The following is a 211089-nucleotide window of genomic DNA, read 5'->3' as shown; positions in this document are numbered from 1 at the left end:
CCGCCGGTCCGCCTGAGGCGAGCCCACGCCGGACGACCCTGCGCGCGCTGGAGGCCGAGCGGCCGAGCACCAGCCGGACGCCGAGACCGCTCGGCCGAAGCAATCCGAGGAGCCGCCGGCTGGAGCCCAGAGTGCACGGCTTCAGACGAACGAGTGGAAACTGTACTGTTAGGAGCCCTTTCCAAGACTTTTTTTTTTTTTTAAGTTAAAAAAAATTAAAAAGGCAAAACAAGCGACAATGTGCAAAATTTAAAAAGCGAGAGAAACAATAAATTGCATCCCTGCTGTTGGGTGTACAAAACTGACAAGATACAACAAGAAACTGACAGGGCATCAGGTGGCTTCAAGGAGGGAAGCCGTGGCTGGGGAGCGGAAGCGAAAAGACTTCAAAAGACACAACATGTAATTACCGCTTTTGAACTTGGAATCGAGTGAAAACATCTCAAGAAATAAGACCACGTGGGGCCGCTAATACATGCGGAGGGCCGTGTGGATGCTCACAGAGAACCCTCACAACTCTACCAAGAAGCTCTTAGCTCTGTTTCCATAAGATCACGTAAGAAATCCTTGGAGGGCCGGCTCAGAAAACTGCCTCCGAATTGTATTTTACAGTCTGCTTGGGGAAAATGAGGGAAAAGGCTGAAACATGTCTCCCACCCCAACCCACCCCCGCCCAAGATTCCGGAGTCCCATTTCTCATAGTCCGAAACCTGCAGGGTTTCTGGGAAAATCCAGTTTGGTATTTTAATAGTTGAGTTAGACAGCTGAAAGTTTGGCTCTCATCTCACTTAAAACGTAGTAAGCATTTTATTTGTATAATTTAATACCAAGTAATTGCACCGGTCTTCTGAATCAGTTCAAAGGGGAATATGCATCTATTTCATATTTGAAAAGTAGTGAAAAAAAAACTGGTCTATCCATCATGAACATTCAAACTGTTGTGTAAGATCCAACGGATTAAATACCAACCAATAGTTACTGTTTAACATTCACAACATGCCCCAGAGTGAGGGACATTGACTCTGCTTCTAAAAATTACCCTTCATCAACAGTAACCTGGCAACTCCACTTGCTCTCTGTCACAAGAGAATGAGAGACATGCTGGGAATGTGTGAACTGGACAAAGGGTGATTCCAGGAACAGAGCTGAGGTCCTGCAAGACATTTGCTTTTTTAACTCCATTTTCATGCAAGCAGGAAGCTTCCTGATTGCTGGTACCTTTGTTGTACCCCAGATACAATATACAATCAACAGCCCATATAGTGTATACTATGAAGGATACAAAATCATTTCAGTATACTGAATATTATTACGGTAGTCTTTCCAATATTAATAATGTGGGCCCCCTTTTCATAAAGAATCCCAAATCCTCTTTTTAAAATGTATTTTAGGGACAGGCATTTGATACACTGGTTAGGACACCACTTCTGACACCTGCATCCATGTCAAGAGTGCCTGATTCAAATCCCAACTCTTCTGCTTCCAATCCAGCTTCCTGCTAATGCACACCCTGAGAGGCAGATGATGGCTCAAGTACTTGGGTCTGTGCCACCCACTTAGGAGATCTAGTTGAGTTTCAGCCTGGCCCACCCTTGGCTCTGGCAGGCATTTGGATGGAAGATCTCTCTCTCAGCCTCTCTCACTTTCAAATAGAACGTGGGAAATAATTTTTTGTTTTAAAGTATCAAGATAAATTGAGTAAAGCAAAGCAAAATTTGTTGTCAGTTGAAATGCATATGCTTTGGTTTGGATGTGGTTTAAGTGTCCCCCAAAGATTCATACTGGAAGCTTAGTCCTCATTATGAGAGTGTTAAGGTGGCAGGTCCTTTAAAAGGTAGGGTTTCAGAAAGGGGTTTGCATAGGGGTTAAGACTCCCACTAAGACCCCCATATCCCATATCCCAGTGTCTGAGTTCAATTCCCAACTCCAGCTCCTGATTCCAGCTTCGGCCCATGGGAACCCTGTGAGACAATAGTGACAGCTCAAATGGTTGGGTCACTGTCACCTACGTGGGAGTCCTGGAGTAAGTCCCCCCACCTGGCTTTGGCCCCAGTCCTATCCCAACTGCTGTGGGCATCAGGAGATGTCCTGATGTCCCCTCTCCCCAAATAAAAATTTTAAAGAGGTAGGTCCTGGTAGTAGGCAGTTAAGTCATTGGAAATGCTGCCCTTGGGATCCTTTCCTCAGCTTAGTATAGAAATAAACAGGAAACAATTTGCAAAAAGGCAGAAACTTTTATTTGATAGAAAAACGTCTGTTCTAAGAGAAGACCAGTCTCCTTAGGGGCTAAGTCCCCTCTTCTACTAGCTCTGGGTGAAAGATTGCACCCACCCGGAAGGTGTGATTTAAAGCAGCAAGGTCACACATGCAGCGCAAGAAGCTCTTAGTGGGGGAGATGCTGGCCAGTCTGGAAACAAGCTTCCCAGCCACAGCTGACAGCATGTTTGTGGAGGACATTCTACCTGTGTCTGAGGGGCCCACAGACCCCTAGCCCCACTGGACTGCCTCACCCTTCTAAGGGATAAGGTCATTCTCATGCAACCCCAGGTAGTTCTCAAGGGAGTTGTTACTAAAATGAACCTGGTCCCTGCATCTTTCTCTCTGGCTGCTTCTTTTCTATTAAAGGGTGACAGTGGGGCAGACGTTTGGCCTAGCCCGTCTTTATCAGAGTGCCTGAGTTCCATACCGAGCTTCTGCTCCTGACTCCAGCTTCCTGCCGGTGGCAGCAGTGATGGTTCAAGTAATTGAGCCACCCACCTGGGAGGTCTCGGAGACCAGGAGTCCCAGTTCCTGACTTCAAACATTTAAGGAGTGAACCTGAGGGTGGACATTGCCTTATTTGTTTGTTTCAGAGGCACACACACACACACACACACAGAGCTCCCATTTGATGGTTTATTCTCCAAACATCCACAATGGACAGGGCTGGATTGAGGCTGAGACCAAAGCTGGAAACTAAAACTCAATCAAGGTCTCCTACATGGCTAGCAAGGACCCAATTACTGGGGCTGACGCTGTGGAGTAGCAAGTAAAGCCACTACCTGTGGTGCCAGCATCCCATATGTGCAGTGGTTTGAGTTCCAGCTGCTCCACTTCCAATCCAGCTCCCTGCTAACGTGCCTGAGAAAGCAGCGGAGGATGGCCTAAGTGTTTGGGCTTCTGAACCCATGTGGAAGAACTGGACCCGAAAGGAGTTCCAGGCTCCTGGCTTAAGACCGGCCCAGCTCTAGCAGTGGTAGCCATTTGGGGAGTGAAACAGCCAATGGAAGATTTCTCTGTCTCTGCCTGTCTATATATAACTCTGCCTTTCAAATACATAAATCTTTTCTTAAGGCAGAGTTACAGATAGCTAGAGGCAGAGAGAGAGAGGTCTTCTATCCTCTGGTTCACTCCCCAGATGGCCACAGCAGCCAGAGCTGCACCGATTCAAAGCCAGGAGCCAGGAGCTTCTTCCAGGTCTCCCAAGTGGGTGCAGGGGCCCAAAGACTTGAACCATCTCCTACTGCTTTCCCAGGCCATAGCAGAGAGCTGGATTGGAAGTGGAGCAGCCTGGGTTCGAACCAGCACCCATATGGGATGCCAGCACTGCAGGTGGTAGCCCCCAAATAAAAAAAAAATCTTAAAAAAAAAAAGGACCAATTACTTAAGCCATTACCTGATACCTTCAAGAGTCTGCACTGGCAAGAAGCTAGAGTCAAGAGACAGAGCCAGGTGTTGAACCCAGGAATCCTGAAATGGCACACAGACCCCCTAACTGCTAGGCCTAATCCCCACCTGCCAGATATATAGTAAAACTGATAGGTCAAATAAGTTTGTAAACTTTTTGAGTCTTCTGATGTATATTAGAATATTGCTTGGCTCATTCAACTTGGTGGTCCCTGAACCTGGTGTACTTATGCCTTGTATCTCCTTTTCATCCTCTCCAGCTGCTTTTAAACTGCAGACCACACTGTCATGGGGCCATATGAACAGGTGTTGGTTGACTCACTTCATAAATAAAAATACGAAAATAACAGGTGGGAAAACAGCAGCCTGAGGCATCAGAAACTCATCAAACAGACAGGCATGATGATTGGTGATTATTTAGACTGATTATAAAGTGAAATTTGACTTTTAGAAGAGACAGGCCCTAAAATACTTGTAGTTTTTGTACCTGCCCAATTCATTGATTAATCAGATGGCATAAAACCCCCAACATGCCATATTGAGCCATCATCACCCTGAGCTGTAGTAGGAAGTTACCTGTTCCTTCCTTCTCCATTCAGAATGACTTTCTGGCAGTTGTTGATTAACCAAATATCTATTCTGCCCTTCTTTCTCCTAAGAAAATGTCTATATTGGCCGGTGCCGCGGCTCACTAGGCTAATCCTCCGCCTAGCGGCGCCGGCACACCGGGTTCTAGTCCTGGTCGGGGCGCCGGATTCTGTCCCGGTTGCCCCTTTTCCAGGCCAGCCCTCTGCTGTGGCCAGGGAGTGCAGTGGAGGATGGCCCAGGTGCTTGGGCCCTGCACCCCATGGGAGACCAGGAAAAGCACCTGGCTCCTGGCTCCTGCCATCGGATCAGCACGGTGCGCCGGCCGCAGCGCGCCGGCCGCAGCGGCCATTGGAGGGTGAACCAACGGCAAAAAGGAAGACCTTTCTCTCTGTCTCTCTCTCTCTCACTGTCCACTCTGCCTGTCAAAAAAAAAAAATGTCTATATTGTTGGTTGATCACTGTGTCTAGCTGAAATTGTAAGTTTGGCAATCCTCACTTGAAAATCTGGTCATGGTCAATGAGATATTAGGTGACATTATACATGGAATTTCTGGAAGCCTCCTTTAAAAAAAATGCATATATTTGAAAGGCAGAGTGACAGAGGAATTCAGAAGAAGAGACAGAGAGATCCTCCATCTGCTGGCTCACTCCTCAAATGCCTGCAATAGCCGGGGGTAGGCCAGACCAAAACCAGGAGTCAGGAACTCCATCCTGGTCTCCCACATAGGTGGCAATACTTGGACCATCATCATCTGCTGCTTTCCCAGCCACATTAGCAGGAAGCTGTATCAGAAGTGGAGCAGCCAGCACTTGACATCATAGGTGGCAGTTTAATCTGCTGTGCCATAGCATAGGCCTCAGGAAACATTTAAAAGACCCCTCAGTGCTGTGGCCTCAGGTAAAGCCTTCACCCACAGTGCCAGCATCCCATAGGGGCACCAGTTTGAGTCCCAACAGCTCCACTTCCGACCCGGCTTCCTGCTGAGGCACCTGGGAAAGCAACAGAGGATGCCCCAAGTGCTTGTGCCCTTGCACCAATGTGGGAGACCTGGAAGAAGCTCCAAGCTCCTGGCTTCAGATAGGCCCAGCTCCAGTTGCAGACATTTGGGGAGTTAACTTGCAGATGGAAGATTTTGCTCTCTATCTCTCTCTCTCTCTAAGTCTGCCTTTCAAATAAATAAAAATTTTTTTAAAAAAGGCCCTTTAGTCTTTTCTTTGCTCTCCCAGCCTGGAAGATAAACGTGATGACTACATATCTCATAGCCATTTTTAAAAGAAGGAAGTTGAGTCCTTATGATTTAACGCAGGAGCAGCACTTACCTCGCGTGCATGGTTCTGGGTATCTTTTATTTGAGAGAGAAATAAATTTCAGTCTTGCTTATGCCACTTTTACTCCTAGAATACATTACTAACAGTCAAAAGCCATTCCCAATAGGTATAATACTTATACCCAAGTCAGATTTTAACTGACTGTCTCTACTGAGAAAGTGGTAAGGTCCACAGCTGCACACCCAGTGAAGGTGCATGACTCCCTGCCACGTGTAGTTGTGCCCTAAAGGGACCACTCACACAGAGACCACTGTCTGGGGACTCTGCCTTCTGGAGGTGGACACATGACTGGTTCTTGGCCAGCAAATGTGAGCAGAAGTGATCTGTGTTATTTCCAGACTAACAACATTAAAAGGAACTATGAGTTCTCCATACCATCTTTCTGCTGCTGAATACAGAGATCTAACCAATGACACTGGGGGCTTAGGATATAGGAGAGTCACAATAGGGAAGGAGGTAGTTGCCCTCTATCACTACGAGGAGGTAAGCCACCGGCAATTAAAAATACCATGGTGGGGAGGGAGGGGCAGGGAGCAAGTGTTGGCCACAGCAGCCACTTGGACACCTGCATGCCAGATTGGACTGCCTGGGTTCAAGTCCTGGCTCTGTTTCCAATTCCAGCTTCCTGCTGGGAGGCAGCAGGTGATAGCTCAAGTAGTTGAGTCCCTGCCACCCATATGGAAGATTCAGGTTGAGTTCTGGCTTCCTGGCTTTAGCCTGGCCCAACCTTGGTTGTTATGTGCATTTGAAGAGTGAACAAGCAGATGGGATATCTCCCTGTGTCTGTCAGTTTCTGTCTCTCTGCCTTTCAAATAAAAATAATTAATTGGAAACATCATGGGATATCATATTAGTGAAGAATATGCATCAATCATGTTTGAGCTACCATACATTTAAAAAATTTTTCATTTTGCCTGGCACCACGGCTCACTAGGCTAATCCTCTGCCTGCGGTGCCCGCACTCTGGGTTCTAGTCCCGGTTGGGGCGCCGGATTCTGTCCCAGTTTCTCCTCTTCCAGTCCAGCTCTCTGCTGTGGCCTGGGAAGGCAGTGGAGGATGGCCCAAGTGCTTGGGCCCTGCACCGTATGGGAGCCAGGAGGAAGTGCCTGGCTCTTGGCTTTGGATTGGCGCAGCGTGCTGGCCATAGCAGCCTTTGGGGGGTGAACCAACGGAAGGAAGACCTTTCTCTCTCTCTCTCTCTCTCTCTCTCTCTCTCTCACTGTCTAATTCTGCATGTCCAAAAAAATTTTTTTAATTAAAAAATTTTTTTCATTTTTATTTGAGAGGCAGAGAAAGAGACCAGAGAGAGATTTTCCATCTGCTGTCTCACTTCCCAAATGCCTTCAACAACAAAGACTGAGCCAGGCCAAGCCAGAAGCCCATGACTCAATCCAGGTCTCCCACGTGGGTGGCAGGGACCCAAGTACTTGAACCATCATCTGCTGCCTCCCAGTGTATGGCCTAGCAGGAAGCTGGATCAGAAGCAGAGTGGCCAGGATTGAACCAAGCACTCCTATATGAGGTGCAGGCATCCCACATGGCAACTTTAACTGCTGCACCAAACATCATGCACTAAACATCCTGCCCCATCAAGCATGTTTTCATTTCTTTGTTACAGCAGCCAAAATTACCTTATCTAATATAGAAATTGGTCCCAGCAGTGGGGGGTCGATAAAGCCCGAGTTAGTGATCAGGTGGAAGCAGTAAAGACACTTATATCGAAGTCTTTGATAAAGGCTGTACCTCGCACCCACAGGACATTTGGTGAAACTGTCTAACTGATATGGTGGAAGGAGGAGCAGAGCTCTATTGAATCAATAAAAGAAGTAGTTGGTAAGAGTGTGATACTGTGTGTGTGTGTGTGTGTGTGTGTGTATATATATATATTTTACAGGCAGAGTGGACAGTGAGAGAGGCAGAGAGAAAGGTCTTCCTTTGCCATTGGTTCACCCTCCAATGGCCACCGTGGCCGGCGCGCTGTGCTGCTCCGATGGCAGGAGCCAGGTGCTTCTCCTGGTCTCCCATGGGGTGCAGGGCCCAAGCACTTGGGCCATCCTCCACTGCACTCCCTGGCCACAGCAGAGAGCTTGCCTGGAAGAGGGGCAACCGGGACAGAACCTGGCGCCCCGACCGGGACTAGAACCCGGTGTGCTGGCGCCACAAGGCGGAGGATTAGCCAAGTGAGCTGCGGCGCCGGCCTAGAGTGTGATACTGTATATTGACTTTTACTATCTTCTTTTAGCGAGTTTGTGTAAAAAAAAGAAATGGACTTCAGGAAATAACAGAAGGGCAATAGAGAAAATTGAGAATAGAGAAAACACTTAGGGTCTTTAAGGGTTGCAAAATATATTTGCAGGGGCCAGCGCTGTGGCACAGTAGGTTAATCCTACATCTGCAGCACTAGCATTCTATATGGGCTCCGGTTCTAGTCCCAGCTGCTCCCCTTCTGATCCAGCTCTACTGCTATGGCCTGGGAAAGTAGTAGAAGATGGCCCAAGACCTCCGGACCCTGTACCCATGTGGGAGACCAGGAAGAAGCTCCTGGCTCCTGACTTCGGATCAGCACAGCTCCAGCCATTGCAGCCATTTGGGGAGTGAACCAGCGGATGGAAGACCTTTCTGTCTCCCTCTCACTGTCTGTGGCTCCACCTCTCAAATAAATAAATAAATAAATAATTTTATATATATATATATATATTTGCATATATACTCCAGCTTGGGCTAGTGATCTGGGCCTGGCTGAACATGGATGTAAATACCCTGCTGTACAGCAACCCAGGACAGCCCAGTGACTCAAGTCCGCTTTTCTGAGCAACCACTGAAAGTGAAATCCTCCCTCTTTCCCTGCTGTAGTTTAAACTGTAAAGCTTTGGGGCTGGTGCTGTGGTGCAGTGAGCTAAGCTGCTGCTTGTGATGCCTATTTGAGCCCTGGCTGCTCTGCTTCTGATGCAGCTCCAGGCTAATGCACCTGGGAAAGCAGCAGCAGATGTCTCAAGTACCTGGGCCCCTGCAACCCACATGAGAAACCACTAGATGGAGTTCCAAGCTCCTGGCTTCAGCCTGGCCCATCACAGGTTGTTGGTGGCCATTTGGGAAGCAAAACAGTGGATGGAAGATCTCTCTCTCTCTCTCTCTGCCTTTCAAATAAGCAAATGTCTAAAAAACAAACAACAAACTCCACAGAGGCTTTAAACATGGCACTACTGGGCCCATCTATGGAGACAAATTGGTAAAAGCGAAGCCAATATAAATAAAATAAAGGGAAGTGAGGGGGAGAAGAGATATCAGGTTCTGATGTGGTTTATTCTTGATCCAGCTATGCCTGTTTCACTCTTGGATTTTTTTCTTGAATAAAGTCCTTTATTTTACTTACTCTAGATGGGTTTTTCTGTTGCTCACAACTTGAAGGATCCAGAATAAATGAGAAAATTAGTTCCAAATCCCAAATTATTTAATTCAGCCTTGATTAAAGTTTCAACTAGAGATCAGATTTTTTTTTTTTTTTTTTGACAGGCAGAGTGGACAGTGAGAGAGAGAGACAGATAGAAAGGTCTTCCTTTGCCATTGGTTCACCCTCCAATGGCTGCCGCGGACGGCGCACCGAAGCCAGGAGCCAGGTGCTTCTCCTGGTCTCCCATGGGGTGCAGGGCCCAAGCACTTGGGCCATCCTCCACTGCACTCCCTGGCCAAAGCAGAGAGCTGGCCTGGAAGAGGGGCAACCGGGACAGAATCCGGCGCCCCGACCGGGACTAGAACCCGGTGTGCCGGCGCCGCCAGGCGGAGGATTAGCCTAGTGAGCCGCGGCGCTGGCCGAGATCAGATTTTTAATGGTAGAAAACTGAGAATGAAAAACTGCAGTTGGTGCTTCCATTGTGGTGCAGATTAGTTAAGTCGCCACTAGGGGCGCTCCCACCCACGTTGGAGCACGTGGTTAGAATCTCAGCCTCTGCTTCAGCCTCCAGCTAATTCACCTGGGAGGCAGCTGATAGGCCAAGTACTTGGGTTTCTGCCACCTGTGTGGGAGCCGTGCCTGGAGCTACGGGCCCCTGGCTTCAGCCTGGCCTAGCCCTGGATATTGTGGCCAGCTGGAGAATGAACCAGCAGATGGAACATCTTTCTATCTCTTCTTCTCTGGTACTCTGCCTTTCAAATAAATAAATAAATCTTTAAAAAATAAGTTTTAAATTAAAAAAATTAGAATTCCATGCAGTTTCTTCATACCATGCATTTGTCATGAACTTTTGGAAGTGCCCTCATACTGTGTACTTTTTTTTAAGATTTATTTTATTTATTTGAAAGGCAGAGTTAGAGAGAGATGTAGAGAGAGAGAGAGAGAGAGATCTTCCATCTGCTGGTTCCTTTCCCAAATGGCCACAACGGAGCTGAGCTGATCTGAAGCCAGGGGCCAGGGGCTTCTTCTGGTCTCTCGCGTAGGTGCATGGGCCCAAGGGCTTGAGCCATCCTCTGCTGCTTTCCCAGGCACATTAGCAGGGAGCTGGATCGGAAGTGGAGCAGCCAAGACTTGAAACAGCGCCCATATGAGATGCTGGCACTGCAGGCCTGGGCTTTAACCCGCTGCGCCACAGCACCAGCCCTGACCGTGTACTTGTTTATTCATTTGCTGTGGTAAACTGAATTCAAATTGACATATGAACCTAAGGATAGCTAAACTGGAAACTATAACTCCATTGATCTTGGAGTTATAGCTCAAGTGGCATAGATCAGATTCTTGTAAAGAAAAATATTCTTGCTCTTGCATATGTTATGCAAGTAGAAACAATTACAAAATAATGCAAGTTAGTATTTGTTTTGCTTGTTTGGGTTCCTCAAGTTCTTTTAACATCATCCGTTAATTTTGCAAAGAAAGGTAACATAATGGAGAGCAGTAAATCCAGTGGTAAAGCAGCAGATGGAATGCAGCTCTTTGGGGAGGGACAGGAACACACAGCCTGGACCCTTGTGGCACAGAGGCTAAAGCCTAGGACACCATCATCTATCAGAGGATAGTTTATGGCCTGGCTGCTCTGATTCTTTTTTTTTTTTTTTTTAATATTTATTTATTTGAGAGACAGAGACAGAGAGAAAGTCTTCCCATTCACTGGTTCACTCTCCAAATGGTCACAACGGCCGAAGCTGGGCCAATCCAAAGCCAGGAGCCAGGAGCTTCTTCCGGGTCTCCCAGACAGGTGCAGGGACCCAAGAATTTGGGCCATCTTCCACTGCTTTCCCAGGCCATAGCAGAGAGCTGGATCGGAAGTGGAGCAGCCAGGACTCCAAATGGCAAACCAGAGCCCATATGGGATGCTGGTATCCTAAGCAGCAGCTTTACCTGCTACACCACAGTGCCAGCCCCTGCTCGGATTCTGATCCAGCTCCCTGTTAATGCACCTGGGAAAGCAGCAGATGATCCAAGTATTTGGACCCCTGCCATCCATGTAGGAGACCTAGAAGGAGTTTCTGGCTCCTGGCTTCACCATGGCCCCAGCCCTTGCCATTGCTGCCATTTGAGGAGTGAACCAGCAAGTGGAAGATCTCTCTCTTTCTCTCTCTCTCTCTTTCTCACTCTGCCTTCTAAATAAACAAATCTTAAAAAAAAAAAAAAAAAACTCAACTTGACCTGGTCCTTCCCCTTAACCTTCACATGGGTTTTGCCATCTGCATGAAATTGAAGGCAATAAAAGGTGTATGTTTTTAGACTCTTGATTGGTTTTGTTCTGGGAATTTCAAGTCAGCCTGAAAGATTTTAGTATTTAGTATTTAGTATATTTGGTCTCTTGGCATTATTCAGAATCTATACTTTATTGCTTTTTCAGTGTGCTTTATTTTCTATGCTTTATGGATGTGTGTATGTTTCTGTTTGGTATTATAATTACTAAAAATTGTTTTCATATCTTGGATTATTGCAAACATTAGCCTAGTAAATTAACCACATTAAACCTAATGTTGCAAATAACTCATGCTAATGTTTTGGAGTTGTATTTTAGGAATGAATATGAAGATGTGTTCTTTAGCAGAAAAAATAGCAAAAAAAATATGAGACTGCTTAATAGGTTACGGTCACTGAGGTCTGCAGTAATTAACAGTTTCATAAGAAATTAATGGGTGGGATCGTCACTATTGTGCACTAAGCTAAGCCCCCACCTGTGACACTGGCATCCAACACGGGCTCCAGTTCATGTCCCAGCAGCTCCTCTTCCTATCCAGCTCTCTGCTATGGCCTGGGAAAGCAGTGGAAGATGGCCCAAGTCTTGGGCCCCTGCACCTGTTGGGCAGACCCAAAAGAAGCTCCTGGCTCCTGGCTTCAGATCAGCACAGCTCTGGCTGTTGCAGCCAATTGGGGAGTGAACCAGCGGGTGGAAGACCTCTCTCTCTCTGCCTCCCCTTTCTCTCTGTAACTGACTTTCAGATAAATAATTAAATCTTAAAAAAAAAAAACACAGACTGAGCATTTAGGATTATGGATTCCTTTTCCATTTTCTGTTGAAGGAAAATAAAAGCTGATTAGGAAGTACCTAAGCAAGATGCTCTAATAGGATGCTTTGGGATGCAAGAAAGAAATACAACTAAGAGGAACTTAAACAGAAGGACACTTATCACCTTACATAATACATCTGAGAAAGTGAGGTTCCCCAGTGGGTTACGCAGCTCAGCACCCCCAAGGATCAAGGTGTTCTCCATCCCTTTGCTCTGTTCTCCTCACGATCACAATGAGGACCAGCACCTGGCTTCACATCCTCCTCATATAACAAGGATCAGAGAAGTGGGGAATAGGGGGCCAGCATTGTGGCACAGTGGGTTAAAGCCCTGGCCTGCAGTGCTGGCATCCCATATAGGTGCTGGTTCTAGTCCTGGCTGCTCCTCTTCTGATCCAGCTCTCTGCTATGGCCTGGGAAAGCAGCAGAAGATGGCCTGAATCCTTGGGCCCCTTCATCCACGTGGGAGACCTGGAAGAAGCTCCTGGCTTTGGATCAGCTCTAGCTCTGGCTATTGCAGTCATCTGGGGAGTGAAACAGCAGAATGGAAGACCTCTCTCTCAGATCTCTCTGGCTATACCTAACTCTTTAAAAAAATAACAAAAAATTGGGGGATAAATAAGAGATTTACAGGTGTAAAAAATTTTCCCAGCTTCAGATCCATTCTGCCAGATTTGTGCCACAAACCTACTCCTACACCAAGGGAAAGACAGGGAATGATTTAGGATTAATCCAGCTAGCCCTTGGAAGGAGCACTACTTGCCCCTGGGGTGTACAATTTGACACCTGAACAGAATCCAAAATGTCAGAGGGAGAAAACAGCTGTAGGACAGGTAGCTGAAGCTGTCTGTGTTGGTGACCAGGTGAGATGTCTTGGACGAAGTCCAGCCCAGCATTCTCCTGGGCCTCCGGGTTTCAACCGAATATCTCAAAAGAAACAAAACCCCAAACACAACATGTCCAACATGGGTTCTTTGGCTTTTTTTTTTTTTTTTTTATCTACTTGAAAGTCAGAGATAGAGACAGAAAGAGATTTGCCATCTGCTCGTTTACTTCCCGAATGCTCAGAGCAGCTGAGGCTGGACCAGATGGAAGCCGGGAGCCAGGAATTCAATGCAGGTCTCCTACGTGGGTAGCAGAGATCCGGCTACTTGAGGGGCATCACCTGCTAGCTCCTAGGGTGCGCATGAGCAGGACCCAAATCAGGCTCTCTGACGGAGCATGTGGGCGTCCCACGTGTCGTCTCCACTGCTCAGGCTCCATGCTCGCCCCTGGGACTGAGCCCCTAATTGTCATCCAAGTGTTCCATCCCGGGACTCTATTTCTTTGTGATTAGCACTACCGTTCCAGAAAAAACAGGAGTCCTCATGTTCTCCCTCCTCAGCGCCCACACCCAGGGCACCCCCACGTCCGGCCGGCAGAAACCCCCATTCCTCGGCTCTGGACTCCACTCTTGGCACCTCCGCGGCCACCGCGTCACTATCCCTGCGGGTTCCACCTCCAGCCCCTCTATCGCAGCCAGGAAGGCCTCTTCAAACCCAAACCTGCTCGTGTTCAAAGCCGGTTTCCCACGGCTCTTGCAATAAGGACCGACACGAGCAGTAGCCCTGGCGTCTGGGCGGGGACCCCCCCTTCTCCCTCGGCCGAGCCGGCATCGCCTAAGGAAAGCCTTTCCCGGCTTCCCCATCGTCGGGTCACGAAGCTTCAACCAAGAGAGGAAAACAAGAAACACGGACCCACTCGCCGGGAAAACACGCGTGCCGGCCGCTGTCCGCCCGCCCGCCGCGCCACCACTGATTCTCTTCACAGGTTTCTCCTCACAGGAGCCCCGCCCCTGGCTCCGCCCCCCGCGCCCGGCCGGAGGGGGCGGGGCACACGCGTCGCGTGACGTGACAGCAGCCGGCCTGTGATTGGGCTTCCGGATGCAAAGGCTGGGGGGAAAGGGGCGTGTCCGCACACGCTGATTGGCTATCGGGCGCCGGCTGGGCGGGCGGCGGCGGCGCCGGGGCGGGCACCGGGAGGGACGGGACCGGGTAGGGCAGGGAGGGCGGTGGCGGAGGCGGGCAGGATGGGTCTTCGCTGCCGTCTTCGCTGAGACTCGATCGCGTGGGCTGCCCGCGGCGGGGCCACAGGCGGCCGCGGCGGCATGAAGGGCGCTCTGGGGAGCCCCGTGGCCGCAGCCGCCGCCGCCGCGATGCAGGAGAGTTTCGGCTGCGTCGTGGCCAACCGCTTCCATCAGCTGCTGGACGACGAGTCGGACCCGTTCGACATCCTGCGCGAGGCCGAGCGCCGGCGCCAGCAGCAGCTGCAGCGCAAGAGGCGCGACGAGGCGGCGGCGGCGGCGGCGGCAGCAGCAGCAGCTGCGGCGGCGGCCGGAGCCGGCGGCCGTGGGGGCCGGAGCGCGGCCGGGGCCTCGGGCCACAGACCCGGCGCGGGCGGCGGGCGCAGGGAGTCCCAGAAGGAGCGCAAGAGCCTCCCGGCCCCCGGCGCTCAGCAGCCAGACAGCCCCGGCGGCGGCCCGCAGCCGCTCGGTACGCGCGTCCCTCCGGGGCTGGGGATGAAGGGGAAGGGGGTCACGGAGGTCACCGCTCCTCGACCCCCGTGGTGGGCCGGGGGTCTGGGAGAGACGAGTCAGGGTCGAGTTCAGAGTTCTGTGGCCTTGGCCGAGGGTCTGCGCTCCTCGGGCAGTTCTGGGGGTCGGCGGGCTAGTGCGGGCTGGCGGGGCTGGGGTCCGACGGGCTGGGCAGAGTTGGGGGTAGTGCCGGGGAAGCGTGTGGTGGGGTCGCTGCCTCCCGGCTCCCGAAGGTCGAGCGGGCAGCGGGGCGGGGGCCGGCGGAGGAGCCAGGGCGCCCCCTGACTCGGTGGTCGGGTGGCGCGGGAGCAAAGGCCCGGGTGGGCGCCCGCGCCCCGCGCCCCGCGCCTCTCCGCACGCACGTGGCTGCCGGGGGTCGGCGGCGGGGCTGGTGGCGCGGTGGCTCCCCCTCAGAACAGCAGCCTTCGCCAGCCGGTACCGGCCCGGTTCCCTGAGCGCGGCCCTGGCCTGCCTCGGGGCCCGGCGCCCTGGCCCGGGCCGCGTCACTGCCACTGTCCCCAAACCGGGGCTTGCTGAGAGCGGGCGGTTCCACCGCTCCAGCGTCTGTCCGTGCACCCCGGCTGGGGAGAGGACCTCCCGGTTAGAGTGTTAGGGCTGTGACCTCTGCGACCAGGTAGTGTTTACCTGCGTCTGGGAAGTTGAGCCCAGGAGCCCCAGTCGAGAACCAGAAAGTCGAGTCATTACAGCAAAGATGTTGGAAAGCTTAAGAAATGCTGCCTGCCCGTGCTAGGCCGGTAAATGTATAGGCTGCTTTGATCTGGGAGGTTGAGATCCTGTTTGCGTTATGGCCTTTCTCTTAAGTAAATATAATGGCAGTTGGAGAATCCAGCAAGGCTAGGCTTTCCGCTCCCTGCTTATCCTGTAGAAGGATGTCAAAGTGCAGTGCGTGCGGTCAGTATGTTCATCTTTAGCCCTGTAACAAAATGCCCTGCATTTGTGTTACAAAAATGTTAAAACAGTTCCCGCATGAATGAGGTGAAGTGAACATCCTCTTTTTCCCGTTGCTGGCACTTTCTGTTTGTATACATACATGCATAGCACTATTTTTTTTTCTAAATTTAAAATATCTGATGGAAACTGGGTTGCAACCTACTTCTTTTGCTTGACATTGTAATCACCTGTAACGTTTTTCTGTCAGTTCGTGGTACAAGTGCTCTGACTGTTGAGGTCCAATATTAGAGATATGTAGTTGACTTTTTTGGTTAGAATGAAAATTTTTTTAAAGATTTATTTTATTTATTGGAAAGACAAAGTTGTAGAGAGAGGTAGAGACAGAGAGAGAGATCTTCCATCTGCTGGTTCACTCCCCAGATGGCCGCAATAGCCAGAGCTGCACCAATCCGAAGCCAGGAGCCAGAAGCCTCTTCTTGGTCTCCCACGTGGGTGCAGGGGCCCAAGCCTGGGCCATGCTCTACTGCTTTCCCAGGCCACAGCAGAGAGCTGGATTGGAAGAGGAGCAGCCGGGACTAGAACCTGTACCCATATGGGATGCTGACGCTTCAGGCCAGGGTGTCAACCCACTGCGCCACAGCGCCAGCCCTAGAATGAAAATCTTGTCATTCTAGGTTTTTTTTTTTTTCCCCAGTATGTTATTTCAGGAGCAAATATCTCATTAATTTCTGCTTATGTAGTTACTGTGCTAAATCTGTCTGCAATTAGTGCTGGGGAGCTTCTCTCTCAAGGTTTTACAGTCCTAATTGGTATGAAGGACTAAGCTTTTCCAACAGGCAAGATTTTAAATTTGGTAAGAATGTCACGAGTACTTAGTGTAGACAAAAACCAAGCAGCTTCGATAGATAATGGAAATGTTTATTAATCTCACAAAAGTGTATCATAAGATTTTCCCCCATGGTTTTTAGAGTCTGTGACTATCTAACAATGTACATAAATCCTGTGGCAAGCCTTGCTCTGTAAATTCCTTCTTGAAGCGGTCAGAAGCTAAATGAATCAGCTCTGCTTTTCCTAGAGCTGAAGTTCAGCTTCATTTAGTAGGAAACCTTACTGCAAATGTTGTTGCATTCTGTTGTTGCATATGAACTTGGGTTTAGATCAGTGGTCAAACTGCGTGTGCCAGCCTTTTATTGGAAAGGGTGGTGAAGTGCAGTGTTTGCATTATCTGCTTGGAGCTGCTGATCCAGCACACAGACACAAGCTGGGTTCAGTGGCGGTCTTGATCTCTTGGGTCTAAATTGTGGAGGAAAAAACAACACTGGTTATCTTTGTTTTGAGAGGGAGGTTTGGGAAGAGTAAAATGTTTGCAGGGCATTCACAATCTAATGCTTGTAAATAGCCAATTATATTTAACTGTTTTCAAATTTTGCACAAACTCTGGAAGAGACTTTAATATATAAAGTATGCAGTAAATGTGGTATTTTAAGTTTTGAATGGTGAGTTCCAAGTTCAGTTGATACAATTACAAAATAACTTGGAAGAGGTAGAAGATGAGCCTAATACCTAAGTGATTCTGCACTGAAGTGGAAAGTAAAGATTTTTTAAAACTACAGGTTACAAATAGGAAATCTAAGATTGTATTAAAATAATGTTACATTGAGGGGAAAATATTGTTACTTTGACAGATTTCCTGATGATTATGCCATGGTCTGTTACAGTTTCAACTTGTTAAATAATTAACTTTCCTAATGACATTTTCTGCCTTGTATTTCAGAGACTTCCAGTTTTGAGCTCTTTGTAACATGTGCACCCACAGAGCTGACATTGCATGCTCTCCGGTGCTGTTGCAGCCTGGTGTCAGCCTCCAGTAGAAGCATAATGCTCTTCCTTTACCCTAGCATGTTACACACTCAGACTGTCACCTCACCACAGGATGCAAGTTGGACTGAAATTAAAATCACAGCGAATGGAACTTAGAGCTGTGTGCAACTTTTCACATTAAAAAATCAACCTTGTACGAGCAAAAAATAAGTTGTGTCTATGTACTTGAATGGAAGAGGAATCCAGCAGCTTAAAAATTTACCCATTAACTTGAATAAGTTTAACATTTTATGCCCATACAACCCTTGTGAAGAATATACCAGAACAGTCAAGCTGCTATAGTAAAAAAATAATAATAATGTTTGAGAGATCTTCTAAATATGTACAAAAGAAATGGACATTTCTGGGAGAGGATTTAAGAGCAACAAAGCTCTTCACAACACATTTACCAACTCTTAGCTGGCTGCACAGATAGGCTTTTCTTAAAATCTTTAAATCACCAAAACTAAAGGGACCAAAGTTAGGTGAGAAGAGAAAAGATTAGAGTGGCCCCGGTAGCCTGTCCCTACCCCAGCTGGTTGCTTGCTGGGCTTTCAGGGGACAGAGTGATACCCTCTCTGGTAGTAACCAGCTCTTGGCTGAGTTGGCAAATTCCAGTTTGGGCTCATGTTTGAGCAGTGATCCCAAATGTGTAAATCCTATCAGAGAGCAAACAACTCTTCCTAAGAAGTCGTATACTACAAGCTATTTAAAAGGAAAAATCTTATAAAAAAAATACGAAGCTGATGATAAACCATTGTTGCCCTTGGGTTATGACCAGTCAGGTTTCTCAAATTACAGTCTGAAATGCAGGGTATTTTACCTTTAGTTTTCTGGGTGGAGCTTTGGTGCCATGTTTTGGTAAAGCTGCTTTCATGAAATGCAGGTTAGTGAAATATACCCACAGTTGTCAGTGTTTCTGTGAGATACCAGTCATTACAGGCTAGCTTGTGTGGTAGTACGCTTTTCTAGGACAAGGGAAACCATGATTAAGATCATTAATAAAGCCTTTTATTACTTTTTTTTTTCTCTGACATTTTTCAAAATAAATAATTTTGCTTGGATGAGGATTTGTAGAAAAGTGACGTTTACAAGCACCTGCGAAGCCCAGGTGTCGTGTTCCAGCGCTCTGCTTTGATTTTCCGTTGGCAGGCCAGAAACGAATTCCCAGAAGAGGGGAGCAGCAAGGATGGAATGACAGCCGGGGCACGGAGGTGACGCTGGACAGAGCAGAGCGGAGACCCTACAGGGAATATCGCCCCTATGAGACCGAGAGGCCGGCGGACTTCGCAGCCGAGAAGTTTACAGATGAAAAGTATGTACCGCAGTGCTGGGGAGGGCGAGGTGGGCCAGCACAGAGGGTGTTCAGGAAGCTTGTAGCCTTTGTGGCCTTCTCGTGGCTCCAGTCCTAGGAGCATTTTGCCAATTTAACCAGAAAATTTTATTACCTTAGGTGACACATGAAAAATCTTCAGTTCATCTCAGATAGTCATTGATCAGTCAGGAAATGATTATACAGTTAAAAAAGGAATTGTTCATTGGTAATTATGAAAAGCATCCTGAAAATACACAGGAGCAAGTAGCACAGGTTAATTTTCCTGTTACGTTCTAGACTAAGGATGCAGTTTGGGGCTAGGGACATAATTGTACTTTTGAGTGAGCATTACTAGTTTAGACTATATAAAACTGATCTAAACAAAAGTCCATAGGCTATCATAATGAAATCTGAAAAAAAAATCTTGCATGATGGGTAATACCTGATTCTGGCTCACAAGCTTTCTCTCTAGTAGTATTAGCTGCAGGCCAGTACAGTCCTGCCTCCCTCCTTTGTTGTCCATGGCCCACCTGCATACAGGTAGCAGTTACTTTATATGAGATGAAAAGAGGCTTGTTAAGTAACATATGTATGTTAAGGGTAGGGGTAGGGTAGGACATGGAATTGTGGAGGGATGATTTTTCTTTTAAAATTTCAAATGTATAGACATATTGTAGGAGTTATACAAGAATTTCCATGTGCCCTTAATCCACATTCCCGAAATGTCACCTTTTTAAAATTTCTTTTATCTTAGATTCTCCCTCTCTTTTTAAATACAATTACACTTTTTTTCACTCATTTGAGAATAAAGTATAGAAATGCCTCTTTATTTGACATGTATTTCCTAAAAACATGGTATAATTATCATACTTATTGATACAATGCTGTTTCCTAATTCTCTAAACTGTATCATCTACAGATTAATCAGATCTTACTCAGCTGCCTTCATGATAGGCTTTTAGCAAAAGAGAAAACATTTCTGGTTCAGATTCCGTTCCAGGAATGAGCACTGTGTTCACTCTTCTTTAATCTGGAACAGCTTCTTAGTCTTCCTTTGCCTTTTATGAACTTGACATAGAAAATTTTTACTTACTTGTTTGAGAGGCAGAGTGAATACACTCCCATGCCTGTGGGTGGAGGCAAGGCAAGCTGGGAGCCAGGAACTCTACCAGGTCTCCCATGAGAGTGTAGAAAGTCTGCTTGGGCTGTCATCCATGCCTCCCGGAGTCCACATTAGCGGGAAGCTCAACTCAGGAGCTGGAGCCAGGAGGCAAACCCAGGCACTGCCCTGTGGGACAGGGGCAGCCTACCTGCTGTCCTAAGTGCTAGGCCAAGTGCCCACACCTGAGTCTGACATTGTGGAAGAGCAGGAGCCAGTTATTTTGTGGCACATCTCAGAGTTTGAATTTGTGTGCTGTTTCCTATGGAATGAGGCTTTGTACTTTTGGTGGGAGCACCACAGAAGTAATGTATTCTTAGTGTATCACATTAGGAAAATTTCATTTCCAAGGAAATTTGAATTTTAAATTTCATCATATGGCATTGGAAAAGATATTTTCCTTTTTTTTAAAAAAAAAAAATCTATTATATGAAAGAGTTACAGAGAGAGAGATCTTCCATCTGTTGGTTTACTCCCTAAATGGCCACAACAGCCAGGGTGAGGCCAGGCCGAAGTTAGGAGCCAAGATCTTCTGGGTCTCCCATGTAGGTGGGCCATTTTCCACTGATTTCCTAAGCATATCAGCAGGGAACTGGATCAGAAATGGAGCAGCCGGGACTTGAACCAGCATCCATGAGGGATGCCAGCTTCGTGGGTAGCAGTTTACCCACTGTGCCACTACACTAACCCCAGATATTTTCCTTCAAAAAAATTTTTGAGAGCAAAAGATAGCACCTATTTGCTGGTCCACTCCCGTGCCTACAGTGACTGAAGCTGGGCTGAGGCTGAAGCCAGGAGCCAGGAACTCAATATAGATCTCCCCTGTGAGTGATAGGAACCTGATCATTTGACCCATCACTGCTGCCTCCCAAGGTCTACATTGGCAGGAAGCTGGAGTCAGGTGTTGGAACTGAGTATTGAACCCCAGGTACTATACTGTAGGAAGTGGGTGTCTTAACCAGCGTCTTAGCTACTGACTAAATACCTGCCCTCATACCTTTTTTTGCCATTTTTTTAAAAAAAGATTTATTGTATTCATTTGAAAGGCAGAGCTACAGAGAGAGACCAGGAGAGGGAGAAATAGAGGGAGAGAGATATGTAGAGAGAGATCTTCCATCTGCTGGTTCACCCCCACAAATGGCCACAATGGCTAGGGCTAGGCCAGGCTGAAGCCAGGAGCCAGGAGCTTCTTCTGGGTCTCCCACATGGGTGCAGTAGCCCAACCATTTGGACTGTCTTCTGCTGTGTTCCAAGGCACATTAGCAGGGAGCAGGATTGGAAGTGGAGCAACCAGGACTTGAACCAGTGCCCATATGGGATGCCAGCATTGTAGGCAGAGGCTTAATTCATTATACCATCATGCTAGCCCCTTTCTTTGCTTTTTAAATACTCTTCTGATAATAAAGGGTCATAAGATCTTTTGTATATATACATATTTATGTGTGTGTGTATAGTTTAGATAATTTGGGATAATGTATAAAATTATAAACAAAAAATACCTATCTCACCATCTGAGGTGATTACACTTTGGCCCATTTTATTCTCTTTTAAAAAAATGATTATTTATTTGAAAGGCAGGCTGACAGAGAGAAGAGATCTTTAATCTGCTGGCTCACTCTGCAAATAACCACAACAGCCTGTGCTGGTCCAGGCTGAAGTTAAGAGCCTGGAACTCCATCTGGGACTACCATGTGAGTGACAGGGGCCCAAATCCTTGGGCCACCTTCTGCTACCTTCCCAGATACATTAGCAGGGAGTAGAATTGGAAACAGTAGCAGAGTCTCCAACCAGCACTCCCCTATGGGATGCCAGTGTTGCAAGTAGTGATTTAATCCACTGTGTGGCAACAGTGACCTCTTTATGTATTAATAAACTTGGATTTTTTTAAAGATTTATTTATTTATCTGAGAGAGTTACACAGAGAAGGAGAGGCAGAGAGAGAAAAATCGTCCATCCGCTGGTTCACTCCCCAGTTGGCCACAATGGCCAGAGCTGCACCGATCTGAAGCCAGGAGCCAGGAGCTTCTTCCTGGTTTCCCAGCAGGTGCAGGGGCCCAAGGGCTTGGGCCATCTTCTTCTGCTTTCCCAGGCCATAGCTGAGAGCTGGATCGGAAGTGGAGCAGCCTGGAGTCAAACTGGCGCCATATGGGATGCTGGCACTGCAGGTGGCAGCTTTACCCACTACACCACAGCACTGGCTCCTGAATTTAGATTATAAGATAATAATGCAGCCGGCGCTGTGGCTTACTAAGCTAATTCTCCGCCTATGGTGCTGGCACACCGGGTTCTAGTCCCGGTCGGGGCGCTGGTTCTGTCCTGGTTGCTCCTCTTCCAGTCCGGCTCTCTGCTGTGGCCCAGGAAGGCAGTGGAGGATGGCCCTCTGCACCCGCATGGGAGACCAGGAGAAGTACCTGGCTCCTGGCTTCGGATCAACGCAGTACGCCGGCCGCAGCACACCGGCCGCGGCGGCCATTGGTGGGTGAACCAGCGGTAAAAGGAAGACCTTTCTCTGTCTCTCTCTCACTGTCCACTCTGCCTGTAAAAAAAAAAAAAAAAAAAAAAGTAAAAAAAGATGATAATGCATCCACAACTGAGCATTTACTTTGCTAAACCTCTCACTGTGAATTTTCTTGGATTTGTCTAAGATTTTCTATTTTTTAAAATTGGTATATTTTTATTTGAAAGCCAGAGAGAGAGAAAAAGAGAGACCTTCCATATGCTAGTTCATTATCCAAAATGCTCGCAGTAGCCTGAGCTGAGCTAGGCTGAAGCCAGGAGTGAGGAATTCAACTAGGTTAGGACTCATTGAACCATCAGCTGCTACCTCCCAGGGTGCATGTTAACAGGAAACTGGAATTGGGAGCAGAGCTGGGGCTCCAGTATAGGGTAAGGTATCCCAAGTGACATCTTAACCTCTGCACCAAATGTCTGCCCTTTTCTTCTTTTTTTGTTTTTTAATTTTAATTTATTCTTTTGAGAGCCAGATAGAGCTCCCATCACTAGTTCACTTTCATAGATAACTGTAGCAGGGCTGGGCTAAGTGACTGAATCCAGGAGCCACGAACTTAGTCCAGATCTCCTACCTGGATAGCAGCAGGGACCTGAATACTTGGATCACCACCTGTGGCCTTCCAGGGTGCACATTAGCAGGAAGCTGGAATTGAAAGCAGAGCCAGGACTCAAACCCAGGCACTGTGGTAAGGCACATGGGCATCCCAAGCAGCATCTTAACAACTGCCCCCAAAGCCAATCCTCTGTACTTTGTATTCTGTTTTCTGCTTGACATAGGATAAGCCTTTTTTCCATGTCAATAACGATTTTTTTTTGTTTATTGTTGTTTTTAAAGATTTACTTAGTTGAAAAAGTTAGAGAAGGAGAGAGAGACATCTTCCATCTGCGGGTTCACTCCCCAAATGGCCACAGTGGTTGGGCTGGGCCAGGTCAAAGCCAAGAGGCAGAGGCTTCTTCTGGGTCTCCTCTGCGAGTGCAGGGGCCCAAGCACTTGGGCCATCTTTAACTGCTTTCCCAGGCACATCAGTAGGGAGCTGGATCAGAAATGGAATAGTTGGCACTTGAACTGGTGCCCATATGGGTTGCTGGCGCTGCTGGCAGCAGCTTAACCCACTGTGCCACAACTCTGGCCCCAGTGACAATGTTTGGTAAGCATTCTTAATAGCTCTATTAGGATTTTTTGCATGTATCATAATATATTCATTGCTTTTGTATTTAACCTTTGCTCTTCCAGATTTTTTTTTTTTTTTTTTTTACAGGCAGAGTGAACAGTGAGAGAGAGAGACAGAGAGAAAGGTCTTCCTTTGCCGTTGGTTCACCCTCCAATAGCCGCCGCGGCCGGCGCGCTGCGGCCGGCGCACCGCGCTGATCCGATGGCAGGAGCCAGGAGCCAGGTGCTTTTCCTGGTCTCCCATGGGGTGCAGGGCCCAAGCACTTGGGCCATCCTCCACTGCACTCCCGGGCCACAGCAGAAAGCTGGCCTGGAAGAGGGGCAACCGGGACAGAATCCGGCGCCCCGTCGGGACTAGAACCCGGTGTGCCGGCGCCGCTAGGCGGAGGATTAGCCTAGTGAGCCGCGGCGCCGGCCCCCAGATTTTTTTTTTTTTAAGATTTACTTATTTGAAAAAGAACAAGAAAGGGAGAGATAAAGAGATATCTTCCATCTACTAGTTTGCTCCCCAGACAATCACAATATCTGGGACTGGGCCAGGAACCAGGAGCTGTTTCTGGGTCTCCCACATGGGTTGCAGGGGCCTGAGCACAAGGAGGCATCCTCTGTAGCCTTCCCAAACCATTAACAGGAAGCTGGATCAGACATGGAGCAGCTGGGACACAAGCCATCTCCCACGTGGGATGCTGGCATCTCAGGCAGCATCTTTACCCACTACACCACAACACTGTTCCCCACCTCCTGGCCCCCACATTTTTAATGTCTTTGTGTGTAGGTGATTTCCTAGGTGGAGTCCCAGCAGTGGAGTCCCAGGTAGCTATTCTTGGTTGTGTGTTGGGTATCCAGATGGGGATCCATCTCGTGATTCACAGCAAGGTTGGATGATCGCACTGTGGGGACCAGAGCAGTTGATACATGGTGACAACTCACTTATCCTAGTAACATGTCAGTTGGTTTTAGTGCTAACAATCTGTGGGAGCTTTTTCCTTAGTACCGTCTCCAAGCTTGAATATAATGAACTTTGCTTTGCTTATCTGATAGAAAAAAATGGTATCTTCTTGGGCCAGGCATTTGACTTGGTGGTTAAGCTGCCATTTCAGACAACCACATCCCATATTGGAGTGCCAGGTTCAAGTCCCAGATCCACTCTGCATGCTAGCTTCCTGCTCGTGCATACCCTTGGAGGCAGTAGGTGATGACTCAGGTACATGGGTCTTTGCTTCCCATGTGGGAGACCCTGGTAGAATCCCAGAATTCCAGTGTCTTGTCTTCAGCCTGGCCTAGATCTGGATGTTGCAGGCATTTGTGGAGTAAACCTGCAGAGGGAAGTTGTTTTTTAAAGATTTATTTATTTATTTGAAAGATAGAATTAGGGAAAGACAGAGAGATCTTCCATCTGCTGGTTCATTCCCCAGATGGTAGCAACTTCTGGAGCTGGGCCAATCCAAAACCAAGAGCTTCTTCTCGGACTCCCATGTGAGTGCAGGGGCTCAAGCACTTGGGCCATCTTCTGCTACTTTCCCAGGCACATTAGCAGGGAGCTGGATTGGAAGTAGAGCAGCCAGGACTTAAATCAGTACCCGTGTGGGAATGCTAGCATTGCAGGCAGCAGCTTAACCTCCTGTACCACAATGCTGGCCCCTGGAAGCTCTTTCTCCATCTGTCTCTGTCTCTGTGTCTCAAATAAATAAAATAAATACATTTTAAAAATGGTATCATCTTGAATTTTTTGATTCATATACATGTTTTTTGACAGGATTATACTCATGCATGGATTTCAAAGTTTATTTGGTACCAAAATAAGTTTATCTTTTAATCCCATTTTCCATGGATTTGTTTGAAGCAACCTCATGGAATCTCTGTATGAATCCCTGCTCATGGCTGGCTGACATGGATTTTCACTCTGCTCAGACAGCATGTTTTCCCGTAGATGCAACGCAATGTGCTGAGATTGACTGTCTGCCCGTCTGCCCCCCAGAGCAGCTCCATCTCTGGGAGTCCTTATTCTGCGAGTGCAGCTACTCTTAAGGCAGTAGGAATTTTTCCTTTGGCTGCAGAGGAACCTAATTGAGCCCTTAGGACATAGAGTGTTAGGACAGGAGTCTGCCTGTCTGAGAACATGTCTGTAGTTTACTGCTGGTCACTTAGAGTCAATTCCAGTTTTGAGAGAGTCACTGGGCTCTTTCCAGCGCCTTTTCCCGGAGGAAGTTTTCCAAAGGTTCGTGGTAGCATTCACTGTCTCACTCACTTCACGTGCTCTGCTGATGGGCGTGAGGCGCACTGCTGTTTTTGTGTAGCCTCACCGCCACCCAGCTGCACATCTGCTCCCAGACTGAAACTGGGAACCCACTACACAGGAACTCCCCCGTTCACGCCGCAGTGAGCACCCTCTCCTGTAAAACAGGCACTCCTGTCCCCTAGAGCTGTTCTCAGAGTGAGAGTTAGAAGTACGTAAAGCGAGGTGCTTGGCTCTGATTCACTTCCCTTCCTCCTGCTTGTGAGCTTATCACAAATAAAACTTCGAGTAGAGCGCATCCTCAATCCTCTCCAAGCCTTTTATAAAGGTTGTTATACGTATAGAAAAGGTTTATTTGAAAGATAGTCACAGAGAGGGACAGAGACAGCTTTCATCCACTGGTTCACTCCCCCAATGCATACAATAGCCAGGAGCCCAGAGCTTCCTCTGACTCTCCCATGTGGGTGCAGGGGCCTAAGCACTTGGGCCATCTTCTGCTGATTTCCCAGGTGCACTGACAGGGAGCTGCCCAGTCTAGAACCTGCGCCCATATGGCGTGCTGGCACTGCAGGCAGTGGCTTTACCCACTATGTCACAATGCCAGCCCCAGAGGTACATGTTTTAAGTAAGCAGATTATAAGAAAGTAATTGAGGATGTGTTTAATTGGAGGTGGGTATACACTTGCAGAGGAAAGAAAAGAGGGTTTAAGGGATTAAAATGACCCAGAACACACACAAAGCAATTTTTAGAGTTGGATTCCTTCCTTATTTTTTAGAAACTTGGTGTTTCCTTTGTGTGTGAGCTCGGTGTCCACAGACACAGATGTGGTCCGATGGTGATGTTTTATTCCGTGTATGTTTTGCTCTCCATTTTCAAATGGACTTCTTATCCTTTATTACTCTGTTCGACTTCCTAGTTAAAAGTTCACTGTTACTTTTCATTTGTTACTGTTTTAGAACTTTGCTTGGACATTTACTATATTTTACAATCAGGTTTTACAAAGATTTCTGTTTGAAAATCTGGTTTTGTTTGAGGGGAGATGGGAGACAGAAAAGCCAACTGTAGAATTTATTTAGAATGATGTTTCCTGTAAGAGACTGGCATAAAGTTAATCATCTGTACTCCTCTGTATTTGTTTTCAAGTAAGGAAAATTGTATTTTGTATCTTTTTACTCACTGTGGCATAGCAGCTTTTTTTTTTTTTTTTTTTTTTTTTGTAACATTTATTTTATTTTTTTGAAAGGCAGTTAGAAAGAAGGAGGGAGGGAGGGAGAGACAGAAGTCCTTCATCACTGGCTAACTTCTCAAATGGCCGCAGAGCTTCCTCTGGGTCTCCGGTGTGGGTGCAGGAGCCCAAGCATTTGGACCCTCCTCCGCTACCTTCCCAGGTACGGCAGGGAGCTGGATTGGAAATGGAGCAGCTTGGACATGAACCAGCGCCCACATGGGATGCTGGTGCTGCAGGTGGTGGCTTAACCCACTATGCCACAGTGCTGGCCCCAGTGTAGCAGCTTTTTAATGTAACATTTCTAGCCTGCAGCTTACCTTTAGTGCTGATGTTTGTGCCACTAATGCCACTAGATTTCTTAATGCCCAAACCTCTATTAAATAAAGAATACATTGTCACTTTAATCTTACTAGGATTATAATGGTGGAAAAGACGTGGTCCCTTCCTATAGGGGGCGAGTCTGGTAGAGGAGAGACAGGGGCTCAGAAACAGCCGTGGTAACCAGAGCCAGGACAGGAGGTGGGCGTGACAGGAGGTGGGTGGGCAGCCTGGAAGTGGCAGGGGAAAGAACAGGGAGGACTCGGAGTGGACATTTGGTGCAGTGGTTAAGCATGCGACACTTGTATCCCTTCTCAGAGTGCCTGGTTCAAGTCCAGAGGATCTGCACAGGGAAAAGAGAAATGGGGTGCTGGCATAGTTAAGCACCACAGGTACCCCAAGAAGGAGGGAAGCAGCTCTGGGCAGTGTACCCAAACATGGTTCTGTGCAAAGGGCAAGGTGTGGACCTTCTCCCTGTGTGTGAATCTCGAAGGGGCTGCCTCTCGGAGGTGGAATTGGGTAGCTGAGGAGCAGTGTAGATTTTGCACCATGTTTGGGTTTGTCTATTCCAAAAATGACTTCTTATGCTTAGGTAGGGAAAGAGAAGCTGGAAAGAGCAAAGGAAAATTAGTGGTTGGCAAATAATATTCAGGGGTCAAGTGACTTTTTTTTTATAAATTTGTATTTTATTTATTTTAATTTATGTGAAAGAGAAACAGACAGATCTCCCATCCATTGGTTTGCTCCCCAAATGTACACAACAACTGGGACTGGACCAGGCGGAAGCCAGGAGCTTAGATTTCAATCCAGACCTCCCACATGGGTGGCCTAAGTACTTGGGCCATCACCTGCTGCTTCCCGGGGTCATACTAGCAGGAAGCTGGAATCAGAAGCGGAGCAGGAACTAAAACTCAGGCACTTTGATATGGGATGTGAGTGTCTCAAGTATCAAAATGCCTGCCCTTCGACTGACATTTAAAATTTTTCTTTATTTTTTAAAGATTTATTAATTATTTGAAAGGCAGAGTTAGTGAGAGGGAGAGGCAGATCTTCCGTCTTCTAGTTTCCTGCCCACTTGGCCACAACAGCAAGGGCTGGGCTAGCCCAGGAGCCTGGACCTCCATCTGAGTTTCCCACATGGGTGCAGGGGCCCAGGCACTTGGGCCATCTTCCACTGCTTTCCCAGACACATTGGCAGGGAGCTGGATCAAAAGCAGAGCAGCTGGGACTCGAACTGGCACTCACAGGGGATGTTGGTGTTGCAGGCAGTGGCTTAACTCGCTAGACTACAACATCCAGCCCCTGAAGTGACATTTTTAAGACAGAAGTCTCTGTTGGCTATTTAACTAAGAGCTTTCCAGCTGTCATTGGAAGTTTATGTGTGGTGATGAGGTGGAAGTCAGGTTATAGCAAGTTAGTTTTTAGTCCCAAATATCACCAGTTGGTTATGTGGGAGAGAGATTTAGGAAGGGCTGTCATTTTTTTTTTTTTTTTAAGACTTATTTATTTATTTGAAAGAGTTACACAGAGAGAAGGAGAGGCAGGGAAAGAAAAGAGGTCTTTGCTGCAACAGCTGGATCTGCACTGATCCAAAGCCAGGAGCCAGGAGCTTCTTCCAGGTCTCCCACGCGGGTGCAGGGACCCAAGGACTTGGGCCATCTTCTACTGCTTTTCCGGGCCACAGCAGGGAGCTGGATCAGAAGTGGAGCAGCCAGGACTCGAACTGGTGCCCATATGGGATGCCGGCACTGCAGGCAGTGTCTTTACCTGCTATGCCACAGCGCTGGCCTGAAGGGCTATAACTTGAAGTGTAACCATTTTTTTTTTTTTATAATCAAAAGGTGTCAAATGTAACTTGAAGATTTAGTGTTAGGACAGAAAGGAGCCTTAGAGTTTCTTAATCTAAAGTGGGCATTTGTAAATGAAGGAACCATAGCCAGAGGAAAGGAACACCCTGCTTGGACCAGTGTGAGGCCTGCCTGGCACCCACCTATCCAGTGCTCAGTCTCCCCACTCATGGGCAGTAGAGATTTGCCGTGAGAAGGTAAAAATGACAGCTGTACAGGATTCAAACTCAGTGGCAGCTGACTGTTCATGGATTATTTAAGCCACCATTCTTTCCAGTATGTTATAGCCGTGATGTTCTGAATTGTTCCCTTGGAAAGACGCTAGGCCTTCAATTCACTGCCTTTTGTCACACCCCTGTCTTCCTAGACCAGTGGACAGATTTGATCGTGAGAGGCCTCTTCGTGGACGTGGAGGCCCGAGAGGAGGCATGCGAGGCAGAGGCAGGGGCGCTCCCGGAAACAGAGCCTTTGATGCTTTTGACCAGAGAGGAAAACGAGATTTTGAAAGATACGGTGGGAATGATAAAATGTAAGTTTCTCTGTTCTTTTACTTACTGATTTTTGGTAATATGTGGTGCCCATCTGATAGGTGCTGAGATGTAATTAACTGAAACTAGGCTCCCACGGGAAGCATTGTGGGATGACTTTGCTGATGTGGAGACTGGCTGGAGAGCAGCTTCCATCTGAAAGGCGTCTTTATTCTCTCTCTCTAGAGCAGTCAGAACTGAAGACAACACGGGATATGGAGTGCGCACTTGGGCATCAGGGAAAGACACCAGGTATGGTGTGCGCGTGTGGCCTCCGAGAACCTGCAGTGCAGTGGGAATTCTGGCTGGGTTTGTTTTTCTCTAAAATGGTGTGCCCATAAATGGAGATAGAGCTTGGGCTTTTGGTTAGTAAGATAACTTTTTTTTAATGTTTATTTTTATTTACTTTTACCTTTGAAAGAGTGTCAGACAGAAAGAGAGGAAGAAGAAGGGAGAGAGGGAGGTATCTTTTACTCACTACCCACTGGTTAACTCCCCAAATGCATGCAACAGCCAGGGCTGGGCCAGGCTGATGCCAGGAGCCTGGAACTCCTTCCTGGTCTCCCACATGGGTGGCAGAGGCCCAGTTACTTCCATCGCAGGATGCATGAGCAGGAAGCTGGATTGGAAGTGGAACAGCTGGGACCCAAACCCAGCACTCTGATGTTGGATGCACTGTTGGATGCAGTGTTCCAAGTGGTGGCATAACCTGCCAGGCCACACCACCCATCCCCAGTGAGATACTTTAAAAATAAGTTTTCTGTTTCATGATTATATTTGAAACTACTTTTAATATTTTACTATTTTGGTCAAACTTGTGACAAATAATCACATATTTGCCAATGCCCAAAGCACATGTCCATTTGTACATGCCTTTGAATGCTTTGAGTTTTCTAGATAGCTAATACTTTATTTTTCTCTGACTTTGCAAAAACTCTTTTTTTAAAGATTTATTTATTTATTTGAAAGTCAGTTACACAGAGGCAGAGAGAGAGAGAGAGGTCTTCCATCCACTGGTTCACTCCCCAATTGGCCACAATGGCTGGAGCTGTGCCGATCTGAAGCCAGGAGCCTCCTCCAGGTCTCCCACGTGGGTGCAGGGTCCCAAGGACTTGGGCCACCTTCCACTGCTTTCCCAGGTCTTAGCAGAGAGCAGGATCAGAAGTGAAGCAGCCGGGTCTCGAACCGGCGCCCATATGGGATGCCAGAACTTCAGGCCAGGGCCTTAACCTGCTGCGCCACAGCACCGGCCCCGCTAAAACTTTTGTTAATCCTTGATGTTGCATGGTGGTTTTATAAAATCACTTGCGGATGGATGCTCATCCACAAGTTTCACAAGGTCAGGCTGGGTGTTTCTCTGAGGCGTCAGGGTGCCTGGGTCTGTGCCAGTTTTGCTGGTTGGAATAGGTACTTGCTTGGCTCTTCTTTTCTTTCATTTCTCAGTGGCTGAGAAGCGGTGTTGCAGGAGGGGTGGGATGGGAATGTCCTGCAAGCTGCAGGGCTCAAGGGGGCCCAGAGTTCCACTTGGCTGCTTTGAAGAGGAGAAACTTTTATTTTTAAATTATTATTTATTTTATTTATTTGAAAGGCAGAGTTACAGAGAGAGAGAAAAAAAGAGAGACCTTCCATCCACTGGTTCACTCCCAAGTTGGCCACAATGGCTGGAGCTGGACCGATCTGAAGCCCAGAGCCAGGAGTCTCTTCAGGGTCTCACACATGGGTGCAGGGGCCCAAGGACTTGGGTCACCTTCTACTGCCTTCCTAGGCCATTAGCAGGGAGCTGGATCAGAAGTGGAGTAGCCAGGACTCAAAACTGGCACCCATATGGGATGCCGGCGCTGCAGATGGTGGCTTAACCATGTTTTATGTAAACATATGTAAATCATTGTCAAGGGTCCTCAGAAGCAGATTAAGCCACTGCCTTCATGGCAGCATGCCATATGGGCACCAGCTGCATACCAGGCTGCTCCACTTCTGACCCAGCTCCCTGCAATTAGCACAGAAAAGCAGCAGAAGATGGCCCAAGAGTTTGGGTCCTGCCATCCACATGGGAGACCTGGATGAAGCTCCTGGCTCCTGAGTTGGACCTGATCTAGCCCTGGCTGTTGTGGCCTTCTGGGGAGTGAACCGAAGTTGGAAGATTTCTTTCTCTCTGTAACCCTGTGTTTCAAATAAATAAATAAAAATCTTCTTAAAAAATGCCATTGTCCTTAAAGACAAATGAGTATACACAATAATATCAAATGTAAAGTTAGTTTTATTATCATTGCTCATCCTATTGTCCTGAAAAAAGACAAACTCCTTTTATGTGTCTCAGTGATTTTGACAATAAATCTTTTTTTTTTACTTTAATAATATATAAAAATGTAATATAGGCCTCTCCTAAATCATCTCATTTACCACATTACCTATTGTTGCCACTTGAACCTGAAGTCATTTCGGCTGCACCTGGCTATTTACCCTGAGGGGCCAGCACTGACCTGGCAACAGGAGCAGGTGGCTATGTGTGCCCCTGACAGGCACCCAAGTCCCAGTGTTAACATGATACTTGCCCTGTGACACTGGTTTGGATTGAGTTGTGAGTTGCAAAGTTAATGCCCTTAGATGGTAGTAATTCATAACCGAAAGGTTGTCCTAGAATGAACAATGCAGTGCAGTGGGGTTGCATGCTACCTTGGATGAGTGAGAAAAGTGGAGGTGAGCCCGACACATCGAGTGATGCTCTGTGGCTGGAAAAGGCAGAGCTGCACGGGGCATTGTGGGTGTGAGGGTTTTGCTCTAGTTTCATTTCCTTACTTGAAGAACTGGCAGCAATAGCTGCCATTAAGGACAAGAGTCTTTGAAATGGTGTGATGGAGCCATTTGCAGTATTATTGGTTTTCTTCAACGGTTTGATAGTGTGCTGAAAATAGAACCTTTTCCATCTGCAGTCATTTTAGAAGAGTAACATCAAATACATTTTCTTGTTAGCAATTGGAATAGACACTCGTGATGTAGTTTTCAATGATGCTCCTTCCAACTTTTATTGTGAGGAGCAAGACAGTTTATGTCAGTATTAAGCACCATCAGGTGGAAATCTATTCCCAGTTACAGGTTTGGTTAAGTGTGAAGTCTGATGAAATCTGAACTAGTGGGAGTGACCTTCTAGCCCAGGTGGCTAAGATGCCTGCATCCCTTGTTGGATTACATGGGTTTGATACCCTGCTCTGCTCCTGATGCCGGCTTCCTGCCAGGGCACACCCTGGAAGGCAGCAGGTGATAACTCAAGTAGTTGGGTTCCTGCCACCCATGTGGGAGACCTGGGTTGAACTTCTGGCTTCTAGCTTCAGCCCCAGTTAGGAGCTGTTGTGGACATTTGGGACGTGAACCAGTAGATAGGGGCTTACTCTCTTGTCTGTCTTTCTGCCTATCAAAGGGAAATAAAAAAAAACCAATTTAGGTAACAAACCTTTGAAGTGTTTGGCATTGTTTTTGGCACACACTTGCCAGAACAGGCATTTTCTGCACTAATCTAACTGAAGTAAAGACATGGGCCCTGGGCTGCATCTTCCCCATCAGTCCAGCCTCAGCAACTTAATTTCAACAGAAGGACATACTGTGAAAATTGATTGTTTTGTTATTTTGCTCACATGGTTCTGAAAGAGCTTTAAACAAGAATTAGTTTCATGTTTATTTGCAAAATAATCTAAGCCAACACGGAATAATCTGTGATTTTGCTTCAAGTTTACAAAACAATGAATTTTAGTCTCTTTGTTATGTGTATTCTGCTTCATTTTTTTCTTCCTCTTCACTTTGTAGCCATTTTATGATATTTTGTTGTCAAAAGATATAAACTTTCGGCCGGCGCCGCGGCTCACTAGGCTAATCCTCTGCCTGCGGCGCTGGCACACCAGGTTCTAGTCCCGGTCGGGGCACCGGATTCTGTCCCGGTTGCCCCTCTTCCAGGCCAGCTCTCTGCTGTGGCCAGGGAGTGCAGTGGAGGATGGCCCAGGTGCTTGGGCCCTGCACCCCATGGGAGACCAGGAGAAGCACCTGGCTCCTGCCATCGGATCAGTGCAGTGCGCCGGCCGCGGCGGCCATTGCGGGGTGAACCAACGGAAAAGGAAGACCTTTCTCTCTGTCTCTCTCTCTCACTGTCCACTCTGCCTGTCAAATATATATATATATATATATACACATACTTTCATTAATTGTATTTTGTTAATGCCCTTGGTTTATTCATGCTAAGGGACAAAGAGAACGTCGGAGGAACTCAGTACTGCTACTATTGCTAGACTTTGGGACTACTCAGCGCTTAAAGTTCCAGTGACTCCCCTTGAGTCAGGCAGATGTTCGGGTGTGGCCATTTGTGAAGGCTGGCAAGTCTGCAAGTCTGCAGCATCTTTTTTTTTTTTTTTTTTTTTTTTTTTGTGACAGGCAGAGTGGACAGTGAGAGAGAGACAGAGAGAAAGGTCTTCCTTTTGCCGTTGGTTCATCCTCCAATGGCCGCCGCGGTCAGCACTCCGCAGCCAGCACACCGCGCTGATCCAAAGGCAGGAGCCAGGTACTTATCCTGGTCTCCCATGCGGGTGCAGGGCCCAAGGACTTGGGCCATCCTCCACTGCACTCCCTGGCCACAGCAGAGAGCTGGCCTGGAAGAGGGGCAACCGGGACAGAATCTGGCGCCCTGACCGGGACTAGAACCCGGTGTGCTGGCGCCGCAAGGCAGAGGATTAGCCTAGTGAGCCACGGTGCCGTCCTGCAGCATCCTCTTAAACATAGAACATATTTGATTTAGGATCTATTTCCTTTAAATTTTTATCTATATAAAGGGACCCACACTGTGGCATTGTGGGTAAAGCCGTCGCCTCCAGTGCTGGCATCCCATATAGGTGCTGTGGCCTTGGAAAGCAGTAGAAGATGGCCCAAGTCCTTGGGCCCCTGCACCCACATGGGAGAACCAGAGGAGGCTCCTGGCTCCTGGCTTCAGATTGGCACAGCTCTGGCCATTGCAGCCATTTGGGGAGTGAACCAGTGGATGGAAGACCCCTCTCTCTGCCTCTGCCTCTGTTACTCTGCCTTTCAAATAAATAAGCTTTTTTTAAAAATTTATTTATATGAAAGGCTAAGACAGAGACAGAGAGATTGTCCATCTACTGGTTCACTGTGCAAATGCTCTCAACTGCCAGGGCTAGACCAGGCCAAAACCAGGAACCTGAACTCCATTGTGGACTCCTCTTCGGTGAGAAGTAGTGGCCTAACTACTCAACCATGGCCTCCTGCCTTTCAGCTTGTGCAGTAGCAGGAAGCTAGAATCAGAAGTGGAGCAGGGACTTGGATGTAGGCTCTCCAATACGTGATGGGGGCATCCCAGGCAGCATCTTAATTAACCACTATGCCAAGTGCCACCTATGGGACCTATTCTTTTCTTTCTTTTCTTTTCTTTTTTTTTAGAGATTTATTTATTTATTTGAAAGGCAGAGTTACAGAGAGGGAGAAACAGAGAGAAACTGAAATCTTCCACCTGCTGATTTCACTCCACTAATGGCCACAATAGCTGGGGCTGGGTCAGGCCAAAGCCTGGGGCCCTGAATTATATTTGGTGCTCCCACGTGGGTGGCAGGATCCAAGCACTTTGGCCATCTTCCACTGCTTTTCCCAGGCGCATTAGCAGGGAGCTGGATTGGAAGTGGAGCAGTCGGGACTTGAACGGGTATTCATATGGGATGCTGGTATTGCAGGTAGCAGCTTACCCTGCTGTGCCACAGAGCTGGCCCTCCAGGACCTATTTTTAAGAAAAGAAAAATATTATTCAAATTTTCTGTTAAAAAACAATGTTTTTAAAAATTGATTATAATTTAGAGAATAAAAAATTATAAATTGAAAAAGTCCATTCTGTTATTACAGTTCAATTTATATTTATATTTACTTTTTAAAAAATAACATTTTTAAGCTCATTGCAGCTTTTTAATGAAAAGAGTTGAAAAAGTGCTAGATTTCCAGTGTATATGTTTATGTTGGTTAATTTAGCAGTTTACTGAAGGTGAAATTTCTTTTGCTGGGAGGTTTTATTTAAAGTGCTGTTTAGATAGGATTCGTGTTAATATAAAATTAACATGTATATTAACGTTCATATTTTTTCATCGAGTTGTCGTTTCTCACCTATGGACTGTGTTTATTTGGATGCGATGGTGCATAAGTTTCAAAGCTCTGGCTTTCTTGGACAGTTATCACTAACTTATTTATAATCACACATACTCGTTTTTGTGAGGCCTATTTCTACTTTCTTATCATTTTTCTAAAAGATATGGCATATTCTTAGATTTAATGAATGGCTTAATCCTTGTAGTTTAAAAAGAGGAGGACTTGGGGGCCAGCGCTGTGTCTCAACAAGTTAAGCCATTGGCTGTGATGCTGCGTCCCATGTGGGCACCCACTGAGTCCCAGCTGCTCCATTTCTGATGCAGCTCCCTGCTGATGCACCTGGGAAAGCAGCAGAAGATGGCACAAGTGCTTGGGGCCCTGCACCCACGTGGGAGACCCAAATGGAGTTCTGGGCTCCTGGCTTCAGCTAGGCCCAGCCCTGGTGGTCACAGCCATTTGGTGTGTGAACCAATGGATGGAAGATCTCTCTGTCTCTCCTTCTCTCTCTGTAACTCTGACTTTTAAATAAATAAATAAATCTTTAAAAAAAAAAAAGAGGACGACTCTTTAAGAAGTTCAAGGAAATGCAACTTTTGAAAAAACTATGCATGGATTTAAATTTTTATTGCACCATTATAAAGTTCTCTTTTAATTCCATTTTTTTTTTGGGGGGGGGGGGACAGGCAGAGTGGACAGTGAGAGAGAGAGAGACAGAGAGAAAGGTCTTCCTTTTCTGTTGGTTTACCCTCCAATGGCCACTGCGGCCAGCGTGCTGCGGCTGGCACACCGTGCTGATCCGAAGGCAGGAGCCAGGTGCTTCTCCTGGTCTCCCATGCGGGTGCAGGCCCCAAGCACTTGGGCCATCCTCCACTGCACTCCCTGGCCACAGCAGAGAGCTGGCCTGGAAGAGGGGCAACCGGAACAGAATCCAGTGCCCTGACCGGGACTAGAACCCGGGGTGCCGGTGCCGCAAGCGGAGGATTAGCCTATTGAGCCGTGGCACTGGCCTAATTCCATTGTCTACAAACTTTTTGAAGTCCCTTCATATTTATGTTTTTTTTTTTTTTTTTTTTTTGGACAGGCAGAGTTAGACAGTGAGAAAGAGATACAGAGAGAAAGAGAGAGAAAGGTCTTCTTTCCGTTGGTTTACCCCCAAAATGGCCACTACGGCTGCCGTGTTGTGCCGATCTGAAGCCAGGAGCCAGGTGCTTCCTCCTGGTCTCCCATGGGGTGCTGGGCCCAAGCACTTGGGCCATCCTCCACTGCCTTCCCAGGCCACAGCAGAGAGCTGGACTGGAAGAGGAGCAACCGGGACAGAGTCCAGCGCCCCAACCAGGACTAGAACCCAGGGTGCCAACGCTGCAGGTGGAGGATTAGCCTAGTGAGCCGCGGTGCCAGCTCATATTTATGGTTCCTTTTAATACTTCAGGTTCTCTAGTATAACTAGGAGTTTTGAATACTTTTTCCTGATTATTTACAGTCTACTGTTAATTTAAGGTCATTCATGGAAACTTCTGTTTCTTAAGGAACTTTTCACATGTTTGGAAATTACATATATAGATAAGCAGCTCAGACTGTTACCTATTAATGTGGGTATATATATATATTTCCTTGAAGGACATATCCTTAAGAAAAAGACAGTTGAAACATTTTCTCAATTTTTTTTTTTAGATTTATTCATTTGAAAAGCAGAATGAGAAAGGAAGGGAGGGAGGGAGGGAGGAAGAAAGAGAGAGAGGTCTTCCATCCACTGACTGGTTCACTCCTCCAAATGCCCACAACAGCCAGGGCTGGGCCAGACAGAAGCCAGGAGCCAGGAGCTCCATCCTGGTCTTCATGAGTGTGGCAGGGGCCCAGGCACTTGGCGCCATCACCTGCTGCCTTCCCAGAGGCGTTAGCAGGGAGCCAGATCAGAAGCATGGAACGGTCATGACGCAAACCAGCACTCTGGTATAGGATGCGGGCCTCTCAGGCAGCACCACAACCCCTGCCCCCGTTTTCCATCTTGATTATATTAGGACATGGATGTGAGCACACCTGTGTGACCTGAGGGGCTCTTGCTGTCTTTCAGTGACATGGAGCCGACCGCCGCAGCAGAAGAGGCCGCAGTGATGGAGGAGTCCCAGGCCACCCTGGAGGAGGAAACCCCAGCCAAGTAGGGTGTTGGGTTCCTTGTCCCCAGTGGGTGGGTGGTCTTTTTCTTAGGTGTCTAAGAGCTCAGCCCTTTGTCATATCACATCCTATGCACTAATGGCTAATGGTCAAACTAATTAATGATTTGTTCAAGTAATCTCTTAAGGACTATTAATAACAATTGATAGGTTAGATTCAAGTACCGTGTCCTCGGCCCACAGCCTCTCTCCCACCAGCTGCTTGCTGAGCCCTCCATTGCGGTCAGGACTCCTGTCTTCCCATTGTCCTCTCCTGGTCCTGCTGCCTCTCTCTTCCTCATCTGCAGCACCTGTGCCAAGTTCCTAACCTCCCTTGCCCTTTGAACTTTGTGTTGCACCTTGCTTCAAGCCCCCTGTTGGGTGACTGCTAAGTGCACCCTCCCTTTGTCCTGCCCATAAGCCTCGAGCCCTGCAAGTCGCATAGTGGGGCCAGCGGGGCCCCTCAGCAGCACCTGCCGTCCCCGTTTTTTGGACTCACTCTTTCCTCCACCTGCCACTCTTCACTCCCCTCTGACCTGGCCCCCACACAGCCCCCCACCTGATGAGCCCCCCATCTGTTTCTTGACCTTTCGTAAGCACCTGGCTGCCGATTCCATCTTCCCCACCCTCTGCCCGTGGTTTCTGTGGGGATGACCGCCCTGGTTTGCCCTTGTCCCTCAGCACCTCCTTTGCACGCTCACCCTTGTCTTTCCTCTTTAAGGTCTAGTAAATCGTCCAGGTTCTCAGGGCTCTGGGATAGGCCTCTTCAGTCTCTTTGTAGGACCGTACGTGTGCACCCCTGTGATGTGGGTTGTCATCTGTACACAGACTGCAGGACACACGTCTCTGGTCCAGGCCTGCTGTCCACCTGCCCACTGGACACCTCCTCTTAGATAGCCAGCTGCTTCTCCTGCCTGGCATGTCTGGCACCAAGCTGATCGCTCCCCTACACCTCTGTCCCTCACTGAGCATTTCCATCTGGTGGAATCACACTGCCATGCTTCCAGCTGCACAACCAGAAACCTAGGAGTCACGCCCTCCTTCCCTGAAATTCAGCTCTCTCCTTGCCCTAGCGATCTGTGCCTCCTGCATCCACCAGCACCATCTGACCTCCCTGTAGCTCCTAACCTGGCCACCTGCATCCTCACCTTGTGTACCAAAGTGCCTTTCACAGTGGCTTTCTGATTGCCGTGCCCCCAGCCCTGCCCTGAAGCCCCAGGGGCTTCCCGTCCTTCTCCCGTCCCTTGTCCTGACCTGTGTGCTCCTGGGAGACAGGTTCCCTGTGCCTTCTCTGGGCTCACATGTGGCGTGTTTCCTGTCCTCAGTCCCACCTTCCTCTGCCCCCACCTCACGCCTGCCCCGCAGCCTTCACAAGTGCTGTTTCCTCAAGCCCCTCGCCCCTCACGTGTGAGCCCTCCCTTGTCCTGCTGCTGCCAAAGGGCAGGTGCCCATGTGCTGAGTGCAGCTTCCCGCGCTGCCACTCACCACAGCGGACGTCCTGCGTGGTCTCTCTTCCTTGGTGGCTAGTTTGGTTTATGCAGTTTTGTAAAATCAGAATAATAAGGCATCTATTCAGAGGTTGTTTTCAGGACTGGTTGTGTGTGTGCGTGCGTGTGACCTGCAGTGATGCCTGGCAGGTGGTCAGTCCATTTGAGTATGTGCTGTTGTGATTTGTTGCGAGAGTAAAATCCCACAGTGAGCGATGATACTGAACACTGTCCTTTTACTATTCAAGATGACTGACAGATGTGGAGATTTTCAAAGATTTGTGTATTTATTTGAAAGATGGAATTACAGAGAGAGACATCTTCCATTTGCTGGTTCAGTCCCCAAAGGGTTGCAATGGTCAGGATTGGTCTGGGCAAAAGCTTAATCAGGATCTCCTGCATGGGTTGCAGGCACCCAAGCACTTGGGCCATCCTCTGCTGCTTTCCCTGGCTCATCAGCAGGGAGCTGGATAGAAGTGGAGCAGCCAGGACTTGGGCTAGTGCTCATAGGATGCCAGTATCACAAGTGGCAGCTTAACCCTAACCCTAACCCTAACCCTAACCCAACCCTAACCCTAACCCAACCCTAACCCAACCCTAACCCAACCCTAACCCAACCCTAACCCTAACCCTAACCCTAACCCTAACCCTAACCCTAACCCAACCCTAACCCAACCCTAACCCTAACCCAACCCTAACCCTAACCCTAACCGTAACCCTAACCCAACCCCAAGCCCAACCCCAACCCCAACCCTAACCCTAACCCTAACCCAACCCTAACCCAACCCAACCCTAACCCTAACCCAACCCCAAGCCCAACCCCAACCCCAACCCCAACCCTAACCCTAACCCTAATGCTAACCCACAATACCAGCCCAGAAATGTTTAAATGAATAGGATCAACTATTCATGTGAATAGTTAGACAGTCCTTTAAGGAAATAGATAGATGGTTTATGTGGATGTTAAGGCGAGTTAACTAGGTAGCTTCCGGAAAATATATCCCTCTTGAGTCAATAAACATTTATGCAAATTCAGTTAATGTAAAGGTAAATTATAGCATCTTTTTCATCTATTGAATTGAGATAGTCTAACATTCATTAGATAATAATTCTTCATTTTAAAAAGATTTATTTATTTACTTATTTGAAAGGCAGAGTTACAGAGAGAGAGGGAGAGACAGAGAGATCTGCTGGTTCACTCCCCAAATGGCAGCAATGGTCAGGGCTGGGCCAGGCAGAAATCAGGAGCCAGGAGCTTCTCTCAGGTCTCCCAAGTGGGTCCAGGGACCCAAGCACTTGGGCCATCTCCCTTTGCTTTCCCAGGCTATGCCACAGCGCTAGCCCTAACAAAATTACTCTCTAAATTAGTCACTCTGAAAGGCAAGATAGTGCTGATGCGTTGGTGCCGCCTCACTGTCTGTGATACCCTGCCAGCGCAGACCAGCAAATCTCCCTCTCTTCTCTCCTGTCGTTGCGCGTGAGCATCTGTTTAGAACTGTAGGTGCTGCACGGGGAGCAGCCGTGTTGCTGACTGCTCTGAGCAATTGTTTCTGCACTGCCACGTCAGATTCTAAGTCGCTGCAATTCCTGGTAGCACAGTCCTGACTCTTCCGTGGCTCCAGGTCGGGGCTGGCTTCCAGGACGTAGATCTGGCGGTGGTGACGCTCCTGCCGGCCCAGCCCCCAGGCCGAGCAGCCCGCGCAGCGGCACGGGCAGCATGCCCCCTCCCTTCCTCTCTCAGGGCCGCTTGCTGCATGAATTGATGCACTCTCACTTCTCAAGCACACGGCCCAGACCCCGTACATCCCTCTCATATTTGACACACTTCACGATGCCCTTCCTCCTTCCTTTCACTAGAATTTATTAAATTTTGGCTCGTCACGTAGTATTCCAATGTCTGAGGATCCTGTGACAACTTCTTTAGGAGAAGTCTAAGGTTAGTGAAGCCCTTGCCCTTTGTAAGGACTGCTCTGAGTTCTGTGTCTCCATGGCACTGAGGCACAGCGGTCAAACAACGCACCTTACGGTCACACGGCCAAGCGCCGAGCCAGAAGTTGAACCAGGTGTTGTGCAGACGTTCATGCTGTAAACTGTAGTGAGTGGTGGGAGCAGTCAGAAGTGCCCTTTAGGTGGCCTTGTTGTTAACAGCAGAGATGTTGGTTCTGTAAGCATGAGGACGAGCTGCCAGGTCATCGAGGGTTTCACTGCTCACAAGTGTGGAGCAATAGCTTCCTTCTTTCAGTATACCTTTTTTTTTAAAGATTGCTTTATTTATTTTGAAAGAGTTATAGTGAGGGAAGGAGAGAGAGAGATGGAGACGGAGATCTTCCATCAGCTGGTTTACTCTCCAGATGGCCCCAGTGGTTAGTGCTGGGCCATGTCAAAGCCAGGAGCCAGGGGCTTTTCCAGGTCTCCCATGTGGGTGGCAGGAGCCCAAGGACTTGGGCCATCTTCTGCTGCTTTTCCCAGGCCATTAGCAGGGAGTTGGATCAGAAGTGGAGAAACTGGGACTTGAACCAGCGCCCATGTGGGACCCCAGCGTCACAGGTGACAGCTTTACCCACTACAACAGAATGCCAGCTTCATCTCTCTGTAAAACGTAAAAGGCATGATGAAAATAAAATGTTGAAAAGGCATTGATATAAAATATCTACAAGTAGGCCGGCTCCGCGGCTCACTAGGCTAATCCTCTGCCTTGTGGCGCTGGCACACCGGGTTCTAGTCCCAGTCGAGGCGCCGGATTCTGTCCCGATTGCCCCTCTTCCAGGCCAGCTCTCTGCTGTGGCCCGGGAGTGCAGTGGAGGATGGCCCAAGTGCTTGGGCCCTGCACCCCATGGGAGACCAGGAGAAGCACCTGGCTCCTGGCTTCAGATCAGCACGGTACGCCAGCCGCAGCGCGCCGGCTGCGGCGGCCACTGGAGGGTGAACCAACAGCAAAGGAAGACCTTTCTCTCTGTCTCTCTCTCACTGTCCACTCTGCCTGTCAAAAAAAAAAAAAAAAAAAAAAAAAAATCTGCAAGTAAGTATTAGTTTTTCATTCGTGAGGCAGAGAGCTCCCGTCACTGGTTCACTCCCCAGATGCCTGTAACAGCTGGGGCTGCACCAGGACTGAAGCCAGGAGCTAGGAAGGTAGTCCAGGCCTCCTGCGTGGGTAGGAGGAACCCAGCTTCTTAAACCATCACTGCTGCCTCCCAGGGGCTGCAGCGGTAGCGCGCCTTGTCCATGAACTTTCTGAAGACCCTGTGTACGCTTGCACTGGTCCTTCCTGGGACAGAGGGATACATCTCTTCCTGTTGCATACCGGGTTTTCACTGGTAACACTGCATTCAGTGCCAGTTCAAGTGGGAGGTGGAACACGTACCACTGAACTGTCCCATTATGTGTTTTTGGTAATGACTTTTGTTCAGTAGGGAGCAAGGTTAAGGAGCTTGACCTTCATGACCCCATACTGCTCTGCAGTGTCTTATTGAAACAGTTGATAAGCAGAAAGACAAAGGGCATCTACAGCTATATTCTTGAGTGAGAATGGGGTACATTCAGATAAATACTAGCAAGCTCTGATACTTTTAGTGGAGGATATCTCATGTAATTATATATATATGGGTAGATAGATGTATTTATTTGAAAGGCAGAGTTACAGAGAGGCAGAGAGAGAGAGAGAGAGAGAGATCTTCCACCTGCTGGTGCACTCCCCAAATGGCCAAAACTGCCAGTGCTGTGCCAGGCCAGAGCCAGCAGCTGGAAACTCCATCTGGGTCTCCCATGCAGATGCAGGGGCCCAAGCACATGGACCTTCATCCACTGCTTTCCCAGGCACATTAGCAGGCAGCTGGATCAGAAGTGGAGCTGCCAGGACTTGAACTGGCACTCTGAAATTTGATGCCAGCCTCACAGATGGAGGGTTTAACTCACTGTACCACAACAGTGGTTCCCATTCCCATTTAACAATCAATAAGAGAAAGAAGAAAGAAAAAAAGAAAGGAGAAAGGAAATTAGGAACATAGCTTCTCTGAGCTTTAGTTTCTTTTCATTTGAAGTTTATTTATTGGGGCTGGTATAGTGGCTTAGCAGGTAAAGCTGTCACTACAACTCTGGCATCCCTTATGAGCTCCAGTTCGTGCCCCGGCTGCTCTACTTCTAATCCAGCTCCCTGCTAATGGCCTGGGAAAGCAGCAGAAGATGGCTGAGTCCTTGGGCCCCTGCCACCCACATGGGAGACCTAGAAGAAGCTCCTGGCTCCTGGCTTTTGTCTGGCCCTGCTGTGGCCACTTACGGAGTGAACCAGTGGATGGAAGATCTCTCCTCTCTCTTTGTCTATTTATTTGAAGGCCAGTGTGACAGAGAATCTTTTGATCTTCTGGTTCACTGCCTGAATGCCTGCAACAGCAAGGTCTAGGCCAAGGGGATGCCAGGAGCCCAGGAGGCAGAAACACAGAACCCAAGAAGTTGAGCCATCACCTTTTGCCTCCCAAGGGTGCACATTAGCAGGAGCTACAATCAGAAGTGGAGGCAGGGCACTGTGGTATAGTGGTGTCTGCAGTGCCAACATCCCATGTGGACGCCAGTTCTAGTCCCAGCTGCTCCACTTCCGATCCAGCTCTCTGCTGGGAAAGTAGCGAAAGATGGCCCAAGTCCTTGGGCCCCTGCACCCATGAAGGAGGCTGGGGTGAAGTTCCTGGTTTCAGCCTGGCAAAGCCCAGGTCATTGCAGCCATTTGGAGAGTGAACCAGTGGATGGGAGATCTCTCTCTCCCTCTCTCTGTAATTCTGACTTACAAATAAATAGAAAGGGCCGGCGCCGCGGCTCAATAGGCTAATCTTCCGCCTTGCGGCGCCGGCATACTGGGTTCTAGTCCCGGTCGGGGCGCCGGATTCTGTCCCGGTTGCCCCTCTTCCAGGCCAGCTCTCTGCTGTGGCCAGGGAGTGCAGTGGAGGATGGCCCAAGTGCTTGGGCCCTGCACCCCATGGGAGACCAGGAGGAAGCACCTGGCTCCTGCCTTCGGATCAGTGCGGTGCGCCGGCTGCAGCGCGCAGGCCACGGCAGCCATTGGAGGATGAACCAACGGCAAAGGAAGACCTTTCTCTCTTTCTGTCTCTCTCACTGTCCACTCTGCCTGTCAAAAAATAAATAAATAAATAAATAAATAAATAAAATAAATAGGAAGGAAGAAAGAAAAGAAAAGAAAAAGGAAGAAAAAAGAAATGGAGGCAGGACTCGATCCTAGGCATCCATTATGGATTGTGAGTGTCCCCGGAAGCTGTCTGAACCATTGTACCAATAACTGCCTCCACTTATGTCCCTTTTAACAGTGGCTTTATAGGGAGTTCGTTCACATCCAGTAAACAGCACATGATTAGTGTGCACAGTTTCACAGACTTTTTTTTTTTTTTTTTTTTTTTTTTTTTTTTTTACAGGCAGAGTGGACAGTGAGAGAGAGACAGAGAGAGAAAGGTCTTCCTTTTGCCGCTGGTTCACCCTCCAATGGCCGCCGCTGCAGCCGGCGCACCGCGCTGATCCTGGCAGGAGCCAGGAGCCAGGTGCTTTTCCTGGTCTCCCATGGGGTGCAGGGCCCAAGCACCTGGGCCATCCTCCACTGCACTCCCTGGCCATAGCAGAGAGCTGGCCTGGAAGAGGGGCAACCGGGACAGAATCCGGCGCCCCAACCGGGACTAGAACCCGGTGTGCCGGCGCCGCAAGGTGGAGGATTAGCCTATTGAGCCACGGCGCCGGCTCTTCACAGACTTTGACATATGTGTACCCTTGAGAAACTCCCCATGGTCACAGCCCATCACCCCAAAGTGTGTCTGTGTCCCTTTGTCGCTCCTCCCTCACCCGTTTCCCCCAGGCAGCCAGTGGTGGACTTTGTTGTCACCACAGATGTGTCACAGTGGCTGTGGTTTTCTATAGCTGGAATCACGCAGCTGTACTCATTCTCAGTGTGCTCTGAGCAGGCGTGTTTTAAGGTTCGCCCAGGTTGTCGCATGTGCCAAGGTTTGTTCAGCTTTATTGTGAGTAGTGTTGCACTGTCCAGCCGGACCGTGGTTTACCTGCTGTCCTGGTGGCACTCTGTTTCTGTGCCCTTCATAACGTCCACTGTAGTTGTTTATGTGGTGATAACATCCCACTCACCATCACCTCTCCGCGACTGAATCCTTACCCTTTGCTTCTTTTCCTTGCAGTTGATTGAATAAAGTGGGTCCTGGGTCCCAAAGAATTTCTCAGAGTCAGACTTCTGCTGACTACCCCACCGTGGCCCACTACTCACGGACCCCGCATCTAGGTCTCTGGTGAACAAGCCCTGAACGAGCACTTCCGCCAGTGTCTGTGCTGTGCGTATTCCCACCAGCTCTGACTTAGTTTTCCAGTGTGACACTGGCACTGGCTGCGCAGTTGAGGGCATCAGATGCAGCAGTAGGAGAAGCACAGGGGCGTGGGTCATAGTAACGTCCGCGAGATAATGAGGAAGCAGTGAGTTGTGTTTGTTACCCTGGTTTTAACCTACCTAATGATGAGTTTGATAGCTGGTTTATAAAATTCCTCAGTGTCTGGCAGTTGGCTCTTATGAACTGCTGTGAGCCAGTCCCGGCACAGTTCTCTTTTCTGTGTTTCTGGAAAACGAGTAGTGAGAGGCAAAGGTTGATGAAATCAGGGGCGGCGGCTCATTTTCACTGCTTTGTCATTTATTCATTAGGGTGCAGATTGGGATTGATTAATCCTGTCATTCCTTCTTCGTTAGCAGGCGTGGTTCTGTCAAGAGAAGCTCACCTAGAACCCAGTAATCACACTGAGAGCACACTTGTTTAGGAGGTGCAGGATAATTACTTCTTACCTGTTACTTACCCTAGCATCCTGGGAAGGTGCCGGGGACTCTACCAGTCACTATGAACTCACAGTGCAGCCACTGAGTTCTTATGCTTGTGGGTGCTTAACCTGGCGCAGGTTTTTGGCTAGAAGGAGCTGTGGATTGATCCCCAGTCCTTTCAGTACACACATCTTAGATAGTCTCTTTCCTTTCTGGCAAGACAAGTTACTGCCGGCCCCAGACTTCCCAGCCTTCAGACGCAGCCATTGTTCCAAGGAGCCATACACTTTTTAAAATATTTGTTTATTGGGGCTGGCGCCGTGGCTCACTTGATTAATCCTCTGCCTGCGGCACCGGCATCCCATATGGGTGCTGAGTTCTAGTCCATGTTGCTCCTCTTCCAGTCCAGCTCTCTGCTGTGGCCCGGGAAGGCAGTGGAGGATGGCCCAAGTGCTTGGGCCCCTGCACCCGCATGGGAGACCAGGAGACCAGTGTCTCTCTCACTGTCTATAACTCTACCTGTCAAATAAAAAACATATATGTTTATTTATTTATTTGAAAGTCAGAGTTACAAAGGGAGACAAGGAGAGGCAGAAAGAGAGAGAGAGAGAGAGGTCTTCCATCCACTGGTTCACTCCCCAGTTGGCCATAACGGCCAGAGCTGCACCGATCCAAAGCCAGGAGCGAGGAGCTTCCTCCAGGCCTCCCACGTGGGTGCAGGGGCCCAAGGACTTGGGTCATCTTCCACTGCTTTCCAGGCCACAGCAGAGAGCTGGATGGGAAGTAGCAGCTGGAACTCGAACCGGCGCCCATATGCGATGCTGGTACCGCAAGCAGCGGCTCTACCCGCTACACCATGGTGCTGACCCCAAGGTGCGGATTTTTATCTAAACTTTCTTAGATTTGTTTCTCCTTTTCTACCATTCTGAAAACCTAATTCTCAGCGACATCACACAATTACTCATTGACTACATGCATACAGGTCACAAGTGACATTGCCAACAATGCCGTCAGTAACATGACCACTGCACAGTTACCTAGAGGGAGACGGTAATCCAGTTTGTATTTAAAATCATTTGAGATAGTTTCTCTTCATGGTCATGTCGCCAACTTGATATTTGGGTGAATTTGATTTATTTTACTTTCAAATTTCAGAGATTGAATTTTAACTCAGTCCTTTTATAATTAAGTAAAATATGAACATGTTTCCCAAGTTAAGTCTGAAAAATATGGTATTTTAAAATAGCTTCTATTCCTGTGTTTTCCTGATGTATGTTGGAATTTTTTTAAAAAATACATATAGGGGCCACTGCTGTGCAATAGCAGGTTAACGCTCTGGCCTGAAGTAGTGCCATCCGTGTGGGTGCTGGTTCGGGACCCAGCTGGCCCTCTTCCATCGAGCTCTCTGCTATGGCCTGGGAAAGCAAGCCACACTTGTTAGTATACACAGACACTGCAGTGTGAATGTCTAGTGCCGGGTGCACAGCTGTGCTGACTCATGCCGCACTGTTAGTGTGCACACACTGCAGTGTGAATGTCCAGTGCCGGGTGCACAGCTGTGCTGACTCATGCCGCACTGTTAGTGTGCACACAGTGCAGTGTGAACGCCCAGTGCCGGGTGCACAGCTGTGCTGACTCATGCCGCACTGTTAGTGTGCACACAGTGCAGTGTGAACGCCCAGTGCCGGGTGCACAGCTGTGCTGACTCATGCCGCACTGTTAGTGTGCACACAGTGCAGTGTGAACGCCCAGTGCCGGGTGCACAGCTGTGCTGACTCATGCCGCACTGTTAGTGTGCACACAGTGCAGTGTGAACGCCCAGTGCCGGGTGCACAGCTGTGCTGACTCATGCCGCACTGTTAGTGTGCACACAGTGCAGTGTGAACGCCCAGTGCCGGGTGCACAGCTGTGCTGACTCATGCCGCACTGTTAGTGTGCACACAGTGCAGTGTGAACGCCCAGTGCCGGGTGCACAGCTGTGCTGACTCATGCCGCACTGTTAGTGTGCACACAGTGCAGTGTGAACGCCCAGTGCCGGGTGCACAGCTGTGCTGACTCATGCCGCACTGTTAGTGTGCACACAGTGCAGTGTGAACGCCCAGTGCCGGGTGCACAGCTGTGCTGACTCATGCCGCACTGTTAGTGTGCACACAGTGCAGTGTGAACGCCCAGTGCCGAGTGCACAGCTGTGCTGACTCATGCCGCACTGTTAGTGTGCAGATACTGCAGTGTGAACGCCCAATGCCGAGTGCACAGCTGTGCTGACTCATGCCGCACTGTTAGTATACACAGACACTGCAGTGTGAATGCCCAGTGCTGGGTGCACAGCTGTGCTGACTCATGCCATGCTTGTCGGTGTACAGAGCACTGCCAGTTGGCAGGAAGCCCCTCTTTGCTCCTCAGGGCAGCCACTGCTTTCTTTTCCTTCTTAGCACCAGGTATTTTAATGTTGTGCAAATGTGTCTATTTTGGATGTTCTGTGATTAACTTCTGCCTTCTTTTTGCTGTGTTTCTCATGTTATTAACCTGTATAGATATCTATAAATCCTTAAATTACGTTAGCCCTGCAGTGAAGGTATGTTTGTAATGACCTCCCCATTCCCTACTTGCTGTTTTTCTCTTTTAAACGACTTTATTATTCTCATATTCTATGACCCAGACATTTAAAGTATACAATTCCATGGTTTGAGGATATTACATCAATTTTTTAAAATTATGGTAATGTAAATAATATAAAAATCGCTATGTGTACCCTTTTAAAAAAAAAGGTTTATTTATTTGAAAGAGTTACAGAGAAAGACCGAGAGACGCAGAGAGAGGTTGTCCATCTGCTGGTTCGTTCACGTGGCCACAGCGACTGCTGGGCCAGGCTGAGGACAGCAGCCTGGAGCTCCATCCAGGTCTCCCACGTGGGTGGCAAGGGCCCAGGTACTTGGGCCATCTGCTGCTGCTCTCCCAGGCTCATTAGCCGGGAGCTGGATCCTATGTGAAGCAGTGCGAACTCTAACTAGCACTCATACAGGATGCTGGTGTTGCAGTAGTAGCTTAACGCCAGCCCCATTTGTACAATTTTAAAATATACAATTTGCTAGCATGAATTACATTCACGTTATGTATAGCCACCTCTAGAACTTACCACCCCAAATGGAAGCTCTACCCATTAAACACGGACTTCCACATCACCTCCCCTTAGCCCATGTGGCCTCTGTTCTACTTGGTTTTTGTGAAGTTGCTTATTCTAGAGGTACCTCCTGTTTACATTAGAGGAGTCTTTTAATTGTTTTTCTTATTTAACATAATGTTTGAGGTTTATATATGATGTGGTGTGTGCCCGTACTTTTCTTTTTTGCCTGATTTTTGTGGGCTGGTAAAATACTTAAAAAGTTTACAATTTTAATCCTTTTAAAGTTTGTGATTCGGTGGCTTTGAGCACATTCACAGTGGTTTGCAGCCATCACCATGATCCCGTCCCAGAATGCTTTTGTCACAAGGAAACCAGGCCCTCCCCCTGCCCCGCTCCCCTAGCCCCTTATGCCCCCGATCTGCTCTTGGTCTCTCTGAATTTGCCCCTTCTGAACATGGCATCTATATGGAATCAGGCAGAAGTATTGTTGTGCCTGGCTTATCTCACTTGGCATCAGGTATTCAAGGTCCATTCCAGAATACCCTATTTAGTGTATCCATTCATCAATTGATGGACATTTAGGTTGCTTTCACCTATAATACTCTATGACAATTTGTGTCCCAGTTTTCATGTGCATGTATGTTTTCCTAGCGTGAAATTGCTGCGTGGGGTACTGACTCTAGATTCTTAGAACACTGCCAGGCTGTTCTCCCCGCTGACCACACCATTTTACATCCCACCCGTGAGGCGTACGGGCTCCGATTTCCCCACATCCCCGACAGGACTTGTTAAGTGTTCTGTTGTGGAGTGCTGTAGCTCATGGTGGTTTTGATGTTCACTTCTGATGGCTCCAGATGTAGCACGTCTTACCCGGTACTTGTACATCTTCTTTGGGAAAATGTTCAGATTGTTGCCTCATTTTAGTTGAGTCATTTATCTCAACATAGAAAAAACTCGCTATGAATTCCGGGTGATCTCTGATTGGAAGTATTTTATCCTTTCTCTGAGCTGTGTTTTCACTTTCTTGAGGCATCCTTGGTAGCACCAGAGTTTTTAATTTTAATGATGTCCAGTTTATCTGCTTTTTCTTTTTTTACCTATGCTTTTGATGTCATATGGAATAAACCATTGCTAATCTACTCTTACGAAGGTTTTTTTTGTTTTGTTTTGTTTTGTTTTTTAAGATTTGTTTATTTGAAAGGCAGAGTTACAGAGCGAGAGGAACAGGCAAGAGATAGAGAGAAATCTTCTATCTGCTGGTTCATTCCCCAGATGACCACAACAGCCAGGGCTTGGCCAGACTGAAGCCAGAAGCCAGGAGCTTTTTCTGGATCTCCCACATGGGTTCAGGGGCCCAAGGACTTGGACCGTCCTCCGCTGATGGATGGGAAGTGGAGCAGCTGGGATTCAAGCTGGCAACCATTTGGGTAGCCGGCATTGTAGGCAGTGGCTTTACCCACTACACCACAACTCTGACCCCTATGCCTATGTTTTATGTCAAGATATTATACTGGTAGCTCTTGTGTTTATGGTGTGAGGTAGGGGTCCAGCTTCATTTTTGTACATGTGGATATCCAGTTATCCCAGCACTGCTTGTCACTGTTTCTTTCTCTGAATTAATTGCCTTTGGCAACCTGGTATAAGTAAATCAGTTGACCACAGATGTGAGAGTTTATTTCTGGATTCTGAATCTTTTCTATCGATCCATATGTCAGCTTTCTGTTTTTAAAACTGATTAACTTAAAAAGGATACTTACAAAAATATACATTTGTGAGCCACTGTTTTAAAACTTCCATTCATGGTTTCCTACAGTTTATTTCAATAGCTTCTACTATTTTCTTCCACAATTACTCATTTTGTCTGCAGTGCCATCTGGAAGGGAGCACTGGTAGGGAAGTGTAACGGTAATGTCATTTGGATGGTGATGTTCCCATTTCTCATAGACCGCTTTGAACGCAGGAAGTATCTTTGGTTGGAAATGATAGCATAAAATGACGGAATTAGCATACAGGAGCTTATGATTCAAGTATTTTCTTACCTTATTTACATTTGAGATACACCACCACAAAAGTGTGCTCAGCTCTTGGTAATAACTCTGTCTTTGATGAAGTAGACCTTTCAGCCCTGTCAAAATTATTTTTTATGACTATTCATCTTATAGAGTTCCTGAGTTGGAGGTAGAAGAAGAAACTCAAGTTCAAGAGATGACCTTAGATGAGTGGAAGAATCTTCAAGAACAGACCAGACCAAAGCCCGAGTTTAACATCCGGAAGCCAGAATCCACTGTCCCTTCCAAAGCAGTGGTGATTCACAAGTCAAAATACAGAGATGATGTAAGTCTGCGTCTCATCCGTAGAGGGGCCTGGACTCTTGCTCGGTTAGACACAAAATGGGCCTGTCCGCTTCCATTCTAGTATGCAACATTAGTAGTCAGCATTCTCCTTTCTACTTAGGAGTGCTCAGAGGTGATGTGTGTCTAATTTTACTTTGTGTTTACTGTCTATCAAGAAAAGGAGGTGCATTTTTGCTCACCCTGGGGCTGCGCTGAGACGGCAAATACTGTGTGCTCATTGTGTTTCATTTTTATCTCAAGGGAGAGTTAAGACTCCTTCCTGTGTGATGCTTTTCAAAGGATAACTGCTCTTCATTTTCGTAATTAGGTGACTTTCCGCTGTGGTTCTCGGTAAGAGCACTTCATTGGCAGTGGCAGCTCTGGGCTCCGTGTTGCCCTTTTCACGCTGTTTCGGCAGCTTTGCGCCCCGTGCCTCCCAGCAGAAGCTACAGCAGGTAGCGGCAGCCGGCACAGTCAGCTTGCTCAGCAGCCGGCTCTGCTGCGAGCGGGGCCCAGGCAGCTCCCGTGTGTGACGGCCTCTTCTCCTCTGTTCTTCCTCGCCGGGCATGTTCAGTCCTCAGGGGAGGCTTTGGGTCCTTTTTTTTCCTAATGTTGATTTTTTGTGTGTGTCTACTCGAATGGTAGAGCAACAGAAAGACAGAGTGAGTGAGATGAAGGGAAGAAACAGATTGGTCTCCCAGCCATCGATGCACTCCCCAGATGCCCGCAACGTGGGGCTGGGCCAGGCGCCTGAAGCCCCATCTGGGTCTCCCGTACGGGAGTGACGGGGTCCAGGTCCTTGTGCCATGTGCTGCTGCCTTCGCAGGCACAGTTTCAGGGAGCTGGGTCCGACCAGCTCTCTAACGGGATGCGGGCATTTCAAGCAGCGTCTCAGCCCTCTGCGCCACAACACCCGCCCCGGACCAGATGCCTCAAGTTCTGAAAGGAGACGTTTCAGGGCAAATAGCACATTGTGTTTAAGTTATGTGCCATAGGGGTTCACCGAGAGATTTAAATTACAGAATTTGGGATTGGTACTACGCAGTCATAGCTTACGGCCAGTCACCACGGAGGTGGTGGTGACAGCACACGCCTCCTGCCTGTGGGGGCCATTTACTGGTTTTCGTCAGGAATGCATCGATGTGGGTTTGTCTGTGTCTCCACTTTCATTTGAGGGTCATTTGTGACAGTGTCCCCTGCCACCCATCCGTTCTGGTCAATCTGAGCCCTTGGAGGCCCGGCTGGTGACTCCGGAGCCAATTCACTGGACCGGCTTTCTGTCGGTGAGGAAGCCAGAGCCCCCTCTGGGGAGCTGTGTGAGGGCTGTGACAGATCTGGCAGCGCGTGGGGCCTGGCCCTCACCTGTGTGCCTTCTTGCTTCGTTCTGGTTGCTGGCTGACGTGAAAGAGCTGGCAGGATGTGCAGCGTGCAGCCCTTCCTTGGTCCGCATCACATTCGCTCCCCGGCTCAGGGCTCTCGGAACATCTGAAGCAGCCACCTTAGCTGAGTCATTGAACTTGGCCTTCATCCAGCTCACGAGTTTGGTCCTTGCTAACCTTACAGCACTGGAGGATGTATCCAGGGATTGTTCTTGTAGCAACATAGGCCAGCTCTGAGGGTCACCTACTTTCTGTGTTCTGGGCACCCCGAGACAGCAGCACTGGAGCCGTCCGTGTTGACCGCATGGAACTTTGTAGCCTTGGCAGCAGCCTCATGAGATGAGCCCTGGGGCCCCCAGAGCTGGGGGAGGAACCTAAGCCGCAGACTGACTTCTCCTGCATCCCACTGCCCTGGTCCTCGTGCCGGCGGGAGGCCGGAGGCAGCCCTCACCCCCACGTCCTGTTGGTGCATGCTGATGGCCAGCTGTTTCCCGGAGGAGGCAGTGGCTTGCTGCTGTGTCCCTCACTCTTCTGTGTTGATCCTTCCACCCCAGGGCCAGTGCTCCGGCGTGGTCCTTTCAGTTGCAGCTTCAGGGCCCGTCCGCCTAACCCATGTATTTTGTTTTACTCTGAAAGTTTGAAGGGGGCGTAAGAGTTAAACATGAAACCTGCAGTAAACACAGGACCCAAGGATGTTGATATGCTCCTGGAAATTTTATGCCATTTCCTGAAGTTAAAAAAAAAAAGCTGTAGGAATGGTTACCTTTACAGCACTTGGGAGATTCTCATCCAAGCTCATTGACATGTTTCGTTGGTTTTTGTTGTTGTTGTTTAAGGTATGTTTATTAGTTTGAAAGGCAGAGCGACAGAGAGTGAGGGAGAGACCGAGAGAGGTCTTCCATCTGCCGGTTCACTCCCCAGATGGCTGGACCAGGCTGAAGCCAGGAGCCTGGAACCCCATCCTGCTCTCCCACGTGGGTGCAGGGGCCTGAGCAGTGGGCCGTCTTCTGCTGCTTTCTCAGGTGCATTAGCAGGGAATCGGATCAGAAGTGGACTCAGACGGGCACTCTGATATGGGGTGCCAGTGTCACAAGCAACAGCTTAACCCACTGCACCACAGTGCCGGCCCCCGACAGGTTTTCTTATATAGTATATGTTTACATATATGCTTATTATATTTTAACATATCTCTAGATTTTGAGTGAGAATTATTATAAGTCGTGCTGTTTTTAACACATGGGTATTTTGTGCAGTCAGCACCCACAATGACAGACTTCCCCATAAGTGCTGTTCTGGGAAGGCGCTGTGTCCTTATTTATCCAAGTCGTCATTGTGAGCAAATGAGACGGAATAAGCAGGACTGAGGACGTTTTAATCACAGCAGGATGCCCCTTAGCCTGCTAAACTGATGGACATTCGGTGTCCCTTGAAGCAACTGAGTTCAAAGGCGATGTGGGACGCAGGTGCGTGGGGCGGCTCCTCCCCGGGACGCAGCGCCCAGCAAGGGTGCCGGGGGCTGTGCGAGTGATGCTGTAACTGTGTTGTAGATGGTAAAGGATGACTATGAGGACGACTCCCATGTTTTCCGGAAAGCTGCAAATGACATCACGTCCCAGCTGGAGATTAATTTTGGTAACCTCCCTCGTCCCGGGCGTGGAGCCAGAGGCGGCCCCCGGGGAGGCCGGGGAAGGATCCGAAGGGCAGAGAACTGCGGACCCAGAGCGGAAGTGGTGGTAGGTGTTCGTACGCAGGCCCTGGGAGGTGAGCTGAAGGAAGTGACAGGCGGAGGCCGGCCTGGGCCCGCGCAAGTCACTGCGTCCTCCAGCAAGGGTGGCTCTGAGCTGGGGCACTGGGAAGCTGAGTGCACGCCCAGAATCGGAGAACAACTCCCTGCAGACCGTGTCAGCCTTGGGAGTGCACCTGGTTGGCAGCGTGCCCCAGTGCTGCTGTCCTGGCACTGGCCATGACCGGTCCGTGGTGCTGCTCCTGCACCCCTGCCTGCTCGGCTGGAGCAGCCCCTCCCCCCTGCCTCCTCAGAGGCTCTTTGATCGCACCCCTTTGAGAGCAGCCAGGCTTCTCTTTGTAGCATTTGTATCCGTGTCCCCACAGGGGTGACTGTCGATTAGTGCCTGCTGCCTCACAGTGGCCAGAAGCCACATCTGCTTCTGCTCGCGTTTATGTTTTTTTTTTTTATTTTTTTTATTTTTGTTGTTGTTTTCTTTTTTTTTTTTTTTTTTTTTTTTTTTTTTTTTTTTGACAGGCAGAGTGGACAGTGAGAGAGAGAGACAGAGAGAGAAAGGTCTTCCCTTGCCGTTGGTTCACCCTCCAATGGCCGCCGCTGCAGCCGGCGCACCGCGCTGATCCGATGGCAGGAGCCAGGATCCAGGTGCTTTTTCCTGGTCTCCCATGGGGTGCAGGGCCCAAGCACCTGGGCCATCCTCCACTGCACTCCCTGGCCATAGCAGAGAGCTGGCCTGGAAGAGGGGCAACCGGGACAGAATCCGGCGCCCCGACCGGGACTAGAACCCGGTGTGCCGGCGCCGCAAGGTGGAGGATTAGCCTATTGAGCCACGGCGCCGGCTCGCGTTTATGTTTTTAATTTATTTGACGGGCACAGAGGCAGAGAGAGCTTCCACCTGCTGGTTCACTCTCGAGTGCCTGCAACAGCTGGGGCTGGGCCAGGCTGAAGCCAGGAGCCCAGAACTGCATATGGGTCTCCCATGTGGCTGGCAGAGGTCGGAGGACGTGGGCTGTCACCTGCGGCCTCCCAGGCACGTTAGCAAGGGCCTGGGATCTGAAGTGGAACAGGCACTCCCGAGTGGGATGCAAGCGTCCCAGGCAGGGTCCGATCTGCACCGCAGTGCCTGGCCCGCTTCCGCTTGTTGTTGGCCTCCAGAGCGGAGCACAGGGCTTGGCACACAGGAGGTGTTTCCTAAGTGTTCGCTGAGCAAACACGGAGTTTCACGTCAGGGGGTCGAATGCTGGGCCAGTGTGAGGCCTTGGGGGCAGCACCTGGAGCAGGAGCAGAGACACGGTACTCCTGGGCACAATGGAGCCAGGATGGAGAAAGGATCCACCTGGGAACGGGTTATATACGGTCAAGCCTCTCCAATGGCAGCCCCGCTCCAGCCCCCTGCAGTCCTGGCCGTGGGCCTGGCACCCCGCCCCGGGCTCCCCCTGCCCAGAACTGCCTACCCCCTCATGGCCGAGTCATGCTTTGCAGATCCCTGTTCCCCAGGCCCTGCCTGCCTGTGCTGGCCGCTCTGCCACCACATCGCACGGGATGTGGGTCCCGTGAGCCCCCAGGGCCCGGCCACGTGTGACCAGCATTCCCGTACCACTGTGTGTGATGCCGTGAGCTCCGGGGGCAGGCTCTGTGCCCAGCCCTCCGTCCCCGCCCAGCATGTCACACACGTTCCGCTCACTGCGTGCACTCACCGAGGATTTGTGGGAGGGCCGCAGGCCCCGGCTGCCTTGCTGGCCGCCCTGTGCCCCCCCCCCCCAGGCCAGGCCCCTGGCTTCCTCCCCTGGGTTGCACAGCTGCGGGGAGGGGAAGCAGGGGGGCAGCTGCTGACTCAGCCCTGACTTTGCCCCACAGACGCAAGACACGGCTCCCAACCCCGACGACCCCGAGGACTTCCCTGCCCTGGCCTGAGGAGACTCGCCTGGCCGGGCTCTGAGAACAATAGATGTTGCTTTTCCCGAGCCTGGATTCCTTGCACTTTGTTTGGTCTGGGTGTGGGAGGCGGCACTGTCCCAGGGAGGGGAGGGCTGGCGGCCGTGTTTGCCGAAGGCACTGCGGGTGGAGTTGAGTGAGGCCTGCGGCGCGCAGACTGGAGGGACTCCCACAGGGAAGCAGCCTGGCAGGCCGGGGGGCGAGCTGCGGGGCCCCCCACTGTGCCCCGCAGTGCAGAGGGCCACGGAGAACGTGACCAACTCATTTCAAGCAGTCACAGCCTAGTTCTCGGAGACCAGGAAACTAGAACCCAAGCGGATTCATGCTGACTTGGAGCTGTCACTGCCAGAGCGCCCGCGCTCTGGGTGCCATCCAGCAGTGGTCCGAGAGCTGCTGTGCAGCCACTGGCCACCATCTGTGACAGAAGTGGAAACAATGGCGATTTTAATGGTGAATTAAACTACCTCGTGGTGCGTGCGTGTGTGTGAGTGACACACACTTAGTGCTCATGTGCATAGAGTGCAGGTGGTTTGTAGGCTGAGCATCGAGTGTGTGGTTTGAAGTCATGTTGTTTAACCCACAGCCTGAGGAGAAGGGTCTGGCAGAGGCCACACCAAGTCCTTTCCTCCCTCAAAGCTCACGCCAGAATCCCGCGGCCCGGCCCAGCCAGGCTTGCGTGAACAGCCCTGTGCAGCTTTCCCCCGTGGGCCTCGCCCCACTTCTAAGCTCCTCTGTGGTGGGAAGTTCGGGGCTAGATGCCGCCACCTCCGAGGTTCGGTCACCCACCCCGAGTCCCACCTGAAACAGCGGAGCTGAGCCCCGGGGCCCAGCATGTCCCCCACGGAGCCGCGGGGAGCTGGGCCGATGCCTGCCCGCTTCCCTGACGCCTGCCTGCGTCACAGCTGCACGCTTGCGACGGCGCGGGCCCCTGCTCCCAGTCTGCCCTGTCCCCCACTTTGCTTGCTCCACTGTAAGGTGGCTTTGAACTGGAACCCACGTGCAAATAAAGGTTGGTATTCTCTCCTGACTCATGTGTGGAAGACTGAATCCTTCTGGGCACACCACGTCGTGGTGAGAGGCGGAGCCTGGCCCCGGGTCCGAGAGGCGGTCCCGGTCAAGAGTGTTTGCCTCGGGCAACAGCCGGCTCTTCATCTCTTGTTGGTAGCCAAGTACTAAGGTATATTAAAAATATTCTTTTATTCTCTCTCCATGGGAAAAGGCGGCAGATGTGGATAACCTCATGGAAGAGCTCTGGGGAGAAGTGGGTGTTGGCGGTGAGGGCTGGGTGGGCACTTGGCGGGCGTGAAGCCATCACTGTCCGTTCGCCTCAGCCTGGCTCTGAAGATGGGCCAGGCGGGCCCCCGTTTAAGGAACTTCCCTGTAGCGTTATGAGTAACACGTGGGAAACGCATGGATTCAATGTTAAGTTTCCAAACACCATACCCTAAGAGTCACGTGTCAGAAACGGGGGGGGGGGGGGCGGTACAGTCTCTGAGCCTCACGTGCTCTTCTTGCTCACCAGGCCACCTGTCAGTGCATGGGGCAAATGGCTGCAGGGCTTTTGTTGTGCCCTTTCTGGAGTGTTCTAGGTTGTCCACACCCTGACTGCTGCAGGGAAGTTGTTAATGTGTCCCAGGTAGGACCGCGTGGGGACCCGAACCAAGAGGCGGCCTCCGGCAGCTCCTGGAGGGAACTGTGTGACCCTCGGCACGGCTGCTTTGGGGAGCGTCGTGAGCTTCCTGGCGGGGCTGGCCCTGCTGGCGTCACGCACACTGCAGATGCTCCCTTCCAGCCGTCCGGCGGTGGTGGCCCGTGCAGCGGGCAGCTGGGCTCCGGGGACGAACACCTGCTCCCCACCGAGCTGCGGCCAGTGGCAGGGCCACCTCCGCCCTGCTCATTGGCTTCCCACGGCATCCCTCAGGGCCTGTGTGTCAGTGGTAAAGGCGACGAGGTAGACAGCAGGACGGTTTAAGAACCTTTTTATTGCTAAATAAAACTCAAGTGAAACACATGGTTTCCTTGTAGCCACCATCCAACCCAGGCCCCTGAGTCCCCGGGAAGTTGTCCACACAAAAGGCGATACAAGATGGTGGCTCTACCTTTACCTGGACAACCTGTGTGACCCCTGCACGTGGCCCCACCCCGTGCCCGAAGGTGACCCTGGGCTACTGAGGGACGCAAGCTTGCCACCTTGTTCCACAGGGCAGCTAACAGCAAGGACACCGGTCTCCTTTGCTCACGCTAGCCAGGATTTCAGCAGGAATGGAATGAGATGGGGTGGAAAAAATTCAGTCCCCAAGCCCAGGGTTCTTCCTACACTCTTGAAATGCCCCATTAAATAATTAGTCTCAGGCAGAGCTGCTGGGGAGCAGGGACAGGGGACAAAGGAGCCCCCACCCCCACCCCAGGAGATGCTTGTGCAGGGCCGTGGTGACGGTAGCAGTTAACACTGACCCTGAGGCCTAGCCTCACAGGTGCTGCACGCAGCGGTGGGGAACCAGGTGTGCCTCTGACTCAACATGACCGTCACGGCCCTGACCACAGCTAGGGGACAAAGGGATCCTGCGCGGGGAGGGAGGTGGACCTCAGGAGAGCCGAGACACCTGCCTGCTACGCACTGTTTCTAAGAACGTGCCCTGTTCCCGAGCGCTGCCCTACCTAACTTGCGGAGCACAGAGCTGTCAGGGGCAGCAGCCCTGTCCTGTCAAAGTGCGGTGGCTTCGACTGGCAGACGCCCCAGGCGGCTTCTGGGCTGTCTCAACTGAGCCAAGGTGAAACCGTTCTTGGGAACAGCCACCCCACCGGCCGCCCCAGGGACACCCTCCCCACACCTCACGGGCGCCCCCTGGGGCCTGTGCTGTGCACTGCCCAAGCTTGAGGCTGGACTCTCGTGAACCTGTGTGCACGGCTCCTCCCTGGAGCGGCGTGATGACCAACCTGAACAAGGGAGCCGGGGGCCCCTCAGATCCTAGCTGCTGGCCTTGGGTCAGCAACAGCGAGAAGCAAAACTGCTGAGGTCTCCAAGGCGGGTCCTGCCCCAGCTCAGCAACGCAAACTGGACAGCGCTCGCATGGGAATGCCAGGGGGCCAAGCAGAGACCTGCTGAGGGGCTTTAACTGGGGTCCTGGGAAGGGCCCAGCAGAGCCACCAGACACCTGCGCCACACGTCTGGGGCAGGGCACAGCCAGCGGGGTCCTGGTGAGCCTGGCCAGGCACTTTTCAGGAATTCGGCAATGAGCTTCCCTTGGGACACAGAGAGCCTTCAGCTTCCACCAGGGCGCCTGAGCTCAGGAGCAGCAGGCGAGGCAGCGGTGAGGACGCTGCTGGGACCCCGGCCAGCCTGCACCACAGTGCCAGGGCTGTCCCAGCTCGGCCACCAGCCCCAGCTTCCTGTCCACGCATCCTGGAGGCAGCCGGTGGTCAACCAAGTACCTGGGTGCCTGGCCACCCGCCTGCTAGTCTCCCCAGCTCCGCCTGGCCAAGTTCTGGAGACTGAACCAGTGGGTGGAAGGATGCACTCGCTCGCTCACTCTCTCCCTGTCTGCCTCTCAAATAAATACTTTTTTTTTTTTTTTGACAGGCAGAGTGGACAGTGAGAGAGAGAGAGACAGAGAGAAAGGTCTTCCTTTTGCCATTGGTTCACCCTCCAATGGCTGCCGCGGCCGGCGCGCTGCAGCCGGCACACCGCGCTGATCCGAAGCTGGGAGCCAGGTGCTTCTCCTGGTCTCCCATAGGGTGCAGGGCCCAAGCACTTGGGCCATCCTCCACTGCACTCCCAGGCCACAGCAGAGAGCTGGCCTGGAAGAGGGGCAACCGGGACAGAATCCGGCGCCCCGACCAGGACTAGAACCCGGTGTGCTGGCGCCGCAAGGCGGAGGATTAGCCTAGTGAGCCGCGGCGCCGGCCTCAAATAAATACTTTTAAAGTAAAAAGGTTCAAGAGGCACTGCCCTAACTGGGTTTGGCGTTGAGCAGTTCCCAGGGAGCCCCTCCCAGTCCTGGCCACCCCAGGCCACTGAAACCCCAACCCCCGTGGAAGGAAGGAGGCAGAAACACTGCTTCGCCGAGAGCCGGGCACGGGCCCGGGGCGAGAGGCTTCAATTGCACCAGAAGACAATGTCTAAGTGGAGGCAGTGCCGGGCTTCCAGAAGAGGGATCTTCTCCGGGGGGCCTAGTCCCTGTTGAAGCCGAGCCAGATCAAAAGGCGGTCTAGAAAGGTGACAGCACGGGACAGCCAGCCGTCGCTGCAAGAGGACACGCGGCGTGGTCACCGCCACAGCAAGGCCTGGCTTCCCCTGGCTACACCTGCTCCAACTCCTGGCTCACTGCTGGGTAGACCCAGCACGGGCCAGAGCTGTTGGGGGCGGGGGGTACACGCCCTCCCTCCGGCCTCTGCCTCTGCCTGCCCGAGCAGAATGAGGCACCTGCCCAGGCAAAGCTGTGCTCCTTATTTGGTTGGTTCCGGTCCTAGGGGCGGCCCTGCCCCCATGGCGGGTGACAATGTGTGTGGACACGTGGACTGTGCCATGCTGGGAATGTCACACACACAGTAGGGGTGGGCGGGTGCCAGGGATGCATCCTCGGGAGTCCTTTGGAAGGAACCGACCCAGCAGGAAAGCTGTCCCCTTCCTCCTGGGGACACACACAGCCCCGCAGCCCCTCCGCTCCACCCTTCCCCACCCACAGCCGGGCCCTGGCTCGGGCGGGGGCCTCCATACCTGGGGATCTCGGTGTGGACAGTGCACCCGTCCTGCAGAAGCGCATCAAAGCCATGCAGACTTGCTGGCAAAGAGATGAGACACAGTCAGAGACGGGGCACGCCGGCCACGCATGCGCGGCGGTGGCAAGGAGCGCTCCCCACCTCCACACCAGCCTCACTCCCCAGGGTGAGACGGTAACACAGGGAGCAGACGGTGACACCCAGCGGGAAGACACACCGTCCCAAGTCTGAATAAGGGGGCAGCCGAAGGACAGGTCTGCGTAGACACTTCAGAAACGCAGTGCAGGGCTGGCGTGGCGGGCCAGCGCGTTAAGCTGCCACCCGTGACGCTGGCCTCCACATCAGAGTGCCAGTCTGAATGCTGGCTGCTGTTTTCAACCCGGCTCCCTGCTAATGCTCCTGAGAAGGCAGAGGAGGAAAGGCCAAGGCCTTGGGCCCCTGCACCCATGTGGCAGACGCAGAGGAAGCTCCTGGCTTCTGCCTGGCCCAGCCCTGGCTGTTGCAGCCACTTGGGGTGTGAACCAGCAGACAGAGGATCTCTCTCTCTCTCTCTCCATCGCTCCATCCCTCTTAATTCTTTCAAATATATTTTTTAAGATTTATTTACTTGAAAGAGTTATAAAGAAGGAGAGAGAGAAAAAAAGAGAGGTCTTCCATCCACAGGTTCACTCCCCAAATAGCCACAAGGGCCGGAGCTAGGTCAATCTAAAGCCAGGAGCCAGGAGCTTCTTCTGGGTCTCCCACACAGGTGCAGGGACCCAAGGACTTGGGCCATCTTCTACTGCTTTCCCAGGTCACAGCAGAGAGCTGGATTGGAAGTGGAGCAGCTGGGACTCAAACCAGCGCCCATATGGGATGCTGGCACTGCAGGTGGCGGCTCTACCCACCATGCCACAGCACCAAAAAGCCCAAATACATTTTTTTAAAAATATGGTAAATAGTAGGCTAAGCTTCCACCTGCAGCACTCGCATCTCATATAGGTGCTAGTTTTGGTCCTGGCTGCTCCTCTTCCAATTAGCTCTCTGCTTATGGCTGGGAAAGCAGTAGAGGATCCACATACTTGGGCCCCTGCACCCCTGCACCTGCATGGGAGACCCGGGTGAAGCTCCTGACTGTCCCAGCTCTGGCCACTGTGGCCATTTGGGGAATGAACCAGTGGATGGAAGACCCTTCTGTCTCTCCGTCTGTCTCTAACTCTACCTCTACCCCTCACGTAAATAAGAAAAATATTTTAAAAATGTGGTGGAGGGGCCGGCGCTGTGGCACAATAGGTTAATCCTCCGCCTGTGGCGCCGGCATCCCATATAGTAGCCGGTTCTAGTCCCAGCTGCTCCTCTTCCAGTCCAGCTCCCTGCTGTGGCCTGGGAGGGCAGTGCAGGATGGCCCAAGTCCTTGGGTCCCTGCACCTGTGTGGGAGACCAGGAAGAAGCTCCTGGCTCCTGGCTTTGGATAGGCACAGCTCCGGCCATTGCAGCCAAATGGGGGGTGAACCGACAGAAGGAAGACCTTTATCTCTGTCTCTCCCTCTCACTGTCTGTTCCTCTGCTCTCAAATAAACAAATTAATTTTAAAAAATGTGGTGGAACCCAGCACTGGGACACAGTGGGCTAAGGAGCTGCCTGTGAGGCTGTATTTTGAGTTCTGACTGCTCTGCTTCCAATCCAGCTCTTGCTAAGGAGCCTAGGAAGACAGCAGATGATGGTGGCCTAAGTGCTTGGGCCTCTGAGCCCACATGGGGAGACCAGGATGGAACTCTGGGCTCCTGGCTTAGGCTTAGCTCAGCTCTGACCCTTGCAGCTGCTTGGGGAGTGAACCAGCAGATCTTTGTCTTTCAAATACATCTTAAAAAAAAAAAAAAGTTGTGGAGAAACAAAATATGCTTATTTGGGTGTAAAAAATTATAAATGCTGGCACTTTTTTTTTCTTTAATATAAACTTTCCAGGCCAGCGCCAGGGCTCACTAAGCTAATCCTCCACCTTACGGCACCGGCACACCGGGTTCTAGTCCCGGTCGGGGCGCCAGATTCTGTCCCGGTTGCCCCTCTTCCAGGCCAGCTCTCTGCTGTGGCCAGGGAGTGCAGTGGAGGATGGCCCAAGTGCTTGGGCCCTGCACCCCATGGGAGACCAGGAGAAGCACCTGGCTCCTGCCATCGGATCAGCGCCGTGTGCTGGCTGCAGCGCGCCGGCCGCAGCGGCCATTGGAGGGTGAACCAACGGCAAAGGAAGACCTTTCTCTCTCTCTCACTGTCCACTCTGCCTGTTAAAAAAAAAAAAAAAATTCCATGAACTTTTTGAAGATCCTTTGTCTATCAGGGCTGTGATGGTGACCTATGACCTATGGCACTGGGGCCCCACTCCTGCTACTAATGAACCAGCTCCCTGGTGTCACAAACTGTCAACAGCCAAGAAGGGAGAATGAGTGGTGTGCACTGTTGTAGTCCTGCTGCAGACTCTAATGGCAGTACTTTATGTTTATTTTATTAACACAACACGTGCAGCCCTCAGAAACTGCCAAGCACTTTTTTTTTTTTAATCTGAGTTAGAGGGAAAAAGAGAGAGGAGAGAGGTGTCTTCCATCCGCTGGTTCACTCCCCAAATGGCTGCAACAGCCGGGTTCTGTGGCAGGACTTGGGCCATCTGCTGCTGCCCTTCCAGGTGCACTAGCTAAGTAATTCACTTAGCGGGTAAAGCTGCCGCCTGCAGTGCCGGCATCCCACATGGGTGCCGGTTGAAGCCCCAGCTGCTCCACTTCCGATCCAGCTCTCTGCTATGGCTTGGGAAAGCAGTGGAAGATGAACCAAGTGCTTGGGCCCCTGCACCTGCGTGGGAGACCCGGAAGAAGCTCCTGGCTCCTGGCTCCGGATTGGCGCAGCTCCGGCTGTTGCGGCCAATTGGGGAGTGAACCAGTGGATGAAGACCTCTCTCTCTGCCTCTCCTCTCTGTGTAACTCTGACTTTCAAATATAATAAATACATCTTAAAAATAAATAAGCACTATTAAAAAAATCCACCAACACTACCTCAGTGATCCTGGAGGTAGTTCACTGTGCACTTGACCCAACCCACAGAGCAGTGAGCCGCGGTGCCATGGCCCACACCCCAGCAGGCCAGGCCCCGCATCCCTGCTCCACACAGGTATCCCAGCGTGCCCTTGGAGGCAGCGGACAGCAAGACCTGAGAAAGTCGCCCAACTATGGCCCACGGGCTCCTTTGCCAAGGGCGTGATCGGCATTGCTAGAATTCACACCCTCCACGGCCAGCACCAAGTCACGGCAGAACCTGGGGAGGCCGTGGGTGCACTGGGCGGGAATCCCTCCCCACGTGCTGCCTTCCAGCACCCACAGCTGTGCCTGGGCATGCAGAAGGGAAAACGGCAGAGCAGGCGGCGTCCTGCACAGCAGCATGGAGGCCATGCTTTTCATCCACACGGCACGCACTTACCATTCTGCCAGGCATGCTTGGGAGGCAGGTACAGGAACCCCAGAGCCGCAGACCGAGCGGCAGGACCAGGCTAGGAAGCACATCCCTGGAACCTGGTCCCACCACCTGTCACCTGCTGTGGCATCACTAAGGGGCCTCCCCACCGGTGACCCCTGTCTACCAGCCAAGCCCGAATGAGGGCACACTCTCCTGCCCGTCAAGTCATGGCAGGTTACGCTGGGACAGGTGCACAGAATTGTGTCAAAGGTAGCACACACTCGGACTATAACCTGCTATCGAAAGTCTGTCTTTAACCCGGTTATCTACAGCGGGTTAGAAAGCAGGACAGGCAACTACTGACAGCTCTGTGCCTGATACGGTTTGTTAGCACACTGCATCTATCACCTCCCTTAATTCCCACACAAGACTGCTAACGCGGCGGTTCTTTTTATTCACATTTTACTTCGGACACAAAGGGGCCAACAAGTTGCTAGAATGGGAGATGGGCACTGGCCAGTGTGGCTCCAGATGACAGTGCAGGGGCCCCCAAGGCCAGGGGCCTCTGTGGCAGCTCACCACGTAGCCCCTCCCCCTGTGGTGAGGAAGTCCCACCTGTTGACCCTGGCACCATGCTGGTCCATCCCACCACCCACAGACAGGAGCTGGTGGCTCAGCAGGTGGGCAGGGTGCAGGGCACAGCCTTGGGGGAAGCCACTGAGGGGTGGGTAGGTGCTGCCACTTTCAAGGGGCCAAGCTGGCAGCCACCCCACTGGGGGAGTGCAGGAGCTCGGGAGAGCAAAGCCCAGCTCCCCTGGAGTGTGAACAGGAAGAACAAAGTCCTGAGCCCAACACAGCCTCCGTGAGAGGAGAGAGCACTGGGTCTCAGGGCTGGGTCAGCACCAGACCTCCTGGAGGGAAGACAGGAAAGAGGCCGCACCCCACAACCCACTGCACTGCCCTTTGCCCTCCCCGCCTCACCTTACAGCCTCCCAGAGCCAAATGCTGACGCCTCGGCTGGGCATATAGGTGGAATGAGGCCGCCAGGTGGACCCTACTCCACTCCAAACTCCTGGGTAGGTGGACAAAGGCCATGTCCATCAGAGAGGAGGCGTCGGCCTCAGGACACAGCACATGGGTGGCGGTGGGGAGTGAGCTTCCATCTGAGGCGCTGGGCCTGCGGTCTTCCACCAGGGCAGCCGGGGAACCAGCAGAGGACGGCTCCCTCTGCTTGGCGTGGTCCCCACCACCTGCCCTAGCCCAGACCGCTCCAGAAGGAAATGCACCAAACCAAAGGCTGCTCGGTTAATCCTTTTAATGACACAGTTGTAATTATACAATTCCCACTATTCAACATTTTATATAAAACTGGGTAACAATACGCAAGATTTCCAAATGCAACAATATGTATCAAACTACATGTATCTGCAGAGATCACAGCCATTGTGAAGCTTTATCTTAAAAATACCTTCAGGAAAATAAAACATCCACCCAGCCAGTTCTCTCAGCTTTAAAAAATAGCATTAGAAATATACATTTTGATAAAAAAATCAAGACGATCAAATACTGATTACTCAGTTACATCTTAAAACTTTTAATATCTGTACACGAGTGCACATTAGATAAAAGTCTGCAAATTATCTGTATAAAACCGCAGTACTCTTGTCAGAGGACCGTGTCTGCTGACAGTGAACTTGACTGGGTAAGTAAGGAGGTAACTTCCTGCACAGTCTAGGCCAGCTGTCCAGTCACGGGGCACTCCGCAGTGCTTCTGCAGAGAGGCAGGCGGGGCATCAGGAGCAGCGGGCAGCTCCCCCCGCCCCCCAGGACGGCTTCAGCGGGACACAACGAGGAAGGGGCAAAGCGGTTCAAGGTCGTTCGCGATGCGCCACTGCTTTCCAAAGCGCAATCACGGTTTCTTTAAAAAATGCATGAGAACAAGCGGTGGTGATATTTCTGGAATACACAGCGACACAGTGCATTGCCCATTTGTCAAGACGGGTGGCGCAGGCGAAGGGAAGGTGCCAGGAGTCCCGGGGATGCTCGGGACTCCTCTCACCCTTGCAGGACCCAAAGAGGTAGAAATCCCCCAGGGAGGGGGTGGGCAGAGGAGGCTGAAGCCTTCTGGGGAGCTGGGGACCAGCCACACTGCACCGGGGAGCTCCCTGCTGGACCCTAGGGCCTCGGACAGCTTCGTGGGAAGGGCCTGCGGGCCACGGGCGCTGCACGACAGAGACCTGGGAGTCCAGCTTTGCAGACACCCGTCCCCTGGGCCGTCCCTGGCTCTGAGGACTTGAGTCTCCCAGAGCTTCAAGGGCGCACTGATGATTTAACCCACTGCAAAGGGTCGGGGGCACCTGCGGGTCTGACAGGCGCGACAAGGACTCCATGTGAGAACCTCAGAAGCTGCGGGGTGTTCCAGGGTTCCCCCTGGGTGAGGGAGGGTCTGCTCTTCTTCGTGGCAGGAAGACCCTTCCACAGCTCGGATTCAGAGCCTCCCTGGACTCCAACCACGGCCCTAGTCAAAGTGTGCCCGCTGCTGTGCGATCGGCCACCCGGCGCTCCCGGGAAGGCTTCCCGACCGCCTCCCCAGTCTCCGGCAAGCAAAGCCACTACAAGGCTTTCCTAGCAGGGCACAGTGATGGCGGTGCTAGCTGGGAACACAAGAAGGCAACTATGCAATACAAAAGTGACACAGTAAACAGCGAAGCCCTAACGTCCCACTCTTGGCCAAGCCCGAGTAGCCTGTGGCCTGGTTCCAATGGACACAAAGCCAAATCCAGAAGGATTACGGGGGTGGGTGGGGGATGGGGGAGCTGGGCCTTCCTCGCTCCCTGGGTCACGTGAGGAGGGGACGGCCCTGACAGGAGTAAGGGAAGAAAGGTGCCCTGAGAATTCCATGTTTCATGCTTGGAACAGTCTGGATACTTGGCATCACCTCTTGGCACAACACAGCGAGTGGGAGGTTCCTCCTCCCACCCAAACCTTACACCTGCTGGTTTCTAAGGACACAGAACCACTGCTGTTCTGTGACCTGAGAGCCAGCAGTGGAGAAAGGGCACCTGCCAGGCTAAGACGCTGGCCATGTCCAGCAATCCGCCTGCTACCCATGGGAGCAGCGCCGAGACGTAGCCACCGCCTGGCCATGACCGGCTGTGTTAAGACTAACCTGCTCATCCCAACCACTTCTTACTCCTAATAGCTCTGTGGCAAAGGCAGCTTTATAAACGGAACGGCCTTGCTCGGCCTGGACATTCATCCTGCCTTTTGCCTCTCCGCTGCCTTTCAACAGTGCATCCCTCACGCTCCAGCCCGGGGCAGGCAGGAGCTGTTTCCCAGGAACTAAAACCAACACTCCTTCGTCCAGCAGCACCCAAGGCGACTGCAGAACGTTCCTGCGGTAGGGACCCCGGTGGTTTTTTTTTTTAGCAGCAAATAAACTGGAGTTGTGCGATTGCTTGATGTCACAGCCCTGCTGCGTGTCAGGGGCTGAGGGCAGAAGGCACTCTGCTTGGAGTTCCCGGCGGATTCCCGAACCCAAGGCAACAGTGAGTTCTCTCACCACAAGGGTGTGCGGGCAGCCTCGGGCAGCTCCCAGGAGAAAACATTCCACGCTGTCACGGAGAAAGACTAAATTTTCAAAGGCATCAACGTCTTATGTTCTGTTTTGTTTTGAAAGCCACTACTGTTCAGGACTGCTCTTTCCAAGCGCGGAACCCAATAGCGTGGGTGCTTTTCTTTTTTATGCACGGAAGGAAACATGATTTGAAGGGCAACCAAAGAAAGGGTAGCCTTGTGCTCCGTCAGTTCCTGCGTGACATAAAAAGGAATGGCTTGCAACCATCTTCCAGCCAGAGCCGGCTTCGCCTCCGAGTCTGCGCGCTGTGGGCTGGCAGAGGACTGCTCTGTACGACGCGCGTCCCGGGTGCACATCTGGTTTCCACAGACACGTTAATAAAGCACTCTTTGGTGGGAGACAAGCAGTGTGGGTACTTCACAGAGTAACCACCCAACACTATTAACCGAGGGTAAGGTGAGGACGCGCAAACCGAATCGTGTCCCATGACAGGAAGTACCGTTTCGTCTTCAGGAATGTGGACACGGGGCCACGGGGTGAACAGAAAATAAATACACGAGGAACCTGCACGGCAGCCTCCGGCCAGCACGCACCTGCACCTCACCGGCGGGGCAGCTCCCTGCACAACAGAGGGCCTGGGGATTCACACCTGAGACTACATTTATGACAGCTTTTCTGTGGTTCAACATGAGCCTGCTCTACAGAGCTGGGCCCTTCTTCAAGGCGTCCGCTCGCACCCCAACGTGGGGGAGTTATGGATCCAACTCCAGTGCACGGTGTCTTCACTGAAATCGACTTCTTAGGTGGAAAGCAACTAAGGCTGTTGCAATTCTGCGTTTTGTTCGGGTGTAAATTGTGCTAAGTCTGGTCGCAGCCTGCGGTGCCCGGACTCTTCCTTCTGTTCGGGCCACAGGTTTGACTTAACGCAGGACTGCTTTAGTCCTTGAAACGGAGGGACTGAGGGAGGAAAGGAGAGAAAGGATTTTACCACGGAGGTTGGGGGAGAGTCCCAGAGGCAGCCACCCGAGACAAGGAAGGCGACATAATAAAAATATCGACATGCTAGGAAGTCTACACTGTGTGGAACCGTTCAATGACAAATACTGTGGAGGAGACAGGACGATGTCAACCAGAAAGTAAAGACAAACAGGAGAGGAAGGGCAGAGAAAAGGCTCAGCTCTGTAAACAAATAAATCAACACAATGAGAAGAGAGACACAGAAATGGACAGACAGGAGGGCGCGGGCGGCACAGCAAGGCCAGTACCAGAATGCCGTCAAGGGCATTGGTCGCAAAGCACTCCTTTTCCTTCTGCCCCTCTGCGGAACCAGGCTGTGGGAAAAGTGGAAAGAACGAGAGGATAAGGAAGGGTTACTGGGCGATCCCAAAAGGCAGGGTCCGCTCAGAGGAAGGCTCTGGCCGGCCTGTCTGCCAGGCCACGGCCCAGGCGAGGATATCCAAGGAGCCCCGTCCTGCTCCCGACTCTCCCCCGCCCTCCCCCACTCTCCCCATCACCCCGTTTAGGATGTTACACCCGCAGCTCTACGGCAGCTTTCAGAGGAAAAAGGCAAAAGCAGAGTGAGAAAAACCACTTCCAGTCTGGAGGAACCCTCCCACAAAAACCATCATCGGTCAGTGTCCAGCCACCCCAAGAGAGCCCCGAGTGAGAAGGTACGAGTCAGCGGGTGCAGCCAAGGGCAAGACAGCTGGAATTTCAAAGGCACATTAATGTTTCAAAAGATCAGCAAGAACCAGCACTTATCAAAGGCCCATTCAGAGAGAACACATTCTGGGACTCCCACACGAATGTGCTTTTGGAGTTGGCAGAAGAACCACAACAACAAAAAAAATTAAAGGCCCAGAGGCAGCGGCACAGGCACTGCGATCCACCCAGGACCAGGAGGCACGGTGACAGGTGTGACGTGGCGAGAGCTGCGGGCGAGAAGACTCACAAAGCGGTCAAGCCAGCTGGGCTCAGAAGCGCAGGGGACAACCCGAGTGTCTCTCTCCTGCTGCAGTGTGAGGAACTGGTTGAAAAAAAAAAAAAAGCAAACCAGCAGACGTCCACGACTGGTTTGGCACCTGCAGTGGAGAGTGAGGATTCCCAGGGATGCGACTCACAATAAAGAAGTCACGTTCTCAGGACGCGGATGGAGCAAGGAAGAAAGCAAAGACGGCCCCCCGAGAACCACGTGGCACACGCGTACGAAAACGCGCTCAGCGGAAGCTGCGCAAGGCCAGGAGCGGCGGCTGCTGGGGTCTCGACTCCAGGAGAGCTCTCTGAGAGCCGATGCAAGAACACGGGAACACAGGCCAACTCCGTGTCGCCAGCTGCTCGCTGGACGCCCTGGCATTGACAGAGACATTTTCAAGCGGACCTGCAGCTCCAAGCGGGAGGAGGTGCCACACAGTCTCGTCTGCGCCCCAGGCCACTTGATCTAGGGGTTCGCTGTGCCTGGACTGAGGCTCTCAGGTTTAGGTGTGCCTATGTCCACTGGACACATGAGCAATAACCATCTGTCACAGGAAACACAAGGGGGCACTGCGAAAATGTCATGGAAAATGAAACTAAATTTTGGTGCAAAAAAAAATTTTTAAATCCACTCAGACATCTTCAGATTCCATTTTCCATGAATTTTTTGGACAACAGCATTCGTATTTCGTCAGCTCCTCTGCCCCAAGTCACGATTCTTCTGTCTGTGAAAACGTTCTCCTAAGGCCAAGAGCCTCTCAACAAACTGTCCGGAATAGAGGGGCAGCTCGGGGCAACGGGAGTCTAGCTGGGGTCCTCATCCGGGAGCCTCTAAGAACAGAGCAGAACAGGTAGTGAAAGGTCATGGCCAAGGTCAAGCTCTTAGCACCAGAGACGATGGAGACGGACAAGAAACCAACCTGCAACAGAGAGCGCCTCAGCCAGGGTCACAGAGCCGCGGGCGGCCCCTGCGCCCTGCAGCTTCAGGTGAAAATGCACTGAAAATCTGTGCGGCGTTTTCTTTCTAAGTATTGCTGTTTAAAGAAACAATTACGATGCAGGACTTGCAATTGCTCAGCACTTTTAGCTCAGACTCTTTTCCCCTGACTCAGATGATGCAACAACATGTGAACTCCCTTGTTACCCTCCAGTAACAATGAGTAGCAGTCAGCAGGACAAGAGCGCGAGGCTGTAGCCTGGCTGTCCTCAATTCTCCTTAGGCCCTAGAGGCAGGAGGGGGACCATCAGTCATCTACTTCCCTTGGATCAGCTGTAGGAGTAACACGTGATACCAACACAGGCCAAAGCTCTGAGACCAAACAAAACTGAAATGGAAACCCTGCATAGGACAAGGTGGTAAAGGACCAGCCCACTTCACTCCTTGGCTCTGCAAATCATCGCTCAGGGTCCAACGTGGAATTTAAATATAAATATAAATATATATATAGTTTTTGGCACTTTCTAAAATTCCGGAAACGGCCGTGGGCCATCTCAACATTCCAACCTGCTTATCCAGTGTGAAACCCAATCTAGGTCCTCCAAGCCTTCCATCCAGGGGCTCTGTGTGATCGGTTTAGGTCGCTGGAGTGACACACAAAAAAACCCCACAAAAACCTATGTGCACGAACTGATGCGTGGCCAACTCCCCTCAGAGCACTGAGGCATGGCTCAGGAAGCTGCCTCCAGGCTCGTGGGCTCTCTTCCTCTGTAACAGGAAAGCACAATCCAAGAAAGTAAAAGTGGCATTAAGTGTGCAAGACAGCAGGCTGCAATGAAGGCCTGAGCACTTAGATCCATTCAACCCAGGGCACAGTGACCTGGTGTTTGAATTTTTAGTATTCCTACTCACCTGAAAATGCCAGTGCTAAAAAACAAAAAATATCATTTTCCCCATTATAATTAGAAAATAAATCATAAAAAAGACCTCCTGTGGTGTAGCAGGTAAAGCCACTGCCTGCGGTGCCCGCATCCCATATGGGAGCCAGTTTGAGACCAGGCTGCTCCACTTCCAATCCAGCTCTCTGCTGTGGCCTGGGAAAGCAGTAGAAGATGGCCCAAGTCCTTGGGCCCCTGCACCCACATGGGAGACTCAGAAGATGCTCCTGGCTCCTGGCTTTGGATCAGTGCAGCTCTGGCTGTTGTGGCCATCTGGGGAGTAGACCAGCAGATGGAACACCTCTCTCTGCCTCTCCTCTCTCTGTGTAACTGTGACTTTCAAGTAAAATAAATAAATCCTAAAAAAAAAAAAAACCAAAAAAAAAAAAACCTCCCCCTAACTTTCCTACCAATCAGAAGTGAGAAGTGTTATCATTATAGTTTATTTTTCTTTATTCTTATTTGTATACATCTATAACGGTATAAATTATGTTAATAGAATAAAGTATTATTTCTGAATGTTTATGTGTGGTTCCTTATAACTTACTGCCTGGTGAACATTATCTAAGTTCCTTAATTTTCTTTAAAAACATGACTTCCAATTCATTTGCCACAATTTAACCATCTGTAGCCCAATTCCTATGTCTCACTGTAGGAAGAGCATTCTGATGTTGTAACTTTGATGTTTTGTCAGTATTCCTACAATGTTCTTCTCAAGTGCAATCGGAGTAAAAAAGGTATGAACGGGGCTTGCGCTGTGGCTTAGTGGATAAAAGCCGCTGCCTGCAGTGCCGACATCCCATATGGGTGCTGGTTCAAGACCCAGCTGCTCCACTTCCCATCCAGCTCTCTGCTATGGCCTGAGAAAGCAGTAGAAGATGGCCCAAGTCCTTGGGCCCCTGAACCCACATGGGAGACCTGGCTCCTGGCTCCTGATCGGCACAGCTCCAGCCGCTGCGGCCAACTGGGGAGTCAACCAGCAGATGGAAGACCCCTCCTCCCGCCTCTCTTTCTTTCTCTGTGTAACTCTTTCAAATAAATAAATAAATCTTTAAAAAAAAAGGGGGGCGGGGTATGAGGGCCGGTGGCATGGCTCACTTGGTTAATCCTCTGCCTATGGTGCGCCGGGCATCCCATATGGGCGCCGGATTCTGACCCGGTTGCTCCTCTTCCAGTCTAGCTCTCTGCTGTGGCCCGGGAGGGCAGTGGAGGATGGCCCAGGTGCTTGGGCCCTGCACCCACATGGGAGACCGGGAGGAAGTACCCAGCTCCTGGCTTTGGATCGGCACAGCCCTGGCCATAGCAGCCATTTGGGGGGTGAACCAACGGAAGGAAGACCCTTCTCTCTGTCTCTCTCACTGTCTAACTCTATCTGTCAAATAAAAAAAAAATTTAAAAAAGGGTATGAATGTATGATACATTCCTAACAAAAAATTTTAAAATCCTAAAATCATGAGTCAGAGCGCATGACAACTCTCTAATGCTTGTGCTCAGTCGTCTCATGCCCAGCTGAGTGTAAGTGTGCAGGAACACCCTACAAAGAAAGGATCGGCAAAGAGAGAAAGGGATAGATCTGACCCACTCCTTACACACACGGCCCAAGGAGCTCCTCTGTGCACCTGCCCCTGGGGCCCGCGGGCCTGAAGCCTCCAAGACACAGGGCGGAGAAATGGAAAAGCAGGAGGGAAACTGCCAGGGATGACTGGATTCTGGGTCTCACTCTTCAGGTGGTGTGTGGCAAACGTCTAGAGATCGGTCGGACCCCGAGTGCAAACACAGGGCTGCCTGGGCTGCCAATGCCACACAGAGATGCACGAAACAGGAGAGGGGGTCCCCACCTTCCACGGCCGATTCCCTCTGCCCTCCAAAGGACCTGCTGTTGGAGTGCCTGGAAACTGAAATGTCCACCCTGGGCTCCTGGTGAGCAGCCAGAGACAACAGGTGAGTCCCTGGCCTCAGCGCATGTTCATCTTCTGGTGCCTTCGGGCATGAGCAGAGAACTCTTAGGTCAAGAAGGCTCTCAACACGGCCACCAGCACACTCCTCTGCTGCACATTCTCCAGCAATTCATTTGCTGGGTGATTGACAGAGAGACCCCTGCTGAGTCCTGACAGAGCTGGGGAAACCCTTAATGAAAACCTCTCAACTCTCCTGTGCCATGCCCTGGAGAATTACGTCTATACAACAGAACAGAGCAAAAGCCTACACTCAAACGCTCCAGACTTTCTCAGATGATGGACAAGGGAAAACACAGCTGGTTAAGTCCTGGTTCCCAGGGACTCTGCCGCCTCCCGTCCGCACGTCCATCTCCAGAAGCAGGAACCAGAGGGTTAAACTGGAAAAGCAACGCCTGGAACGCGTCAGGAGAGTGGGACCTTTTCTCACCTTTTAAAACTGCTTTTCCTTGAAGCAGACCTGGTGGTTCTGTGAGTAATGCCTGCACTGCCAGAAGCGTCAGGTTCAGACGTTTTACAGCTCTGAACACTGGACTGCAGAATTACTCTGGAAACAGTGGGAAAAAACAGGATTACAGTCACCAAAACAACGTCGAACACCCGACAGGGAGGACACTTGAGTGCACACTGCTGGTTGAGAATGTATCAGGCTTTTCCCATCGACATATCTTCCGGGAACACATTTTCACAGCCAGGCCTGGTGAGGGTCACACGGAGACAGCCGGGGTGCTCCATTTTGGGAAATCCCCATACTGAAGGAAACCGCCAGCCTGGTAAAGCTCTGGGCCGCAAAGTACAAGGAGAGCCTCACGTTTCTAGTCATAAAAACAATCCATCGTTAGGGAGCCCCAAGCCCTTAAGAATATGCAGCTAACTCGGGGAACACCTACACCACGTGCACTCCTCAGAACCGACGATATGGGCAATCAGTCGGTATTATTTTCATGAGAGTTACAAAAATGTTAAGTCTGTTCAAGAAAAATTCAAGGTTTGTCTGGATTGTAACCACTTACTAATCTCCAAGAGCCATTTAAAATCAAAGTGAAGCCATTAGAATTTGGAGAAACTTGCCTTAAACTCTCATCAATTTTATGGAACTGACTGATGCCTCATGGGCACAGACAGACTGCCCAGGAGGCCAGTTATCAGAGAGTAAGGAACAGCCTCGGGTAGAGGCACACAGACCACTGCTCATAAACAGAGGTCTCTGGGCTTTCCTGATTAAATGCTTTAGGGAAAACAGGGGGAAAAAATATCCAACTTGTCACATGCTGTTCCTTTCTTGAAGGGATCATCACTGAAAAACAGAGCCACTCACACACATGTTTACAAGCATCAACTGTGACTTATCCTCCCATACTCGGACATAAAGGAGACACGGCCTTCATGAACAAGCAGTTCCATCTCATCCACCTGTGTCACCCCCGTGGTACTTAACAACCAACGCCAGGTCATTAAAATGTAGTAACAAGGAGTAAATCTTGGCACTGTAGTGGTACCCAAACCCAGGACGTCCAGCGTGTAGTAAAATGCTCCCTTCGTCACCAGAAGAGTGGCCAGCTTTACTGTGCCAGTGAAACCTGCAGCTGGGCGAGGCAGAAGGGAAGGGCAGGGGCTGCTGGCCCCTGGGCTAACTCCCTCAGCCAACCCCTGACTGCATGTTTCTCAGCAAGTATGGTCACTGCACACATGGGCTGTCCTAACAGAACAGAGAAAGTATATGCAGACGTGGTCGCTTCTCCTTAAAAGAAGGATTTGCTGAGACGTCTGGTCTGCTGCGGCAAAGTGAGGGGGAACCATTTATTCCTCCCTGTCTGGGATCTGAACGTAGAATTCTGCACCAAACAAACGGCTGATGCACCCCCAGCTCCTCCAGAGACCACAAATGGAGGAAGCAATACTCTTACAAGAATTTGAGGCCAGTGATGGCCAAAAAGTACAGCTGAGCACCACGCTGTAAAATCACTAACAGGAGGAAAAACAAGTGACAGCACATTGCCTACTTGGGGGACCAACGGTCTCACTTGTCAGATTCACCACTAATGGAGGGGCTGGCATTATGGCGCAGCAGGTAAAGCTGCCGCCTGCAGTGCCAAAATCCCATATGAGTCCCGGCTGCTCCACTTCCGATCCAGCTTTCTGCTATGGCCTGGGAAAGCAATAGAACATGGCCCAAGTCCTTGGGACCCTGCACCCAAATGGGAGACCGGAGGAAGCTCCTGAGGCCTGGCTTTGGATCAGCCCAGCACTGGCCATTGCAACCAGCAGATGAAGACCTCTCTCTCTTTGCCTCTGCCTCTAACTCTGCCTTTCAAATAAACAAAATCAATCTTTTTAAAAAAAAATCAGGAGCACTGCTGTAGTGTTCCATTCTTATGCTGATGGGAAGCATCTTTTCAACCTATTTCTTTCTCTGTAAAAATTAGCATAAATTAACGTGAACTAAGTAATCTTATCCACTAATGATATATGCAGAGCTTTGAAACCAAGAGAATGGAAGAAATTCAGAGTGTGTCAATCATACTGGGTAGGCTGCTATGATTCTGCACTAAGAACAGGCAGTCATCACACCTATGGCCTGCGTCAACAAAGGGGAAAAACCCCAGCCACTGCACCTGCAAATCACACTGACAGCCTGATGAGACGCACGCAGCTGACAACAGTGGAACAGTCACCCTTTCATTCCTTGCTGAGCAAACTTCAGCACACGTACTTGTCTCCCTCCTGTCTTTCCGTCAGTCCTACTTATCTCCAGGCTTGGTCACCGTATACTCTTTTGTATCTTTAGGGCCTCAGGACTCCCAGATTTTACATGCAGTGGTATCTGCAGCTTAAGCAAAGTAAACACTGAAAAGCCAAGTCTCATCTACCAAGATACAACACGCCTGAATGCTCCATTCCAAGTAAAGAAGCCATCAGGGCACCTCTGCACTATCTATGCTGTCCCCACTAATAAAAAACTCTCAGGAGAATGGGCCTGGACGCCTCACACAGCAAGGCCAAGGGTTGTTCCGGACGAGCACTCCAGGCACTCCTGGAAATAGTGACAACTCACCAAACAGTGCTCCCTCACCTGCCAGCACAGGTGAACAACGGTGTGCAAGAACAGCCAGCTTCATAAATGAAGCCTGGTTGAAGGAAAGTAATGGGGAGAGGGGGGGGGGGTGCGCACCTGTGGACACTGCTGCACTCTGCCCGCTAGGAAGGTCTCGGCCACCGGGAATACCTGGGGAAGAGTGAATGTCGGCAGAGTACAGCACTCTCAAGTCAGCAAACGTGAAAACTGACTCTTACCAAGAGACAGGAGAAAACCTCAAAGGTGAAATTACATCAGAAGCACAGCGTACGTGAATACGCCGGGATAGGCCTGTGCTACTAAGCCAGTCAAGAATATGCCACGAGTGGGAACACATGAAGCAAGTTTCCCTAACTGAAAAGTGGAATCTGTTCAGTTTTGAAACCTTTCTCAGCCCTAGGAAGGAAAACACTCAATGAAACCACAACGTACCAGAGGTGGATGCAATGGAGTCTTACTTTGGAAGAGTCCCCGGAAGGGACTTCTGCACTCTTTAGTTAGTTCCAAAATCAAGTTGGGGCAAGAGAAGACATTTTTGAAAAATGAGTTAAAGAAAAAGCTTCAGAGGAAAAACAAAAGGACGCAACCTGGATACAGAGCCGGCTCTTTGCCTTTGGTCTCAACTACGATGTTCCGTGGAGTAAGAAGGCACTCATTCTGTGGATGAAAGATCTCAAAAAAGTCACAATGGCCTCTATTCACGTCAAAAGACCTTCTGGTTACTCTGGGGCAAGCGCAAAAGCAGGAGCAGAGCGAGGGCCAAGCAGGGGCACAGATGTGGACAGCACACTCATCTCCCCTGCGCTTCCCCTTCTCAGTGGAACAGCCCTGCCTGTGTCCCCCAGGCGGGAGGAGGGGACTCGGGAGAGCTGCTGTCCAGTGGAAAGCCAGGCTAACACACTGGTCAGTAGCGCCACAAAAGCAAATATTTACTGAGAGCAGAAGATGAGCGGGGAAACTTTTTTTCTTTCTAGAAATGGAGAGGACATACTCAAGGTACACAAAACTAGAGGGCGGTCACTGCCCGACTGACCAAGCTAACTGAACGTCTTCTACAGTGAAGAGAAATTGCTCCAGTGTCTTTACTTATAAACTGCTATTTCACAACGTCTGCCAAAAGCAAGCACAGATAAAAACAAGGTAAGCTGCCTTCAATATCCCTTCTGTGAAAGAAACAATGAGGCCTCCCCTCCCCGCCACCAACCCATTCACGGCAAAGTTTCAGAAAAAGAACCTTAGAAAATAGGCAAACCAACAAAGCCAAGAGAGCCGCCAGGGGAGGGACATGCACCGGGGAGGACCACGTGGGAAACCAGGAGAGAGCGGCGGGAGGGGCACGAACGGGACACTTACACAGCAGCTCTCTGCAAGGGGTCCTCAAGGCTACTGTGTTCTGAAACCATCGAGACAGAACAGCAGGACGGGAAGAATGTAGTCACACACAATCCACCAGATGACAACACTACACAGTGCAGAGGTCAGCACAGCTAGGGGACATCTGGAAAGGGGTGAAGGGGAAAGAAGAGACGTTCAAATCGGGAAGCCAAAATAAACAACGCACCAAACACACCAATAAAGCCCCAGATGAGTATCACACACCCTAAAAGGCCCAGAGCGGGGAGCTGGGATGCAAGGGGGCAGGGAAGCCAGGACCAGGCTTTGCCACTTATGCGGAGACAAAGGATTCATATTTAGGAACAAAAGGTTGGGCTCGATCTCTAGGTGGACACTGCCCCTTGTTAGTTAAACCTGCCGATTCTGAACTCAGTCATCGGTGGCTGGCATTCTTCAGAGAGCACAAGATACACAGGCGAAACTCAACCAAACCATGGAGAAAAAAGAGGCAAAATCAAACTACCAACGAAACCCAACCAACCAGAAAGCCCTAGACTAGACTAATGAACAAGAGCACAGGAGGCAGAGCTACGCCGGAACGGGCCCAGCAGAGCTAAGCTGCTCTCACTGCCGTGGAGGGACACTTCAACCCCGGGAGCACACTGTGCATTCTGCCAACACGGCCCATGCTGGCACCCACGCCACACCAAGTGAGCAACGGTCCACTTAGGTGCCCTCCACACCTATCTTCCCTGAGCTGGTTTTCTCATTTTTCTCACATTAATCCCCTGGCCTGGGTGCTGGCAGTGAGGGACGACAGCCCGCTCCCATGGAAGGGTGGCAGCTCCCTCCAAACACTGCCCTTCCAAATGGCCTCCTGTTCCACCCATGACCACATACCAAAGGCTCTGTGGGGCACCTGGTGCGGGGAAAGCACGGGCCAATCAGGTAGGAAGTGACTGTCGGGGTGCCCTCAGCATCATCGACATCATTAACAGCTACGTGCCAGGGGTCCTGCCCAGGACAAAGGGATTACACCAAAGGCTGGGCCCAAAATAAAAACCCAGCCTCACCCTGCAAGTCACACTCACGCTATCTCCGCACTGTGTGTGTTCCTCTAGTGAAGCTCACGGCATGAGAATTCTTTCTAGCTGCTGACTCACACACGCACCCCTACTGCGCTAGCTACAGAGGGGACCGAAGGGTTTTTCCAGGCTAACTGTATTTCTCTGCTTACTTAATCCCACATAAGATGCAACTGCAATCTTTGTAAGGCATTTTATTTAACATTAAGGCATTTTCTTTAACAATCAGCATGCACAAAGACAGGCCTCCGGCTCAAGTCAGAAAACCTACCAGATCAGTTTCAGCACAGGGAAGAGACCTGCCCTCAAGTCCTGGAAATGAGCCCAGTGTCACGGTGCTGCGTGACCTACAGCCTCCATGGAACACGGGATCGGGGGGGCTCTCAGAAAAAATGGCCACATCACAACTTCTGACAACTTAAACTCTCCCAAAATACTGACCGCTGATAAAAGAGGAAGCAGTAGTTGGAACAGCATTTTAACAACTACAGCTTTCTCCTGAGAAATCACCAGTGCTCACGTATTTCACTAACTTGTATTCTCATCTGACCAAGCAACCGGTCTCAAAGCAAAGTAACTTGCCCATGGCAACGGGTGAGTCAGCGACTGAATACATGGGAGGCCAGGGACTGAGTTTACGATTGAATTTAGATTTGATTTAAAATTTAGGTTTCCCAACCAAAGCTGCTGTCGCACACGGCTGGGGACCTCACATGGACTTCCTGTTCTGAGGCCACAAAAGCTACAAACCAAAAAGGGTAGGTACAGGGACAACCAAAGTGGTGTTAAAAAGGCCAGGACCAAGATTTGCTGTGACGCATCGAAAAGCCCACATATAATTAACAGCTTGGAGAAATTTAGTGTTTCGCTTTCTTCTTTAGAAACGTGGCCTAGAAATCTGTTAGCTGTGTAACGTGGAGAGGGGACGGTTTTGAGGCGATTCTCTTGTTTTTAGAATTGCCATTATGAAACGGATCCTGGGTAACTTGATGTTGTAAGCCTTTGCCATTTCACTTGATTTAACATAGTGCCCGGTATAGGCAACGCTGGAGCAGAACCAGGAAACTGAACCAATGCTGGCCTGGGAGCCATCTCCCTCACCCCGCCATGGTCTTAGGGTCTTCAGCTTCTTTCCCTTGACCAACAAGAATCCCTTCTGGGCCAGCGCTGTGGCTCAATAGGCTAATCCTCCGCCTGCGGTGCCGGCACCATGGTTCTAGTCCCGGTCGGGGCGTCAGATTCTGTCCTGGTTGCCCCTCTTCCAGGCCAGCTCTCTGCTGTGGCCCGGGAGTGCAGTGGAGGATGGCCCAAGTGCTTGGGCCCTGCACCTGCATGGGAGACCAGGAGAAGCACCTGGCTCCTGATCAGTGTGATGCGCCAGCCGCGGCAGCCATTGGAAGGTGAACCAACGGCAAAAGGAAGACCATTCTCTCTGCCTCTCTCTCTCACTGTCCACTCTGCCTGTCAAAAAAAAAAAAAAAAAAAAAAAAAAAAAAATCCCTTCTGACATTCATCTCAGCGAACCTCATCAATCCTGGCAAATAGAACCCTACAGAGGCTTTGTCATCTGGTGCTGGTAGTATGTAAAACTGGCATCTTTGTTGTTTTCTGCTACCACACTTATGGCTGGGAGAGACTTGTTCTGGGGTATCTTTTTTTTTTTTTTTTTTTTTTGGACAGGCAGAGTGGACAGTGAGAGAGAGAGAAAGGTCTTCCTTTTGCCGTTGGTTCACCCTCCAATGGCCGCCGCGGCTGGCGCGCTGCGACTGGCACACCGCGCTGATCCGATGGCAGGAGCCAGGCGCTTCTCCTGGTCTCCCATGGGGTGCAGGGCCCAAGCACTTGGGCCATCCTCCACTGCACTCTCTGGCCAGAGCAGAGAGCTGGCCTGGAAGAGGGGCAACCGGGACAGAATCCGGCACCCTGACCGGGACTAGAACCCGGTGTGGCGGTGCCGCAAGGCGGAGGATTAGCCTAGTGAGCCGCGGCACCGGCCTGGGGTCTCAATTTTCCTGGAAAAGGGGAGCAGGTTGTGATCTGAACTCTTCAGAAACCACATTCCAGAAGGCACCAGTCTCTGAGGGGCACCGAGGAGATGCTCCAGCAGCCTACTTAACACGACCTTTTCACTACGCAGAATTTCCGTCCCCTGGACCTAATGCGGCAATAAAACACTGACGTGGATGCGGGTTCTCGAGATGAAACAGTGGGGCACAAGCTACAAGCAACCCACAAAGCATCCATTTTGTGGGCTTGTAAGCTGAGGGGTGGTCCCTGCCCCCGCAGTAACTGCAACATGGGGGAACTTTCCAGACACGCAGCACCTCAGGCCCGGCCCGCCTGCGTGGCCGCGGCTCCCCCAGGTGGCTCAAAGGCAGAGTGGAGGCTGAGCACTGTTCCAGGCTCGTCAGGGCAGGAGATCCCTTCAGGACGATCAGCTGGAGGCACGCGGTAGGCAGAAGCAGACCCACTGAAACGTCTTACACCAGGCTGGGGCCATCCGCCCTGCCAAGCCAACAGCAGGCAGGACTCCCCAGCTGATGATTTTAATGGCCCACGAATGATGCTGACAATATCCAAATAGCCCTCAAAAAGAAAAAAAAAATTCCCCACCCCTGACTTAGATGAAGACTTTTAACAAAATCCAAATGCAAATGGCATCTGGAGTTAAAATACGTTACACCATGTTTTCATGCAGACTAAATTATACAAAAGGTACCATTTGTAAAGCAGTCTATAAATGCCTAAAGTCGACAGTGATGCCCTAACTTCACGTGGCACCTGATCCTCTGTGCCGGGTGGTTTAAGTACCTATGAGGACACATTCTTTGTGTATGTCCACTTCATTACTTTAGATTAGAAGGACACAACCTGTGGGGAACCAATTTTAGTTTAAAGGAAAGCCTGGTCTGCCTACATCTGGGATGTGCCATTACCATAACAAGACACTCACTGCCTTCCTCTCTCCACCTCCCTCCAAACAGGCAGGAAATGTGACTCCCACAGGAAAAGGGAGGCTCCCTGGAGTGGCACAGGTAGAACCAGCTCCTGAAGCTTGGCTTGGATTGCACGGCCCATGAACCTTGACTCTAAGCACTTTCTAACAATTCTGGACATTCCATGAAGTTGAATCCAACCTAACACCACACAAGAAACCATCTGCAATCGGAACATTACTATAACACACACACACACACACACACACACACACACACACAGATGTGAGTAAGCCATCATGTCACAGCTGACTAAATGCTACGGTATCAAAACAAATGCTCTGGGGTTGGCACCGGACTTGGCAGTTAAAGGCACCAGTTAGGATGCCCTCAGCCCGTACCAGAGTATCTGGTTCTATACCTGCCCCTGCAGCTCCACTCTTCATTCCAGCTTCCTGCCAATGCAGACCCTGGGAAGCAGAGGTGATGATGCGAGTAACTGGGTCCCTGCCATTCATGTGGGCAAACTGTGTTAAGTTCCTGGTCCTGGCCACTGTGGGCATTGGGGGAATCAATCAGTGGATGGGAGCGCTCTTTCAGTCTGGCTGTCTCTCAAATGAATAAATAACTTTTTAACATTAAGAGAAAATCCCAAATGATCTGTAATGTGGTAGTGAGTTGAACAGAACTGACAGCTGTAGTAGCCATGGGCAAGTCTGCTGTTCTGAACTTTACATCCGCTGTCACTGTCACTCCCCTGAGGCTAGCCCATGCTGCCCATCCATGGAGAAAAGCACTGTTAATATTGCTTGCCCACGGATAAAGGCTCCTGAGGTTACCCCAAGAGCACGTAAATAAACCTAGGATGGCTGGGAGAAACACCCTTGGGTTTTCAAATAACAAAGAAATTAACTGCAAAGTGGCACAATGGACATGCAAATTCAGAGAGAAATGCATGGGGCAAAGCGTTCGCCAGGAAACCCCCCCACACCACACAGCACCATCACCCCACAGAGGGAACCGGACTCACGTGAGGGGGACAGCCTTTGCTTTTGATTGTCTTCTGCTTTTCAGAACCCGAAGTCTATCACCTTGTGTCACGCCATTCATTTCGTCGTCATCACTGTACTGTGTAAGTAAAAAAACACTGAGCTAATGGTTTAAGTTGCACTAGGAATGCAGTCAAGCGCAGCAGATAGACACAAACCCTTACTGCTACACACCCCCAAGTTTCTGCTGAGCTTCCTGCAACATGGAGCTACAGGTCCCATTTTGAGATGACCAAAGTGGACCTGCACAGAGAGACGAGACCCCAGCAGCCTCCTGTCATACACTGAAGAGGCACCATGGGTTTTCATGGGTAAGAACGTTCTTGTTACGATTTCCCCAGGTACTTACCACCACTTAACTGAGTACTGCTACTCCCTAAATCCCTAAACTCCACGTGGAAACTAATGAGCTGTCGTGATGAGAAAAGGGATAGGGGCAGAGCAGTACTAGGTCCATCTAAAGAGCTCCCTTCACCGTCCTCTCTCCCACCTGTGCCTGGTAAGTAAGAGATACCTTCGGTTTTATGGACACTTATCCTTCCGTTAACTGATTTGACTATGATGTTCCCAGAGAGGGCCGTACATATAAAAGGCTGTGTGACGATAATCCCTCAAAACGCGCTTTATTGTTTTCACCTACAATTTTCTGCATGCCCTACAAGGTTCTCAACAGCATTTAAAGCAATAACAACAGCGCGATGAGGGTGGTTCCATTACCGGTTCTGCTTCCTGCTTGTCTCGGTTCTCGACCCCATTTATTGAGATGTCATCGACACCAGAAAGGAGTCTGGAGAGCGAGGTTCTGTGTTGTCCATTCTCCTGCCCCCGTAACTTTTGTCGGAAATAGTCCCCTTCCAGCCACAGGCTTGCTTGTTTCCTAGAGCGTTTAAATGACAACAAAACACAGCTTTCCAGAAAGACACATCAATAACCTAACCTCTTCCTATTGGACAAGCAGATGTCACTGGAGACTAACAAAATTCCACTTGCTGTCAGTTTCCAGGGGAGACCACAAGAGCTTTCCAGCTACTTACATCACCAGAAACTGCTGCTGAGGCCCAATCACCGAGCCGGGCCTACAGATTCGGACCCACGCGATGGTCTCGGCTGCTGTCATCCTGTAATGCTTCATGATGTAGCAGGCTATCAGGGTGCCTGTTCGACCGAGGCCAGCTAGGGAAAGAGACAAATCAGTGACACCTAGTCTCATGTACCCCACGATTCTGTTGGCTTCCTATGACAGTGCTTTCCCTCAAAATACTACTCAGTCAGCTGCGTACTAACATGAGCTAGAGAAAAACACTGGTGGACTGATCTTACCACCCCTGGGATTCTGATTTACCACTCAGCAGCACAGCTGGGATGCAGAGATTCTCAAATCCCCCTGATGATTCTATGTACAGCCAAGGTTAAGAATCATTTTCTGGGGGCCGGAGCTGTGGTGAAGCGGGTAAATCTGCCACCTGCAGTGTCAGTATCCCATATGGGCACTGGTTCAAGACCTGGCTGCCTACTTACGATCCAGCTCTCTGCTGTGGCCTGGGAAAGCAGTGGAAGATGGCCCAAGTCCTTGGGCCCCTGCACCGGGCCCCTGCACCCATATGGGAGACCCGGAAGAAGCTCCTGGCTCCTGATCAGTGCAGCTCCGGCCATGGAGGCCATCTGGGGGGGAATCAGCGGATGGAAGACCTCTCTCTCTGTCTCTCCTTCTCTCTCTGTGTAACTGTGACTTTCAAATAAATAAGTAAATTAAAAATAATAATAAAAAGCGTCGTTTTCTGAACAGTGGTGCTCAGGTAAGGGGGGAAGGTTTTCTGTCCTGGGTGTTGTTGATGGTATCACCATCTTTCCCAAAGCGAAGGCTTGAAAGCTTCACTTAACTCCCATACCCAACAAAAGCTTCTACTCTGGCTTGATACCTAGTTCCACTCTTACATATACCGCATCAGTCCGCTGTTTCTCCTAAACAGATCATCTTCCATGTCAACGTGGAAGATATCTGGAGATAGCAGTGTGAACTGGTGACCCCCTCAGTAGGCACAGGCTCTCTGCAATGTAGCTGTGCCTCAACCAATCAGCTGAAGGTCTGCACGACAGAAAGACCAACCTGCCGGGGCCGGGGAATTCTCCAGGACACGATCTTGGGATTTCTTCTGCAACATCCACAGATCGGCTACCCCACGCTGTGGGTTTTGGACTCTCCAGGCTTCATATTCACAGAGCCAGCACCTCAATCTCCTGCATCTCTAACTGCTCTCTTGATTTTACTTCTCCGGCTAACTCTAACAGAGATCAGGATCACAGCACAGGGCACTGCTCTAACACACTCATAAAGGAGGAGAGTAAAAATTGAAATTGTTGAGTTAGAAGAATTCTCAAGGCCCTTGTTAAGAAAAGGAATTGTCTTGAGAAAAGCTGTTGGAAGGAGTTATCTGTGTGGATGTGAAAAGTGATTCTGATTCAATGTCAGCCAGAAATCAATAATAAACTAAAAAGGGTGATTCTGGAGCAGACTTGACTAAGCCTAGTGGTTAAGTAGCCTACATTCTACACCAGAGTGCCTGGGTTCAATTCCCAGCTCTAACTCCTTACTCTCTGCTCCCTGCTAGTGGACTCACAAAGAGGCAGTAACGATGGTCCAAGTAATTGGGTAACTGGCACCCACACAGGAGACCTGAATTGAGTTCCCAGTTCCTGGCTTTGGCCATGGCCCAGCCCCAACTGGGGCATCTGGTGAGTGAGCCCTGGGATGTAAACTCTCTGCCTCTCAAATAACTGGAAGAAAAGGAAGGCAGGAAGCAGGAGGGTGGGAATCCTGGATCCCTTTGGATAACTCAGCATAGTAGACTTGTAAAGAAAATACTGAAGGTACAGCCTGGTTTCTCCTTACTGATCATAATAAAACAGAAGAGCAGAGAGATGAACTGAATAAGGAACCAGGAGGTAGATTCAGAAAATTCTCAGCCTGTACATACTAGACAAAATGAGAAGGTACACCCTGGAGGGAATATCGAAGATGTGGCTGGATAATGTTCCGTGGAGATTACCCAAGGATTTAATCACCTGTCTCAGCAGCGGTGGCCAGACAGAGATGGGATTACACCAGCAGACACACTACTAGTTTGGACTAAAGGGGACAGATGACACGAAATAAAGGCCCACCGCCACCAACACCCAGAGCACACAGGCCAAGACACTGCATTGAAGCTGCAAGGTGCACCTAAGGAGGTGGGGTGCACAAACCAGAATGTCACGGACTACAGTGCAACTCCCAGTGCGATTGTCTCTGGAGACAGGGCACTTACAAAGGCAAAGCCTAAGCAAGGTTGTAAGGATGCATCCTGTTCCAACAGCCCCTATAAAACGAGGCAGACACACGCAGAGGAAGAGCCGCAGCATGACAGCAGCAGAGCAGGTATCGGGAAGCAAGGGAGGCCTCACCAGTAACCGCCTTCTACTGGACCCAGATCTTGGACCTCCCACCTCCAGAACGGACTGTGAGAAATGCATTTCTGCCATTTAAGCCATCGTGCTGTATTCTGCTACACAGCCCCAACAGATTAACACACTGCCTAATGAATCTCTATTTTCACAGCACAATCCAATTTTCATACGGTCATCATCTTTCTTCTCGGAAGAAAGCTCTAATCACATGAAATCTTCTTGTAATTGGTCATCAATCTATTTCAGGGTTACTCAGCCTCAGCAGTACTGAGTGACATTTCTGGATGATTAGTTGTTGCAGGGACTGTCCTGGGCATTGTAAGATGTTCTGTAGCACCTTTGGCCTCTCCCCACTACTACTACCTGTACCCAGACATGCTGAACTGTGAAAATAAGAAAATGTCACTGGGGCCGGCACTGCGTCGTAGCAGGTTAAGCCTCTCCATGAGATGCCAGCAACCCATATGGGTGCTCATTTGAGACCCAGCTGGTCTACTTCCGATCCAGCTCCCTGCTAATGTGCTTAGGAAAGCAGTGGAAGATGGCCCAAGTGCTTGGACCTCTGCACCCATGTGGGAGACCTGCAAGAAGCTCCTGGCTTCAGCATGGCCCAGCCCTGACCACTGCAGCCATTTGGGGAGGGAACCAGCAGATAAAAAATTCTCTCTGTCTCTGTCTCTCCATTTCTCTCTCTGTAACTCTGCCTTTAAAATAAATTTTGAAGAAAAAAAAAAAAAGGAATAAAATGTCCTATGGGGCAAGAGGCTAAAAGTACACTGGATAAGAATAATATTAACCACTTATTGCAGTAAGAATTTTTAAAAGGGGTGGGTGTTTGGCAAATCAGAATGCTGCCTGGGACAGTCACATTTCAGATCAGAGTGCCTGGGCAGCTTCCTGCTAGGGTGCACCCTGGGAGGTGACGGCTCGAACACTTGGCTCTGCGCTAAACATCTGGGAGATGTGGATGGAGCTCTGGGCTCCTGGCTTTACCCTGGCCCAGCCCTGCCTGTTGTGGGGATTGGGAGAGTGAATCAGAGGACAGGAGATGTCTGCCTTTCAAACGAATAAAAAATAGGCAATTTTTTTTTTTTTTTTTGACAGGCAGAGTGGACAGTGAGAGAGAGAGACAGAGAGAAAGGTCTTCCTTTTGCCGTTGGTTCACCCTCCAATGGCCGCCGCGGCCGGCGCGCTGCGGCCGGCGCACCGCGCTGATCCGATGGCAGGAGCCAGGAGCCAGGTGCTTTTCCTCGTCTCCCATGGGGTGCAGGGCCCAAGCACCTGGGCCATCCTCCACTGCACTCCCTGGCCACAGCAGAGGGCTGGCCTGGAAGAGGGGCAACCGGGACAGAATCCGGCGCCCCGACCGGGACTAGAACCCGGTGTGCCGGCGCCGCTAGGCGGAGGATTAGCCTAGTGAGCCGCGGCGCCGGCCAAAATAGGCAATTTTTAAAAACAGAAGGATGTCATATGCTGGATTTTATTTTTTATTTATTTGAGAGACAGAGAGACAGGGAGGTATCTCCTGTCCATTAGCTCGCTGCTGAAATGTTCACAATAGCCAGATCAGGGCCAAGCCAAAGCTATGAGCACAGTGAGCACAGAACTCAACCCAGGTCTACCACGTGAATGGCCAGGGACACAAGCACTTTTATGGAAGAGTCACCTGCTGCCTCTCAGGGAGTGCTCAGCCAGAATCTGGAATGGAAAGCAGAGCCAGGGCTCAAACTCAAGTATTCCCATACCAGATGTGATATATGAAGTGGCGGCTTAACCCTCTGGGACAAACGGCCACTCTAGATTTGGTTTTTAAATCGAGGTAAAATACGTGTAACAAAATTCACCACTTTTATCACTTTTGTTCATGCATCATTTTCCTGACTTCATTTAATGGCTCTCTGAGTTCTTTTTTAGCTCACTGAATATTTTTAAAGTATTTTTAAAAGATTTATTTATTTGAAAGGCAGAGTTACACAAAGAGAAAGGGAGAGAGGGAAGAAAGAGAGGAGGGAGAGGGAAAGAGAATATCTTCCACCTGTTTGTTCACTTTCCAAGTGGCCACAAGGACCAGGCAAAAGCCAGGAGCTTCTTCCAGGTCTCCCACGTGGGTCCAAGCACTTGGGCCAACCTCGGCTTCTTTCCCAGGCACATTAACAGGGAGCAGGATTGGAAGTTAAGCAGCCAGGACTTGAACTGGCATCCGTATGAGATGCTAGTGTTGCAGAGGGCAGCTTTACTTGATAATTTAAAAAGACAGTTAATTTAAATATTCTACTGAACTCAGAGACCTATGTTTTACTACAGTGAGTTCTGGGAAATCATTTCAACCATTTTATATGTGTACAGTTCAGGAACATTAAATAATTCAAGTTGCTGTGCAAACATTAGCACTACCAACCTCCGAAAGACACTTCATCTTTCAGAACTAGAACTCTGTACCCATTGAACAAGAAGTCACCAACCCTGCCTCCCCTCAGCCCTTGGCAGCCTCTGTCCTACTTTTTTGAATGAGATTACTCTGTGCGCCCGATGTGAGTGAACTCACACAATGCACCTGACCTTGCCCAACCAGCTGACTTCTATTGGTTTTATGTCTCCAAGGTTCATGTTCATTGTTTTTAAGGCTGCATAATATTCCATTGTAAACATGTCGATCACATTTTGTTTATTCCTTCAATTGCTGAGTGACCCTCGTTGCTGCTACTTTCTGGCTACTGGAAATAATGCTGCTATAAATACGATGTACAAATATCTGTTCATATCCCTGTTGCTAATTCCTTTGGAGATAAACCCAGAAGAGGGATTACTGGATCATGGGATAGTTCTATTTTTAGTTTTTTGAGACACTCACATGCATCTTCTTACATTCCCACCAGCGCAGACAAGGGTTTCAATTTCTGCACATCCGGGCTAGTACTTGCTTTCTGTTTTGTTTTAGACAATAGCCATCCTAGTGAGTATGAGTGGCAGTTCACTGAGGCTGTGATTTGCTTTTCTCCAGATACTGGTGATGCAGAGCAATTTCTCACAGGGTTACCGGCCATGCCACTTGAGCACCTTTTTCAGAGGATATTTACTGAGGAATGTTTCCATTTCTGAATTGGATTATTTTCTGTTGTTGAATGGTAGGTGTTCTAACCAAATATTCCAGGTGTTACTATCTTACCAGATACATGATTTGCAAATGCTTTCTCCCATTCCATGGTTTGTCTTTTTATTCTGTTTGTGTCTTTTCATGTAAAAAAGCTTGAAATTATAATACAGTTTGTCTTATATTATTGTCTGTGCCTTTTGTGTCTATCCAAAAATCATTGCCAAATAAAATGTCTTGAAGCTTTTCAATAATGTGTCCTAAGAGCTTTGTGATTTCAGGTCTGACATTCTGATCTCTGGCCCATTTTGAATTAATTTTTGTACTCTGTGTTACATAAGGGTTCAATTTCATTCTTTTTCATGTAGATATCCAGTTTTCCCAGCAGTATTTTTTGAAAGACTGTTCTTTCCCATTGAATGAATTTGGCACCATCATTGAAAACCATGTGACCATATACATGAGGACTTCTTTCTGGGATCTATTCTAAGCACCACTGATCTATTTATCTATCTTTGATTGAGGTAGCTTTGTTCTAAATTTTGAAATTGGGAAGTACGAGACTTCCAACCTTGTTCTTTTTCAAGATTGTTTTGGTTATTCAGCATACGATGAGATTCCACGTGAATTATGGGATGAATTTTTCTATTACACAAAACGCTAGGTCTCCCATATGGGAACTAAAGACAAGGTACTTAGGTCATCATCTGCTGCTTTCCCAGGCACACTAGAAGGAAGCTGGATTGGAATAAGAGCAGTCCAGACCCACAGCAGCACTCTGACAGGGGATGATGGGGCTGCAAGTGGTGGCTAACCCACTGTGCCACAAAACTGGCCCCTAGAACTTCTAATTCTATGCTGAACAAAGGTCACAGCACTAGGCGTTCTTGCCTGCTGCCTGTTCTTAGACGAAAAGGTTTCCTTCCTTTTTTTTTTTTTTAAGGTTTATTTTATTTATTTGAAAGAGTTACAGAGAGAGGTAGAGACAGAGAGAGAGAGGTCTTGCATCCCCTGGTTCACTCCCCAGATGGCCACCTCAGCCAGAGCTGAGCCAGTCTGAAGCCAGGAGCCAGGAGCTTCTTCCAGGTCTCCTCTGCCAGTGCTGGCCTCATACAACGAGGGAGTTAAGTGTTCTCTTCCAATTTAGGGGAAAAGTCCGCAAAGAAGTGATGTTGCTTCTTCGAGTGTTTGGTAGCATTCCCTGTGGTGCCATCAGGTTTGGAGGTTTTGGATTCACTCATGACTCATGACTCCATCTCCTAACTAGTTGAAGAGCGAGTCCCATTTTCTATTTCTCTGTGGTTCAGTCTTGGCAGGTTTTGTGTTTCTAGGAATTTGTCCACTTCATCTATACCACCCAGATTGTGTCCTAAATTTGCTTTCAGGCTTCTACTGTCCTTTCCATGTCTGTAGAATCAGTAGTAACAACTTTTTCCCTTTTTAAATTTTAGTACTATGACTTTTTTTTTTTTTTGACAGGCAGAGTGGACAGTGAGAAAGAGACAGAGAGAAAGGTCTTCCTTTGACGTTGGTTCACCCCACCATGGCCGCTGCAGCCGGCGCACCGCACTGAAGCCAGGAGCCAGGTGCTTCTCCTGGTCTCCCATGGGGTGCAGGGCCCAAGCACTTGGGCCATCCTCCACTGCACTCCCGGGCCACAGCAGAGAGCTGGCCTGGAAGAGGAGCAACCGGGACATAATCCGGCGCCCCGACTGGGACTAGAACCCAGGGTGCCGGCCTAGTAATATGACTCTTTACATCAATCTAGCTAAAATGGTCGTCAATTTTGTTAATTAACTTGAAAAACCAATCAGTGACTCCTGTTAACCTTTCCAGTGTATTTCCACTCTCCGTTTTAGAATTTACAGGAACGCACCACACGCTATCGTACATTCCAGTGGTCTCAGCCTTTAGCTGTCTTGTCTCTCCTCATGATCTTCATTTCTGCTAGTTACTATGCAAGGTCCTTTCTTTCCACTTCAACGTGAGGCATTTCTTGCAGGATAAGCCTAGTGGTAACACATTGCCTCAGTGTTTGATTACCTGGAACTGTCTTAGTTTCATCTTTATTTTTGAAGGAGTTTTTCTACATGCAGGATTATTGGTTGGAAAGCGTTTTTGTTTATTTGAGAGGCAGAGGCACAGACAGAGAAAGGGAGAGAGAGAGAAAGAAAGGTTTTTCACCTGCTGGCTCACTTCTCAAATGGCTCCAACAGCCGGAGCTGGGCCAATCCAAAACTAGGAGCCAGGAGCTTCTCCCGGGTCTCCCATGCAGGTGCAGGGGCTCAAGCTCCTGGGCAATCTTCCACTGCTTTCCCAGGCCATAAGCAGAGAACTGGATCAGAAGAGGAGCAGCCAGGACAAGAACCATACGGCGTCCCATATGGGACGCCAGTGCCACAGGTGGAGGCCTAGCCTACTATGCTGGAAGGTGTTTTTATAATTCAACTGTTTGAATATATCAGGTACCTCTCCTCTGGCTCTCATAGTTGCTGATTTAAAAAATCTGCCCGTAAGTTTAGTAGTTATCCCTTGTATACTCTAAGTTACTTGTATATTGCAGCTTTCTAAATTGTGTCTGCCTTTGGACAGTCTGATTATAATGTAACTCCCTGTAGGTCTCTGAGTTTATCCTGCTTAGCTTGCCGACCTTCTTAGACATTTACATCCATGACTGTCATCGAGTTTCAGAAGTTTTCAGTCAAGTAACCTCTCTGCTGCCTTCTCTCTCTTCTCTTTCTGGGACTCCCATTATCCTTATGTCGGTCTCCTTGGCTTTATCTTAGAGATTCCTTAGATGCTGCACAGTTCACTTCATTTCACTTGAATCTCAGAGCTGATAATTTTTAATAGCATTATCATCACTTCTGTTGATTCTTCTGTATCTTCAAATCTGCTCTGGAATTCCTTCAACGAATTTTTGTTTCACTTACTTAATTTTCAGAATTTATTTTTCATTCACTTTTGTGTTTTCTTTCAATTGCTATTTTCATTTTGTTCATTCAACATGTCCATCAACTTGAGTCCTAGCTCCACTCTGGATTCCAGGTTCCTGCTAATTTGTATCCTGGGAGGCAGTGGCAATGGCTTAAGTACCTGGGTCTCTGCCATTCACACTGGGGAGACCTGGATTGAGCACTGGGCTCCTGGCTTCATCCTGGCTATTAAGGGAATTCAGGGAATGAACCAGATGGAGAAGATCTCTCTGTCTCTAACTGTCTCTCTGCCTTACCAACAAATGTAAAAATAAATATACAAAATAAAAGACCCTTTCTAAAAATTAAGTATTTGTCTGGGGGCCGGCGCTGTGGTGCAGTAGGTTAACTGTTTGCCTGCGGTGCCGGCATCCCATATGGATACTGGTCCTCTTCCAGTCCAGCTCTCTGCTGTGGCCTGGGAAAACAGTGTAAGATGACCCAAATGCTTGGGCCCCTGCACCCACATGGGAGACCAGGAGGAAGCACCTGGCTCCTGTTTCGGATCGGCGTAGCTCCAGCCGTTGTGGCCATTTGGGGAGTGAACCAATGGAAGGAAGACCTTTGTCTCTGTTTCTCCCTGTCTGTAACTCAACCTCTCAAATAAATAAATAAATATTAAAAAAAATATTTCTCTAGTAAGTAGAAAACATCTGGTTCTTCACAGAAACAATTTCTGTTGATCTATTTCCCACCCCCTCATTAAATAGGCTCTTTCCTGATTCTTTGTATGTCCTGTGGTTTTTTTCACTGAAAACCAAATATTTTAACTATAGTTATATTTGGAATTACAAATATAGTTCAAACTCTGGAAATCAGTCTCATCATTCCCCATAATTCACTGTCTTTGTTTTTTCAATGTTAAATTTTTCTTAACAATAATATATTTCTCTCTCTTTTAAGATTTATTTATTTATATGAAAGTCAGAGTTACAGACAGAGAGGGAGAGACCATCCATTGGTTCACTCCTCAGATACCCACAATGGCCAGGACTGGGCCAGGCCAAAGCCAGGAGCCAGGAGCTTCTTCCAGGTCTCCCGCATAGGTAGCAGGGGCCCAAACACGTGGGCCATCTTCCACTGCTTTTCCCAGGTAATTAGCAGGGAGCAGGATTGAAAGTGGAACAGCTGGGACACAAATTAGGGTCCAAATGGGATGCCAGCATCATGCTTGGCAGCTATACCCGCTATACCACAATACCAGCCCTATTTCTTTTCTTTATTAACTATGTAACAAGAGGAGAAAAACTACATCAATCCAAGTGCATTCCTACAGTATTACTGCATAGTGATTCACTGATAAAATATGAATTAGTTAATAAAATATTAAGTAATCTGTTGTAACTGCTGCAAACAGAAACTCATTAGAAAACAGTCTCCACAGAGATAATTTTTAGTCTGCTCAACTCTCTGGTGCTTTCTAGAAATGATCATACAGTGGCTGCCCAAGAGACAGCTGATGAATGAGTGAATGCATTTCAACGTGAAGCCTTTATACTATGGTTACTTATGAAAAAACTCAACATACTACACTTTTCACATGAAATTCAGGTTTTTAAAAACATTCGTTTAAAAGTAAAGGCAGTTCCAAGCGTCCTGGTGAAACAATTTGTTTCTATACCTGCATTCCACATGTCCACCATTTTTTAACCAACACTAGAAACATACCTTTACAATGAACTGCAATGGCGCCCTCGGCATTTTCACAAATATCCAGAAATTCTTTGACAATGGTGTCGGTAGGGGTGCTGCCATCCGCAAAGAAAAGGTCATGGTGATCGAACCCGGCATCTGTAAAGCGCTTAGCATCGTACATCTTTTTATTCAGGCGAATAATGGTAGTGACATTGTGATTCTTGAAATAGGGAATGTAAGTCTCAGGAGAATGTTGGTGGTAACCTGTATAAAGAAATGCACCACTTGTAAAACGCATAAAGAAAACAACAAGTAACAGTTATACCTATAATTGGGCGGAAACATCAGAGTGGGGACTGAAAACCAATTTGATGGTAACTGCTTAAAAAAAACATAAAAAAACAAAAAAAGTTAAAATCCAGGATGAATGGTAAACAAAAATGATCAAGGATATTTAAATAGTTAATACTTCATCAAGTTCGTTCTAACTCTCTTTCTAAAGAAAAATACAGAATGGACACTTTCAATAAGAAGACTCAACACAGTTTTTCCTACCACTTTCAAGCCTGGATCTTGCGTGAGGTCCACAGAAGGCAATAAATCGGTCTGGTATTATCCAATTAAAGTCTCCATTTTCTGCTTTCTGCAGAGAGAAAACCAGCACAATTCATTTTTAGAGGCAACCTTCTCCCCCACCTCCTTTCTCAATACTCAGTCTCTGAAGGTCTTTGAAACCATTTGTCTTAGCAGAAGGCTGTTTATAAACAACCATGAGACGGGAATCTAAAATTCACCCTGCTCTGTGTATTCCCAGGGAACAGTTAGGTAACTGAATAGTGTTTCTTTGCTAGGGTAGTCAGACCTTGGAAAATAGAGCTAACTGCTGCCATCCAAAACACAGTATGTACTTGGCTTTTGATCCAAAGTCATTTGATTACCTGAATAAATTCTCATCTGCCGTTGTACTTTCCTTAAGAGGGACTTGTAAAACTTCCCTCTTTTCCTAAATTTACTGATTCCTTAAATAAGGAGAAAAACCTTACCATTTGTTTCTGTTTTTTCAATACACCTTTCCTTCATTTTTCTATTTAATAAGAAAGCAATCAAATTTCAGTAAACCAACCAGGAAGTTAAAAATTACAAGTATACTGAGAACAGAGTATGTCACCACAAAGAAAATTAGTGTAAACTGATATGTAAAACACGTTACTTCCTGTTACGCTAACTCAGTCATTTGGATTGAGTTACCACTACAAAAGCCCTAATAAGAGAAACATCTCTTAACGAAATGGATAAGGAAACAGAACATACTTGATGGTGGAGGAAGAGACAACCAGTGTGTGAGGGGCAGACAGATCAGCTTGGCATTGAGGTACTTAGATGTATATTCAAAACGAGTAAGAAATAAATAGTCTATGAACATCTACATGGTCGGTCTAAGCAGGGAACCCAAAACCAAATTCAGATAAGATAGGAAAAAAATGGACATTCTGTAATCAATGAAATATACTAATTTCAAATTTTAAAATAGACCAGTGGTCTGTGCCTACCCTACCTCTGTGTCTCAATGCCCTTTCAGTAAAGGTTAAAAAAAAAATAGAGTGGTGTCCTTGCTCCTCCCCCATCCTCAGTGCCCCCATTTTTCACAGCAGTGAAAGGGAAGCAATCCAGTTCCTGTATTACTCCTTAGCACCAAAAGGCACCCCTTCTGCCACAGAGAACAAACGCCAATTAGTGTTCTCAGTAGTTTTGCTTACCTACATGAGAAAGTATATTTTACTTCAAATCTTTATTTTCAAAACACAAGGGCAAAAGAAGTTATTTGGTAGCAAAAGATGGCCCAAGTGCTTGACCCCTGCTACCCACAGAAGTAGGGTACCCAGATGAAGTTCTTTTTTTTTTTTTTTTTTGACAGGCAGAGTGGACAGTGAGAGAGAGAGACAGAGAGAGAAAGGTCTTCCTTTGCTGTTGGTTCACCCTCCAATGGCCGCCGCTGCAGCCGGCGCACCGCGCTGATCCGATGGCAGGAGCCAGGAGCCAGGTGCTTTTCCTGGTCTCCCATGGGGTGCAGGGCCCAAGCACCTGGGCCATCCTCCACTGCACTCCCTGGCCATAGCAGAGAGCTGGCCTGGAAGAGGGGCAACCGGGACAGAATCCGGTGCCCCAACCGGGACTAGAACCCGGTGTGCCGGCGCCGCAAGGTGGAGGATTAGCCTATTGAGCCACGGCGCCGGCTTAACCAGATGAAGTTCTATCTAGGCTTCGACCTGGCCAAGGTCCAGCCATCGCAGTCACTTGGGGAGAGAACCAGCAGGTGGAAGATCCTTCTCTTTCTCTCTTAGTCTTTCCCTCTCTCTGTGTAACTCTTTCAAAGAAATAAATGAATGAATAAATAAATAAAACTATCTGTGCCTGAAAAATGCCATTAACATAGTACCTAAGTCATTATCTATGTGGAGCATAGAACACAGAATCAAGTATCTTCTTTTTCACAAACATACTGTATTAGAAAGACACCCGTGGTTTTAAAGGCCTGAACTCTCTCAGTGGATGGACAGGGCTGACCCCGGGATCCTGGCTCCTCAGATGGCCAGAAAACGAAGACTCACAAAGTATTCCACAGCCCCCCAGGGCACAGAACACAAGCTGGTTCAGGGACTGGCAGGGTCTCCTACTGCAGGCCGTAAGAGGCTTTTGTGGGTCTTCTGCAGGAGCTAAGAATATTCTTTTCTGATAAATCAAAGCTGTTGGTAGCCATCCTGATCACCATGGAGGGGACTAGCCTAGAACCAACGTTGGCTCCAGTCCAGGTCCTCTAAGTGGTTGGGCACCTGAATGTGGTCATGCTGGAAGTCACACCTGCCCCAGGGCTTTTCATTTATGAAGTCCAGTAAGTTTCCTTTTTAAATTTAAGCCATTTGTGTTTACTTTTATAACATAAAACTAGGATTTTTTTTTAAAGATTTTATTTATTTGAAAGGCAGAGTTACAGAGAGAGGGACAGACAGAGAGAGTCTTTCATATGCTGGTTTACTCCCCAAATAGCCACAATGGCTGGAGCTGGGCTGATCTAAAGGCAAGAGCTTCTTCCAGGTCTCCCATATGGATGCAGGGGCCCAAACACTTGAGCCATCTTCCACTGCTTTCCCAGGCCATAACAGAGAGCTGGATTGGAAGAGCAGCAGCAGTGCCTATATGGGATGCCAGTGCCACAGGCGGAAGCTTAGCCCACTATGCCACAGAACTGGCCCCAAAAGGATATGATAGTTCCCCAAGGTAATTAACAAGATGATTTAACAACTACTGATGGGGCCAGTGCTGTGGCGTGGCAGGTAAAGCCACTACCTGCAGTGCTGGCTTCACACAGCAGTACTGGTTCAGCTTTGGCTGCTCCACTTGCAATCCAGCTCTCTGCTGTGGCCTGGGAAAGCAGTAGAAAACAGCTCCAGTCCTTGGGCCCCTACACCTGCGTGGTAGACCCCAGAGAATGCTCCTGGCTTTGGATCGGCCCAGATCTGGCCATTGCGGCCATCTGCGGAGTAAACCAGCAGCTGGAAGACCTCTCTCTTCTCTCTCTTGCCTCAGCTTCTCCAATAAATAATCTTAAAACAAAACACAACACAACTACTGATGTACTAAATGCCATCTATCCCTATGCTAAAAAATTTACAAACTCAACCACCTTGTGGAAATCAATAAATACCAACAGACAAAACCAACAGGAAAAATATACGGTGCACACTCATTTACCACGCATCAAATGCAGGAATCACCACAAAGTGCTGGGACTGCTGAAACAGGGAAATGAAATGAAGACTGAACTTTTTTACCCTACACACGTCTCAACTGTTTGACATTTCTGTCTTTGAAAGGTAAGGATATTACTTCCATAAGTACAGTGAATGAAGAAAATCGTTAAAATGGGAAGAGAAAGAGGAATTCTGGTCAGTGAGGACAGACTCTGAGTTCTAAGATTAGTAGGTACGGAGGACTGATGTAGACAGTGTGTATGAGAAATCTACTGAGTAGATCTTCAGTGTTCTTGATACAGGCCCAAAAAGGTGACCATGTGGGGTGACAGGCACCTTAATCAGCTTGACTGGTAGTAATTCCACAATTACATGTGTATCAAAGCATTAGTCTGTACTCCCTTAGATATACACAATAGCTATCTGCCAATCACACCTCAAAGTTAGGGGGGAAAGAGTTCGAACCTTTATTCTGGAAGACTTACTTCATAGTGCTCATATTCATCAAGGTTAAATGTGTTGAAATCAAGGAAGCCATACTGCATTGCCTAAAATCCAAAAGAAAGCTATTAAGAACAAAGACGGGAATAAGCCATATTTTAACACTCTAGAAAAATATGTCTATATTTAAATTACTTTACACTAAAATAGTCTCAAAGGAAGTAGACTGTACCTTTTAGGTGCTTCATTATCTGGAAATCAGGTCTAACAGTATTTCATGAGACTTGATTTTTAATCTGAACTCCGAAGTCCTCTTATCCATACCTAGTTAATTCATCATGCCTCCAAAGTAATCCTACAGTACTACATCACCACCCACCCTTGGCTGAAGATTCAGAAGTTTAAGACTCAAGTACGATGCACAACACAATGGTCTCTAAATAAGTAATAAAGAGGAACAAAACCATGGGCTAGCTGATTCCAAACAAAGCCCACTTCATAAATATGTACCTTTTTAATACTTGAATTACGAGATCATTGTTCCTGACACTTTTATAGCCCAGACAACAATCCTAAAATGCAAATTTGAGGGTGAAAAAAGTACCCTTTCCACAAGAAAATAAAATTTGTGTTTTTCAAGAGCCTCACTGAGATGCAGGAACAGAGCGTGCAGAGGGGAACAAGCAGAACCCAGACCTTCTGGGTCAAGGACAAAGAGTCAAAGTCTCTGAGAAGTGTTCTGGTTCACAATCACTGAGGCCAGGGGGGAGGAAGCCAGAATTCTGGTCAACAAGGCAGTCTTTATTCAAGGGGGTGAACCTTGCAAACCCAGTTTTCAAAATTTAAACTTCTGAAATATGAATGAAAAACAAGAAGGCCAGAGTGCAGATCGAAGAGTCCTCCTTTTATAAAATAACTGTTCACACAATCATTTCGAGAGCAAATCCATGACACACTTTATTTCCTTAAATTCAAAATGCTTGACACAATTCATGATATTTGGAGTAGAGGTGCTCCTAACAGAATAATACAGTAACTTGTAGTTCACAGGTAACTTCTTGGAATTACACAAGGTGATGCTATTCAAAGTAGAATGAAAATGAAGACATAACTACACTGATAGTGTTGCACTATGCAAGAATATTCAGAATCAGTCACAAATATAAAATGCTCCAGCTGAAAATCCAAAGTTGCTGACCCCTAAGTAAAATGAATATAGTTTGGTGTGGGGGACAATCTTTGACCTGTCAAATACCAGTTAATCACTCGGGGGAAAATGCCTCATTAAAAGAACAAGCCAGGCCAATAAAGAACAACTGAAACTGCTAGGCAGTGTTACAGAAGACCATTTCCAAGCTCCACCAAGCTCTCCTCTTCTCTGTGTAAAGGTGAGAGTACCCACACGTCAGCCATCCCCCAGGGTTCACCTGGCAGGGATGGCCGCTGACCTTAGAGAAGCCCAGCTGAAGGAGCGAGAGGTCTGCACTGGGCCTGCTGGCTGCACAGCCCAAGTGAACGAGTTCATGGAGAATGTGGTTATGAAACAGGGTGGTCCCAGGGTGCAGGGCAGCAGTCCAAGTTGAACCACTGGGCAGGTTTTAGAAACAGTTGTAACAAACCAATTGGCTACTCAAATCCTGTTGAGCTTGAGATTTAATGCCTGAAGAAACAAACCTGTGTTTGACAGCTATGTTCTCAGTACTATGGTGGTAATCAGACCCATAAAAAACACACATCAGCGGCAACCTGGACTAGTCATCTATTAACTTTTTGTTTTTCTTTTAAATCACAACACACTAAAATCAATACTGAATCCAGAACCAAAGTGGCTTTCGACCCAAATCATGCCAGGAAGTACCCAGAAATTCTGAATGAACCGTGTCCTAACGCCAGCTGAGAAACAAAGGGCATCTGACATCACACAGATCCTGAAAGAAATTCTAACCACGGGTCTCTGGAGGAGTGCGACTTCCATCACACTGGAAGCAACCTCTGGGCACTTACCTTCTTTACTGCATGGAAACAGTCAAGCAGTGTGATGTAGTAATTGCAGCTTCCATAGGCAGCGTCTCTGAAATTCCAGAAGCATGAAATAGACAACTCAGTGAATCAGATTTCAATTATCTACAGTACACCTACCTCAAGATATGGCTGACTAAAATTTAAAAAAGAAACACATACTCAGAGCACCTTTCTGAAAATTGATTCCAAAATAAACCCTTGCCTTTGGTTTTAAAATAAACGATAACACCCTGTTGGAAATTTCACAGCAGTTCCTACTGATTTCAATAGGTATTATTTCATGGACTTGGATCCATGAAGACCACTTCCTACAGTTTAAATGATCTGCCGTTTTTGGCTCTTGACAGATGAGCTTCATCTTGAATCCACCTTATCAATAATATCTGTCCCTTCCCCCCAAAAGGCAGGCCATTTGAATTTTTTCTTTAAACTGGAAAATCCCATATAAAATTGTTAGCAGGCAAAATACACTTTTGAATAAAGTGTGTCTTACACAATGTTGCAGGTGTCTCCATCCAAATAGAAAATACTGAGAAACTGAGATATTTGAAATATTAGATGCAAGGTGCTAAGCATTTTATCCTATAATTACAATAGACTTTTTTAAAAAAAATTTTATTTATTTGCGAGGTAGAGTTACAGACAGATGGACAGACAGAGAGAGGTCTACCATCTGCTGATTCACTCCCCAAATGGTGATAATGGTGGGCTGATCAGGAGCCAAGAGCCAGGAGCTTCCTCTGAGTGTCCCACGTGGGTGCAGGGGCCCAGGCACTTGCACCATCTTCCACTGCTTTCCCAGGTCATTAGCAGAGAGCTGGATCAGAAGATGAGGAGCCGGGACACAAATTGGTACCCATATGGGATGCCAGCCCTGCAAAGCAGAGGCCTAAACTGCTGTGCTATAGTGCCAACCCCTAGAGTTGGACTTTTAATTATTTAACAGGATTTTTTTTAAAAAAAAGATTTATATAAAAGAGAGGGAGAGGGAGAGGGAGAGGGAGAGAGACAGAGACAGAGATCATCCATCCACTGGTTCATTCCCCAAATGGTTACAAAGGCCAGGGCTGGGCCAGGCCAAAGTCAGGAGCCAGGATCTTTACCCAGGTCTCCCAGGTAATTGGCAAGAGCCCAAGCACTTCAGTCATTTTCTGCTGCTGTCCCAGGCGCCCTTAGCAGGGAATTGGGAGTCAAAGTGGAGCAGCTGGGACTTGAGCTGGCCACTGCACCACAAGGCCAGCACCAACAAGATTAACCTCCTTCTAATTCTTAAGGGCCAACAGGAATGAAGAACAGGAATGAAGGGGTTGGTTACCTTGGTAGAATCATTTTAGTCTTGGGAAAGTACTTAGTTTACAAACAACTCCACCCAAACTCTGCATCAACACCTATCAGTATTTTTACAACAAATTTTTTAACAGGTAAGATTTTTTTTTTCCCAGAAGAGTAAGACATGCCCACCCCTATCAGCTTCTCCTTTTGAAGGCTATCTTGAGTCACTACAAGATGATACTTCCTGGAATCAGGAAAGGCAAAAATAAAGTTACTGTCGCTACCCTAGGTCCAAACAAATGTGCCTACCTTACTGGCACTCATGATGTTCCCCAAGTGGAACAGGACTGCTCCTGGAGCCATCAGTAACCACTGCCTTAGCTGGGTTTCCTGATGATAATTCTTGCCTGAGACATTAAACTACACATAAACTTTTGATTCTCACACAAGCCTTAACAGCCAACACTGTTATTTATAGCAACATCAAACCAATAACCAAGGAAAGAGAGAGCATCCTCTTCAGCTAAAATGTTTTTTTTTTTTTTTCATGAAACAAGGAGCATTTTTTGCAAAAAGAAATTATGGCAAGGAAATTAAGTATTTTATTTAACACAAAGCAGCCCAAAGTTGTTCATGGGAATAGGGTGAACTCTCAAATTGCATGCCAGTGATTCTGACCGTGTCTCCTGGGTTAGCCACCATCATTACTGCCTTCCCAATGACAGCTCTCCCAAGCCAGCGAAAAGAACGCTCATTCAGTCGTGGTGACAACTCAATGGACCTAGAAATTTCAGACCCTACTATGGGCCAAGCCGTGCGCTATTCAGCAAGGATTTGAGAAGCTATCGTCTGTACTCAGCTCAAATGCTGCCTCCTCCTACACATTATCTGAATAGACTGAATCTTTGTTTATTCACTCAGGTTTCATGAACACCTCCAACTTCACACATACCCGCACCCCTCCCTCCCACCCAAGCTTCCTGAGGCTTCCTCACAGGCAGAACTGCAGCTATGCAACTGGAGGTCAGCTTTCAGGAGGGAAAAAGCCTTCTCACCAAGATCATTCAACGAACTTGGGAAAGTAGATGAAAATCAACAAATGGGTGCTGCTTGGAATTTGTAAAGCAATGTGTAATACAGGTTTTGAAAATAGCAACTCTTTTTTTTTTTTAATTTTATTTATTTGAGAAGTAGAGTTACAGTGAGAGGTAGAGACAGAGAGAGAGGTCTTCCATCTGCTGGTTCTCTCCCCAGATGGCCTCAACGGCCAGAGTTGCACCAATATGAAGCCAGGAGCTTCTTCTGGGACTCCCATGTGGGTTCAGGGGTCCAAGCGCCTAGGCCATCTTCCACTGCTTTCTCAGGCCATAGCAGAGAGCTAGATAGGAAAAGCAGCAGCTGGGACTAGAACCAGTGCCCATATGGTATGCTGGCGCCGCAGATGGAGGCTTAACCCACTGTGCCACAGTGCCAACCCCAAAATTAGCAACTTTCATAACAGCTTGTATTCAAAATCCAAAAAGAAACCCATCAAAAAAGCAATGGATACATAAAATGTAGTATATTAACAGAAGGGAATGCTATAAAAGCAATAAAAAAGATTGACTATTCAAATGTACAACAACATGAATACATATTACAGATATTATATATTTTTTGCTTAAAGATTATTTATTTATTTGAGAGGCAGTTACAAAGAGAGGGAGAGACAGAGAGGTCTTCCAACTGCTGGTTCACTCTCCAGATGGCCACAATGATTAAAAGCTGGCATGATGTGAAGCCAGGAGCTTCCTCGGGGTCTCCCACATGGATGGAGGAGCCCTAGCACTTGGGTCATCTTCCACTGCTTTCCCAGGTCATTAACAAGGAGCAGGATCAGAAGAGGAGCAGACAGTTAAGCTGCTGCCTGTGGTGCCAGCACCCTATATGGGCACTGATTTAAGTCCTTGCTGCTCCACTTTGGATCCAGCTCCCTGCTAATGCACCTGGGAAAGCAGCAGAAGATAGCCCGAGTGCTTGCACCCCTGTACCCATGTGGGAGACCCGTGAAAAGCTCCTGGCCCAGACCATGACATTTTTGACATCTAGGAGTGAGTCAGTAGATGGAAGATCTCTCCATGCACACCCTGCCCAAAACCACATCTCAAAACTCTGTCTTTAAAATAAATGAAAATAATTTTTTTTGAAGAAAAGGTGCCACCTTTCCAAATACAGAGTGTGTATGATTGCAGTTACATGACATTCAAAGGCGAGCAAAAATAATTTATGGTAGAAGTTAACTGATACAATGAAAAGTGACTGCAAAGGGCTGGGATCTCTCGAAGTTCAAGGCATTTTTGCACCGTAAACTGTGTGGTTGCTGCACATACAACATTAACACTTTGCTGTATACTTAAGATCAATGGTTTCTGGGGCCAGTGCTGTGGCATGGTGGGTGGGGTCGCCACCTGCAGTGCCAGCATCCCATGTGGGCACCAGTTGGAATCCCGGCTGCTCCTCTTCCAATCCAGCTCTCTGCTATGGCCTAGGAAAGCAGTGGAGGATGACCCAAGTCCTTGAACCCCTGTGCCTGCACGGGAGACCTGGAGGAAGCTCCCGGTTCCTGGCTTCGGATGGGTGCAGCTCCAGCTGTGTGGCCAATTGGGGAGTGAACCAGCAGACGTAAGACCTCTCTCTCTCTCTCTCTCTCTGTCTCACCAGCAGACATAAGACTTCTCTCTCCCTCTCTGCCTCTCAAATAAATAAATACATAGATCTTTAAAAAAAAAAAAAAAGAAGAAGAAGATCAGCAGGTTAACGGCCTGGCCTGAAGCACCAGCATCCCATATGGGTGCTGGTTCAAGACCCAGCTGCTCCACTTCCCATCCAGCTCTCTGCTATAGTCTGGGAAAGCAGAAGAAGGCCCGAGTCCTTGGGCCCCTGTACCCATGTGGGAGACCTGGAAGAAGCTCCTGGCTCCTGATCGGCGCAGCTCCGGCTGTTGCGGCCAATTAGGTAGTGAACCATCGGATGGAGGACCTCTCTCTCTCCCTGCCTCTCCTCTCTCTGTGTAACCCTGACTTTCAAATAAATAAATAGATAAATCTTAAAAAACAAAACAAAAAAAAGAATTGCCTATAAGCTATAAACCAACTTATGAATATTTAATAAATGTCAGCTAAGGACAAAAACACTACACCAAGTGTTTTATGAGCAGAATGTCCCTTATACCTCACATCCGTTTTAGGGCTCAGACTTGGAAAAGACCACAGAAATATTAGCAGAGCTGTAAGCCAAACCTCCACCAGTCTGCTGTCAACAGCTGAGCTTTAACAACTAGTCAATATTATCTCTCAAGGAAACAGAAAGCAGATAAATAAATCACACACACACACATTCTTAAAACTCAGTGGTTGAAGAATTTTACCCATGTTGGATTAAGCCCAATGAAACACTGCTATTGAACATAAAAACATGATTTACTGCAAATGAATGTTGTGTTAGCAATACTTTGTTATATTTATTTTATACAAAAGAAGTAGCAAGGATTTAAAAATATATAGTTTTATCAGGCTTCTTAAATTCGGGTTGGTGTACTTTCCAATTAGTAAATGCTACAAAACAGTAAAATGAGATGAAGCACCAAATTTTAAAACTTAAGTTCATCATAGACTGATACCAGTAAAATACAGCAAATATGAAATACAATAATATTGTTACATACTCAAAATAATGCAATAATCCTAGTTTGATAAAGAAAAATAAATTACAGAAGGAATGGAAAGGGGGACATGAAATACAAATGCGTATCTTCTATTATTTGACTCCAGACATACAATTACTATATTAAATTACTATAAATATCTCTAAAATCTAGTCTCAATGTCTGCATTTAATCCGTCACAGGTTGGCGACAAAAGCTAGAGAGACTGGGACCAGTTCACAGGCCACAGTTACAGAAACACTGCTCTTAAGAGGAATCAAGTGTCTGAGAATTTTAAGTCTTGCTTAAAAGTTTCAGAGAACTGGGATCAAAAGTAACTATTCATTTCTCATGAAAAATTTCAGTAATTTTTAAAAAAGATTTACTTATCTTATTTGAAAGGCAGAGAAGGACAGACAGAGAGAGGTAGAGACAGAGAGAGGTCTTCCATCTGCTGCTTCACTCCCCAAATGGCCTAACCCAGGAGGAAATTAGGAGGACTATCTGGGGCTGGCACTGTGGCACAGCAGGTTAAACTGCTGCCTGCAATACTAGTGTCCCATGAGCACCTGAGCATGTCCTGCTCCGTTTCTGATTCAGCTCCCAGCTAATGTGCCTGGGAAAGCAGGGGAAGGTGGCCCAGCCTCAGCAACTGTGGGTATTTGGAGAGTGAACCAGTGCATGGAAGATTCCTGTCACTCTACCTTTCCAATAAATGAATAAACCTTTAAAACAAAAGGGGAGATGCCGATTTCAAGTCACTTTTTCTAATTTGCTGAATCATTAACATAACCTTCAATGCTATATTTTCTCTAGTTCATGATGTGGGGGACACATCTCAAAGCTCCCCTGTGACAAAGCCAGGTTCATAACCAAGTCTTTGTGACAGCAAAGCCACACCTGCAAACTCAGGCCTTAAGAGATCCATATAGCAATCCCAGAACAACTATGGGTGTAGTGTCCCTAATCAGGCCTTGAATTGAGCAATGTTCAAATGGTACAGTCTATACAGATACTCTCAAATCTGAAAAAAAAAGAAAAGAGAAACCCACTTCTGATTCTCAGCATTTTGAGTAAGGGATTCTCAACAATAACTAATTTGTGAGTGACGAACAAGGCAGTGTTTGCAAATATCAATAAAATAAAATGATGCAACAAGTAAAGTTATTTCACCCATCTGCTACCCACTAATTACCATAAAGTATGTAGACTATACAGCTAAGTATTTTGATAAACAAGCAGAGAAATTTTTAGGGCTAAGCCTGATTGACAAGGGAGAATATCTTCTTTCAAAACAACTCCCACACAAGCCCACGGCTGAGAGTGAGACGAGGTGGCATCTGTGTGTGTAAGGGCGTCAGCGCCCTCCACCTCCCTGCACAGCTGCTGGACGGGCTTTCCGGCAGTGGTGCTGCACTACAGCAGCCTCACTATCCCCTCTGCTGGTTGTCTCCCTGGGAGAAAGGGTTCTCGCCCCAGAAGGCAACTCCAGGTTATTGGAGAAAAACTAACTCCTGGGTGGTAGTCCAAGTCCTGTAACTCCAGGATTCTCAGATGAATACAAAGCTTAGCTTTCAATCAGTGGCTCTCAACCAGGGCAGATTTCGCTCCCTCCACCCCAACACCACTTCCAGGTACACTGGGTATTTTTTGGAGATATTCTGGGTTTTGACAACTTGCACTAGTGGGCAGAGGCCAGGGATGGTGCTCAATACCCTTCAAGACAAGATAAGATAAAGCTGCTGCTGAGAAATCAAGATTAGATCTATAGCATCAGTCACACATTCCTTAAAACAACTCCCCCCATCTCACCCCACAACAACTGCTGAAACGGTTCTGGTGAGGATCTGATGAGATCAACCTACCACATCACTTCTCTATTTACCTGAAAGGGATATACGACGTATCTCCAAAGATTAATATTCTATATGCTTCTTCCGGAGTTCTCCCCAAATATATAACCTGTTTTCGAAGAGAAGAAAAAGCAGTTTACTTGTAAGTGAAGGTACAGTGCTGTCACTGAAGCACAGGTTGCGCACTTCGCACTTTCCAGCCAATCAGTGGAGCTTCGGGGGCTGCTGGGTCATGCAATGAATCCCTTCTCTGCTTGGCTTGTGGTACCTGCCTTCGGAGCCCTGCCCCATGATGTTACAAATCCACCTGTAAGAAACACAGCACTCTGAAGGCAGTCTGCACGTCCAATGTTAGAGGCAGCTCATCCTCGTCTCCCTCCCACAGGTATCCTCCTGAGCTGACAGCAAAGTGCCAGGCATGGTCTGGGACCATGGTGAAGCAGAAATACAAAAAGGCAGAAGAGATTTTGACTGGCTCCACCCACGTAGACAATTAGAACACTGCACACGGTTCCTGTAAAACTGCATTTGTGTCCTATACTCATTTATTATTTCTGCTTTAGAATTATGATATGCGTCATTTTCACTTGCTTGAATATTTCCAAATACAGGTTGAATATCTTTATCAGAAATACTTGGGACCAGACATGTTTCAGCTACTGGATTTCTTTCAGATTTTGGAATAAATGCACAAACACAATGAAGTGTTTAGGGGCTAGGACCCAAGTCTAACCATGAAGCTCATTTATGCTTCCTTACACACACAGTATTTCTCCCGTTCCTGTGTTCTGACTCCCACCTGTCCGTGTGATCAGGTGTGGAATTTTCCACCTGTCCTGTCCTGTCTGCACTCGGGAAGTTGTGACCTTAGTGCATCTTGGATATCAGATCTCTGAATCAGGAATACTCAACCTGTATGTTCTTTGGTATTTAAGATGCATGGCTGGTATTCCTTGCATTTCCAAAATTTCCTCGTTTTGCTGTTACATTATTTTTGGACCATGAATAGGACATTTTTGGTCTGTGGTTTGTTTCAACAGTTTAGAGATATTAATGTTGCTCTACCTGCCTTTTCATTTCTAGTGTTCTGTCCTCCCCCTCCTCCACACAAATAATCTATTCTAGCTAGAAACTTGGAATTCGAGACTCTTACCAGTATCTAAGTAAGTCATCCGCTGAAGCTAGCACTGTGGCACAGTGGGTTAAGGTGTTACAGTGCTGGCATCCCATGTGGGGGCCGGTTTGAGTCCTGGCTGCTCCACTTGTGACCCAGTTCCTGCCACCGTGCCTGGGAAAGCAGAGGAGGATGGCCCAAGTGCACCCATGTAGAGACCCAGATCTCCCAGCTTCAGCTTGGTCCAGCCCTGGCTGTTGTAGCCATTTAGGGAGTGAACCAGTGAACTGATCTCTCTCTTTCTCTTCTTCCCTCCTTCCCAGTAACTCTATCTTTTAAGTAAATAAAACAAGTCTTTAAAAAAAAAAAAGTCAACCCCCCTCTTGGGACACCTATATTCCATTTCAGAGTGTCTGGGTTCCATTCCCAGCTTCACACCCAATTCGAACTTCTTGCTAATGTAATACCCTAGAAGACAGCAACTGAAGGCTCAAATAGTTGGGTTCTTGCCACCCACGTGGGAAATCTGAACTGGGTTCCCACGTCTTAGCTTCAGCCTGGCCCAGCCTCTGTTGTTGTGAGCACCTGGGGATGAATCTGCAGGTTTGGAAGGGCTGTCTGTCTCTGTCTCCCTCCGCCTCTGTTTCTCTGCCTTTCAAACAATTTTTTAAAGACAAATTTAAAAGGCTTGTCATCTTCATATAAAAATGACAACATTTTTAGAAATTATTACATTTAGATACATTATTTTTATTACATTTAGATACATTATTTTTCCAAAATCAAAGACCCAGAAAGGATCTTGGAACTTTAGAGAAAAGAGGTATCCTAAAATCAATCAGTCACTAAGGGTTTCCAGAGGGCACTTAACCAAGTTTCCATTTTAAGACTCGTGAATGGAAACTCTTCCCAATGCACAGATGGTGTGATTTCATCTTACTTTAAAAAGAATGGACGAGGTCAGCGCCACGGCTCAATAGGCTAATCCTCCGCCTGCGGCGACTGCACCCCAGGGTTCTAGTCCCGGTAGGGGTGCTGGATTCTGTCCCGGTTGCTCCTCCTCCAGTCCAGCTCTCTGCTATGGCCCGGGAAGGCAGTGGAGGATGGCCCAGGTCCTTGGGCTCTGCACTGGCATGGTAGACCAGGAGGAAGCACCTGGCTCCTGGCTTTGAATCGGCGCAGCGCCGGCTGTGGCGGCCATTTGAGGGGTGAACCAACGGAAGGAGGACCTTTCTCTCTCTCTCTCACTGTCTAACTCTGCCTGTCAAAAAAAAAAAAAAAAAAAAAAAGAATGGACGAGTGGGTACTGGGTCCAGTGGTTTAGACACCTACATCCCATCAGATTACCTGAAACTCAAACCCAGTTTGTTTGTTTTAGATTTTAATTTATTTATTTGACAGGCAGAATTAGAGACAGTGAGAGACAGACAGAGAGAAAGGTCTTTCTTCTGTTGATTCACTTCCCAAATGGCCGCTACGGCTGGTGCTGCGCCAATCCGAAGCCAGGAGGCCAGGTGCTTCCTCCTGGTCTCCCATGCGGGTGCAGGGCTCAAGGACTTGGGCCATCCTCCACTGCCTTCCCGGGCCACAGCAGTGAGCTGGACTGGAAGAGGAGCAACCGGGACTAGAACCGGTGTCCATATGGGATGCCAGAGCCGCAGCCAGAGGATTAGCCTAGTGCACCAGGGCGCCAGCCCTTCAAACCCAGTTTCACACCTGACTCAACTTCCTGCTAATGCAGACCCTGGGAGACAGCAGTGATGGCTCAGGCAGCAGCTCCTGCTACCTACATGGTCGACCTGGATTACATTCCTGGCTCCCAGCTCTGGCCCCCATTGAGAGCCACACCACATCATGGGCATTCAGGGAGTGAATCAGCAGATGGTAGCTCACTGGCTCACTCACTCGTTCTGTGATCCTCAAAAAGAAAAATATACAACTGTTAACTATATAGAATCTTTAAATATTTATTTGCAGCAGCGTATGACCCTCAGAAGATCACCTCCAAGAAAAAGAAATACTTTGTTAAATCTTATCAAATATCATACAAATTTTAAAACACATTACTGACTTGTGTGCAACTATAATTTATCACGAACTAACTAACAATATCATCTGTAGTCTCACTCAACAGATTGTATTTGTGAAACGTGCTTGTTCATACATTACTCACTCTACATTTAGATCTCCCAAGCGTCAACTGATCATCAATTTTCTATTTTACTACTCTTTCCTTGGAAAAACAGTGCAACAATTACTTCATGAAAATTTAAAATTATTTTAAATCCAGCATATTTTCTCGTTCCCTTCTACTTTCCAATGTGTCTTCTGTCTCTTCTAAGAATTAACCCAAACCATCCGTTACTTTTTTCTTTTCTCCATTCCATTTTAGGACTACCCAACAAATCCCTTCCAACAAAAACCTTTAAATCAAAACCAAAATTTAAAAAAAAAAAATAGTTTGAAGGCCAATGAGGGTAAGAACAGGGTTTGAGAATAGGGTTTGACTGATTTGTATACATGGAGGTATATGTGTATGCCGCATGTGTGTATATTTAAAACAAACTAATAAAATGAAACCTAGAGGTCTCTTTGAGAATTTTCCTAAATTTGTAAACCTTCTGCCAAATTATGTAAGTTTTCCTTAAGCACCAATTTAAGTTAATTCTTTCTACGTAAGACTATGATTCTTTGGTTCCTTTAATTACTAAAACTGCAGTGGTATTTCCCTCTAACTTTCAAAAACAAAAATAGTCTGCAATGCATTAAATTACTGTTGGTCAGTCTTGGAACACAAGCTCAATTCAAAGAGCACAAGAAGAATGGAACATTTTTTCCTACAGGGGAAAAATTCCTAGCAATGAACTTCTAAATATCAGAATAGTTAAATCCAGTGGGAGAAAAAAATAGACTCTTGTGAGGCACAATTACTTGTGCTTAATGAGGTAAACTAAGGAAACTGAATAGATTTAGAATACATCTATTATATATATGTTGTCAAGGAAATATTTGCTCAGATCTGTAATTTTTGCTTTAACAGCTACTCCACTCTAATTCGAAACTTTCCCAAATGAAATTATTCTGAATTTATTTAAGAATCTCATAAATGACTCCTGTATTAACAGAAATTCTCAGATGAGTACATTCTAATAAATAAATCAAAATGAAATTTATGATCAAATTGTTTTGGCAATTTGGACTCTAGGTGCTTGTTAGATCTATGGCAAGTTATATACATATAATGGCCACTCTAATTCCACAGGGATATTTAAAAACAGGAAAATGACAAATGACAAAGAGAGATGATGAACAGCTGTGACAGCCAGCTTCCAAGACAGCCCCAAAATACCTCCTGGTATTTCCAGCCCTGGAGACTCTCCCCCCTTGGCATGTTCTCTGTCCCACAATGAACAGGGTACTGCTGTACAAACACTAGGACAGTGCAGCAAGGACACAGTGCGACTCAGGCTAGCTCACAGAAGACCTGGCGGCTTCTGCCTAGCTGCCTCTTGGATCCCTCCTCGTGGAGTAAAGCAAGCTGTCATCGGGGGAGCATGCTCACGAAGCTGTGTGCTGAGAACGGAGGTCTACCAACCCCACTAACTGGCTGGGCACGGAAACAGGCCACCCAGGCAGATCCAGGAGACTCACTCAGGGGCAGCTACTTCTGGATCCCAACCCACAAGAACTGCCTGAGATAATCTCTACCATCGGCTGAGGTCTCTCTGCCCTGGGGTAACGACAGCGCAGTATCACACCTCACCAAGGAGTAAGGAAAGGATCGCTGCAGTTTGTTGGAAGCGGCTGAGCAGAGGTGAGGCTTAGGAAGCTAGCTTAGGGGCTAGCATTACGGGACTCCGGCATCCCACACAGGGGCTGGTTCATGTCCCAGCTGCTCCACTTCCTATCAGCTCCCTGCTAATGGTCTGGGAAAAGCAGCAGCAGATGACCCAAGGGTTTGAGCCCTGTACCTACTTGGGAGTCCTGGATGAAGCTCCTGGCTCCTGGTTCCTGGCTTCAGCCTGGCTCAGCCCTTGCTATTGTGGGCATGTGGGGAATGAACCAGTGAATGGAAACTCTCTCTCTCTCCTTCTCTCTATATAGTTTCAAGTTTCAAATAAATAATTAAATCTTGAAAAGAAGGAAAATAAAAGGAAAAACAAAGAAAAGTTCTCTCGGAGCCAACAGCAATCCCAGAACAACAGGCAGAATAAATACCACGGTGGCAAATACACGGGAAGTCAGCAGTGCTTTCAAAACTCACAGTGCAAGAACCCTCTCTTGCTCAACAACATCTGACCCATTCCTAGGACTTTGCACCACCCACCCCATTTCCAAGACCAGCGCCTGCATGCCCAGCCCGTGAGGATGTCCGTGCTTCAAAACCTGGGAGGTGCTCAGTAGCAGAAGGGCCCCAACTGGATCACGGATCGGTTCAATTCTGACAAGCCAGGCCTCAGATAATAAAAACCTCATTAGACATGTGTTTCTTATTTCTATGCTTACACACGACATGTGAAAGCTTTATCAACGTACTCCAAGAGTCTCTAGTGCCGTTTAAAAACAAAAAACATTACATAAGTCATCACGCCCAAGAGGAAAGAACAAAGGACACTGAAATCCCTACAAATGTGGCAGCTTGAGGAACCATTAACTATTTCCAAATTTTTTTTAAGAGATTTATTTCATTTACTTGAAAGGCAGAGTTACAGAGAGAGAGGCAGAGAAAGAGAGAGGGATCTTCCATCCGCTAGTTCACTCCCCAAATGGCTGCAATGACCAGAGCTGGACCAGGCTGAAGCTAGGAGCCAGGAGCTTCTCCCAGTTCTCCCACATGCGTACAGGGGCCCAAGCACTTGGGCTATCCTCCACTGCTTTCCCAGGCGCATTAGCAGGAAGCTGGATTGAAGTAGAGCAGCCAGGACTCGAAACAGCATCCGTATGGGATGCTGGCACTGCAGGCCGGAGCTTTAATCCGCTGTGCTGAAATGCTGACCCCTCCAAATAAATATTCTTTGTGGGGAAATGTCACACTATTTCCAGCACTTACAAGTTCTTGCAAGTATTTTCACATGTCAGCCAGATGACAGCCTTCGCTCTGCCAAGAAATTCATTGATCACTAAAAAATAATTCTCTACAATTTAACAGAGAATGTTCCCAAAAAATCAGTGCAAGTTAGAAATAAGCATATATGTTCACCTGCTGGACACAAAAGGGAAGCAAGGGATAGGATGTGTGTAATACATATATTATGTGATAACATAAGTAAATCGTCACATCTCCTCCACAGCAAAGAAAAAATTCTGCATCACTTAAAACTTTTTTTTGAATTTGAGAGAGAATATACACGAGCACACGACAATCTACTAATTCACTCCCTGAATGCCCACCACACGTGGGGACTACATCAAGGTCCCCATTACGGATGGCAAGAACGCAATCGCTTGATTCATCACCCCTGCCTCCCAAGGTCTGCACTAGTAGGAGAAAACTGGAGTCAGCAGGGAGCCAGATATGCAACCTAGCAATTCGGCTATGAGTATCTTCACTGCTAGGCTAAACGCCTGGCCCCTAAATCTCTTTAAAAAAAAATTACACAGCCTTTCAGTTCAATAGTTTAAACTTTTCAAATTAGTTCAGCTAATGAAAATGAGTGAATTGTCCCTGGATATGATTGCACATAAGATATATTGTTTGTGTAGCAGGGACATTTTTTTAAACATCTTTTTTTTTTTTAAAGATTTTTATTTTATTTTTTTGAGAGGTAGTGTTACAGACACAGAGGGAGAGACAGAGAAAATGGTCTTCCAGCCACTGGTTCACTCTCCAAATGGCCTGTGCCAGGCTGAAGCCAGGAGCCAGGAGCTTCCTCCAGGTCTCCCACGCGGGTGCAGGGGCCCAAGCACTTGGGCCATCTTCCACTGCTTTCCCAGGCCATAGCAGAGAAAAGGATCAGAAGAGGAGCAGCTGGGACTAGAACCGGTGTTCATATGGGATGCCAGCACCACAGGTGGAGGCTTAGTCTGCTATGCCACAGCACCAGCCAGCAGGGCCATTTTTAAGACAACAAAAACAACAAAATCTTGGGCTATTAAAAACTGTAATCTCTCTCTCTCTCTCTCTCTCTTTTTTTTTTTTTTTTTACAGGCATGGTGGACAGTAAGAGAGAGAGACGAGAGAGAGGTCTTCCTTTGCCGTTGGTTCACCCTCCAATGGCCGCCGCGGCTGGCGCGCTGCGCTGATCCAAAGGCAGGAGCCAGGTGCTTCTCCTGGTCTCCCATGGGGTGCGGGGCCCAAGCACTTGGGCCATCCTCCACTGCACTTCCTGGCCACAGCAGAGAGCTGGCCTGGAAGAGGGGCAACCGGGACAGAATCCAGCGCCCCGACCGGGACTAGAACCTGCTGTGCCGGCGCCGCAGGGCGGAGGATTAGCTTAGTGAGCCGCGGCGCCAGCCAAAAACTGTAATCTCTTAACACTGGGCAGGAGGAACCCCACAACCACTTAGAAATACTCTGAGTTATGGGCCGGCGCCGCGGCTCACTAGGCTAATCCTCCGCCTAGCGGCGCCGGTACACCGGGTTCTAGTCCCGGTCGGGGTGCCGGATTCTGTCCTAGTTGCCCCTCTTCCAGGCCAGCTTTCTGCTGTGGCCAGGGAGTGCAGTGGAGGATGGCCCAGGTGCTTGGGCCCTGCACCCCATGGGAGACTAGGAAAAGCACCTGGCTCCTGCCATCGGATCAGCGCGGTGCACCAGCCGCAGCGCGCCGGCCACGGCGGCCATTGGAGGGTGAACCAACGGCAAAGGAAGACCTCTCTCTCTGTCTCTCTCTCTCACTGTCCACTCTGCCAGGAAGGAAGGAAAGAAGGAAAGAAGGAAAGAAGGAAGGAAGGAAGGAAGGAAGGAAGGAAGGAAGGAAGGAAGGAAGGAAGGAAGGAAGGAAGGAAGGAAGGAAGGAAGGAAGGAAGGAAGGAAGGAAGGAAGGAAGGAAGGAAGGAAGGAAGGAAGGAAGGAAGGAAGGAAGGAAGGAAGGAAGGAAGGAAGGAAGGAAGGAAGGAAGGAAGGAAGGAAGGAAGGAAGGAAGGAAGGAAGGAAGGAAGGAAGGAAGGAAGGAAGGAAGGAAGGAAGGAAGGAAGGAAGGAAGGAAGGAAGGAAGGAAGGAAGGAAGGAAGGAAGGAAGGAAGAAAGACTGACTCCGAGTTACATAAAATTGGCAGACTACATCTTTCCACAGTGTGGCATTCATGGCTCCTCCCCCAAGACCACACTGCTTGTTATCGATGGGAGAGGGCCTATGGCTCAGGCTTTATTTTAGACAAGAAATCAACCCTACTTTCTCAAACAAGGCCTGAAGCCAGGACGCCTAACAGATCTGCAACCAAGGATCATAAATGATCAGAGGGCCACTTCTCTCCCCCAGGATCACAGGCAGCTGAAATTCAGGCAGGTGCACTTGGGTGACGAGACAGTGAAACTCTTTAGAATGTGGTGAGTGCAGCCAGCTGCCTCTGCCACAGGTCATTTCTTACTGCCCTCACGCCTCCACTCCTGGCTGCTGTTCAGTTGCCTAGTAACTGGTGGCCCTGCCCTTCACAACACCCAAGAAGGGTGTGTCCCCGGGTAGGTGTTTATGAAGACTTCGGCCAATCCACCTGTTCAATCCTCTGGTTTCCGTGGCTACATATGGATAGTCATTTGCTGAACTGGATTTCCACCTGCTGGTCCCACATCTTCATCCCATGATCCCTTTTCCCTGCAGCCACCTCAGCCCAGCACTGACCAGTCCAGAATAACTAAGTCATAAAATAGACCACCACGTCAAAAGATCATCATTAAATAATAGGTCTCAAGACTGTTATTAAACTGCTGAGGCAACCTCAGATTGGACACAATTAGTATTCTACTCACAGAATGCTGAGTTAATGTAGTCCTAGAATTTAATTAGCATCATAATTTTCCACATAAATGCTTACAATGTAAGCCACACTAAAGGCTATACAAACTGCTTGAGAATAAAAAATAATAACATTTTGAAAGGGGAATCTACATGTTACACAATCAGCTCTACCAAAGCAAACTATTAAACACCGGAGGAAATAAAATTTGCAAGCTATGCACCAATAGTACATGTGTGCCATTACTTTTCTTTCAAACGCTTCGTATTGGGGCCGATGTTGTGGCACAGCAGGTTAAGTCACTGCTTGTGATGCTGGCGTCCCATAGGGACACCGGTGCATGTCCTAGCTCTTCACTCCTGATCTGGCTCCCTGCTAATGGCCTGGGAAAAGCAGCAAGGATGGCCCAAGTGTTTGGGCCCCTGCTACCCATGTGGGAGATCCAGATGAAGCTCCTGGCAGAGGCAGAGAGAGGGTTCTTCCATCCGCTGGTTCTCTCCCCAAATGGACACAACAGCTGGAGCTGGGACAAATTGAAGCCAGGAGCCAGGAACTTCCTTCAGGTTCCCCTCGTGGGTGCAAGAGCCCAAGCACTTGGACCATTTTCTACTGCTTTCCCAGGCCATAGATCTTGTATATGCAAATGCAGTAAAAGCCTCAATGACTGCGTTTACCAAAGACACACAGTTGGACCTCAGTGCTCAAGAGGGACTGATTTCAGGACTGTCCTCAGATCCTAGAAGCCCTCACAGAGGCCACACTAAGCCCAGCAGACACCCATGTGCCACCAGGAACGCCTGCTCAGCTTCTCGCTGAAGCAGACCTCAGGAGGCAGCAGATGATGGCTCAGGTAGCTGCAGTAGCTGGAGTTATGTCACCCTTAAGGGAGACCAGGACTGACCTCCTGGCTTCCAGCTTTACCCCTGGCACAGACAGACAGACAGACAGACACACACACACGCACACACACAAAGCTAACAGCATAATATGTGCATATATCCTCTTGAATACTTCAAATCATCTCTATAATGTTTAGGGAATATGACAAGGAAAAGTCTGTGCATGTCCCCACACACACAGAACTGCTTTCAGTAATTCTGAGCTGTGGTTGGTTGAATCCATGGAGGTAGGGCTCTCAGATTTGAAGGCTGACTGTACCCATTTTTTAAATCCCAATCAACCATGAAGTACACCTAATTACTCAAGTTCCAACTTCCCAAATGCTAATAAGTTGGTAAAAACCAATGGGAAATTGCTCTACCTTTGGAAATTTATTTAGTAAATGAACCCAAAACCTACTGAAGCTCTGTTCGATGATTTTAAAACAGATTGTAAAATTCTGCTTTGTGGCTACTAGAACAACACTTAACCATGAAAACTGTTAATTAAAAGGAAACAACTATTCATTCTGCCTCTTCATCAGGAAATTTGGCTTCAAGGTAACCAAAAGCCCCATCTGTTTGAGGGAAAGTTAAAATATCATAAAAGAGAGCCAGCTAATAAATGAAGGATGAATGATATAATTAAAATAATATAATAACTGGCATTGTGGCACAGTTAGGCAGCCGCCTGTATCCAGTGTCAAGAATGTTGGTACGAGTCTTGGTTACTCTGCTTCCAATCCAGCTCCCTGCAAATGTGCCTGGGAAGGTAGCTGATGGCCCAAGTGCTGGAACCCCTGCTATCCACATTGGAAAACCACATGGGAGATCAGGGTTCCTGCCTTTGGCCTGCCCAAGTCCTGGCATTTGTGGCCACTGAGGGAATAAAAAAGAGGACGGAAGATCTCCACACCAACCCCACCCCCAATCCCTAGACCCCGGCTACATTCCCTCTGGGCTCTCCAATTCTCTCTGTCACTTTACCTTTCAAATAAATATAGCAAAATCCTAACAAAACTTATTCAAGTAAGTCTTGTCAATTGTTTAAACACTAAATGAAAGGTTGATTGCACGGAATACTTCAGGTCAATTTTGGAGAAAAACCCTAAACACTGAAGGGATCTGATTGCACCTAGTTCAGTGGTTGTTTTTAGCCACCTTTGATGATAATGTATTTTATGTTTCTGATGAGATGCAACCTTCACTGTTAACAAACAAACCTTTAGATAGAACTTCCCATACAGAAGAAATATACAGAATGAAGAAACAAGCTAAAATTCACCACCAAATTCAAAAGGTAGCACATTCTACAGGACGACAGGGCTCATCTCTTCAGAAAGCCAGTGTTGCCAAGAAAGAATCATATGGGGGGTGGGAGGGCAGCGGAGAGAGGTCAAGGGTACAGCTACTTCACCTGTGGTCCATGTGAGGTACTGGGGAAATGGGAATACCATCTGGGTATAAAGACGGTAAAACTAGCACTGAAATGGAAGAACAGATCCCTGACAGAAAGTGCATGTTTGTGTGTGTACAACGCACACTCATACATATACATGGGCACATGTCCGGCTTCCACAAATACAAGATTTTCTTCTTAAGAGAGACTTATCTAAATGTCTCAAGGGTACAAATATTTGTTTTGTACATGACATCATGTTTTATTTACAATGAAGTGACAGAACAAAATTATAATCTTCCATTTTCAAACTGTGCTTTCAATACATAAAAATTTGCTTTAAAAGCCCTTAGGTTTCCACTTAAAATTTCACTCTGCTTTGTAATGATGGGTTAAGTACCACCATCCCAAAATCTGCTAAGTTTCAGCCACTGACTTATCACAGAACACAGCAAACTAATCTTGGAAGACAATAAGAGAGAACGAAGGAAGAAAGAAAATCCCAAAACTTAGGGCATCATTTATGTTCTTCAACATTTTCACAGTGGTGCCAAAGATGTTTAGCTTTGCTCTGACTTGTTACGGAGGATTCTACCAATTGGATAGGAGAACGGGTAAATCTATTGCCAGTTCATATGAGGCATAATGCTTTCAAGCATGCTGAAGACAATGACCAGGCAAACTGCCCTTCCCACTCCTTGTGGGCGCCTCAGCATCTGAGAGAAGGGCTAACAAGGACAAGTGGTATCTCAATCTGCACCTTAAGTATCGGTGAAGCCTAATCTCTTTTAAGATTAAAAAAAAAAAATACTAATGCTTTATTCCTGTGACTCAAAGGATCAACTCACACCACCTCCCCACTCCATATTGTCTTTTTTGTGCATATGAGGCCAGATGGAAGAAGACTCCTTTCAGAAGCCCAGAGTTTAAAAGGGCACATAAACAGAGGGAATCCATTTGGAATATTTCCTCCCTGACAATTCTTCCTCCAGATCTTCTGCTTTTGTCTTAACATGACCATGCCACGTCGATCTCTAAAAAGCCTGTCTCCAAAATTTCTCAACAACACCAGAAAAGGTCACCAAGCCTGCACATCAATTTTGTACAGGATTATTACTCATCTGTACAAATCTTTAATCCCAGTATTTAGAAGATTTCAACCAGATCAAAGCTGCACTTTGGCTTTTAAAAAAATTATTTTATTTGAGAGGCAAAGAGAAAGAGAGGCCTCCCGTCTGTTGGTTCACTCCCTAAATGTCTTGGAGCAGGGAACTTGATCCGGGTCTCCCACATGAGTGCCAGGGACCTAACCACTTGACGTGCGGCAGGAAGCTGGAGTCAGGAGAGGAGGCAGGACTCAAACCAGGCACGCCCACATGGGGTGCAGCCATGCACGGTCGCGCCTCAGCTGCCACACGGATGCCTGTGCCTCCCTTTGACCTTCTGAAGCGTCTATATTATATCTTGACATAGGAGGGGGCTTTCAGGGGAAACGGTCATGGCAAACACCACTGATGAACGTCTACACGAGGATGTCAAAAAATCGTGCACTACAATAAACTTATCTTTGAATTTAATTTCCCACAAACTTCTTGAGGTACCCATGTATGTTTTACTATATTATCATATATATACTTAGGCTGTCTTATCTAGCATGGGTGCAGCTCTAAAAGGCCGCAGTCCTGGTCCTGGACTCCAATCATATCGTATCTAGCTTTGAAACGAGCAGAGTACAAAGCTAGGGTCAATGACTCCATGAGCTCACCTGGAATTTTCCTAACCAATCAAGTTAGCACTGACCTGAATGTGTAAGATCCTGGGAGGCTTTCTAAATCTAAAATATATTAACTATAGAAAAACAAACTTCTATGCCAAATGCAACCACAGAGTCAGTCAAAATGTGAATCCAAACTGGGAACAAATAAGCCAAGAAACATTCAGCAAAAGTATCAAGGGGTTTTTGTTTCTCCACTAGCAGTTTTTAAAAAAAGACAGCAACAAGAAATGATTTCCCTTTTTGTTTAAAGAATTATTTATTTACTCAAAAGGCAGGGGAGGAGGTAGGAAGGGGCGTGCCAGTAAGAGAGACCTTTCACCTGCTGGTTCACTCTCCAAATGTCCACAACAGATGAGGCTGGGCCAGGCCAAAGCCTGGAACTCCATTCCAGGTCTATGTGGATGGCAGGGACCTAGCACTTGAGCCATCATCTGCTGCCTCCAAGAGCGTACAGTAGCCAGGAGCTGGATCGGAAGTGGAAGGACCAAGCACTTTTACGGGAGGTGGGACATCCCAAGCAGCCAGCATCGGAACTCCTGCACCAAATGCCTCGCCTGCCCTGGCTTTTGTTCTTAAGACAACTCTGAGTTCCCGCCACCCCCACAGCCACCTCCTTAGTGGTTCTTCACGGTGAAGTCACCACACCTGGCTCTGACTCCACCACCTGCCAGAGGTAAGTGACTGAGCCGGAAGCAGCCCTGCAGGGCTTGTCTGCTGTGTGAGTTCCACTCAGTGGCGTCCAGTCTTAGAGCTGCCCCAGCTGCCCAGACTTTCTCCTGGGCAGGCAGAGGCAAGACTCAAAGATGCACACCAGGGATCCTCTGGGTACGATGAGACTGCTGGCTGTATGCCTTGCTCTGTGAAGCTGTCACAGGGTGCCTCTCCCTGCTGACTGGCCAAATAAACACCCACCTCACCATACGCTGTCTTTCCTGGGGTCCTGGCACTGCACAGACCCTTTTCTGCCTTTTAAAAATGTTTATCAAGGATGTAGCCACAAGCACAAGAACCACAGAGAGAGAGTGGAGCAGCCACACACCTGTGCACACGCTCCCTCGCCTGGGTGAGCGAGGACTGAGACTTCAACAGACCTCAACCACTGCCCGGGTTTCACACTTTCCGGGATGACAGTAACAACACCTGAAGGTTTCTCAGAAACCCATCTCTCGAGTACTTCTGTGAGTACAAGCAGGAAAATGAAACAACCCCACCCAAAACAAAACAAGGCCTTGGTCACTGTTAGTGATACACCTTACACATCAAAAAGGAAATTACAAAGCAATTTCAAATAGTATCAACCAAAAGTACAACTTTTGGGCTAACGGTTGTAGACGCCACATTATCAAACTGTTTACCAGTACAGAATTTCAAGTGGGGGAAGGCATGACAGGAGCCAGTGGGGAACTGGAGGTCAGGAGTGAAAGAACTCACCCAAAGAGTAACAGCTACACCCCTCACTCTGCGGTGAGGGTAGGGGGCAGGGAGTGGAAGCAACACCCCTGCCCCGGCTTCTCCCTCCACTCCACAGCACAGCGGGCTTCCACACGGATGGGGATCCACCCTGAAGTGGCTCTTAAAACCCACTAAGGGTAGACAAAGCCTGACTTCAAAAACAATCTAACTCTTGTGCCAGTGCTGCCTGTTTTGTGCCTGTGACCTCCTCAGTGAGGTGCCTGTTCTCCTCTACGGCTGACCTGCTCAGTTCCCCAGGGACATGTTCTGAGGCGAAGGAGATGATCTTAGTTAGAAAGAAACTGTCTATCTATATTCAGTTACAAAGCATTTATACCTCTTGTGATATACTCTTAATTTTTCTTTAATCAGTATTAGTCCTGATCCGGTCACCTATCCTCACAACTCACAGCACTGATCAGGAGTTAATAAAAACAGCTTTGTGGGCATCATTTTGCTAACTTTAAGGATCATAACATAATTTTTTAAATGATCTGTTTTAAAATCATCTTTAGGCTCATTGCCAAATAAACTGGAACACGGAAAGATCCAAACCCCCTCAACATAAACCTTCCTAAACTGGTCATTTTTAAAAACCAAGGCATACACTTTATGGAAAGAAATCGGGACATTATCTTAGAAAAAGTAACTTCAAAATTCCAGCCGCAAATCTGAAGGAACCGCAGCTGTGCACATTTTCACTAACACATAGGAACTCAGCACTTACCATATAGCATCCAACAAGGAAAGCAGCATTTGCTTGTTTTCTCTCATCTGAGCCAGTAAAATGAATAATTTTCTTCCTTAGCATTGTAATGGACTGCACAAAAAAAACAGCTGTTAGTATCTTCTTTTTAATTGTGAGTTTTCCAAAATTTTACTTCGTGATGAAGACAAATCCCCAGTCTTACACCTAAGTATTCATATCAGCAAGATGTTTGAAAACATTAGCACCGACACCTCCCAAAATACCATCTCCCTTCTTCCCACAAAAGCCATCTCCTGGGATAAAACAAACGTAATTGAAGAGCAGGAGGGGAAGGAATAGACAATTCTAGAAGCACAGCCCACCTCTAGAAGGAGACACAAGCCAGTCAAGGTCAGGGAAAACTTTCTTTCCTCTTCCTACTATTCAACTTTTTTTTTTTAAAGGTCTTTTCCAAAAGCCTTTAAATTAATAAAAGGGTATACAGGACAGGGCAAAAATAACCCATGATATTAGGGATGCTGACAGTGAGTAACCAGGGCAGGGGTGCTGTAATGGCGAGAAGTGAGGTGCAAGGGGCTCTTCCAGGGTGCTGAGGCTCTGTTCCTGACGTCAGGGTCAAGGTATTTACGCAGGGACATTCAGTCTACAGAGATTCACAGAGCTGTACTCACACGATCTGTGTTTGCTTCTGTATGCCTGTTATACTCTTACCAATGAAGAGTATGGCGTTTTAAAATGAGTGGAGCAATGCACGACCGGTTAGCACTTCCTGGGCCGTGTGCTTCACTCCCGTTGAGTGAAAATCGATTTTCCGGGATGAGTGAGGGAGCAGAATATATTCCACTCAACAGGCATGTCTTTATAGGCTTCTGGAAGTCACTGTTTCAATGAGGAATGTGTACATCTTTCCCAGTACTTGTTACACAGAGCAGGAGATCCAAGATCATTAAGAAAACAGAAACCCAACCAGACATCTAGCAGAACAAGCACAAGACACTGTCCACTCAAACTCTCATCCGTTCTGCTGTTACTAACTGAACAGGAAGTCATGCTTCAGTCAGGCCGCCTGGTCCACATGTTCCCAGGTCCTCCAGTAAACAAAACCTGTTGGGTTCCGTCTTTAAGGGCTAGGACATTTTTGGCTGACCCAATGGATAAAAGTGTACAGATGGCTGAGCCCTCCAGGGGGTGGGGTGGGGCCTGGGACCTTCCAAAATTAAAGCAAAGCAAAGTCCCAGGAAGAAGCAATTATTTTTAGCTTTCTGCCCTGTCTGAAACCAAAGAGCTGCCACCAGCAACTGAAAAAGGGAAGGAGAGATAGGAAATAGAGGTCCTAGAGGAGAGTCCCTCCTGCTATGAATGTGCAGCGGCTAAGACTTAATGCTCAAGGAAAGGACCTGCCAAGTGATCCATACATTGTTAACTGCATTAAACTTTTTGATTAAAGACAAGTTTGACTGACTCTCTAATTCAGTAACTTATTTTTTTAAAGTATCTGCCCTCTTCCCCAAGTTATCGTCCCAAATGCAGTATTTTCTACTAGGGAATCTACAGTGACTAATTGGGAACTGCCAGCAAGCAGTACACAAACACATCTTAAACTCAAATCAGTGAAAGTGCGTGTGTGTGTGTGTGTGTGCCTGTGTATGTGTGCATGCGGGCACACATAGCTCTCAGTGGTATGTTCTCTGCCTTGTTTCCCCGCCTCCCTCATGATATGCATGTATGAAATGTCACCGGGAGAGGTCACAGTTACTACAGTCACATGGGAGCTCCCTGATGGGGCAAGAGCATTCATTTACAGGGGTGGGGCTGTTTGTGGGCACTCCCTGTCACTGCAGAGGCAGAAAGCACACAGGCCGCAGCCAGGAAGAGTTCCTTGCTAGGTTTCGGTGCCATCAGGTCACACAGTAAGAGGTTCACTTCATTTCCACTTTGGCTTTCCAAGTATTTGAAAATCAAATAACTCAAATTTAAACTATTTAATCAAAACTCTAGAAAATGGGGGTAGGTGTTTGGACTAACAGTTAAGACCCCAGTTAGAATGCCTGTTTCCCTTATCAGAGTACCTGGGTTCCAATGCTGCCTCCAGTTTCCTGCTTACTGTAGACCCTAGGAAGCAGTGGTAATTGATTCAAACAGCTGGATTCCTGCCATCCACACTGGAGACCTGGACTGAGTTCCCAGCTCCAAGCTTTGGTCCTGGGGAGCTTTGGGCCCTGGCCATTGCATGTGGGAAGGCAAAAGAGCTTGGAGCGCTCTCTCTCTGCCTTTCCACAATTTTTGAAAAACCTCTATATACATTTATTCTACGCCTGTAGTAACGAAACATCATGTATATGTCCCAAACATCCCTGCAGTGGTAATATGGCATTTCCTTAAAAAAAAAAAAAAAAAGACACAGTAGTCCCCCCTTATCCACGGTTTTGACTTCCTAAGTTTCTGTTTGCAGAGGTTAACCATGGTTCCAAAATATTCAATGGAAAAATTCCAGAAATAAACAATCTGCAAGTAGTAAATAAATATTATAGTATATTGCTATAATTGTTCTTTTATTATTAGTTACTGTTAACAAATCTTTTACTGTGCCTAATTTATAAGTTAAAATTTATTATAGGTATATTCTTATATCTTGAAGTACTCTTTTGAGTACTTCAAGAGTTTGTGGGAAAATGTAATTCAAATGTAGGCTCACTTTGATGCAAAAAAGTTTTGAGATCCATGTACAGTTAGGTTTTTCATAATACATACTTTCTGTGAACGTTCTGAAAACCTCTCATATGGATGGACTACAAATTTTCTTTGCACCACAGCTTAACTTTTAATCTCATTTTCTGCAAACTTTTGGAAGTACTTTTATACGTGGGGGGTGGACCCCTCACAGGAGATACAGGGCGTGGTTCTACCTGTGGTTTCATGTATCTCTGGAGTTCTTAGAACAGACAGCCCCCAAAGAGAAGGACAGACTACTGTGTGTTTTCCTTACTTTTCTCCCCACGATTTAATGAACAATGATTACTTTGGTCAAATCTTAAGTAAAAGAGACTTTACCTTTAATTTCTTATTTATCTTGCAACAATATCTGTAAACCATTGCCAGATTGAGTGGTCCAAAATCTGCATAAAAGCTTTAAAATGAAAAATAAAAACAGACATGTATATTCTTGTGCTCTGAATAGAAATGCCCTGTTTGGGGTCTACAAGATCAGATTAAGACAAGAAAGCATACACTGAATGGCTATTAAGTCACACAATTTAAAGGGACTGCTGCCTTACGTGGAACAAACAATCCGGAAAACAGTGCCCACTAACAAATCCCACAAGGGCACCACCCTAACACCTCAATCTAACCTCAGTTAACACGACAATCACTTCTAAGCAAAAATTTGCTTTTCCACTAGCCAAAAGCCCAGTAATCTTACTTTAGGACATGTTTATATCTCATGGCAGTGTAAGTTATCAGAACAGCAAATCTAAAAGTTTAAATTTAGAAAGGTTCTCTCATTTTAATTTTTCCCCTAAAGATCTATTTTCTTGCCAAGGTTAAAAGTATTCTGCAATTAGCAATGAACAGGTAAGTTTCCAAGGCTACTCCACTTATAACCATACCTTTAGATTTAGACTCTTCAAAATAAAAACTGTTACCAACAATCTTTTAAAAAGCAATACTTACTTCTCATATTCAAGTTCATTATCTATGCTGAAATAATGTTCATTTGATGCACTCTTTGGTCTGCTGTAGAGAATGGCAAAACAAAGGCGATCTGAAATGGAAAAATTGCAATGTTCCTTCCTTCGGACTATTAAGACGTTTCACTTATGATGCAACTCTTCAAAAATGAAGGCAAAATCTTACTTTTCCTATGCATGTTTTGTATGACAGAGGTGGTAATGGGTAACTTCAAAATATTCTATTTTGGTAGGGAACAAATGAGCAAATCTTTAAAGGGGAAATTGCGTTTCACCGTTTGAGAAGTAGTACGTGGTTTTTCTTGTTGGATGTGGTTTAATTCGTGAAGGAACCACTTGACCTAAAACGCCGGCTCCCCTGGACTGACAGGCATCGGCGTTGGATGGCTAGCTTCTCGATCCTTTTGGCTACCTTTCCAAGACATCCTAGAAAGTCGTTTCAGTGAGAAAGCGCCACTTTTTAGGTAATGACAAAGAATGCTTTCAAAATCCCTTCAAAATTACCACTTACGGCTCCAGCACACAGCACAACAAACTATGTGTTTAACCAACTGTTCTGAAGGACCACTACTTTTTTTAGAATTCAGACTCACTACTTGGGGATTCGTGCAATTAGGCAAATTATCATTGCAACAGCAGCAATGCGCGGTTTCTGCAGGATGAGTCTGAGAGGAGCGTGTGTTGCACACACAGGGCTCGCCTGCAGAGAGGTTTGCCAAGATGGGCAGGTAAGCGGAGGGGCTACACCCTTCCCTCCCCCGCTCCCCGAAAGTCACCAACACCTCACAGTAGTAACACTGGTGGGGCTCCAACCCGGGGCAAAGCCAGCGCAGCCTCCCAAATCCGGCATGCGCTCGCTCTCAGCACGGCCGCGGGTGGGCAGAGCGGGGACGCCAGCTGGCTCGCTTCCCCGAGTCCTGGTTTAAACATTTCTTCCTTCCTTTCTTTTTGGTCTGCAACTCAATTCGCACAACGGGCGCCCTCACTTCCTCTAAACCCAGCGACAGCGGCGCTGCACTGCACGGCGGCGGCGGGTGGGTGGCCGGCCCCGAGCCACCGGCGACCTCCGGTCCCGCGAGGGGACCCGGCACGGCCCAGGCCACGGAGTCCCCGAGCACCCACGGGAGCGCGCCCAGCCCCCGGCCAGCGTCCCCCCGAGGCGGCGGCAGCGGCCCTGGCCTGAGATCTCAGGCACCTTGCGCCCGGGCCCCCGCGGCAGCCCCGCACACTCACCTTTGATCACCTCCGCCCGCAGCCGCGGCCCCGCGCCCGCGCGGCTCATGACTCCCAGGCATCTGGAAGGCGGAGCGGAGGGAAGGGCCGGGTGGGTCGGGAACAAGCCACTGGCCAGAGAGAGGCGGCTCCGCGACCACACCCCCAAGTTTAAAAAACAAAGTTTAAAGGGCCGAGCCCCCGGGCCTCACGGAGAGCGGCCAGCCCGGGGAGGCAACCCCGGAAGCTCGCGACTCCTCGCAGCAGCCCGCCGCGGCGCGCTGAGGGAACAGAGGCCGCAACGTGGCCCTGCGCCCCGCAGCCTGCCCAGGGCCATGGGGCCGCGCCGGGGTGCCGCCGGCGCCCCCAGGGACCCAGGGAGTCCGAGCATCTCGCGAAGCCCCTCGGTGGTGACAGGGGGTTGGCGGCCGACCAGCCCCAGGGTGACGCGCCACGCCCGCCCTGGCGCCGCCCCCCCGGCCGCCGCGAGGGGGCGCTGCAGCCGGGCCGCGGCGGGCAGGCGGGGAGGCGCCGGGCGGCCCTGCAGGCCTACGACTCTCCAACTCGTCAAAGACATGCGATGGTTTAAAAACAAGATTTCTGAGACACCGTTCGAAGTAACTACTGAAAATATTTTCAACACATGTTCGTATTTTAATCTCAAGCGAGAAACTTAAGTCACGCAGGTTTTGTTATCTGCTCTCCTATGGTGCTGGAATTGTGGTCATTTTCTTTCCGTATTTCCCCAAGTTTTCTACAGAAAACCAACAGTTCTCTGAGGACGTCTCCTTAAAACCTAATACAGTTAACAAGTCTTCCCCGAGAGCTGCACTTGACCGTCTCACTGCAGTACGTGCAATCCATATGGTGTGTACCTCAGCAGGAACCTGCACCCCTCCTAACCTTACCCGAAAATGCAGGAGGGATCAAAGACTTGAAACCCTTAAAACAAAACTCACACACACACACACACAATCACGAATTCTCTCATAATCTCAACTGGGCAAGACTTTTTTTTTTTTTAAGTCAGAATTAGAGAGAGAGGAAGGGTTAGAGATCTCCCATCCGTTGGTCACTCCCCAGTTGGCCACAACCGGCTGGCCTAAGCCAGGAGCTTCTCCGGGTCTCCCACATCGGTGGCAAGAGCCCAAGCACTTGGGCCATCTTCTGCTGCTTTCCCAGGAACATGAGCAGGGAGCTGGATGGGAAGCTGGGCAAACAGGACATGAACCAGCGTCTATATGGGATGCTGGGCATTGCAGACAGGCAGCTTAACCCACTATGTGCCACAGTGCTGGGGAAGGCTTCTCTAAGAAATGATTCAAAAGTCTTAAGAGAACCGATTGATAAATGGATACACATTTCAAAACGTTTATTATGGCAATAACCACATAAACCAAATTGAGATGAACTGGAAAAAATTCTGTAAATTCATCACAAGAAGATGCTTGCCTACGTTGGTATGTCATTACAAAACTACAAATGCAACTTGCAATATGGGGTATTATTTTTTTTTTTCCCCTCAGACTGGCAAAATTCAAGAATTGGCAAACTATGCCAGGGAAGCTGAGAGTGAAAGCAAACTATCCTATCAGCTGCCTGCAGGGGGACCAAAGCCCAGGGCAACTGCATGAAGGAGGTCTGGCAAAAATGTTTAAGACTGAGACCTGAAAAGAGCACCAGGACAGCCCGTGAGCTACCACCTTCACCTGTGTGTACATAAAATCTTATTTTATTTCATATACATGAAGCATGGTACAGGAAACTCTCCACAGCCAGTCTCTGCAAGGAGACACAGTCTGCTGGCAGTGGGTGCCTCTGTGACATTGAAGTGGGTCTCTGGGAAACAGGAAGGTGTAAAGAGAGGGGCCTTTCTGTAGCTTCTGCATTTTACACCATGTAGTAGCTATTCAAGATTCTGAGGCTCTGGAAACAGAAACTTGTAGGCTTACAGTGTTTCCCCAGAGCTGGCTCCTCATGGGGGGGGGGGGGGGGATGCAGTCGCAGGCAGCTGCATACATTCACACAAGGGCACCGACTGATGACTGCTTTTGGTTTCTACACATCTCATGAAATTGCAGTTTCCAAGTCCAATTCTGAAGTTCAATTCCCTAAGGAACATTTTACTATCACACAGAGCCAAGAGGGACAAGAAATCACGTATTTTTGATGTCCACTTACCTCTCACCTCTCTCATCAGAACTGCAATAAAGCACCATAGGAACTAGAGGGCTAAGCAGATGGACGCTCATGGGGTAACTGGAGCTAGATTAAGAGCTTATAATAGTTTTCCTTAAATGTTCATTATTAATCTTGTAATCCTACGAGGGGGCTTCAAAAAGTTCAGGGAACATGTGTGTTATGAAAAAAAACTATACACTGAAGCTGGTACTGTGACTTAGTGGGCTAAGCCTCCCTGCGGTGCTGCCATGCCAGCTCCACTTCCAATCCAGCTCTCTGCTGTGGCCTGGGAAAGCAGTAGAGGATGACCCAAGTCCTTGGGCCCCTGCACCCATGTGGGAGACCCGGAAGAAGCTCCCAGCTCCTGGCTTCAGATTGGCCCAGCTCCGGCCTTTTCGGCCATTTGGGGAGTGAACCAGTGGATGGAAGACCTTTCTCTCTGTCTCTCCCTCTGTGTCTGGAACCTCTCAAATAAACAAAATCTTTTTTTTTTAAATAAATTAATAAAAACTATAATGGACTTCAAAATTTCTCTACACAAGATTTGTTTTTTTACTTGAAAGGCAGAGAAATAGGAAAAACAAGACAAATCTTTATCCCTCAAATGGTGACAACATGAAAGACTGGGCCAGGTCGAAGCTAAGACCCAGGAACTCCAACCTGGTCTTTCACATGGGTGGCAGGGGCCCAGTGCTCTTGGGCTACCCTCTGCTGCTTTCTCGGGTGCATCAGCACAGAGCTGGATCCAAGGCAGAACAGCCATGACTTGAACTGGCATTCTGATACGGGATGCTGGCTTCTCGCTATAACTCTATAACAAGCAGCAACTTAATCCTCGGTGCCACACTGGCCTCAACATCTTCTTTTTTTTTTAAAAAATTATCATTATTTGGAGGCCGGCACTGTGGCGTAGCGGGTAAGGCCACTGCCTGCAGTGCCGGCCTCCCACATGGGCGCCAGTTCGAGTCCCAGCTGCTCCACTTCCAATCCAGCTCTCTGCTATCGCCTGGGAAAGCAGTAGAAGATGGCCCAAGTCCTTGGGCCCCTGCACTCATGTGGGAGACGCAGAAGAAGCTCCTGCCTCCTGGCTTCAGATCGGTGCTGCTCTAGCCATTGTGGCCATCTTGGGAGTGAACCAATGAATAGAAGACCTCTCACTCTCTCTCTCTCTGCTTCCCTGTAATTCTGCCTTTCAAAAAAATAAAATAAACCTTTAAAAAAATGATCATTATTTTAAAGGTGGGGATTGGGGTGGGCTGTTCATTCCCCAAATGTGCATAATACCCAGGACTGAGTCAGGAGGAAACCAGGAGCCAGGAACTTCATCCTGGTCTCCCAGGTAGATGACAGGGATCCAAGTACTTGGCCATTACCTGCTACCTCCCAGGGTGTGCATTTTGCAGCAAGCTGGACTAGAACTTGAACCCAGGCACTCCCACAAAAGATGCAGGTATCCCAAGTAGCACTGTAGCCACTGCCCAAAATGCTCACAACAATAAACTTTTAATCAACTTTGAAGTCCATTTCCTGCAGCTTTTTGAAGTACCCCCGTATCATAAACTCATGTATACACCTTTTCATGTTTTTATTTTCAAAAACAGTAATAAATCTTCTTACCTAACCTCCCTGCCTCACTGACTGTTATAACACAGTACAAGGAAATGAAACCTCATGATTTTAAAATGTTGATAAAGGGGCCGGCACTGTGGTATCGTAGGCTAAGCCTCTGCCTGCGGCACCAGCATCCCACATGGGCGCCATCTGTGTCTGGCTACTGCACTTCAAATCCAGCTCCCTGCTGATGGCCTGCGAAAACACTGGAAGATGGCCCAAGTGCTTGGGCCCCTACACCTGAGTGGGAGACCAGTAAGAAGCTCCTGGCTCCTGGCTTCAGATCAGCCCAGCTCCAGCTGTTGAGGCCTTTTGGGGAGTGAACCACTAGATGGAAGACCTCTCTCTCATGTCTCTCCATAACTCTGTCTCTCAAATAAATTAATAAAACTTCAAAAAATCATCACTGTAACATGTTTTAAAATGTTACTAAAAACGTTTAAAGGGCCTCATTTACCTGCAGATCTCTTTTAGCTTTTTTGGGCTGACATAAGCACTGCCTCCTCCTCTAATAAATGTTTGTTAGAGAAATGAAAAACACGTTCCTGTATAACAACTCGATATTAGGGAATAATTAATCATAAAACAGTGAAGTATGTGTTCTAAATTACTGAGAAGGATAAGTAGGAGTCAGCGAGAACAACAATATGATGTCACTTAACCTCTGCAATTTCAGTTACCTGAGTCAGCCGGGCTCTGAGAATATTACTATCTATCATACAGGGAGAAATCTAGACATGCGAGGGAAACAGAGAGAGAAAAGGGAAAGACACAATGCAGGGAGGGACCAGCAGGACTGATGACAGATGATAGAGACAGATTACCGTGCCTAACTTATAAATGAGTATCCGTTATACTTATACCTGAATAGATAAAACATAGTACATACAGGCATGCTGTGTGGTTTCAGGCATCCACTGAGGGTCTTGGAACATATTCCCCCCAGGTTAAAGAACCCCACGTGGACCTAGACACACAGCAGGCATTCTGCACTTCACACTTGCCCCTGGAAGTGCACTGACTTCACAGGTCATAGCACAGCTACTGGAGAAATGCAAGGCTTCCCACAGGGTGGGCAAGTCACTGCAGGACAAGCAGCTGACAGGTGGACTCCCACCCCGGCTAGGGAGCGAGCGAGGAACAGGCCCCCATCTCAGCTCCACAGGAACACAGACAGTAGATACCAGATTCTCATCAAGGGGAGCTGGGGAGAAATGCTTATACAACACTACTCTAGGGGCCGGCGCTGTGGCGTAGCAGGTAAAGCTGCTACCTGCAACACTGGCAGCCCACATGAGCGCTGGTTCAAGTCCTGGCTATTCCACTTCCGATCCAGCTCCCTGCTAATGGCCTGGGAAGGCATGGCCCAGGTCCGTGGGTCTCTGCACCCACGTGGGAGACCTGAAGGAAGCTCTTGGCTCCTGACTTCGGATCGGCTGGGCTCCAGCCATTGCAGCCCTTTGGGGAGTGAACCAGCTAATAGAAGATCCCTCTCTGTAACTCTGCCTTTCAAATAAATAAATAAATCTTTAAAAAAAAAAAACCACTAATCTAAAAAAGCAGACACATAACCCCTAAAATAACAGTGATGGCCAGCAGTTACTCAGAGTTAGTGCCAGATATTAAACTTAATTAACATCCATGCAGTCGGGGCCTGTGCTGTGGTACAGTAGGTTAGGCCTCTGCCTGAGCACCAGCATGCCATAAAGGGTGCTGATTTGAGTCCTGGTTTCCAATTCTGATCTATCTCCCTGCTAATCGTCTGGGAAAGCAGTAGAAGGTGGTCCAAATTCTTGGGCCCCTGCACCCACACGGAAGACTCGGACGAAGCTCCTGGCTCTTGGCTTCAGCCTGACCCAGCCCTGGTTGTTAAGGTCTTCTGGGGGAGTGAACCTGTGAATGGAAGATCTCTTTCTGAGTTTCTTCCATTCTCTTTAAAAAAGAAAAAAAAAAATCTGAACACAGGTCATTTGTTTGAAGCCTCAGACTTTTAAGTATCAGCCTCAGAGACCTGCCCTAATATAAACCAAGAGTAATTAAAACCATGTGATTTTAGCATAGCACTATACAAACTGGACCTCGGCATTTCAATACCTAGTATATGAGAAAAACCAGTGTTTCGACTCAGTGACAAAGAAGGTGAAAAACATCCATATACAGTCAAATTATGAGTCAGTAATTCCTTCTAGGCCTCTATACAATGGAAATTGCTTAAATAAACCAAGAAAGGTATAAAAAATGCTTATACAGTGGACCTGGCGCGTGGTGCTGTAGGTTAATTCTCTGCCTGCGGTGCTGGCATTCCTTATGGGCACCGGTTCTAGTCCCGGCTGCCTCTCTTCCAGTCCAGCTCTCTGCTATGGCCTGGGAAAGCAATGAAGGATGGCCCAAGTGCTTGGGCCCCTGCACCTGCATGGGAGACCGGCAAGAAGCTCCTGGCTCCTGGCTTTGGATCAGCACAGCTTTGGCTGTTGTGGCCATTTGGGGAGTGAACTAACGGATGGAAGTCCACTCTCTGTCTCCTCCTCTCACTGTCTGTAACTCCATCTCTCAAATAAATAAATAAAATCTTTAAAAAAAAATGCTTATACAAAATTGTTGTTCATCGTGGTCAAAAACTGAACATAATCTGAAGATCCAGAAACCGTAGAATGAAACAGTGTGGTAGTGTCTTACAGTGGAGCACCATACAGCGTGAGTGGGCTGGGGCCACACACAGCACGGACGACCCTTACAAACATCGCTTTGCGGAAGGAGCCAGAAAGAAGGGTACACACTAAGACTCCACTCGTACAGATTTCAAAACCAGACAGATTCATGACAACACGAATCAGAAAGGCATTTATCCCTAACAGGGGTGGTGACCAGGGAAGGGCACAAGGATTGGCTTCTGGGGTGTCGCTGCATTTTCAGCTGCTCCAGCAAAGTATCCGAGGTTAAGCACTTTGTCAAAAGGAAAATGAGAGACAGAAATATATTTAGCTCTCAGTCTTGGAGACTGAAAACCCAAGGTTTCACCCCATCCCCACCCCCAGCTGTATCCACGGCGGAGAAGCAGAAAGGGAAGTAGCTTCCTGCAGAAGATGCCAAAGCACAGGGCGGGGGATGGGCTTGCTTCCCAATGGCTCCTGAGTGCGCCAACCGTGGAAAATGCGCGAATCACCACTCCTGCAGGCAGCTCAACATCCCACCCCCCCTCAACATTGCCACACTGGGGACCCAGCTTCCAGCACAACCTCGGGGCACACACAGACCACAGGAGACCTTCGCAGCTGTGGCAGTATTATTTCCTGGTCCTGCGCTAGTTATCACCCAGGACATACGCAGGTGTTCACCGAGTTACTCTGTGGGAGTACCTAGGATTACAAATACCTCTATGTATAGATGTGTGTGTGAGTATATGCATTAAGGTAATTAAGAGCTGAATACACTCATAGGTAGTAGCTGTGTTCCACCAGCCTGGGTTGCAAGAACAGTGATGGGTATGTGTCATGAACAGAAAATATGCTTGTTGTATTGCATGAAGAGTCTGGAAGCAGCATCACAACATATCTTCACCTATCCTGACTGACACATAATTTAAGATTTACACACCGGGCTGGTATTGTGGTGCAGTGAGTTAAGTCACCACTTGCAAATGCCAGCATCCATAGGGGAATGCCCAGTTTCCAATCCATCTCCTTGCAAATGCAAACGCACCTGGGAAAGCAGCAGCAGATGGCCCAAGTGCTTGGGTCCCTGCCACCCACATGGGAAACCCAGATGGAGTTCCAGCTCCTGGCTTCGGCCTGGTCCAATCCTGGCCATTATGGCCATTTGAAGGGGGAAGATCTTACTCTCTTTTCCTCTTTCAAGTAAGTAAAATATGTAAGTACATGATATTGGATTGTAGGAGCTGACATTGTGCAGTGGGTTAAGCTGCTGTTTTTATAACATCAGCATGCTTCTGTCAGAACACTAGGTAGAGATCCAGCTGCTCTGCTTCAAAGCCAGTTCCCTGCTAATGTGGGAAAGGGCCTGGGGGGGGGGGGGGGGGCACACACACACACATGGGAAACCAGGATAGAGTTCCAGGCTTCTGGTTTTGACCTGGCCCAGCCCTGGTTGCTGCAGCCATTTGGGGGAGTGAATCAGTGTATGGAAGATCAATCTCTCTCCCTCTCCTTTTTCCTTGTCATTCTTTCAAAGGAATAAAATAAATCTTGAAGAAATTATAATACCAGATTACAACCCAAAGTGCAAAATACCATGCATCAACATATACTATTGTCAGGAAGGAACTGGATAGAAAAGAGACAAGTCTTCATTACACGGGAATTCCAAGTAACATACTTCCCTCTGAAAAGCATGGACTTTCCAAAGGAGAAAGCTAGTAAGCACTGCTTTCACCAAGTGATGCTGATAACCCAGCGGGACCAGTGAATGTCACACACCCCAGCAGACAATGTGGCGCTCATGCCCAAAACCCCCAAAACCCTGTACCAGGAGACTATCAGATAAGTAACCCAAGCTGAGGAGCATTCTACAAAACACGTGACCAGCACTCCGCAAACCCATGACGGTCATGAAAACAAGGCAAGATTGGGAGACCTTCTGCAGCCTTAAGTGACTAAGGAGATGGGTGACAACTAAACACAAGGTGGCATCCTAGACCAAATCTTGGAGCAGACAAGGGACGTTAAAGGAAAAGCTATGCTATCTAAATAAGTGAGGAGCAGGATGCTAACAAATGTTGGTTTCTTAATGTGCCACAGCAATATGTTATGAACTGAACAAAACTCATCCGTGGAGGCCCTGGTGCCCAATGTGATGTTGCAGGAGACAAGGCCTTGAAGGCGGTAACTCGGGTTAAAGGAGGGGTACACAGGTGGAGCCCCGTGTCACTGGGTGTCCGCTCTCCCCAGTGCAGAGGACAGGCCACACGAGGACACTGAGAAGGGGGCTCCCTGCCTTGGACTTGCAGGCCTCGGAACTGAGAAAGTACATTTCTGTTCTTTAAGGCACCCTGACCATTCTGTGTGGAGCTAAAAATCAATGAGGCCACCACCAGGAACCAAAACTGCATGAAGAATGAACAGAACACTCTGTACCATCTTTCTTTGCAATTTTCTGCGAATCTACACATAACCAAAAGGAAAAAATACCTGTAGCATGCATAACAAAGAATACAAATACTAAAAATAGTCCTATAAAATCTTAAAATTGTACAATTCAGTAGAAAACTAAGTCATATATAAAAGATGACCAAAAGACATGTTTTATTTACATAATTTATTTAAATTATAAAAATGAAAATTGGGCTGGCGCTGTGGCACAGCAGGTTAAAGCCCTGGCCTGAAGCGCTGGCATCCCATATGGGCACCAGTTCTAGTCCCGGCTGCTCCTCTTCCGATCTAGCTCTCTGCTATGGCCTGGGATAGCAGCAGAAGATGGCCCAAGTCCTTGGGCTCCTGCACCCACGTGGGAGACCTGGAAGAAGCTCCTGGCTCCTGGCTTCAGAGGGGCACAGTTCCAGTCATTGCAGCCATCTGGGCAGTGAATCATCGGATGGAAGACTCTCTGTATCTACTTCTTTCTGTAACTCTTTCAAATAAATAAAATAAATCTTTAAAAAAATGAAAATTATAAAATAATGTAATCTCATTTCCTCTTGTCAACTTGGAAAAAAATGGAAAATACTGAAATTGAGGCAGGAAAACTTGTGAAGACATTGCTACTTCTACACAAAGGTGGCAGGACTGACAGAGTGTCCTGGGGATGGTCTGGGAGTTATTCCTTATAACGTAACCTTTGAGATCTTCCCCTGGTGGAAATGCTGGCCAGGGAGCCCTGGAAGAAATTCTAAGGGTGTCACTAAGACTACAGCAGTCTGTAGTAAAATGTGATGAAAATTAAAAGTCACCAATATGGAGATAATCACACACAACATGACTTACTTACACCATGATGGGAAATTAATAAGGGAAATCAATACGTAATCTTCCCACAGCAGTACAAAGATAAATTACGTATCTTTTTTTTAAAAAGACTTGTACAATATATCTCCAAAGGGTAAAACAAAACTCAGCCACAATTCTACAGGTGAACTGATTTGTATGGAAACAGAAAAACAGCTGAAGAACACCTGCACTCAAGTTACAGCGGTTGCTATGGAGACAAGACTGCCATTAGAGGACAAGAGAAGAAACTCTGCTTCAGGAACAGATACCAGAAAGCTAATGCACCTGGGACAGCAGCAGAGGATGACCCAAGTGCTTGGGCCCCTGCACCCACATGGGAGACCCAGAGGAAGCTCTTGGCTCCTGGCTTCAGATCGGCCCAGCTCCGGCGGTTGCAGCCATCTGGGGAGTGAACCAGCGGAAGGAAGACCTCTCTCTCATTCTCTCTGCCTCTCTGTAACTCTGCCTTTCATATAAATAAATAAATCTTTAAAAAAAAAAATGGGTCCAGTGCTGTGGCATAGTGGGCTAGGCTTTCGCCTGCAGTGCCAGGGTCCTATATGGGCACCAGTTTCTATCCCAGCTGCTCCTCTTCTGATCCAGCTCTCTGCTTATGGCCTGGGAAAGCAGTGGAAGATGGCTCCAGCACTTGGGTGCCTGCACCCCCATGGGAGACCCAGAGGAAGCTCCTGGCTCTTGGCTTCGGATTGGCCCAGCTCTGGCCATTGTGGCTACCTGGGGAATAAACCAGCAGATGGAAGATCTTTCTCAATCTCTCCCTCTCTCTGTAACTCTACCTCTCGTATAAATAAATAAATTTTTTTAAAAGATTAAAATTTTTAAAAAGTGATGTCATAAAAAGAAAAAGAAGTAAGCTGGCTCTATACCTTAACCCCACCCTCTTCCATGCCAAAACAATGTACCCACTTTCCCATGATGCACCTGAGTCTCCCACAGGACCAGGAAGGAGAAAGTGCCATGCTGGGCAGGTGTGCACAGGGCTGCATGTGGAGACTCTCAGAAGGCCTCATGAGTAACCCATCCCATTTGTATACTCATTAGGGCAGCATCCCCTGCCCCGCGAAGGGGACTGACCACTGGACAAGGAGCCCTCCCCCGTTACGGCCTTCCCACATGCTCTCACATGCAGGTCTTCTCCTCTGGCCCTCTCACAGGCAGCTTCTCTCATGGGCTTGTCCATACTCACACCTGAGTTCCCACTTTCTCACTTTAAAAACATGTTGTCTTCAAGGCCGGCGCCGCGGCTCACTAGGCTAATCCTCCGCCTTGCGGCGCCGGCACACCGGGTTCTAGTCCCGGTCGGGGCGCCGGATTCTGTCCCGGTTGCCCCTCTTCCAGGCCAGCTCTCTGCTGTGGCCCGAGAAGGCAGTGGAGGATGGCCCAAGAACTTGGGCCCTGCACCCGCATGGGAGACCAGGAGAAGCACCTGGCTCCTGCCATCGGATCAGCGCGGTGCACCAGCCGCGGTGGCCACTGGAGGGTGAACCAACGGCAAAGGAAGACCTTTCTCTCTGTCTCTCTCTCTCACTGTCCACTCTGCCTGTCAAAAAAAAAAAAAAAAAGTTGCCTTCATTACTGTGCTTTTCACGTGCCTCTACTTTGAATTCTTATCTCACACCGGGACAAGGGTCTGGAATAAAAACTGGGAAGCACATTCCTATAACAAAACATCATGTTAGAAGTCGCGCCCTACCATGTCCACAGTCATTTGCATCACAGCCATGGAAGTCGGATTCCTGATCAAGAGGGAGAAGTTGCACAGAAATACTGCAAGGCAGACAATCCTCCAGGATCATAAGCCAAGAACTTTAATGAGAAAATTCTAACATTTATATCTAAATATTTCAAAGGAAGAGAAACAGAAGCAAACGTCTATCATTTCAAATTCCCTGGCAGTGAATAAAAGACTTCCTGTAATGAGTATTTTGAATATATAAATGCTTTATGGGTAGAAAATTCTTATGCATAATACTTTATCACTAATGGTATTTCAAGTCCCTCCTAACAATTCTTAGGGGATGTCACTAGTCTAGGCCATTGACCACATTAATATGTAATTTTTCTTTAGAACAACTCAGGCAGGTGCTATGGTATAGCATGTAAAGCTGCCACTTGCGATGCTGGCATCCCATACAGGTGCTGGTTTGTGTCCTGGCTGCTCCACTTCCAATCCAGCTGCCTGCTAATGGCCTGGGAAAGTAGCAGAAGATGGCCGAAGTGCTTGTGCCCCTGTTACCCATGTGGTATGAGACCTGGAAGAAGCTCCTAGCTCCTGGCTTCAGACTGTTCCAGCCCTGGCTGTTGTGGCCCTCTGGGCAGTGAAACAGCGGATGGAAGATTTTTCTAATTCTTTCAAATAAAATAAATAAATCTTAAAATGAAAAGAAAAATAGGGGGCTGATGTTGTACTGTAGCAAGTTAAGCCTCTGCCTGCAACACCAGCATCCCATACGGGCTCTGGTTTGAGACTCAGCAGCTCCACTTCCAATCCAGTTCCCTATTTATGCACCCGGGGAAGATGGCCCAAGTGGTTGGGCCCCTCTACTAACGTGGGAGACCCAGAGGAAACTCTAGGCTCCTGGCTTTGGCCAGGCCCAGCCCTCGCCATTGCAGCCATTTGGGGAATATACCAGCAGATGGAAAAGCTCACGCTCTTTTTCTCTCTCTCCCCTCTCTGTAACTCTGCCTTTCAAATAAATAAATAAATCTTAGGTAGACTTAGAAAGCATTAGCATGCCAATTTGTATGTGTTTTTTAAAATGGTGTAGAATGGAATAGATTAATTACACATATATTTTCTCAGAATAGTAATGCAGGCAAAAGATTTTGAAGGCATTTCACAAAAGTTAGATTCACATAGGAATGGCCCCCAAGCTCTAGAAAAGCATTCCACGTCAGGGAAATGGAAATTAAAACCACAAGGAAATACCTCTTTACACCCACTACAAAGCCTAAAATTAGAATGACAACACCAATCGTTAAGAGAAAATAAAGAGCAATTACAACTAATGGGAATGTGAAAGGACTCCAGACACTCAGAGCCACAGCTCCCTACAGTGACGTGGGCTCTGTCCATAACCCAGCCACTCCACTCATAAGAATAAACCCGGAAGAAACTCCTGGCTCCTGGCTTTAGATCAGCTCAGCTCTGGCCACTGTAGCCATTGGGGGAGTGAACAAGCGGATGGAAGACCTCTCTCCGTCTCTCCATCTCTCTGTAACTCTACCTATTAAATAAAATTGTTAACAACAACAAAAAGACTTCAATAACATGCACGGAGTTCTCTCCTCTCCATTTTTCTTAAAGGGTCCAGCTCTCTCATACTACCTAGATCACCGCTGTCCCACAGAACCTTCTGTAGGGTCTCTATGTGCTCTGTCCAGTCCAGCAGCCACTAGCCCCTGTGGTGAACAGTTACTCTGATGTACAGCACAGACTTGGAGGAAGGAGCCTCAGACAAGAGGGAGACTGGAGAACAGCAGCCCTCCCTCAGCAAGGCAAACCCAGGGAGCCCACACTCTCCTGCAATGGGGGCCTTGGGTTACAGGAGGCCTGACCGCTAGCTACCAAGCACCTATGACCAGAAACATACCCTCCCTGGCACAGTTCCTAATACAAACAGGCACTCAGCCAATGCCTGTCTGACAGATGAACGTACAACGGAGGAAGGGCAGGCAAGGACCGATCAAAGGCAGTCTCATTCTGGAGTACACCCTGGCCAAGACACATGGTGTCTCACTTAGCTCCAACCAGTCACACAGGTATCAATAGTCCATCTTACAGAGCTAGGGCAGGGTCACGGAGCACTTGGCATCAGGGTCAAATAAAGCCAAGGAACTGTGTAACCCAAGCACTCCCAATCAATTAATATTCAGGAGCATACAGACCAGCAACCAGCAACCCCCCTACAGCATCTAAGAACAAAAGGCAGCCCTCGCACTTCTTGAAAGCAAGCTATGGAAAATTAAGTGATTTCCAAAACTGCAGTTTCTGTGACTTGGCTTTCAAGATTTTTTTTTTCTTTCCCCTAATAAGAAAGGCAAGGAAACAGAAAACACAATGAAACTGGTTCATGTAAGGAAGGTGCTGTTGTTGAGCTTCCCAAAGGCTTGACACTGACTTTGCCTCAGGTGGGGGCTGAGCCACACAGAACAGCAGTGTGGGTGGCCCAGGAGGGGAGGCAGGGGCTGCTCCACTGAGTGTCGGAGCCCGTGGGGGGTGCCAGCAGGCCATGGACCTGGACTGGCTTGGGCCACCAGGATCTTCCCAGCAGGGGCACTGTCCTTGCCCAGGGCAGCAATTTGTACATGCTGAGAACGCGCAAGGTACTTAAGCATGAGGTTTTTACAGCATTGCTTTCCCTGTGTGAAAAGGCAGTTTCACAAGTTACGACAAATGAATTTTAATGTCAATACTGAATTCTATTCATTATATATTTTTTAAAGTGATATTTAGCTTGTATCTATGGGCAGCTTTATACTTTAAAGCATTATTTGGACAGCTGTAATAGAAAAACACTGCCTCAAAGCAGGAATTAAATCGTTCTGTGGAGAGGAAAAACCATAAAATCTCCAATGAAATTTATAGCAATATATTTCTATTTTTTGTTTAAATTAAATGTGTATTCTATTTATGCTTAGTAACACAACATGAATTTTTCCAAACAATTTTAATTTCAAATATTCTGCTCCATTCCTAGAAGAAATCCTTATACTTGTCAGGCACATTTATTTACTGAAGATACAAGTAAAACATTCATTGAGTTCTTTTTCAAAATTTAAGACTTTTTATTATTTATAGGAGGAACAGAGAGCGCCCATCCATTAGTTCAGTTCCCAAATGCCTGCAATGGTGGGCGGCTGAAGCCAGATCCAGTTCTCCCAAGTGGGTGGCAGGAGCCCAAGTACTGGAGCGATCACAGCTGCCTGTGCACATCATCAGGAAGCTGGAATCAGGGACTCAGGATCAGCAGCCCATGCTAACCCAACACCAGCCCCTGAAATTTGGATTCTTTTTATTTTTAAATTTAATGTGAAAGGCAGAGTGACAGAGGGGAAAAGACAGAGACAGACAGACTTTATCTTTCCTCTGCTGGTGCACTCTCCAGGTGGCTGTAACAGCCAGGACTGGGTCAGGTTGAAACCAGGAGCCCAAGAACTTAAGGTACCACCTGCTGTTTCCCAGGTGCATCTGCAAGGAGCAGAGCCCTCTGGGACGCAGATACTGGAAGCGGCAGGTTAACCCCCTCCATACCATAACGTCGGCCCTGAAATTTGGATTCCTCATCTCACATAACCCAGGAGAATATACTTACACAAATAACAATATTTTTTAAATAAATTTTCTTTTTAAGATTTGAGAGGCAGAGTTGGACAGAGAGAGGGAAACAGAAAGAGAGATCTTCCATCTACTTGTTCACTCCCCAAACGGCCAGTCAGAGCTGGGCTGATCCGAAGCCAGAAGCCAGGAGCTGCTTCTTCCTGGTCTCCCATGTGGATGCAGGGCCCAAGCACTTGGGCCAATTTCTGCTGCTTTCCCAAGGCCTCAGGAGGGAGCTGGATCGGAAATCAATAGCCAGAACTCAAACCAGCATTGCAGGCAGAGGCTTAACTGGCTATTGCCACAGCACCAGCTGCCACAAATTACAATGTTCAGATAGCATGCACGGGGCTGGTGCTGTGACAGAGTAGGCTAAGCCCCCGCCAGCGGCACCCACATTCTACTGATGCTGGGGAGTGAGCCAGCGGATGGAAGACCTGCCAGCAGGTGAAAGACCTGTCTCTCCCTCTCTCTGTAACTCTACCTTTCAAATAAATAAAATCTTAAAAAAAAAAAAAAAAAAAAAAAAAAAAAAAAAAAAAGATTAGCATCCAGGCATCCAGAAATGAAACTGAGCTTTTTTAAAATCACAAATTTTTAAACTGAAGTTAAAAACACGTTAACAGGGGAAAGTGTTCGACCTAGTGGCTAAGATGCCACTTGGATGCCTGCATCTCACACTGAGTGCCAGGGTTCCAGCCTCCTGCTAGTGCATACTCTGTATATCTTCTTTAGGAAGAGATCATTAAGGTTCTTGGCCAGTTTTTAAATCAGTGTTTGGTTTTTGTTGTTGATTTGTAGGAGGTCTTTAGAAATCCTATATATTAACGCCCTTGTCAGATACATGATTTGCTCCCATGCCAGGTTTTTTCTCCCTAGTGTTTGCTCTGCTGAGCACAGATGTCTGATGTAGTCTCATTTATCCACTTTTGCTTCTGTTGCTTGTGATTATTGTTTAGATCAGAGAAATCACTCCCATGCGTTTTCCTAAGTGTTCTTCTAGGAGTTTTATTATTTTAGGTCTCACATTTGGGTCTACTGAGTCAATCTTTATATACAGGATAAGAACTCCATTTTTCCCCTGTGGATGTTGTTTTTCCAACATTGCCTGTTGAAGAGACATTTCCCCACTACTGCAACTTGGCATCATGCCAAGCATCACCCGATCATGTATGTGAGAGTCTAGTTGTCCATTCCATCCCACTGTCTGTATGTCTGCTTTTATGCAGATACCTTTCTGCTGTAAGGTTGTAGTATGTTTTGGAACCAGGAAATGTGAGGTTTTTTTTTTTTTTTCTTTCTCAAGCTTGCTTTAGCTATTGTGTCCTTTGAGATTCCACAAGCTGTTCTTCTTTTTCCACAAAAAAATGTTACTAGGATTGTGATGGGGATTTTACTCAATCTGTGGATCACGCTGGGTAGTATGGACATTTTAGCACAGGATGTCTTTTCATTTATTTTTATCTTCCTTTGGCTACTTCCCTTCTTAAACAAATTCCTGTTCACTTATCAAACAAAGATCTAGTCATTGAAATATGTTCATCATTTTGCTGGGCTGGCCCAACTTAGTCTACTTACTACACAGATAGCTAACGGGCTATTAATAGAGCCTTATTTACAAGGGTAGCCTGTAATAAATTACCCACAAGATTTGGTAGTGTAAATACTAGGATGTTAGAGCAACTCCTCACTCTTGACTTCTAAACTTTTTATTTTTAAAGATTTATTTGAAAAGCAGAGAGACAGATCATCTATCTCCTAGTTCACTCCTCAAATCGCCACAATAGGCAGGACCGGGCTGGGTCAAAGCCAGGAATTCCATCTACATCTTCATTTGAGTGGCAGGGACCCTTGGGCCATGATCCTCTCTGCCTTAGTAAGAAGTGGAGCAGCCAGGACTTGAACCTGCGCTCTGATTTTGGATGCTGGCCTCAGGCATCCCAGGTGGCAGCTTAACCCTTTGTGCCACACAGCAGCCCTCAATAGGGGCAGGGAAGCTTTTTTCCTAGAAGGGTTATTAGGAAATTTAAAATATCATTCATGGCCATGCAAAATTACCACCTTAAAAATTAGCCTATAATAAAGATTTATTGAATTTCAAGTGCCACCTATGGTTGCCTTGGCAGGGCCAGACCAATGATTTCAAGGGCTTTATACAGTCCCCATGCCTGTCAACAGCTGCTTCTACCTGCTAACCCCTATGCTCAGCACTAGGAGTCAAAATCAAGTAAAATAAAACATTTTCTCAAAGAGGCCAGCTAGGCATTCAGAGAAGGTCAATATGTGAAATAAAACAGAAGGGGAAAAGTCCCATTCACAATAGGAACAATGAAGACTGAAGACCTAAGAAGTAGTTGGACAAGTGATGCCTAGGACAGGAATGGAATTTCACCACCTTCCGAGGAGACAGACCATGCTTATGAACAGCAGCAGGTCATCCTCATCAAGTTTCCTAGATCAACTCATATATTAATCAGGAATTTTTGTTTAGGCAATAGGCGAGTTGATCCTAAATCTCCCTAAATATGGGAAAATAAGCAAGAACACAGAAACAAAGAGCAATTGAAGGGAAAAGCAGTCTAACAGGCTGAGTACTACCAGATTTAGTAAAAGGCCTCTATCACCAAGACACAGCGTTCCAGGCACCTGCTAGACATACACAATGGAAGTACTAAAATAGATCCAGGCACATCCAGGAATATAATTCATAGTAATGATGATAAATCACACCAGACATCAACTAAATGAAAGATACTGGGTAGGCATCTACAAACCAATGATAGTGGCTCCGTAACTTCACAGTAGGCTAAATTTCAAATGCAGAAAATACTTAATCATAAGGAAGAATATTAGAAAATGAAAACATAAAACCTATTTTTTCCTTTAAAGATTTATTTATTATTTATTTGAAAGAGTTACACACAGAGAGAGGAGATGTAGAGAGAGAGAGAGAGGTCTTCCATCTGTTGGTTCACTCCCCAATTGGCCGCGATGGCCAGAGCTGCGTCCATCCGAAGCCAGGAGCCAGGAGCTTCTTCCAGGTCTCCCACATGGGTGCAGGGGCCCAAGGACTTGGGCCATCTTCTACTGCTTTCCCAGGCCACAGCAGAGAGCTGGATCGGAAGTGGAGTAGCCAGGTGTCGAACCGGCACCTATATGGGATTGCCAACGCTTCAGGCCAGGGTGTTAACCTGCTGAGCTACAGCGCCAGCCCCATAAAACCTATTTTTTTAAAAAGACTTATTTCACTTATTTGAAAGGCAGAGCTAGAAAAGGAGGCCCTACATCCTCTGGTTCACTCCCTAAACAGCCACACAGGCAGGAGCTGGGCCAGGCCAAAGCCAAGAGACAAGAGCTTCTTCCAGGTCTCTCACATGGGTGCAGGGGCCCAAGGACTTGGGCCATCATCTTCCGCTGCTTTCCCAAGCACATTAACAGGGAGCTGGATCAGAAGTGGACCAGCTGGGAATTGAACCCACACAGGATGCCAGTGCTGCAGGCTAAACTTTAAACCACTGTGCCATAGTGCCAGCCCCACATAAAACCTATTTTTAAAAAAGAACAACTCAAGATTTCGATTGCTAGCTAGCCAAATTGGATTATCAAGAACCAGACTTACTGTTCTTCCTGGGGAGAATAAAAGAGGAAAACAATCTACAAACAGTCAAAATGCATAAAGTGATTTTTGAGACTGAGTATCAAGCAATGGAGGAGAGTGGTCCCTGAGACAAGAGATAAAAAGGCAGCCCTTGCAATGGCCTCCCCCTACTGCTGCTGCTGCAGAGGGTAAACTGAGGCAGCACCTGGCAGACCGGAGTAAAGAGATGGAGCTGAGCCAGGGAAGCCAAGGCAGGAAGAATTCACAGGACAGAGAAAGCTACAAAGAGAGAGCTCAGCTAAAGGAACTACTGGAGACCCAGGAAGGAACCATCCAGAAGTTTTAAAGCAAACAGCGCCTGACACTCCCAGGGGCTGGGACGACGTAAAGACTCCTACACAGGGCACAGGATAGGTGCTCAGGAAGGCTGACCTCAATAACGAACCCTAATCAGACCTCAAACAAGGCTCTGATCCACAGTAGTCCAACAAATCATACAAGCAAGATCTGAGAATGCCAGACAACTTCCAAGTCAACAACCGCATCCCTGAAAACAAAGCCCAGGATTTACCGAAAGATGAAAGCATTTAGCACCTACTATGGTACTATTTGGTTTCCACTCAGGAACTGCCAGGTACGCAAAGAAGCAGAAAACCATGACCAATACAGAAGAGAATACAGACCCAGAACTGATGCACAAATCATAGAGTCATAATTATATTATATTCAACTTATTACAACATATTTCACAGATGAAAATATGTATCTACATGAAGACTTGCATAGGAATGTTCTTAGCAGCATTACTGCAAACAGTCAAAGATGGAAACAGATGCTCTTCCGCTGGTGAAGAAACATGGTGTGACTGCAATTATTATTCAGCCTTAAAAAAAAGTTGGCGGCACTGTGGCTTAGCTGGTAAAGCCGCCACCTGCAGTGCCCGCATCCCATATGGGCGCCGGTTTGAGAACCAGCTGCTCCTCTTCTGATCCAATTCTCTGCTATAGCTTGGGAAAGCAGTAGAAGATGGCCCAAGTCCTTGGGTCCCTGACTACGGACTACGTGGGAGACCACGAGGAAGCTCCTGGCTCCTGGCTTTGGATCGGCCCAGCTCCAGCCATTGCGGCCATTTGGGGAGTGAACCAGTGGATAGATCTCTCTGTGAGTCTGCCTTTCAAATAAATAAGTAAATCTTTCAAAAAAAAAAATGAAGTACTACATCCTGCAACATGGACAGAAACCTGTCACCAAAGATGATGAAGGGGACCGGCGCTGTGGCGTAGCAGGTAAAGCCGCCTCCTGCAGTGCCGGCATCCGTGTGGGTGCCAGTCTAAGCCCAGGCTGCTCCACTTCTGATCCAGCTCTCTGCTAATGCCCTGGGAAAGCAGCAGGAACCCTGCTGTCCGTGTGGGAGACCCTGATGGGGTTCCTGTATGCAAGGTGCCTCTTTTTTTTTTTTTTTTAAGATTTATTTATTTATTTGAAAGTCAGAGTTACACAGAGAGAGAGAGGCAGAGAGAGAGAGAGAGAGAGAGAGAGGTCTTCCATCCGCTGGTTCACTCCCCAATTGGCCTCAACGACCAGAGCTGCACCGATCCAAAGCCAGGAGCCAGGAGCCAGGAGCCAGGAGCCAGGAGCTTCTTCCGGGTCTCCCACGTGGGTGCAGGAGCCCAAGGACTTGGGCCATCTTCTACTGCTTTCCCAGACCATAGCAGAGAGCTGGATCAGAAGTGGAGCAGCCGGGTCTAGAAAAGGCACCTATATGGGATGCCAGCGCTTCAGGCCAGGGTGTCAAACCCCTCCGAGGTTCCTCTTGTCAGCCTTGACCTTTGCAGGCACCTAGGGAGTGAGCCAGCAGATGGAAAAGCACTCTCTCGCTCTCTCTCTCTCTCTCTCTCCCCCTCTCTCCCTCTCTCTGTAGGTCTTTCAAATAAAAAAAAAAAAACTTTAAAAAAATTTCTTATATTCTCTTTAAATAGTGATTGTTTTAACAAAGGTAGCAATAACACATTACGGAGTTCATAATATATGTGAAAGTTAAATTCATGGGATTAATGGGAGAAACAGAACACAGCTGAATTTAATGATTCGGTTAAGTTCAACCATGACTTAAAATCCAGAAGCCAGAAGATAAAGATTTGTAGGCTCAGCTATAAATTTTGCATAGCAAACACACTTGGTTCCACAAGTATAAGCAAATCAAAGGGCAAGTGATGGAATAGAAAATACATTTGTAATTCATCACAGATAATAATTTTCCTAATACTGACTGGGGATAGGTGTTTGGTTCAGTAATTAAAATGCCATATTGGAGTACCTGGGTTCAAATCCCAATTTCCCTCCTAATTCCAGCTTTCTGCTAATGCGCACCCTGGGAGGTAGCAGGTGATGGTTCAGATAGTTGGACTGGGTTCTCAGTTCCCAGTTTCAGCCTGGCTGTTGCAGGTATTTGAGGAGTGAACCAGGGTACAGAAGATTTCTGCCTGGGTCCGGCGCTGTGCCGTAGCAGGTGAAGCCGCCGCCTGCAGTGCTGGCATCCCATATAGGTACTGATTCGAGACCTGGTTGCTCCACTTACGATCCAGCTCTTTGCTGTGGCCTGGGAGGGCAGTGGAGGATGGCCCAAGCCTTGGGCTCCTGCATCCGCATGGGAGACCTGGAAGAAGCTCTATCTTTCTCTACCTTTCCCTGTAACTTTATCCTTCAAATAAATAAAATAAATCTTAAAAGAGAGAGAGACAGAGAGAGAGAGAGAGAGAGAGAGAGAGGTCTTTCATCCGTTGTTTCACTCCCCAACTGGCCACAACGTCCGGAGCTATGCCGATCCAGAGCCAGGAGCCAAAAGCCTCTTCTGGGTCTCTCATGTGGGTGCAGGGGCCCAAGGACTTGGGCCATCTTCTACTGCTATCCCAGGCCATATCAGAGAGCTGGATTAGAAGAGGAGCAGCTGGGACTAGAACTGGTGCCCATATGGGATGCCAGCACTTCAGGCCAGGGCTTAAACCCACTGAACCACATGCCAGCCCCTCTGACTTTCAAAGTAAATAAATAAATCTTAAAAAAAAATCTCTGCTTGCCTTTCAAATAGATAAATGAAACAAGAAATTTAAAAATAGCAATTCCCTTCATGTTCAAGGACCTTAATACATAAAAACTTGAAACAGACAATGCCCCAAGAAAAAAAATGAGCATTAGAGTATTTATCGCTGGTTTTTAGAAACTCAATCTATACTCACATAAAGGAAATATAAATGAATACTACATTTGTTAAATATAAATGAATACTACATTTGTTGAGAATGTGATTTTCCACCTCCCAGACTGGTAAGAGTCTAAGATCTGTAACCCACACGGTACAGTTTAAAGAAGTGCTCTCATACATTGTTAGTGGGACTGTAAAGTGTTATAACATCCATCAAAACTGCAAATGTACGTGCCTTTAACTCAGCAATTCACTTTTTTAAAAATTCCCATGACTTTTTTTTAATATTTTATTTATTTGAGAGGTAGAGTTACAGAGAGAGGGGGAGACAGAAAGAAAGGTCCTCCAACTGCTGGTTCACTCTCCAATTGGCCACAACAGCTGGAGCTGGGCCAATCCAAAGCCAGGAGCCAGGAGCTTCCTCCGGGTCTCCCACTTGGGTGCAGGGGCCCAAGGACTTGAGCCATCTTATACTGCTTACCCAGGACATAGCAGAGAGCTGGATCGGAAGAGAAACAGCCAGGACTCGAACCAGTGCCCACACGGGATGCCAGTACTGCAGCCGGCGGCCCTACCTGCTACACCACAGCGCTGGCCCCTAGCAATTCACTTTTGAAACGTCACTCCCTACATACTTCTATACAAAAGTGAAATGACATATGTCACAGGTTATTCAAATACCATTTCTTCACAGCTAAAAGCTGTAGATAAATGAACATCATCAGTAAGGGCTAGAGTAAAGACCTAGGTACATTATATAAAGTGAAATTCCATGCAGCCATAAAGAAGAGGAAACTATAAAGTTGAAAACTCTCCAGGATGTGTATCATTCTGCATCCATTCTAAAGTGTACATTTGCCCATATTTGAACATTCCTGAAATTAGGCCATATCTTACTCAGTGGCTCACAGTGGTAACTGGCAGCATGTCTGCTTTCTGGGACATACTGAAAATAGGAGTTCTCTTCTATCGTATTTTACACCTGCTCTCAGCCAAAATGCCGAGCATCGACATTCTGGTATATTTTAGAATGAATGAAATATGGTATCAGCTGAGAAAAGCAAGATAAAATATGCTATATTTTAGTTCAAAAACAATTTGTTTAATGCAACGCAGTATTCTGGATTGTATCCTGGAATAGAAGAAAGGAATTAATGAGAAACCTGGGGAAATCCAAAGAAAGTCTGGAGGGTTTTTTTGGTGTGTTTTTTTTTTTTTTTTTTTTTAATTTGACAGACAGAGTTAGTGAGAGAGAGAAAGATCTTCCTTCCGTTGGTTCACCCCCCAAATGGCCGCTACGGCCGGTGCTGCACAGATCCAAAGCCAGGAGCCAGGTGCTTCCTCCTGGTCTCCCATGTGGGTGCAGGGGCCCAAGCACCTGGGCCATCCTCCACTGCCCTCCCGGGCCACAGCAGAGAGCTGGACTGGAAGAGGAGCAATTGGGACTAGAACCTGGTGCCCATATGGGATGGCAGCACGGCAGGCAGCAGATTAACCTAGTGAGCCACGGCGCCAGCCCAATACATGTTTATTTATAACAGTGAAAGATCCTACTACAATAGATGAAGTTGGGAAAAGTAATGCTATAATAGTGATTACCTTGTTGATGTAAAAAGATAGCTATTTCTCTAAAGACATCTGTGTATCTAAAGATGCATTGGACCGGGGTTGGTGCTGTGGCGCAACAGGTTAAAGTCCTGGCCTGAAGCGCCGGCATCCTATATGGGCACCAGTTCTAGTCCTGGCTTCTACTCTTCTAATCCAGCTCTCTGTTACGGCCTGGGAAAGCAGTACAAGATGGCCATTGCACCTGCATGGGAGACCAGGAAGAAGCTCCTGGCTCCTGGCTTTGGATCAGCTCAGCTCCAGCCGTTGTGGCCATTTGGGGAGTGAACCAGCTGATGAAAGACCTCTCTGTCTGTCTCTACCTCTCTCTGCAACTCTGTCTTTCAAATAAATAAAATAAATCTTAAAGAAAAAAAAAAAAAGATGCACTGGACCGTATCCAATGCTAAACATGGTAGTCACTAATGCTGTTCACCAAATACTTCTGGCTCCCTGCATCACAGGCTCATTCCAGCCCCTGCCTCATGGAGTGGGACCATTTAACCCTGGCCAGGGAGTGAGTGGGAATGAGCCTTAACCGTTGACTCAAGACAGGTGCGTATGGCTCTTCTTCCTCTGGCACTGTAGCCAGCAACATTTTTGGAAAAGGACTGCTCATCAGCCCGGGCCCCTGAGCCGCCACAGTGAGCAGAAGCCCCTGCGAACCCACAGCAGGTGTAGAACTGACTCTTCACTTGAAGCTGCAGAGATCTGGGGGGCTTGTCTGTTCTTACAGGGTAACTCAGGGGACTGAGTCAACGGCCTTGCTAGTCCATCACTGACACCTATTTTTTTCTTTTCCCTGCTGTCTGTTTTAAATACAATGAGCACTTACATCACAGCCACTCTGGCAGGGAGGGGGTGGGGAGAGCCACAGAGCTCAGCCTTCTGAACTCAGCACTGAACAGACACGGCCCACGCAGAAGCCATTAACATCACATTTCCATCAAGAGGCTCTCCAGCTCCCTCTGTTCCGATTCTGTGCTCACGCAGCAACCTAAGGGCAGTGAACAAAGCGAGCTGCAAAATGTGGGGCTCAGGCTCTGTGATGCCAATGAGGTAATCAGACACACACACTGCTATGGCTTGTATCCCCAAAAGTCCACAGGAAACTCAGGCCTCTGAGAGGTGATTAGGATTACATGGTGTCACGAGGGTGAGGGAGGTACCCTTGATGGCATTAGTGGTCTTATAAGAAGAGAAAAAAGGGGGCCAGCGCTGTGGCGCAGTGGGTTAAAGCCCTGGCCTGAAGCGTCGGCATCCCATATGGGTGCCGGTTTGAGTCCTGGCTGCTCCTCTTCTGATCCAGCTCCCTGCTATGGCCTGGGAAAGCAGTAGAAGATGGCCCAAGTCCTTGGGCCCTTGCACCTGCATGGGATACCTGGAAGAAGCTCCTGGCTTCGGATCAGCTCAGTTCCAGCCACTGCGGACATTTGGGGAGTGAACCATTAGGTGGAAGACCTCTGTCTCTCTCTCTCCCACTCTCTCCCTCTCTCTCTCTCTCTCTCTCCCCCTGTCTCTGTCTCTCTATCCCTGTCTCTGTCTCTCTCTCACTCTGTCTCTGTCTCTCTCTCTCACACACACACACACACACTCTGCCTCTGCAACTCTGTCTTTCAAATACATTAATTTTAAAAGAAGAAGAAAGCCCTCACCAGATGCTGGCACCATGACCTTGGATTTGCCACTGTCTGCAACTGTGAGTCAATTAACATATTTTCTTTATCAATTACCTGGTCTCAGGTATCTTGTTACAGCAACAGAAAACAGAGTAAGACACAAAGGAACATCTCAGATAAGACATGGAAGAGGCTAGTAGTGCTGACGGATTCTGAAGAGGGAAAACAAGCAGCCAGGTGTCTTCATCAGTACTGTACACTTTTTTTTTTTTTTTTTTTTGGACAGGCAGAGTTAGACAGTGAGAGAGAGACAGACAGAAAGGTCTTCCTTCCGTTGGTTCACCCCCCAAATGGCTGCCACAGCCAGCACGCTGCGCCAATCGGAAGCCAGGAGCCAGGTGCCTCCTCCTGGTCTCCCATGGGGTGCAGGGCCCAAGCACTTGGGCCATCCTCCACTGCACTCCCGGGACACAGCAGAGAGCTAGACTGGAAGAGGAGCAACCGGGACGGAATCAGGTGCCCCGACCGGGACTAGAACCTGGTGTGCCGGCACCGCAGATGGATTAGCCTAGTGAGCCGCGGCGCAGGCCAGTGCTGTACACTCTTGTCTCAGATTCTGAACCACAGGCATGTATTACTTATTCAAAACATAAAATGAAAAGCTAAAATTAAGCAGACAAAAGCCAACTCCTGGGCATGTGCAACAGTGTTGTCTGGTGGGCATGTTCTTGTTGATGTTGTTTTTAGGATTTACTTATTTGGGGCCGGCGCTGTGGCATAGCGGGTAAAGCTGTGGCCTGTGGCATCAGCATCCCATATGGGCATCAGTTTGAGCCCTGGCTGCCTCACTCCCAACCCAGCTCCCTGCTAACGTTCCTGGGAAAGCAGCGGTACACGGCCCAAGTGCTTTGGGCCCTTGTACCCATGTAAGACCTGAATGAAGCTCTTGGCTCCGGATCAGCCCAGCCCTGGCTGTTGCAGCCATTTGGGAAGTGAACTAGCGGATGGAAGATCTCTGTTTCTCCCTCTCCCTTTCTCTGTAATTCTGCCTTTCAAATAAATGACTCAAAAAAAATTCACTTATTTATTTTGAAAGGCAGAGAGATAATCACTTCTCAGTGTTCTTGCTAAGATCAAATGAAAGGCAGAGTGAGAGAGGAAGAGAGAAAGATCTTACATCCACTGGTTCACTCCCCAAAATGGGGGGTAGGTACCCTAAGACTTGAGGCCATCTTCCACTGCTTTCCCAGGCACATGAGCAGGGAGCTAGATCCGAAGCAGAGCAGCGGCTAATACAGGATGACAGCGACGCAGGCAGCAGCTTAACCAGCTGAGTGACAACACCAGCCCTGGGCTATGTTTTAATAAACATATGAAGCACGTATGAAGCAAGGATGAACCTAGAATTGTGCCTACTTCAAATGCAAGGAACAGGGAGAAAAGATCCCCAGCACTATTTTAAAAAGTTCTAAAAGCTGCCCATGAAAGAAACTTAAGAAAAATTATTTCTAATGCTTCCAAAGACGAGGCTTTTATTATTGAATCCTGACCTCATATGAAAGCTTCGGCACTGTTGAATTCCACCTCTTACAAGATTAGCAGTATGACTTATTTTTCCCCTAGGCTAAGAACAATAGACTGAATTCTTCTTCCCAAAGGAAAAATGAAAAGGCACTGTGCAAGGCTTTAATAACGTTAGGGAAAGCATCCAAAAAGCTAACAATGGAAAATAGCATGTAGTTACACACATGTCGGGGAACCTGTGGCTCCCTCACTTCCTATCTGCTAACACTTTGTACAAACATACCACATTCAGATTATGAACGCTCCAGCAATTAAACCAGTGGATTTATTTAGCTTGAAACATTCCCAAGAGTACCTACGCTTGTTATCTGACCTCATCAAAAATAAAAGACTTCAGGTGGTTGGCTTCACACCTTGCGCATTAACTCCATCTAGCTGACTATGAGGAGTTCCTGGAAATGAACTTGAACGGAATCTGAACCTGCAAAGTCTCCATGGAGATCCATTCCTGGCATCCTCTGTTGGCAATGGCTCAGCTCTTTCGGTCACTGCACATTCCACAAGTCAGGAGTTGTCACTGATCGTAATTCTTCTAGATGCTAATCACACATCGCTAGTCAAACCTCTAAGCTACAGTGATCTTTATAAAGCCGTTAAAAAAAAAAATCAAACAACTAGTAACAGTCCTTAATGGCACACCGATCTTCACCTTCTAACATTCTTTTGGAAGGGCCTCATTAAGCCTACATTTTAGACATGCTCTATCAGAATCACCGTATGGTGACCATTACACACTCAACTCAGGATAACGGTTGATATCCAACCAGCTAAGAACTTAAAGTAGTATTAGAACTAAGAGCACAGGGGAAGAAACGAACAACACAACTGGATGCAACAAGCCCTTTAAGAACCCCACGTACCCCTGACCCTCCTCCACCACCACTTCCAATTGCACTGACACCTCTGTAGTAGGGCTGTCTCTCTTCCTACAGGGCCCATTCTGCATACCCTCCCAGCACTTGAAAATTACTACTCACTCCTCCCCTGCAGTCCTCAAACAGTAACTGATTTACTGGTGTACTAAGGTCCTTCAGAAAGTTCACAGAAAATGAGTATTTCCCCCTGCAGGAAAAAAAAAAAATCAGGGTCTGCAATGTGGCACAGTGGGTTAAGCAAACACCTGTGATGCAGGCATCCCATACCCCACATCGGGGTTCCAAGTCTGGGCAGAGTCCTGACTACTCCACTTCTGATCCAGCTCCATGCTGATGCACCTGGGAAGGCAGAGGAGAGCAGCCCAAGTGCTTGTGCCCCTGCCCCTGCCACTGTCACCCACGCAGGAGACCCCAAATGGAATTCCTGGCTCCTAGAGTTGGCTCGGGCCCAGCTCCAGCCATTGCAGCCATTTGAGGAATGAACCAGCAGATAGACAATTGCTCGCTTTCTCTCTCTCTCTCTTTCTCTCTCTTTTTTTTATTTGACAGAGTTAGACAATGAGAGAGAGAGAGAGAGAGAGAGAGAGAGAGAGAGAGAAAGGTCTTCCTTCCGTTGGTTCACTCCCCAAATGGCCGCTATGATCGGCGCTGCACCGATCTGAAGCCAGGAGCCAGGTGCTTCTTCCTGGTCTCCCATGGGGTGCAGGGCCCAAGCACTTGGGCCATTCTCCACTGTCCTCGCGGGCCACAGCAGAGAGCTGGACTGGAAAAAGGGCAACCGGGACTAGAACCCAGCACCCATATGGGATGTCAGCACAGCAGGTAGAGGATTAACCAAGTGAGCCACAGGGCTGGCCTCTCTGTCTTTCAAATAAATAAATCTTTTTTTTTAATGCATGGATTTTAGGGCCGATGCTGTGGCATAGCAGTTAAAGCCACCGTCTGCAGTGCCAGCATCCCACTTCCGATTCAGCTCTCTGCTATGGCCTGGGAAAGCAGTGGGGGATGGCCTGAGTCCGTGGGCCCCTGCACTTACGTGGGAAGACTGGAGGAAGCTCCTGGCTCCTGGCTTCAAATTGGCGCAGGTCCGGCCATTGCGGCCAATTGGGGAATGAAGCAGTGGATGGAAGACCCCCCCAGACACGCCTCTCCTTCTCTGTGTAACTCTTTCAAATAAATAAATAAGTCTTTAAACAAATAAAAATGAAATAACGTAAAATGCATGGATTTCAACTTTTTGAATCAAAATGAACATATCTTTTCGTTCCATTTTTCCGCTAACTTTCTGAAGCAGCCTCACACAAAAACATCCCAACCTCCATCACCCTCAAAGTCACCCCTCACGTGTGTGCTCTGGACTTGCTCCCGGGTTTCCCCAGTGGGCTCAGACTCCAGCTATGACCAAAGTAATCTGGATCATGAATCCGCTGTCTGCCTTCCCCAACCATCAGGAAGTCCCTGTCCTGGGATCCTGGAGGCTGTGTCTGCTCTGGGGAACCCAGCTTTACATATGCCTGTTTATGCTTTGTTAAATAGTTCAAAGACAATATAATTGACAGCAAAGCAGCCCAGGACAGGATTATGTTAAATGGGGTGTGTAATAAGTACACAAAAATTCACGTTATTATTGCTTATATAGCATAAAACTCTACATTCCTACCCATAAATCTATATATTAGAACATCTACTCAATGAACTCATTTTAAAATAAGAGTTCTCAACTCGAATGTTTGCTTCCTTTGGGGAAAAAAAAAGTCCTAGTTTATCTGTTAGCTTTCAGAATATCCCACGTTTGTTTTGTACATCTCCAAAACTGTCATATCAAGAAAAAACAATTCCTTTAGCACTTTAGCTGGAAATGGTTAACGTCGGATTTTCCCAAAGCTAAGCTCTAAAAACGTATTTGGATCAGAGCCATCTCACAAGGTCCTCATAGATACAGGCTGCTTCTCCTGCCCCCGCAGTAACAGGAAGTTCACGGGTGCACTGCTTCTTCATCTTGGAACACAGCTGGTACTTAATGCAGGTTCAATGTCAGTCTCCAGGCTCCTTAGTGACAGAGTGAGGGTGAGGCAGCCCTGGGGAAGGATGAAGAGGATTATCCTGACTGGGAGAGTCTGCCCATCCCAGCAGCCACTCCACGCCCAACTGCCACTATGGGGCGGGGCAGGGGAATGGCCAGAAGAAGGCATATTCTGGGGCAAGTGCTTGGCAGTGGTCAAGCTGACATTTGGGACACCTGCATCCCACAGCAAAGTGCCTGGGTTCAGGTCTCAGGCCTGCTCCCTACTCCAGCTTCCTGCTAATGGAGACCTTGGGAGGCAGCAGGGGATGGCTCAAGTACCTGGGTCCCTGTCACTCTCGTTTAACAAGAGACCCAGATTTGAGCTCCCAGCACCTGGCTGGGCAGTTGGGAAGTGAAACAGGGTACAGAAGACCTTTCTCTGTCTCTGCCTCTAAAATAAATAAAAATAAAAGAATAAATATGTTTAAGAATAGCACCAGCTGGTAGTGGAGGGGACAATTTCGCACCCAGCTGGAAAGCTCTTCGGCAAGGCCCCCACTCATTCTGCGAGGCGCTGACAGGTGAGCTCTTCCCGCGACACAGCCGGCTGCACCAGGCTACACCTGTCTCACCCAGTTCCCCGTGCAGGTGTCACTTCCTAGACATCATTGTGGTCCTGTCTGGAATCTTCCCTGCAGCTCTCGCAGGAGCCACTGCAAGGACCAGACTATAAAACATGTCTTCATTGAGTTTATGCTTTCGGCCACCATAGCTTAAAATTAGAATATGTTACAAGTGAAGATAAAATCCCAGTCTCAGCTAGCTAAACTCAAAGCTTTTCTGACAGTGCACTGTCACAAAGGAAAGAAATGCACATCAAGAGACTTCAGTTCCATGTTTTAGGAGCTTCCAACAAGCTATCTAATATTACAATAATAAATTCCAAGAGCAAACTGAGAACAGCTCCCAAAAATTTAAGACCATAATTTGAATTCTGTTTTACATTCCCTGTCAAAGCAATGCTTCTTTAGCACCCGGAAGAGAATGTGAAAATCAGAAATCTTCTCGGTTCAAGTCACCCAGAGCAGGTCTGGGTCCTTGAAGTATTTAGTCATCTTTACTGCCTTCCATTTAAGAAGCGATATTCAGTGTAAAAGGTGTTCTGTAATTACTTCCTACCAAGAATAAACAAGGAATCTCATTTTTAAATTATCCCCTCTGGGATACTAGATATAGAATTAATTGAAATGTAGACCTGGTTCTGTTTTAGTGGAGGAAGGGTTTTCAGTAAATTAACTATGTGCATTTATATGTGTGTGTATATGTATATATAGACACACCATCCTTTTAAAGGTTAAAACACACACATGAGAAAAGACAGATCCAACCAGATACTAGGAAAAAAAATTCACCTCGTGTAGGAATTACCAAGCACACTGTCTGAGACGTGACACTTTAAATGAAGAAGGGAGAAAAGCGACACAGTGCCTGCTTCCTTCCTTCCCTGTCTTCTCTGATGTGATGACTTCATGCACCTGCCGTTTCGCAGGCCTCGGGGCGGGGCGCATCATCAAGACCCAATCCCTTGCTCCAGGGAATGCTCACGGAACAGACACAAGAATGACTTCCCTAACACTCAAGACACATCCCAGTGAGCATAAATGAGTGGAATGCAGAGAGTGATTCAGCTGAGATGGTCCTGACATAGAGGACTTTACAGGACTCAGCATCTGTAATGACATTATACCATTAAGGACTGAGCATAAAAAGATCCATGTCATAGACTGCATGGTGGTGTGGTGCCAAGACGGTCATTTCACTCTCAAATGAGAACGTGGAGGAACAACAAACACCATCCACATCAGGAACAAGATGTTTTTCTTTTGTGAAAAGTGCACTGCTAACCAAATTTTAATGGTATAAAAGCGAGCTACCTGAGAAATGAAGTCAATATGTGATACGCACCAAGAATTAATTTATCAGGCCTAGCTTACTCAGCTTTTCAAAGACCCAGTCTTTGAAACGACTGGCGAATAAAGCATTCTCTAGACATGCCCTCCCCCTAGAATATAAGAATTTAAAGAGGTTCTATAAAAGATCAAGAGAATGAAAATAAAGCCAGAATTTCTTTTTTGAACACTCTGTGGCCATTCAGATTTGTTCTTTCATTTAATTGTCTTTATTTGAGTAACTTGAAAATCCTGAATGAATCAGAATACTCTTTAATCTTTTAGAAAATACAGGCAAGCATTGTCACACATCAGGTTAAGCTACCACGTGCAAGCCTGGGGCCCAGCGGCTCTGCTTCTGACCCAGCTCCTTGCTATGAGCCTGGGAGCACAGCCATTGTGGGAGATCCAGCTGCACTCCCCGGATCCCAGCTTTGACCTGCCCTAACCCTGGTGGTTGTAGCCATGAGGAATGAACCAGCAGAGGGAAATCTCTTTCTGTCACTCTTTCAAATTAATAAAATGTTTTTTTAGAAAATAGAGTATCAGGGGCCAGCGTTGTGGCATAGTGGGTGGCTATTCTCCAGGCTGCTCCACTTCTGATCCAGCTCCCTGCTATGGCCTGGGAAAAGCAGCAGAGGATGGCTTAAGGGCTTGGGCCCCTGCCACCCACATGGGAGACTAGCCTGGCCCAGCCTTGGCCATTGTGGCCATTTGGGGAGTGAACCAGTGCATGGAAGATTTCTCTGCCTTTTGAATAAATAAATATTTTAAAAAAAAAGAAAGAATCTCTTAAGTACTTCCTTGTTCCCCAAGTTGGAATGAATGTTAACATTTCATGTCCCTCTTGCCAAACACAGTAAATGGATATATCCTGTCTATTACACAAAGAAATGACTAGGATGAATAAGATAACCTAGGGAAAAAATAAAAAATAGCTTTCACACTAAAAACATGGTAAATATCCTTTCAGCAAAGGCCTACAAAACTGAGGTTCGATTTTAAAAGTTCAGTATTTCCAAAAATATCCATCAATTACAAACTTGGCATTCATAGTTAATGGAATAAAATGTCACAGAAACTACTTTCAGCATTATCTATAAACAGAAACCAACAAAACACTTCATATAAATTTCAACTGAAGTCAAAAACACATCAAAGATACTCTACAGATACAGGAAATCAGACCTGCTACCCAAGACTGAGCAGCAGAGGGGAGAACCAAGAATCACAACTAACAGACTGACTACAGCTGAACATCATCAGAGAGCTGAATACCTTTGTTGGCGCAGATCCATGAGAAGCTACAGAAAAGAGAGAGAGAGAAGGGCGTACGACTTACACATCACCTAGAGAGCCGGTCAAGAAGCACACATTCCATGTCAACATTTAGGACGGTTAAAATTCACTTGATTTTGGAAAAACTGTTCCATAGTAATCCCTAAGGTAGAAGTCAGAGCTTCCTGTAAAACTAGAAATGACTAAGTCTGGAAGCTAAGAAGTCAAAGAATTGTGGGAAGGAGTATTTGAAGACAGGCCAGCTCCTACACAACCCAGGCCCTGGGCCCCCTTATTTCTGGTTCCCAACCACCCGGGGCAGCCACTGACCTCACTCCTAACAGTGCTCTAAGCGAGGACCTGTTTGGAGGCACTCAGATCAACACTCCACCTATGTTTTTCACTTCAACGCACAGATCAAAACAAAACTAATTTTCATGTTACCTTACAAGATTTACTTAGAAAACAGTCTGTAGCTAGGAAGGGATGGAAAACAAAACAGTGGCTACTAAAATTCATTTTGTCCAATTGTAATAAAGAACTAGATTTGGATATGATGTCTTATTTTATATCCAACTCCCAACCCTCCCCAAAACTTGTGTCTTGGTGCTACAAGTCAGACATGGAAAGAAGGCACACAATGCTTTACAACAAAACAAACACACATACGTACACATACCTACACACACAAGGCCGACCTGCCCATAATATGCACCACCAGTACGAAGTCTTTCAGATAATCATCCGTGAAATGCTACTTCAAAGTGGGCATTAGGGCACAGTCATGAAGCACATTCGTGTTCACAAAGCCTTATTATTCTAGCAGCAAGAAACGTTATACATTAGTCTAATTTTCGTAACCTTCTACCTGTGGCTCTCCCAAGAGGCCTTGCATCTTTCTGAACCCCATCACCACCACCAGCAGCCGCAGTAGAGCAGCAGCTCAGCCGCGATTTAGTATCAGACAACCTGCAAACCCTTCCAAATGATAAAATACCTAACAGCAGCCGCAGGAAGGAAGTCACAGCTTTGCTTTATTCTTCTCCTTAGAAGGAATCGTTCCAGAAAGCGGTAACATAGCTCCAAAGGCACCAAGACAATGAAGGAAGCCAAACCTCCTCGCCTCTGACAAGTTCTGAGCCCGCCGGCTGCGGAGCAGCCCTGCCCTGGGCTCGCTCTCTGCTTTTCCACTGTGCTGATTCACTCAAGCATTTGTGCACACAGGCAGCTGACGGGGAAAGCTGGAAACCCTTCTAACCATGACGACCGTGCTCCCAGCCCCCAGAGAACACGCATGCAGCGGTGGCCGACGGCAACTCACCGGGCACTGCACACGCTGCCCCTCCGGCTCATCCTCACAGCAAATCCGTGACACATCAAAGAATGGAGAGGCAATTATCTGTGCTCAGCCCCAGGGAGGGGCAGAGACAAGCTTTCCAGGCTGTCTCCTCGCCTACCAGCTAGCCTCATACAACTCTGCAAAAACTCTTCTTCCTCCAACTTTTTCTGCCCCAAACACTTCCACCACAGCTCGGTCCTTCTGTGAGCTATTCTCCCTCAGACCCTTTCCGGTTGATTTTCTCAACCAACACAGAAAACAAAGGCCAGGAGAGCAGGGCGTATCTCCAGCAGTGCTCTATTTTTAGCACTTGATGGGGAAAAAGAAAAAAGAGGTGACATTCATTATGTAGTTGCTGAATGAATGAAACCTCTTGAAAATGTGGGCTGTAATGACAGTCAACTTGGAAATCAGCATGCACTGGTGCTCCTTCCTCCAAACTCCCTAATTACTCATCCCTCTCTGAATTCAACCTTACAGACACTACTTAGGAAGCACCTGCTTCAACACTGTCCTGCAACTCAGTGGCACGGGACTGGAGGAGATGCTCAACCAGTCATTTGCAGACACAACTCTTTGAACCAAAGTTCAAGGTTAGAAAGAGTGAAAGTGAGACAGTGAAGGCTTCACCAACAGGAAACTGCATCCATGTGGCCAAATCAGTTATGGCTCTGGCCCTTGGCTTGTTGCGGGGAAGGTTACATTATTTATTTCTCGATGATCTCCTCAAATACTTTGAAGATAAAACAAAACACACCTGTCCTATCAATTCAGAGAGTCCCAGAAACTAAGAACTCTCCAAGAAATGTGTCATGTATGCACCAAGGCCCTCCTTCCATCCTGAAACTGCAGGATTCGGTTCCAGTGCGCCCTAACCCCAACAGGAACTGGGGAAATTCTTCCCCATTCAAAGAGCAGTTATAAAGCGTATAACTCCCTTTATTCCTTCCTCTTCTTCTGCAGGCCCAACCACTCCTTATGTCCATTTAAGCAGGAACACTTGAAACTGTGCCAATTTTTGCCTCCAGGTGATACTGGATCAATTAAGGACTAAGATGTAAAGTAGACAACTTCCATGAACCATCAGAAGTGAAGATGTTAAGAGTTAAGCAAGCACATCAATCAAGAAAACAATTTCACATTATGCACAAATTTGAAAGTATGGAAACAAGTCACAGGCAAGAAGAATAAAGAACACTACATTCTTTGATGAGCTTCAATCCCAGAAACACAACCATCTACTACAACAGGAAACTCCTACTAAAAACAAATGGATTTATTGGGGCTGGCGCTGTGGCATAGTAGGCCAAGCCTCTGCCTGTGGCACCAGCATCCCATATGGGCACAGGTTCAAGTCCCAGCTGCTCCTCTTCTGATGCAGCTCTCTGCTATGGCCTGGGAAAGCAGTGGAAGGTGTCCCAAGTCCTTGGGCCCCTGCACCCATGTGGGAGACCCGGAAGAAGCTCGTGACTTCGGATCAGCTCAGCTTCGGCTGTTGCAGCCATTTGGGGTGGGGAGTCAACCAGTGGATGGAAGATCTCTCTGTCTCTCCCTCTGTCTATAATTCTACCTCTCAAATAAATAAATAAAATCTTTTAAAAAATGGATTTGTTTTCTCTGACTCAGTGCTCCACGTAACAGCATTACTTTTCTATCAAGAAAAATAGACTTCTATCACTGCAAACAGTTAATATGCATGGTCATTTTACATAGTAAGCATTCAATAAATACTTCTTGAATTAATGAATAAATTTTTCCTAATGATGTCTGCTGTGATTTTTAAAGATCCTAAAAATAGATGGGGTAGGAGGGGAGACGCTGTATCAGGTTAATTTTATTTGGTGAGTATCCTTTATTTGCTGAGTATTGCTTTAAAAGGGCAATCCTGACCTTAACTAGCTTCTCCAATAAAATTATTTGTTATAATCAGACACTGGAAAACTAAAAAAGAAAAGAAAGAAACTTAAGACAAACCACCAAGACTGTTTTGGCCAACAGTTATTACCAACTGTCTTTACTAAGCAGACACCTAGAAAAGGAAAAAGTGGAATCAGTCGATGCTCTGCAACAACTAGTTAAGTCCCACAAATTATCAAGCGGAGATTTTACAGTAGTGCTAGTCTTCAAACAGAGTATCCATTAATCAAAAGGAGCGGGGACTATGTACTGTCCCTTATAGTGGGCCTATGTAAGAGATGGGAAAATCTAGATTAAAAAAAAGATCTGACCTCTGGCACCGACCGAGGAGGCTGAGAAAAAGCACACAGCCATGGCCAGTGCTCAGAACTCGATCATCCTCTAGAGGCCACCCAGGGGAAACCCTCCTCACAGCCCCTCTTCTCAGCTCTCTGCGCCGGCAGCAACTGACTCTGCCCTCTTCCTCATCACCCCTTAGCATTCATGCAAGTTGTTTTCACTGCATATTGACCTTGGGTCTCACGCTGTGCACCTGGATACAGCTGAAGTGGAAAAAAAAATCCACATCACTGCACAAGGAGTCAATGTCCAGTACCGTGGTGTGACCACATAACAAGGGCCAACAGGAACAAAACCAGGCATCAAGTACCCGATACTAAACGCACACAAATGAAATCCTCACATCAATGGGAGTGCAATTTACAGATTAAATAGGCTGACATTAAAATGTCAGATGACTGAAGTTAAAAATTTTTACTGGGGCTGGCGTTGTGGCACAAAGGGTTAAGCCACTGCCTGCAACGCCAGAATCCCCATGTCAGCATCCCACATGCAGGACCATTCAAGTCCCAGCTGCTCCACTTCCGATTCAGCTCCCTACTAATGGCTTGGGAAAGCAGCTGGGAAGGTGGCCCAAGTGCTTGGGCCCCTGCACCCACGTGGAGACCCAGAGGAAGCTCCTGGCTCCTGGCTTTGGCCTGGCCCAGTCCCAGCCATTGTGGCCATCTGGAGTGAATCAGTGGATGGAAGATTTCTGGAGGAAATCAGTGGATGGAAGATTTCTCTCCGCCCCCTCCCACATACCCAACGCTCTTAAATAAATAACTAAATCTTAAAAAAAAAAAAAAAAAAAAGGTGCAGGCATTTGATGCAGTAGTTAAGACTCAGCGTGGGACACTGACATCCCATTTCACAGCCTGGGTTCCAGGCCCAGCTCCATTTGATTCTAGGTCCCTGGGAAAACGCACCCTGGGAGGTAGCAGACAATGGCTCAAGTAGCAGGTCCCTGCCACCAGCCATTGTGGGCATTCAGGGCTGGGTGGAGTGGAAGCACCAGCTAGATCTCTGACTTTCAAATAAAATGAAAATAAATTCTCAAATCTTTAAATAAAAAACTCTATCCAAGGGCAAAAGTGACAACATGCATTAACACCCCATGTTTACAAACCAGCTCCCAGGGGTCCCCGGGATCTAGTAACAAGCGTTGGCAAGGCTGTGGAATGCGGTACACTGCTGGGGGGATGCTAGAGCCACAGCAGCTTTGGAAGGGAGTCTGGCGCCTTCTCAAAACATCAAACACAGAGCCACCACGTACCCCAGCACTCCTGGGCAAACACTCAAAGTTACTGAAAACACGTCCACGCGAAAACCTCACGAATGTTCCCAGCAGCATTATTCAGAATAGCCAGAAAGTCCACTGAGGGATGGACAAGGCCGTACACACTTAGGCCTGGCATTTTCACATCCGGAAGTTTACAGACAGAGCTGCCAACACGTAGACAGACACACACAAACACAGATGCCACTGCATCCGCCTGTAACTAGGGCCTGGAAAACCCCAACCAACCACTTACTTCTCACCACTCAACAAATTACGATTCAGCCACACGAGGCGCTACCAGCCAGCACTAGCAAAAATGCTGGATGGCACAATTTGTGGAAACTCGAATATGTGCAAAACACTGAAAGGGGGAAAGTGTCACCAAGGGAGGCAGACTTTTAGAAGTGCACGTGTACTGCTTTTCAAATTAAGAAAACAGCGACCGAGGGCAAAACAGGCTGGGGAGGGGGGGAGTTCATCTGCCATTTGCAGGCCTCAAGCCTTCCCTGCAAACCCAACGGAAAGCGATGCAAACTCTGCACCCAACTTGCCTTCCACTGGAAGACTGGTTTAGTGTCGTTCCTCCAGGCGGGCGGGACGCCCTCCCTCAGGGACACTTGGAGAAACCCCTAGGGGAAGCTGACCCTGCACCCTCTCCCTCTCCAGCCACCTTCCACAAGACTGGACCCTCCCATGATTGTAGCTTGCAATCCGGCATTTTGGTTTTATGCTTGGTGATGCTTAGTTAATTAATCGGTCACCGCCTCACCTCAGTCATTTTTTTTTATGTCATTGAAAGGAAAAGAAGATTTACTACAAGGACTGCTGTCAAAAACCTTTCCGACCGGAAACAAGTGTTTACCAAGAGCGAGCTAAGCAAGTTAATAAAAACATTTAAATTTCCCCATCTCTCCACATTAAAATTCAAATATATATTTTACGGCTTTACTCTTTAGAACCACATCTACTTTTAGCCCCAGCAGGGAGCTTCGTGTGTACCACTACAGAACAATGGTTCTGCTAAGAAATACTGTGACAACAGAACAATGCGTAACACACGCTGTGGCCTACCATGCATATATATAAGAAAATATATATATATATATATACACATAATACGAACACATGAAAACCTGTTTCTGGAAGTTTCCACGAAACCACCCACAGCGGCCTGGACACCAACTTTTCTGTCTACCCTTAGAGTCTGGGTCGTGGAACCGTGTTATTTGCCCTACAATACAGTGCCAAGAAACACAGATCCTGCAACACAGAAAAGGTGTCAGAAGCCAGGCGCAGGCACCCACCCCTCCCCGGGGTGCACACGGTGCAGAGGGCCCTGAGCTCAGCCTCAGCAAGGTGGCTACAGGTCCTGCGGCACCCCTCTTGTACTTTGGACCCAGGCAGGTGCCAGCCGGGGATAGGTACTTACAGCAAGCCCGCCTCTTCCCTCCTCTGCTCCTCGGATCCATCCACCAAACCCAACCTCCCTCCACTCGCAGCTAAACCTTCCGTGGACCGTGCTTCTCGGCAACCCGACACGGTAACGGGTCACTCAATGTACGTGCAGGCTCTCACCGCTCCGGCACACCTGGCTCATCAAAGGCTAAGGGCGGGAAACTCTTTATTAAAAAAAAAAAAAAAACCACAGGCACCGGCTCACGCAGTCCGCGGGACACAGTCCTGCGGTTCACAGCACCACACCGGACTCCTGCACGCTCGGGGTCAAGCCAGGCAGACCCAAAGGCTGCCAAGTCCCACTCACTGGACTTCCGGAGTAACATCATCCATCAACTCAAATGCAACAGCCACCCCAAGGGCCTGGCTGGGACTGTTCCCAGGTGACAACCCTGCCCGTTCGGCACGCCGGCGGGTTACGAAGCGACAAACGCGACCCTCCTCTCGGAGTAGAGGAACAGCAAGACCCCCGGTGTGTGGGGGGGCACTGGAGAGTTGCGTGCGTGAGCGCATACTAGGGACAAACAGGACCCGCGGTCGGCCGGGGACGCCGCGCCACGCGGGACGCTTCTGTCCACTGGGCAGCGGTGGCTCGGCCAGCCTTGCAAGGGGGCAGCTGCCGGGCCAGGCGTGCCCGGCGCACTCGGGGAGCCCTCTGGGACCGACCCCCAGGGTCCAGAGGCCACGAGCTCGCAACCCCGGGAGGTGGCGTGTAGCGGAACGCCGAGAAAAGCCCGCGGGGAGGAACCGCACGTTCCGGGGCGCCGAGCTGACGCCCGCAATTTAGGAAGGTGACCCTCGGCCCTCCCCGCGGGAGGAGGGTGCTGCACGGATAAAGTTACAGCTGACGCCGCTGCAAACTCGAGGCGGGGGGCTCTCCCAGGGAGCCCGCGCCCCGCAGGGGGTGTGGCGGCCGGGACACCCACGGGCACTGGGGGCCGAGAGGCCCCCGCAGGCGCCTCCGCAGCCCCGGGGTGGGCAGCGGGGTGCGGCCCCCCGCGCGCGCGCTCGCCCGCCGGCTCACCGGTGATGTCCAGGTACAGGTCGTCCTGGTCCAGGCGGTGCAGCTCCTGCGGCGTGGAGCTGCGGCTCTTCTTCACGCCCGGGGAGGTCGACGAGCAGCGCCGCGAGCAGGGGGGCGCGGCGGCCCAGCTCGGCCGCCGCTCGCTCTTCCGCTTCATGGAGGCGGCCGCGGCCCGTCAGGGGACCACGACCATGGCCCCGCGCGCCCGCTTGTCCGCCGAGGCCCCCGCCAGTCCCGCGCGCGGGCGCTCGGGGCGGCAGGCGCGGAGCAGCAGCGCTGCGGGGACAGTAGCAGCAGGCGCCGGCCGAGCCTGCTGGGAGGCGGCCGCGCAGGAGCCGGAGGAGGGGCCCGGCCCACGGCGCCTGCCCCGCTCCCTCCCGCGGCCGCAGCGGGACCCGCGCCGCAGCCCTCGCTACAGCGCCTCCTGCCGCGGCCGGCGCCCCCCAGCCCGCCCCCAGGTGCCCGCCGCCCGCTGGCGCGGCCGAGGCGCCGCTGCTGCGGCCGGCGGCAGGGGCTGCCCGGGCAAAGCGCGCGCGCCCACCGCGGCCGCGGACGCTGCTGCCGAGGCGCCCGAGCACAGCGGGCCGCGGCTCCCGGGGACCCCAGGAGGGCTGTTCCGTGGAGCTTCATTCACAAAAAAGGGCCCACAACCCTCCTCGGGGCCCGCAGGCGGAGGCCTTTCATTGGCCGGCGCCGCGTGACGTCACGGGGACGGGGCCTTTCTACAGGCAGGTAGTCGGTGACGCCATAAAGAAAAGTCTGAGCGGCTTCACCAATCAGAGACAAAGCGCGCTCGCGACCCCCGGAGGGGGCCCCCAACTTTTGTTTGGCGTGCGGCCTCCGAGGGCCGGCCGGACCGCCTCTGAGTTCTCTCAGGCAGACCCTCCCCCAGCGTTTACGGAGACCCCCGCCTGGCCACTCACTCCGGGTCTGGGGCACGCACAACTCTTTTAAGTATTTTTGGGCGTCCCTCGTTATTCGCGCCAAGCGAAAGGAAAGGGACCCCTGCCATGGCCGCCGGCTTGGAAAGGAGCCCGGAGTGGCTAAGCCGTCCGCACCTCGCAGGCTGAGGGGAGAGCTGGTTTCGGACCTTGCCGGGCCGTGCGAGGCAGGTACGCCCCACGTGTCTCCCAGCAAGCCGGAGCCGGGCTCCCCTCAGGAGGTGACGGAACTACTCCCGCCGAGACGCGGCGGAGCGGGCGTGCGTGCGGCTCCGCGCCTCGGGGAGCCAGTGCCCGCACCCACCCGGGGAACAGTGTCTACACCTGCGGTTGCGGGTGGCGGAGGCGTCCCCAGGGCAGGGCCGAAGCTGGGAGGACGTCCCGAGGCCAGCGGCTGAGTTTCGTCCTTGAACTTCTACCTAGCGAGCTGTGGGGGCGGGGGGTCACAGCCCCTTCTTGTTTCCTCCTGGGTTTCCAGACCGTCCCGTCCTCGTGGGAGCTGTCATTTATTTACACGGATGTCCGTGGTAGCATTTAATGGCGGGGGGGACTGGAAGGCAGCACTTCGGTTTTCTGGGCCCCCGAATTCGCGGTCTGCGAGCCGTTCCCATCCCCCCCTCCCCCCCGGCATTCTTCACATTTTACCCCGCGGCGACCACCGCCAGCCTCCGGACGAGGAAGGTGGCTCCGAGCGGGTCCCCCGGAAGCCTCTCAGAAAGGCTAATTTCTCGGGGAGGGGCCGTTGGGCTCCCACGGTCGGTGGACGGACCCCCTAAGCAGCGCTAAATAAGGAAGGCGGGGAGTGTGGCCGGCCCGCCTCCGTCCGGCACCCGCGACCCGCAGCCCAGTGCCCCCGTCTGCCCCCAGGAAGCCGCCGAAGGCCGAGGATCCGCGAGTGCGGAGCCCGTGGCGGGGCGGCGCGCCCGGGCCTCGGGGAGCCTGAAGCGCGGGGCTCGCGAGCCTGGTATTGGGACCAGGAGGAAGGGGAGGCCTTGCGGCAGACTGCTGGCCGCGGCAGTAGCGAGCCCAGCTGTCGGCCCAGGCTCCGAGGGGTTTACCCCAGTAGGGCCTCCGAGCACCCAAGTAGGGACTCCACGTGGTTCCCCCAGACTCAGAGAAACGTAAGGACCCCCAGGGCGCTGGCACTAGAAATCCCAATAAAAGGCACAGACTGTACAGAATTGTCATAAATACCGCCCGAGCATTCCCCTAGTATATGAAGAGGAAACCCTATCATTATGTGGAAATAACTTCCCTTCCTGGGAAACAAGGAGCCTGGGAAATGCATATTATGGGGAAAAAATGTGGATTTCAAAAGCTTTTCACACCAAAATGGACACCCTTTAATTGCATTTTTCCATTGTCTTCTAAGGGTGGATGTTAAGTTGTACAGAGGCTAGGAGGGAGAACTAGTACCTGCAATTCTTCCATGACTGTTGTAAGGTGTATATCCACAGGAGATGTAACAGGTAGATCAAAGGGTATTCACTTTTTAAAAAATTCTCATTGAGGGGCCCGCACTGTGGCTTAGTGGGTAAAGCTGCCTCCTGCAGCACCGACATCCCATATAGGCGCTGGTTTGCGTCCCGGCTGCTCCACTTAAGATCCTGCTCTCTGCTATGGCCTGGGAAAGCAGTGGAAGATGGCCCAAGTGCTTGGGCCCCTGCACCCATGTGGGAGACCGGGAGGAAGCTCCTGGCTTCTGGCATCTGATTGGTTGCAGCCAATTGGGAAGTGAACCAGTGGTTGGAAGACCTCTTTCTCTGCCTCTCCTCTCTCTGTGTAACTCAGACTTTCAAATAAATAAATCTTTAAAAAATTTTTTCATTGATACTATATTTAAGACTACTTGTTTTCCCCAATATAACCAACATTTTAAGTTTGAGAATAAAAATTCTATCTCATTATTTTCTTTTAAAAAACTATTTATTTATTTATTTGAAAGGCAGAGTTACAGGGGAGGAGGGACAATCCTCTGGTTATTCCACAGATGACCACAATGGCCAGGGCTGGCCCAGCCCCAACCCAGCAGCCAGAAGCTTCATCCCCAGGTCTCCCACGTGGGTACAGGGCCCAAGCACTCAGGCCATCTTCTGCTGCTTTCCCCAGGTGCCTTAGCAGAGAGCTGTATTGGAAGTGGAGCAGAAGTTCAAGTCCAGACTCGAACCTGCGCCCATATGGGATGCTCCATCATAGGCAGCAGCTTAACCCGTTACGCCACATGCCAGCCCCTCACCTTTATTTTCATTGCATTCCCCTGATCACAAGTGAAGCTGAGCATATTATAGAGTTCCCAGATATTTGCAATACTTTTTCTAACAATTTCTTACTCATCTCCTTTGCCTATTTTTCTACTTGACTGTTTTCATTTTCTTTTAGATTTGTGGGAGCTTGTTATACATTATGGGCAGCAGCCCTTCAACATTTTGCAGATTCTGCCCATTTAATCTTCATGACATACTCTCTCTATTCATGGTGCTCTACAATCGATTTGTCAAGTCAGTTTCACCAGTTTTTTTTTTTAAGGTTTCTAGGTGGTGTAAATTTTTTGTTTGTTCTATTTACTTTAGACATATTCTTGAATAAGTATTTAGCTTTTTATCTGGAATTCATTTGGGGGATACAGAATCTATTTTTATCCCAAAATGTTGTACTACACAGATCATTTTCCATATTAATTGAAAATGTTACCCTTTTATAAATCGGTTCTCTTTTATACTGTGCTCTGATTCTGGTCTTTTCTATTGATCTTTTTGCCTATTTGTATCTGTGCACATTATTTAAATTACAGTAGCTTTATAAAAAATGGTTTGATGTCAAGTGGGATAAGTTCCTCTTCCTATTTTTGTTTTCCAAAAATATTTTATCCTTTTTATTTTATTTACTTTTAGAAAACTTTTTTATTTGAAAGATAGCAATCTCCCATTCTTTGGCTCATTTCCCAAGTGCTTACAACAGCCAGGACTGGACCAGGCCAAGGTTGGAAAACAGGAACTCAATGTAGGTCTCCCATGGAATGGCAGGGACCCAAGGAGCTGAGCTCCCACCTTCACAGGACGCTGGACCCAGGACTGGAACCCGGGCACTCCAGTGTGGCACTCCAAGTGGCATCTTAACTGCTGCACCAATGCCTGTCCCCAGAAAAACCCTATAAATATGGCTGTCACCACCTTAAACTCTACATCAAATTTTGCCTCCCTGAAGAGTGAGCGAACAAGGTATTTTGTGCTTCCTGTTGTGATACAACAGGATGAGCCCAGGAATACTTACAGAGTATTCCAGTCAAAAATGTTTGCTGTGCATCTAATCAAGCCTGGAGACCTAACTTCATTTTACAGGCTACCTAGGGTTAGAGGAACACTTGGAAGACTTGTAAGGAAACAAGGGCCCTGTGGTAAAGGAGCCGTTTAGTACTCAGATTTTTCTCTCTATACCCAATGCCCAAACATAATTGCATCAAGTCGCTATAATCTATTAACCACTTACCTTAAGTAATTAACTGTTCACATAAGACTGTGGGATTTAAGCATCGGTATGAGTGAGGGAGCCAAACGGTGCTCAAACCATAGCAACCTTAAGATGCGTGACAGGGGCTGGCCTTGTGGTGCAGCAGGTTAGGCTGCCACTTGCAACCCTGGCATCCTGTATCAATCACCAAACTCAGTCCTGGCTGCTCTACTTCCTATCCAGCTCCTTGCTAATGTGCCCAGGTACTTGGCCCCCTGCCATCCAGACCCAGACAGAATTCTGGGCTCTTGGTCTCGGCACGGACCAACCCTGGCCGTTGCAGCCATTTGGGAAGTGAACCAGAGGATGGACAATCTCTCTCTTTCTGTCTCCTCCCATTATCACTCTGCCTGTAGAAAAATAAGTCTTTTTAAAAAAAGATTTTATTTATTTGAGAGGTAGAGTTACAGACAGTAAGAAAAACATCTTCCCTCTGCTGGATCACTCCCCAAACAGTCGCAATAGCCGGAGCTGAACCGATCCAAAGCCAGGAGCTTCTTCCAGGTTTCCCACGTGGGTACAGGGGCCCAAGCTCCTGGGCCATCTACTGCTTTCCCAGACCACAACAGAGAGCTGGACTGGAAGAGGAGCAGCCGGGACTAGAAGGGATGCCCATATAGGATGCCGGTGCTGCAGGCAGAGGATTAACCTACTGTGCCACAGCGCCGGCCCCAGAAAAATAAATCTTTAAAAAATGCAAAGCAACCTGAGGGGAGAGGAGACATTTAGCCTAGTGGATAACATGCATGTATGAGGGCTGGCACTATGGTATAGCAGGTAAAGCTGCCGCCGGCACTGTGGGCATCCATATGAGTGCCGGCTCCACTTCTGATCCAGCTCTCTGCTAATGCACCTGCAGCAGAAGATGGCCCAAGTGCTTGCACTCCTGCACCCATGTGGAAGACCCAGAGGAAGCTCCTGGCTCCTGGCTTCTAATTGGCCCAGTTCTGGCCATAGTAGCCATTTGGGGAATGAACCAGCAGTTGGAAGATTATTTCTACCTCTGCCTTTCAAATAAATAAATCATATATATATGTATATATATATATATATATGGGAACATGTTTGGGACAGTTTGATGACACTGGGAACTACTGTTAAATATTTGAGGTGTGATAATAGTAATGCATGTATGTAGGTGAGTGGCATTATTCTAATGTCACAGATTGAATTGTGCCTACCCCCAAATTTCTATGTTGAAGCCGTAACCCCCACACTGTATTTGGAGCAGAGGCCGCCTTTGGCAGCTAATTAGGGTTATATTTGGTTATGCAGGTGGGGCCCTCCTTATGGGATTACTGTTCTTAGAAGAAAGAGTGATATGGTATTTCTGTCTGACATGCAAGGACACAGTAAAGGGGACCTCCTATATGCCGAAGACCCTTTTCAGCAACCTAGTCGGCCATCACCTTGATCTTGGATTTCTCCAGACTCTTGGAGAATAGAAATAAATGAAATGAACAGACTGAGAAATTCGTGTCTGCTGCATTTTATGACAGCAGCCTGAGCAGATTAGTAGATCTAAGGAGATGCAAGCAGTGTTAAGAATCATGGACCAAGATAACATCAGCCCACTTGAGAAGGAAGAATTAAGTTTACTTGGGGCTCATTAGGATTGCAGTATGCAAACAGAAAATTCAAGCCGAGAGAAAACGTGTTGCAGGTTTTACACAGCTGCAGTTGGTTCCACGGCCCATATAGCAAAGGGACCGCCCTCCCCCACCCTTTGTTAATTACATCCAGTGTTTGTCAGGAATTAGGATTGGTCTCACCAAGGTCAAACTGTCTTGCCAGACAGGGTTTGGACACAGTGTCTGCCCCCAAGGGGGATGTTTTCACAATCTGTTGCAGAGGCTGGTGAATTTCACTCCAGAAATAGGTTTGTACCAGTCCACGGGGCCTGTCTACCTGGGTCACCCCGTGCAAGAGTGGAGCTGTCTGGACAGGAAGCCTCCCCCCACCACTGCACCTTCTGCTCCCCAGGTGAGGGCTGCTCCCCTTTCACTATCTTTTTTAACAGAAGTGGGAACTTTACAACACTTCAGTGAAGGCAGACCGCATGTCTTTAGCCCTTCCTGTTAATGAGGCGACTGTAACAAAGTATCAAGGATGGTTGACTGGGATCAAGGATCACTGGTTTTCCAGTCTCTTTCTGTTTGAAAACTTCCATAATACAAGCTTACTTTTTTTTTCTATGTTCTTATTTTTTTTTAATTTTCACTGTGACTTTGCTTTGGGAATAGCCTTCAGTTTTTAAATTAACAAGGAAAGTGTATATATTCACAATACTGAATTTCTTTAATCTGAAATTTTTAAAGATTTTTTTAATTTATTTGAGAGATAGTACAGACAGAAGAGGCAGAGAGAAAGGTCTTTTTTAAAATATTTATTTATTTATTTGAAAGTCAGAGTTACACAGAGAGGGAGAGGCAGAGAGAGAGAGAGAGAGGTCTTCCATCCGATGGTTCACTCCCCAATTGGCCACAACAGCTGGAGCTGCACCAATCTGAAGCCAAGATCCAGGAGGTTCTTCTGGGTCTCCCACGCAGGTGCAGGGAGGGGCCCAAGGACTTGGGCCATCTTCTACTTTTCCAAGCCATAGAAGAGGGCTGGATAGGAAAAGAAGCAGCTGGGACAGGAACCGGTGCCCATATGGGACGCCAGCGGCAAAAGCGGAGGTTTAACCTACTGCACCACAGTGCCGGCCCCAGTGAATTTCTTTAAAGCATCTTCTCATTTGTCTTCTACGTCCTTCAGTAAGAAAACCATCATCTTTATTTATCTGAAAGTGGGAGTTACAGAGACAGACGGAGAGAGAGAGTGAGAATCGGCCATCTGCTGGTTCACTTTCCAAGTGATCACCATGGCCAGGGCTGAGCCAGGCTGAAGGAGCCAGAAGCTTCATCCAGGCCTCCAACTGGGTGACAGAGTCCCAAGCACTTGGGCCACCCTCCACCACTTTTCCTAGGCCCATAGCAGCTAGATTGAAAGTGGAGCAGCTGGGACTTGAACCAGCACCTATATGTTACAGACAGCAGCTTTTACCCCCTACACCACAATGCTGGCCCCCATCATAATCGTATTATGAGGCATTGCACCATTTTGGCTTAATTGTGATGCCCTTCTCTCCCAAAACAGTTTGTAAGTGGTCATTGCTAATAGACAAACTATTGGTTTTGAGTATTATTGTTATAGCTTGCCTTTGTTACCATAGGGTATAGCCTATATCTATACTAAGGGATGATGACTAATTTTTTCATTAACAAACTTTGCAGATTTTTGGATCACAGATGTGATATTTTGAACTACTGTGCAGAGTAGATTCAGTTGCTGGTAGCTTCTCACAGTGTCCAGAAGCTTGAGAACTTCATGGAAAAATGGAATTCAAAGGAAAATTTGTTTTTGGTGCAAAAAATTTTGAAATCTTGGGCGGGCTTTTAGCCTGACAGTTAAGCTGTGGGCTGGGATACCCACAGCCCATATCAGTTCGGGGTTCAGTACCAGGCTCCAGTCCTGATTCCAGCTCCTGCTAATGGGCTTCTTGGAAGGCAGCAGTTACGGCTCCAATGTTTAGGTCTCTGCTGCCCACATGGGAGACCCCAACTGAGTTCCTGACTTCTGGCATCAGTCTAGCCCAGCCCTGGCCATTTAGGGAGTGAACTAGTGGATGAGAGATCTCTGTCTGTCTCTCAAATAAGTAATTAATTGGCATGCTCCAAAATATATTTTTAAAAGAAGAAAAGTTTTTTTTAAAGTTTTTTTCTTAATATGCATTTTCCATGATCCTGAAGATTCTTATATGTATAGATTTCAAAATTTTTTGCACTACAACAAACTTTTTTTTTAGGATATTTTATTTATTCGAAAGAGATAAAGTCAGAAACACAGAGAGAGAAAAAGGTCTTCCATCTACTGGTTCACTCCCTAAATGGCTGCAATGGCTGGGGATGGTCAGGCTGAAGCCAGAAGCCTGGAATTCCATCTGGGTCTCTATGTGGGTTGTAGGGGCCCGAGCACTTGGGCCATCATCTGCTGCTTTCCTAGGCACATTAATAGGGAGCTGGATTGGAAGCAGAGAGGCCAGGACTCCAACTGGCACTCAGATATGTATGTTAGCATTGCAAGTGGTGCCTTAACCTGCTCTACCACAAAACAGATTTATCGGGCCGGTGTGTGGCGCAGTGGGTTAACCCCCTGGCCTGAAGCGCCAGCATCCCATATGGGTGCTGGTTCTAGTCCCAGCTGCTCCTCTTCTGATCCAGCTCTCTGCTGTGGCCTGGGAAAGCAGTAGAAGATGGCCCAAGTCCTTGGGCCCCTGCACCCACGTGAGAGACTGGGAAGAAGCTCCTGGCTCCTGGCTTCAGATCGGCACATCTCCGGCCATTGCGGCCATCTGGGGGAGTGAACCATCAGATGGAAGATCTCTCTCTCTCTCTGCCTCTCCTCTCTCTGTGTAACTCTGACTTTCAAATAAATAAATAAATCTTTAAAAAAAAAAAGATTCATCTTTCAATTTCCTTTTCCATGAACTCTTTGAAGTACTCTCATATCATTAGCAAACAATAAACGCAACAATCTTAGGTGTCAGTTCTGTGAATTGTAAGAATTACAGCCACCTGGATAATCACTGCCAAAACAGGGTACGGAGTCAGTGACCTTTTCCAGCCACCATGCGTGGTCCAGGTGTGGGGCCCTACCCTGACCCTCTCCTTCGGCCACTCTTCTGCACCCTCCTCCCTCCCCCCTGCTCTTGCTCTTGCTCACTGCTCTCCAGCTCTGGCAGCTTTTTGGCACCATGTCTCAGCGACTGAAGCCTACCTTCAGCTCTGTCACCCTGACCGAGTTGGACAAGGCTCTGCTGGCTGGAGCCTTGGCCCTCTTCTTCAAACAGGACTTGGATGTTCCACCTTGGGCTCTGCAACATTTGCTGCAGATCCAAGCTGTCCTTGCCGTGGCCCCAGCTGCTAGGAAGCCCCACTATGAGACTCCCACAGGGCGTGGTGATGGTGCGACAGAGCACACTTCAGGTGGGAATCGGCGAAGATCATCAGGTAACAGCCTGATGATCAGCTAACAGCCTCCTTCACCCTCCTACACACCTTTTCTTTCCAGTTGTTGCAGCACAAGACAGTCAGTCTTGTCTGACTCTCCCCTTACCCACACTGTTAGAAGAAATTAAAAGCATCAATTTTAAGTCATTTTTGTAGTTACAGAAATGTAAAATCAGTTGTTCTCTATATCCTGACGTGGCTTCAAGAAAATTCCTTGCAAAGACTCTTCTGGCTTTGGAAGCAAACTAGCTACCAATTCCAATATATTGGATGATTTTCTTTTCTTTTTAATTTATTTTTATATACTTGAGAGGCAAATAGAGAGAAAGAGAGAGATCTCCCATTGGCTGGTTCACTGCCAAATGCCCACTATGGTAGAGACTGTGTTGAGTACCAAGCCAGGAGCCCAGATTCCAATCCAGGTCTCCCAAGTGGAGAGCAGGAATTAGGAATTCAGTTAGTTGAGCCATCGATACTACCTCCCAGGGTCTGCAATGGCTGGAAGGTAGAGTCAGGAGCTGAGCTGAGAATCAGGACACAGGCATCATTTTTTTTAAAGATGTATTTATTTGGACTGGTGCTGTGGCACAGAGAGTTAAATAATGCCCTGGCCTGAGGCATCAGCATCCCATATGGGTGCCAGTTCTAGTCTTGCTCTCTGCTATGGCCTGGGAAAGCAGTGGAAGATGGCCCAAGTCCTTGGGCCCCTGCATCCACGTGGGAGACCCAGAAGCAGCTCCTGGCTCCTGGCTTCGGATCAGCCCAGCTCCAGCCATTGTGGCCAACTGGAGAGTAAACCAGTGGATGAAGACCTCTCTCTTCCTTTTCTTCTCACTCTGTGTAACTCTGACTTTCAAATAAATAAATAAATATTAAAAAAAAAAAGAAAAGGGAGGGAGGGAGGGAGGGAGGAAGAGAGGGAGAAGGGAAGGGAGGAAGAAAGGAAGGGAGGAGGACAGATCTTCTACTTACAGGTTCACTCCCCAAATGGTCACAATAGCTGGAGCTGGGCTGATCTGAAGCCAGAAGCCAGAAGGCAGGAGCTTCTTCAGAGTCTGCCACTGAAGTGCAGGAGCCCAAGGACTTGGGAAATCTTCCGCTGCTTTCCCAGGCCATCAGTTGGGAGCTGGATCAGAAGTGGAGCAGGACTAGAACCTGGGATACTGGCACTCATATGGGATACTGGTGCTGCAGGTGGCATTTTACGCACTATTTACCCACTATTCCATGGCACCAGCCCCCAGGACACAGGCATCTTAACCTGTGTCTTTTTTTTTTTTTTTTTTTTTTTTTGACAGGCAGAGTTAGACAGTGAGAGAGAGACAGAGAGAAAGGTCTTCCTTCCGTTGGTTCACCCCCCAAATGGCTGCCACAGCCAGCACGCTGCGCCGATCCGAAGCCAGGAGCCAGGTGCCTCCTCCTGGTCTCCCATGCGGGTGCAGGGCCCAAGGACCTGGGCCATCCTCCACTGCACTCCCGGGCCACAGCAGAGAGCTAGACTGGAAGAGGAGCAACCGGGATGGAATCCGGCGCCCCGACCGGGACTAGAACCCAGGGTGCCGGCACCGCAGGTGGATTAGCCTAGTGAGCCACGGCGCAGGCCAGAGCTGTACACTTTTGTCTCAGATTCTGAACCACAGGCATGTATTACTTATTCAAAACATAAAATGAGGCCGGTGCCATAGCTCACTAGGCTAATCCTCTGCCTTGCGGCGCCGGCACACCGGGTTCTAGTCCCGGTCAGGGGGCCAGATTCTGTCCTGGTTGCCCCTCTTCCAGGCCAGCTCTCTGCTGTGGCCAGGGAGTGCAGTGGAAGATGGCCCAGGTCCTTGGGCCCTGCACCCCATGAGAGACCAGGAGAAGCACCTGGCTCCTGCCATCGGATCAGCGCGGTGCGCCAGCTGCAGCGCGCCGGCCACGGCGGCCATTGGAGGGTGAACCAACGGCAAAGGAAGACCTTTCTCTCTGTCTCTCTCTCTCTGTCTCACTGTCCACTCTGCCTGTCAAAAAAAAAAAAAAAACATAAAATGAAAACCCCGGGGTGCAGGCGCTGCAGACAGAGGATTAGCCTAGTGAGCCACAGCACCAGCAACCTGTGTCTTAACAACTAGGCCAAATACCCATCTACATTTTACCATTTTTAAACGCAAAGTCAAGTGAGCAGTGATTATTTTATCCAAAATTATGGACTGTGTGAAAGAACTAAACAAAAGGTTGAGGTGGGCCACAATATACAAGCAGACAATTAGCTTCCAGACTGTCAGTGAAAGTGAATTGTCATTTAACAATATTTACCTAAAGAAAAGCAGTTGGGGGTGGCACAGTGGAGTAGCCTCTGTCAGCAGCTCCTACACCCACATGGGAGACCCGGATAAGGCTCCTGACTCCTGGTCAGCCTGGCCCATCCCTGGCTGTTGAGGCCATTTGGGGAGTGAACCAGAGGATGGAAGATTTCGCTCTCTTTTTCTCCCTCCCTCTCTTTTCCTCTCTCTCTGTAACTCTGCCTTTCAAATAAATAAATCTTCAACAAAAAGATGTTATGTTGTGCACTCTTGAATGTTATGTTAAAAAAAAAAGTACACTTCCAACTTAAAAGTAGCTGCCAAAATAATATTAGACTATATTTAGCAAACGCCAAGCGGAGAATTTGGGATTTGGACTTGCCCTCTAGCCTACATGTTCAGCTCCTGGATCACGGTCCACCCTGCTCCTCAGTAAACTTTCCACGTGGAAAATGGAATCCTGTCATTTTATCATTTAAAATGTCCTGCCCCTTTTAAGAAAGTTCTACTTGGCTTTTTCTCCTGGCCCATCATACACATTTCTACAAGGGTGATCATCTTTGTTTTGTTTTCTTTTGGTTTGGTTGGTTATCTATTTGGTTTCCTTTTTCAGTTTGGAAATTTTCAAAAAAGTTAAAAAAAGTTAATTTAGGGAAAAAACAACTCGGGAGCCGTCTCACAGTGCGCTGGAGACTTAATCAACTGTCTCCTAAGATCAAGGACGCTTTTTTTTTTTTTTTTTTTTTTTTTTTGACAGGCGGAGTGGATTGTGAGAGACAGAGAGAAAGGTCTTCCTTTCGCCGTTGGGTCAGCCTCCAATGGCTGCCGCGGCCGGCGCACTGCGGCCGGCGCACCGCGCTGATCCGAAGGCAGGAGCCAGGTGCTTCTCCTGGTCTCCCATGGGGTGCAGGGCCCAAGTTCTTGGGTCATCCTCCACTGCCTTCCCTGGCCACAGCAGAGAGCTGGCCTGGAAGAGGGGCAACCGGGAAAGAATCCGGCGCCCCGACCGGGACTAGAACCCGGTGTGCTGGCGCCGCTAGGTGGAGGATTAGCCTAGTGAGCTGCGGCGCCGGCCAAGGATGCTGTTTTGCACCATCATACTGCAATTGTCATATTCAGGAAATGTTATTAAGTTATTAACATTACTACAATGCAATTAGTCCGTCTTCCTATTTCACCAATTGTCCTTAAAAAAAAAAAAAGTCCCCTAAAAGCATTTTTTTTTTCCTGATCCAGGAAGCAATCCTGAATTCCCCAAGGATTGGCCTCAGGATACACATTTTTGCAGGAATTCTGTGTACAGATGATGGTGCATGGGCTGGCACCATGGCGCACTAGGTTAATTCTCCGACTGCGGTGCTGGCATCCCATATGTGCGCCGGTTCTAGTCCCGGTTACTCTGTCCAGCTCTCTGCTGTGGCCCGGGAGTGCAGTGGAAGAGTGGAGGAGTGGAGGATGGCCCAAGTGCTTGGGCCCTGCACCCGCATGGGAGACGACCAGGAGGAAGCACCTGCCTCCTGGCTTCGGATCGGTGCAGCTCTGTCCATCGTGGCCATTTGGGGAGTGAACCAACAGAAGGAAGGCTTTTCTCTCTGTCTCTCTCTCTCATGGTCTGTAATTCTACCTGTCAAATAAATTAAAAAAAATTTTTTTTAAGAAGATGATGGTGGTGGTGCCAGCGCCGTGGCTCACTTGGTTAATTCTCTGCCTGCGATGCTGGCATCCCATATGGGCACCGGATCTAGTCCCGACTGTTCTTCTTCCAGTCCAGCTCTCTGCTGTGGCCTGGGAGGGCAATGGAGGATGGCCCAAGTCCTTAGGTCCCTGCACCTGTGTGGGAGACCAGGAAGAAGCTCCTGTCTTTGGATCGGCGCAGCTCCAGCCGTTGCAGTCATTTGGGGAGTGAACCAACGGAAGGAAGACCTCCCTCTCTATCTCTCCATCTCACTGTCTGTAACTCTACCTCTCAAATAAATAAATAAAATCTTTAAAATAAGTAAATAGATAAAAAAATATTTTATTTCTCAACACTAAATAGGCACATTTCCCACTCTACGAATGTGCCTCCAGTTGCTTCAGCTGTTTTTCTGTGGCCATGGGTCTCTACAACGATGTCCCTGGTGCTGTGTTTTGTGGATCATTTTTTCCCATGCATTTCTGGAAATGGCTGTTTTTGCTAGTGCTCTGCATGTGTGCAAAACAGAATTAATTCTTAGGAGATCCTTGTCAATAGGGACACGAGCAACAATATCCCAATATCTGAGCGTTCAGTCCGGCAGACTGGAGTGGAAAGCCCACCGGTTTAAGACGGATGAGCCTTGTGCCTATGGGACGCAGGTGCAGGGTGCCTGGAAATCTGCAGCTACTCTTTGCTTGTGTTGTCAGCAGACACCTTCATATTTGGGATTTTAAGTCCCTGCAAGTCGGTCTGGAAACGTCAGTGCTTGCAGCGTGAAGTTAGATAACAGCGTGCTGCAAGGATTTCTACAGAAACTTTAAAAAATACTGTGACTAGTCACCTATTTTTTAAAATGGCATTGTAAGGAGACTGGCATACTATTTGAAAGAATTTTCTGGAAACTAGCTTTACTTCCACAAGAGCTTTGATCCAGTGCCTCCTCAGGATGACTCAGGCTTATCACACGTGTGGTCCATGTGAGCGGCTTTTAAGTTCAGGCATCAGCTTTCCTTGAGCTCTTCATCCACTGTGACCCCTCCATGACCTTCTACAAACTCCTGTGAGATGGGGCTGGCACTGCGGCGTAGCAGGTAAAGCCTCCACCTGAAGTGCCGGCATCCCATGTGGGCACTGGTTCGAGTCCCGGCTGCTCCTCTTCTGATCCAGCTCTCTGCTGTGGCCTGGGAAAGCAGTGGAAAATGACCTGAGGTCTTGGGTCCCTGCACCCGAGTGGGAGACCTTCCTGGCTTTGGCCCAGCTCTGGCCGTTGCTGCCATTTGGGGAGTGAACCAATGGATAGAAGACCAACCTCTCTCTCCTCTGTCTCTCTCTCTGCAACTCTTTCAAATAAATTAATCAATTAAAAAAAAAAAAAAACTAGGAGATTTACTGCATTGAGCAAATGGCTGCTCATCCTCTGCTGCCAGGTTGTTTTTTTTTTTAGGTACCCAGAAATTCTTTCCACCTTCTGCATTACCTGGCCTTTAAATCAGTACCTGGGCTGGCACTGTAGCATAGTGGGTATAGCCACCGCCTATGATACCACCAGTTTGGTTCCCAGCTGCTCTACTTCTGATCCAGCTCCCTGCTAATGCACCTGGGAAAGCAGTGGAAGATGGTCCAAGTGCTTGAGCCCCTGCACCCACATGGGAGACCTGGAGGAAGTTTCTGGCTCCTGGCTTTGGCCTGGCCCAGCTCTAGCCATTGTGGCCTCTGGGGAGTGAACCAGCAGATGGAAAAATCTCTGTTTGTGTGTGTCTCTCCCTCTCTATAACTTTGACTTTCAAACAAAATAAATAAATTTAGGTGCTGGTGCTGTGGCATAGTAGGCTAAGCCTTTGCCTGTAGTACGGGCATCCCATATGGGCACCAGCTCCTGTCCTGGCTGCTCCTCTTCCAATCCAGCTCTCTGCTATGGCCTGGGAGGACAGTGGAGGATGGCCCAGGTGCTTGGGCCCTGCACCCATGTGGGAGACCTGGAGAAAGCTTCTGGCTTCAGATCAGCCCAGCTCTGGCTCCCAGCTTGGCCTAAGCCTGGCCATTATGACTATTTGGGGAGTGAACCAGCAGATGGAAAATCTCTCTCCCTCTTTCTATAACTCTGCCTTCCAAATAAATAAATTTAAATTTTTTTTCTTTTTAAATTCAGACAGACACAGAGAGAGGGAGAAATACAGAATGATTTTCTATCCTCAGGGCTGGATCACAGTGGCTAGGGCTGGGCCAGGCTGAAGCCAGGAACCAGGAGCTGTCTTCCAGGTCTCCCACATGGGTAGCAGGGGCCCAAGCACTTGGGGCCATCTTCCACTGCTTTCCCAGCTGCATTAGTAGGGAGCTGGATCGGAAGTGGAGCAGCCAGGACATGAATCGGCACCCATATAGGATGACGGCACGGTAAGTGAAAACTTTACCTTTATCCACAATGCCTAAGCCAGTTAGCTTTTCATTGCTTCAGGTAAAATACCTAAAAGACCAACTTAAGAGGGAAGAAGACTTATTTTATCTTATAGTCCAGTCAGCTGGCCCCACTGGTTAAGGCATTGGGTAGGGCAGAGGATGGTGTAGGGATGACTGCTTGGACAGCCCGGAAGCATAAAGAGACAAGAAGCATGCTCTGTTTACATAACCAGTTCTTGTGAAATAAGTACTACCACTGGGCCCATCTCCCAGATGCCACAATGAGATCACCCCTTAGTCCAATAATATTAATACATTAACTTTTTTTTTGTTTATTTATTTTTTTGACAGAGTGGACAGTGAGAGAGAGAGACGAAGGTCTTCCTTTTTGCCGTTGGTTCACCCCCTAGTGGCCGCTGCGGCCAGTGCACCGCACTGATCCGAAGCCAGGAGCCAGGTACTTCTCCTGGTCTCCCATGGGGTGCAGGGCCCAAGTACTTGGGCCATCCTCCACTGCACTCCCGTGCCATAGCAACCGGGACAGAATCCAGCGCCTCAACCATGACTAGAACCCGGGGTGCCGGCACCACAGGTGGAGATTTAGCCACGGCACCAGCCAATATATTAACCTTTAAAGTAAACTTTAGGGTTTAAATGGCTACATGAGTTTGAGGGGCCAAACTGCATTCAAACCATACACACACAGACACACACGGCGTGGGCCTTTGATCCGACAGTTAAGAGCTGGTTAGAATGCCACATCCCACCCATTGGAGCGCCTGGGTTCGATACACAGTTCTGGCTGATTCTAGATTATGGCTAATGCAGACCCTGGGTGTCGCTCCCCCATTCGCGGAGGAACAACACTGGACCCTGCACTGTTCTTTTGTCTGCTCGGCCCTTCCCGGGTTAGCTGCCGTTCCCTCACTTGCGGAGGAACGACGCTGTCCCGGGTTAGCTGCCAGTCCCTCCACCTCCGTGGAGGGGCGGCACCACCCACCCCCCCACCCCGCCACTTTCCCCGCTTCCGCGGAGGAGCGGCACACCGCAGGCCGGCTCTCTCGGGGGCTGCTCAGATGTTCCTCAGGTGTTCCTTCAGATAGATGTTCCTGGTGCATGTTGTCTCTCTCCTCCTTTATAGTCCTCTTCCATCAATCCCAACTCTGCTACCCACACACCGAGTACGCTGCTCTCCTCCAATCAGGAGCAGGTCCTACAGTTTATTGGTTGAACTGGAGGCAGCTGTGTAGAAGCTGTTTCTCCCTTCTCAGCGCCATATTGTGGGAGAGCAGATGCATAGAATAAGTCTTAATTCCAGTAACTTAGTCTAGTCTCAGTTGCTCCCCACACCTGGGCAGCAGTGGTGATGGCCCAAGTGATAAGGTTCCTGGCATCCAGATGGCAGACCTGGGTCGAATTCCTTATTACTGGCTTTGGCCACAAACCCCTGCCAATGTGGTCATTCAGAGAGTGAAACAGCTTTCTCTATGTTTGCCTCTCAAAAAAGTAACAATTATTTTAAAACTACATATATGAATATATATGTATATATGCAGAACTTTTAAAAAAAGATTTATTTACTTATTGGAAAGGTGGAGTGACAGGGAGGAAGGAAGGGAGATGGATCTTCCATCTGCTGGTTCACTCCCCAAATGACCACAAGGGCCAGGACTGGGCCAGGTTGAAACTAGGAGTCTGGTACTTCATCAGGGTCTCCACCTGGGTGACAGGGGCCCAATTACTTGGGCTATCTTCTGCTGCTTTCCCAGGCGCAGCAGCAGGAAGTTGGATTGGAAGTGGAGCAGCCAAGACCTGAACTGGCACGGAAATGGGAGGCTGGCCATTGCAGGAAGCACACATAGCTCACTGGGCTATGTTGGCTCCATAACACATATTTATTTAATTTTAAAATGTATTATATACCACTTAGAGTACAAAAGGTATGAGGATGACACAACAGATACCCATGAGCCCCACCACCCCAGTGAAGTCATGAACTGCTGCCACCTCACCCACAACCCAGTTGTCTACACCACCCTGTAATCCCCAAAGGACATCCATTATCCCAAATTTGCTACTCACCTTGCATTTCATTTCTCTAAAACTGTAACACATATGTAAGTACCCTTAATCAATATGTGCTTTTAAAAATCTTAGACAGGGGGCCGGCTCTGTGGTATAGCAGTGCCGGCATCCCATATGGGCACTGGTTCAAGTCCTGGCTGCTCCACTTCTGATCCAGCTCTTTGCTATGGCCTGGGAAAGCAGAAGATGGCCCAAGTCCTTGGGCCCCTGCACCTGTGTGGAAGACCCAGAGGAGGCTCCTGACTCCTGGCTTTGGATCAGCCACAGCTCTGACTATTGTGGCCAACTGGGGAGTGAACCAGTGGATGGAAAACCTCTTTCTCTCTGCCTCTCCTTCTCTCTCTGTGTGACTCTGACTTTCAAATAAATAAATAAATCTTAAAAAAAAACCTTAGACAAATAATGTTGACCATTTATAAATACCATAGTAAAACATGCATTTTTCTGTAATTGCTTTTTTGCTAGGATTCCGTTTCCAAGATTCAGCCTCTTTGATATGCATAGCTTGCATTTTTTTTCCACTGGTATGGATTTCATTGCATACACGAGCCACAATTTGTTCATTCTTTTTTCTTTATAAAGATTTATTTACTGGGGCCTGTATTATGGCACAGTGAGTTAAGCTGCTACCTGCATTGCCGGCATCCCATATGGGCACCGGTTCAGGTCCTAGCTATTCCCCTTCTGATCCCAACTCCCTGCTAATGCACTTGGGAAATCAGTGGAAAGTGGCCCAAGTGCTTGAGTCCTTACACCCACGTGGAAGACCTGGATGAAGCGCCTGGCTCCCAGGTTGGCCTAACCCTGGCCATTATGAACATCTGGGGAGCGAACCAGCAGATGAAAGATCTCTCTTCTTTCTGTAACTCTGCCTTCCAAATAAATAAATACATATTTTTAACAAATGTAGACAGACACAGAGGGAGAAACAGAGTGATTTTCCATCTACTAGTTCAGTTCCCAAACGTCCCCAATAGCCAGATCTGGACCAGGCTATAACCAGGAACTTGGAGCTCCATTAGCGTTTCCCACATGGGTGGCCAAGGCCCAAGGACTTGGACCATCTTTGATTGCCTCCTAGGCACATTTATAGGAATCTGAACTGGAGGCAAAGCAGCCAGGACCCCAGCTAGCTTAACCTGCTGTGCCACATCATTGGACTCCATCCTTTTCTCTAGGTGATGGACATTTAGGATGCCTCCAGCTGACAGCTACGACAAATAATGTCGCTAGAGACATTCTTGTGCATTTCACCTTCATCTGTGAGGTACCCTCTGGAGCTGTGTATGCTCTCAGTTTTACGAGCCTTTGCCACACTATTCTCCAAGTTGCTTCTCCAATAAATGCTGTCAACTGGCAGCATGAAAGGCACTCAAAAAATTCATGGAAATGTGTGTCATCTCTTAATTCCACTTTCCCTGAACATTTAAAAGCCATTTTAAAAAAAATTAATTTCAAAGACAGAGAAAGGGAGGCAGAAGGCAGAGACAGAGACGGATTCCCCCATCTGCGAGCTGACTCCCAAAGTGCCTGTGACAGCCAGGGCCAGCCCAGGCCAAAACCAGGAGCCCAGAACTCAACCCCAGTCTCCATATGAGTAGCAAGGACTCAGTTACTTGAGCTGTCACCCGCTGCCTCCCAGGGAGGAACAGGAACCCGGAGTCGGACTCAAACCCTGGCACTCTGATATCGGGTGTGGGGGTTCTAAGTGGCAGCCCAACCACTGCGCCCAAGAGAAGCCCCACTCTCCAGGGGCTTTTTGAAGCCCCCCACCCCCACCCCCACCCCGGCTGCATCCCTACACTTGTTATTATCATGTTTACTTTTCTGCAGAACTGACGGCACAGAACGTTGCCTGTGCTTTTAATTTGCTAGTCCTTAATTACTCGTGTGGTTGCACATTTTATGTGTGTATTAGCCATTTGCTTTTGTTGCTGCTGTAAAACAGTGGCCGTTTTTTATAGCCTGGTCTTTGTCCTCTGCTCCTCATAGGTCATCTGTAACCCCCAGGGATGTCATACCTGATAGGAGTGTCTTTGCCTGGGGCCCCTGGGTCACACTGGATAGGTTAACAGTGCAATTAACAAACCATGTAATTTATGGTGGGGGCTTTGAGCCCACCCTTCTCATCCCATATCAGCCTGCCCTCCTGAGCCCAGGAAGACTCTGCGCTGGCTGTCGGGCTGGGAAGATCTGGCCAGCATCCTCACACAAGCACGCCGGGGGAGGGCCACGGCCCCGACTCAACTCAGTGGACTGCGGGCTCTACATCTGGTGCTTTCCTGCACTCCACCCTACGTGCGCTTTTCCCCTTGCTTCACTGTAAACTTTTTAAAGATTTTAAAGACCTCTTGGTCTTAATCCTTTCCTTACAATAAATTGTGAGTATAACAGCGTTTAGTGAGTTCTGGGAGGCCTTCCAGCAAATTCCAAACCTGAGTGTGGTTTGGGAACCCGGACTTGCAGTTGGTGTCAGGTGTCTCCTGCATGGCATCCCTCTAACTTTGCAAAGCTTTACCTCTGTGCCTGCTTATCCTGTTACACTGTTTGTCTTGTTTAAAAAAAAAAAGTCATTGGTAGTATTTTTTTTTTTTTTTTGACAGGCAGAGTGGACAGTGAGAGAGAGAGACAGAGAGAAAGGTCTTCCTTTTCCGTTGGTTCATCCCCCAATGGCCACTGTGGCTGGCGCACCACGCTGATCTGAAGCCAGGAGCCAGGTGCTTCTCCTGGTCTCCCATGCGGGTGCAGGGCCCAAGCACTTGGGCCATCCTCCACTGCCTTCCCAGGCCACAGCAGAGAGCTGGACTGGAAGAGGAGCAACCAGGACAGAATCCAGCGGCCCGACCAGGACTAGAACCTGGTGTGCCGGCGCCGCTAGGCGGAGGATTAGCCTATTGAGCCGCAGCACCGGCTGGTAGTATTTTTTAAAAAGTCATTCTTCTTTTCTTTTTTCCTAACATTTATTTGAAAGGCAGAGAAAGAAACACACACACACACACACACACACACACATACAGAACTCCCACTTGCTGGTTCACTCCTCAAATTCTGGCAACAGCTGGGGCTGGGCCAGGTTAAAGGCAGGAGCCCAGAACTTCATGTGGGTCTCCCATGTGGGCAGCAGACGCCCAACTACTTGAGCTATCACCTGCTGTCTGCAGGGTGCATGTTAGCAGAAAGCTGGAATGGAAAGTGGAACTGGGGGGCCAGCACTGTGACACAGTGGTTTAGGCCAGGGCCAGCATCCTATATAAGTACCAGTTCGAGTCCTGGCTGCTTGACCTCTAATCCAGCTCCCTGCCAATGTGTCTGGGAAAGCAGTGGAGGATAACCCAAGTCCTTGGGCCTCTGCACCCATGTGGAGACCTAGAGGAAGCTCCTGGCTCCTTTCAGCCCTGGCCTCTCTCAGCCCTGGCCATTGAGGCCATTTCAGGAGTGAACCAGTGGATGGAGAATCTCTCCATTTCTCTGGGATTTTGCCTTTCAAGTGATCTGGTGTTACAGGTGGCAGGTTAACCCACTGCACCACAATGGCAGCCCCTAGGTTCTTATATCTTTTGCTGTTTTTTTTTTTTTTTAAAGATTTATTTATTTATTTGAAAGGCAGAGTGGCAGAGAGGGAGAACAAAGATCTTCCATCCACTGGTTCACTCCCCAAATGGCCACAATGGCCCAGGGCTGGGCCCAGGAACTCCATCTGCGCCTGATGTGGGTGACAAAATGAAAGCACTTGCGCCATCACCTGCTGTCTTCATAGGTGCATTAGCAGGGAGCTGGATCAGAAGTAGAGCAGCCTGGACTGCAACCAGTGTTCTGCTGTCAGATGCTGCCATGGCAAGTGGTGAATTAACCCAATATCCCACAACAGCCCCCTTTTGTTTCGTTGTGGTTCAGGGCTGGCTAGAACTCTTAATGTAATGTTGAATACTAGGAATAATAATGGACATCCTTGTAGTATACTTTCCTTAAAAGGTAATACTTTTCCATTAAGTATGTTGTAGGTTTTTGGCTGAGAACTTTCATCAGCTAAAGGAAATTCCTTTTATTCCTAAATTGCATCAAGGCTGTAAAAAAAAAAAAAAAAAAAAAAATTGGCGCCACCACCTGCAGTGTCAGCATCCCACACAGGAGTCAGTTAGAGTCCTGGCTGCTTCACTTCCAATCCAGCTCTCTGCTATGGCCTAGGAAAGCAGAAGATGGTCCAAGTCCTTAGGCCCCTGCACCAGGTAGGAGACCTGGAAGATGATCCAGGATCCTGGCTTCACTGCGCCAGTTCCAGCCATTGCGGCCATTTGGGGAGTGAACCAGCGGATTTAAGACCTCTCTCTCTCTCTCTGCCTCTTTAACTCCACCTTTCAAATAAATAAATAAATCTTTAAAAAAAACTTAATTATAAACAGATGCTAAATTTCATTAAATTCTTTTTCTGTTTCTTTGAAATGACTATAAACATTTTTCATCTTTTCTGTTAATATGAATTATCTTCAATTTCACTATCAACAAAATTTGTATTTCTAGAATAAACCTCTTTGTGATAGATTAAATCTTTTTTTTTTTTTTTTGACAGGCAGAGTGGACAGTGAGAGAGAGAGACAGAGAGAAAGGTCTTCCTTTGCCGTTGGTTCACCCTCCAATGGCCGCCGCAGCCAGCGCGCTGCGGCCGGCGCACCGCGCTGATCCGATGGCAGGAGCCAGGAGCCAGGTGCTTTTCCTGGTCTCCCATGGGGTGCAGGGCCCAAGCACTTGGGCCATCCTCCACTGCACTCCCTGGCCACAGCAGAGAGCTGGCCTGGAAGAGGGGCAACCGGGACAGAATCCGGCGCCCCGACCGGGACTAGAACCCGGTGTGCCGGCGCCGCTAGGTGGAGGATTAGCCTAGTGAGCCGCGGCGCCGGCCAGATTAAATCTTTAATGCATTGATTGGTTTGCCAATGTTCTATTTAGAAATTTTCTGTTATTCATGGGGAAGTCCAACCTATGATTTTCTATTCTTGTATTATTTTAGCCTGACTTAAGTAACAAAAACTGTCTCATTATTCTACTTTCTTTTTAAGATGTATTTATTTATTTGAAAGATTTACAGAGAGAGAAAAAAAAAGAGAATGTTTTATCCACTGGTTCACTCCCCAAATGGCTGCAATGGTGGGGTTGGGCCAGGCTGAGGCCAGGAGCCTGAAACTCCATCCAGGTCTCTCACGTGGGTACAGGGGCCCAGGCACTTGGGCCATCCTCTGCTGTTTCCTAGGTGCATTGGCAGAGAGCTTGACTGGGAGCAGCTGGGACTCAAATGGCACCATATGGGATGCTGGCCAACCCACTGTGCCACAAATGCCAGCCCCAAGGGTCAATTTTTACAACTAATTTAGAGCAGCATTCACTATGTCAGATAACTTTTGAGAAAATGAACTTTGACAGGTCTTGCTTTGACTTTGTAAACTGGATGAAAAACAAGAAGTCTGTGAGGAGTGAATGTGTCTGCTTTTCTGCTTCTGTCCTCTGAGAACAGGAATATGAAACTGGCAGCCTGTAGCTGTTGTCAGCAGTCTTCTGAAGAGCCAGCACATGGGTAGCCACGGCTTCATGGCACGTGGCTTAAACTCAGACCTGAAAAGGAATGAACTTGAAAGAACTCTGATCTAAATGACGTGCATGTGCCTTCTGCAACTGCCCTGTGTGTGGAACACTCTCCAGACTGCTGAATTCTGAAGATGACCTTGTTTCTTCAACAAGCTTGCCTTCCCACTCCCATGCAGTCAGTGGTACCACGCCAGCCCCCACGGTAGATGGCCGTGTGAACAGACACTTCATGCAGGGCGCCAGCTCACCGTGCGGCGTCTGGAGAAACCCAGGTGTCACGTGTTGTAATTCCACATGGACTTTCGTCTTACTGAGACTTCCTCACAGCCGCAGCTCAGGACACCCCCTCCTCCGCACCCCGTCGCTGACTGGGCTGGACCGCGTTCGCAGACGGTGGCAAGCAGCCCCAGGTATCACTTTGGAGTTGGCCAAGGAGGCACCTTCTCTGACTTCTGGGATGAATTCCTGCTCCCCAGGGCAGTCATGGCTTCCACTGTGGTCAGCGACCTAGTTTTTGCTTGCTTTGGGCCCTGTTGGCATTTCCTCTTTCCTGAAAGCTCTCTGTAAAACAGAGATGATGATGATGGTGTCAACTCCACGGAGTTAATGTTTGTAAAGTACTTGGAATAGTGCCCAGCAAATAATTAACACCAGGATGCTAACTGTGCAGATGTTTTGTCATATTCTAATATGAGTGTTTTTGTTGCAGGAAGGCATTTCAGAATGTCAAGTCCAGTGTACAACTGGGTGCAGAGGTGAGCTTCCGTCGTTCATGATACGTTATGGGGAATTTTATATTAAATACATTTATCTGGTAGGCAGTTTACCACTGCACCGTGCTTATGTAACTGTACCTCCTGAAGCCACATGGAGTACATCCATTTATCTGAGAAGAGTGTGATGCGGCTTTTTAAACGTGTCAATTTTTCTGTAAGCTTATGAGTCAGCAGTTTTAAGGAATTTGGATCACTAGATTCTTTACTATAAAAGAAATAGCACAAAATAGTTTCATTTTAAATGGTTAAGAAATTTCATTTTTATTGATTAAAAACATTTACAGGGCATAAAAATACATTCAAATATTTGGATATTTTAAATATTTTTTCATTACTTTATAGGCTTTATATGAAAGTATTATAAATTCAAAGCAGTATTATACTTGCTAGTAATTACCAGTATGTTGATTTTAATGCACCTTTCATCAGAATTTCTGGGACACTTCCCAATGAGACATTACTAAGATTCTAGAAAAATAAGAGATAACAATAGTCCTCTAAATAAGAGCAATTTTGTGGGAAAGAAGTAGCAACAACTCCAAAGAATGTAAAACCAAACCACAGTGTATGTTTAAGTTAAAAATGTTTTAAATTTATTTTTTTTTAATTTTTTTTTTTGACAGGCAGAGTGAACAGTGAGAGATAGAGACAGAGAGAAAGGTTTTCCTTTGCCATTGGTTCACCCTCCAATGGCCGCCGCGGCCAGCGCGCTGTGGCCAGCGCACCGCACTGATCTGATGGCAAGAGCCAGGTGCTTCTCCTGGTCTCCCATGGGTGCAGGGCCCAAGCACTTGGGCCATCCTCCACTGCACTCCCTGGCCACAGCAGAGAGCTGGCCTGGAAGAGGGGCAACCGGGACAGAATCTGGCGCCCCAACCGGGACTAGAACCCGTGTGCTGGTGCCGCAAGGCGGAGAATTAGCCTAGTGAGCCACGGCACCGGCTCAAAAAATGTTTTAAATTTAAATGATCCTTAAGATTCCATTAAAAAACATACAGACCATATTTGAAAGGTATATCTTAAATATCTAAAATAAATCATTTTTCCTTAACTCTCCCTCCCTGTCACACAAACTCCAGTGAAATGAACACCGTACACGCGGGGGCCAGGTGCTCTCCATGCAACAGGCTTGGTGCGCCACACTGCCTGGGCGTGCAGCGCTCAGGGTAGAAACCTGTGGGTCGCAGCCTCCTTGTGTGATGTGCACCTCTGTGGAGAATGTTCTGTAGGAACATCTCTGTCATGTCAGAGACCTTTTCCTGGCCCAGCCAAAGCAGTCATACTCATTCTAGAATAGTTGGGAAATACAGAAAATAAAAACACCTGTTAATGTCGCACATGGAGACAGCTATTGGCAATGTGCTGATGTGCTTACCCATACGTTCAAAAGCATAAACAGGGGCCGGCACTGTGGCATAGTGAGTAAAGCTGCCGCCTGCAATGGTGGCATCCAATATGGCGCTGGTTCAAGTCCTGGCTGCTTCACTTCCAATCCAGCTCTCTGCTATGACCTGGGAAAGCAGTAGAAAATGGCCCAAGTCCTTGGGCCCCTGTACCCACGTGTGTGGGAGACCCTGAGGACGCTCCTGGCTCCAGATCCGTGCAGCTCCAGCCATTGCAGCCAATTGAGGAGTGACCCAGTGGATGGAAGACCTCTCTCTCTCTCTGCCTCTCCTCCTCTCTGTGTCTAACTATGACTTTCAAATGAATAAATAAATCTTTAAAAACCAAAAAAAAAAAAAGTATACCTGCCAAACTGTGGGTATGTTTGCAGAATTTGATACTCTCTCTAGTTTCTTCAATGACTAAAATGGTGTCAAGCTGCTTTCCTTTCCCCTTAAATATTCTTTGTAAGAATTCACAATTTTAATTGCTAAAAAAGGAAATCTTTCATAAAATGTATATAACACAGGTAAAATAATTAAAAGTTATAATTTTATAGCTTTTACAGTTTTATTGTATGTATTTATAAACTGTTTTGTGTAAAACTGTTAAAAGCCATAAAATTAAAAACATATACCACATTTTTGACATCTGACACTTCTTGGCACATAATCCAAGCAGTAAGAGTTTCATCACAGGGATACTACACCTGGTGTAACAGCCTCCATTCCCCAGGGTCCATTTGCAGGCAACAGATTCCTGTTCGGTCACACATGCATGACTGAAGGTCTGTTTGTGAAGTTCACTTGCTGCACTCCCACCAGTTGCAGAACAGAGTTTATGGGCTTGTGATCCAGCCTGTTTCTATCCAGGTGCATGAAATGGATGTTGTTACCTGCAAGAGGAATTGAAGGCTCAGGTGTGCATGTTAACCATCATTTATTCAGTTTATTGCTTACTAGAATCAAGGAAGCTTTTCAACTTTTAACTAGTCCAAAGGGAAAAATTAATTACCTGGAGCATATTACATTCTCTATATAATGCCATAATAATTTTTAATTATGGTAATAAACTATGACAAGGATTATTGGTTAAATAAGAGCAATATTTAATGCTTTATGAGATCTGAGAGGAAAGACTGTTAAATTATAACCTTCTGTTAGAGTTTATTAAATATAATTAAATAAAATGTCCTGTCAGGCAAGCAGAATATGGAACTGACATAAACATCAAGCCAGAGAATCATATTCATAAATATATATATAATAACAAATAACTCACTTCAAAAAAGTCATTCCCAAATACTGATGTAATTAGGCCCTCAGTATTATAACCACGAGCCCAAAGAGGCTCAAAAATAAGGCTTTATGATAATCAGTTATAATACACTTAGTAATCTACAATCCTTATCTGCTCAAATCAAAAAAGTCAACATTGATAAACCCAAGTTCCATGGACTCTGATTCCTGGGACTCAGCCAGAATTTTGATTTCAGACAGAAGGTAGAAGCATGGATCACGTTTTCTGCATGCACTCACCTACCTTCTATGACAATCACTAGGGTGAGTATCAAAGTGGCTCATTACCAAACAGGGCGAATGCAATAGTACATTAACCATGGCAGGTGCTATCAGTAAGTACACCCGGCTCCCCTCCTCAGAAGGCTGCATTTCTTCCAGTGGGCAGCATCAGGACGTTCTCCTTACTAAGTGGTTTCCCACATTGGCACACGCGCTCCACACCCCGAGCAGAAGCTATGGTCAAATGATTCAGAGATATGGAGTTGAGGGACTCAAAAAATAACCCCTTCCAGCCTGGAGATGGAAACAAGTCACTCAAAAATGCAGCTCACTGTTGTTCCAGGTTATTTTACAGGACTCAGTCTCAAAACACAGGGCTGCTTCTTAAATGAATCTAACTGGTGTAAATTCATGGCAAAAAGGGAGAGCCAGGTGTCAGTCATAATGTTCTTTTTTTTTTTTTTTTTTTGACAGGCAGAGTGGACAGTGAGAGAGAGACAAAGAGAAAGGTCTTCCTTTCCCATTGGTTCACCCCCCAGTGGCCACTGCGGCTGGTGCACTTCTGCCAGCGCACCGCACTGAATCGAAGCCAGGAGCCAGGTGCTTCTTCTGGTCTCCCACGTGGGTGCAGGACCCAAGCACTTGGGCCATCCTCCACTGCACTCCCGGGCCACAGCAGAGAGCTGGGCTGGAAGAGGGGCAACCGGGACTAGAATCCACAGACGGAGGATTAGCCTATAAAGCCACGGCGCTGGCCAGTCATAATGTTCTAGCTGCAAGAAGCCCTAATGCTTGGTCAAAATCCTCCATCTGAAGCCTTCCTTTTAAATGTTAATTTTGTCAGTTTCCTAAGTGATGATAGGACTGGCACTGTGGCACAGCAGGTTAGGCTGCTGCTTTTACCACCAGCACCCCACTGGAGCCGTAGCTGCTCCACTAATGCATCTAGGAAAGCAGCAAATAACGCCCCAAGGATTGGGCCCCTGCCACCCATGTGAAAGACCAGGATGAGTAAATTTATTTCAAAGTCAGAATGACCAGAGAGAGAGAAGGAGAAAGAGGGATCTTCCATCCGTTGGTTCACTTCCCAAATGGCCATAACGGCCAGGGATGGGCCAGGCTGAAGCCAGGAGCCAGGAGCTTCTTCCAGGTCTCCCACGTCCGTGCAGGGGCCCAAGTACTCGGGCCATGCTCCACTACCTTCCCAGGCGCATTAGTAGGCACCTGGACTGGAAGTGGAACAGCCAGGACTTGAAGCGGCACCCCATATGGGTTGCTGGCATTGTAGACGGCGGCTTAACCCACTGCTCACTCATGCAGAGTTTTAAAGAGGAAGGGCCAAGAGGAATCAGTTTACAAGCGTGAACGAGCGTCCTAGCCCTGTCACGTACACAGGGTATCTGTCCCACACAGCACACCTGAACATGGTGGAGATCTAACTTTAACTCTCCAGTAGAGTGGAGCCAAAGGATCTCTCAGGTGACCCAAACTGGGCGAGAAAGCTGCTCCAAGTCTGTGGCTGCCGAGAACTCTCACCAACTCACTTGCCTCCCGACACCGGGCAAGTCTCAAAGTGTCGTGAAGTGTAACTAACTAGATTCTTTTATTGAAAAAAAAAAAAAAAAAAAAAAAAAGTGGAACTGGTGTTGTGGCACAGCAGGTTAAACTGCCCCTGCCACGGGGCTGGTTCAAGTCCTGGCTACTCCAAGTCCAATCCAGCTTTCTGCTAATGTACCTGGGATGTAGCTGCCACCCAGGTGGGAGACCAGGATGGGGCTCCTGGCTCCTGGCTCTTGCCGGGCCCAGACTTGGCTGTTGTGGCATCTGGGGAATGAACCAACAGATGGAAGATATCTCCCTCCTTGCATGTCTCTCATTCTCTCTTGCTGTCACTCTGCCTTCCAAATAAATAAACATTTAAAAAAAAGAAACGTTCACTCCACTGAATTTTACAGGGTGTCACAGCCATGTATGGCTCTCCAGCTCACAGCTTGCTTTCCCGATCCTAAACACCGGTAGGCACTGCAGCAAGGACTGCTGGGTGGTTTCACCGCGGGTCTGGACATCAAAGCACAGTGACTCCTCTGCAGACGCTGCCCCCACCAGAACACGCGGAGGAGCCTTCGTTTACACGGTACTTATGTCATGAACAAAGTGCCAGGGCTCTGGACTTGGGAAAGCCGCAAGTGTGCTGCTGAGCCAGGGCTTTCTCTGCTGCTTACCTGGACCTAAAATGAGGGTCCCGCCTTGCTGAGCTGGGTCGCCTTGAAAATCAAACAGAGGCCCGGTCACTGCCCGCCACAGGCTCCGGAGGCTTCCCGAGAGGAGACTGGACTTTATGTGGGGGCTCCGTCCTGAAACATGGAGAATTTGCTTTAGCTAGCATCACACCTCAGTCCTCTGCAACATCACATCCTCCTGTCCACTGGGTTTCTCTCCCGCCGAAGACTGGTTCCCCGCCTGTCACTACTGATGTTCTGGCTCGGTTCCTTCTTTCCCCTGTGCGATGAGCCTTGTCCTCCACACCTACTAAAGGTAACAACGCAACTGTCTCCAGACAGGGCCCCGTGTCCCCAGGGGAAGGGGACAATGTCCACTGCTTTAAAGGGACACCAGGCCCAGAGCATTTCTGCCTGAGAAAAATGTCACCTGCAGAATTGTCAAATTAGTCGTGCCTTCCGATTCCTCAGGTACATCCTGCTTAGTCTCTTACCTATTGCTGCATCCTTTTAAAATTTCTTTATGTTATTTATTTATTTGAGAGATGGGGAGGGGGGGAAGAGAGGGAGAGGGAGGGAGGGAGGGAGGGAGAGAGAGAGAGAGAGAGAGAAACACTCCTCCATCTGCTGGTTCACTCCCCCAAATGCCTGCGACAGCAGGGGCTGGGCCAGGCTGATGCAGGAGCTGGGTCTCCCACGTGGTGGCAGGGATGAACTACCTGAGCCACCACTGCTGCCTCCCAGGCAGGACTCAGAGGCAGCTATCAAATCCAGGTATCTCAATTGGCAACTTCCTCCCTGGGCCAGAGGCCTGCCCCCGGGATCCGCACCCTTTCCGAGAGATGCCCAGGCCGAGCGCTGACACTGACAGGCTCTCATTCCTCCCTCTGGGCCCACGACGGAGCTGCATTTTCCAGTCTTCCTTGGACAAGGCCACGCCCTCGCCAACGAGCAAAGCACTGTGTGCTGCTTCCTTGCCAGCTCCCAAAAACCTGCCACAAACAGTGCTTGCCATTCCTTCTGTGCTCCTGGACAGCGCTTACAAGATGGAAACGGTCTGGGACTCAGAACTGCTGCTTGGAGCAGAGGCGCCTGCAGTTATTTTAAAGAAAACCCGCTACCTTGTTCCGTCGCAGCTACTACAGTGGCCTCTCTTTCCATGGCGGTCTGTCTTCTATTTCTGCTCTCACCAGACTGATAACCTCATCTCACCTTCCTCTGAGCAGGGAAAGCCTCTCTACCACGCTTTTAACTTACTTTTCTCCAATCTCTGCCTTGTTTGTTTTGCTTTTTTTTTTTTTATTTTATTTTATTTTTTTTTTGACAGGCAGAGTGGACAGTGAGAGAGAGAGACAGAGAGAAAGGTCTTCCTTTTGCCGTTGGTTCACCCTCCAATGGCCGCTGTGGCCAGCGCGCTGCGGCCGGCGCACCGCGCTGATCCGATGGCAGGAGCCAGGAGCCAGGTGCTTTTCCTGGTCTCCCATGGGGTGCAGGGCCCAAGCACCTGGGCCATCCTCCACTGCACTCCCGGGCCACAGCAGAGGGCTGGCCTGGAAGAGGGGCAACCGGGACAGAATCCGGTGCCCCGACCGGGACTAGAACCCCGTGTGCCGGCGCCGCTAGGCGGAGGATTAGCCTAGTGAGCCGCGGCGCCGGCTTGTTTTGCTTTTAAGCTTTTTATTTTTTACACTTTGTATTTCAATGACTACACAGCCTTGGTCCTGCCTGGTCTCCAAATACCCAGTGTTTCTCTCCATCTCTTCTGTTTCTTACTGTTTTTGTTATAATGAATATTCAACTAACCTGGAAAAATAAATATAGGCTCAGCAGCTCGGAAGCACGGGAAAAAGAATAAACTCCAATGTCTTACATGACTCTGAATCTAAAACAAAGGTTCAGAAATCCCCACTCCCTCCCGATGTACAAAGGAAGCATCACTCAATGCTTACGACAGTTTCATCAACTGGAGGAGATGCCTGTCTGAATCTAGACTGGAACCATCTTTGCCATGAAGCATGGACCACTTCTGCCAGTTTGAATTCAGTTCTGAGGTGTAAAACTCCCGTTTTCCAATCCTCTCAAACCTACGACGCTGTTGCATTTAACGACTTTATTTGCTTATTCTTCATTTTTCTACAATGAGTCCAGTAACTTTAAACTCTGATTGTATATTCCCAGAGCCTTAATTTTTCAAGTAGGAGTATTCTGAGACTGATCCTGAGTTTCACATTCCTCAAGGAGGAGTCTTCAAAAACATTATTTCATGTGAACCCATTATATGCTGGTTGGCAATAGAGCTCATTAACACAGATCATAGGAATTTAACAGGTCTGAATGGATCTCCACTTACAATTACAAGCACGTATCTGACTCGGCAGTCATCTGTTTTCTTTGCAGGCCCCTCCCCACCGCGGCAGTGAATGATGGGGTGTTACTGAAGTGAAGCCCCCAGTTTCTACGTATGGTGCTACATGAGAAAAAGTCCTTACACATGCTGAGACAGGTGTAGCACTTAAAAACAGTGTACCAGAAAGGTGCACTATCTGTTCTGTTGTGACTTCCCATACTGAAGAGAGAGAGAGAAAAGATCAGACTTTGCGCTGATGTCAGCTCAGTGCGCATTAACACAGCTACCGCTGCTGGTCTTTAAGGTCAGGGGCAGAGGGCCCAGCGCTTTGGCTTAGTGGGTGAAGCTGCTGCCTGCAATGCCAGCATCCCATATGGGCACCGGTTTGAGTCCCAGCTGCTCCATTTCTGATTCAGCTCTCTGCTATGGCCTGGGAAAGCAGTACAAGATGGCCCAAGGCCTTGGGCCCCTGCACCCATGTGGGAGACCCAGAGGAAGCTCCTGGCTCCTGGCTCCTGGCTTTGGATCGGCTCAGCTCCGGCAGTTGTGGCCAATTGGGGAGTGAACCAGCGGATGGAAGACCTCTCTCTCTCTCTCTCTGCCTCTCCTTCTCTGTGTAACTCTGACTTTCAAATAAATACATAAATCTTTAAGGCAGCAGCAGAGACCACACAGTTCCACTGGGACTAGCTCTCACATCCTCCCCTCCTCACCGTTTCCACCGGAAGTTGGATCACTCCTTTTTAGCTGATTACAACAACCTCGCCACAAACACCACTGGTTCTAATTTGGCAGGTTCCAATTCCTTAGGCACACAGGTCACATGACCTGTCTCCTCTCTCTGCTTCAAATAGTCCTGTGACTCTCCCAGCTGTGTGCGGAGTAAACCTAAACTCCTTGGCATGACACTTGGACTCAGCATCATCAGCTACAACCTGCCCCTTGACTCACCCCAATTCCCCACATGGCTAGAGTTTAATTCTCCAGCCAGAGGCAGGGTCCCACACTTTCCTAAATGTACCTGTTTTCCACCTCTTTGTGCTTCTGCACCCTGGGTACCCTTCCCCACCCTCATGCCTCCGGCTATCTCCCTCAGGGGTGAGCTGAGTGGAGCCTCCCCAGAGCCTTTAAAAAAAATGTAAAAATGACAAAAGTTAATTTTTTCACTCATCCATAAACACTGCAGTATCTCTTAAAACTTTTTCTCTACAGTTTCTCTGTATCTAGATCTTTATGATTTTTTTTCCAGAAATAAAATCATACTGAAACACTGCTCTCCAGCTTGCCTTTTCTCATCCAACAATTCTTTGCCAATAGCCTTTTAAGTCATTACATTCAGAAAATGAATCTCTCAGTCTGGTGTATCTGGACCATTTACAGAACCAGAGAAAGCAGCCTTATTTGTGAATATGCCATTTGCTTCCCTGTATATATCCACACTTACACATAATCTGAAAACATGTTCTACTTGAGACATGTTCTATCTTACCTGAGGAGGCAATTTCTTCACCTCTTTTCATCCCCAGTCTTTTATAAATCTCTCTCTCAGGATCAACATAGATTTCATGAGAATACCCAGTCAGTTTGCAGAAAGGCTAAAGAGAGAAAAGAGTTGGAATTTTTCTAAGAATGAGAGAAACGTAATGATAAGGCAACGAGCTACTTTAATATACTCATTGGTTCAAATAATGTAATTTCTACATCTGAAAGATTCAAGCAGTTTCCCAATCTGCTAGATATTTACCTCAATATGATGGTAGGATGACTGTCCAATCACTATAAGGGTGACATCTGCTTCCTTTAGGGGGAAAAATAAGACATGTACACATTATTAGGAATTGCACGGGTTCTATACAGTTTCTACTAATTCAACTCTTTATTTCATTCTAATGCCATCTATAGGCTTCTGGAAGAATAGAATACACAACAAAATTGTGTGAGTCAAATCAGGTAACTTATGCTGGAATGTTCAATGAAATCAGATCATTGCTTTGCTAACACTTTCAAGGCTTAACATCTAAACTTGAAAACTACTTGAGGAACACGTCAGGGCAATGCTCGCATCCCACAACACTGGTCTGGGCAATGATTTCTTGGATATAACCCCCAAAATGCAGGAAACCAAAGCAAAAATAAACAAAGGATTGCATCAAACTAAAAAGCTCTGCACAGTAAGGGAAAGAGTTAACAAGAGCAAACAGATGACCTAGGACTGTGAGAAACTATTCTGTGAAGTGTACACGTGACAATGCATTGATAGATGGAAACTAAGGACCTGGCGTTGTGGCATCGCTGGTAAAGCTGATGCTGGCATCCCACATGGGGGCTGGTTCGAGTCCTGGTGACTCCACTTCCAATCTAGCTCCCTGCTAATGTGCCTGGGAAAGCAGTGGAAGACGGCCCAAGAGTTTGGGTCCCTACTACCCATGTTGGAGACATGGATGAAGCTCCCAGCTCCTGCCTTTAGCCTGGTCCAGCACTGGTCGTTGAGGCCATCTGGGAAGTGAACAAGCAGACAGAAGATCTCTCTCTCTCTCTCTCTCTCTGTCTCACCCTTTCTCTGTAACGCTTTCAAAAATAAATAAATCAATCTTAAAAAATAATAAAACCACAAGGTATTACCTTACACCTGTTAGAATGGATATTAGTCAAAAAGATAAAGGTTAACAAGCATTGGAAAGGTTCTGGAGAAAGGGAAACTGTGTGTGCTACTGGCTAGCATATATAAATTACTACAGCCATTATGGACAACAGTATGGAGGCTCCTCAAAAAAGTTAAAAATAGAATTACCTATATGAGTCAACAATTCTACCACTGGGAAATAATCCTACCAAAGAAAATAAAATCAGTATGTTAAAAAATGTGCATTCCCATATTCACTGCAGCATTATTCACAACACTTAAGCTATGGAAGCGACCCAAGTCCAGCAATGGGTAAAAAAAAATGTGTATATGACTTAACAGCCGACTTGCTGGTTAGGATGCCTGTGTCCCACACTGCAGAGCCTGGGTTCCATTCCTGGATCCAGCACCTAACTCCAGCTTCCTGCCAATACAGATCCTGGGAGGTAGCAGTGATGCCACAAGGAGTTGGTTCCCTGCCTCCCATGTGGGAGACTGGGACTGAGTTCCTGGATCCTGGCTTCAGCCTCAGCCCAATCCCAGTTGTTGGAGCCATTCAAGGAGTGAAATGAGGGGCCGGCACTGTGGCGTAGCGGGTAAAGCCGCCACCTGCAGTGCTAGCATCCCATATGGGCGCCAGTTCAAGACCAGGCTGCTCCACTTCCACAGCTCTCTGCTGTGGCCTGGGAAAGCAGTAGAATATGGCCCAAGTGCTTGGGCCCCTGCACCCACATGGGAGACCTGGAAGAAGCTCCTGGCTCCTGGCTTCGGATCGGTGCAGTCCAGACGTTGAGGCCATCTGGGGAGTGAACCAGAGGATGTAAGGCCTCTCTCTCTGTCTCTCCATCTCACTGTCTGTAACTACCTCTCAAATAAATAAATAAATAAAATCTTTTAAAAAAAATTACTAAGAGATTACAAATATTTTCATTGCAAAAAATGGGATGTATGTGAAGTGATGGGTAAGTTGGCTGCACTATAAATACATACTAAAGGGCCAGCACTGTGGCACAGTCAGTTAAGCCATGGCCTGTGGTGCCATCGACATGGGCACCAGTTCAAGTCCCAGCTGCTCTGCTTCTGAATCAGCTCCCTGCTGATGTGCTTGGGAAAGCAGCAGAGGATGGCCCAAGTCCTTGGGCCCCTGCACTCATGTGGGAGACCTGGAGGAAGCTCCTGGCTCCTGGCTTCAGCCTGGCCCAGCCAGGGTTACTGCAGCCATTTAGAGAGTGAACCAGGGCATGGAAGATCTGTTTCTCCTTCTTTCTCTGTAACTCCTTCAAATAAACAAATTTTTAAAACACACAAAGGAATATTCTATTTTAAATATATGTATATGTATTAAACTGTGGCCAGCACTGTGGTACAGTGGGTAAAGCTGCTGCCTGCAAGGCCAGCACCTGTATCCCATATGGGCCCTGGTTTGTGTCCTGGCTGCTCCACTTTGGATCCAGCTCCCTGATGATGGCCTGGGAAAAGCAAAGGAGGATGGTCCAAGGGCCCCTGCCACCTGGGTAGGAGACCTGGAAGATGCTCCTAGCTTCACCCTGGCCCAGTGCTGGCCTCTGTGGCCATTTGGGGAGTGAACCAGTGAATGGAAGCTCACTCTCTCTGTAACTCTTTCAAGTAAGTAAGTAAATCTTTTTTTTTTTCATTTATTTATTTGAGAGATAGAATTACAGTTAGAGAGAGACAGAAGGAAAGGTCTTCTATCTGCTGATTCACTCCCCAAATGGCTGCAAAGGACAGAGCTGAGCCGATCCAAAGCCAAGAGCTTCTTCTGGGTTTCCCATGCGGGTGTAGGAGGCCAAGCACTTGGGCCATCTTCTACTGCTTTCCCAGGCCATAGCAGAGAGCTGGATCTGAAGAGGAGCAGCTGGGACTAGAATAGGTGCCCATATGGGATTATTCTACTGCACCACAGCACCAGCCCCATTAGTAAATCCTGAAAAAAAAAAATGTACCAAACTATTACCCCATTAATAGACATGATTATTGCCAATTTAAAAATGATAAAAGGGGGCTGATGCTTGCATTCCATATGGGCTCTGGTCTGAGTCCCAGCTGCTCCACTTCTGATCCAGCTCCTGGCTAATGTGCCTGGGAAAGCAGCAGAGGCTGGCCCAAGTGCTTGGGCCCCTGCACCAATGTGAGAGACCCTAAAGAAGCTCCTGGTTCCTGGCTTTGGTCTAGCCCAGCTCTGGTCATTGTGGCCAGCTCATAAGTGAACCAGTGGATGGAAGATCTCTCCCTCTCTCTCTAAACTCTGCCTTTCAAATAAATAACTATTTTTAAAAGTACAAAAAAATTGTAAAAGGACATGCAGAAGAATTTTTAACAATCAAATAGACATAATCAATAAATCTCTATACTCCTCCCAGAGAAATACAACAAAAAGTAAGAACTGTAAATGTTGAGTAACTTAATCACACAAAATGTCATATTCTCACATTCCAACTGACAAGGCTGGTTGAAAATAGATCATGGGGCCGGTACTGTGGCGCACTGAGTTAAAGCTGCGGCCTGAAGTGCTGGCATCCCATATGGGCCCTGGTTCTAGTCGTGGTTGCTCCACTTCCGATCTAGCTCTCTGCTGTGGCCTGGGAAGGCAGTAGAAGATGGCCCAAGTCCTTGGGCCCCTGCATCCCCCGTGGAAGACCGGAAAGAAGCTCCTGGCTCCTGATGCAGCCATCTGGGGAGTGAACCAGCGGATGGAAGAACTCTCCACCTCTCTCCCTCTCTCTGCCTCTCCTCTGTGTAACTCTTTCAAATCAATAAAATAAATCTTAAAAAAGAAAATAGCTCATACTGCCCAATGCCATTGCTCAGAGAGCTTGCAGGGCCACAAACCTGCTTAAGCTAAAAGAAAAGCACATGGTGGCACTGGTAGGATGCAGAACTCGCATTTTATCAGAAACACCAATTTTGCAGCTGTGATATATGTTACAACGAGCAGCTGTCTGGAGTGTCACCAGCACTGAGAGAAGACATCACGGACTTGGGGCGTCTGCTTTCGGAGCATTTTCATTCCACATCTGAGGGCACTACTGCGGTGAATACGTGTCCGAGGTGGCGTCGGGGCACACAGGAGACAGACCCCATCGGCAACGTGCCCCCAGCTCCGAGGGGCCGGGGCGAGCAGGCGTCACCCACGCCCAGGACACTCACCCGTAAGAAACTCTGGGGGACTTTGGCCAGATCCTCGACGTATTCCTTGCAGACGTAGCACAGGAAATGCTGGAACGAACAATGCCAATGCCGAGAGCGAGTCCGCGCCGACGCCAGGGGAGCAGACAGGGAAAGGCGTCAGGGGGCTTTCCTTCCCCGGGCGCCCTCCGCCCAGCCCCCGGCGCTGTGAGGACGCGGCCTCGGCCCCAGGCTTTGCCCCGCGCAGTGAGGACGCGGCCTCGGCCCGGGCAGTGCCCCGCCGCCCTGCACTGTGAGGACGCGGACGCGGCCTCGGCCCGGGCAGTGCCCCGCCGCCCCGCGCTGTGAGGACGCGGACGCGGCCTCGGCCCGGGCAGTGCCCCGCCGCCCCGCGCTGTGAGGACGCGGCCTCGGCCAGGGCAGTGCCCCGCCGCCCTGCACTGTGAGGACGCGGACGCGGCCTCGGCCCGGGCAGTGCCCCGCCGCCCCGCGCTGTGAGGACGCGGCCTCGCCGGGACGGCCGGGGTCCCGTTCCCACACGAGTGCCCGCTCCCCGGGCGCTACAACGGAAAGGGCCAGGCCCGGGCGACGCCCGTTCTCGGGCCGCCAGCCCAGGAGGCTCCCAAGGTCCGCGTCGAGGTCGCCTCAGCCCCCCGCGCTCACCCGCACGAAGACCACCACGGCCCGCCGGTCCCGGAACAGGGAGCCGAACGGCACCAGCCTCCCGCGCGCGTCCAGCACTGGCAGCTCCGCCACGGCGGCCGCCAGAGGCTGCCCGCGCTCGGGACCGGTCGGGACCGGGGCCAGGGCTGCGCCGCCGAGGACCTGCCGCGTGACCGGGGCGGGGGCGGCCATAGCCAGCGGACTTTGAGGACCAGGGAGCAGTCCACTCCCGGGCGGGGCACGGCGGCGCGGGCGGCGGTGTGGGCGTGGCGCGGCGGTGTGGGCGGTAACGACTGGGCGTGGCGCGGCGGCGTGGGCGGGCCCTGGGCGGGCCCTGGGCGGGGCGAGTGCGTCGCTGCCTGGAGGAGAGTTTGTGCATATTTACTGACTGGGGTGGGAAGAGAGCGAGGGGTGGGTTTGCTAAGGGTGAGACCCGAGTTCCAGAGCAGGAACGCAGCCCGCGCGTCCTCGTTATCGGTGGCGTCTGTTCAGAGGGCCCAGTTGGGGAGCGAGTGGGAAGGAGTTTTTCTATTCTGTGTTTAGGGCACCCTCAGTTCTGAAGCCTTTTTTTTTTTTTTTTTTAGCATAGAGGTCTTACCTGCAGAGTTCAGTTAGATTTTCCCAACATTTCATTATGAACATTTTTAAGATATCTAAGGAGTCTGGAAACATTGGCGTGGACATTGCTTATCAAGCACCCAGAGTGCAGGCACTGGAAAATTTAGGAATTTCTGTAGCTTTTTCTTTCTCACACTGTACGATAGGTTGTAGTTTTTAAGAAATCAACAAAGCATCTGTTTTCCTATAGTACACTATGAAAGTATTAGAATGTACTCATTGTTCAACATGTAATTTTTTTCAGAGACAGCGAATAAAAAAATAGGGGGGTGGGGCTCTTTCAGACTCAGTGCTGGGAATTGGTCTGTATCCAAAAGGCCTTTGTGAGCCGTGCCTGGGGATTCCTGTGGGCGGTGAGCTCTTGTTCAGAGTCTCTGGGGCAGGACCAGCTAGGGTAGCTTCTTTGCCCACCGAATCTCGCTCTCTCTTGCATCTGGGTTGGGATGTAGAAGGCACCACACTCTACCGAAGGCATCTGCTGGTGGCAGCCCCTCACGGGGCTCCGTGCAGGCTGGGTTTGAGGCCAATGTCACTGCCCACCAAGGGTGGGGGGACATGTGCTTATTCATTAAGAGCTCCCAGTAGGAGAAGCCATGCAGCAGGGTTAGAAATGTTAGATAGATCTTGCAAATAAAGATACAGAACAAGATATCCCCTAGGCACCCTAAGCCGCTACAGTGAACACTTGAAGATGCAGCGGGTTGTTTGAAGAACTTGAGAAAAACATAGAGTTATCTGTCGATATTTGTGTGTGAACTGGAGATGGTTCCTAGTTTCCGTGTTAGACCTCACACATTCCTCTGGATGATGTCATATCTTTACAAATCTCAGTTTCAACAGTTGTAATAACAATCTAGAGCCACGCGCAAAAAAAAAAAAAAAAAAAAAAAAAAAGTGTGAAACAGGAAATGAGGGTAGCTGTGTCCAAACTGATTCTGAGGTTTGAGTTTTACAGTGTTGGGAATGAAATAAAAGTCGTAGTTTTTATCTACTTTTTTTTATTTATTTTTTTAAATTTTTTGACAGGCAGAGTGGACAGTGAGAGAGAGAGACAGAGAGAAAGGTCTTCCTTTGCCGTTGGTTCACCCTCCAATGGCCGCCGCGGCCAGCGCGCTGCGGCCGGCGCACCGCGCTGATCCCATGGCAGGAGCCAGGAGCCAGGTGCTTTTCCTGGTCTCCCATGGGGTGCAGGGCCCAAGCACCTGGGCCATCCTCCACTGCACTCCCTGGCCACAGCAGAGAGCTGGCCTGGAAGAGGGGCAACCGGGACAGAATCTGGCGCCCCGACCGGGACTAGAACCTGGTGTGCCGGCGCCGCTAGGCGGAGGATTAGCCTAGTGAGCCGCGGCGCCAGCCTACTGGTGTTATATTTTTAAGTGGGTATTAAGTTGGAATATAAATATGCATTGTTTGGACCTGACTTGTTTCGTTTTTTAAAAGATTTATTTATTTATTTGAAAGGCAAAGTTACAGAGAGAGAGGGAGAGACACACAGATCCTCTGTCCACTGTTTCATTCCCCAAGTGCTGCAACGGCCAGGCCAAAGTCAGGAGCCTAGGACTCCAACCAGGTCTCCCTTGTAGGTGTCAGAGACCCAAGCACTTGCCCAGGTGCATTAGCAGGGAGCTGGATCTGAAGTGGAGCTGCCTGAATATGAACCTGTGGGCAGCACAGGCTGGGGCTTAATGGCTTAACCCTTTGTGGCTGTGCCACGATGCTGGCCCCAGATCTTTTTTTTTTTTTTTTTTAAGATTTAATTGAAAGGTAGAATTACAAGGGAAGGTGAAAAGGAGACATAAAGAGAGAGCTACTGGTTCACTCCCCAAATGGCTGCAACGGCTAAGCCTGGGCCAGGCTGAAGTCAGGAGCCAGGAGCTTCTTCTGGGTCTCCCATAGGTGTGCAGGGGCCCAAGCACTTGGGCCATCCTCTACTGCTTTCCTAGGCACATGAGGAGGAAGCTGGAGTGGAAGTGGAGCAGCCGGGACTGGAACAGCCGCTCATATGGGACGCCAGTGTCGCAGGTGGCAGCTTTACCCGCTAAGCCACAATACCACCCCCAGACCTGACTTTTTAATGAAGGCAATTATCAGGTGTTTCTTTTGGCCTCAATGTACTGAGACACGAAGGAGCACACAGGCCAAGACCATTTGGGACCCTCTGAATCGGATAGCAAACTCCTTGCCTTCTGTGGCACTATAGAATCTTCACGGCCTATTATAAAGCTGGACACACTGTGGACCTCTGTGAATAGTGTTTGATTGATGAATGCATGAAATAGATGCCCAGACAGCTCTGGCCAGCGGTGTGCATGGAGTATGCACGAAAGCAGGGGGTCGCAGGGCTTCCACACCACTGCTGTCTCCTCCCGGCCAGGCAGAGCCCTAAAAGCCTTCTTGTGCTTCCTAGCCCCAGCCAGCCTCTCCAGCAGAGCCTGGAGCATGGAAAGTGTCAAATGAGACGTTTGTTGCTTTTAGGGTTTTCTTTTGCACTTTTTTTTTTTTTAAAGATTTATTTATCTATCTGGAAGGCAGAGTTACAGAGAGACAGAGTTAGAGAGCGAGAGAGAGAGAGAGAGAGGTCTTCCATCTGCTGGTTCACTCCCCCAAATGACCACAATGGCCAGAGCTGTGCCAGTCTGAAGCCAGGAGCTTCTTCTGGGTCTCCTACACAGGTGCAGGGGCTCAAGGACTTGGGCCATCTTCTACTGCTTTCCCAGGCCATAGCAGAGAGCTGGATTGGAAGTGGAGCAGCCGGGACACAAACTGGTGTCCATACAGGATGCGGGCACTGCAGACGGCTACTTTCCTCATTACAGCACAGCGCCGGCCCCTCTTTTGCACTTCTCCCTCCATGTCACCGCTGTGTTTCTGGCTGGTCAGTATCAGCTGAACACCAGGCCTAGTCCTGCACTGCACCTGACTGAAAACAGAGCACTACAGGTTATTCCTCTCTGCTGCTGTCACTAATGAGCCGTGGTTTTCCAAAAACAAATAATATAGCTCCCAGTTGGTTAATTCAGAAGAGAGTAACTTAGGTTGGAGGGATAATCAATGCAAAATATACCCTTTCAGTATTTTAGATAGAGCTCTGCACAGAGAAAGGCAGAAGCCAAGGGTTTCATTGTGCCCTGTTTGGGTTTGGCTATTTCATTCTGGTTACTCAAACGTATTTGTTTTCCACAGTATTGCTCGCGGTGTGTTGTTTCCTTTACCCTCTAAGCTTCGTAAGGTTATGAACCGTTTCGTGGAAGTCACTCAGGGGCAACAGGCTGAATCACTTGCACAGTCAACAGATATTTTTATCTATTAGAGAGAGGGAGGGAGGGAGGGAGGGAGAAAAAGCGAGGGAGTTCCTCCATCTGCTGGTTTGCTCCCCAAATTCCCACCACAGCCAAGGCTCAAGCCAGGTGTCCCACATAGCTGGCAGGAATCCAATGACTTGAGAGACCTCCCAGGGTCCTCATTAGCAGGAAGCTGGGTACACAACCCAGGCATTTTTTTAAAAGAGTTACAGAGAGAGAGAGAGAGAGAGAGAGAGATCTTCCATCTGCTGGTGCATGCCCCAGATGGTCGCAATGGCCGGAGCTGTGCCGATCCGAAGCCAGGAGCCAGGAGCCTCTTCTGGGTCTCCCACATGGGTGCAGGGGCCCAAGGACTTGGGCGTCTTCTACTGCTTTCCCAGGCCACAGCAGGGAGCTGGATCAGAAGAAGAGCAGCCAGGACTAGAACCAGTGCCCATATGGGATGCCGGCGCTTCAGGGCAGGGCGTTAACCTGCTGCGCCACAGTGCAGGCTCCCAACCCAGGCGTTCTGATATGGGATGCAGGCATTGCAATTGGTAGCTTAACCACTAGGATGAATGCCTGCCCCTAGAGTCAACAAACATTTACTTAGCAACGGTCCTTGTTTCAGACGTTGTGTTGGAAACTAGGAAGATTAAGGGAACTAAGAAAAGTCTAAGGACAGGAACTTGTAGTGTAGCTGGGGACAGAGTGTGGAATAAATAATTGTGAAGAGCAATAAAGATAGCAGTATGAATCAGGCCTGCTCTGGAAAAATCTGATCAGGTGATTCCTTTGAATTC

General features: G+C 48.3%; 3 protein-coding genes and 1 long non-coding RNA gene across 20 annotated transcripts; 1 reads left to right on the top strand and 3 right to left on the bottom strand.

Moving 5' to 3' along the window:
• The first annotated feature begins 14080 nt into the window (after positions 1-14080).
• Positions 14081-57814, top strand: HABP4 (hyaluronan binding protein 4). The gene is made up of 8 exons (XM_051818565.3): positions 14081-14587; positions 18553-18715; positions 29554-29715; positions 29900-29965; positions 37908-37991; positions 51562-51733; positions 54659-54844; positions 56710-57814. Exons 1-8 carry the CDS (start codon positions 14203-14205, stop codon positions 56764-56766), a joined length of 1275 nt encoding a protein of 424 aa, XP_051674525.1. The 5' UTR covers positions 14081-14202; the 3' UTR covers positions 56767-57814.
• Positions 57815-58749: 935 nt separating this feature from the next.
• On the bottom strand, positions 58750-61642 carry LOC149128671 (uncharacterized). The gene is made up of 2 exons (XR_016235990.1): positions 61505-61642; positions 58750-61030 (listed from the first exon to the last, which is right to left on the bottom strand). It is a non-coding gene; the product is annotated as an uncharacterized LOC149128671 (long non-coding RNA).
• A 4579-nt stretch (positions 61643-66221) lies between these two features.
• CDC14B (cell division cycle 14B) lies at positions 66222-168834 on the bottom strand. 15 transcript variants are annotated; one of them, XR_011379078.2, is made up of 15 exons: positions 168192-168834; positions 126841-126931; positions 126220-126295; positions 123187-123279; positions 107979-108055; positions 101122-101188; positions 99162-99224; positions 95483-95570; positions 94961-95191; positions 84817-84955; positions 84500-84659; positions 83764-83861; positions 78731-78875; positions 74732-74848; positions 66222-69457 (listed from the first exon to the last, which is right to left on the bottom strand). XR_011379078.2 is itself a non-coding variant. In XM_051818489.3 (15 exons), exons 1-15 carry the CDS (start codon positions 168346-168348, stop codon positions 69421-69423), a joined length of 1560 nt encoding a protein of 519 aa, XP_051674449.3. In that variant the 5' UTR covers positions 168349-168834; the 3' UTR covers positions 66222-69420. The 15 variants fall into 15 exon arrangements, 12 of the variants coding, with proteins under 12 accessions (XP_051674449.3, XP_069905797.2, XP_051674478.3 ...); XR_016235914.1 differs by lacking the exon at positions 168192-168834 and adding an exon at positions 161854-162048; XR_011379083.2 differs by lacking the exon at positions 168192-168834 and adding an exon at positions 128091-128526.
• A 6176-nt stretch (positions 168835-175010) lies between these two features.
• On the bottom strand, positions 175011-206655 carry PRXL2C (peroxiredoxin like 2C). Of its 3 annotated transcripts, none has more exons than XR_011379114.2 (7): positions 206388-206647; positions 205746-205814; positions 201699-201752; positions 201444-201549; positions 197611-197742; positions 194578-194763; positions 175011-175421 (listed from the first exon to the last, which is right to left on the bottom strand). XR_011379114.2 is itself a non-coding variant. In XM_002708252.6 (6 exons), exons 1-6 carry the CDS (start codon positions 206577-206579, stop codon positions 194636-194638), a joined length of 681 nt encoding a protein of 226 aa, XP_002708298.1. In that variant the 5' UTR covers positions 206580-206655; the 3' UTR covers positions 192721-194635. The 3 variants fall into 3 exon arrangements, 1 of the variants encoding a protein (XP_002708298.1); XR_011379116.2 differs by lacking the exon at positions 175011-175421 and adding an exon at positions 182717-192270; XM_002708252.6 differs by lacking the exon at positions 175011-175421 and having other exon boundaries at positions 192721-194763; positions 206388-206655.
• Positions 206656-211089: the final 4434 nt, after the last annotated feature.

Source organism: Oryctolagus cuniculus, chromosome 1 (assembly GCF_051225735.1).
Source record: "Oryctolagus cuniculus isolate XC-2025 breed Fujian yellow rabbit chromosome 1, ASM5122573v1, whole genome shotgun sequence".
NCBI lineage: Eukaryota > Metazoa > Chordata > Mammalia > Lagomorpha > Leporidae > Oryctolagus > Oryctolagus cuniculus.
Note: the sequence above shows the minus strand (reverse complement) of the source record. Positions and strands in the feature narration are given on the sequence as shown.

Bases quoted from the DNA above. Each gene is read 5' to 3' on its own strand.
- CDC14B (XM_051818489.3), bottom strand. From the start codon at position 168,348: ATGAAGCGGAAGAGCGAGCGGCGGCCGAGCTGGGCCGCCGCGCCCCCC. The intron at 123,280-126,219 runs GTAAAGTCTCTT...TTTTTTGTGCAG, and splicing joins AGATAAATAAGAAATTAAAG to TCCATTACAATGCTAAGGAA. The intron at 101,189-107,978 runs GTAAATAGAGAA...CTGGAATTTCAG, and splicing joins ACGTCGTATATCCCTTTCAG to AGACGCTGCCTATGGAAGCT.
- HABP4 (XM_051818565.3), top strand. From the start codon at position 14,203: ATGAAGGGCGCTCTGGGGAGCCCCGTGGCCGCAGCCGCCGCCGCCGCG. The intron at 18,716-29,553 runs GTATGTACCGCA...CTGTCTTCCTAG, and splicing joins GAGAAGTTTACAGATGAAAA to ACCAGTGGACAGATTTGATC. The intron at 29,716-29,899 runs GTAAGTTTCTCT...CTCTCTCTCTAG, and splicing joins TACGGTGGGAATGATAAAAT to AGCAGTCAGAACTGAAGACA.
- PRXL2C (XM_002708252.6), bottom strand. From the start codon at position 206,579: ATGGCCGCCCCCGCCCCGGTCACGCGGCAGGTCCTCGGCGGCGCAGCC. The intron at 201,753-205,745 runs GTGAGTGTCCTG...TTCCCCCTAAAG, and splicing joins TCCCCCAGAGTTTCTTACGG to GAAGCAGATGTCACCCTTAT. The intron at 201,550-201,698 runs GTAAATATCTAG...TTCTCTCTTTAG, and splicing joins CATCCTACCATCATATTGAG to CCTTTCTGCAAACTGACTGG.